Source organism: Mastigoproctus giganteus, chromosome 7, assembly GCF_048544385.1.
Source record: "Mastigoproctus giganteus isolate SK-2022 chromosome 7, ASM4854438v1, whole genome shotgun sequence".
In the NCBI taxonomy this organism is placed as follows: Eukaryota; Metazoa; Arthropoda; class Arachnida; order Uropygi; family Thelyphonidae; genus Mastigoproctus; species Mastigoproctus giganteus.
Genome location: NC_143581.1, coordinates 36,218,945 through 36,507,302, shown reverse-complemented (window position 1 = coordinate 36,507,302; position 288,358 = coordinate 36,218,945). Strand labels below are relative to the sequence as shown.

Sequence of the window (288,358 nt, the reverse complement as noted above, 5' to 3'; positions counted from 1 at the left end):
TGATCAATCACCATGAAAATATGAATCAGTATAAAGTTGGGGGGAGACTGAAAAGATTTTACACCTCAGTGAGAGATTTGTAAACTCAACCAACGGTGGCAAAGTTGTGAGGATCATGGTTGCTCTATGTGCCCCTGTGCCTTTGGTACAATCACCGTAACCTGACAAATAACATACACATATAAAAATAAATATATATATATGTTATATATTTTTCATATTCAGAGTGTTAAACATACTCAATATGAAAGCTAACTCTGTGTGTTTGAAATACAAAAGCGTATCTATCAACACGTTCCATTTTGGTATATAACAAAATAATTCTAATAGTCCATTTACATGAGGTTAGCGATAGTATCATTAGAGATTTTTACAGCAGCTTAGCCCGTTTAATAAGAATATACATTTCACAAGAGTTTTTACACATTTATAACGTTCCAGGGTAAACCTGTTCTAAAGTTGATGAAATCTATCATGAAATAACGAGGTATGGCGGTTCTTGCCGTAGCATCAACTTCTTGTTGGTACGAAAATAACGTATCCTGAACCAATGCGCACGTCTTTCAATTCAAAGAGATTCCTCGTTAAGTCTATCCTGCACAAAAATAAATTGGCAATATACATCGATGGAAGATAATGAGAACATATCTGTAAAGAGGTAGTCACTTAAAATCACCACCAGCCACCTCCGGTAACCATTCCAGCACCTGCTCCAGCGCCAGCCCAAGGATCCTGCCAAGGTTCTTGCCACATCCAGTCATCATGATGTTCCTTTTCTTTGTCTTTCTTCAATCTAAAATTTAGCAAAACAAAATCTTTAACTTTCATTCAAATAAAGAAATTAATTAAAAATTTTCAGTAAGCATTTGTTCAGTGCACAGTGGAGAACAGATATCAGACTATTCAGTAGATTGTATGTGTACGGGGGGGGAGAATCTAACTCTATTGGACAGGAACATTAGTTCTCGCCAATAGAGTTAGAGTTCTCTCCCTTTTCAGATCAAACTATAAATCTGTGGAAAGCGTTTCATAATTTAACATAAATCAGTTTGTATTATTGACACTAATAAATCACCAGGCCTAAACAATATTTTGACAAACCCACTTTAAAAAAAAAATTGCATCTTCTATAACGATTATTTTTATTTTTATTTTTTGCAAACCATCTGTAAAAGCCTTTCACCATATAACTAAAATTTTGCTTTCATCCCCAATGGAATTTAGGAAGTGATCAAAGGGGTAGCCCATTTTGCACTGCTGTTACATCAGACAACACGAAGCTGAGAATGGACATGAGGGAGAGAGAGTCTACGGAAGAAGAGTTATCATAAAATTTTGGTCATAGTTTAGAGGACAGTTAATGTTCATCGTTGAAGGGTTGTTGGCATGAAAAAGATCACGAGGTATTAGGTCCGTGATTAAGATTGCTTGTTGGAATTCTAGTAAATGAACAATTTGTGTGAAGTCATTGACAGCAAAAACTTCAGCATCCTCAGCAGTTTAATAAGTACAATTCTAAAATTGAAGCAAGGTGAAGAAATTGTGAATATTAAAGACATTAAGAATAAGGATTGGCTGCAGGGAAAATTAGACTGCAAAAAGTCGAGTTTTTACAACAGAAAGTCAAAAAAGTGGGAAGTTTCTAACAAGGAACATTACAGCGGGCATATGCACAAATACTTTAAAGTGGAAGGAATCATAGAAGGGAAATATCAGTGGGTTGTTTAGAATTTGCGCAAAGGTAGATATATGATAAATGTGATCTCACTTGGACTACATCTGTTTTTGAACGAATTGGAAGTTTTGGTGAGGTTTGGTTTTTGCAGAGATCTTCCATTCGTTTGACTATTAATGATTCATTAAGGCAATTGAAATAAAAATTTACTTCAACTTCCCGGAATACGTAATGAGATGAAGAATTTAAATATATCATGTCGTACAGGATATGTCAAACGATAAGAAGATATCCTCAACTACTAGGGTGAGAATAGTCGTCAGTCTCTCTACCTTCCCCATAGAAACACCACTCGGACTTCTTTCAGTTACAACTAGGAGTATAGGCGGCGAGATTATTCACCAGGTCATCAGGAACCTTCTTCAAAACATTATAGTAGGGTCGATCGATCTCGAATAAACTTTCGCTTACGTCCTCCAATCTCTTTTACTATGTACCAGAATTAGGCTGACCATACGTCCCATTTTCAACAGTGCTATTTTTTTGCTATGTCCTGGCCGTCCCGTCGTTTTAGTAAAAATATCATTTTTTTTCCGTTTTTTTATTAAAAATTTAAAAAATGCTTAAATATTGGCGCAACACAACCTGTAATCGTGATTATATCTTAGGATGGCTAAAAACATTTTGTGGAATATTTTTTCTGCTCTTTCCGAACAACGTTTTTTCTCCCCATCCCGTTTGGCCTCAAGGAATTATAGTCAGCCTAACCAGAAGAGATTGGGGGAAACCAGAGTTTTTCTCTTGTGTCCAAACATGATTGTGTAACTTGATTCTATTAAGCAAGTTAGGAGCACTGCACCTGCTCATGAGAGCTATTTATCGGGAAGTCCTCGTGGTACACAGCACTAAGTGATCTCTGTGGGGGTAAGTGCACTACATCTTGAGCTCACTTAGCTATGTTGTTTCATACATATAAGAGATTTTAAGATTTACTCAGTTACCAGTAGCCTCACCAACATGAAGGCATATGCAGAAAGTTCGTGTGTATAGAATGATTTGACTTCTACAAAAGTTTATGCACTTGACTCACATGCGTGACCTGAATTAGTTCTATCAGCATTTCAGACTTCCTATTTAGTGCTCAGGCCAACTTGGCTATCATCAGTAGAATCCACGACCAAAAGGAGTTTTTTTTCTTTAATTATCTTTACTTACTTTGTACTTAATTTACTTTAAATTAAAATACTGCATTTAATTAAAAAATCTTGCAGTTAAGGTTTTTTCACATAACGGTTATAAATATAATTAAACATTTTTTTTATTTAATTTGCTCAATTAATTTGTTTCTTGAGTTTACTTACGGAATGGGGATAGGGATAGGAACGATGAATATTTTCTTCTTTTTTCCAAGCCTAGAGAGTAGGAGGAGCTTAAGAAGTTTCTTCTTAATTAAACCTTCGGCTTCATATACGACAATAGTGCTCAAGAGAAGCCCTGTAAATATGCAGATAACCACGATTGTAGAGGCTTTCATCTTGGAGCTGAAATTAAAATTAATACATGCATTTATAAACAAATATTAAAGATAAATACAAATTAAACAAATATTGAAAAATAATGGTGCCACATGTTTTACTGTGAATAGCTTGATATATGGATTTCATACTTATATTATCAACTAAAATGAATGACTACTAAAAAAAAACATTTAAAGATTCATATTTGTTTTTATGAATGTTTATGAAAGAGTTTTTATGACGCGGCTCATTAAGCTGAATGATCTCCTTTTGTGGATAAAAATCTTCTCTTACAGACTGCTGAGTGCGACCTTGGACATTGTGGGGATGAAGAATATGTTCGATTGAACTAGATCTTCATTTTTGCTTCGAATAGAACCAATAACCAGTCACAGCTTCAGAATTTGAGTAATATGCTCTGTTTATTTGAATGAACTATCGAATTATCGAAGGGCTGCCGCGTGAAAAGCTATCACCGAAGAAAATAAATCACTTCAGTCCGATCACGCGAATTGAGCCCAGATGTTTCTAGCTGTGAAGAAAGTGGTTTGGTTGCTATAACTTATATAGCATGGGACTCAGACACAGAGAAGTTACTAAATTAATTTGGCAATTAAAATATTGGATTGCCTATCATTTTATTTAAAAAATGTGTCGGTAGATCAGCACTAATTATCACCAAGTTCATTTGTTGTCAATGAACTCCTTTTTTCATTGATATCATATTCAATATCCTTATTAAAATATTCGAAATCTTCCTCTACAGCTGCCTGAGTTCATTCCCTTTGCTTCTCGGAAGTCTCAACCAATAAGACTTCAAATCTAAAAGTTCCATATGAACCAACTTGTTAGTTTTCTCACTTCGTGTTAGATTCAACTTCGAAAGTGGACTAAAACCGACGTACCATATTTAGATCTATGTCAAGCATTTCATTTTCCCCCATGCCGATGGAAAAGACCTGGGTTGGAGTCTCATGAATGACGCGAGGAATTTTTATGGGTCTTTTTTTTTTTCAAAATGTTGCTGAGTTAGTCGGTCTCGGGCGAGGATAGCATGGTTTTTCCTCACGGAAACTGGTTTTTTTGTCCAGCAAACAGCAAAGCGACCACAGAACTTCTAATATTAGCCTTGTAGGGATATGACACTTTTTTAAAATAAAGTGGCTGACACTCTATCCAGTTTTTGAATATTGGAAGAAAATCGATAACCATCAATGTAGTCATCTCTTTCTGCTGGTTCGCATTACTTCTCTTTAGTCCTCTAATCACTAGTAATTCGGAATAAAGAAGAATGGCTTTCAATGTTTACACATGTAATGGATTCTGATTGTTCTTGGGTGAACACTAATATTTTCCGGACGTTTGACTTCAAGTTTTGATTGGTATTTCCATTTTATTAATTGTCTGATAAAACCTTTCTTGATGTACCATTAGATGAAGCTATTTAAAAATCGACAAAAATTGGGCTTTGATCATTATTTCAGTAATCATTCACATACGCTACTGCTCTATAAAAAGTTTTTAACTTTAAAACTAAGTCATTAGTTATTTAATTTTATTCATTATTAATAATAATGATTAAAATATTTTTGTTATTTGTTATTTGATATCTCCAGAATTATAAAATTACGTGGAACTAATGGATGAAATACTGTAACTTGAAAGCACTTTGCAAAAAAAAAAAAAAAAAAACCCTTAATAATTACTATTCTGCCACCTGCGAAGAACAAACATCGGAGTGTTAGAGTTTAATTTGTAGGATGCAAGGTAAATGGAATTTTGAAACTCACGATAATTTGCTGTTTTCATATGCTGTGTTGGCTTTATATATTTACAAAAGGAGGCCAGAATAAGATACATATAATGAGGATGTTATGCAACACAACCTGAGAAAGGCGTAGAGGGATGGGATCCGCATTTTTCGCATTAACTTCCGCTATTTTAAAATTGGAACTTGAGGATAAATAAGAGGAAAGAAAACTAATAGACATCCCCACAGTTTACACACCCTGTTTACATAATAATAAACAGGGTGTTTCGCAAAACGATAGCAGACTTCTGTAAGTTGTTAAATTGGTGATTCTGAGTATAAAATATGTTATGTGAACCGGTAGCTCCACTGGAAAGTGTTACCACACTATGAACATTTAAATTTAGCGCATGTTTGTTGTTGTAAAGTTAGAAAATTAAATGGAAAGGAAACCACAGGAATTCAGAAAAAACTCAGACAAGGGAAGAACTCCTAGGTCGAGTGTTGGCTTCTGCTGCTTACGTATGGGAATTGTTAAAAGTACAGTATCTAACACACTGCTCCACAAAATTAACAGAACACATAGAAAACGTGGTGTAACTCGTTCAGCTTGCGATGAAGCGGGACGAAATTCTAGAACCTTCGGACAGGTATAAGGGACATTTATAGGGGTTCTATAAGAATTACCGAAAAGGTAACATTACAGAAGTTGATACAAGATGCTCGAAAATATGAAAATGACATTAGCACAGCGTATATGATCCCCTCCAACTGCTAAACAGGCTTGGCAGCGGTGAACCATGCTCGATTATAAGGGTGTCTATAAGATTCTGTAACAACAAATCCCATTTTCCACTGGCACAGACCTTAGTTGACCAAGTGACCGAGGAGTTAGATGTAGGCGTGAAATGCGACGCCCAGAGGCATCCCACACATGTTCGATCGGATCTAAGTCTGACTATCGTACTGGCCATGGCAGTCGTTGGATATCTTCAGTTTCAAGATATTCCTCCACTATTTGAGCTCTATGTGCAGTGTTGTCGTGCATGAAAAGAAAATCTGGGCTAACCTAGCCTCCTAAAAAGTTGCACATAGGGTTCAAGAATCTATTCTCAGTACCTCTGTGCAGTTACCCGTATCAAAAACATGAAGAGGGGTGCGGCCGTTGATCATTATTCCACCCCAAACAAGAACAACACCTCCACCGTGTCCGTAAGTGTCCCTTTCTCTGATGTTGGAGGGATGGTACCGCATTCCTCGTTGTCTCCTAATGAAATAACGTCTGGAATGCTGTACCATCCCTCCAACATCAGAGAAAGGTACACTTACGGACACGGTGGAGGTGTTGTCCTTGTTTGGGGTGGAACGCGCACCGCAGGGCTCACGCACCAATTTCGTGAGCCCTGCGGTGGTTTGGTGTTAATGGGATACAAACCACTGGCTTCCTTGTGTAGAGTCCTCTTGAATTCAGCTTTCTTAGCATAGTCCGGTTGGAAATGTTTTCACCTGTGGTCGCAGCAATCTCAAGAGAGAGTTGATGACAGGACGTAGTAGCGTTCCGTCTTGCTGTTAGAGGCAGATAGCGGCCTGTTTATGGTTGACATAGCCATCGAGCGACTTTGGCCAGCTCTTCTTGTTACGGTTTCCCGTCTTCTGAAACTGCTTCATATTGCCCAGACGACACTGCATGACACATTAAGGCGACGTATCACCTCCGCCTGAGAATTCCCGGCTTCAAGTCATCCAACGGACGCCATCTCAAAGAATCGTCTAAATGAGGATGACTTGCCATCCTGAGTAATGGAGATGTGGCTATCCCACTGATCAAGCCACGGAACGGAAATAAAGTTATGTGGTCGCGATCCGTGTTTTTATGGGCATGAATAATTTACATAATGTGCAGTGAAGCACATTATGGCCTCTGTAAGGTGGTAGATCGATTTCTATTGAATACTCGGAATTTGCTTGCCAGGATACCTATTATATCAAATATTTTCCTTCGCAACACTGTTCACAATAAAATATTAATGAAAAACATTTTGTTCTGTTAATTTTTTCGAGAAGTAACTTTGAATAGTATAATTTATTATAGTAATGTAACTAAAATGTAACATTTTGGTGGTAAAAATGACTCTATGTACGCTCAAAAAAAAAACGGTACCTCACCCACTATTATTACGTGCTGTAAGCGATTAAACAAAATCAGAAATCGCTATAAACTCCCGTGATTTCATTTACTTGCTCTTCAGCATTTCAACCACATGTAACTTTCAACACTCATGGTTCTGTAAAGTTCGAGAATTGGATACGAGTTCCTATAACATTTTCGATTCAGTACAACAGCTTGTAAACCGCATACAAAATTTTTCATTGTGTGATTCATATTACGGGGGTGGATCAGTTAAGACGCGTTTAAGGTCCCTTGAAAATTTTTTATTTTTGAAAAATTAAAAAAAAATTTAGCATTTAAACATGTCCCATTGCTTCACTAATACAGTATATATATATATATTTTTTTTTTTCTCCAACGGACTAAAATGTAAAAAAGTTATATGATGACAAAACTAAAGACCTAATGTTGTCTTAGTCGCATGTTTTCGACGCTGAGAGTTCAAAGTTTTAGCTTGCCCTTCCGAGTTAATTTTGGCATTAGGTTCCTTAAAGTGTAACAGAAAAAGGCCATGACGGTCAAAGAAAACGGTTGCCATTACTTTTCCTGAAAAAAAATCTGTGACATTCATGTTTTTCAGTCTTGACTGAAGTTGCTTCCACTCCATACCGGGACATTTAGACCTCAGTTTAAAATGATGGCACCAAGACTAATCTCCTGTCACATTCTTATTTAAGAATATATAGCTTTCATAGTGATAGCATAACAAATGCTCAAACGGTAATCCCATTCGAAAGTTCTTCTTTCAATAACTTTTGATTCCGCTGAGCTGCGACTTTACAGTACACATCATCCTGAATAATTTAGTGGAGACTTCCTATGCTGATGTTCAGCAAATGAAAATCCTCTAACTTAGGCATTGACCAAAACTTTCTTGAACACTTTGCTACCGTATTTTGAATCTGAATTTCTTGTGCTTTTTCCCCTTCAGCAGTGGAAAAAATATTAAATTTCTGGAGCAATTTCTAAAGTCCTATTCAATTAAAGGCTGTAGTTAGCTGATCTCGGGCAGAGGAAATAGAGTTTTTACCCGTGAGTTGTTGAGTTTTTCAGCCATCACAACATACTAATCGGCCTGTGAACCCACACTTGCAAAGCCATAATACACAGTTCAATATGGCTTTAGGTCGCTGTATAACCCAACAACAGCTGCCTATTCATTAAAAATTCTAAGAATTATTTTCTTATTCGACTATTTACAAAATTCCTATTACAGGAATTTTGTAAATTAATCACTGTAAATTAATTTTTCCTACAGAGTAGATAATTCCATTAAGGGCACCATGATGTTTATAACAGAATTACAAAATGCATAGAATATTCCTGATTTCGAAATACTTTACTTATTGTAGAATATTCTTTAAAGTATGTAAACGCGGAAATACCCTTTCTGTTTGCTTCCTGTGTTAACAACCTGCATAAGAAAGTGAGAACCATTTTTAGAAACGGTTCTACGCCTTTAGACACCCAATGCAAGTAGCAGTTACACCCTTCTCAACGTTTGTTCCATGACTTTGGCCGCCCAATGCAAACAAAAATTTTGCTTTCGTACTTTCTAATTAAAAGAACAGCGTAAAATTGAAAAGTTTAATTTAGGCGAGAATTCGTCCCGCTTTTCTGTAATCCACCGAAATAGATTAAAGAAAAAATTCGGAAAAAATTATTGGTTTAACTAATTTTTAAAATGATGTTCCCCTAATAGCAGTAAATATCAGCCAGATGCAAAAATATTTGGAGATGCACTGAAAGATTTGAAAATGTACATAATAATTATCTTCATATGTCATTTGAATGACTCTATTTACATTCAGCGAAATACAGTATCTCTAATTTCGTTAAATAAATCCACTCCCTCAATGTTGGAATCATTTCTAGAATTTGCTCAAATTCGTTTGCGAATCTTTGTAAACTTGGAGAAAGTCGTCATCTGAAATCGTTTTTGAGGTATTTGATGTTATATACAGGTCATATACACAGGGTTTTTCTAAATTACACCGACAAAATTATAAGAGTAGTTATATGTATAAAAACGAGTAAAAAAGTTCATATAAACATATGTGATTCTGAACGATTATGGAGCTAAGGCTGTTTGAATTTTATAAAAATAGCTAATTTTATAATTTTATAAAATGGACTTTTAAATAGCAAAAATAGTATAATAAAAAATAATAAAAATAAGATAGAAGAAGCAGACACCTGCTTAATAATATGTTTATTCATATTAGGTACTTATATACTTATTTATATTTATTATTTTCATTGTTTTTCATCATTCAAAACTCTGTAGCCAATTTTTAAGATTCAGAAAATTTTTATAAATTTTAAGAAAGTGAAAAATTAAGGATTTTTAAAAATAAAAATTTAAATTAAAATCGTAAAAAATAAAAATCTAATTTAAATAAAAATTAAATTCATTATTAACGATGTCATTTTTAAGATATTTCAGTTGTTAAAGACTATTATTAAGATACTTTTTGATTAATAAGATAATGAACAACTGTAATACTCTTGAAGACCCGAGACGTGTCGTTCAAAAAAAAAAAAAACAAAGGAGTCTGTATCTGATACTTTTAATAACTATTAAAATTAAGAATGTAAGCTTAATTTTTCTTAATTTATAGAATTAAATGGGTTTATTGAAATTAAGAGAATATTCTTTATTTCTAAGTTCAAATTGTGTTTACTTCCAATTACTTCATTTCGAACAAATGGCATTTTCATTAAGACGGTATTTCGGAATTGTCATATTACCTGAGAATAATCTCATTCACCCAGGTGTATATTCATAAATTGCATGGGTTTCCTCTGGTGGTTTGCCTGTTTAACTGAACAAAAAACCAGAGTTTCCACGAGAAAAAACTGTGCAGTCATCACTTGAGACTGATTAACTAGGCCACGATGTAAAAAAAGTCCATAAAAGTTCTTCCGTCATTGACGCGAGATTCGAACCAGGGTCTTTTTCTACCCAGAGTGGGGAGGACAGTGATAATTACCACTGTGTTACCTGCGAGGGCGATATTCAGGAATATTCTAATTTTACAGCTTATTGTAAATACAGCTGCACATTGTAAATTACAGCTCATTAAAATATAATAATAATAATAATTTTGAAAAACGCGATGACAATCGCTATCTTGAATACATAGTATCAATATTGATAATTGGTTCTCATAGTCGCAATCGATAAGCACTATTTTTATAGTAAAATTTGCATTTGTTTCTGTTCAATGCGTCTTTCAATTTAAAATACAAAATGAAATTTCTGTTTTTCTCCGTGGGTGGGGGGGAGGTGATTCCTATTTTTTGGTTCCGTACCCTTATTTTACTTAAAAGGATTAGCGCGCACCTCGGAATAAAAAATTAAATATATAACTTATAAAATATAAATTATTTACAAATAAAACAAAATATATTTGCTTTATTTGTAAATAATTTACATGGTATGAATTGTATCTAGAATCACATATATAAAATCACAATCTAATTCGATGCAAAAATACAAAACAAAATGAAATTGAAATTAAAGTACAAAGTGGTATAAATCAAATCAATAGCATTTTTTTGTGGAAACAATGTGCTTGAATATTTTTTATTATTGCTGTGTATCTTGGTTCCATATTTTGGGGCACAGCTACCCGAAGATCTGGTTCCAAGGTAAGTTTATTTCTAAACGTGGTTTCAATCGATTTAATAATCATTGCAAAGAAAGTCGCTCATCCAATGGAAGGATTTTCCAAATCGCCCCATTTATTATCCGCGGATCACCCCCATGAATCATCCGCGCACCCCACTTTGGAGACCACTGAGCTACAGCATCACTAAAACTTTCATCTCTTCTGTTTCTTTCAAAATGCTAAATAAAGGTTTGTTGACGGACCTATACATATATTGATTGCTGTAAAGTTACATTAACAATATGACTTTTAAAGAGATCATTATATTATATGACAATCAAGCATACAAATTTGTGCTATTTTAGACGATGAAGATGGACAGAGACATATGAAACGGGGGGGGGGGTCAAATAAATACCCCACCCCGAAATTTGGAAAATAATTCTGTCATTTACGTTTATTCTGGTTTACACGCCAAGAATATCAAAAGAAAGAAAATTCGGAAAAATTATTTTTTATCGATTATTCCTGCCCTGTTAAAAATTCTGCGTACAATTAATATCTGTAATATTAACCCATTTTTATCAGACAGTTTTATTGAGGCACTTATGACACTATCTGGCATACGGGACTTCTATTGAAACTGGTCCAAACACTACCTCGCTGGACAGTAGAAATCATTGAGCTCCTCAGAAATCAACAATTCCAGATCAATCTGGGAGATAAATGCAGTAGATGGAAATCTAAAAAAAAAAAAAAAAATGACTTGCCACAAGGGTCAGTGTTAGCTCCAACCCTCTTTAATATCTTCATAAATTATCTGCCAAGAACAACATCAAGGAAATTCATATATGCAGATGACATATGTGTGGCATATAGAAGTCAGAGCTTTCAAACTATCGAACATCATCTTAACTCCGATCTGAAAGATATTACTGATTACTGTAACAGGTGGCGTTTGATACCAAGCATCCCCAGAACTGTCACGTCTTGTTTTCATTTATACCATACAGCAAGCCAAAAAGGATTGAACATCCATTTAGACAACCATCGTTTAAGACATGACAAGTATCCAAATTACCTTGGAATTACTCTGGATCGCACTCTGACCTACAAACACCACTTGTTAAAAGTGAGAGACAAACTGTGGACAAAAAATAATTTATTGAGTATGCTTTCCAGATTAAGATGGGGAGATAATGCCCATACTTTACGAACTTCCGGCTTTGGACTTCGTTATTCCGTTGCAGTATTGCTGTCCAGTTTTGCAAAATCTGCCCACACATACCTTGTTGACACCAAATTAAACCAAACTATGAGAAATATCACTGGCATAAAGATGCCTACCAAAACTGAGTGGTTGTCAGTTCTTTCGAACATCGCCCCTCCCCATCTATGAAGACAGGAAAAGACAATTAAACAACTCGGCATATCCAAACCAGGACAGAGCTACCTCTGCACGATGACATCTGGAATGCACCTACACAACGACTGAACAGCAGGCACCCGATCTGGAATGATGACCCAATAAAATCCAAAACAAACCCGATCTGGAGTGATCCTTCACTATTTGAACAGGATATCCCAACCCATGTTGCTTGGCAGCAAGAATGGGATCTTAATGCTAATCAGATCCCCAACTCCCATCTTATTGACAGAGTGGACAAACCCGTAGCAGGTTTTGACTTTCCAGGAGATTTATGGAAGAAGATAAACTGCTTTAGAGGTGATTGTGTTACGTTGGCCAAATCAGAACATAGATGTGATTCTTCCACTTCAGTGATTCTCCTCTCTGTGCTTGTGGAACTGTAGAAGACGCTTCACATATACTAACTGGCTGCACCTCCTCGGAGGAATCACTGCTTTGCATAATTGTGCCAATGATGCATTAGAATGGCTTGATTTGCTTTAAACTTTGGAGTAGTTCAATTCCTATTGTGTTTTTTTTATATATTAAGTACCTGTTAATTCTTATTAGTTAGCTGTCTTATTCTATTTATTTGAAATATTACTAATTATTGATTAATTACAATTACTGATTTGATTAATTACAATTTAAAAATGTAATTTTATTTTGAAAATTTTTTGCACACAACTTTGTACTCAATGCATTCGAAATAAATAAATTGAGGCATCATAATTTGTTACAGTTTGATAATGTATAAACTTTAGTTCTTCTTTTCTACTTAACCATCTGATACTGGATAACAGTTTTAATGTTATACACCCTGTCGTAAATCGAATCATCTAACAGACGAGCTCCATCCCTAAAATATTTGAAATTAAGAAGCGATATCTTCGAACCGTGCGATTTATTTTGTTTCATTTGACTGATTCAGCGATTTTATGCTTGTAATATGTTTCAGTAAGTAAAGATTTTATTAAAATTAACTGAACGCTCAGTTTCAAAAAATATATGTATAATTTTGATGCTACAGATGTGCTTTGAAATGGCAGACCACAAAGGATAATAACCTAAACGTTTGTGTTGGTTCCGTACCATTTCATAGAGCACCTTCACTAAAATTGATCAGTATATGGCTGACAGTAAACCAACAAACCGATCACTGTTCATTCGAATAATTCCGAAAATGAAGAATATATTTTTAAAATAGGAAACGAAATGTTAGTTTAAACGAAAAGGAAATGGCCTAGTCAATTAGCAATAAATGACCTTTTAACTATCGTCACCATCATCATCACCATTCTGACAAAGGGACACCTGCCTACCTTGTAATATCATATTCATAAAACTTTCCACGAATAATAATAAGAAATTTCACCGAATATAGAAAATATTTGAATTTAGACATAACAGGACTGGAATTCCTGTAAAAAAATAATAAAGAAAGAAATAGTTTACTTACGAATTCTTTATTAACATAACTAACCTAAGATATTAGGAACAAATATTTCTAACATTTCAAAGCTGGAAAATACTTATATTAAACGTACTCACCTTGTGTATGTACACACAAACAACGAATAGCTGGGATATCACACGCGCTTTGCTTTCTCTCTCTGTCTCTCTCCCTCTTTCTCTTGTGCCTCAAAGTTGAAGGGACTGGTAATCTGTAAGCGCTCGCATTACACTGGAGCGACTCATCTTTATATATTTTCATGGTTTCTTAAGAGGCTATTCAAATCTGGTTCTTCTCCAATAGCATTATACCAGATGTGCCAAACCTCATTTCTTTGGCAGTCGCAGGCAAACAACGGAGACACCCTCTGTGTTCCATTCTTATCTATTTTTAGTCGAAACTGAAGGGACGGGCTTTTCCAAGAGTTAGTCAGGTGGTTCACCTGTGTTGTCAATGTAGGTCGTGTCACTGTTTAACTCTCTGTATACACCAGGAGGCTGAGATTTATCCCTCTCTTCGTTTATCTGCCGACATTTCACACCGAGGAGAGAGAGAGAGAGAGAGTTTCACTCTGATTGAAAATAAGGTCACTACAGAAAGGATTTTGGGCATTTACACAGATTGTGTTGGGTAGGCCATTCACTTCCCCCAAAAAAGGAAATCAGTAAAATGTATACATCGATAGGAAGTAATGTTTTTACGAATTAAATATCATAATTGATCCTTAACATCATCTATTAATGGTCTCACACATACAGACGCGTGCATGCGGGCAAGCACGTGAAAACACTTTTACCTCTATATTTTGATGCACCCAAACATCAAGTGTAGGAGGCCAAACGTAGATAAAGGTGTCAAGTTTGCAGTAAAACGAATTGAATATAAAATGAAATTCTCTTGTTCTCTTTTCATAAAAACTTGGGAATAGCTACGTTTTTTGTGCAAAAGGTACATTTTAATTACATCCAGAATCAGAAAATATGGTAATAATTGGAGTAACTATCGTAATCCGAAACCAAACAAAGAATGCAGGGGTAATGCAAGCTTGCACTTATTATATCAGTAATAGTGCGTGTTCTAGGCTTATTTACGTGTTTATTTTGGATGAAAACCGCAAATACTTCACAGGGATCACGCTTAAATCTGAGACAGTCGAATTAAATTCCTTATTAAGTGAAAAAGGTATATACAAAATTACCCCAATTGACGATGAGTTTTAAACCTAGATTGTTCCTAATGAGTGACAAATGACAACGCCACTATGCCATCATGGGGGAAAATTTACAAATATAGTGCTGCTCAAAAGTTAAGGAATAAACATAAAAATCTAATACATTTTTAAATACAAATAACAATAGAACAAAATATTTGGCATTTACGTAGCAATACAACCTCTTTCTGACCCTGTAATGAAAACTGACTGCAACCTTCCACAACATGAAGATCGGGTAACCAGTATAAATAGCCTGTTTTCGTAACCTCTGTATTTCCCAGTCACCGCACTTTGATTTCAAGATAGCAATCGCTGTGAAAATATCATAAAGACATCATTTGAATGATTCTAGGAAGTAGCGGGCAATAAAGACAATGGAAGAAAGACAAGCTGAAGTATGTAACTAGTTCTCAAATTGCCACTGTAATCTAGTTCCAAATGCGAGGCGCCATAGAGACTTCACTTGGCAAATTGCTACAGACTCACTGAATTTACAGGAGGACTTGTATTCTGGCATACCGTCTATAGAAGGTGTTATATTCTCGCTGGTAGTTCAGCGATTATGATTACCATCCTCCCCACACTGGGTGGAAAAACCCGAGTTCGAATCCAATCAATGACACGAGGAACTTTTATGGTCTTTTTTTCTTTATTCTGTAGCTTTAATTTCCTCCTCAATTTCCTGAGCTTTCTTACCCTGGAAATGCAGGAACTTGATCACTGTTCGATACTCCACTTTGTCAACCATAGCATCCTTTCTCAGATTCCGGGCTCCATCTCTGGTGTACATTCACCTATGGGAATAAAATTTCACATGTTAGTTTTTGAATATGTAGACAACTTATATTAAAAATGGCATCTTCCTACTGATGTTTTATTTAGTTCAAGGTACGAACTTTTTGATGCCCCCTCGTAGGTTGAAAACTTTGTTCATGACTAAGTCTGTAATGAGCTATTAGTTGAGTTTGAATCAAAAAATTCCAATACGTTGTAATATTAAATTTCTTATCTTGTTTTCGATCTCAGATAAAAACGATTTAAGAATTTCAATAAAGAAAACACCCCAACAAATTAATGCAGAGTTGAGTTCATCTTATATTTCTCCTCTGTCGAGTTGAACTTGAAAGCATTGTGTTTTTCAAAACAATCACAGAAGTGGCATGAGTTTTAGCTAAAGTGGTTTAGTTTACATTTTTTAATTGTTTTATGAATTACGTTTTAATATTACTATACCCATCTACGAACTGTTGAAAATATTAGAATGCAATTTTTTCTTGTTTTCTCATTAACTCTCATCCCTTTGAAAAGGATTGAAATTTCATTTGTGCCCTTTCTCACTTAAGGAAACATAAATTTAAATTGAAAAAGGTTGGTTGCAAGACATATAGGCAAAAACTTTCTTTCAGCCAAAGAGTAAGGTTATTGGAATAAAACTTCCATCTGTGTTGTGGAATTGAGTTGTTTAAATAAATTTAGAGAAAGACTGGATACGTTATTAGAATGGACGGACAAATTGCTAAGAATGAACTACGTAAAGAAGAAATAAGAATCACGACATGGTCGTCAAGCTACTGTTAGCCGACCTGCGAAATAATTCTGATTCTGCTATTAAAGAATTTATTTAGATAGTGACCTTTATAATAGATTCAATTGTTCTGCTAACCTCAGCTTTAAATAAATAACTTAAATAACTAGTCCAAAATATTGTAAATAAGTATCTAGTAAACTATTGTAAATTAAGGTAAATATCTTGTAAATACTTATAAATATTTATGAGTCTTACAAATAATCTTGCAAATTCCTGTAAATTCAAGTAAATATTCAAGTAGTTCACAATTTCCTAATTAATTTTAATTTTATTGAATCAATTGTTGAATATTTGAATATACTACTCCAATAATTTTAAGTTGCAAGTCTAAATAATCTGTGCATAGGACCATGTAACCCTATTTGTATCATATTTGTTGTAGGTACCCTGCTAGTCCATGGCTGTTCAGGAGTGTCAACAAATCGCCATCCTCCCCACACAGGGTGGAAAGACTCGATTCCTATCAATGACGTAAGGAATTTTTATGGGCTATTTTCACAACTGGCTAGGTTAGTCGAGGGTTACATGATTTTGTCTCTCGAACTCTCGCGTTTTTTTTTTTTTGTCCAGCAAACAGAAAATCGACCACAGAACACACGCAATTTACTGACAATATACACAGAACAAAATGGTCTTAATCGCTGATGCTCCTAAAACCCTACAAGAAGAACAACAACAACAGCTTAAAGCCTTGACACACTCCTTATAAAGTTTAATCGCAAACACAAATAAAAAGGAAAAAGAATAAAAAAGCATCGTAATAAGATTTATATAAAAACATCTGGGTTGATACTCGAGGCATTGCGGATTGCCTAAATAGGCAATGCGTTCATACTATTTGTAGGTAGGAAGCCTGGAAATAACAGAAAAATAGTTGAAGATGATATTAAATCATACACATTGCACAAGTTAACGTGTCGAAACGCAATTTGGTTTTAATTCTACATGCAGCGCATTTAACAATTTGTTTCGTTTTTCAATTGTAATCATTAAAATTATGGTTCCAGTCTTTTCGAAAATTAGCCAAAATTAGAATACTCGTTTATAAGATTAATATGTGTTTACTGTATTTTTACTACATTTATTAACCGTGTCGTTTCCATAAAATATGAATAAAAAAACATTAAAGAAGGACTACGACATTATATTTTACCTGCATATTTTTACTTTATTTACGCATTTGCTTAGTTTTGATTTAAAAAAAAAAAATTGTTTGGCAGAGTTTATCATGCCCTCATTTTCTTTGGAACATATTCGAAACAAGCTAATTAAAATAATCCATATGGACAAATTTTTGTTTGTTATTATAATTTATAATAATAAATTAACCAATTATATTTTTCTCACCCGAGTTTGCAGCCTGCGAACCTTGTGAGTGAGAAATATGTACGTAAATAAATAATTTAATTAATTAATTTTCTGATTTGCATTATATATTTTTTTTTATAATGTGCATCTATCGATAGAGGGCTAAGGCAATACAGATACTTGTTATTGAATTGAATTGTGCTGTGCATGTTAAGTTACTCCGAAGAAATCTGAAAAATACACAAGTGAGTTAATTCTAGAGTTATTTATCTACAGAATGTAGTATATATTGTAAGAAAAATCTTCGTTTGATTATCCAGCATTATTTAAAACATTTTTAAACGCAGCTATATTTCTTGTTTTTTCTGTTAGGCTTAGCTCGTTCAGACGACAACTGTGATAAGGTAAGTTACTGTATTCATACTTTTGCAATGTCTTTGTAAGAATAGCATTATTAATTGGTGTGATGGTTAGATTTAATAAATTTAAAGAATATGTTGTTTCTGTTTCAATAGAAAATGTAATCGCTCATGTAAATTCTTATATTGTGGGAAGAAGTTGGACTGCTATGTTGCACGAAGCGAATAAGGCACCGACTTAAATAGCTAAATACAATATTACGAGAATGTGGGTTGGTTTAGGATTTTTGTTTTCTGCACCTTAATGTAAATGCTACTGTAGTTCAAGCAAGTTGCTAATGAATCATATTCATATTATTTATTCGTAAAATCAGATATTTCATTTTGAAATGAGGGAAAAAAATTAACAAATGTGTATAACTTCAATACTATGTTAGGGTTGTAGCCAGCTATTGTATAAAGATTAATATTATCAATAAATTTGGTAATTACGATTTTATATTAAGATACTGACTTGTGAACTTGAGTTGTGTTTTAATAGCATACTGTGAGAGAATTAATTAGCTTTAATGCGAAGGAAGCTAATGATGACATAGCAGTGATACTAATGGAAACAGCGGGATGGATATGTTAATTTCTTTACTATCTTGATTTAACCAAAAAATGAAAAGGGGGGAAGGAAGCGGCTAGTAGCCAAGAGATTTTTAAACCTTTGAGAGTATACATAGAGATCAAATCGTTTTGTCCAAATTTGTCAAGGGAATTATTTAGCATTTTACTATGTTTTAAATCTGAGGTTATACTCCAGATTATGGGTTTACGGATTTAAGCAAAAGAAGCTACTTCCTCCTGAAGAAGTGGCTTCTTTTGATTAAATCCGTCCCGAATTATTGGCGTAAACTAACATAATCTTTTTTTCACTAGCTAAAAATGAAAGTATTGAAAAAAACCCACACTTTTGCTTGAATTTGACCATGCCTGCAACGCGGTGACAAGGTTTACCCATTATCTGGAATTCAGCCAAATTTGATTTTGTGATAAGTTTAGAAATGATGGTGCTAATTAAGTATTTTTTAAATTAAATTATAGTTATTAACCAATTAATTAACAATATTGACTTCAACTTTGCCCTGTGTAATAATACTTTATTGATATACGTATTGACAATATTTAAAAAGTGGTTTTAACAATCAATAATGAAACGTAACAACCATTAGTGCACTCAGGATTTTTCTTTGGGGTTTGGGGGTGGGGTCAGTTCTGTATCGGAGCAGCTGCTATGAACTAGAGAAAATGACGCTTTTTTCTTTTTCGTTTTGATCGAGTATTTTAGGAGGCCGGGGGGGGGAAGCCCAAAGGTGTACTGAACTAACAACTGTCATTCTACTATAGTGTAAATTAGAGAGAGAGAGAGAGAGAGAGAAAAAAGATTATTTCAAGGAGTTGTGTAACGATTTAGTTGGTTAGGGGATTTGTGGAGTTGAAATTGCGAGGGCTCCTGAGCGTAGAACTTGGAGGCACGTTTTTCTGTTCATCCAAAACCTTTAAGAGGGCATAATCCACGGTTTGGATATTTGGTAGTATTTCGATGACAAGAAATCTCGTCTAAATTTCAGAACAGGGTGTTTCTTTTATTCTCCCGTCTTCAGCTGTGAGGAGAAGGGCGAAGTATCATGATGTAGAGTGTTATATGTGCACTCCAGTGAAAAAAGGTAAGGTTATTAAGCATATATTATGTTACGCCACTAATTCGGGACGGATTCAAGCAATTAATGATAGTCTGGAGTACGCACCCTGTTTTGAAGTTTTACCCAAATATCAAAGTTCCTTACAACTAATAGAATTTATTCTATTAGTCATAAGGAACTAATAAAGTAAATATGCAAATGTACCCTTCACATCAGACAATGGCCAGGGGTGTCACAAAAAAGTAAAAATAAGATAAAATAATGAATAATATTTTAACAACGGAAACTGGAATTTAAGAGGGCCAGCACTTATACTATTTTACCAAAAGCCACGGGACATTTGTCGTTATAAGTTTATAGCATATTGGCCTACATTCAGCTGTAATAACTACTTCACTGCGTGGTAGAATACTTTTCTACTAATATCTGGGAGATATTTAGTGTTAATGCACCATTTCTCCTTCCTCAACTCCACAAACGAAAAGGGCTGGTTTTCTGTGCCTTAATTCTGTGTTTCAGTTCATCCCAAAGATATTCAATTGGGTTGACGTTTGAGCTGTGGGCTGGCCACTGCAATATTCTGACGTTGTTTTTCTTCAAACCACAATCTCAATTTCAAATTCACAATCCTTGCGTAGTAACTTAGATAATTGTAGTGTTGGAAGGTGACAGACCACTTCCATAAAATTGCCACAATGTAGAGGGCATAGAATTGTCCATAAAATCCGTGCTAAATGTATAGTTCCATGCACTGCGATCAGTGGACCCAGTCCATCCCACATGTAATTCATACAGAGTCCTTTTTTTTAGATGGCGTCACATTTAGACTTCTGTTTCTTCAGTATGTTGCCAATTGTCGATTTGGGAATATTTAATCCCCGAGCAATTTCTACACGGATAGACATTTTCTCCAATATGACATCCCACCTATCATTCCCCATCTTGAATTTTGTTACCTCTTTCCGCTTGATTGGCGTACACGTTTCACATGAATTCTGGGCTAACCGCTGATCACTTTGAATTCGACCTAAAACATTTCGCATACGTCGAAGCCACACAATATCCTCGGGGATGGGAGGTAAGTGAATTAATGTTAAATTTCTTGATAAATTCATCTTAAAATATATTAAAGTTACCAAATTCAAATATGCGCGGATTACTATTACACGCAATGCATAACAAGAGGTTTCCGCCAATCATTCATGTTATTGTTTGTAGATCTTCGTGTAGTACAACTTGAAATGGATGATGAGGTATAAAGTTTCACGTTGAGAACGCATTATGTCCTGAGATGTTATGTCTCCGGTTGCACTCTACTCGTCTATGGTCTTCTGGTTCTTCTGCATTGTCTACTCGACTCAAAAACTTCCATAGTATTGAATACTGGAATCTGCGGTGGCTAAATCGGATAATGGGGAAAACCTTTTAGTCTCAAGAAGCATCCTTTGTATCATCCTTTAACTGGACTCTGTTAAAGGCGAACTACTCACATCAAGAATGGACGTACCAAACCTTTCCGAAATTATCTGTCTTCCTCATAGCATAAGGATTTCACACGTAACAGAACCGAGGCCGCTGTGCTCCATCTGTGATCACTCATAAGCCTACAACGCTTGTTCCTGTCCAGTACGGTAAAAACTCTGAATCGATTCGGTATAGATATCGAGCAGCTGATTGCCAATAAGACCTATAGAAGTGCCATTTTTCAGCACACTTGGTGGATTCAGCAGAGCGAATAGGCTCCAGCCTGTTTTGCCCTGGAGAATCAAGTAACATCTCTGTGTGCAGCAGCTCCCGTAAATTTCGAAAATGGATGCCTTACCAGGAATAACAAATCGATTCCTACTTGTCACCATTTAATTTGCTATTTATGAAACATACTCCCACAATATTATTTATATATTCTACTGTGTACCTTTTTATTCTCCCGTTATTACTTGTTTTTATCTATCTATCTCACTAGCATATATTGCCGTACGGCAGAAGTTGTCCACTCCAAACTGAATAAATAAACTGCATCACACGTAGGTGGTAGATGACTTTCATCAACCGGTGAAATATCACCACTTTGCTTATTGGAGGCTTGAAGTGGTGAAACCCATGTTTAGTCTCTAGAGCAAAGTTTCCGGCATCCCCCTCCCCCCCATACTTCTCCTTCAACCCATGCACGGTACTAAGTACTATAGGTTTTGATACCTTTCGTGTTTGGGGTTTTCATAAAAAAAAAAAAAAAAAACACTTCGCTCAGATATATTGGACCCTCCTGTCAGTGTGAACCCCGTATGAACAAGAGAGGCACCACGGTGCCTCTCTTGTTCATACAGGGCAGGGCAGTGCCATTTTCTCATAATTCTGAATCAGCAGTACGCGTCCTCCTACCAGTGACTGCACGTAATTTACCTTCAGGTACCAGAAATCTCGTATTTATTTGACTTTTCCTTGTAATAAATAACTGTTTATCCATAACCTTATTACTGATGGCGACGACTTACTTCACTGGGGTTTTCTTTGCACCGCACCGCACGTTCCATAAGGCAGAACAGGTCGACCCTATTTACCACTCATGATGTCACTGTATGGCACAGGTAAATCACAATAACGTTTTAGTAGAAATAATTTACATATGCACATAAATATTATTGGAGAAAGAATTGATGGGGGTATATCGTCTGTTGTACTTCAGGCATATAGTCATCAGCCGGCATTGCTACACAACTACCAAGAAATTGTTCGTTGTTGATGGTGCAAAAAATCGCGTATTAACGGATTATTTTGAGTTTTGTGAAAAATTCCCCTAATAGAAAATATATCATTCGATCTTTTCATTCGAATGATTAAGTTAATAACTACCAATCATTTAATTATTTAAATTATTGAAATCTCTATTATTAATTATTCGATTATACCATCATTTAATACTACACACACGCGGTTTTTCTCTTAGGGACATCGTAATGGAACTCTGTGCTGCGCGAAGCCCGAAGTGTGGTAAAAGACGTATTATATTCTTGAAATAAAATAAAAAAATTATCTTTTTTAAATATAAAAATAGGGTACTTTATTTTACTTAGTTTTCTTGTAAAGGAAATGAGTATCCATACTTTGGATTTGCAATATAAATTTTATTTCTTGAATAAATTAAATAAAAAAGTAAAATATACTTAATTTGTGTTCGAAAATTGAAGAAAAATAGTATCCATTCAGATATTTCATTTACTGTAATTGTCACTTTGTTACATGTGAACTGTGTTGTTTTCAACTTTAAACTATTTAGGTATAGTTGCACTTTACCTGTTATGTTGGCCAGTGCTTGTATTGTGTTAATCAAAAAGTTAAATTAAATTGGCAGTTTTTCTGTTTCTCAACGTTTTTAAACTTGTGGAAATTTATTGCAACGGTGAAATTTGCCCTTTTTCTTTTTTATGCTAATGACGTGGACAAAATCGTTGGCGTAATAATCCTGTAGACTACCTTGCTGCAAAGAGCACTGGAAACGAAACTAACCTCTGATTCACAAGGCTGCTTTGCTGTTTACCGGCTGCATGGCGTTCGCTGTGACCTTACGACATTGGGCACATAAAAGGCGCACTACCCTACAGGTCGATGCACCACTGTGCCGTGACAAAATCATTGCAACCACTGTAAATACTAGGACTCATATAGCATTTGACTCGCTCGGTTTCCTTCTCAAGTTCTGCTTGCTCCTTCAACGCCACTTGTAAAGATGCTGTCACCAACCACCACTGCACACAGACCATATTTCATATCAGTGACGAAGTACGAAACCCTAATGGTCATAGTCTTTGAGCTTAATACTAGTCATGCAGAGGACTGTAAACATATCCAGCATTGTTGCTCTGCGATTAAATTTGACAAATGGAACAGATAAAGAGTAAAAATCAGGTGCAGTGAATAAGGTGCACAAAATGAATTAAAATTTCAGCTTAACAAAGGCATCGTAATTTCTGTAAGCATTTCTGAAGAAAGTATTCGCTAGTTACGTGCAGGTGAGAAAAGAATTAATCATTATTTTGGCAAAGCCAATACGTTTCAACCAAGAAGAAAAGGACTTAAAAATAACGTCCCTTCATAAGAGACTGTCTTTAGATATTCGATTTCGTTGATTCGTCTCTGCTGAATGCACATTATTTAAGAATAACACCTTAATGAAAAATAAAACAAATTTCTCTTCCTCACTAGCGCTATTGTAGGCGGCAGTGGTCTTAATGTGCATAGCGGAACGAATCTAGTTTTTACCATGAGTTGCCGCAATACTTTCATAATTTTGAAAAGACCAAAATGGCATGACTACCTATTTTATAATTTAAAAAAAAAAAAAATAAATAAAATAATAATAATAATAATAAAAGAGACTTAATTATTTCTAGAATAATATTATCACAGGACATAGTATAATTGTAGAGCACAGTGAAGATGAATCAGAAATGTTCCATTTGTGCTTTGGATGACAAATCCAAAAAATAATAAAAATTGAAGCTATAGTTCGGGTTTAAACGTGTTTTGACAATTATACTGCTTGTTAACTCAAATTTTCGACTCGTGCACTTTATATTTTGCCTGCTTTAAATTTTGTGTGATAATGAAAATAACCGAATTTTTACATTGATTAGATAAAAATTGCAGTAACAAAGGATCTGTACGCAAAAAATAATTTGGATACCATATACTTTGGATTTCAGGAAAGCTTTTGATATTGTTGCACGTAAGAGACTGCTGTACAAATTGGAGCCGTAAGAGACTGCTGTACAAATTGGAGCAATGCAGCATTTAGAGCAAGTTACTGCTATGAATAAAGGGATGGTTGAGTTGGGGAAGACAGAGCGGTTAACATACTAATAGATACTACTTTTCATGGTAAAATGTTATTAGTGGATTCCTTCGGAGTTCAGTTCTGGCTCCATTGTTGTTTTATGTATTTATTAATGATAGAGTAAAGTGTGTTAGTTGTCTGACGGCACTAGGGGTTTCCCCTATCTCCGCGTTGTGTACTCAGTTTGTGTAACACAGAACTCTGTGAAAGCCAGAGGTTTTAAAGTGTGTGCGGGAATGGAATGGTTATGTTCTGTTGTTCCTCTGACCATTTAGCCTTTGCCCCCCCCCCCCCCCAGTGGGACCCATTATTGCCTACACTTAGCTCCGAGGAGGCAGATCAGGAAACCAGTATGGGGATCTTAAGTACTCTGGCAGGCCCTGCCACTTAGTTTCCTAAGATTTCGGTGGCAAGGGCCTATTGTTAAAAAAAAAAAAAAAATTTTTTTTATTAAACGCTAGTAGTTAGGTTAGGGCCGAAAGAGGTTTAAGTTCGGGTAGAGATCATTTAGACGCTAATTTAAATTTTTATTTAGATTGGGAGCAAGCGCGGTGGTTGGATATGGCAGCGTGGGAAGAAGACTGAAGGTTGGGGGGTACAGGAAGAAATATGGGAACGATAGAGAAGGTGACCCAAGAATATCAGTGGGGACGGCACCACCAGAAGAAAGAGGGGAGGCAGGGGATAGAAGCCTGTCTCCTCTCCTTCCTGCCTGGGGATGGGGGTTTAAAGGGAATCGGGTTGAAGTACCCGGTTGAGATCGCCAAAAAAGGCGCATGGGCAACTAGGCTGCAAGTCCAATCACGGTGAGTTGAATCTTCATTCAGGGTCGGGCAAGTCCGTGTCCAAGGTTACAGTTCTAGCATTGTCGCTGGTATCAGTCATAGTGGTGTCGTCATTCAGGACATATGGCAACAAGGCTGTTGGTGGTCATAGTCCGTGGTTATAGTCCAATCCAGTGTGTTAGCCAGATGGTCATGTCACTCGTGGGAGATCCCTCCCTTCCAGGATTTGTTATTCCATGTCCAGTTGAGGTCCAGGATCACCGTGTTGCAAACCTGATGATAGATGTCACATTTATATATATGGTCAAGGCCAGTTTTTTTTTTATATGTTGAGGTTCACTCCTGGTAGTTATTGTGCCATCTTCTTACGTTCCAGGTGGTAGTCTGTCATTTGGTTGGAGCAGAGTTCTTCTGATGAAGAGATCCTGTGCGACGAGAGAGCGTAGTAGTCTTCTCTGCTATCTAGCAAGTGATTTTCCTGGTGCTTTGGTATGTAGATGATCATGGAGATGAGGATATCCCCAAGGTCATCATAGAGTGAGCATTCGTGGAAAAGGTGGGTCCAGGTCTCCGTTCCCCCGCATGTGCAGGATGGGTAATCTGCGATACCAAGGGTTGTAAGTTTCCATTTTATAGCTTCATGTCCTGACAGGAGGTAGCTGGAGAATAGTCCTGGTGAAATTCATGGGGAGGCTGAGGATGCACTTTGTCAATATTTTGGTAGAATTTGCGTGTAACGCAAATCGACAAGCGTACCTGCCGCAGATGTGCAAGGAGTCTTCTCTTCTCAGCTGCACGAGTGTTGTCAGGGTTTGTGGTGAAATCCCAGATTGTCCGGGAGGTTCCTTGGAGAGATGGTATAGTAGGCCACTTCGAAAGACTTCTAAGTCTAGCGGCATGGCTCCAGCCAGGATTTGCAGGGCATTGGTACTAACCTTGTTACAGGCATGTGTCGTGATGAGTAGGATTGGTCTTTGTATTATGTCCAGTGCTCTCCTGCCAGTGGCTGTGATGGCCTTGGCGTACCAGATTTCTGATGCGTATGTAATTTTCAGGAGAAAGACAGCCTGATAGAACAGAGATAGAATGCGTCTGTTTAATCCCCTGCCGCGAGATGGGGGAAACCCCCTAGTGCCGTTTGACACTAAACACACTACACTCTCCCGCCGCGAGAATCTGGCAAAAAGTGCAGTGTAGATTCTAATCTTCTTTTTGAGGTAGTTAAGACATGGCTGGAAGTTTAACTTATTGTCCAGGATTACACCTAGATATTTTAGCTATGTGGAAAACTTGGTGGTTTTGCCATCGATCTTAAATTTGTGGCGGCCGGGCGAGATTCAGTTTAGATATGTTCTCTGAGCAGTACAGACAGGTTGCCAGCAGAGCTCATGGTGTTTTGCCCGAAATTTTGCTAGCAGGGATAAGGAGGTAATTATTCCATTGTAGAAGGCCACATCGTGAGTACCGCATATAAGTCTGGAGACCTCATTTTAGGAAGGGTGTAGAGCTGCTGGAGGGGGTGCAAAAAAAAGGCAACGAGATGGGTGGGGAAAATAAAGGGGTGCTCTTACCAAGAATGACTTCAGTTCTGCAAATTGCAGCGTCTGAGGACTATGCACCTGCGAGGTGATTCGATCAAGGTGTTTTTCAAAACTTTGAATGGATTGAGTAAACTCAATGCCTATGGAATAATTCCTCTTGCTCGTACTACACATGAGGGGGGGGCCATAAATTCAAACTAAGGAAGAATGGTGGCAGGACAGATGTGCGGAAGTTTGTCTTCAGCTAGTGGGTGGTTGATTTTTGGAAGAAACATCCATCTGTTGTTGGAAGTGGATAGTTTGAATAAGTTTATGGAACTACACTGAGTGGACAGAAATCATGGGATACTTACCTAGTAATGGATAGGCCCACCTTTCGCCCAGATAGGGGCAGTCATACGGCAAGGTCACTAGTTCACGAAAGCGTACCACAGGCGTTTCCATCCCCTACTCGCTGCACTGCTGTCCATAATTCCGTCGCATACCTGGGTGGAGGATCCAAAGCTCGAACGGACCTTTCCACAGAATCCCAAAGATGCTCTACAGAGTTCATGTCCGGTGAACGGGGAGGGCATTCCATGGTGGTAAAATCTGTGGAATGCTCTTCGGACCATGTTCTAGTCATCACGGCTCTTTGTGGAGGCGCATTGTCCTACTATAAGAGGACAATGCGCCATCCATTGCCCTCTTATAGTAGGACATGCAGTTAGTCTGCAAAGATGGACACGTAACCTGGACCGTTCAGAGATGAGTCTAGACGTACCAGAGGTCCCGACGTGTGCCACTTGAACACGCCCCAGACCATTACTGACCATCCACCTTCCTGAACCGTTCCTTGTTGATATGACGGATGCATAGTTTCGTGCAGTTTCCGCCAGATACACACCCTCCTGTCCGGTCGAAATAACTGTAAACGGGACTCATCGGACCAGAAGACCCGTCTCCAGTCATGCAAGGTCCAGTGCCGATGTTCTTTTGCCAAGTTGAGGCCTAGAGTCCTGTATCGTGGTGTTAGCAATGGGACTCTTGTGGGTTGGCGACTCACCAGAGGTACCATAACCTTTTGCGGCTAATGATCGTCTGATGGTCTTGGCGGAGACGTTTCTGGCACCTGTCTCGTTGAAGTCGGCGGTGATTTGTGCACTGTTGCTCTGCGGTTAGCTGAAACAATGCGAAACAGACGTCAACGGCCATTTTCATCCATCACATTTCTCCGCCCACAGCGATGTTCCACGATGAGATGTTATTCAGGAAATGGATTCATGATACATTAGGAGATAAAGTAGAAGTATAGAGGACATCTGTGAATTAATGAGCTTTTGGATGTGCCATACGCATAGCAAGGATATGTACAGCTCCTTAAAATAACATTGCCTCAATAATGCATATAGCATACACATTACTCTAACTCCCTCCGGTTACTGATTGACAGAGTAGAGGCAGCGAGATGATACATTAACTGATCCTGTCCACTGTGACTTCAAAAGGTGGGGATGGCTGGAGCTTTGCTCTAGAGACTAAACCTGGATTTCACTACTTCAATCTTCCACTAAGCAAAGTGGTTGTGTTGCTCTGTATGATTATCTAAATTGATCTTATTTTTCAATCAAAATTGTCAAGTTCCATTCAGAATAATAAATGGATTACTACTTTTAAAAACAGTGAGAAACTACTGACCCTACGCTGGTTACTTGATATTTATCCATAATTAAATATATGAAATTGGATGCAAAAAATAATCTTCCAGACTAAATGAGTTTTGCTTCTGTCGATTTAAAATCGGTCAAACTTTATGAATCATCAGAAATATATGCAGCAAATGTCCACTTATTATGTACTACTACTATGTTAAATATCGTTGTTTTAATGCATTTACCTTGCAAGAATATGTTTACATTAAATATAAAAAAAAATCATATTAGGGCCATAGGGAATTATCTCATCATCGAGATAGTCTACTCCCTTCTTCAGTTTTAAAAGAGTAATGGAACCTAGACCTTTCCAAACGAGGGAATTAGATACAGCCCTGAGATATCTGATAGACACTTGAGTCGTAGTCTTCAAACATTCACTATAGATTTTAAACCACAGTTTGGTTCAGATTTATGGAAGCAACTTTATCAAATTTTACATTAATTAAATTCCAGTATGTATAATTTGAAAATAATAATTCAGTGTTCGTTTATCTCTTGATTGCCTTTTTTGTGTATTTTATTATTGTATTTATTTGGCTGTGTCCTTATTTTGCTATATAAAATCCTACATTATTTTGTTTTTTTGGTGTTTTTTGGAACGTTGATTATCCAAATTAATAACGTATTGGCAGAGAGCACTATTCCCCATGTACCGTGCAAGTGATAAAAAATACACTAATAATAGTATATTTTACATCAGTATGTATAATTTTACATCAGTTAAGCTACCTGAGCAGTAAAATAAATTTAAGTCGTAGCTGAGGAGAAAGCAGTCGGACTTGGTTTTCGTTTGGTAATATCAAGTGGAAAAACTCAAATCTGAAGTGGTTTTGTTTTTGTTCATTTTTAAGACCAGTAATAACAGCAATGCTGTTGTTTTGATGTTGTAATATAATTTATTCATGCATTGGAAAAGGTTGGTGTTGAGAATTCTGTTTGGGCGAATATTCACACGTTAGAAAAATTTGTCATACATTAGAATATATGACAAATTTTGCTGTCGTGTGAATTTGGCTTTTAATAATGAAATCGATACCGTGATCAAGAATACTAACGTTTATATTCTTCTTTGGGATTTTAAAGCCTTTAAAAATGTATTTTAAGTAAAGCGGCGCTGAGCGAGCTTCCCTGTACTATCCCCGTACAGTACAGGAAAGTTACCCCCATAAAAATGAAATGTAATAAGTGTTAATGAAGAAAGTCACCAACAACAATTATACTCTTCCTGAGTGTAACACAAAATTATGCGTTTCCATGTGCAGTAGGAGAATCGACGCATTTGTTGGAGTGATGGCAATAAGTGCAGCTTGTTTCGGTTACATAGTTATATAGCAACATATTTCGGCTATTTTCTGTTTAATGAAATCTCATAAATGCCTTATTTCATGATAATAAATATGGGCTTTAGGGCGACCAGCTTGACAATTTGTTTAATTTGTTACTAGTTCTAATTTGGCTTTTTTCTTCTTTTTTTAATATTCGTGTCTGAAAATTGCATGTGTTCTCTGGATGGTTTAGTTGATTTTATGAATAAAAACTCTGGTTTTTGTAATAAAAATAATGCAGCCTTCACTGAAAACCGACTAATATGAGCGAAGGTTCAAGGCCGAAGAAAGCGCGTAAATGCCTTCGGCTAGGATGGTATCGAAACTTGGCTTTTCATGTGGTGTAGTGTGGATGGACAGCTATTATAGTCATTTCATAATTTATTACAGTATTTGAATATGTTATAAAAACTATAAAAATTAATTTTTAAGAGTTACATGTTACTCTAAGTTGGATAATCTTAAACTGCATTCAACGAATCTGAGACATTAAGAGTGGTCTCGCCATAGGTGATGTTTCAAGTGTGCACATGAACTTGGATAAAATTTTGTATGACGGAAACTAGATGTGCAAACCTCGAGTTGTTACGGGTTCGACTGGCAGCTCATTTCATACAATTCTGCAACGTGCAAATGCCTTTTCCACATTGGACGTCATTTACAACGATTGAGACAAGTTGACTCCCTTTAAACGGTGAAATACTCTGTAAGCCACAATTCATGAAATAAAAAAAATAAAAAAGGAGCTGTGAAAAGATGAGGCTTGACTCGTGAATTCTCATATAATCACTAATGTAATCGCGGGTAAAAAGCGTTTGAGATCACCGCTTCATTAAATTATCAATCATAATTTAATAAGTATGACTTAGCAGAAAAATATTTTATTCAAAATACATCATCTCAAAATGGCCGACTGTTTTGATGTTGTAATTTTATACATTTTTCTGCTGCTCAGTTGTATGAAATACTGTCGCTTATTTTTTATAGTTTAAATATCCTAATCCTATGCAAAAGCGTATTTCTGTTTATTTTCATACGTAATATGAACAATTTCTGAATAACAGAAAAATTAACTATTCGAGCTTGTCCTTATTTCCAGATAATTGATAACCTATGGGGCAGCAAAGTAGTTACGATCCCTATATGAAAAAAAAAACGCAAAATTAAAATACAAGCCTTGATATTTAATTCCATTAAGATGTGAGTATTTTTATTGCCTCATGACCGAGTAACTTGGTCATGAGGCCATATGATGCAAAGGTTCACCCTCCCGTAAACTCCAGTTTTTATTCCCTCATAAATACGCATTCTGACTGTGGAATACCGAAGTTTCATTTATTTAGAAAGCAAGTGATCCTCCCCTCTCTTTCTGTTAAACCCACACGCATATTTATTTAGTATTAGTATTTGTAAATGATGCAGTAAAGCAAATTTATAAAGCATCCGCAAACAAAAAAAAAAAAAAAAAAAAACTTTCCACATCACCTGTCCATCCCTCCAATAATTTTTCTATTTTTTACTTAATTTTATTCAAACTACCTACTTCCTCAACAATAGAGATCCCTTGATCATGAGATTTACTTAACAAGTACAGGTCACTGTTGAAAAAAAGTCGCGAGTTAGGGTTGAATTTGAAGGTGTCTGCAATTATGCCCAGACACGATAGGAGGGAGTATATGATGAGCGCCTTGTCAATCAATTCGACTCTGGAGAGACTGTGCAAGGCTCATGGGGTAGAATTTTTTTCATCGTGGTCTGTGCTTGTTAACAGGAGAGACTGCTTCTATAAGGATAGGATACACTTAAATCGAAAGGGTGCAAGAATATTTGCTGATGCTATAGGGGCAGTTTTAGTTGGGTCGAAAAACTGCTAGCTTGAAGGATTATATTCACAGACAAAGATTAACAGGAGCCCCAGGCAGAGGTGAAAATGATCCTTTCACTGCATCTATTAGAACGAGCAGTGGTCTGGAAAGCAAGGTGCTGGGGATTTCAAGAACCGGTGGGATTCATCATGGGTGTGTTACAGCAACTAAGCGTAAGAACAGGTGCATGTATGCTTACATTTACACCAATGCTACGAGTATAGTTAATAAATTAGATGAGCTTGAAGTGCTGGTCAAGATATGAGTCGTGATGTCACTGATATTAGGAATTCAGAATTGGAATTTGAGGAGTACAATGTGCAGAAAAGATAGACAGGATAGGAAGGAGGGTTATGCTGTTAGTTAAGAAACACAATCTAAGGAAGTGCATTCAGTTAACATAGATGGAGACAATGCAATGTTGAGTCAGTTTGGTGCGACATAAGCACTGCGAAAGCAAAAATGAGGGTAGGAGTGTGTTATATGCCTAACGAATCTAATGACTACAACGAACAGTTGTACAGAGAAATAATGGGCTAATATATCAGAATGTCTTATAATGGGGGATTTTAACTTCCCAGATATTAACTGGAACTTATGAGTTGGTCACTTACAGACTAGAAAGACTTTTTTGGATTTATTGGGTGATTATTTTCTACAGTAGCATGTTCGAGAGGCAACCAGAGGAAGTAATGCACTTGATCTGATTATCAGCAGTGATTATTTGTGCATTAAGAATTTGCAGATAAAGGAACCACTAGGTGGCAGTGACCAAAGTGTACTGATATGTGATTTGCTTAAACATGTCACTACCATCAGGGGTAAAGGGAAGAGGTTTTGTTTTTGTAAAGGTGAATACAGTAGTTTCAGACAGTTTTTAAATTCTATACAGTGGTACTAACTGATGATGTTACCAACAGCAAATGGAAAGCATTCAAATAATTAATCTTGGAAGCAACTAGGCTTTTCATATCAACTAAGAAATACTGTTCAAGTTTTATCCGACATCCTAAATGGATGTCGGATGTACTAATGAAACTTGTGGAAGAGAATAAAAATGCATGGGATGCATGTAAATTATCAGGTGACACAGAAGCCTGTGGTAGATATAAGCTAGTCTGTGATCGAGTCACGAAGGAGATTAGGTAGGCGAAGGCAGATTACGAGAAATATTTGGCGAAGGATGCAAAGAAAAGCAGCAAATACTTCTTTAAAAGGAAGGCGATGAATCAGGTTGGTTCACTTCATATCAATGGTTCGACTGTTGATGATCCTGCTCAGATAGCTGACAAATTGAACGAGTGTTTTGCATCTGCGTTCACACATGAGGAATCGTGTAGGGAAGTGGAGGACAGAAGCTTATTATACTCTAACAGGGAGCTAAATGATTTTGTAATAACTGAAAGCAAAGTGGATGAGAAATTGTTCAAGTGAAACATAAGAAAGGCATCTGAGGTGGATAGGATATCTATCAAGTAATATTAAAGTGGAAGGGGAAGTCTTGTCTGGCCAATTTGATTGGATACTACGATGCGGTCACAAAGCAACTGGATGCAAAAAATAATTTTGTTATCATATACTTGGATTTCAGGAAAACTTTTGATACTGCTGCTTGCTCATGGAAAGCTACTGTACAAATTGGAGCAGTATGGCATTAAGGACAAGTTGCTACAATGGATAAAAGAATGGTTGAGTGGGAGAGAAGAGAGAGAAAGCGGTAGGCAATAGACGCTGTTCTTGGACTAATGTTATTAGTGTTAATAGTTCTCCAGGTTTTGTTGTTGGGCCCATTGTTGTTTTGTATATTTATGAATTTTATTTATTAATTTATGAAAATAATAAATAAAATTGATTCACCAATTTACAACTTTACAAATTTGGTACAATTTCAGCAGTAGGAGTCAGGGGCGAACCTGGACACATCTCGGTTCCTTGTTTTCTCGGACTTTTCCACTGGATAGCCCCTTTCCTCATCAGTGATATTGATGAAGGTATATCAGTCTTATTGTCCAAGTTTGCAGATTATGCAAAGGTTGGCAGGGTTGTTAATGTCAGTATGCTACTGCAACAGGATCTAGAAAAGTTGGGCGGATGGGCTGAGAAGTGGCAACTGAAGTTTACCATTGACAAATGCAAAGTACTGCATATGGGTAGAAGTAACCCCAGAGAAACGTACCAACTGTGTCGGGTACTACACTCAGGGTTGAAGAGAATGAAAAAGACTGGAGGTAATTGTGCAGTCAGATATGAAGTTTTCTGAGCAGTGCAGCCAGAGCCGGTCATGGGGTTTTGTCAATGATATACAGGAATTTTGCTAGTAGAGAAAAGGAGGTGATTATCCCTTTGTATAAGGCAATGGTCAGGCCACGCCTTGAGTACTGCGTGCCTCATTTTAGGAAGGATGTAGAGTTGCTAGAACGAGTACAGAGAAGGGCAACAAGATTAGTGAGGGGAACGAAGGGTATCCTCTTACCAAGAAAGGCTGAAGTTCTGCAAATTGCAGCGCCTGGAGAGTAGGCACCTTCGAGTTGGTCTGACTGATGTGTATAAGGCCTTGAACGGTTGTAGCCGGATCAGTGCTGATGGGATTCTTCCTCTTGCTCAGATAACGAATCTGAGTGGGCATAAATTCAAATTGAGGAAAGACAGTTGTAGAATAGATCTGCGGAAATTTGCTTTCAGCCAGCGGGTAGTTGATTGCTGGAACAGTGTTCCACCTGTTGTTGTTATGAAAGTTGATAGCTTAAATAAATTCAAGGAAGAACTGGACAAATCTTTAGAGCGAATAGATGGGTAAAATGAGATTTTTTTTTTTTTTTTTTTTTGGCTGATGTTGTATAAGCTTGCTTTCTTGCATCATATGCCTGTACTAGTGCTAATAGATGGAAATTTTTCCGACAACCAACCACCCGCTGGCAAAGCAATCTTCCGCGCATGTCTTGCAACCACCATTCTTCCTCAATTTGAATTTAGGCTCCTCATGTTTAAAAATTCTCTATAAATAAAAATATATCAGTAAAGTCCATTGCATTAAGTAAAAGGTAACTTTTGCGAAGTGAACTATATAAGTTGTTTTAATAACAACTTCCAATTTTCTCTTTCAGTATCTCAAGTCAATCAGTCATTGCCTATCTTATCGAGAAAAGCAATGTTGGTTTCGTTGATATACAAGAGAATTTTCTTTCATAAGTTGCATGACATTTTAAAGGAGGGCGTTTCAGGGTCAATGGTATGGGATCACTCACAGAGGATATGACTGTCGTAAATTATATCACCTATTGGGAAGTTTGCGCCTCTCCTTAAACTCTTTGAACAGAGATCGTTCATGTCGATTCAAGTGTCGATGTCCTGACAGACCTATATCACTTTCAAATAGTTATAACATCAATAAAACTTCAGTTACATTTCTGAAAAGTAATTTTTTATACCGGGTTATAAGGTTTTTGCTCCACATTTTACGTTAGGAAGGTCATTCAGCAGGTGCTATTAAGACCTTGACAGTATACTTGCATGGTTAATATTGGGCTCGAACAATGTACTCTTTGATGAAGGTATAATAGTATATTTAATTTTGTATATTATAGATTAATATACAAAACAACAAACTAAAATACATAACCGAATTTAAAGTACCTGAATACAGATATTTCATCAGGTACTTTAAATTCGGTTATGTATTTTAGTTTATAATTTATAAGAAAATAAACAGCTTAAATTTGAACAGTGAACACTCATTAAATAGTTCTCTGCAGCGAGAAACATATATTTCATATTAAACCATAATTTTTTTCTCAGGATGCATTATTCATGTGTTTAAAGTGTTATTTGATGTTGGAAGTGTGTTGTTATCTGATTAATATACAGAATTAATATTGGTATGACCAGGTAATGCGAGGTAGCAGACTTTTTCTTTTTAGCTGAATCCACAAACTTGTCGCAAGTAGTGCATACTATAAAACACTGATTTATTGAAGGACCGAAGCTTTCCTTAAAGCTTTATTTGCTACTCTAGCCTGAGGGTTATTGCCTGAGGTTTAAATTGTATTTTAAATTTAAAAATACACATAAATTAAGGGATTCGTTAAGTACAATAATAGCGCTACACTGTTCCCAGTTTACATGACACGTGTATATATTATGCTATAAAATTGTTACTCTCTATGTTATAAAATTACGTTCGTATTATTATAAATTTATAATTAATAACAATACAAACACTTGCGATATTACGTATAATTTTAGAAAAATATTTATAATATTAATTATGCTTCTGCGGTATCACATAAAAGAATATTAAATAGTATTTATATCGATGCGGTTGTCTTTTTGAAGTAGCTACTCTGATTACCAAACTTAGACATTAAACATAAAATATCTACATCAGTATCATTAATGAATACCGGAAATAGTACAGGCTAAGAACTGAACACTGTAGGACTGACAGTGTTTGGTCTTTAGCCCCCTCTTTGCAGGTATTTTTAAAATGAAGGCGTAATTAATATGTACGTAGAAAGAAATGCGAAGTATTGTTTGATTTCTGTGCACCGAAAATGTCAGACCTGTTGAAATTCATCGGCACTTGACAAACGTTTGTCGCGAACACCATAGTACCAGAAAAACAATTTTCACACGATACTACACATTACTAGAATAGTTGAAGCCCTAATACATAGGAAGAGTCTCGGTGATTGTGAGCAAAAGTAATATACCATGCGACTATGAGCTTCTACAGAGTGTCCCATAATGAATTGCACCTTTGTTTTCTTTATAACTCGAAAACGAGTGGTGGGGGCGGGGCGCCGCTAGTCCCTACCGTTAGACCAGTTCTCGGAAATTTAGTAGCAATGGATCGCTTCATGGGACCAGAGCGCGTGTTTTGTGGATACGTACGTTTTACCAAAACAATAATGAGATCATTACCGTTAGACGTAATTTCGTGATCACTACAATTTACATGACATTAGTCTCCAAGTGTAAATTTGATCAAATCATGGGTCAAGAGATTCGAAGAAACCGGTTCAACATCAGCGAGCGCCTGGCCGTCCAAGAACTTCAAGAAGTGATGAGAATGTGGAGCTCGTAAACGTTTCAATACGCGAGAATCTGTGCCAATCAGTTCGAAAATGTGCTGCACACCGAATATTGAAGAAAGATTTCTCTGCATACGAAATCCAGTTGGTTCAAAATTTAAGAGTCTGACTTCATTGCAGTTGTAAATTACGCCAATGAAATGTTCGAAAGATTTACCGAATTTGGCAACATTTTGTTCTCTGATGAGGCTAATTTTCATTTGAATGAACACGTAAACAAACAAAACCGTTGTTATTGGAGTGAGAATAATCCAAGACTGAAATACCAGAGAGCACTGCATTGTCCTAAAGCTGTTTGGGCTACAATGTTAGCTTCTGGAGTAGTCAGCCCGTACTTCTTTGAGCACTCGCGCGGCCACGCTGTAACGGTTAATTCTGGTTCGAATGCTGAGAGATTTTGACCCCGCAACTGCAGGAATTTCCAGGATACAATACCAGGACATAGTTCCAGCAAGATGGGGCGACTTGTCACATCGAATGCAACATTATCAGTGCGAACTGTTTCCAGAAAAACTAATTTTACGTAGAGATGACATTAGCTAGCCTCCAAGAAGTCCTGATTTACCCCCACTTGATTTTTGTTTGTGGGGATATAATAATAATACTTTTTTTTCATAAACAAGCTATAATACTTTATTAACAAAGAACAGCAAGCGGCCCCTAGCCAGAAACTGGCAAATCCGCTATGTACATGCATAGATATATATATACAATGATATATATATGATACAATATATAATGATACATACAATGATATATACATATAATCGTGTTAATTACAATGTTATAGGTGTGATGAACATGTATCATGTTCACAGAGCAAATCACATCACGTAATTAATCAGAAGTATTACTTGTGTCCCAGGAACCACAAGACAGCAGTCTTTTCCTATCCTAGGAAGAACGAAAACCGCACCCACTGAAGGTAGTGCTATATACCAATGGGTGTTAGCTAATCCTGTATCCACAGCTGCCCAAACTGGGGTACCAGCTAATAAAAAAAAAAAAAAAAAAAAGAGAATAGATGATAGATGGCAGGCGATATCAGTTTCAAGAGGCTATAGACATTGCAGGTGTTGGGTTGGTTCCTTGTTGTTGATATGTTGATAAACTTGAGAAGAGTTGCTTTCTTTTAGTGAAAGCAGCAGAGCAGAACTGTTGTAGAGCTGAGAACGATTGAGAATTTTCAGTCAGTGCCACTTCATTTCCTTCAGAGAAGTTGCTGACAGCAGCTTGTAATGTATTTCTGTCATCGTGGTACAGGTTGCAGCGATACAGAATGTGCGTCCAGGTTTCCTCAGCACCACACAAGCAGAGATTGGTGTCAGACAAGGCAAATTGAAATAGTTTGGAGTTGATGCAGCCGTGCCCAGTAAGTATATACGATGTTGTTAGGCTAGGAGAAAACCATTGGCGGACGCTCTTGTTGAGAGGGAAGGTAACTGCAGGAACAAAAGAGTGGGTGACTTGACCAGTAGTACTGGAATCCCATCGTGATTGCCACACACTGATAAGTTCATTCCACATTCTCCGTTTCTCGTCTTTGATGTTAGCAGTTAAGTTGCATGAGATGCCGAGAATCTCGCCGGGAACTCCGTGCTTTAGACGATAGCATAGTCCTTTGAAAATTACATGCAGGTCTAGTGGTAAGACTCCAGCAAGGACCTGCAGAGCAGCAGAGGACACTGTCCTGCAGGCCCGGAGCATGGCAAGCAGCATAATCCGTTGAATGGAGATGAGCTTGGAACGGAGTTTAACATTAACGGCTCTATGGAACCAGACTCCCGAAGCATATGTTGTTATCGGTACGAATACTGCTGTATAATATAGTAAGAGAGTCTTCCTGTTTAGTCCCCAGTCCGATTTGGAAATTCGGATAACTGCTGCAGTGAACTTCTTAATCTTCGAGGCGAGGTGATTAATATGAGAGGAGAAGGTTAACCTGTCGTCTAAAATTACGCCAAGATGTTTTAATTCAGGAACAAAAGGGATTTGCTTTCCGTCTATCTTTACATTTGGAGGTCTTCTATAATCTAACTTGCCTTTAAAAATCATCAGTTTTGTTTTTGTGGCAGATATTCGCAGTTTATGTATGCTTGACCACTTGATTAGCTGAGAAAGAGTTATATTGGCTGATTGTTCTAGTTGCAGACATGATCGACCTGGAATTAGAAGAACCAAATCATCGGCGTAGGCGAAGGCAGAGATATTGTCAGGTTTTTGCGTGAGCCAGCTGTCCAGAACTATGTTCCAGAAGAGGGGCCCCAGAACTGATCCCTGGGGGCATCCTCTTGAGATGGTCCTTGAGAGAGAGTGCTGTTTTGAGATTACTTGGATGAGTCTATTTTGGAAGTAGCTTCTAATAACTTGGAATAGTTGCTGAGAGCACTTGGCTTTGGTAAGACGATTGAGAGCGCTCTCCCACCAGAGGGAATCGAAAGCCCCCTCGAAGTCAATGAATATGGCCATTTCATATTTAGCCCTCGAAGCTGATATGTGGTTAACTAAAGAGACCAAGGCGTCTTCACAGGATTTTCCCTTCTTGAAGCCAAATTGGGATGGAGACATTAAGTTTTGGCCTTCAATTAAATCTGCTACTCTGGGTGCTAACAGTCTTTCAAATAGTTTGCCAAGGTTTGCCAAAAGAGAGATGGGTCTGTATGCTTTGGGATCAGATTTATTTTTGTCCGGCTTGTGAATAATTTTGATCAGAGCTACCTTCCAGAGATTTGGAAATATCCCCTCAGTAAGACATTTGTTGTACATTGTTAAAGTATTTCTGGAAAGATTTCAGCAAATTTGATGATTACAGCATTTTCCACAAGATCTAAACCCGGACATTTATGAATATTTATTTTGCTTAGGGCCAGCTTTAGCTCGGGAAGAGTGAAGAGATATGTTGCATATGAGGAGTGGTAGGTTGAGTTACTATTCCTGATAGATATTTGTTCTGGAGTTTCTGTGGTGAGATCGTCCAGGGGAAGCAAGCGATCCAGGATGGCGTTAACTGAATCATTCCAGTTAGTGGTTTCTGTGTTGTTGTTCACTACAGTGTTGTACACTTCATGAGAGTGATACTTGTTTTTGCTAATTTTATATAATAGACCCCAGGGATCAGAATTTCCTGTGGAGTGAACTAAGTGTTGCCAGGAGGCAAGTTTTTGTTTTGCAATTGTATTTACGTATTCATTCCGCTGGCCTTTATAGATATTTTTTAGTCTGGTGACTTCTGGTTCAGGCCAGTACCTTCTCCGTTGAAAGTCTCTGCGTGCTTTGTGTACTTTTTTGCGCAGAGTGGAAAGTTCAGCTGTCCACCATGGAACTGTAGTATGCTTGCTAATTTTCTTGGGGATACCTCAAGATCCGTGTTTACTCCAATAATCCAACAGCAAGAGAGCAATTAAAAGAAAATATCCGCCACTAAATCGCAAGCATTCCGCCGGCAATGTGTCGGCGCGTCTTCGAAAATTTGAGGAGTGCCATCTCGATGATCTGATTTTTAGAAAACAATTTTCCATTAAGTGTAGAATATCTTTCATAAATAAATTGCTTTTTAAAATGCATATTTTTTTTTTCATTATGATTTTTTTCAAAAGTGCAATCCATTATGGAATTAACCCTGTAGTTTTATTTCGGCCAAATCATAAATTTGGAAGATACGTCAATTCTGGTTACTTCATCATTAATTCCTCCCCGACTTTACTTCCTTGCATATATTTAAATAAAATGTCTTTCTTTCTTACTTCTTTACATCTTGTGGATACAAGGAACAGTCAGTCTCAGTCTTATTTTGAGAAACAAAGTTATAAATGCCTGATAAAGTTCCATATACGACTATTTATTTCAGTATTTCCACTCCTGATTACTCTACCTCCATATCCCAGATTGAACACCTGTCTACTCAAAGAGTATACACAAAGAGTATACACTCTTTGAGTAGACCGGTGTTCAAGGTCCAGATTGCTAAATACGGTCGACCAGTGTGGCATATTAGTTCTATTCCCTTAACACGACATTGTGGAGGCCTCCCTTCTGCAAATATACAAAATTGACAATGACAATGAAAATTGACAATGGCTGCAGATTTATTTTTATTTATTTCCATATTTATACATTTCTTTATTTTTATTTTCAATGGCTGTAAATCAGCTTTTGTCGTAGATCATGGATAGCGAACTAGTGTCACGTGTGTCATTAGCGGCACGAATAGGAAAATATACGGGCACGCGGCCACCCATAAATAGTCTATTAAAAAAAAAATTGTTTTATTTATTTATTTATTTCGGGACAATTTGTTAACCGATCTATCAGCCACTCTTGCGGTGAAGCCAGTTAGTGTAATTGTGTGCAGAATTATATACAGCAATAAAGTTCTCATCATAACCATTTAAGTAATATTACTCCTTTTTATAATAACAATGATTAATTTCAATCAGTTTATTTTCTGCGACATGCGAAAATTGTTATTTTTTTATGGCACGTAAAAATTTCTATACATGATGTCATCAACTAATGAGTTACTATCAGTTAACACAGGTTACTGTGTTTCTCCTACTCTTTCTTTTATGTTTTTTTTTTAATATTCTATTTATTTTTTTCCGGCTGCAGTAGCTCCTCCTTGTGCGAAACTGTAACATCTCTGCCTCCTGTCTTAAGTACCGCCTTCGATTTCATGCTATTTTTCACTTTATTTTCTATTTTTATTTTTAAATCGATTTTTTTAAAGATTTAATTTTGCTCTTTAGTCTTTTGTTTGCTCGTGCTGTTAATTAAAGCATGATTGCAGTAGTACTTCACACATCCATCTTCCTGTCTCAGTTTGCAGAAAAATTCCCATTTTATAAAAGTGTTAGTTGGAATTGTTAATCTTTAGTAGCTACGCTTTTATTTCAGCACATTTTTGGCATGCATGACGAAAAAGGTTCGCCATCGCTGTGTTAGGCGGCTGAAAAATGCAAATTTCTTGTAATTCTAAACACGTAAGCAATGATACACTTAACGGAAAGATGTCTTGCACCTCATCATATAAGAAAGGTAACAGAATGATATGTAAATTTATTTTAAGTTAGTTACAGCTCAAGTAGTTTACTATAAACTACTTGACTTTCAACTTGTGTATACCCTTAGGCATTTCGCATATCGGGAGTTTATCACTGGATTGTCAGTTGCACTGACGGGTGCCTCTCTTTGATGAGAGTACAGTAACCTCTGAAATGGTCGTCTTGGTGATGCACGCAACGCAAATAAATAATGTTAATTCTCTTTTGGGAAGTGTAACTAATTTGCGGTACAACACTAGTGCAGTTCGCAGCGATAGCGTTACATTATGAGAGATTAGTGCCATATATAAAAATTTAGCCTTTTATAGTATCAGCTTTTGTTTTCCTAGCTTGTGTATAAAAAGTATGCAAATTACTGCGAGTTTACCAAACGAAACGATGCTGTGATAGCATAACGTTCGTCGTTGTTACTAAAGAAGTATGTAGTATTAAGTATGGAACGTTGGTAAATAGCCTTTATTATTCTGTCCATTTTGATCTTTCAAAGCTAGAGCAGGTCTTATTTATTTTTTTGAATAATGTTTTGTGCAGAACTGCACTTCAAATAAAATTCTGACCTATTAGAAAAGTACGTAAAATTCGCTTTTGCTACATTAATGAAAATAATTTCTTATAGAATAATTTACTTATTAAAAAAAGTTAAAAATAAAACTTTGAAAATATTAGCCTGTAAAGAAAGCAATGGAAGTCTGGAAAAATATCTTTGTTCATATTAACAACAGAAGTGGACAAGTCTCATTTTCATGTTTTTTGTGTTTCAGAAATGAGAGAAGTCAGAAACCCCTAACCAAGCATCAGTAACGAGTTTGGATACGTTTAGATATAGTGCATTTACTCGTACAGTGCATCACTCCTAGTTCCGAGAAAAACAGTGACCATTCAAGCATAAACTTTTACCCATCAACTATACTATAGTGGTGACAAATGCGAAGTACTGCATATGGGTAGAAGAAACCACAGAGAAACGTACCAACTGTGTGGACTATACTTAGGGTGATAGAAAATGAACAAGAGTAATTACCTGGGAGTAATTGTTTTGTCATATATAAATAAATATTCATTTATTGAAGTTTTCTGAGCAGTGCAGACAGGAATATTATCAATGATAATACAGGAATTTTGCTAGTAGGGAAAAGGAGGTGATTTATCCCCTTGTATAAGGCAATGGTCAGGCCACGCCTTGAGTACTGCGTACAGGTCTGGAGGCCTCATTTTAGGAAGGATGTAGAGTTACTTGAGTTACAAGATTGGTGAGGGGGAATGAAAGGGTGCTCTTACGAAGAAAGGCTTAAATTCTGCAAATTGCGGCGTCTGGATACCAAGCCCCTGCGAGGTGATCTGATTGAGGTGTATAAGGCCTTGAATAGGTTGAACAGGCTAAATTCTGATGGGATTCTTCCTCTTGCTCAGATTACGAACTTGAGGGAGCATAAATTCAAATTGAGGAAAAACAGTTATAGAATAGATGTGCTGAAATTTGCCTTTAGCCAGCAGATAGTTGATTGCTAGAACAAACTTCTGTCTGTTGCGGAAGTTGGATAGGTTAAATAAATTCAAGGAGGAATTGGAGAAACGTTTAGAGGGAATGGATGTGTAAAATTTTTCCCCCCTTTTGGCTGATGCTACATAAGCTTGCTGTCTTGCATCACATGTCCATACTACTACTACTATTGTTTATGGTCCAAATCACACCGGCCTTCGGCCCACCGGGGTTTCGCCGGTAAGTCTTAATGCCAGTCTGCTTATGTGGAGGATTTAAGTCCAACGGCTTGTTGCTAACCGGTAAGGTAAACATGGTTGTTGTCCATCACTCAATCTTTGACGTCACATGCACATACCTCATTCGCATAATGGCTTATTTGTTATTCCTAATACTTTTGGTTACTTAGTACATCGTCATAACAAATGTTTGGAAGTTGTGTAGTAATCACACTGAACTGACCTCAGAAGTGACCTGTAAATAATTGGGTCCACCGCAACTATTTACTGGTTACACTTCAGGTTTTCCAAAATTTAAAGCATCGCGTCCAGGTGAGGTGTGTGTAGCTGCTTTCAGCTTGTATTATGAGTTCAGCATGGCTTCAGCTTATTTTTCGCTCTTTATTAATATTTATAATTGATTTTCTGAAAAAAAATAAATAAAAATGGAATGTTGTGTGTGTCCTGGAATATAGGGAATCAAATTTAGAAGCGGTGGCTTTGTAGAGAAATTACTGTACAAAGCAGGAGGCAGAACGAGTGTGAGGATATTGGACACAGTATACTTGTGGCAAACCTAACCTTATATTGGAGAGTCTATGCAAGAAAATGTACATTCGCAATAATACAATTCCACTAAAATTCTGTAACATATTGATTTCAAATTCAGTTTTTAATACATGTTTATTGGAAAATTAAATATGTGATATAAGTATTGGGTATAAATGAATTTTTTTTATCGTATGATGTGAGCAATACACGAAGGAACCAGTTTTTTCCTGTTTCCTTCGTGTATTGTGGAAACAGGAAAAAACCGGCGAGTACGGCATCATCGTAATATCCAAGCCCGAGGCGGGATTCGCGGGATTCGAGTTGCTAGGCAGCCACTTTACCCACCCGGCAAGCCCGGTCGGTATAAATGCATTTGTTAAACGTCTTATCCATATTTATAGCTTTCCCACGTTGTTAGTTATTACCCAATCAGCTATCGGCTTCCTCGCTAGTTATTACCAAATTGGCGTGTTCTAGTCAGCCGACTGGTTTTAGAAAGCATGCGGCTGACCAACATTTAAGTTCTGCTAAGGTTTCCGTCTAAAATGTATTCTATAAGTTAAAAGAAAAACATCCGGATAAATCACATAACGAGATATTCGCTTTGGCTGCCGATTTCACTGGTGTTTCGGATTGCACTATTAAAAAGTTGAACACTGAACTTCAGCAGTACGGATCATTCTCAACTCCCGGAAAGAAGCGACCATTAAAGACTGGAACCCAGACAAGAAAGCAAAGGTACGATGATTTTACAAGGACAGCTAGCTATACTGAAAACAGCCCATGAATTTTTCTTCCGAAATGAAATTCCTACAGCGAAAAAGCTGATGACGGTAAATGAGGATGACGAGTTGCCAAATATTTGTGAACATACAGTACGAAATATAAAAACTTAAAAACAAAGCCTCTGTTACAGATGATCAACGAGTCTGGAGTCATGCTTCTTGCAAAGTTAATTACTTCTGCAACCAATTCACCAAACCTAGCCAACATAATAGCTCCCACCAACAGAAAACTCAAGAAACCAAAAACAATTCAAATCCAAACTCTCCAGACTAAAACAAATGGACAGGATGTCCCCCTTCATCTCATAAATTATCACAACATTGATTGTAAGAGGTTGCTCAAATCTGAAGCCAACAGGAGTCTCATTTCCAAACAAATTATGAGAAATATAAACAGCTGCTTGCCTGCAACCCAGTAACTACATCCGAGAGCCAAATGTGATGTTCTGCAATATATATTTTTGATCATTATAATTCATATTCGTTGTTAATGTATATATAGAATATGCTATGTATTTTTTAATATATATATTTGTCTCCTTTGTACTGAATTTATGCACCTAGCCTAGTGCTGTGATGGACTTGCTGTAGTTGCAATAAATTAATATTTATTATTATTATAATAAAAGACCTGGGATTCAAAATTTGTAAACGCAACTGGCTGTCAATGTTGATCGATCGAGACGATGTTCTACAGTGGCGGCGATGCTATATAAGAAATATTCGGCGTTACCATTTTGAATATAGGCCAAGTTTTGATCATCTTATGCTGATGGCCGCCGTAGCCTAGTGGTCAGGCGCTCGGGTGCCTAAGTACACGTGCCTTGAGTGACCGGGTTTCAAGCCCGTGACTACTGAATACGGTGCTGTTTCTTGTATTCAATCTATCATGCGAACTCTTCTGACCGTTTGGTCGTCCCGGAGTATAAACAGAAAATTTATTTATTTATTCGTGATGTGGGCCATTCATTTCTCTATGGTTATCACCTACCGATCTTTTAGCTAGAAAAATATGACATGCGTTGAAGACAAACCCTTTACAACTACCAGCATGTGTAATTACTGTATTAGCCTTGAGCCGTTCACAGGAGCTTTCAAACCAGTAGATTCGTCACTCAAAAACGCTTATTTACCGGATTTTATGTTGGTGTCTTTCCAAATCTTTTCCTTTGATGCCCATAATTTATCCAGGTTTCATCGAAACAGACGATATTCTACAGTGGCTTTGATGCTATTTAAGAAATATTCGGCGTTACCATTCTGAATGTAGGCCAAGTTTATTATGCTGATTAACCCTATAAAAATTGGTTTCTGTGATACGACTACTGCCATAGACTCTTCAATATACGGTTAGGTTTGCCACAAGTATAGATAAACCGCAAGCTATACATCTTTCGGCATACCGGCCTTTTACGGGTTATATCAATGCGCCCGACATAATTCTTGCAAATCTAGGTTTAGTGTATCGTGTCACTTATACATAGATTGAGAAAACACACTTTACTCTCTCTTGGCGCTGGTTTATTCAAACGAAAGAAATAGTTTTATTTTTTTTTTTTAAGATTTTCATTTTGAACCACTTAAAGAAGGTTATGTTAGTTTACGCCACCAATTCGGGGCGGATTCAAGCGAAAAACGGTGTGTCCATGATCTTGTATACTATAGGTTACGAAAACCGTTTTGCGCATGAATCCTTTAGCCTTGGGTGGTTATCCCCCACTTGCCGCTGTTTAAAACAGCGACAAGTGGGGATTAACCATAGCGGGCTAGTCATGTCAATCATTTCTACTCGGAATTTGCGAACAAGTATTTTTTGCATCTGAAATGCTATTTTAGGAACTTTTGATCATCTTCAGCAATCCTGGAAGACACGTGATATTTTGGAAACAACTTAGTTAATGTAGACAGTGCATTACATTTCAGGCACTTCTATTTTTTTAATAAATTAATTTTTTTTTTCATTTTCTATGGAATGAAATGAAAAATAAATACAGTTACTCCTTATCAATTAATTACTAAGATTATAACTTTATAGAACACTTAATAAAACTTTATAGGTTTACGTTCTCTAAACTTAGCCATTTAGTTTAATTACAACTGTATAATATGTATTACTCACCTGCCGTATTACTCTTTTCCCCCTTTTTTTTTAAAGTCTCGTTCTCTGTATATATGTATCACTTTACAAGTGACATCACGTTCACGAATCTTGTACAACAGTCAAAAGTGGACTGGGTAAAAAATTCTTACCGGGGAAAACTCTTAGCGGCTTCATACTAGTGTTTATGGCCAAAATCACACCGGCTTCCAGCCCACCGAGATTTCCCCGGTAAGTCTTATGGCCAGTCCGCCCCTGATAACAATACACGCGAAGCGTGACAGTGTATGAATTTCTTTTTCCCATACAATTTGTATAGAGAGAAAAAAAAAAAAAAAACCAATTGCGAGAATTCAATTTGTTCGATTTCAATGAAATTTGGGTTAGCTCAACAAATTTTAAGAAGCCCAATTGCAAAATGTGAAAATCTGTCCACTGGGAGTCCTCTGTTACATGCGGACGAACGAACTGACCGTGGTGATGACAATAGCAATGAGCATATACTGTATACTATAATGCGAAAGCGCCTAATAAAATGAACGAGAACGAAAACACTGTGCATAAATTATCCAAGTTTCTTGCGACGAACGATTCCATACACGTACTGGCCATGCATTAAAAGAACATTAGAAAACAGGCCTTGTGCGTCGGGTTACATATCATCCAAGTTTCTTGCGACGACCGACTCGTCGCAAAATATACAATACAATAAAGTACAATACTTTTTTTTTTGCCAAATCAGTGTTGCTAGTAGGTATTTTTACGTTTTGTTAATTTAAGAAAATTCTTTTACTGATATTCTGCACAAACTTCCAAATCCTGTAACCTTGTCGCCAGACTGTTGCCATATTTCGCAATGAAAACCTCTGACAGTTTTATCGCCTTTTCGATCGTTGCATAAACATAATACTGTATACACATACTGTACGATATATTATTACCATAAATGTCCAAATATTTTTGTGTATCACGCTTGGTATTGTTCTAACTTTTTGCAAAAATAGGAACATAGATAGCGCCCTCACATTGGCCAAATTCCGCTGGCACAACTCAAACATGAGGTCACTCTTATTCATCCCAAGTCAGGTTTGTTTGTTTGCTGTATAGTTTCAGACGCATCAGTGACTTCGGCCATATTGCGCCATGTATTATGTCTATAAATTACGTATGTTTGTGGTCAATTGTCCTGTTTGCTGGACGAAAAACCAGTTTTCAGGAGGAAAAAACCATGTTTTTTCCTCCTGAAAAAAAACCTCTCGCCTGAGAACATCTAACCCAGCCACGTTATGAAAAATACCCAGAAATTCCTTACGCCATTGACGGGATTCGAACTCAGGTCTTTTCCACCCGGTGTGGGGAAAACGGCGATTATACTAACTGTGCCACCAGTGACGGCCCCAAATCAGATAGACTACCATTAGTGACTTCCAGAGTATGCCGATAGTTGAAACATAGTGTGATAAAATCATAGAGGTATGCTTAATGAGTTGACTGAAGAGACTGTTGACAAAACTCTAATAAATGTAGACAAACAGACAAAACTCTAATAAGTGTAGGGCCAAAAACAATCAGCAGAACATTTCATAGAACCTTATTATAATTTCAGTGTGATCGCGTAACTGTTCCTAAGTAGCAAACTCCCAGCAGTAACGTTCTCGCTTACCCCAGCTCAGAGAACGGAAGCATTGCAGCATAATGAATGATGCTACACAGTTCAGGCATCAGATGGACGCCTTGGTGTTGTGTATGCCCTAAGAACGGTTTCACCCACATTATATTGCATCAAGAATGAAGTTTGGTGAATGGTAGTGGGACGTTTTAAGTGGTTTGAACTTGTTGCACTCATTGTTACGATGAAACCACGAAGGCGGTTGCCTGTTGTGACCTTCTGTTCAATTTTACCTCACCTGCAGTGGTGATACAACCCCCCTCTCCAAAGAACTGCAGTGCAGTTCTTTGGAGAGGGGTTTGTATCACCATGACACTTTCCGTGTCACATAGTATGGTAAGTTTCGATAATTTAGTTTTCTGATATTTTTATTATCATTTCAAACTTGTAGCTAAAGGTTATCCATAAAATTAATGTAGCATAGTTAAGAACAGTTGTTTGAGGAGAATAATGTGGTGAATCTACCAGCCAGAAAAGACGTTTTAGTTTAAGCAGAGAACTAGCTTCAGCCTTACTGAAAGTGTAGAACAAGATTCCAGTCTTTGCATACAAACCCGTCGAAAGTGTCCTCGCAAACGGTGGTGCATTTCATTAAAGCTCAAGGGAATCATACTCAATATTAAAAATTTCCTTTTTTTTCCAACCCGATGTTGATTTTTCCTTTACTGTCCCAGTACATGTTGAGTTGAAAGGTGGTGTGTGTGCAGACCAGGGCTCCCACTCCTGGGTTTTTCCACCCAGATCTGGGTTTTTTGATTGTCATCTGGGTTGATAGGTTTTTTTCACAAAAATATCTCATTATCTGGGTTTTTTCAGTAATTTTTAATTTTAAGTCAAAATTTATTTTTATTTCTTGTAAATACAATAAAATTTAATACATTTAATAACAGTTTACAATTTTCTTAATTTTATATTCTAACAATACTGATCATAATTTGTAATATCTCAAGTGCTTGTACAAAATACTACAAATGTAAAAGGATTTCAAAGTTTTCGCAGGGTTCTACACTATGAAATTACACTTACATGTTCATACATGTAAGCATACATGTTCGTGTTACTAACATGTATGCACAGCCCATTGAGCAAGCAGAAGGCGGTCTTCACTGCACAGTCTTTCGCGATCGTTCGTGGTATTATTGCATTATTTGGTGTGATTTTTACATTTATGCGTGTACTACATACAGTGATATAATAAATTTAAATTGTAGTGACTATTTCTATTTTATGTTAATGGGTTAGTGATTTATTTTTTATTTTTTAGAACATTTTAAATAAGATAACTGCTAATTAGCCATACCCACAAATTGCCCACAATGTCTGAAACTTGTTCCCCACAGAAAAAGATGAATAAACGGTGGTATACTCAAAATTTTAGAAATTAATGGTTAGAAGATCCGGAATTAAAGGATTGGTTGAAAGAAGACAGTAACGAAAAAGGTGCATCTTACTGTATTTGTTGTGAAATGAAATTAAAGAATGTCTACTATATAGATCGATGTTACTAGCGCATAAAAATACAGTTAAACATAAAAAAAAGTGCAAATATTGCTAAGACAAGTTCAACGTTAGACACGTTGAACTGTACTTGTTAACAGGAGAGATTGCTTCTACAGGGATGGGATACACTTAAATAGAAAGGGTGCAAGAATATTTGCTGATGCTATCGAGGCAGTGTTAGGTGGGTCGGAAAACTGCTAGTTTGGGGGGATACAAAGACTAATAGTTTAACAGTAACCGCAGGCAGAGGTGAAGGTGATTCTTGCACAACTTCTATTAGAATAAGAAGCGACCTGGAGCGAGGGGTGTTGGGGGTTTCAGGGACGGATGGCAGTCATCATGGAATAGTTGGGTATATGGGATGTGTTAGGGTAACAAGGAATAGGCATAGGAGCATGTATGCTTGCATGTATACCAATGCTAGAAGTATAGTAAATAAACTTGATGAATTTGAAGTGTTGGTCAAGACATCAAAGGCGGATATTGTTGGGATAGCAGAGACGTGGTGTCACAAAGATATAAGGAATGCAGAACTGGAATTTGGGGAGTACAATGTGTACAGAAAGGATAGACAGGACAGAAAGGGAGGGGGTGTTATGCTGTTAATTAAGAAAAACATAAAATCAAAGGAAGTGCACCCAGTTAATATAGATGAACAGTGCTCTGTTGAGTCAGTTTGGTGCGAGATAAGCACTGCGAAAGGAAAAATAAGGGTAGGAGTGTGTTATAGGCCTAATGACTTGAATGAGTACAATGAACAATTGTACAGAGAAATAGAGTGGGCCAGTAAATCTGAATGTCTTATAATGGGGGATTTTAACTTCCCAGATATTGACTGGAACTTGTGGGTTGGTCACTCACACACTAGTCAGACTTTTGTGGATTTATTGGATGATTGTTTTCTGCAGCAGCATGTTCGAGAGGCAACCAGAGAAAGTAACACTCTTGATCTGGTTATCAGCAGTGATCATTCGTGTATTAAGAATTTGCAGATAAAGGAACCACTAGGTGGCAGTGATCACAGTGTGCTGAAGTGGGATTTACTCAAAGAGGTAACTACCGTCAGGGGTAAAGGAAAGGGTTTTTGCTTCCGTAAAGGGGAGTACAGTGGTCTCAGACAGTTTTTAAATTCTGTACAGTGGGATCAACTGACGATGTTACCAACAGTAAATTCTAAGTGGGAAGCATTCAAGGAATTAATCGTGGAAGCTACTAGACTTTATATACCGATTAAGAAATATTGTTCAAGGTTTAGGCCTAAATGGTTATCAAATGAACTAATGAGACTCGTGACAGAGAAGAAAAATGCATGGGATGCATATAAATTATCAGGTGACGCAGAAGCCTGTGGCAGATATAAGCTAGTCTGTAATCAGGTCACAAAGGAGGTTCGGCAGGCAAAGGCGGATTACGAGAAATCTTTGGCAAAGGATGCTAAGAAAAACAGCAAGGATTTCTTTACTTATATAAACTCTAAAAGGAAGGGGCTGAATATGATTGGTCCACTTGACATCGATGGTTCGACTGTTGATGATCCTGCTCAGATAGCAAACAAACTGAATGAGTATTTTGCATCTACATTCACACGTGAGGAATTATTACAGTTTGAAAATGGAAGAAGGTTATCAAATTGTAGCAGTGTGCTTAATGATTTTGTAATAACTGAGAGCAAAGTGGAGGAGAAATTGTTGAAGTTAAACATAAGAAAGGCACCTGGGGTGGATGGGATCTATCCAGTTATTTTAAAGGAGGCGGCAAAGCAACTAAGCAAACCCTTAGCCATAATTATGAGAGCATCCTTGGACTCAGGGGAGGTTCCCACGGACTGGAGATGTGCAAATGTGTCCCCAATTCACAAAGGTGGATCGAAGGGTGACACGAGTAATTACAGACCAGTTAGTTTAACTTCTGTTCCGGGTAAAATAATGGAGTCACTGGTTAAAGATGCATTGCAGGATCATCTAGACAAGACTGCAGCAATAATTCAAACACAGCATGGGTTTGTTAAGGGAAAGTCTTGTCTGACAAATTTGATTGGTTATTATGATGTGGTCACAAAGGAACTGGATGCGAAAAATAATTTTGATATCATATACTTGGATTTCAGGAAAGCTTTTGACACTGTTGCGCATGGAAGACTACTGTACAAATTGGAGCAGAATGGTATTAAGGGTAAGTTGCTACAATGGATAAAAGGATGGTTAAGTGGGAGAAGACAGAGGGTGGTAATCAATGGGTGCTGCTCTTCGTGGACTAATGTTATTAGTGGAGTCCCACAGGGTTCGGTGTTGGGTCCACTGTTGTTTTGTGTATTTATCAATGATATTGATGGAGGTATATCAGGCTTAATGTCGAAGTTTGCAGATGACACAAAGGTTGGCAGGGTTGTTAATGACAGTAATGGCAGTGTGCTACTGCAACAGGATCTAGATAATTTGGGCAGATGGGCTAAGAAGTGGCAACTGAAGTTCAACCTTGACAAATGCAAAGTACTGCATATGGGTAGAAGTAACCCCAGAGAAACGTACCAACTGTGTGGTACTACACTTAAGGTGGTAGAAAATGAAAAAGACCTGGGAGTAATTGTGCAGTCAGATATGAAGTTTTCTGAGCAATGCAGACAGGCTGCTAGGGCAGGTCATGGGGTTTTGTCAATGATATATAGGAATTTTGCTAGCAGGGAAAAGGAGGTGATTGTCCCTCTGTATAAGGCAATGGTCAGGCCACGCCTTGAGTATTGCGTACAAGTCTGGAGGCCTCATTTTAGGAAGGATGTAGATTTGCTTGAGCGTGTACAGAGAAGAGCAACACGATTGGTGAGGGGAATGAAGGGATTCTCTTACCAAGAGAGGCTTAAGTTCTGCAAATTGCAGTGGCTGGAGACTAGGCACCTGCGCGGTGATCTGATTGAGGTCTATAAGGCCTTGAATGGGTTGAGCACGCTGAATTCTGATGGGATCCTTCCACTTGTTCAGATTACGAACCTACGGGGACATAAGTTCAAATTAAGAAAGGATAGATGTAGAATAGATGTGCGGAAATTTGCCTTTAGCCAGCGGGTGGTTAATTGCTGGAACAAACTTCCATCTGTCGTTGTGGAAGTTGATAGGTTAAATAAATTTAAGGAGGAACTGGACAGGCATTTGGAGGGAATGGTGTGATGATTTTTTTTTTTTTTTTTTTTTTGGCTGATGCTGCATAAGCTCCTACACTTGCTTTCTTGCATCATGTGCCACTACTACTACTACTACTACTACGTTCTTCACAAAACGTAAACCTACGGAGAATGAAGAAGTAGCAAAGGCAGAGTTAACAATTGCTGCACTCATTTCAGAGCATAATATTCCATTTGCGCAATGTGTTCACCTTATAGAAGCATGTAAGAAAGCATTTCATGATAGCAATATTGCAAAACAAGTTCAGATGAAGGCGACTAAAGTCTCTTATCTTATACAAGATGGTATAGCCTATCACGAAAAAATATACATTTCTAACATATGCAGAAACAACAAGTTTTCAATGATAATAGATGAAAGTACAGATTTATCTTTATCGCAAGTTCTAGCTGTTGTTGTTGTTAGATATTTTGATATTCAAAAACTTGATGTTGTAGATGTGTTACTTGACACTGTTTGTGTCGAAAATGGTACTTCAGAAGGGCTTTATCAAGCTGTAAAAGATCTTTTCATAGAAAAAAACATTCAAATAAGTAATCTCGTTGGCTTTGGAAGTGATAATTGTGCCACTATGATGGGTACTAAGAGTGGGTTCCAGTCATTGCTAAAAAAGGATGTACCATCAGTATTTATAATGGGATGTGTTTGCCATTCTTTTGCATTATGTGCTAGTCATTCAGTCAAGGTACTACCATCATACCTAGAAATATTTATAAAAGATATCTCTTGTTATTTTTCCCATAGTAGCAAAAGATTAAACGAGTTCAAAATGATTCAAGATGTTGTAGATACTGCTAAGCATAAAATCCCCAAATCAGCACAAACACGTTGGTTATCCTGTGGCAATGTAATAAAAATTATTATTGAGCAGTGGGATGCATTAGTTCTTTATTTTCAGTCTCAATCAAAAATTGACAAAATCGATGGTGCAGGAAATATTTACAATACTATGATCACCAAAGGAACTAAGCATATGTTGTTGTTTTTAGGATATGTACTGGAGAAAATAAACTGTCTGAATATTGAATTTCAATCTGAGCATTTCAGATTGTACTTACTTCATTCAATGGTTTCAATTGAGTATAAAAATATTCTTAGTTTTTTCATAAAAGAAGAAGTCATTACTTCGTGCAAGCTGGTTGAAATTGATCCCAGCAATGCAATAAATCATAAGCCTCTGAATAAAATATATTTGGGAGGCCGTTGTATGGCCTTATTAAATTCAACACCACTTGGTGACAGTGAAAGCAGGTTTAAAAATGATGGTTTAAAATTTCTTGTTGAACTTTGTATGGAAATCAGAAAAATATTTCCTCTAAATGATGATGGAATTATCGCCAGTCTCAATGTTCTTGACCCAGCAGTGATACATGATCGTGCCAATTCGCCAACCTCAATTTTCCATTTAGCAATGCAGTTCCCTCACCTTGTTTCTGAAGACAAACTAGATCTTCTAGATGATGAATGGAGATCATTTCGTTTAAATCAAGATTTAGATTTCTCTTACAAAACCATCCCTGAGTTTTGGTATCTGTTACTTAATGTAAAAGATGGCATTAATAATTCTAAATATGAGATTTTATCTAACTTTATGACCAGTCTAACTATTTTACCTCACTCTTCGGCAAGTGTAGAAAGAATCTTCTCCCAAGTAAACCATATAAAAACAAAAGCCACAAACTCCCTTAAACCAGAAACTGTGAAAAATCGACTAATGGCAAAACAGGCGATAAATAGATCTAATCAAAATTGCTATACATGGAAATCTAAATCAGAATTGGTAAAAGAAGTCATACAAGGAACTTGTCATAAAAGATACGAAGAACGTTTGAAAAAAATGAAAGAACTTCAAAAAATAAATGTGGAGGGAACTGAATGGGATGAAAATTCTGATTACAATTTAAAAAAAGATATTTTTGCATGGTAAGTTTTATCTTATTTGTGTTGCTATACTATATGATGAAAACTAGGTTTTTTTTGGGTTTATTTAAGTTGCAATCTAAGTTTTTTTAAAATTTGTAAGTGGGAGCCCTGGTGCAGACAGTCACCTTCTCAGAACAATTTAGTTTTTAAAGACTTAGTTTTCAGACTGAAGGCACACGCGCCTTTACATATACTGTACTGTACATTTTCTACATATAGCTTTCATAGGAGAGTTGAGAAACGCTAGGAATTGTTGAGCCTTTTTCACAGCGTTGCTGAAGACAAGGGTAGCATGGTTTTGGCTCCTGGAAACGCGGGTTTTTCTTCCAGCAAACAGCAAATCGACCTGTGCACACGCAATTTACGACATATTATATACGTCGCAATGTGGCCTAAGTTGAGAATTGCCCATAATCTTTTCCTTTCTTCTTTCTTTTACTTTTTATTATGCTATTATAACATATATTATGCTATTCAACAGCCTCACATAATTAAATCTTAATAAATTTATGTTTTTTTGACCTTTGTACACTTTTATTTATAACTAAGAATGTTAAATGCATTTAATGAAACTATTTGTGATTTTGAAATTACTGCATTTAAAAAGTATATTTTATTGTCATATTGAGCTCTGAAGCTTTTGACGATAATTATTATATTCTTGTATGTGGTGTCTCATTTTAACTAAACTTGGGCACAGTTGCAATTTTTGTACAGGTGCCATTTTTCTGAATGAGGTAAGTCAGTCGGTTGGTTTAGTGACTTTTCTTCATTTCTCCGTATACAGGACTTCTATTTTTGTGGAATAACCTTCTATATGTATTTCCTGAAAAACAAAAACAACAAATGAAATGGCCTAGGACAAATTTCTTCTAGCTCTCCAGTATTCAACTTTCCATGATATTAGGTTATTGTCTTTTGTGTTCAGGATGACCATTAAGGAAAACAAAATAAATAAATAAATAAAATAATTCGAAATGTTGACAGTCGGTAACACTTGCAATTGTGTATCTGTATATCACGAACATGGGCGTCGAGAGCTATCGCGGGTTTTGGGACAAATAGCCACACTGGTCCATCTGCTTTTTTTTTTTTTTTCTTTTTTTTTTTTTTTCATAAAGAGTGTGGACCCCAATTCCGAGCTCTTCACAGGGTCCGGGCCAGTTATTCAGCTTGTTCAATTGTTTGTATTTAACGATTTAAATATCAGACTTCTTGATTCACAATGACTCTTTTAATTCAATGAAATTTATACAGCATGAGATCATCACAATTTTTACAAGACGCATGATACAATAATGATGTGAATATTGAATTCAGTCGTTCACCATTACCACATTTTCTATAGCACCATATTAGACATTTAAGTGACTGGAAAACTAGAGTTCTCTCTGGATAGTATGGCTGACAGGTCGTTAAACCTGAAAAATTTGACTTCATTTTATGTGAAGAAAGATAAAAGTTCACTACCACGCGTGAGATCCCCAGTGTTCTTCCTCGTGGTGCTTGATGCTGAAAAATAATAAATAAAGGTTACATTTTGAAAACATAAACATACCAATTTATTACTGTCAAAATTATTTATTTTTGTTATAAACAATCACTTATTACCCTTTCAAATTTACCATATCGATATGTCCGTTTCGATGATTCAGTTCAATTCTTTATCAAGAGATGGCGCCAATGACAACATTTGTTCGAATTGTATCAAAAAAGAAGGGAAAAAATTGTTTACCTTCAATAACGTCGTATTATTCAGAAAGTTTGATGGCGGACTATGTATGGCGAACATATTTGTTTTTGCTCGAAAATTACATTTAAATGTGTTGGTAGTACTCTTGAGATTAAAAGAAACATAGATAATCTCTAAGTTTAAAGTTAGCCTGTGCAGTATTCTTCCCAGCAGGGCCGCGTTAACGCTACGCCCAAACTGGCCATGGCCGGGGCTTCATTTTCAGTGTAAATATTTTCTAAAGTAGTGATAAAAATTTCTAATAATAATAAAAAAAACAAGAAAATATTTTCTAAAGTAGTGATAAAAATTTCTAATAATAATAAAAAAAACAAGAAAACGTGTAATATAAAAACATACTTAACTTGTTAAGTGTTTGAATTTTATTCTTATACCTTTTTATTATACAATAAAAATAAGTTAAAAGTTTCTATTAAAATTGTTTTTATTATTACTTTATTTTTCAAGTCATTTTTGACCTCTTATTTTACATTTTTATCAAGGAATTATTATTCACAATATAAATATAACAACCTATGTAGTATTTGAATATATATATATATATTAAAGAGGCTTCAAATTTAAATATGGCGGGGTTTATTTCATCCTTAATCCGGCCCTGCTACCCAGAAATTACGCTATTTTAAAACAGTAAGAGGGCAGGCTCTCTATATAACAATAAGAAACATTATCTCGATAATAATTATAATAAATTAAAAGTGTGATACGAATATTATTACTTTGGTAATTGATTTCAAATGCGCAGTACTAAAACTGCAGCAATATCCCACAGGGGCAGATTTTTTCGGAAACTTGGTGGCCACAAATGGCGCTTTTGCTCGTAGGGCTCAGTATTTGGAGACCCGTAACTCTGAGATTTACATTGAAATAAAGAAAATTTTCTAAGTTGCTCTGGGGAATCCCATAGCATTAGGCGTACATTAACTTGAGTCTCACGGTCTTGAGTCTCCAAAATCACCACATGTTGATTTTGGACGAATATGCGAAGATAAAGCATACCTCGCAAATAAACTAGTCTCAAGTTAATCTCGTTGTTTCCAGTCAGAGTACAATCTCTGACTGGAAACAACGAGATTAACTTGAGACTAGCTTATCACGAAGCCTATTTGCGAGGTATGCTTTATCTTCGGATTGAAGATATAGATAACTAGATAAATATACCAGAGATACCTTTAACTAGCTCCATGTTGATTCGTCCAAAATCAATATGAAGCTAGTTAAATGTATCTCTGGCGAGACTTCAGGAGGGTTCCAGCAAGGAAGAATGGCAAGTCCTTGCTTCGTAAAATTCTGTGTGGGTTAAGATGGCTGGGTGAGGATTTCCACCATGGATGGAATCCTGTGGGAGATCGATTTTGCCTGAATGAGGATGTTGGTCTTTATGAGTAAATTTTGCCAAAAGATCATATCTTTCCCTCTTTATGTGGCAGTTTAGCGGACACGTCGGTCATTCTAAAAGCCCACATTGATGAAGATATTTGAGTAGAGATGATAATGGTGTTCATAGTGTCTGCTACCGTTAATATTATCCTTGACTAGAATTTCCTCATAGGCTGTCATTTTAATTATTCAAGAAGTTAAGAAGTTTTTCTCAGCCCATGTGGTCTCTGAAAAGTTTTAAGATTATTAATAAAAATTATAATACTATAATGATTAAAATGTATATTTTTCTTAATGTGGTATATATCAACGTATTCGTATACGCCTTGTTATTTATACTGAATATTGCGAGAACTCTACTCTTTAGGTCTGCGTCTGTGTTATAAAAAAAAAAAAAAAATACATCCTTTTTCACTTATGATACTAATGTTTCATATTATGAAGCAGTCACTAGAGATTTTCTTGGTGTTTCACTACAAATAAACAGCCCTTCAAAAAAAAAAAAGAAAAAAAAAGTGGAGTATAGTGGAGTTCGATGGCTTCGCTATTCATACATACATTATGTTGTCAAAAGTAATCCGCATGTTTCAAAGAGCCTTTTATTGATTCAATATTAAATGATGTATCGACCCACCTTTGGCCTTATTACGCAGTGTGCTCGACTGTAGACTAGACTGCAAACCAGTTTTTTTGATAATAGGACGGTGGTATTTTGGTCTAGTCCTTCTTCAACACGGTAGTGTTGAAGGAGGACTAGACCAAATTCAATTCAATTGCGGGCGTGTTGACATTTCTTGAAGCCGACGTTCCATTTCATTCCAAAGATATTCAGTGGGGTTGAGTTCGGAAACTCTGGAGAGGCCAATGAAGCTTTGGTCCACCCGTATCTTCAAATCAAGTCGCTACAGGATATTCAGTATGACCTAGTTCATTGTCTTGCTGAAACAGAAAAGGGCTCCGCCATACTTTTTCCACAGCTAGGAAGAGCGGTATCCAGAATGTCAATATACCTCATGTTATTCATTGATTGTTCTAGGGCCGACGACCAACGCTCCAAGTCCCCTCGAGCGTTGGTCCTCGGTGATTGTTCCGAGTAGTCATAAGACTACTCGGAACAATCACCCAAAACAGCACCTCCACCAAACTTCTTTCGGGAACGACACACCTGGTAAATAACGTTCTCCGAACATCTGTCAAACCCAAAAATGGCGATCAGAGTGGAAAACGGTGCACCATGATTCGTTACTCTATAACAACATTCCTGGGACCAGTTACGATGTGTTGTTCACAAGGAAAGTAGGTGTGCATTGCATGTTGGGATGTAATCTAAGTCAACTTATTTTAAAATAGTACAGTATAGTCCTGCCACGAAGAAGACATGCCTGAATGAGGATGTCTTCTTCTTGGACGTCTTTCTTAAAAATAAATTTTAAGAAAGCTGGAATTATTTTTTTAAAAAAAGTCTAATTCTCGTCAAACTGAAGAATGATTGTCCCTAACTGATTCTTTTTTTTTTTTTTTTTTTTTAACTAGTCTTCTTCCATTTGTAAATCTTCCTACAGATTTGTCTTGAATAGTGTGCTTATCTAGCTATTCGTTAAACAAACCTTATATCCGAAACAACCATCACCAGAGCCTTAAATTCTGATATCCAAATCATTCTCCTACGACAAGCAACTAACCTGATTATCGCTGGTAAAAGAAGGTTGCCTTTTTCTTGCATAAAAGAATTTGTTTTAGCTTTGAAAACTATCTGAAAACGCTGAAGCAAAATGTCCTCGTAGTCATTAACTTTCCTTGTCGGAAATCTGTACTAACTTTATGGAAAGTACTCAAGTATGCATTTCGTTTTTGTTATGTTGAATAACTTGATATTAGATAAAAATGTACTTTAAACACGATAAATTTGAATTCAAAATGAGAACTGCCTTAGCAGAGCTAACCAGCTGGAATCTGATTACCTGTATTTTGGGAATTTTCAGCTCGAATTGCAGTTAATTTCCGCATATTCGCAAAACCATTCCCACTAAATACACATAATTCACAATTTTCCCCTCTAATTCGGTGGGTTTGTTTTTATTACCCTGTGGCGATGAAATAAGACTTTTAGACAAACATTTCCTGTCTCTGCAAATGTTTTGACCGTAAATTTCTTACTGTTCTGACCAATTACAATGACATTACACAAATGGTCTAAATGCAACACGGTTTTTACAAATATTCTGCAATAATTATATAAATTTATTGACTGTTGATCTGTTTCATGCTGTTTCAGTGTACAGTACAGGGTAAATAATCATTTAGAGACTAAACTGGAACGAGTAAGGATCGTGTGTATAAAGCTTTTACCGACCGTTAAGGTGCAGATACGATAACTGACAACATATTCCCGAGGTTTGGTATCCATAAAACTTTTATCGATCATATGATACTGTTAAGGCGTATTCATTAAACAACGCATGTGAGTAATAAAAGTTTTATGCATAGCAAACTGCTGGTAAATGATATATCGGTTATGGTACTAGCAATTTTAACGGTCATTAATAACTTTGTATACGACGCTAATTCGGTGATGGTATGGAGAGGTGAAAAAGCCTATAAAAGTTGCCTACCGAAATTGGAGGTATTTCTAAACTTTGATTGGTAACCGAATCGAACTTGGGCTGGCGTTTCATGGTTTTTCAGGCGTAAGAGAGCGGAGGTACTACTCATTTTTAACTTTCAGGATCCCCCTCCATCATTATCAGCTATTTTCAATCCACTCAGGATGAAGACCTCTCCAGCAACTTTCCAGTTCCTCCTGTTTTGTGCAGTGGCCATCCATTTACTACCCACAAACTCATGAATTTCATCTGTCCATCTCCGTCGTTGTCTTCAGGTTTTCTTCTAGCTCCTCTTGGGTACCATTGTGTTATTTTCTTAGTCCATCTGTCATCATGTCTTCGAGCTATGTGTTCTGCCCAAGACCATTTTAGTTCTTTAGTTTTGATAAGAATGTGTTCTTTACTTGAGTTTGCTGTGCTGCCTAATCCATGTGTTTCTCTTCTTATCTAACAGTCTGAATCCAAATATAATTCGTTCCATCTTCGCTGTGTAGTTCTTATGGTATTCTTTTGGTGAGTGCCCAAGTTTCATTTCCATAAGTCATGGTGGAGAGTATACATTGGTTCATTATTTTACGTTTCAGACAAATTGGGATATTGCTCCTCAGTATGTGACTATATTTCCTGAATGCTATACATCCAAAATTTATTCTTCTCTTGACTTCCAGCCATTTATCATTATTACAGCTAATGACTTGTCCCAGATAAATATATGACTCCACCTTTTCAATTACTGCTCCTTCAATCATTATAACCATTTCTGTGGCATACTTGTTCATCATTACTTTTGTTTTAGCCATATTCATCTTTAGTCCAAAATCCTTACTAACTCTATATAACTCATTAAGATTTTCTCCTAATTCTTTGGGATCATATGTCATCTGCAAATCGTAAATGGTTTAGGTACTCTCCATTCACATTGACTCCTTTCTGCGACCAGTCTAATCTTCTGAAAGCTTCCTCAAGGGCAGCAGTAAACAACTTCGGAGATATTGCGTCTCCTCGTCGAACTCCTTTCTCAATTTTAAATTTCCTACTGTCTTTGTCTAGTCTAATAAAGGAGGTAGTGTTCTCATATATTTTATTCAAAATCATAATATATGGGGTATCTATGTCTTGTCTTTCCAGTGCCCGAAACATTGCCTTATGCTGTATGGAGTCATGCCTTTTCATAATCCACAAATGTCAGACATTTATATTTATTTGCTTTCTCCATTAGCTGTGATATTACATGAAGGTGATCCATAGTTGAGAATCCTGTCCTAAAGCCAGCTTGCTCTTTCGGTTTATTCTCATCAAGTATTCTTTCTAATCGGTTAGTAATGACCCTTGTGAACAACTTGTAGATGTGAGATAAGCTAACTGGTCTATAATTTCCGATTTATCTCTTTTCTTATGCAGCAAAACTATGATTGCATTCTTCCGCTCCTTAGGCCTCAGACCTTTTCTAATGCATTTTGTGAAGAGTGTTGCCAGTTTTTGTGTCATGTCTCTTCCAATTTTAACAACTGTACAGTAACTTCATCTTTCCCCCGGGGCTTTCTGATTCTTCATTTTCTTCAACGCATGTTCTACCTCATCAGGAAGGATATCGGATATGTCGTATGTGTTACTAATTTGCGATCCAACTTCCCCACTGGTATCACTCCCTCGCTCCTTGTATAATTCGCTACAGTAGTCTTCTGCTATTTCAATTATGCATTCTCTGCTATTTATAAGTACGCCATCTCTATTCTTCAATTTCAGTATCATTTGTCTTTCTGTATTACTGCTTATGCCGCTGATTTAAATCCTTTGTTTTCCCTTAACTGAGAATCAAAATCTGCAGAGTATTTGCTAGGGTTATGCTGAATCTTTTTGGTGTTGATGTAGAATTTTCAAAATGCAGTTGAATAGCCTAAAGAGCCAAGTATTTAGCTCTAATGTGGCAACATGTAAAGTACAGTATGTTGAATAGCTTTAGCTAAGCTATGCGATGTTTTTATTAACCCCTACCCTTTATAAACACCTCTTATGGAAAACTGTGCAGCGTACAAATATTAGTCTCCGTATTATGTATGTAAATGTTTGTAAAATAATGTTTGCAAGTAAAAATTACTATTGCGGAAAGAGTGTAATTCTGATCCGAATGAATGAATGGACTAGTGAGATTTAACTGTCGTTTTAAAATTTAATAATAATTATTATTTAATAATCATATACATTCTTTACTTAATAAAGTTGATATCATTTAGCATTTTGAATAAAATGTTTCTTTTGTTTATTTGAAATAGTTTTAAATGAGATACGCATGGCTGCAGCTAACTTCATTTAAAAGAATGGCTTTCCTTCCTAATTTATTTACACTTTACATTATACATGTATCTAAGTAATGAAGAGCTGTTTTTAAAGTAGGACAGCTGTATCTCTGGGGAACTCAGTTAATCTAGTTTGTAATGCAGGAAACCTAAAAGCACGTTTATTCCTTAAAAATGAAATAACGTTTAAGAGAACCGTATGAAATACTTTATTAGAAATTCTGAAATATTTTATGCCACAAGTGAATTGGACTTTTATATCTGCTTACGCAGAAAAATAAATCGGGATTTACGGCTGAAGTACCGACAAGTTTAGCAAGAGCAAATTTATCCAGGCAGAAAATGGATTTAATTTCTTTAACAAAATAATGTGTAGATGTACGTTTGGCCTGAATGACGACATTGATCCATCATTGAAAACTTTCCACTATAGAAGGGAGAAAAAAAACAAGTTATTCAAGGTCACTCACTAGTTCTTCTCTTCCATAGTATTAGCACGGAGTGGGAAGCCAAATGTGAATGACTTTGAGCCACCCTTTGGTTGTCCCGCAGTATAAACAGAACATTTATTTTATGTTATGGTGTCAGCCCCTCATGTCTTTTAGTAGTTTCTGCACACTTTTATACTCGTTCCTTATTTGCACGAGCGCGGCTCGTACTTCTCACTACCTTTTGGAGGGAAAGGTGTCCTTATACTTTTTGATAAGAACACCCTTCCCCTCCGAAATGATGAATATCAAAGTTTTCATTTCAGATAAAAAAAAGTACAAAACCACGTCTCGTTTTTAATCAGAAAGTTGAGATTGTCTCACAAAGTTCCATGGTTAGTGCTGTTACCTGGGAGGCTTCGTGAATTGTCGCTGATCGTCACAAATGCGCTAGACCTCTTCTTTAAACTGTGGTAGATTATATTAATTAATGCTGGATACCATATTACATATCTTTTGGATTTTCTTCTCACTCTGCCTGTTAGCATGGCAAATTTCCATAAAAAAAAGAAAAAGAAAAAAAAAAAGAGGTTCGTTTTAAATGAACGATATGGTTGCCGTTTTATCGAACGTAGTAAATAAAGCATATGAATTTGATTTAATTTATTTTTAAGCTTTTTGTATATAAAAAAAAAAAGGTTTGGATTGTTTTAAGTTATCTTTCCTAGCGCAAGTACACCTTTACTTCTTGATATAATCTTTAAATGTGCTCACATAGGTGTTCTCTAAATTAGTGAAGGAGATTGCGTTCTCTAGTTAGTAGATTTAGATTTTATTAACAGTGATGAGCAACATGCATAAAATTTTTATGGGACGTTAAGGTTGCAGTCAAGATAACTGAAATTGTTTAACAGCAGGCTGTTGTTCATAAAACTTAAGTCGGCCATATGATCTCTTCTACGTACGTGTCCCAACAGTTTCATGTTACCATTAAAAGTTTTATATATACCAAATTGCCCGTAAATGATGTCAGTCGTGTTACCTGCAAATTTAACGATATGTATCAATTTCATATATGCGACCGATCGGGCACATACAACTTCTCACCAGGAACAAGTTTGGCAATAATATGCTTAACCAAACGCAACCTCTTCTCAGAGTATGATCGCTGACCCGCTTCATCGGTGAACAACAAATAAATTAACAATTAATACTATAATCACAATTAAACAAGAGCTGAATATAACAAAACCTTATATAAATGTTTCTTTCTGTTGATTTTTTGTAAACTGTTGGCAGTTTAACCAGTTTACGATGTGAACAGTCATCGGTAATAATACTTTCTAATCCAGGTAGTAGAGGATGCATTTTCCGTCACTAAGTTTACTTACATAATTTTTAATAAAAAATAATAACAATAAAAAAATTTTTTCATAATATGGCAATTGTACTAATTATAAGATAGTTCACTGTGCTCTTATATTTAAGTGGAACAAATTCATTTAACTTTTTAGTCTAATCAAGGTACTGTACCTGGTTACCACGGCAGTCTGTTTTGGATAAATTTTAAAAATACTTGTTTCATGTGACAGTAAAAGTGTTATGCACACCAAACTGCCCGTAAATGATGTCAGTTATCTTACTTGCAAATTTAACGGTCGTATCAGTTTCATACATGCAATCGATTGGGCGCACACAGTTTTTCAACAGGAACAAGTCTAGCAATATTATGCTTAATTAAACACAGACTATCTCAATTCGTGATAGAAATTTGGAAACATCTAAGTGTGTGTGTGCGCGCGCGCGTGTTAAGCGCAAAGCAAACTAAGGCTATGAGGTATCAGTAATTGTGTGTTTTCTTCGGTCGGTTTGCTATACGAAAACCCCCAGTTTCTGGGAACAAAAACCAAGCGCCCTGTGCCTGAGATCGACTGACTCAGTCATGTTGTGAACAAAAGCCCATAAAACTTCCTCTCGTTCTTGATGGAATTCGAAGTCGGGCCTTTTCTATCTGGAGAACGGTGATTGTACTCACTCACTGTACTACCGCGTGGGCAAAATATCTAAGTTTCATATATTTTTTATTCTCGATGGCTGGAATGCTCTGCCTTGAATCCCATTCGGCTTTGTGTGTTTTTGTAAACTAAGAAACAGTATCTTGCAGGGATTGTCGACTTCATTGCTCATGTTTCTTTCTCTCCCCCCCTTTTGAATAGTGGTAGATTAAGTTTTAATAAAAAAATTCTTTCGTTACTCGTATATAAAGAAATGTAGCTCACTGTTGTCATTTTAAAGTAAAGGGGAATTTATCCAGACGCCAGCTGGGTCAAGTTTGTCAGTCTTGGGCGAGTGTTTCATAATTTTTTCATCCTGCATCCCACAAATAGCAAATCGATAACAGAATATACACAGTTTACAGAGAGGATATATACGCCTCACAACCTCGAAGACGGCCGCCGTAACCGAGTGGTGAGCGCTGGTGCATAAGTACACTTGCCTTGAATGACCGGGGTTCAAGCCAGTGACTGCTAAATAGGATGCTGTTTCTTGTATTCTGTCTATCTTGTGAACTCCTCTGACCGTTTGGTCGTCTCGGAGTATAAACAGAAAATTTATTTATTTACTTTGGCACAAGTTTAACGAAACAACTCTCATAATAGCTTATAACACTACACAACGTCCATGCAGTGATATAAATCATACGATGTCTTTTGTCAGTTTTATCAAAAACTGACAAAAGTCATGAATATAATTTGTAATATTTGCAGGGAATGCAATTAATTATAAAATCACTTACAAGAAGATGAATAACTGAATTCAGAGAAAAATGTAGCCAGTATAATTGGTTTTCTTTATGAAGAATTTCCTTTAATAAAACATAAATATAAAACATTTTCAGTAGTAATTTACACTCGTAGTAATATTAAATTAGAGTGCTTTTATTAACATTATTTAATTTATTAGCATAATAAGGCACATAAAATGTGCCTCCTGTCATTAACAGAAAGAGAACATGTTAGGTTCTATTTCTGTTAATGGCAGGAGGCCACTGTATGAAACATTCACGCCAGGATTTGTTCATGTGTAAGCTAAAATTCAAGTTTTAGGAGTTTTTAACCGATCCATAGCTGCTAAATATTATAAATATCTCAATAATATTACATTATATATAATTGTAATGCAATCATAAATGTTTAGGAACTTACGAGAACAGGAAGGGTAGGGGCAATATAATAATTTTCTTGTGTCCGGCTAGTTTCGAAAGTAGAAGTGCTTTCAGGAGTTTCTTCTTGAACAGTGCATCAGTCTGATGAACCACACTAGATAACAGTATGATAGAGAACAAACATACGAGAACTATCGTTGCGCTCTTCATAGCTGAAATGACCATGAAAAAAAAGTTAGAAGAATGTACGAGAAACTTAAATGTTTTAATTGCAGTTTTAATAGTAGATTAATGTGCCATTAAAACTGAAATTGGCAGTTGGTCACAAAGGTGATGTTTTAAGTTTGTACACTTAGTATACACTTCATCATAGAGGCATAGTTACCACAGTGGAAGAATTAGCAAAGCGTAAGGGCCCACAAAGACGAGGACCCACGGGTCTGTCCCAATAAATCTCTTTTATAAATATTATGGACAGCTATATCAAATAATAATATTATTATTTAATAGTAGAGAGGATCACCATACGTTATTTCTTACGTTTCCGAAATGAGAGCTAGTGTTTGAAAGGCCATTTAGTAAATTAAAAATAATAAAAGACTACAAAATAAATTCGACAGGACAAATCAGATTAAATGATCTCTCTATACTGGCTATTAAACGCATAAAAATGCTATCAGAATGAGTGGACATCAAAGAACTAATTGCAGCCAATACCTCTCTGAGGTAGTTTAACTTAAAATGTACACTATAAATAAGATTATTGCGGGTAGACATTGGCGCTTCATGTTAATAAAAATAGAGAGAACGGTAAAACCTTTTTCCTCGGCTTCCTTCGCTGCTAGCTAAGATGTCAGTGGGACGGTCTCGGGTAAAATTGCAATTTGATAATTTTTTAAACGTATGTTCGATGTGTATGTGCTCTTTCGGACCCTAGGGTTTTCCCCCCATTTGCTACTTCATCGTCTTGTGGCGAGGCAAGTGCCAAGGCCGGCCATTTGTGTGTGGTGTTCATTTGTGATAGTGTAGTGTTTCGTTGTGTTGAGTGGCTGGCGATTTAGCAGCCAGAATGCAACGACCGCCAAGCCAGTTTCTCTCTGACTGCCATATCTGGCCGCGAGGAGGCACGCCAGTTTCTGCTGCTAGCTCGTGCTGTTCGGTTCCCAGAGCCCCAGGTCTGGGAAAGTCTGGGGGATCATAGGGAAAGGAGGGGGAAAGATAGCAGGGGATGTGGGGGTAGTGACAGTGGGATGGAAGATGGAGGCATCCCCCCATGGAAACAGGAGTTGGTGAATACATGTATGACTATATCGTCCTTTAAAAAATTACAGTTATTGCATAAAAATTATCTGGACCTGAAAACCACTACGTAAAGTTATCCATGAGCAACACGCCAACTTTGTTGAAAGTCTGGCCCTGAGATTTGTTGATAAAAGCCAAGAAATTGTCGTCTTCAGAGTAAACGGCAAGTTAGTTTCATTGGGAACTAAATCAATTCTCGGGATTCGAATATCGGTCGGATTCCCCCCCCCCCCACTTTTACTGCTAAATGAAACCTATTGTATAAGGAATCAGGTCAAAAGCTTGTTTAGTCTTTGAGCTATTCAAGTTCAAAGAGCCTTCCAGACAGAGGGACATAAGCAAATTATTATATAGATATGCTTACGGTTATGGGCGCACGCATAGAGGCCTTTATTACCGGCGCCTCCTTAGCCAGGTGGGAAGGAGCAGCAGTGAGTAGCACACGCTTCTTGATTTTACCGGGGTTCGAGCCCGTCGCCACCAAATACGGAGTATGCGGAAAGGTCAGGGAATGACCACCGCATATTCCCGGAGCAATATGGCCTTACTTGCTAATGCTCCAAAATAACTAACTAACCTTTATTACCAATATTTGTTTTTTACGTAATTAAATTCATATGATAAATTAAATTGTAATATAAGTTAGAAAAGACATAGAACAGTTTTTATAACTTTTTAAAAATATTTACCATGGTAAATATTTTAGGATGTCAGTTCTGTAACATTATAGGAAATCATATTGGGTAGTGAATATTTGTGAAATATGAATATGAGTTGTGTCATACGATGGTTGGAAATCGCTGGTATAGAACAGTGAGGGCTGCCATTTCACTTGAGCGATTTTCATGTTTCAGAGTTATACATTACAGTATTGGCTGTAATGCATTTTAGGAGCTGGAAATTTCGATAAGCAAATACAGTAATGTCTTCATGAACGCAATCGCTCGCTTCGCCACGTGTCATCGGTTTATTTAGGTCTGGATTCGAATCTCATCTGAGACGATGATAATTTAGCCGTTTCAAAGTAGACTGTAGGTAGCTGAGCTCAGGCGGAAGGAGTAGAGATTTCCTTGCTCTGGCGCTCCTCCCAACATCGCAACCTAGGTGGTATTGATCGTGACACTTGTTCTGGCTCTGACAACAGTAATTGCCACACACACACACGGCTGTGTGGCATTTTGTCGACACGGTGAATCACGTTATAAGTCTAACACTTAGATTCTACGTGATCACACGCCCTTTCCTAGTGTGTTAAGTTATACTTTTTCATAATAGAGGTGATCATCAATGCAGTCCTCTAATTACATAGTCTACTTTAGACGTTACTAAGCTGACATACTTTATTGACACACTGGCATACTCAAAACCAGAATTCCCAAGTACCGTAAATTAGTTGGAATTATCTTTAAAACCTAACACACGCAGTGGAAAGGAACCTGCGGCGGTCAGGTTACTGAAAATCTAATGCAGTGGTTTTCAACCGCAACAACATTTCAGGGGTGCCACGAAATTTGGATTTAAGTTACTTAAACTTATTATTTTAAAAATTTATATATTTATTTCATTATAAAAAGGTACATCCTTATCCTATGTGAGTTAGGAGTTTCTGTGCTTACCGCTATGAAAACCAATAAGGGGGGAATGACTACAAAATGATTGAGGAAAAAAGGAAAGTATGTCTCTCCAGTATTCCGCCTAATGTCAAAAAGTATAATGCAGAGAGAGAGAGAGAGAACCGGATCTAACAAGCAGAAAATTGAATAGGATGTCACAAAATAAAATGAATTACTTAAGGGTGCCATTATTAAAAAGAGGTCAAAACCACTAGTCGGATGGATTACTGACTGCATTATTTTATAAGATTGTTTACACACTAATGTATTGTGAGAAAGATGATACATGGTATTTCATGAATTATTAAATATATTAAATAACGTGAATTATTTTAAAATAAAATCTGTTGTGCTAAATATTTGGTTACAGAAACGACAATAATGTGTACATGTATCTCAATTCCGTTAGCTGCCCGTGTGTTTACCTCCGGATCGAAACGTTTTCCATTAATAAATTTAATTCATTAATTTTTTATTCATAATTTAACGCAACTGTTTAAATATAGTGAGTCAGAATTATGTACACACACTTTAACAATCCATAATTTGTGAATCTGGTAATAAATTTAAAGATATAATTTTTTATTTATCAGCTGAATTACGTGTTTAGCTTCTGTTTAAAAGAAAAAAGCTCATTAAGATGTTCAAAATGTCCTCTTCCTACACGCATGCATATACTACATCTTTTTTTCAAGACTTCTACATACAACGGTGCACCAATCAGTTGAAATTCTGCGTGCTTCCTGCTGTATCGCCATCCACAGAGCCTCCAATGTTTTTGAGAGTTCACCTTATCTTTCAGGTGCCCTCATGAAAAAAATAATAAATAAAAGGGACTGAGATCCGTAGACTATATATGGTATTTAAAAGCATTCCCCCCCCCTGGCGACATCCATTGTTATGAAATTCCCTGGACAGGGAATTTTGTTGAAAAAAACACCATTGTGTCTGAAAACATGCTTCTGATATTGGGTACTGTATAATTCCTTAACATTTCAGGATAACTCTCTCCGGTAACAGTGCCATGAAATCTCTTAAGTTCCAGTAACCCGCGAGAGAAGATTCCCATCCACACAGTTATTCCTGGCAGGGTAACATCTTTCTGCAAGGTGAGCTAAGGATTTTCACAGGCCCAATAAACACAGTTGTGACGATTCAAATTTTCATTTAGCTTGAACTTGACTTTGTCTGACTGTACAATTTCATCCTTAAAAACGCCAATTCCACCAGTTTAATGACAGTACCACTCAGAATTGTGTTTGTCGATCTGGATCATCTTAATTTAAAAGTCATCGTGTATTGCATGCAGTAATTGAGGTCTAAAAGTCTTCAAATTTATGTCCTTTAAAATTTTTATTATGCGATTGACTTATTTGCGGTTCTTGTGAACACTATCTTGTTGACTTCTGTGCAGAACATTCATATGCATTCATGATATTTTCAACGTTTTCGACACTTCTTAATGCCCTTTTCCTTCCACTACCTTTCTTAATGATATTGTGTACAGTTCCTGAACTTTATCACGCAGACGGTGATTGTTAGACGAATAGGCGCCCTTATTTCATATTATCTTTCCCATGCACACTGAACCTCTACATTTTCAAATTTCCAGTACCATTTAAGAATCATCTTTCTCTGATTAGAACTTAATTGCTTGTTCTCCGTAATTTCTATGGGTGTCCGCCAATCTTAAAAAAATAAATAATACAAATTGTTCATCTAATTTATGAATTATGGATTGTTAAAATGCGCATGCATAGTTTTGACTCACCCTGTGTATAACTGAATTTTTTCTTCCATTTGTTGACTTTCTTCTAATTATATGTATGAAAATAGTCTATGTATATTAATAATAATCTGTTTAATAATTCCTTTTTAATATTTAAATTTAAAAAAATATGTATAATTATAGTGATCCTCCAGATCTTTGGACTTCCCTGAAGTGGCACGTTCAACAGACTTAATAATAACAATGAATTGTACTTGCTATTTATCTAATTTGGACACATTTCTAGAATCCTGTGGAATTTTGTCATGAACGAAGACGCCTGTGGAAACTTGTCATCAGATCCGTTCAGACCAATCTGAACGGATCAGATAGCTGTCCTTCCTTCGCTCAGGCCTGATAAAATTCTACATCTCCGAATTTTAAGTATAGTTGTGTTGGAGTAAAAGTATATATGAATGCACACTATCACTATTGTTATTTCTGTAACCGGATATTTAACACAATAAATTCTCCTTAAAAATAGGCTTATTAGTTTCTTATTTTGACAACTTTTTCATGTTTACGCACTATTAAATAAATACTCATATCTTGACCGTAATCTATCTCGTTTTTTGTAGCGGATCGTTGTGAACAAATGAATGCAACATCAGTATTTAAAAATACAGTAGACTGCATACAATAGTTGTATAAAATTTCCGTACTTCATTATTACGTAGATATCTGATTATCCGGGGTTTCTGCTTCCCCAATTAATTCCGCTCTGTCTCACTTCAGTCTACTCGACTACATGAAACAAGCAGCTGTATATAAATAAAAATGTACATTTATGCACACACACACACACACACACACACACATTTATAAAGGCATACTACAGCGCAAGAGGATTTGGCATAAAATTTAATACGTACACATTATTTTTTTTTTTTTTTTTTTTTTTTTAGAAACAGAAATACAATGAAACTTTATGCTCCCTGCTGCGAATGATACCGTAAATTTCAAAGCATCGTCTTGTCAACGAGAACAACGTCTCTTTGTTGTTTTATGTAGTGGAGTCAGACTTCACATCAGACAAAGCGAAATTAACTGAATCTGACTGTAGAGACCATGGCTATTCCGTCCCCGGATAATCGGGTGTCTGATAATAAAATACAGTATTGTATTTTATTATCAGAACAGTTGTATAAAATCTTGCTGCACAAGATTTTATACAACTGTTGCATTTGGTCGTCCCTAACAAGGTTGAAATTATAGGATGAACCTCTCACCCTATGTGGTTGTTCCTTAGTATAAACAGGAAACAATTTTTATTTTAAAAAGTCATCTTTAAAACAGACTAACGAAATATGAAATTCAACAACTTCAGTTACTGAAACGACTTCTGCTTTATCTCTGCTTCTTAATATCCCTCCCACTCTCATTTAATTAGAATTATCCAATACAAAGTATTTCACTGGAGGTACCCATAAGGTACTCATAGTATTTCAAAGTATTTTAGGAGAGGTACCCATAGACTGGAAATGTGCAAATGTGACCCCAATTCACAAAGGAAGATCAAAGAGAGACAAAAATAATTACAAACCTGTTAGTTTAACTTCTGTTCCAGGGAAATTAATGGAGGCACTGGTTAAAGAAGCACTGCAAGTTCATCTAGACAAGACTTCAGTTATAGCTCGGACAAACAAACCCAGCATGGGTTTGTTAAGGGGAAGTCTTGTCTGACCAATTTGATTGGATACTATGATGTGGTCACAAAGGAACTGGATGCAAAGAATAATTTTGATATCATATATTTGGATCTTAGAAAGGCTTTTGATACTGTTGCACATGGAAGACTGCTGCACAAATTGGAGGTAAATTGCTGCTATGGATAAAGGAATTGTTGAGTGGGAGAAGACAGAGGGTGATAATCAATGGACACTGCTCTTCGTGGACTAATGGACCCAACACTGACCCAGGGTTCAGTGTTGGGTCTATTGTTGTTTTCTGTATTTATTAATGATATTGATGATGGTATATCAGACTTAATGTCCAAGTTAGCAGACGATACGAAGGTTGGCAGGGTTGTTAACGACACTAATGGCAGTACGCTGCTGCAACAGGATCTAGAAAAGTTGAGCAGATGGGCTGAGAGGTGGCAACTTTTTTTTTTTTTTTTTTTTTTTTTTGATTTGGTAGTTGTTGGCGCATCGGCTTCTGTGGCCATATTGCACCTCCCAAGGTTTTTGCAGTACTCTGATCCAAGCCCGAGGCGGGAATCGAACCCGCGACCTTTGGGCTGCTGGGAAGGTACTTTACCCACTCGGCTAGCCCGGTCGGCCGGTGGCAACTGAAGTTTAACATTGACACATGTTAAACTTCAGTTGCCATGGGAAGCAGTAACCCCAGAGTAACGTATAATCTGTGTGCGACTACACTGACAGTGATAGAAAATGAAAGGGACCTGGGGATAATTGTGCAGGCAGATATGAAGTTTTCTGAGCAGTACAGACGGTCTGCAAGAGTAGCTCATGGTGTCTTGTCAATGATATACAGGAATTTTTCTAGCAGGAATAAGGAGGTGATTATCCCTTTGTCAGGCCACACCTTGAGTACTGTATACAGGTCTGGAGGTCCCATTTTAAGAAGGATGTAGAGCTGTTGGAGAAGGGTAACAAGATTAGTGAATGGAAGAAAGGGCTGCTCTTACGAAGGAAGGCTTAAGTTTCGCAAATTACAGTGTCTGGAGACTAGGCACCTGCGAGGTGATCTGATTGAGGTGTATAAAGCCTTGAATAGTTTGAGCATGCTCAATGCTGATGGGATTCTTCCTCTTGTTTAGAATAATCGCGGACATAATGTGGACATGGAAATGTGGAAATAATCGCGGAAATGTGGACATAAATTCAAATTGTTGGATAGTTTGCCTTTAGCCAGCTGGAGGTCGATTGCTGGAACAAACTTCATCTGTCGTTGTAGAAGTTGATAGCTTAAATAGATTCAATTCAGAATTTGACAAACATTTGGAGCGAGTGGATGGGTGAAATGAGTTTTTTTTTTTTTTTGGCTGATGCTGTATAAACTTGCTTTCTTGGATCATGCCTTTACTAATGCTATGGTAATCTCCTACTAATAATCATTTACGAGCAAATTGCTACTGCCATGTTAGATTCAGATTAAGAAATTCCTCATATTACTCTATGGAGGCAATTGTGCAAGTTTTTAAATGAGAAAAAAATATATATGCATTGGGCTATGTCAGATGACTAGAAAAAATTCGGGCGATTTTTTCGAGATAAATATTTAAAAAAAAATTGTATGCAAGCCAATGTATGTAATGGTGAATATCTGTCAATATACTTCGAAAATACGAATGACACTGAGGTTAATGTAAACGTGAGATTCGGTTCGAAAAAATAGCGAAAAGTGACGAAAAGATGGTTGCTCCAATTAAATAAATAAATTTTTCTATTTATACTTCATGACGGCCACATACGGTCAGAGGAGTTCACAAGAGAAAAATACAACATTACACCGTATTTAGTAGTCAGGCGAGCTTGAATTGCAGTCATTCAAAGTGTGTGTACTTTCGTATTCTGGCGCTTAACCACTCGGCAACAGTTATTCGAGAACCTTTACTTTGAGTACAAACTTGGGACAAACGCTACACAAGCAGCCCTTAAAATACGTAACATTCGGAGAAGATACGGTGAGTGAACGCCCAGCTCAGAAATGGATCAAAAATTTAATCCGGTGATGTCACTTTATAACGCATGCCGTGAGGGAACCGACCTTTATTGAGTTGGATTCTGGCCAACGTGCTGATGCTTGCAGAAAGATTCAATGTGAGCGTTGAAACCATTCGTTTGTATTTGCATCGTCTGGGAAAGATGTAAAAACTGGGCAAATGGGTTCCACATAAACTTGAAGCTGACAACAAACTCCTGAGAATATTTATATGCTTTTCGCTGTTTTCGCGTCACAATAATGAGCCATTTCCGACCGGTTGACGTGCGATAAAAAATTGGCTTACGTACGCAATACAAAACGATCGCATCATCCTGTGAAGCGGCGCATCGAAGTCTCCTCTCCACTTCACCAGCAGAATATTGTGCTGCATTATTTACAAGTATGAGCTCCTACTTTCTGGCCAAATCACAAGAGGGAACAACAAAATGTTTTTGTTCATTTTTTTACGTATGTTTTAATTTTATCCTAAAAATCCGCACGAACTTGTGTGATCAGCTGATAAACGAAATACTGTATTTAACCCATGAGAGGCTGATATGCAGTCATTGTGGTTTCAAATTAATCTTTGAACACATACTTTTGTCAGAAGTACCATATTAGCACTTTTAAGTGCCTGAATATATACAACAAAATTCCGCCTCCCCAACCCACCCACCTACCCATTCATTACAGGATTCCAGTAGTAGTATTAATTTTATCGCCTTTACAGCTGGCGCCTGAATGCGGCTTTTTCCCCGTTTTCCATATTAAACAACCCTGCTTTTGAAGCATAAGAATAAAGATCACATAAGCATATGCTCACTACGATCGAGGTAATGGAATGCTCCTAACAACCAGTCAATCATGGCATTGCAGCTGAAGTATGCAACCTTTATTCTTCTTCTATTCAAATCTAAAAGTACAGATTGAAACTGGTTATATTGTATATGATTGTACGATATCACGCAGATAATGAACGTTCGAAACTAGCGCAGTGCCTTCAGTGCCTTCTCGAAGTCGAGCGAACTTACTGAAACAGGATAAATTTCAAAACCATTCATTAGTAATGCTGAGAAATTTGACACTGATATTGATTGATGTTTTAAGTGCCATTTAAACTTAGGCTATGAGGTTTCGTGTGTTGTTTTCGTAATTTTTCAGTCGGTTTGCCTGTTTGCTGGATTAAAAAAAACCCAGAGTTTCTGGGAGATACAATCGAGCAAAGATGTTTGATTAGCGGTGCTACCAACTAGCAGATTCCTCATTAACCCATTTTTAACTCATAAGTTGCTGATCACTGGTCTTCAACTTATGATTTCTCCGTTTTTTTTAAGCCTAAATAACCGATTCCAATATTATTCAAGCTATAGTATTATTCTTCCAAGAGAATCATAAATATTTTGAAACGAAAGCTCAGTAGCAGTAATCATACAGACTAAGAACGTTAACCCTTCTTTTCGTACAAAAGTCTAATAACGTGGTTCCTGAATTAAAATCAAACATTACTTTTTACGGTGTCCTACATTAATGGTAAAGATGTTCTCTCTGTGGAAACACGAAACGTTTGTAGATAGAGGAAAGCAATTGCAATTCTTTAGCCACTCCTTCAAACTTACCGCAGCCAGCTGCGCCATAACAGCAGAAAGGCATGTTTATGTTGGAGACATAAATATGCCTTTCTGGCTTGAGTGGTTACTGTGATTACGGCTTCCTTTCACAAACATGATATGAATATGTTTTCTGAATGAGCCGTAAGAAGTCCTTTTGCTAATTTTTTTTGTAAAACTGGACGTTCTCGTTACCCCTTACGGTTTCTTCGCTGTTTCCCCCCCCCTCTTTCCCCTTTACGCTTTATTTAGTCGTGTAGTCTTAGTTTCATCCTCCTACGGTGATGATGATGCGGATATTAAGCGAATTACTCTGAGTGGAAGAACAAAAGAAGAGATAGAGAGAACGGAAGGTATAAGCTGTTATATACATGAGTATTGTGTATTCAGTTAGCGATAATATGGAAGGAGAAGAAATAAGCACGTTCCGCTTTACTTAACGAAATCGTGTGATGAAACAAACCGCACTTTTTGGAAGTCGTACTATTTTTGATGCGAAGTAATTTTTAAGTGAGAGTTTCAATACTTTTGCTATTGCGGAACTGTTTTCTTTTAATGAAAATTTTACGCAGACCACTAGTAATTAAATTCTCATATTATGAAAAACTATAGTAATTAATTCCAGGAAGAGTAGGCAATTAACCTCTTTAAGGGAGTAATTATTGTAATTCTGCTGGAGATTAGAATTAATTGTAAAATGTAAATTTTATGAAAAATAAAAATTATTAGTTCTATTTTTACATTTAATATTAAAGTTCATATTAAATTACTGTATAGCTACATTTATATTCAGGTTTGATCCAAATAAAAGCATCATTACAGCACGTTTAAACCATTAGTATTTCAAAATGTGAATAAGAAATATTCCTTTACGGTAGCGATATACGGTGTACAATAACATGCTCCTCAATCACGAGCATTTTACTGGTATGAATATTAATTTAATGTCCATGTCATTTAAGGGTTTTTTTTTTTTTTTTTTGCAACCTGCGTTTTGCTAATCTAGGCTGTTAAAATGCATTTAAAACATGAAAATTGTTAGAATATTTTAGTAAAGTAATTCGAATGTTTCTTCGAATAGCTTTATGATATAGTAAAGTTATTCTAATAAATTTATAACTTTATGAAACAGAGAAACGTTTTTACACTACTAAGAGCAAAATACAGGTTTTGATTTCTTTAAGAACAAAATACAAGTTATGTTGAAAGAGAATCCAAGGAAAATATGAATTATTTCGAGTAAAATAGTGCTAGCGGCATGAAATTTACAAATTAAATTCTGTATTCTGTGTCTGGTGTCGCAATTTGTTGACAATTTGTAACATAAGAATGTGCATGCGCAGTGCAAGTAGTAAGTGAACATGGCTTTCAGCATAGAGGAACGGATGCTTATGGTAGAATATTATCTAAAAACAGTGTCGTTTAAAAATACTGAACATAATTTTTGTAGGCAGCTTAAATGTTGTAAGGTTCTATCAAAAACTGCGTTGTGGAAGTTTGTGAAAATGTTTAGGGAGAATGTGAATGTTGTGGGGTCGTGTTCGCACGTTGACTGTTGTGACTGAGGAATACTGTATTTAGCATAGGTTTGCGAACGTGTTTCGTTGTGCTTGGTTATTCTGTGATAGTGACAAATTAGGTAACATCAGAAAATAAAGATTATTACTTAGAGATTTAATGTCTCTAGACTCTTTTACTGGAAGTTATTCCCATTTCATGTGTTCTTATTTAAAATGATATTTTTTAATTATTGCAACTCCTGGAGATTGGGTTCACGAGTATTAGACTTTCAGAATGCCACTTCGATGTAATCGTTTCAATCACGAAAACGTATTCTAATTGCACGAGCACGTTTTTTTTATTTTGTTCGAACTTCCTGTTACTAGATTCGTGAAAAATATCAGAAGCCATTCTAATGATAATGTTTAGGTTGGCTTCTCTCCTCAAGCCTGGCAAATCAAAACCTGTCGCTACCACTGGTTTAATTACATAGACACAATAAAATAAACCATGCCTATGAAACTTAGCAACATACATTAGCTTCTTCATTCTTTTTGCAGAGAAGAATGATTCTCTAGGAAACATATACACTGAGTGATCACTGAATTATGACCACCTACCTAATACTTCGTAGGTCCTCCTTATGCCCTCAGTACAGCAGCTATCCGACGTGGCATTGATTCAATAAGATGCTGGAAGCGTTCGGGAGGTATGACCAACTAAGCTGTGTGTAATGCGGCTAGCAATGGAGGTGATTGGTGTATCCAGACGCCTGATGCCTTTCCATAGTGTCCCACAAGTGCTTTGTGGGATTGATATCGGAGGAAGTTCGGAGGCCAGTCGATATGCAGGAAGTCAAAACTGTGTTCCTCAAACCTGCACAACAAGTGTCCGATGACTCGGCGCATTGTCATCTTGGAAGACACCATCACCATTCTGGAAAAAGTGTAACATAGCGGGGTGTACAACAGCAAGCAGTTGACGATAGCGGAGATCAGTGACATGCACCAGGGGTCCAAGTTCCTGCCAGTGAAACATGACCCACACCATACAACCGCCTCCACCGACCTGCACTTTTGATACCATGCATGATGGATCAAGAGCCTCATGTTGACTCCAAATCCATGACCATCCACGGTGTGGAGTAAATAATGTTGACTCATACGACCAGCACACCTTCTTTCAGTCTTCTAACATCCAACTTGCATGCTCTTTGCACCAGGCGAGTCTTTTACGCCGATGAACCTTGGTTAGGAGAGGATGCCGTAGGGGTCGTCTGCTGGTATAGCCCATACGTGCGATGCATGGTCATGCCAGATATCGTTCTGGGTTGGCTCATGTTGTATTGGGTAGCCAACTTTTCAACAGTGCTGCTTCTGTTCGCCTGTAAGAGTCTTCGGACCCGGCGCTCACCTCTAACATCAACCTTTCGCTGACCTTTGCAGTTTTGCCGTGGGATCATTGTTTGACTATTTTGATTCTAGTCCTGGTACACTTTATCTACGGCGGCTCTCGAATACCGCACCAGCTCGTCGAGCTTCCACAATCTGTCCTTTATCAAAGTCCGATAAATCCTTCCTTTTACCCATCACGCTCGGAATTTTACTACCTACTGAACCACTGGCACCTTATCTATGCTAAGTAGGTCGACTAACTCCGCACTCTCGTACCTCACGTGGTCAACGGGTCGCATTCAGTTTTCATAGGGGTGGTCATAATTCAGTTATCACTCAGTATATTCGAAAATGCTATACTTTCATAGTACTGTACTTACTAAGTACTATGAAAATACTTACGCACTTTTATGCAAGTTAAAGTTACGGTGTTGAATACGTAAGAAATTACGCACTGTAGTATATTTGTACATGTTATATTTGTTATTTGGTTTTTAGGAGCATTAGCAACTAAGGCCATATTGCTCCGGGATATGCGGTGGTCATTCCCTGACCTTTCCGTATTTGGTGGTGACGGGCTCGAACCCCGGTCTAATCAAGAAGAGTGTGCTACGCACTGCTGCTCCTTCCCACCTGGCTACGGAGGCGCCCCATATTTGTACGTGACATAGTACTGTAGTATGATATATATATATGTTTCCCTAGAGAATCATTCTTCTCTGCAAGAAGAATGAAGAAGCTAATGTCTGTTGCTAAGTTTCATAGGCATGGTTTATTTTACTGTGTGTCTATGTATATAAAGTGCTTAGCATCATAATACACAGCCATTTCTGAATAAACAGAAAATTTTTAAGGTGGCATCGTTTTAGGTTATATCTCATATTGTGGATACCTTCACAACGAGTTGCCATGATATTGCACTACTTCGAATAAGTAACGCTTCACCTAAGGAGAAGACTAGTGTTACTTATTCTCAGATAGGTACCACCACCCAGACAGCACTGTTTCAGGGCTATTTGATGTATGTATGTGAATATCTACTCGAATATCCACTTGTCCCTATTAGACTTAGAAAAGCAAAAAAGGTAGAGGGAAAGTTATAGTAGGAGTGGAAGAGGAAAAGAAACAGTGTAGAAGAATGAAAGGGACAGTAACTCCTTCAACTCACACCACTCAAAAACTCATAAACTCCTCGAATAGGCAACGCTTCCCCAGTGGAGAAGGCTGTTGTTACCTATTCTCGGAAACTCCGGACATCATCGAGCTCCCCCTAGCAGCACTGTTTCAGGGCTATTTGGCCCTTCGTCAGTGAGTGGGTAGGTACCCAAGTGATGCAATGATGGCAAAAACAGTTATGAAGTATAACTCCACAATATGAGAGATGCCTGATGGTGTGTGATGTATTTAGACTAAGGCGCATTTAGGGCTAGAGCCTCAAGCTGCGAACAAATTTAGACTATGTATATAAAGTGCTTAGCATCATAATACACAGCCATTTCTGAATAAACAGAAAATTTTTAAGGTGGCATCGTTTTAGGTTATATCTCATATTGTGGATACCTTCACAACGAGTTGCCATGATATTGCACTACTTCGAATAAGTAACGCTTCACCTAAGGAGAAGACTAGTGTTACTTATTCTCAGATAGGTACCACCACCCAGACAGCACTGTTTCAGGGCTATTTGGCCCTTCGTCAGTGAGTGGGTAGGTACCCAAGTGATGCAATGATGGCAAAAACAGTTATGAAGTATAACTCCACAATACTCCACTCACTGACGAAGGGCCAAATAGCCCTGAAACAGTGCTGTCTGGGTGGTGGTACCTATCTGAGAATAAGTAACACTAGTCTTCTCCTTAGGTGAAGCGTTACTTATTCGAAGTAGTGCAATATCATGGCAACTCGTTGTGAAGGTATCCACAATATGAGATATAACCTAAAACGATGCCACCTTAAAAATTTTCTGTTTATTCAGAAATGGCTGTGTATTATGATGCTAAGCACTTTATATACATAGTCTAAATTTGTTCGCAGCTTGAGGCTCTAGCCCTAAATGCGCCTTAGTCTATTTACTGTGTGTCTTAAACCAGGTAATTAAGTCGTAGTAGCGACAGGTTTTGATTTGCCGGGCTTGAGGAGAGAAGCCACCCTAAACATTATCATTAGAATGGCTTTTGATATTTTTCACGAATCTAGTAACAACAGGCAGTTCGAACAACAAAATTTAAAAAATGTGTTTTTGTAATTAATTAGAATAAGTTTTCGTGATCGAAACGGTTACATTGAAGTGGCTTTTAGGTCAAGGTTGTAAGAAAACGTGTCTACAATACATTTGTGTGACCATCGTTTTTTCCCTGTAGCTATTCGGAAACTTCGCTTGCAGATGGTAATCTTCGGGTTAATACTCAAGATTTTTAGATCAATGTGCTTGATTATTTAAATTATGCATTGACTATCTTTCCCCTGTTTCTCGTACAAAATAACATTATGTCCATGTCAGTGTTTGTTTCCTATGAGATTTTAACTAAATCATCATCTTGAACGAACTAATGTAGCTACATACTTCTATATAACTGCAAGTAATGCTTGCAGTTATACTTTAGAAGCGTCATTTTAGAAAACTGCACTGACACCTCTTATTAAAAACTATTTTACACTACTATGACTGTGTTTACAAGAAACAGACTAAAAGTAGACAGACATACGTAAGCTGGTAGACCTGCATGAAAAAACAATTATTTCAAAAATTAATGCAGTTCTTTCCAAACTGATTCATTATCTTTACAAACTAAAGAAGACAACGTCCTTTTTAGAGATGTAGCGTTGTTCAGCGCTATACCTCTAAACCGGTGAATTCGCGATATTTTTCGCAATTATGAAATTCTTAAGAAATTTCTTAGTCGGTCTAAGACGGAGAGAGTAGAGCAGGAGACAAATGATGGTTTGCGAACGCCCGTTCTATCGCAAAACGATATTTTGGTATATCGTGGTGCACAGAAATAAAAAAAAATACTGTACTGTGCATAATTTTCTGGTGAACACCAGTGTCAGAAACCTCATTACTTATATACTAACTGATTTAGGTTTTAAGTAAATATTTATTTATTTACTTAATGTGTTTTTGTATAATAATAATAAAAAAATTATATATATATAATTATATTTAAATAATGTTGGAAAAGAAGTATTACTTAATAAAAAAAAAAGGAGGGTACAGCACACATCTAATTTATATGATTATATATATATATAGTCACTGTATTTTATTTAAGACAGCGATATTGTTGTAAAAATTAGTAATAGATCGATCTCGAGACATTATTTTTAAAGTAGCTCACATTTGTGGAAAAAAATTTTATGACCCCCCCATTTTGCTTAGGCAATAGTGGGTTTGTGAGGTAGCTTTCTAAAATTGCTCATCGTGAGAGCAGTAAATTCCGAGTAAATCCCCTTTTACTGAGAGCAATAGAAGTAAAAGTAATAGAAGGTTCGTAACTTGTTTATAGAGTTCAGATGCGGACGTACACTGGGGAGGGGAATTCTTGAAGGCCTCTTCAATCGGGGCTGTAATATAAATAAAATGACAGCTTAGCTGGGGGGAAAAAGTATATAGATACGAATATGTATATGGTGTGTTTTTGTATTCTCAGAATGAGGTTAATTAAAAGTTTAGAATCGTCGATTTTAAAAGAGTCGAAAAATGTGGTGAAATACAATAGTGTGAAATTTCCCAAGAGCCAAAAGACGTTCAGAAATTTAGTGAGCTTCCAGTACTTTCGGCTTTATATTGTCTCTCTTTTTTGTGATTGGTGGTGGGGAGGGAGGGGGTGACTGCGTATATCAATTCAGAGGGATGAACATTGTTGGTGTGTGTGTGTGTGTTCCTATGAATAATTATTTAACTAAATGGGAGGGACCACAGCATATAATAAAATTTACACAACTTATTTTTTTTTTCCAGTAAACATCATAAAAATTTAAAAAAAATTAATATTTATATTAGTGTTAAGAAACGGTAATTAGTTGTACTATTGCCTGTTTCTTCATTATTATGTCATATCTTTAAGATGCGTGAATCAAAGAAGTGAAAGGTTATTTATTTATTATTTCGCAGGTATCTTCCTAACCACTTACCAGCGTATGAGCACGAGTATAATTTAAGAATAGCAAACGTAACTTACCAAATTACTTTTCGTTTCTTTAGCTTTCTTACCAGAATGAAATAGCGAAAGCAAAAAACTAACGACCTGCAACTACAGCTGATCCTTATATATCCTGTACATATACCTGCCGCCTCAACTACAGTCTTCACAGAAACCGCGCGGTACAATTAGCCGAAAGCTGAAAGCTTAGTTTTTCCCAACCACTTTTCCTCATGCTGTTTATAATGATGTGAAGATGTCTCACTTGATGATATATTTAGAAAAAAGCATCTCTGGGAATAGCCCACCGCCACTCCCAAAACACTTCACCTGGAGCACTTAGCATTCTCCTTGCAAATATGTAGGTCAGTGGGGTTTTCCTGCTGGTCTTCCTTCAGTAGATAGATGCCCTTAAAGTACCGTATGTAAAGTTTCGTTGAACTATTAATAAAGCTGATTAAATAGTTATTGAGGAACCATGAAAGGTATCGAGTACGATCATAGGTTCATAAAGACTTCATTCATTTTTATTTGCCTTTAATTTTCCGCTAACCTATATTAGGATAAAACGGAATCATTAAACACTTTGAGTATGTAATTTGCATTAAATGTTCATTGGTTTCGACTCTAAATACAGCTAACATTTTATAATGCAGAGCTCAGTACTAATTGAGAATTTACTGGAAACCTTTCCTTGAACTTATTTAATTAAATGTAATATTAATTAAATATTAATTAACTGTAATAAAATGTTAATTGATATATAATATTACTTTATTAAAGTGGTTACTTAAATTAATATATCATTATATAAAGTTATAAATATGAATATATAATTTATAAATTATGTATTCCTAAATACCATAACGAAGGGATGTTTCAATTAAAACGCACTGGAGCTGAAATTTTCCAATTTTATATTAAAATTGGATTAACTATTACCATTTAGCCTTTAAGAATTCTAAATTAAAATTTTTCATAATTAACTATTTTTTTTCTTAGGTGGAAAGGTTGTTCCCCGTCCCGGGTTTAGTTTAAAAATTTTGCATTTTTATTCAAAAATGTACTTCAGAAAAGAGCCTAAGGCATTTTATTTGAAGAAGAAGAAGAAAATAATAATTACATAATGCGACACTGAAACTGCTAAACAAATGAACTTAAAGAGGGAACATCGCTATAATCGGTTTTTTTTTTTTTTAACCCCACTTGTGACCTCTACTTTTTAAGTGTAATTTGACACCTGGCCTCGTGATAGAAACTAATTATTTCTGAAATTTCTACTCAATCCACAAAATTGAAACTCTCAATATACATAAACAGAATTGTTTTCTTTGATTTCCTACCTTTAATTTACATAAAACCGGTTTACGTTCGTTTCAGAAGTGCAGCGATGATTTTTTTTTTTAGACTAAACCGAAGACAGAGAAAAACTTCCCATCGAGAAAAAATCAGCTGATTAAACAAAACTTTAATTTAGAAATTTATATTTTCATTTTAAAATCTAAACGGTAATTTTTTGGTTCAATTTTAATAACAAGCTCAAAAATTCAGCCCGGGTATGACAACAAAATCCAACAAGTGATACATATATATATATATATATACACACACACAGTATATATAGCACTTGTTGGATTAGGGGCTGGCTAAAATATATGAGACAGAGTAGCCATAAATGGACATTCTTCAAGATGGAGAAATGTAGCAAGTGGAACCACTCTCTTGCTAATCTTAATGACATTGATGAGGAAGTGCAATATACAATATTTTATAAGAATTTTTCTTACCATTCTCTACCTACAAACTTGTTTACAGTACTTACTTATATATACATGTATATTAAAAATAATAACTATAAGTATTGCCTAAGAATCAAATCTAATAAATTTATTTTTTAATTTTCTGTAAATATTTTAATAATATTTGTTTTTGTTTTTCTTTCCAAAACCAGAAGGTATACGCTATTCACCTAAAAAAAATTCAGAGAGTATACGGCATATCTCTCCACTACAGTCCTGATTATGGTACAGTCAAATACGAATCTTAGGGAACAACGGATGGGCTGGATCTCATAAAGTATACCTTCTTGTTGTTGGAATAAATCCATTGGAATTTGCTTGCTACGGTGGTCGAGGCGGAGAATTTGGTGAACTTCAAAGCAGAACTGTAGATCACTTTTTTGGGCGATAGGGAAAGTGTGAGTGATTCCCTAAATACAGAAAGTCCACTTTCTTGCATCATTTAGCCGTTGTAATACTAATAATTCACTTGTCCTTGAATGCGTCATGCTGTAAGAAAAAATGTGATATGTATTTAATACAAGCTAAAGCAAATTCCGGGATCCCATAAATTCAACTACAGTTATTTTTTCTCACATACAGCATTTTTCCCGTACATGATAGGTTATACTTTAAAGCTATTTGTCTGCGTTTGAGAAAATCAGATGAAATACTTTAAATAGTAATTGTTAATATAACATTAAGAGCAAGTACCGTTTGCATGTTTCTACTTCAAAAGATTATATCTTAAATTTCGGAAGCAGTAATATATTTTTCTTGGATCTTTACTTCAGTGTTACTTCAAGTAAGATAAAAACCTTTTAGGCTTATAAAATGACACTCCAAAAACATTTTTTTTATTGTATTTCAGTTTATTCCTTCATGCACCCCCCTCCCAGGTGTGAATACAAGTGACACAAGTTGCTGATTGTTAAATGGAAACGAAAACTGGGTTATGTATTGAAAAGACAAAATGAAGCCTGTGAATTGAAGAATAATACATAAAGAAGAAGAAAAAAATGAGTAAGTATTTTTTTGTTATTGTTATTTTCATTTAAAATTTATTATATGAGTATCGAATGTATGAGTAATATGTAATGTGCAAAGTTCTGAACATATATTTGAATACATTTACAGATGTTCATGAGCCTTAAAAGAAACTTTTTAAATGAATTATTAAATCTACAATGTAATAAGAAACTTAAAAGAAACTTTTTAAATGAATTATTAAATCTACAATGTAATAAGATATACCGTTATGTCGAAATCCTATTCTGAAATGCTAGAGTGAGTACGGTTGTGCTGAAGTCGAGCAGTGATTGTAATACAACAGATTCCATAAGAAAAGGTAGAAACCCAATAAAATTTCTAACACAGGTTTAACCATCTTAAATTTATAATAAATAAATAAATAAATATTACAGTAAATATAGGACTTTACCCTGACAAGATACCTTGTATTCGTTGGAAACTATGTTCGCTTATGTACATAGCTTAATTAATACTGTAATATATGCATACTAATTGATGTTTCTGTTCACTGACATGTTTTTTTTATTGTAAAATTTAAAACAGTAAAAAAGATAAGCAATCAATAACGACGAACACATCACGCACAAGTGAGATACGGGGAACAAGTTTACGAAGCTTATAAAAATAGGAATGAAGAGAATATTCTGAAAATTTATTTAAATTTTTTATTTGATTGAAGGTTTCATGGAATGGGAAACACATTTCACCGTAACGTAAAAACCCACAGAATTCCAGCTATCGACATTATCGCAATGCAATAAGGTCGAGTTTGCTATTCGTTTATAATAGATTGCATTAACAGAAAAGCCCAATAAACCGATAACTGCAAATTGTTTTTATTGTTTTATCGTAGTGACCTCCAGAAATGTGCTCTTCTGCTCACGCTATCATGCCTCACGAAATTTTTGGTCGAACAGAAAAATGTGAGCTCCTGAAAACATGAGTTGGCCTACAATATCACCTGTTATCTTGTGAATAAAGCTAATGACAACAGTGTCTCCGCCCATTACAAGTACAGTAAATGGGAAATTTAGCTCTCACATATTTGACATTTTTTAATCTTCGTAAACTTGTATGTATAGCTGCGCAGGTCGCTACGTTCAGCTGATGCCGGGTTTTGCGTTCACCTAATGTTACCCGCAGACGAAATTGCGCATGAGCTAACGCGATTTTCGCGTTATACTCGCACTGTTCCCTGATATATCAGTCGCGTTGCTAAAATGCGCTTTATAGCAGAGCTTACTGCACTGGACTTTGAATAAACATGACAGAGGGATCTTTCATTAAAGAGGCGATATCAGCCACCACTCCGATGAAATTTTATAATGAAATTGTGTATTTACAGTTTAACTATAAATATTTATAGTTAAACTGTAAATACATAGTTTCATTATTTCAATTCCAAACGAGTAATTTTTTTCTTTTTTACTCAGATGAATTTGAACAAACAAACAAACTAAAACAATCTAATCAGGTGGTAGGTGTCTGTTCAAATTGAGTATATATACCTCAACCAAAAAGATTGCACGTTCGGTTCCGAATGGTTTTTCGCTCTGCGCATCTTCACTTGTCAAGAAAATTTAATCTTATAGTTCACTAACTGCCAACTGCAGCTCGAGCGATTTTAAAAATAACGGTCATGTTCCGTATAAAGAGATAAACGACTTTTAGTATTAGTATTACTATTTTGCAACCATCCTTCCATAATTTGAATTTATGCCCTCATGTAGTTAGTCTCAGCAAGAGGAAGAATCCCATCAGCATTTGAGCTTGCCAAAGCCTTAAACAACTCAATCCAATCATCTCGCAGGTGCCTCACCTGCAGTTTGCAGAACTGAAGCGCTTATGGGTGATGAGAGCTGCCCTTTGTTCCTTTCACCAATCTCATTGTCCTTCTCTGTATCCACTATAGCAGTTCTACATCCTTCCTAAAATGAATCTTTGGTTTGGTTTCAGTTTTTTTGGTTCCTATGATCCTAAAATGAATCTTTGGTTTGGTTTCAGTTTTTTTGGTTCCTATGATCCTAAAATGAGGCCTCCAAACCTTTATGCATTATTCAAGATGTGGCCCGACCACTGCCTTGTACAATTTGAATAATCATCTCCTTACCCCTACTGGCAAAATTCCCCATCAGCTGTCCTGGCAACCTGTCTGCATTGCTCAGAGGACTTCATATCTGACTGCACAACTACCCCCAGATCTTTTTCATTTTCCACTATCTTGAGTGCAGTACCACACAGTTGGTATTTTATTCTGGGGTTACTGCTCCCCATATAAAGTACTTTGCATTTATCAATGTTAAACTTCAGTTGTCATTTCTCAGCCTATCTGCCTAACTTTTCTAGATCCAGTTGCAGTAGCATACTGTCGTTACTTTCATTAACCACCCTGCCAACCTTTGTATCATCTGCAAACTTTGATATTAACCCCGATATACCTTCATCAATTCATTGAGCCCAACGCCGAACCCTGGGGGACTGCCCTAATAACATTAGTCCATTAAGAGCGATGTCCGTTGATTTTTCTCTCTCTCTCTCATCCCTTTATCCATAGCAGTAACCTTCCCTTAATAGCACACTGCTCCAATTTGTGCAGCAGTCTAGTATGTACAGCAGTATCAAAAACGTTCCTGAAATCCAAGTATATGATATCAAAATTATTTTTTATATTATATTATTTTTTGCATCTAGTTCCTTCGTTACAGCATATCCAATCAAATTGGTCAGACAAGATCACCCATTGACAGTCACATGCTGTGACTGAAGTATAACTGCATTCTTGTCTAGACTGTCCTGCATTACTTTTTTTAACCAGTGACTCTATTACTGTATTTTCCCTGGAACAGAAGTTAAGCTAACAGGTCTGTAATTACTAATGCCACTCTCTGATTCCCCTTTGTGAATTGGGGATACATTCTTATATCTCCAGTCCAGGGGGGGACTTCCTCTGATTCCAAGAATACTTTCATGATTATGGCTAAGAGTTTGCTTACCTCCTTTAATATAATTGAATAAATTCCATCCACCCAAAATGGCTCTTCTTACTTTGACTTCTGAAATTTTTTCTCTTCCACTTTCCTCTTAAGTTATTACAAAATCATTTATCTCCATGTTCGAGTATTTTGCACCAACATTTAAACATCTGGCTCTCCTAAAGAATTCCTCATATGTACATGTTGCTGTAAAATACTTATTCAGCTTGTCAGCAACCTGAGCAGGATTATCAATAGTTGAACCATCGATATTAAGTGGATCTATGTAATTCATCCCTTTTCTTCTAGTGTTTTCATAAGAAAAGAAGTATTTGCTATTTTTCTTTACATTCTTTGCCAAATAATTCTTATAATAATCGCCCCATGCATTTTTCTTGTATGCAACGAGTCTCATTAGTTCATCTGGCATCCATTTAGATCTACACGTGAACTGTATTTTTAGTTGGTATTGAAAAGCCTAGTAGCGTCTATGATTATTTACTTGAACGCTTCCCATTTTGAATTTGGTGATAGTAACATCATCAGTTGGTCCCACTGCATAGAATTTAAAAACAGTCTGACACCACTGTAGTCACATTTACGAAAGCAGAAACTCTTCTCTTTACCCTTGATGGTTGTTGCAGCTTTAAGTTATGCCTTTGTCGTAGCAGCAACAGTTCCTTGGAAAATCTAGTGATGATACATATAAGCATCATGTCAGTTGATTTCCTCTAAATTTTGCCATTGCCATTTGAATAAGTTAGTGATTATCTTATAATCCAATGTTGCTATTCTAATCGTTTGGTATTTTAACTGTCATACTATTTGCTTTTGTCTCTACACTGTTAATATAACAACAATTATTAACATATATTACAGATGTACTGTATATCCAAAAGCTTTCCCTAATGATAACCTTGACCTTAATATTAGCGTTTCTCTCTCACCGGCCCCAGGATTTTTTTTTACTGACCTATAAATACATGAATGTACACTGACGTGATCCTTCTCACTTAAAGGTAGTCACCTATCGCGAAGCAGTCAGTCTCTTGAATGTAGAGTGCGTTACATAGTCATTAATAACTGGTTGCGGTGCGTGACAGGACTGTCATACTTCGAGCTCAACCAGCACCTTTATTTGGTTTCCAGCAGGGAATTCAGGTTATTTGGAGCTTGTCGGAAGAGGAGACTTCTGTCAATACTTTTTTTTTTTTTTTCATATTGTAAATATACCTACACATATCCTTACAATCTATATACAGATGTGTCCAAATGTTAATTTACAACTTTCGACTTTATTGCATAAATATTACATGAAATTTAACTTCCTGGTGCAAGTTAACCAGTTAAATTTAAATGTGATGTCAAATACGATTTGATTTCAAAAAAATGCAAATCAAGCGAGATATAAAAGTGCGAACAACAGAAAATGTACAGTACATTGTGTTTCCACAAACCCTTTTCGCAGGAAAGCCCATTTGAGAGAGCAGGCAACAGTCACTAGTGGTGATGCCGATGGTAATTTCTCTTATACAGATAAATCGAGATTTACTCTTGAAATTGATTCTCGATGGTATTTCATCTGAAGAGAATGTGAAATACGCTCTCATCCCTCTGAAATCAGAGAAATTGATTACTGTTGTGGTCGTCTGATAGTCTGCTGTGGCATCTTGTTGAATGGCCACACTAATCTCCATATCTTTGAGAGAAGCATCTTTACTGCTCAAATATATACGAACGTGATATCTGAATCCTAGAGGCTTAACTAGGATGTGTGTCCTCAGCTACGGTCTTCGATTCGTCGTAGGCTCCGAATGGATGAAAGAATTAGAATAATTGAATTTATAATTTATTTTAAAAATATGACAATTGTTATTATCTGAATCAATTATTACAAGAGCTTTTTTTTATTATAAAAGTACTGTCTCTTGGATAATAATTTAATATTTTTTATTTAAAATTCAATTACAATTTAATTTATTCAAAAATATTAATAACTAATAGAATTGAATTTTAGTTATTTTTATAAAAAAGAAAGGCGCATTTTTGGTATTTGGCCGTACGTATAAAAATTCGTAATTACGCTTCTGCTGAATTCTAGTGAGGATTTTCAAAATTGCCATAGGTCCTGAATTCAGTTTTATAGAAAATAACGCTGTTTCAACGTAGGGCTAATCTTGACCCAAATTTCTTCCAACTTTTTCGGACGGAGTGATCAGCTAGCTCTGTTTCCCCAAAGCATCCAGCCGAATTCAGTTGGGAGCTAAATCCGATTGAACTTGGCTGGATGCTTTAGGGAAATGAAGTGTACTCGTAGCGCATCGCGCTTCTTCAAGAACTCTATTCTTTAAGATCTACTCTTCTATAGGAACAGCGAAATTTATTACCACAAGACCTTATAAATAAGCCTTGTAAACAATTTGAGAGCTCTTTTTAAGAGTTCATTAGCTATATGGTGCAAGGAAGCCTGAGGCTTTTTCTGCACCAGCCAGAAAAAAAAAGAAAATTTCCTGAGTTGTTTGCTTATCAAGAGTGATCATACTTTCTGTCTAATAACTTATTTATGCAGGATGGCCTTTAGTTTTGAGCAGTCGTCATTATGATTTTTAATATTAGAGACATGTTTCTTTTCAAATTCAATATAATTAGATTTGAGAATAAATGTTTTTTTTTTTTTTAAAGAACGATTCTGTCAAACCTATGAACGTTTGACAAAATTCCATACAGTAATTTTTTTTATATATATGGTTGTAAGTTGCCCGTGATGGATATCGGTGTATTATAATAGCTTTGAGCACCTTTCAATACTTTCTTTGCATTGTCCACTATATTCATTTCCAGCCGTCAGAAGGTAGTATTGGCCGATGACTATTGTTACATACCTATTTATAGAAATTAAGTATTATTTTAATTTTAAAATATAAAGTATTTTCTATACTGGGAGCGTCAAACTCGGATCACTCGGTTGGCAGCCTTTTTTTTTTTTTTTTGTTTTCGGATGCTGCTATGCTCACCATTAACTTCTCACAGTAAATTTTGTTATATTTTTAAATTTGACAATCATTGCAGTTTACCGAAGAACACAAACCTGGACAGTTGTATTATGGAGAAATGCTCACTTGAAGTATGAAAAGTTTTTATTGCTGATCGCATCTCTGCCTTCTTCTGTTCAAGAACAGTGTAGGGACGAATCGTATTCACTTTTATGCATTGTTCCTTGGAGGAACGAACGCTATTGTGAAACTTCAAAATGGCAACTGTTTGTATGAAATCATAAAACTGCTGAAGATTTTTATAGTTACATTAATTATATGTGTAACGATTACATCAAGCTACTGAACTATAAAAAGTTCGTTGTTCTATTTGAACAAAATAAAATACACCATTTTAACGAGTCAGTGACAATGAACCAAAATATTTCTACAGTGTCGGAAAGTGTTCTGTTTTGTTCCTTTCATATTATTTTTACAAATGGTAACCCTTTTGAGAACCAAATTTTCATTTGGTTTCCAATCCTCAAAGTGGCTGGAGCTCAATAATATACTTTTTTTTTTTTTTTGTCAGAACATAATAAACATAACATATTAAAAGCAATAACCGTTGCTTTTTCCACCATGACTGTTCTGCCCTCTAAAGAGGTATTTATACCGATAATCGCGATATTTTTCGATAATAATAATAATCCATTGTATTTTCGATAATAATAATCCATTGTGAATACAGCTCATCCTGCTAGAACGCATGACATGCACTGGTGTTCAAAGAAAGTGCATCACTCTTTAAAATTGTAATTGTCGTCCGAATAACGTAAGTATATGGCAATATTTCTTACAGATTGCATAGATAAGATTGACACGCGTAGGTAATGACGTAATATTGCATCAGCTGTTACTTTCAGCTTTATAAGCACGCTCTGCAAGAGTTGTATTCATTCCTTGTTTGTGTCAGGATGGCGAGTTACGTGCAGTTGCCGCCACGAAGAAAGAGCGCTGTTGTTGCTTTACGTGAGGAAGGATGTTCTTCCCATCATATTGCTTATAGAATTTTTCTCAGCCTGGTCTGTGCTTGTTAACAGGAGAGACTGTTTCTACAGGGGATAGGATACACTTAAATAGAAAGGGTGCAAGAATTTTTTATGATGCTATCGAGGCAGAGTTAGGTGGGTCGGAAAACTGCTAGCTTTGGGAGATACAGGGACTAATCGATTAACAGTAGCCGCTGGCAGAGGTAAAAGTGATTCTTGCACTACTTCTATTGAAATGCAAATGAGCAGCAGCCTGGAAAGCAAGACAATGAGAATTTCCAGGACTGCTGGGAATCATAGTGGAACAAGTAAATACATGGGCAGTGTTAGGGTAACTAAGAGTAGAAACAGGTGCATGTATACTTGCATGTACACCAATGCTAGGAGTATAGTTAATAAATTCGATGAGCTTGAAGTGCTAGTCAAGACATCAAAGGCAGGTATTGTTGGAATATCAGAGACATTTGCTGTTGGTAACATCATCAGTTGGTTCCACTATATAGAATATATGGTGGAACAGACATAAGCAGTGCAGAACTGGAATTTGGGGAGTACAATGTGTATATAAAGGATAGACAGGGAAGGAGGGGTTATGCTGTTAGTTAAGAAACACATAAAATCTAAGGAAGTGCATCCAGTTGATGTTGGTGGACAATGCAATGTTGAGTTTGCTTGGTGTGACATAAGGAAATGAAAAATGAGAGTAGATGTGTGTGTGTGTTATAGGCCTAATGAATCTGAGGAGTATAATGAGCAATTGTGCAGAGAAAAATAGTGGGCCAGTAAATTAGAGTGTCTTATAAAGGGGGATTTTAATTTCCTGGATATTGACTGGAATTTGTGAGTTGGTCACTCACACACTAGTAAGGCTTTTGTGGATTTATTGGATGATAGTTTTCTACAGCAGCATGTTCGGAAGGCAACTAGAGGGAGTAATACTCTTGATCTGATTATCAGTAATGATTCTTCATGCATCAAGAATCTCCAGATAAAGGAACCACTAGGTGGCAGTGATCACAGTGTGCTGAAGTGGGATTTACTCAGAGGTAACTACCATCAAGGGTAAAGGGAAAGGTTTTTGCTTTCGTAAAGATGACTATTGTGGTCTGAGACAGTATTTAAATTCTATATGGTGGAACCAACTGATGATGTTACCAACAGCAAATTCAAAATGGGAAGCATTCAAAGAATTAAACTTCGAAGCTACTAGGCTTTTCATACCAACAAAGAAATATTGTTCAAATTTAGGCCCAAATGGATGTCAGATGAACTAATTAGACATGTGACAGAGAAGAAAAATGCATGGGATATTTATAAATTAACATGTGACACAGAAGCCTATGATAGATATAAGCGGGTCTGTAACAAAGCTACAAAGGAGGTTAGGCAGGCGAAGGCAGATTACGAGAAATCTTTGGAAAAGGATGCAAAGAAAAACAGCAAAGAGTTCTTTACTTATATAAACTCTAGAAGGAAGGGGATCAATCAGATTGATCCACTTGATATCGATGGTTCAACTGTTGATGATTCTGCTCAGGTAGCTAACAAACTAAATGAATATTTTGCATCAACATTCACACATGAGGAGTTATTCAGCGAGGGGAATGCCAGAGGTGTATTCAACTCTGGCAGTAAGCTAGATAAACTTGTAATAACTGAGAGTAAAGTGGAAGAGAAATTGTTGAAGATAAACACAAGAAAGGCAACTGGGGTGGATGGGATCTATCCACTTATATTAAAGGATGCGGCAAAGATAAGTAAGCAAACCTTTAGCCATAATTATGAGAGCTTCCCTGGACTCAGGGGATGTAACCATGGACTGGAGATGTGCAAATGTGACCCCAATCCACAAAGGCGGATCAAAGGGGGAGACAGGTAATTACAGACCTGTTAGTTTAACTTCTATTCTAGGGAAATTAATGGAGGCACTGGTTAAAGAAGCATTGCAGGATCATCTAGACAAGACTTCAGTTATAGCTCGGACACAGCATGGGATTGTTAAGGGGAAGTCTTATCTGACTAATTTGATTGGTTACTATGATGTAGTCACAAAGGAACTGGATGCAAAGAATAACTTTGATATCATATATTTGGATCTTAGAAAAGCCTTTGATACTGTTGCACATGGATGACTGCTGCACAAATTGGAGCGATGTGGCGTTGGAGGCAAATTGCTGCTATGGATAAAGGGATGGTTGAGTGGGAGAACACAGCGAATGGTAATCAATTGACACTGCTCTTCGTGGATTGTTATTATTAGTGTAGTCTCTCAGGGTTCAGTTGTTCGGTCCATTGTTGTTTTCTGTATTTATAAATGATATTGATGATGGTATATCAGACTTAATGTCCAAGTTTGCAGACGATACTAAGGTTGACAGGTTGTTTTAATGACACTAATGAGAGTACACTGCTGCAACAGGATTTAGAAAAGTTTAGCAGATGGGCTGAGAGGTGGCAAATGAATGTTTAACATTGACAAATGTAAAGTACTTCATATGGGAAGCAATAATCCCAGAGTAACATATCAACTCTGTGGTACCACACTGACAGTGGTAGAGAATGAAAAGGACCTGAGGGTAATTGTGCATGCAGATATGAAGTTTTCTGAGCAGTGCAGACAGTCTGCAAGAGTAGCTCATGGTGTCTTGTCAATGATATACAGGAAGTTTTCAACACTTTGTAATTTACAGAAGGTTGTTCTTACGAAGAAAGGCTTAAGTTTTGCAAATTACAGTGTCTGGAGACTAGGCACCTGCGAGGTGATCTGATTGAGGTGTATAAAACATTGAATGGTTTGAGCATGCTTAATGCTGATGGGATTCTTCCTGTTGCTCAAAATAATCGCCTTAGAGGGCATAAATTCAATTTGAGGAAAGACAATTGTAGAATAGATGTGCAGAAGTTTGCCTTTAACCAGCGGGTGGTTGATTGCTGGAACAAACTTCCATCTGTCGTTGTAGAGGTTGATAGCTTAAATTGATTCAAGGCAAAATTTGACAAATATTTGGAGCGAGTGGATGGGTGAAATAAGGATGTTTTTTTTTTTTTTTTTTTTTTTTTGTTGACTGATGCTATATAAGCTTGCTTTCTTGCATCATGTACCTTTGCTGATGCTATAAGTGCCTTTTTAATCAGTCGACAGTGAATAGATTTCTTTTCGAACTCAAGAATACTGGTTCTGCTGATAGGAAAGAAGGAACCAGATGCAAACGAGTCTCTACGCCAAACCATGACCGTTTTGAAGCGCTTATGCCTTAAAAACCGTAAAGCTGCTTTGTCTGAGCCGAAAAGAGAATGGGAAGAACATACAGGAGTGGTAGCAAGTGCAGTAACAGTCAGAAGACGCCTCTTCAAAAATGTGCTTGTTGCTCGTCGTCCTAAGAAGCCCCCCCTCCTTAGACAAAAAAATGAAAAAGGCCCGATTTTGATGTAAGGAGCATGTCGAATAGTGGACATAGTGTTTTTTTGTTATGCGGTTCCCGTGGATTCCCACAAATCCGCGTTAAATACTCTGTTAACATAGCAAAGCCAGTCAGTGTGGGTTATGTGTGAGTAGTGTGTTGTTTGTGTTGTTTGACTGGCCTCTTCGTTACTGGGAGGCGCGATCACCAGGAAAGAGCCTCCCAGCATCCGTCCACTGGCACGAGGAGCCGGACCAGGGAGTAAAAGATATCTGACGGGCCGTCCACACTCTTGCAGGAGCGAGAGTGGGGAAGGCCAAGGAAAGAGCAGAGAAGAGACAGGAAAGTGGAAGACAGACAAGATAGCGAGGATGTCGAATGGACCCCCGAGCAGTGGAAGTCCGTAATTTTCTCGGATGAGAAGGAAATTGAACCTGCATGGCTCTGATGGGAGGCAAACGATTCGCCGTAGACGTGGTGAAGAATACCACCCAGACTGTATGACGTCTACAGTGAAATTCCACACCAGCCAAATGATATGGGGGTGCATTTCGTATCGTAGAGTGGGTCACCTGCAGTTTATAAAAGGTTCTAAATGCCAGTGGATACCTGGCTATATTGAAAGGCAAATTGCTGCCAACCATTAGAGACCATTTCAACCTGCCAAGTAACTGCATATTCCAGGATGACTCTGCTCCTTATCATCGGGCGAAAAGTATACGTAGGCACTTCTGTAGTTACTTTAGCTTCATTTCTGCATTAGAAGTTCGACAGTAATGTGTTGTTTACATTTGTTACAGGTGAAAAAATGGTTGGAAGAACGGTCCATTACAGCTCTTAGCTGGCCAGGAAACCGCCCAGACCTGAATCCTATAGAAAATTGTTGACATCGTGTGGAATTGCAGTTGCCAGAGAGAAACCAGAGACTTTCGCGAACTTCAGGAAGCCATAATTCGTGTTTGGAACCACGAACTGTCAGTTGATTATGTTCAGAAATTGATCTTGTCAATGCCTCGACGGTGTGCTACTGTCATCAGGGCCAGAGGCGGTTCAACTAAATATTAGTTTGCACCTGGTGAACTTTTCATTTTGTTTTCCATTTAAAATGATAAACTGAAGCAAACTGAGTGCTTCTGATAACATTTAAGCTATAATTGTCGTATTTACCAAAAATGTTGTGTAAAGGTTGCAAATGCTCATTTGGAATATTTTGAGAGCACCTGTCAAATATTACTTAGCTTTGCCTCAAATATTAATAAATATCTTTTGTTTATATTTCTATTTGTGATGCTAATCATTAATGTAACATACCATCGCGAAAAAGGGTTAGAAATGTGAAATTCCTAGGTGATGCACTTCCTTTGTATGTTCCAAAAAAACTGCGCTATGCATAGAAGTACACGCTTTGGAATGCTTATTTCCAAAGAACAATCGAGGATAGGTTCCATAAATTGTCAATACTTCCCCATTCCAACTTATCAAAACATATTATGCTACGCTTATTAAATATAACATATTAAAACTTAATGTTATTTAAAAAATATTGAAAAAAAAAAATGGGCAGTTAACTATGATTGAAACGAAATTAAAAACAATGTTACGCCATGTACATTACATTACATCCTCTAACAAAATGTAGGTTCTTGCCACTATTCTGCAAGCAAATAAAAAATTCAACAACTTGAACAATTTCTGGCCTCAATTGGTTTACAGATTAACCAAGCAAAGACAGCTCAAATGTCATTCACCTGGAAGAAGTTACACAATAATTTCAACATTACTATCAATGGATCACCCATTAAAAAAAGTTAAAACGCACAAGGATCTAGACTTAGTATGGGATAAGGGTCTGACATGCCAGGAACATCTCCTGAACACGAAAACAAAAATGTATTCTGCTATGTGGCAATCCTCCAGCAACTAACGGGGATACACAATGCTGAATTAGGCAAGAAATTCGCTCTTCGATGTCTCTACCCACTACTCTTTATGCAGCAACTATTTGGTCATCGGCCCCTGCAACACACTTCAACGTGTTCCTCAGCCTGAAATACTGGCTCCTGAAATGGTCCACATGGTGGACTGACAACAAGTACACTATTTCTGGGGCCCAACTTTACATCAATCTCGAAGTCACACCATAGAAACAACGAATTGTGACAGCTAACCTTCTTGCACTGGCCAGACTAATTACAGGACGACTTGACGTCCCTAATATTAGTGATCTAATAAAAACTCCCCGAATTGCCGGAAGAAGTCAAGTGAACACAAGGCTCTCGCTGAGTTCAGTTTCAGCAACCTCAAAGGCCTGAGACGCATGTTCCCAGGAAACACGGTTGATTTGATAAAAAGTCTAACCTAGATAAATTCTGCCAGCAGCATACCTACAGAAGCTAATGGACACTACATATATCTACTGTTATGACTTACTGGGACACCACCAGAATGAAAATATGGACTGCCTCAACCAAGGAAATACCTGCTTGTACATATACTTCACATATTATCCATCACTTTTGATCAAATATTATATTGCTTAGTTTGGGATATTGCGGTATTCCACAGTTTTGAAGTATATAATTAAAGAATTATATACTTGAAAAGTATATACTTCTTTAATCCCTGCCTTAACGTGTGAATGTAATAATCATCCTCCCTGGCTTACTGCTATCCAGGAGGTGGCTCTACAGCAGATAAACAGATATTAATAATAATGTGATAAGAGTTTTTAAATGTTTATAAAGTAGATATGCTGATGCATGAAGTAGAGTGATAGACTCTGTCTGTCAAATAATGGCAACACATTGCGCCATGTGGGCACTCAGTGTTGCGAACAAACTTAGATCAGTAATGTGCCACAAGATTGTCAGTTTCTGCATAATATGCGTCTTATATTGGTTTTGCGTTTTCATTTAAATTTGCCTTTTAACTTTCATAATTGTGATTGTTAATTGTGATTTTGGAGGAAGATACTAATTATCATGGTTACAAGTATAGGAGTTTCCGAGACTCTCGTGGTCTTCGTGAAAAAAGAGAAAAAAAAAAAAAAAGAAAAGGTCACTCACAAAATAACGCATTATTGTGTGTTTGTCTAAACTTCAGTTTCTAAACTTGGCTCATGTTAAAGTTTTGCTGGTAGAAAAACCTTTTTTAAAGTATTATTATAGCAATTATTTTAACTGGCCGTAATACATTTTGGGTTAAAAACACTTATCCAAACCATGCTGATATATTCAAATATCAGCATGGTCTGAGATTTGTTGTGGTGTTTGCAAAATAATTTTCTTCGGTTTTCTGAATCATTTAAGTATTATCTATTTTATTTTTAGTGGTTTGAAAAGGATGGTATTCTATTTCTGTGCATGTGTTTGACATCATTTATGATGCACGGAAATAGTGTTACCTTATAAAGGTATTATTATTATTAGCCATGTGGTGCAAGGAAGCCCGAGGCTTATTCTGCACCAGCCAAAAATAATTCCCCGAGTTACCCTGTGTGTGTGAGAGAGAGAGAGAGAGAGAGAGAGAGAGAGAAGGGAATCACCAAGAAAGAGAAGAATGATGATATCCAGCTCAGGACCCTGGGTGTGCCACTCCCATACTCACCAGATGGGGAGGACCCAATAAGAAAAGAGGAACCAATGATTACATTTATTGAAAATAAAGGCAAATGAATGATTTTTTTTTTTTTTGCCAAAATAAAGTAATCACATGAAATAATAAAATTTACTTGGAAAGATTACAAAAGAAATGGAAAAACAATACTTGGAAATATTTTCAAAAGAACAAGCAATATTCATTTCAGTAGGCGTCTTTAAAATTTCATCAAATATTAAGAAGTTTAATTGCGGGAACGTTCCTTTTATGGTGAGGCAAGTAAGTCGCATTTTAATTGTCTGCTTATGAGTAGTCCTTCGGCCAACGATCACAGTTAGAGCCGCCCACAATTAAAGGAGTTGAGGTGTTTAGCCCATAAAGCACCTTAACTCATTTATTAATAATAATAAAAAAAACCTCTGCAAATGTGTTTTACACTAGGATTCTACATACGAAAAGCTGACTTTCTCTCGTGAGAGAATGAGGTGGGATCCTTCATTCCACTAATCCCCTATATTAAGGAGTCATATCTTACCAAGAAGATTATTAAATATCTAGAGCTTGGGAATCATCCACGTTGATGACACTGATTTTATATTAACTGAAATGTGGAATTAGTGCCTCTGTGATTTTGGAGGCAGATACTAGTCATTCTGATTACAGGTAAAATTTGAACCTACAAAATCCATCTGCAGGTTCAAAATTCACAACGTTTCAGATTCACAGTGAGATCAATAATGATAGAATACAAATATAATAGTATTTTACTAGGATTTTAATGTCAAATACGTACGTGAGGTTGGTTTTCATAAACCAAAATGCTCTTCAAATTTTCAAGTGCCTTGGACTGGAGCCTACAGTTCAATAATTCCTAGAAAATTGGTATAGAGAGAGAGAGAGAGAGAGAGAGAGAGAGAGAGAGAGACTATTTAAATATTCAGTAACCTTGCCTTGTTCGCGAAGCGAGGAAGAAATTGTTTTAGTTGGATTAACAAAGCGTAGTCCATCAAGACTTGTAGCTTGTTTGTTTGTTATTTGGTTTTTAGGAGCATTAGCAACTAAGGCCATATTGCTCCGGAGATATGCGGTGGTCATTCCCTGACCTTTCCGCATCCTCCGTATTTGGTGGGCACGGGCCCGAACCCCGGTCTAATCAAGAAGCGTGTGCTACTACTGCCGCTCCTGCCCACCTGGCTACGGAGGCGCCGGACATGTGGCATATTGGACTCATCACATCACATAAATTTGCGAGCTGTATATCGAGACAATTAGAAGGAACAGTAATAGTCAACACGTTTAAAATATTCTTTAATAATTCTAACCGACTAAGTATGCAGAAATAAAATAAAAGCAAAAACGTATATTTACACAAAATATAAACCTTGTAAAAACTTATCGATATACAGTTCGCAAATTTAAAAGCATGTAAAAAGATAAAACAAGAAACTAGCTTCCGACCTCCTAGGATGTTTTTGCCAACTATGAATAGTCGTGTTGACATTACTGTTCCTCAATTGTCTTGTTATACAGCTCGCAAATTTATGCAATGAATCTAATATGCTACAAGCCTTGATGAACTACCACTTTGTTAATCCATCTAAAACAATTTCTTCCTCGCTTCCCGAACAAGTCAAGGTTACATTTAAATAGCTTCCACATCTCTCTCTCTCTCTCTCTCTCTCTCCAAGTATCAATTTTCTAGGAATACATTGAATAGGCTCCAGTCCAAGTTGAAAAGTTGGAGAACATTTTGGTTTATGAATACCAATCTCACATATGTATCTGACATTAAAATACTATTATATTTACATACTAACATTAGTTGAGCTCACCATGAATCTGAAATATGGCCTCATGCCAAGCAAAATACACTTTGATCTCTAAAAAAGTTGTGAATTTTGAATCTGTAAGGGATCAATGGGAAGGCCAAATTACTGTACACTAATTCCAGGTTCCAGTTAATGGAAAATCCATTAACCAACTGCGATGGTACGGCTGACGGGCACGATCTATCACGTAAATTTGATCAGGATCGAGAACATGTCCCGTATTCGAAATATGTTCACCCAGGAGGGAGAATCCTGCATATCCCCCTCTCTTTTAGAAGTCAGATGCTCGTTTGAGCTGTCTCGCAGATGTCTCTTGGTTTGGCTTACATAGTATTCATTGCCTTCGGGGCAATATCAACGACAACCATTCCCCTGTGCTTGAAAATCGACAAGGGGGTAGTGTCATGACATCGTATAAAAAACATTATGAGAATCCTATTGTCTCGAAACTTGATGCTACATGTTGGAGAGACAACTTGTATAATCAAGACCCGCTAATATTCGTAAAATCGGACAAATGCTAACTTATTCTGATTTTTTCTTGCAGCTATAACCTTTTAATTTATAATATTTTTTTCTTTCTTTGTGTGTGTGTGTGAGGTAGTATTAATATCTGTTAAAAAGTGCGAAGGTGGACGCACCAAAACTAATAGGAGAAGGATAGTATAAATTCGAGATGTAGGCGTGAGTAGAAAGAATGTGAATATCCTATATGATATAGTGAATTAAACAGCCAATTAGAGAAAATGGAACTGTAAAGCAAAAAATGAAATGGTTAAGTCCAAGAAAGGGGTAGAGCAATTATAAAATTAAAATCTAATATTAGCTGAAAGTAAATATTCATACATAATCAGTTATAAATAATCTGTAATTAAATCTATAATATTTCTTAGCCCGATTTGCGTCCTATTGGGTTCAATATATTTATTTTACTGTATTTTTATTTGATTTAAAATCAGATCTTGAGATCTAAAAATTAAATTCAAAATGAGGACACAGATCCGCTACAAGAGAAAATCACAATAAGTTAACATTTGTCTGATTTTACGAATATTAGCGAGTCTCGATTACACAAGTTGTCTGTCCAACATTCCGGGCTAGTGTCACCTGCAAAACCAGTGACAAGTATTACTGGTAGGAAATTAGATGCGCTTTGATACTTTCGCTTGCCGAATCCGTGCTATAATACAGGAAAATCTTGGGTAAAATGAGATGAACGCCATAGTTAATAGTGTAGAATGCGAATCAAGTGTTTGGGGGAATGGGGGGGGGGCTAAACCTGTCCAGTATTGTCTCGTGGAAGTTACATTTGTGAAGATGGTATTTACGCAATTGATCTTTTTCTGTCTAGATGTGACTACTGCAGTTGTACCAGGCACGAGCAATGGAGGCTTTGCGTGTGTATGCATTGGCTGTGGCGAAGTGTGTGAACTGACCAGCATACACCGGCTTCCCATATAAAGAGGTTTCAATTCGACGATCTACACACTGTTCTTGACTAGTACGTTTAAGAAAATGGGGGAAGAATTTACCTCCTTGTACAACGTAAACTGAAGGAGATAAATTCTTCATCTATTGAATGCGTTTCGCAGCATCTATCTCCTCCATCTGATTTGAAATTAAATACTGTATTAAATAAATAAAGTAATTAGTCGCGTACGCACTGAACTGAAGCTCAAACACTGAATGAATTTCAGTTCGTTAGTTTAAAAAAATTAAAAAATACTGCTTTTTAATGTCGCAAGAATCACTTCTTTATTTATTAGAGTATTTTCGAAACTATATACATCATATGTACAAAATTCTAGTTCTAGTCAGTGTGTTCAGCAGTGGTTTCATTTGAGATAATAGATAATGTCATAATGCAACAGCTTATCCACAAATGATACTTAGTCATGAACTAGAAACACATTACTGATCATTATTGCAAAGATAAATTGAGTACACAACAAAAAGTTTCATACTTATGTTGCCGACCGGGCTAGCCAGGTGGGTAAAGTGCCTGCCTGGCAACCCAAAGGTCGCGGGTTCGAATCTCGCCTCGGGCTTGGATCAAAGTACTGCAAAAACCTTGGGAGGTGCATTATGGCCACAGAAGCCGATGCGCCAACAACTACCAAAAAAAAAAAAATACTTATGTTGCTTTTCGGGATTTAAGAAAATCCGTGAGACACATTCAGTTCTTACTGGATTTTCATGTTGCTATATTCTTGGCCTATTTGGTGGAATCCGTTTTGCAAACGTCGATTTTTCTTTAAAAAATGGCGATTTCCTAAAAGGATATCGTGGTTCATGTTTCTCGTACCGTGGTGTATATTCTGAAGATGAAGTTGCCAGGTCATCTAAAGGGGATTGAGGTTTTTCGTACAGCTGCTTATAAATTGCCATTGCTTTCTTGTAATCTTCTGGTGAAGGTTGGGATTCAGTATACAGTGGCCGAGTGTCGGGCCTGGACTCTCCATAATCATTCACCGATGGCTTATAGTCTTTACCTTGTGTTCTATGATGTGAAGACATTGTTTTATGAAATGACATCCATAGTTTATCTTCGAACGATGGCTCGGCTGAAGTAGTATCTTTATAATTTTCAAATGGTGGGCTGTAGTTCGGAAAAGATGTACCATAAACCTCAAACGATGGCCTGTGTTTTGAAGAAGAGGCAAAATTTGAAAACTGCGACTTGTAATCGTCAGGTGATGGTTTGTAGTATTCAAATGATTTATAATCTTCAAAGGGTGGCGTGTAGTCTTCAAATGATTTATAATCTTCAAAGGATGGCTTGTAATTTGTGAATGCTGTTTTATAATCTTCAGAGGATGGCTTTAAGCCAGAAATGTAAGATTTATAGCTGCCCCTTATTGAATGATAGTCATCAAATGAAGGCTTTCCGCTTACACGTACTGGAACAGGAATAAATCTTGTGCTGGGTGGTGTCCCTGAAAACGAAGAATCTGTTTCGCCTTTCTTATGCCTGAAAATAAACAAACACTTAAAGTTAGTCATGTTTAAGCTTACGCTGTATACAGTACAATTGTACACTTTATAATAACACAGCTGGTGTAAAATTATAAAATAATGCAGCAATTGATTGAAGATATGGCATATAATTAAGACAAAAATGCAATTCACCAAATAAACCTGGAAATGTTGCTTATCTTGGACCAATTAACTTTGAAGGTCACTATTTAGCAAACATGTTAAATATTTATTAAATATGTGTCAAATGAAGTATAATGCCCTAAAGTGCAATGGAATAATTTTAATTAAATACATCAAGATACCCAGTCAGTCCAATCTTGGGAGTAGGCGCGTTGAATGAAACAATAGATATCTTAGATTGGATTACGACTGTTATTGTTAACCTTGTACTAAATTGTTAATAACTGGTTATTAGCAACAAAGAATGGTAGAAACTAATGTTTTATCTTATAGAACCAAATTTAAATTTAAACTGTATTTTAATCGGCATTTTATGTTTTTAGAAGAATTATTCCGACAAAATTATAGGGGTAGTTCTACTTACTAAAACAAAGTAAAAAGTTCATATAAACATATATCCGATTCTGAAAATTACGTGCTGGTGGCTGTTTGAATTTAATAAACATAGCTATGGGATTTTGAATAAGGAAGAATAACAAAAATAATAAATTTAAAAAATAAATAATAAGAATAAGCAGACACATCTCTAATAGTAATATTGTAGGGTTTTGGCGCATTAGCGACTTAGATCATACAGTGGACTCAGACAGTTTTTAAATTCTGTACAGTGAGATCAACTGACGATGTTACCAACAGTAAATTCTAAGTGGGAAGCATTCAAGGAGTTAATCGTGGATGCTACTAAAAGTTTCATACCTATTAAGAAATATTGTTCAAGGTTTAAGCCTAAATGGTTATCAAATGAACTAATGAGACTCGTAACAGAGAAGAAAAATGCATGGGATGCATATAAATTATCAAGCGACTCAGAAGCCTATGGCAGATATAAGCTAGTCTGTAATCAGGTCACAAAGGAGGTTAGGCAGGCGAAGGCAGATTACGAGAAATCTTTGGCAAAAGATGCTAAGAAAAACAGCAAGGATTTCTTTACTTATATAAAATCTAAAAGGAAGGGGATGAATCGGATTGGTCCACTTGATATCGATGGTTCCACTGTTGATGATCCTGCTCAGATAACAAACAAACTGAATGAGTATTTTGCCTCTACATTCACACATGAGGAGTTAAGGTTTGAAAATGGCACAAGGTTATCAAATTGCAGCAGGGTGTGCTTAATGATTTTGTAATAACTGAGAGCAAAGTGGAGGAGAAATTGTTGAAGTTAAACATAAGAAAGGCACGTGGGGTGGATGGGATCTATCCAGTTATATTAAAGGAGACGGCAAAGCAACTAAGCAAACCCTTAGCCATAATTATGAGAGCATCATTGGACTCAGGGGAGGTCCCCACGGACTGGAGATGTGCAAATGTATCCCCAATTCACAAAGGGGGATCGAAGGGTGACACGAGTAATTACAGACCAGTTAGTTTAACTTCTGTTCCTGGAAAAATAATGGAGTCACTGGTTAAAGATGCATTGCAGGATCATCTAGACAAGACTGCAGCAATAATTCAGACATTATGGGTTTGTTAAGGGAAAGTCTTGTCTGACAAATTTGATAGGATATTATGATGTGGTTACAAAGGAACTGGATGCAAAAAATTATTTTGATATCATATATTTGGATTTCAGGAAAGCTTTTGACGCTGTTGCGCATTGAAGACTATTGTACAAATTGGAGCAGAATGGTATTAAGAGTAAGTTGCTACAATGGATAAAAGGATGGTTGAGTGGGAGAAGACAGAGGGTGGTAATTAATGGGTGCTGCTCTTCGTGGACTAATGTTATTAGTGGAGTCCCACAGGATTCGGTGTTGGGTCCTCTGTTGTTTTGTATATTTATCAATGGTATTGATGAAGGTATATCAGGCTTAGTGTCGAAGTTTGCAGATGATATAAAGGTTGGCAGGGTTGTTAATGACAGTAATGGCAGTGTGCTACTGCAACAGGATCTAGATAATTTGGGCATATGGGCTAAGAAGTGGCAACTGAAGTTTAACCTTGACAAATGCGAAGTACTGCGTATGGGTAGAAGTAACCCCAGAGAAACGTACCAACTGTGTGGTTACTACACTTAAGGTGGTAGAAAATGAAAAAGACCTGGGAGTAATTGTGCAGTCAGATATGAAGTTTTCTGAGCAATGCAGACAGGCTACCAGGGCAAGTCATGGGGTTTTGTCAATGATATATAGAAATTTTGCTAGCAGGGAAAAGGTGATTATCCCTCTGTATAAGGCAAATATCCCTCTGTATAAGGCTTCCTAAAATAAGGCCTCCAGACCTGTACTGCGTACAGGTCTGGAGGCCTTATTTTAGGAAGGATATAGATTGCTTGAGCGTGTACAGAGAAGGGCAACAAGATGGGTGAGGGGAATTAAGGGATCCTCTTACCAAGAGAGGCTTAAGTTCTGCAAATTGCAGTGCCTGGAGACTAGGCACCTGCGCGGTGATCTGATTGAGGTGTATAAGGCCTTGAATGGGTTGAGCACGCTGAATTCTGATGGGATCCTTCCACTTATTCAGATTACGAACCTAAGGGGGCATAAATTCAAATTAAGAAAAGACAGATGTAGAATAGATGTGCGGAAATTTGCCTTTAGCCAGCGGGTGGTTAATTGCTGGAACAAACTTCCATCTGTCGTTGTGGAAGTTGATAGGTTAAATAAATTTAAGGAGGAACTGGACAGGCATTTGGAGGGAATGGTGTTTTTTTTTTTGGCTGATGCTGCATAAGCTCATAGACTTGCTTTCTTGCATCACATGCCGCTACTACTATTTCACTGTAAAGGCCAGAGATATAAAAATGTATGGATTTTGTAAGTGTTGTGTTATGTATCGTTGTTCTTCTGGTCATTTAGCCGCTAGACCCCTGCTGGGGCCCAACGTTGCCCACACTTAGCCCTGTGGAGGCAGACCAGGTACCTAGTAGTTGGAATTTTTTACTCTGGCAGGCCCTGCCACCTAGTTTCCTGAGATTTCAGTGGCTAGGGCCTATATAAAAAAAAAGGATAGGGGTAAACGCTAGGAAATAGAATGCCAAAAGGTTTACATAAGCGCAGTTTAAATTTGGACATTTTTAAAATTTTTGATAAGTTGTGTGGGGATTACGCTGGCGTTGTTAGGCAGAGTATGGGGGGGTAGACTGAAGACTGGGGGAAAGGCAGAAGTAGGCAAATCTGATAGAGAAAACGACCCCAGAAGATCAGTGAGGCAGGGGAGGGAGGGAGGAAACAGAAAAAGAAACCCGTCTCCCCTCTGCCGAGGAATTAGACAATTAAAAGTGAATAGGGTTAGAGCATCCTATTCAGATCGCCAGATGGCATTTGGAAGCAGAGCTACGATCTGTCTGGTTGTCCCAGTCTGATCCCAGCAGGGATTAGACCAATTATAAGGTCATTCGTGGGATAAATCCCGTCCCTGCAGTCCGGTGTTTGGAGTCCATCCGTGGGTTTTCAGTTCCGGGGTATCAAACTTGAGCAGATTCCTTCGCTACCTTCGGTCAGGTCCTGCGAGTCCCTTATTATGCTAGTTCAGTCCCAAAGGAAAGTCTTGTATCTGGGCGAGAGCCAGTTTGGTTGGGTCCAAGGATGGTTAGTTTTGTTGTGGTGTCTGTTCCTGATTCCTGTAAAACAGGGGTGGCCAACAAGTCGATCGCGGCTTTAATTTGGGTCGATCACGACGAATTTAAAAAATATATTAAAAAAGATCCCCAGGGACTCACATCTGGTGAGTATGTGCTTGGCACACCCAGTGTCCTGAGCTGGATATCATCATTTTTCTCTTTCTTGGTGATTCCCTTCTACTTCTGACACTCTCTCTCTCTCTCTCTCTCTCAGGGTAATTCAGAAATTTTTTCTTTTTTGGCTTGTGCAGCAGAAGCCTCAGGCTTCCTTGTATCATATGGCTAATAATAATTATAATAATAAATAGATTAGTCAAAATCTAAATGTTGTTGTTGTTATTATTATTATTAAGCGCTCCACTGCATACACTTCACTTATTAAAATCCGTCGAACCATGTGACTACTCTTGTCGCCGCGCAGCCGCCAGGCTTGTCTACTGAAAATTCAAGCAGTTACGTTGTGGAGAGCATAGTGTATGTATCGAATTGTTATTTACCTTACTGGACAGTAAGCTAAATTAGTAATTGGACAGTAGTTATGCGTTAATTTGATTTAAAATGAATACTACGAAAAAGAATAAAACGTATAATTTTCATCAAGAGTGGGAACTAGAATACTTTTTTCGTAATGATAAAAGAAACATGTTTGATTTGCAATGTTTCCGTGGCTATACCCAAAAAAGGAAATTTAGAAAGGCACTTCAGCGCACTCCATGGTAAATACCAATCGGATTTTCCACAAAATTTCTTCATGACACCTAATTTACAATATAAACAGATTCTCTTTTTGAAAATTTTAAGAACAAAAATGAAATTAAAAGTGCTCTTCAAGATCAGCAATTATCTTAAAATACTGTGATGCGACGCATCGAAATAATGAGTAAAAATGTGAACGAACAATTGCATGTTCATATTGCTAATTGTGTGTCCTTTTCTTTAAAACTGGATGAATCTACAGACGTCTGTGATACAGCTCAATTGCTCGTTTTTATTCGTATGGTTTTTGATGATTCTGCCACTACAGAAGGAACTGCTGGGTATAGTTTTATTAAAAGAAATAACTAGAGGTCTTGATATGTTTAACGCACTCAAAAGTTTTATTGAAAAAATTAAATTACCACTCTTTAAGCTCGTATCAATAACAACAGATGGAGCTAAAGCAATGACGGGGCATCTTAACGGATTCATCGCATTGTGCCAAAAGGATGATGAATTCCCAGATATTTTGAGTTACCATTGCATCATTCACCAACAAGCGCTATCCAGCAAAAGATTAAACACTAAAAGTGTTATGGACATCGCTTTCAAAATTGTGAATTCCATCAGAGGACAATCTGTTCAAAGGAGACTTTTCAAAATGGAACTCGATGAAAATGAACCAGATCTGATATTACACACAGATGTGAGGTGGCTGAGTCGGAGTAAGTCTCTACAGAGATTTCGAAATTTGTTGAATGAAATTAAAAAATTTGTTGATCAAACATTTTTTGGGGAGATGATTATCAGCAGCTACAAGATACGGAGCGGTTGTGTAATCTGGCTTTTTTTTGGCAGATTTTACCAGTAAATTAAGTAATCTGAATTTGGAATTACGAGGAAAAAATAAAAATGTGGATGACATGATTAGTAGTATTTCTGCATATAAATATCAATTTTTGGCAATGGCTAAGGATCTAAAAGAAAAAAAATTCGATCATTTTGCAAATATGCAAGATCATTTGCAAAAATATCCTGTTTTTGAATTTAATAGTGACAAATATGTTTCTGAAATTGAGAAAGTTGTGGATGATTTTGAAACCAGATTCAGTGATTTTAAAACAGTTGAAGACATTGTTCAGTATAATTCTTATCCATTTAATGTCGACTTAGATACAAAACAAATTGAAGAAATTCGCTGAGATTTTCACATGGAGAAAATATTACTTGAAAATGAAATTATTACATTGCGAAACGATATCTTCCTAAAAGCCAGATCATCAGAAAAAGATTTTTGGAAATACGTTTGCCGAGAAAAGTACCCAAATGTAAAAAAATCAGTGAACTTTTAAATTCCTGTTTTGGTTCCACATATCTGTATGAATAGTATTTGCATTTGAAACAAACAAAGAATCCCTGTTCTCTTACGGACTTACATACAGAAGATTCCTTACTGTTGGCCTTATCAAGTATATTGAAAGCTTGGCAGATTACATGAAGACACAAACTTCAGATAAATTAAAAATTTAAATACGTATGAATTTAAAATAAGAATTCTGAATTGTATTTAATTTTAAATTTTATAAACAACATTTTTCAATGTGTGTTGGTTAACTTTTTTAGCCATGTGCAATGAAATTCTTGAGATGGTAGATCGCGGCACAAGAAAAAATGTAGATCGCATCACGAATTAAGTTGGCCACCCCTGCTGTAGATAGCAATAAGTGTCCTCCTTCGGGTGAACAGTTCCTGGGCGAATTTTGTCAGCTCCTTATACTGCTCTTGCGAGTCCAACAGGTTTGATTCCATGTTGCGAGGGAAGTGTCAGTTTTGTCGTCAGGAGGCAGCAAAGTTTCTCATAGGAGATCCTCATAGTTTTCACAATTGTACATTATGTCAGACCATGACTCCACTTTCCCCACAGACACAGCGGGGATCGTTCACTAAATTAAAACTGTTTAGTTTGGCGTTCAGAGCCCCATGACCTGTTAACAGATACATTGTGTACATTCCAGGGTGAAACCATGATGGTACTTTTGGGTATAATCTTCCGACATTAGGCAGAAATTTCCTCGTTATCTCTGGCGAGTTTTGTTTTCTCTGTTTTCAGGTTTCATGTAGGGTCAATGGAGTGGCCCAGGAAGGTATAGGGAAGCCCCTTTGCGAGATGCTGCATCATGGCACTAAAAAGAAAATACAAACGAAGATACAGGGCCTAGAACTAAATCTCAGTGCTGACCCCAAAGCAGAAAGAGCTCGCTGTTATAACGAACTCGTCAACATTTGGCAGTCTAGATGGAACACCTCACACGCAGGCTCCGTTACCAGAAAATTCCTCCCTGATGTCACTTTCACAACCTCGAAAACGATAAAGACCTGGCTTTCCCTCACCTTGGAATCCTCCTAATTGGTTACCGGACACGGGTCGCCCAACGAAAAGTTATATCTGCTGGGTTTGCTACCAACAGATCGCTGTTTCTGCGGCAGGTCAGAGAATTGGAAAAATGTTTTCTAATGCAGGTTGTACGATGACTTAAGAAGGAACCTGCTGCAGGCTGTGCCAGGTATCTCAGAACAGCAACCAGAGCCTCTACTCCTGACAATCTAAAGGCATTCGAATCCTATGCATGCATCCCAAGTCTTTGAGCGCAGGAAGCAGAGCTACATAGTTGTTACTGCACCTAACAATACCTCTTCAGTGACTTAAGGGTTCTATATTCGCATGCCATCTTCTTTTTTTTTTTTTTTCCACGTACTGTCTGGAGTTCTCACTCTAGTGCAGCCAGTTTATTTATTCATTTATTTTCATTTCATTCATTTATTTATTTTATTTTGTTTATTTTATTTTTATTTTTATTTTATTAAATTATTATTTTTCTTATTTATTTAATTTGTTCTTCACGCGCTCTGCCTTGAGTTCCCACTCTAGTCCAGCCAATTTATTTCATTGTTTTTTTTTATTATTATTTCTTTATTTTTTATTATTTTTTATCATTATTATTTAAAAATTTTTTTTAGTTTTTTTATTAATTAATTTAATTTAATTTTTTTCCCCCATCTTCTGGCAACACTAGATGGGTCAGAGTCTTTCTTGAGACAGTACGTATTTTGCTGGGACTGGCCCACCTTCCCGTGGTGTGGACGAGTACCCAGAATCATCTGTCCTGGTGACTGATGCTTCTGGGTAGCCAAGAGGCCAGGACACACACACACAGAATACACACAAACGTACTTCACACACATATCTGGCCCATTTGTAGTGATACTTCACAGAGACACGAGGCGGAGTTTAACAAACGTTCTAGGTGCCGCCCTTACATATACACATGACCACATGTCCATGCATCATGGCACAACGCACCACCTCAAGGTCAAGGGGGAGTGCTCCTGCCAGAACCTGCAGAACATGTGTACTCACAGTGCAGCAGGCCTGTGTAATAGAGAGGAGTATTGTCCACTGGATGGAGTCTAGTGTCCATCTGTTAGCTGTAGTAGTTACTTTTCGGAACCAGACATGTGACGCGTAAGTTATGGCCGGTTTAAATGTAGTTTTGTAATACAGTCCCAAGGTGTGCCTCTTGAGTCTCCAATCCCTTTTAGCAATTCTTGCGATGATGGCAGAATATCTCCTGATTTTATCCCGGATATGTTTCAAGTGTGGGTTGAAAGATTGGTTCCTGTCCAGTATGACTCCTAGGTATTTCATCTCACTGAATAGTCTGATAGTTGTATTTTCTATTTTAATTTGCGGTGGTCTATGGAGATTTGATGTTCCTTTCAGGAGGTTTTCCTCCGTGAGATCTTAAGAAAAAGGATCTTTATCCAGCCTTGCAGAGGCGCCTCCGTAGCCAAGTGGGAAGGAGCAGCAGTAGTGCGTAGCACACGCTTCTTGATTAGACCGGGGGGGGGGGGTTCGAGCCCGTCACCACCAAATACGGAGGATACGGAAAGGTCAAGGGAATGACCACCGTATATTCCCGGAGCAATATGGCCTTAGTTGCTAATGCTCCTAAAAACCAAATAACAAACAAACAAACAAGCAAACAGTCTTGCAGAATTTGAATTGCTCGATTTGCCATGGTTTCCAGTTGAAGTCGGTTGTCTGCAGCAACAGTCAGTATCAGGTCATCTGCAAATGCCTCGGAATGGACTTCCCCTAGATTCGAAGGCCAGAAACTCATCCAATATCATACCCCAGAAGAGCAGCCCAAGTGCCGAGCTCTGGGGGCACCCCCTGTACACAGGCCTGGTCAGTCTCTTGTGCTCAGTCACTACTTGTATTTTTCTCTGAGATAAATGTGACTTCATTATTTTGTAAAGGTTGATGAGGTGTTTTTGCCTTCCACAGTCTAATCAGGACGCTCGGCCACCAGATGGTGTCGAATGCCCTAGCAAAATCGACCGAAATAACCAAAACATACTTCCTGTCGTAGGGCAGCAGCCGAACTCAGGAGACTGTGGATTGCATCCACTGTTGAGGGTCTTGGTTTGAACCCTAAACTGTGCGGGCATGAAGAGATTTGCAGCTTCATAGTGGCGCAGGAGTCGCTTGTGAAGCATCTTTTCAAGGAGGTTACTAGCAACTGGGAGAAGGGCAGTTGGCCGGTATAATTCGGGTTGTTCCGGTGGTAGATGTCAGAGTGCCCAGCACATGAATGACTGGACTCAGGGTATCCCAGCAGAACATCGCCCAAAGCATGACACCGCCGCCACCGGCTTGTTTTCATTCCTCTGTGCATTCAGGTTCTATCACTTCCCCAGCTAAACGACGCACATGTACCCGGTCGTCCACATGATATAACAGGAAACGTGATTCATCGGACCTGACGACCTTCTTCCAATCACTCAAGGTCCAGTTTCTATGCTCGTGTGCCCATTGTAGCCCTATCGCCGGTGAACCGTGGTTAGCATGGACACTCCGAGCGGCCTGTGGGTACGCAGTCCCATTTTCAGCAGGGTTCGATGTACTGTGTGTTGTTACACATTAGGGTGCCACGTAGAACGCAGATGGCCGCTTACCGGAAACCAGCAGCGACATAAAGCGAAAACTTCTCACTGGCTATGGACACGTAGAAAGCAGTTGACCAGCGCAACTTCTCCTGTTGAGATGGGGTAAAATTTTGCATTGGTGAACTGCTTTCAATTGTGTTCATAGTCAGTGAGAAGCTTCGCCTGCATGTCGCCGCTGGTTCCAGGTTAAGTGGCTACCTGCGTTCTACGTGTAAGTACCCTAGGGTGCTTACACATAGAAGTTGCACTGGCCAACTGCTTTCTGTGTTCATACCGAGAAGTTGTACTGGTCAACTGCTTTCTGTGTGTTCATAGCCAGTGAGAAGCTTCCACTTTATGTTGCTGCTGGTTTCCGTTAAGCGGCTACCTGCGTTCTACATGTGAGCGCCCTTACTCTGTCACCACCATTCCAGTTACCGTCGAGTTGCGCCACAGTCGCCATTCTGTTGCAACGTACCAACGTACCTTTGCTCACCTCAAGCATTGACGAGCCGTGGGTTTCCCCTCCTCCTGCCACTTTCGGTAGGTACTAACCACGGCTGACTGTGAGCATCCCACCAGCCGTGCCTTTTCGTATATGCTCTGACCAAGTCGTATGGCCATTACAATTTGACCTTTGTCAAACTTGCTTAAGTCCCATCTGAAGAACAAAAGTAACACTGATTAACGGAGCTCAGTATTAGGTGTTTTTTATACCGTGTTCACCGCGCACACGCCGTAGTTCCCCTGCAGTTGCTCTGATTTGCATAATGACTCGCTGGTCGTAATGTTTTGGCTCATCGGTGTATATTAAACTTATCACTCTTACTTCTTAAACATGAAAAAGTCTGCCAAGGCGAAAAGGATTAATTGTGGTGCCCTGCGACGAGTCTTCTAAGCCAAAACGCTTCCAGAGGATAATATTTCTCCATAAAAATAATAAACAGGTTGTGGGGGGAGAAGTTAGATCTTGGTGCTATGTTTGAAAGGTACGTATTAGCATCTCTGCATATTTAAATAACATAAGCACTTAGACATAAATAGGAAACATGGTTAACGATACGCTTAACAAAACAGTTTTTTTTTTTTGTTGTTTTTTTGTGCCGACGCAACTAAGGCTATGAAGTGTCAGCGTATTGTGTTTGAAAATTGCATCTGTTGAACTGCGACCAGTGTGGCTGTTTTTCTTTATTAGCCACCAGAGATTTTAATAAGGGAGGGGGGAGGTCGGCTAACTGGCCCACAGTGTGAAAACAGCCCATAAATGGTGCGCAGGATGGCGGTCGTAGCCACTTTGCAACCCGCGAGAGTTATCATTGATATAATAGCATTAATATCAGCATGCAAATTAGCACAGAGATAACTAATCAGTTTTTTAGTTTAAATGAACAACTAATTAAGTAATTAGTTGTTCATTTAAATGATTAATTAAGTAATGCATACATTGTGTTTACAGGCGCTTTCGATTATCAAATAAGGTACTTCATGATTGAAAAATTTTTTACTTTACTCAAGAAGTGTTTACCAAAACTTCATCCTGCAATGAGTAGTCATGAGGCGGGGTTTCCATTGCAATTCTTCTCTGTGGGGGGGGGGAGGATCAGAGAGTAAATGTAATGCAGATTCTATTACTAATTATGTTAAATCGTTTAGCAATGGCTTATGATTGCAGTACTCACCTCAAGCTCTAGCTATTAACATAATTGTCAAGATTCCATGTTACGTAAAATTACCCTAATAATAAAAGTACTTCATAACCAAAATGCTTATTACGATATCGGTTTAAATAGGGATTCACTCTACAGTACTCACTTCCGAGGAGCAACAAACTGATTACATTAATTTAATTCTGTCATTACATTAATTTAATTCTGATTACATTAATTTAATTCTGTCATCATTCAGCCGAATAATTGTCTATTTGACATGTGTTGTGTCTTATGTAAGGCGGCCCCTAAACGTTAGTTCATCTCCGCCATGGTTCTTTGTGATGATATACAAAACTCTGTACAATGGCCAGAAATGAGGGTAGTGCTATGTTGCGTTGTGTGTGTGTGTGTGTTGTTTAGTTGTTTCTGGCCGCTTATCTACCAGGAAGGCTGCTTCCCAGTACCCGTTTACGCCATGAGGAGGCGGGCCCAACTAGGTACGTACTAAAGTGTAAGGTATTACAACTGGAAAACAGTAATCCCAAAATAACTTATTCACTTGGTGGAGTTCAACTAAACCCAGTACTGGAGGAAAGGGACTTGGGTGTTACGATACGGTTAGACATGAAATTCTCTGAGCATTGTAAACAGGTTGCAAGGAAGGCCCATGGTGTCCTATCGATGATCTATCGAACTTTTGCAAGTAGAGATAGGGACGTGATAATCCCATTATATAAGGCTTTTGTTAGACTACACTTGGAATATTGTGTTCAAGTATGGAGACCGCATCTAAAGAAAGACATCGAGCTTCTTGAAAGGGTGCAAAGACGGATAACTCGCCTGGTGAGATCCGCAAAAGGGCGTCCTTATGAAGAAAGACTTCGAATATGTGGGTTGCAGAGTTTGGAAACTAGACACCTTAGACGAGATTTGATTGAGGTGTTTTAAGGCTCTGAGAGGCATCAGTAAAATGAATGAGGACGAAATTTTCACGATTATAAATGATGCTAGAAGTAGGGGACATAAATTCAAGTTACGGGGAGAAATTTAGATTGGACTGCAGGAAGTTTTATTTTAGCCAGCGAGTTATAAATTACTGGAATAAGTTGCCTACATGGGTGGTAGAGGCTGACAGTTTGGGGAAATTCAAAGGTCATCTGGTTAGTACCCTCGGGTGAGGGAAGCGCTTAGGATGATAGGTTTAATTTCCTTTACTTTTATTAATTATTATTATTTATTTATTTATTTTTTTATCATTGTTTTATTCGGTTTTTTTTTTTTTTTTTGCTGGTGCAGCATAAGCTATAGGCTTTCTTGCACCCTGCGACCATTACTAATACTAAACTAAATGTAATATTACCAGCACCCATAGGAAGAAGCGCAAGTCGTATGGGTGCAGCAGTCTCCTGTAATCATGTACGGTGACGAAGACCACAAAGAATCCTGAATCCACTGTAGAAAGTGTAATACCAGTGGATGCCAGCAGTTCCTCAACCCAAGAAGCCTAAGTCTGGGTACAAACAGGTGAAAATCCCGTCTCTAATAAACTGGAGACCAGGGAATCCTGCCCCGAAGGGCTAGCATACAAAAAAAAAAAAAAAAAAAAAACTGTACCCAAAGGGACTAGCATAATTAACAATTTTTAGAATAAAAATATTTAAATGGACAAAATAATATTTAAGTATCAAAAAGAAAATTAAAAAATAATAATAAATTTAATTAGATAAAACATTAAAATAATAATAATTATTAAAGAAAAATAAAATAATTAAGGTTAAAAATAGATAAAAAAAAAAAGACAGTTAATAAAGGTTAACACTATCCTAAGGAAATAATGAAGCTCATGTAAATAAAGCTGAACTTCAACACAGGAGGGTCGTAAAAGTGGTTTTGTTGTCAGAAGTAAGCTCAGTAATCCGCGTCATGTGTTAAAAACCTGTGTAGCAAATTCCTTTAGAGCTGAGAAGGTATATTGATTTGCAATAAGATATCCTTCATTTCCAGGAGAAAAATTATGTACTGTACTAGACAGTGTTTGCCTCAAACCTTGGTAAACTGGGCAAAAGAATAATACATGATTCCGGTCTTCAGATGCGCCGCAGAAACAGGCATCTGACGTAGCTAGAATGAATTGAAGAAGACGAGCGTTCAAAGAACCCCCGTGGCCAGTTAGAACGTAGAAGAAGAAGAAATCTTTGTTGTACGGTAAAGATACAATAATGTGCCCGCCACAGCCAGGAGCTTGACAAGTTTATGGGGTAATATAAAACATGTACAGTATAACCAAAAGATAACGTAACATGAAATTAACTTAAAAACGTGGCATTAAACCATGCTATAGATTGGCATTGAACCAAGCTAGCAAAAAAAGGTCCGTTGGACACTGTCTAGTTTGGTTTGAACTGTAATAAGTTTGGTTCTGAGAAATAGCTATGAGTTTATACATAGTTCTGAGACACAGAGTACACCAAGTTCAAGTATATAGTTCATATGTACAAAACACATATACTGTATGCTTATAAGTCAGAATATTTCACAGGCGTGTATTAAGTTGTTCGATATACGGTTTCGCATTTTCTTGTGAAACCATTCGTCGGCGTACCTGCGACGTGCCGTTCTGAGCCTCTAGCAGATAGCAGGTGGTGATATCAGTATGAGTCGACATACTGTAACAAGGCTTGGGCAGGACTAAAGCTGATTAGTTTGAGGTAGTGAATTTAATATCAGGTATAAAACATTTGGTTACTGCTCCTTTGGTCGAGGAATTCCATCTCACTTGCTATCTTTTATGAAGCTCAGTCCAACGTTTCGCCTTTTCATTTTTTGGATCAGCAGTGGGATCATAGGTCAAATCGGAAAAAGAAGATATCCTTTACGAATATAGTAAGCAAAGCCTTTGTTCGTAAGATACAGATCCAGAGGTAATAAGCCGATGATAGCTTGCAAAGATGCAGTTGAAACTATTCTGCAGGTTCTCAGGAGAGCTAGCAAAAAGGTCCGTTGGACACTGTCTAGTTTGGTTTGAACTGTAATAAGTTTGGTTCTGAGAAACCATATGCTGATTGCATATATAACGATTGGAATAAACACTGTGTAGTATAGAATTGCGAGAGTTCCCCTGTTTAAACCCCAATCCTGCCGAGGGATTTTGAATAACATGGCCATAAAAGTTTTCACTTTATATAGTACTTAGTACATAGGTGACAAAGATACTCCATTAAACTTGACAACCGGAGGTCTGTTATGGTCTAGTTTTCCGTGAAATATTATCATCTTGATTATAGATGGTGACATCCTTAATTTATTTTTGAGTCCAATCTAGCAAGTTATCGAGTATGTAATATCTTTATTGCAATCAGTGAAAATAAGTGAAAATTTTACATGCATGCCTGATGCAATGCACATACCAGCAAAACTGTTGGGGGGGGGGGGGGGTTAACATAGAAAGGAACTAAAACAGGAAAAAAACAAAAATCAAGTTGTAAATACGTAAAACAGTTTTTTTTTTCGTCTGAAAATAGCAACATATCGATAAAGGAAAAACAATGAGTCACTCTGCTGAAGACGAGAGCTGCTCCCTGATGATGCGTCTTCTGTAGGCTTTATCCTCAATGAATTTCTTGTGATCAGCATCCATCTCTTGGACATTTTGCAGCTTGTTTGTTTGTTATTTGGTTTTTTAGGAGCATTAGCAACTAAGGCCATATTGCTCCGGGAATATGCAGTGGTCATCCCCTGACCTTTCCGCATCCTCCGTATTTGGTGGTGACGGGCTCGAACCCCGGTCTAATCAAGAAGCGTGTGCTACGCACTGCTGCTCCTTCCCACCTGGCTACGGAGGCGTCCTATTTTGGAGCATTTCCATTGGCAGGAATCTGTCGCCCTTCCTGAGCCTCCACGCCACGGACTGTAGAGAAGGGAGGACTGTTAAGGGTTACGGGGAGATTCTCCATTTCACATCTGTAATTGGAGAATTGGAGTACAGAGTTAGCCCGTTGTTCCAACGTACTAAGATGGAGAAATCGTCGGCAAAGGCAATCATTTGCGCATCGGCCGTGTCAGAGGGAGAAGACAGCCAATCATCGAGAACGAGGTTCCACACAAGGGGGCCAAGAATGGAACCCTGGTGACACCCTCGAGCAACAGCTTTAGATACCGACTGATGTTTGGTTTGGATGTAGACAGTACGTTCAGCAAAGTAACTTTTGAACAGAAGGTAGATATGTCTAAAACAACGAGCGATTCTAAGGCGCCGTAGGACACTGTCCCACCAAACATTGTCGAAGTAGAGCTATCAGTTAACTTTTTCAATTCAAAATGCACATCTTCTTAACTACAACCAGGATTAAATCCATACTGATCTAATTTTCCAAAATTTATTTATTTTCCAAAATAAGTTGATTGCATCTGTATGCCATGGGTTTTTCTAATTACTTGCCTAAGTGGGATAATAAAACGATAGGCCTGTATGATTTAGGATCACTTGGTGGTACCTAGTTTTGGGATTATTTTAATGAGAGTAGACTTCAAAATAACAGGGAAAATTCCCAGCTTCAATACATTTGTTGAAGGTAGTCCATACTGTATAAGAATGTGCTAATTTAATTTTTTTTTTTTTTTTTTGGCCTTTCACCTTTCTGCTACTACTATGACAAGTATAGAAACACAGTTCCTGATATATGGTCAGGTGTAGTCTCCTGATGAAATACCTGATCATGTATCAATATTTACTTTAGCTGACATCAGATTCTGCATATTTGCCTTACCTATATTCGAATTTTATCTAAATATGTCCCCCCATATCTGATGACAGCTTTGCCACTTTTTATTTAATTTGTATTGTATTTCACCTTATTTTTAATAATTTTACTTTACAATTCACTCACCTCCTATTGGCATTGTAATTCAACCCATAATTTTCTTAATTCATCATAAATTTTAGGATATTAACATATCTACTATACTTCTTTTTTTACTATCCTTACCCTTTTAGTAATTGGCACTTTGTGAATTTTCATCTCCATTTATGCATACTTTATCTTTTTTTTTTTTTTTTTTTTAAATGAAAACCCCAAACACGAGAGGTATTAGAACCTATAGTACTTAGTACCGTGCTTGGGTTGGAGGTTGAGAAGACGAAAGAAGATATTTGTTGACACTGGACTTGAACTTCTGTAGACTGTAATTTTCAGGAAATACGTACGAATGAAGGTTGTTCCAGAAAACGGCAGTTGAATGAATAAACGAGGAAGATGAAAAGTTGGTTCTGTGAGTTTGAAGTTGGACCCTAAATGGATGTTTGCTGGTGGCGGCATGTGTTCGGACTGTTTTGAAAGAGAAGGTGGGAATTATAGAAGCCAATTCAGAAGAACAGTGCCCGTGGAAGTATCTGTAGAAAAGGCATGCAGCAGAAACAGTACGTCTATATGAGACAGCGAGTGGAGAGATCCTGTTAGAGAGGAGTCATTAAATAACCTAACTGCCCTCTTCTGAATGGAATCAAGAAGCCAGAGAGAGGTTTTGGGGGCACCGCCCCAGAAGTGGGTGGGAACAATATTCCATGGTAGGGCGGATTTGCGATTTGTACGGAGTGAACAGCTGTTTGGAAGAAAAGTAATGCCGAGAGCGAAAGAGAAAACCAAGTTTTTTAGATGCAGAGGAAGCAATATTTGTAATGTATTTGTGCCAAGAGAGATTAGAAGTCAGGGTAATCCCCAAAAGAGATATATCATTTTGCCTAGATATTGGAGAAATAGGAGCAGAAGAATCCTTTTTGCGAGTTATAAGGCAAGACTGAGTTTTAGAAGGATTTAAATCAACTAAGTTGTCTTTGCCCCACTGGAGAATTACCTGGAGATCGGCATTTTAAGAAATTGGTAGCGGATATCCGAGAAGTTGAAGTTGATTGAGCAGGGCAAGGTTTCTCAAAACGGGAAGTGGAATGCAATGTCGATCATTGGAAAAACAATGGATAGGATTTCCAGTCAATGGAAGAAGGTCATTAATATACAAGAGGAAAAGAGTGGGGGAAAGAAATGAACCTTGGGGGACACCAGCATTAGTGGAAAAGTTAGAAGCCGGAGAGCCATCTACCATCACCCGGCCGACCGGGCTAGCCGGGTGGGTAAAGTGCCTGCCTGACAACCCAAAGGTCGCGGGTTCGAATCCCGCCTCGGGCTTGGATCAGAGTAAATGCAAAAACTTAGGGAGATGCATTATGTCCACAGAAGCCGATGCGCCAACAACTAACAAAAAAAACAAAAACCATCACCCTCAGTGAGTGATCACAGAGAAAACGGGACAATCAATTACAAAAAAACGGTTCGCAAACCATATGGTAGCTTGTTTATGAGACCTTTATGCCAAACACGATCGAAAGCCTTTGAGATGTCAAGAACAACTGGTTGTGTTTCACCGAAATTTTCCATTTAATTTGTCCATAAATAGGTAACATAAGCTAGAATATCACCAGTGGATCGACACTGACGGAATCCATACTGGCGATCGTTGATCAGACGGATGGTTTCTAGGTAGTTTAAGAGTTGGCGGTTAATTGATTTCTCCTTCACTTTAGAAAGAGTAGAAGTAATTGCAATGTGACGATAATTGGATGGGAGGGATTTGTCACCCTTCTAAGGAACTGGCTGGATATGAGCAAATTTCCAAGCAAAAGGAAAAACACCTTTGGAATAAGATAGTGAAAAAAGACGGCATAGAACAGGAGTAAGTTCAGGAGCACAGGTTTCGAGAACAGTGGAGAAATACCATCAGGACCTGGAGCTTTCTTAGCATCAAGATTCGTCAAAATCCTTCTGACATCCTTTTGACGGAAGACCACAGGAGGCATTGAATGGAGCGTGTTGGGAATGATGGAAGGTGTTTTACCAAGATCATTAATACAGGAGTTGGAAGAAAAATGGGATGCTAACAGGTCAGCTTTATCCTTCGCTAAAGTGACAACGGAACCATCGGGTTTTGACAGAGTTGGGAGCAGAGATGGGCAAAAGTTTCGGCCAATAGCTTTGGCAAGAGACTAGAATGCTCGGCTCTCATTAGTACAAGAAGCAAGTTGTACTAATGGTAGCCGAGCTTTGGCATAGCTCTGGCATTGGCCTGTTCAAAATCTAGTTTGGACTGATTAATAACTGCTTTACAGTTGTTGCGAGCTTTGGTGTAGGCAGAAAATGAAACTGAAGATTTGGAAACAAGCCAATTACGATATGCAAAGTTCTCTTGAACAGCCTTAGCGCATTTATTGGAAAACCAAGGTTTAGATAAAGGACGAGATTTTAAAGTGGAGTGTGGAATAAAGGATTCCATTCCTACAAGAATAATTTCACGACACGATCTGAGCAAACGTTGACATCAGAAGTTTTGAAACAGTAATTCGATCGAGGAAAAGAAGAAAAGAAATTTCGCTCGCAGGTTATCCCATTTTGCATTCTCGTAATGCCAAACAATATGAGGTTGGGAATAGCTATGAGATAATGGCTGCATTGGAGAAGAGACAATCACCAAGTTGTGATCTGAGGTGTCTAAAAGACCACTCACTTCGACCGTGTACTTAGAAGGGTTGTTTGCGAGAAAAAGATCAAGCATGTTGGCTGCATGGTTAGGATTGTCTGGTATTCTTGTAGGTAAATGAACATTCTGTGCAAGGTCATTAGTAATTGCAAAGGCCTCAGCATCTCGACCAGCTGTGTCGGTGTGACTAGAAAATGGAAGCCAGCTGGAGTTGTGAACATTAAAATCACCAAGTAAAATTACCTTACTGTTATGAAGGTTGGACTGGAGAAAGTCGAGTTGAGAGAGGAAGTGAAAGAGCTCCAAGTGATTAGTGGAGTTGGGAGAACGTTAGAGATATCAGATAAATTTGATACAATGAGGTAGAGCGATTTTAAGCCAGAGAAAATCGAAAAGAGGAGATTCCAAATTACCAAGTCTGACAGGGAATATCGGAACGGACCTATGCACAAGTACCACCTTTGAGGAGAAAGGAATCATACAGTGAATAATTTGGGCAAGTCAGATGAGCAGTAGTTGAACCAACCGATAACTGAGATTCTGTCAGAAAAAGTACATGGGATTTGGCAGACTGCAAGTGGAAATGGACATCGTTGAAATTAGAATTGAGACCACGTATATTTGTGAAATGAACTAGGAAGTGTTTGTGAAGTTTAGATCTTTTCGCAGATAAGCTGACTCTATTGGTTTGACAATTCATGGTGTATTCAATAGTAAGAAAAAGTGGGGGGGGGGGGGGACATGCTGTATGAAGTAATGAACTTTTTGGATATGGCGTACACATGGTAAGAATATACCCAGATCCTTGATATAACGTGTCCTCGACAGTGCCCCCCCGCATACACATTACTTGGACTCCCTCCAGTCACTATCGGCATAGTAGAAGTAGCAAGATTATACACTCGCTGATCCGGAAGCCTCCTAAAGAGTTACCAATAGGTTCGGTCCGGTGTACTAACTAGCGGCCGGCCTGCGAATACCGTTTTAGAGCTGTATCCTCGAATGTAAGGAAGATTGGATCTCACCATGATGTTCATCATAACTTCAAAAGTCATCAGTCATACTGCATGATGGAAGAGATGGGGAAGGGTTGACCGGAACGTAGCTCTGGAGACTAAACATAGGTTCCACCACTTCAAGCCTCCAATAAGCACCAGTTGATGAGAGTCATCTACCACCTAGTATTTCCTGGTAAAACGGAAGGGTGGCATTCCTCCGTGTGGTGTGCGTGCCACATCTCGACCCCTGCTTACGTTGATTCGTACCTGGGTGGTCGCCCACAGTGTGCAAGTGCATGGAGGTTATACCCAGTGTTACTAACAGTACCACCATCTTGAAGGTACAAGCAGAGGATTTGGCTGTGACAGACCGTCCGGACTTCGCCAAAATTGGGTCCACTTGATTGTCACCGAATATCAGTTCCATCAGCCTTTTAGACTCCCAGGTAGCAAGTACAGCTTGTCTGGCATATCTGAGAGAGTGACTGTGACAACCTCAAGGACCAAACATATTCATACATACTTATATATATATATATATATATATATATATATATATATATATATATATATATATATAAATGTTAAAAAAAAAAAAAAAGAACACAACATATTCAGAAAACCAGTTGTGTATTCACTTATAATATACATTGCCTAATTTTATTGCAATCAAACAATAGGATAATAAAACGAATACATGTATACTGCACATGGATATAACTACTTCAGCAGACTGCAGTTCCTTCCCTTCTTTCTTTCCCGTCACATAAAATGGCATCGCTATTAACAAAGCGGGACTGCGAAGATAATCGTTATTCCCCTATCTGGGCCTCCGTAGCCAGGTGAGCAAGAGCAGCAGTGAGGTGCACACGCTTCTTGTTTAGACCGGGGTTCGAGCCCGTCACCACCAAATACGGGGGATGCGGAAAGGTCAGCGAATGACCACCGCATATCCCGGAGTAATATGGCCGTAGTTGCTAATGCTCCTAAAAGCCAAATAACAACAACAATTCCCCTATCAGTTTTAATACACTGATATTTTCGCAGGCATATACGCTATTACAATTAACATTTCTTAATAACTCTTAAAACTGTAAACAGAAAGCCAAATCAAGTTATAATCCTTTTGTAGTACTTTCCCGTGCTCCAATCACATAAAGTTGTTTTAGTAACTTTAAAGAGAGAAGGTGCGGCAGTCATGTAGCTAGTATCTCAGCAACAGTTAAAATTAAACAATAGAAGATTATTTGCAAATGCATGTACACTGTACTGCCACTTTATTAGATACACCTACGTAATAGCGTGTTGAGCCTCCTTTAGCCTTCAAAACAGCCTGAATTCGTCTAGGCCGGGATTGAAAAAGATGCTGAAAACGTTGTGCAGGAATGGAGTACCATGCAGACATGAGTGTGTCACGCACTTCCTTGAGATTCGACAGAGGTGTAGGCCTGCAGCGTTCATCCCTTTCCAGCTCATCCCAAAGATGTTCAGTAGGATTGAGATCCAAGGACTAAGCGGGCCACTGCAGCAAAGAAAAGTCATTGTCATGTTCCTGGAACCATTCCATAGTGATTCGGGCTTTGTGCATCGGCGCATTATCCTGCTGGAAGTAACCATCTGACTGAGGATAAACTGTCAACATGAACGGATGCACTTGGTCAGCAACGATGTTTAGGTACGATGTGGCATTCAGACGTGAATCTATGGGTATCAGTGGACCCAACGTGTGCCAAGAAAACATTCCTCACACCATAGTACTGCCTCCATCACCTTACACAGTAGTCGTCAGACATGACGGATCCATGGATTCATGTTGTTTTCACCAAATTCTGAGCCTTCCATCAACATGATGCACCAGGAACTTCGACTCATCCGACCAAGCAACTGTTTTCCAATCCTCGATAGTCGAGTACTGGTGTTGCTGTGCCCACATGAGGGGTGTTCTTCATTGATAACAAAGGTACGCGATGTGGCCGTCGGCTGTTGTAGCCCATTCGCGACAAAGTGCGACTAGTGGTCCGTTGCGATATTTTGTTCTGCGCACCAAGGTTGTATTCTGACGTGATGTGCGCGACATTGTGGACCGTCTGTTTGCTTGCACAATTCTAGCCATCCTTCTCTGACCTCTCTAATTAACAAGCAATTTTCTTCCACAGGAGTGCCCGTGAGAGGATGTTTTCTGTTCGTTGCACCATTCTCGATACACCCTTGAAACTGTGGTGCGTGAAAAGTTCAGGAGAACTGCCGTTTCAGAGATGCTTTGTCCAGCACGTCTTGCACCTACTACCATGCCACGTTCAAAGTCCGTTAGTTCATTCCTTTTTCTCATTCTTGCTATGGTTTGTACACTTAACTGATACTAATACTAGAAAAGTTGTTCTGTTGCATTTATGTCCACAACTGTGGTCATGTGACTTGCAACGTTGTGGGACAAACCATTTGTGTGCACAGCAGGGGTGTACCTAATACAGTGGCAGCAGTGTATACTGTATAACAAAATTACATAACTTCCTTATTTATATAATTTTTATTTATTTATATATATACACGTTTCTCACACACAGGGCACACAGAACCGTAGTTATAGCGATAAGTTTTATATTTACACATATTTTTACTCATTATAATTATTATCCTATAATTAATATTATTAACCTAATGTTCTTTGTAGGATGTGCTCGTAATTATTTCAAGTTCGTAAGTGTTTGCTGCAAATTCGTTTACTTACTTGACAAAAAATGGAAGCGGTATAACGTAATAATCTTTATCAGACGCTAAATAAGCGAGAAAAAGAATTTTCATAAAAGCTTTTTTTAGTAAACCTGCAGAAATCTGGTGATATATGAGCTGAGCCACTAAGAGAGATGATATATAAATAATCACGAAACTTTTCGAGGTCTTCATCTGTATGAGCTAGATGAAAGAAAAAAAATATTATTATTATTAAATTCTTTATTGCATGTTTGTTAGTTAATAATAACTATAGAATAAATATCGCTCTTTTGTTCTTCTGTAGTTAATAACTATAGAAGAACAAAACTGTGGTATTTACCCATCACAGCACGAACAGTCGTACGAGTAGTTTACATAAATGGTAATATCATAAAAGTATAAGAAAGAAGTGGTATGCAAATTGATAAAAGCTAGACAGTTAATATAAGAAGTAAAATAAGAAAAAATTAGGATACAGATTAAACAAATAGCTCATAAATTAAAAAGTTTTGTGTGCCACATTATTTATATTACCGTTGTACTACAGCGAGGCTAAACATTTGCCACCCATTTGTACACCTTTTGGTGTCTCTCATATTGTGCAAATAATTCACAACTGCGTCGTCACCTTCTATACTTCTCGGTACCTACCTGTTCGCTGATGAAAATGCAAGTAGCTTCGAAACAGTGCTGTCTCGGTGGTGGTACGCAACTGAAAATAAGTTACAGTAGTCTTCTCTAATGAGTGAAGCGTTATTTGATCAACGAATTGCCCTCCTTACTTATTAGTATAGAGGGCAACCCGCTGTGAAGGATTTCATAATATGAGATGTTACAATAATGATGCCAATGCGCAAACTTCGATTTGTCTAAAAAATTAAATTATGTAGTAATAATGTATACTGGTGTGCAAAACTTAAGGGCCAACACTATTTCTAAAGGTTATAACCACAAAATATTTACTTAAGGTACTCTTTACTGATTAGAGTAGATTCAGTGTCAGCAGCGATTCTGGACGTCAGCTAATCTGGCAGGCGCCTCCGTCGCCGGGTGGGCAGGAGCAGCAGTGCCTAGCACACGCTTCTTGATTAGACAGAGGTTCGAGCCCGTGACCACCAAATACGGAGGATGCGAAAAGGTCAGGGAATAACCACCGCATATGCCCGGAGCAATAATGGCCTTAGTTGTTAATGCTCCTAAAAAAAAAAAAAAAAAACCGAAACCAAAACAAAAGCTAATCTGGCGAGAGGTTGGCACACGGTATCACCCCGCAAACATCACTGAAAGGGATCGATATGGCGGTCGAGGTGTTCTCGTCTCGGGTGGCGTTATCTTGGATGGACGTACAGAACTCGAGATACTGGAAGGCGATACCGGTGCACGCTACTGTACTGAGGAGAACTGGAGATGAGGTAATCCTTCCGCATGTGCTCCTGTTCCAAGGTACCATTGGCCCCGAGTTCGTGTTTATGGATGATAACGCCACACCTCATCGCACTGTAGCTGTGATGTGCTTTTGGAAAGTGAGGACATTGTTAGTATCGATTGGTCTGCCCTTTTCAGCCGATCTAAACCCCATCGAACACATATGTTCGCTCTGGGGAGACGCCTAGCGGCACGTCCACGTCCCCCATCTCCGCGTAATATACATTGTGGTGTTATACAGAACACTGTAGAGGCCAGAGGTTTAAAAGTGTGTGGATATTGTGGCGGGACATTAGGGGTGGCCATAACTCCTACTGAGGACCACCTCTTCCCTTTGTTCCATCTTTGGCAGTGATGCATCTGTATCATGGCAGCCAGTGCTAGGTTGCCCTTTTTGAATAAAGTCCCTCTGCACCGTTTTGTGTCCGTTGTTGTGTCGGTGTTGTTTCCTTCATCGTTTCTGTACCTCACGAAGTTCCTTTGATATGCTTTTCCCATATCCAGGCCACTCCTATGGGAAGCTACAGGTGAAAACCTGACTGGTCCTTAAATTTTGTACACCAGTATATATGCACCAGCCAATGTCATAGCTTGAATTTTACATAGTTTGGGGCTTTCTGCCCTAAAACATTAGTAAGAGACTCTCGAGCAAAGGTGGCTGAAGTAATCATTAAACGAAAACGTCGTGGTGTTATTACAGCCGTAAAAGGATAGACAGCAGAAATTTACGGAAAGAGACCCCAGGGTGATCAGAAGAATGGTATTCAGAACTCATCGATTTCATCGAATACTCGCAACCAGGAGTTCAGGGAGGCCACAAGAACTGTTATTAATCCAAGGACAATACACAGGGAGCTTCATAACATTAGATTTTACAGAAGATTTCACACAACGCAGGTATCAAAATGCACAGCGTCGACTTGCGTAGTGCGAAACCCATCGTAATTGGTCTCTGTGACGCTGGAAATCTGTTATGGAATGGAATGACGAATGATGATACACGGTTTTCCGATCTGATGATGATAATGTTTAGGTTTGGCGGATGCCCAGAGGGCTTTATTTTGCCAGAGTGTCTTGTCCTAGCTATGAATTTTGGCAGAGGTGCTGTCACCATCAGGGGTTGTCCCTCGTGGTTTAGGCTTGGCGCATTGGTCATCCTTCCGAGAAACGACGCTAACGTTTGTGGTGCCACAGGCAAAACCTTGTCATGGCGCCTAATTCATATCATATCTTAACACGCATATATACACTGAGTGATCACTGAATTATGACCACCCCTATGGAAACTGAATGTGACCCGTTGACCGCGTGAGGTACGAAAGTGCGAAGTTAGTCGACCTATGTAGCATAGATAAGGTATCAGTGGTTCAGAAGGTAGTAAAATTCCGAGCGTGATGGTTAAAAGGAAGGATTTATTGGACTTTGATAAAGGACAGATTGTGGAAGTTCGACGAGCTGGTGCCTTGATTTCCCAAACGGTTGAACTGGTGGGGTGTTCGAGAGCCGTCGTAGTTAAAGTGTACCAGGACTGGCGTCAAAATGGTCAAACAACGACCCGATGGCAAAACTGCAAAAGTCAGCGAAAGGTTGATGTCAGAGGTGAGCGCCGGGTCCGACGACTTGTACAGGCGAACAGGCGCAGCACTGTTGAAGAGTTGACTACCCAATACAACATGGGCCAACCTGGAACAATATCTGGCATGACCATGCGTCGCTCGCACGAATACCAGCAGACGCCCCTACGGCATTCTCTCCGAACCAAGGTTCATTGGCGTAAAAGACTCGCCTGGTGCAAAGAGCATACAAATTGGACGTTAGAAGACTGCAAGAAGGCAGAGCGGGCCCGAGGGGGGTGCAAACGGTGCGAGCGCACAAGGCCCCGCGTTTCTGAAGGCCCCGCGCCACTGACTCATTTTGCAAAATAAAAATGGTTTCATTTTTTTTTTGTTTTAATACTGTCGCAAAATCTAGCAACATCGCCATAAAATAGCCATATTTTTAATATACATAAGAAATAAAATGTCAATAATCATGTTATTAACATTATCTAAAAGCCTGCCAAAAATTCTCCAAAGAACACGGAAAAATATATTTTCTTTCAAATATATTTAAAATATCTCTCCTTACAAGTCACTCAGACGTACGATTATATGTTGCCAGCGTTTGCATAGTTGTCGTACTCTAAAGGCTATATATATACCACCGACTAGGTTTTTTCGGCCCTTTTTCGCTTTCTACCTTCGAGAGATCGAGTGAATTCGAAATTATTCAAAAAGTCGACTTAAATTTTCTTCTGAGAAAATTTTAAGTTAATACTGGTTTGATCAAAGCACTTATCCTGCAAAAGAATTCCAAAGCATATGCCCTGCTGAAGTCATAATTTGAATTTAGTTCTTGGAGACATTTCAAAATTATCTTCTCTTGCAAATTCATTTTTTGGGACTTTATAAAGCATATATAATATTTTTGCAAGTTCTGTGATACGCTGGGATATATTAAAAGAGCATGCCAAACATCTTACTCCAAAACCACTGTCAGCAACGAGGTGGGAACGTCGCCTTGAAAGTGTGAAATGTGTGAGATACCAAGTACCACAATTTTCTCTAGCTTTGAAATACCTTTATGAACATACCAGTGACATGAAAACGAAATCTAATCAATCGAAAATAAACTTACTTCATTTGAATTTTTATTAAGTTTGGTCATTTGGTATGACATACTGAATGAAGTAAATATTGTGAGCAAGATATTTCAAAATTCAAATATAGATATCGGTACTGCAAATTCACATTTAAAAGGCCTTTTAATTTTTTTTGAACAGTATCGTGAATCGGGATTCAAATCTTCTTTAATAACTGCAAAGGAAATAGCTGAAGAGTTACAAGTGATATTTGAATTTAAGAATCAAAGAACTGGATAAAAAACAAAGCAATTTTGTTATGAAGAAACCGATCAGCCTCTTTCATCAGGCGAAGAATATTTCAGAATTTAATATTTTCTAGTCATAATCGATATTGCGATTATTTCTTTTAAGAAAAGATTCGAAATTTATCACGAACATGAGACATCATATGTTTTTTTTTTTATATAATTCGGATAACATTCAAAAACTGACTGAAAACGATCTTCTTAAATGTTGCAAAGACTTAAATGCTACCTTGCAAGACGATATTGATTGCATTGATTTATTTAATGAAATCAAAATTTGTCGTCGAGTTTTGCCTTCCAGGATCACAATATTACAAATATTACAATATTTACTGAAAAATAATTTATTTGAATTGTATCCAAATTTTGTTACTGTTCTGAAAATTATATTAACCTTACCAATTACCGTCGCATCTGCAGAAAGATCTTTCTCAAGATTGAAAATAATAAAAAATTACTTGAGATCTAGCATTAGTCAAGAACGATTTACCTCCTTAGCCATTTTATCTATCGAATCCGAAATAGCCAAAAAACTAAATTATGATGATATTATCAACGAATTTGCTATAAAGCATGTAAGAAAATTAAACAAAAATCACATATTATGACCTTATTCGATTAAGTCGCATACCAAATTATATTTTATAAGTATATGATGGAATTATTTTTCTTATTTGATTTATTAAAGATTTTTTTGTGATTGAAATGTTAAGTTTATTAAAATAATTTAATTATTTATCATTTTCATGTAATCCTTACTAAACCAATTTGTGCATATAATAAATATCAAAATGCAATAAATTATTTTGTTGTACGAATTTGTATCAAGGCCCCGCAAGTCAACTTTGCACCGGGTCCCACTTTTGTTCGGGCCGGCCCTGCAAGAAGGTGTGCTGGTCGTATGAGTCACGTTATTTACTCCACACTGTGGCTGGTTGTGTACGGATTTGGCGTTAACAACATGAGGCTCTTGATCCATCATGCATGGTATCAAAAGTGCAGGCCGGCGGAGGCAGTTGTATGGTGTGGGGCATGTTTCACTGGCAGGAACTTTGAACCCTGGTGCATATGGAACAACGTATCAGCGGTGTCCGCTATCGTCAACTGCTTGCTGGCTGTGTACACTCCGCTATGTTACACTTTTTCCCGAATGGCGATGGTATCTTCCAAGATGAAAATGCGCCGAGCCATTGGGCACTTGTTGTGCAGGAATGGTTTGAGTAACACAGTTCTGACTTCCAACATATCGATTGGCCTCCGATATCAATCCCACAGAGCACTTGTGGGACACTATGGAAAGGCATATCAGGCTTCTGGATACGCCAATCACCTCCATACCTGCATTGCTAGCCGTATTATACACAGCTTGGCTGGCCATACCTCCCGAACGCTTCGGACATCTTGTTGAATCAATGCCACGTCGGATAGCTGCTGTACTGAAGGCAAAAGGAGGATCTACGAAGTGTTAGGTAGGTAGTCATAATTCATATAATTCAGTGACCACAAGCCCCGCCTATTTCAGGCGGCGCTTGTGGCAAGTGCCTCACTTCACGCACCCCTAACGCTGCATCTTGTTCTTGAAACAATGAATGTTATGCATTGACATTGGGGACAATTCCACTATTCCTACTGTGGCAGCAGTATGGGGAATATCATGACAGTATCATATGCACTATATCGTAGTGACTTTGAAGATATGATCGCACAATAGCTTCGCCTTTTTCACAACATGGTTGAGTCAGCCAGTCTCAGGCGAGGTCAGTATGGTTTTTTCCTTCCAAGAAACTCGGGTTTTTCGTCCAGCAGACAGAAAACCGATCTCAGAACACAAGCAATTTACAGACAGTATACACGAGCAATATAGCCTTAGTCTTTGATGCTCTTAAAACTCTACTACAACAACAACAATAACAAGAGCTTCATTGGCAATCCCAGAGTTTGGACTCTAATCCCACCGATTACTTTTGGAATGAACTTGAGCGTCAGCGTCTGGCCAAGCCAACACGCCCTCCCTCAATCAGAAGCTAATGACTGCTGAGTTAAAGGTGAAATGGACAAAAATATCGCGTTTGCAGTTAACAAAAATGCTCGGTCTACGTACTAGGACACAGCGTTTGCAATTAAGGGCCAATTTTGTCGATACTATATTAAATGTTGTATAAATAAAAGGTTCTTTGAACTATTCTAAGTTACTTCTGTATAGTGTATACAGGGCGTTCTTATAATTTTGGGTCAAAATTTTCAGATAATATTAACATACCAGAACAAATGAAAAAAAAAATTCATGGGTGCAAATAGAGACTGAAAGGCTTTGTTTTTAATGAATGGCCCTTTTTAGTAATAATATTGACCAGAGTGCAAGAATTCCTCTGGCTTTAGTGCACTGTATGGCCATTTAAAATCAATACTGCTAATAATACACTGCTCGACAAAATTAACAGAACAAAATGTTTTTCATGAATATTTTATTGCGAACAGTATCTTCGAAAGCGAATATATGATAATAGGCATCCTGGCATGCAAATTCTGAGTATCCAATAGAAATCGATATACCACCTTACAGAGCCGCAAATTATTCATTACTATAAAAACACAGGTTGCGACGACATCACTTCATTCCCGTTTTGTGGCTTGTTCAGTGGGATAGCCACACTTCCAGTACTTAGGATGGCAGTCATTGTCGTTTAGATGATTCTTTGAGATGGCGAGCCGTTGGACGACTTGAAGCCGAGCGGTGGCGCGTTGGCTTAAAGCGTCACGCAGTGTCGTCTCGGCACTATAGAAGCAGTCTCAGGGGACAGAAACCATTGAAGAAGAGCTGGCCAAGGTCGCCCGAGGGCTCCGTCAAACAGAACAGACCACTATTTGGCTCTAACATCAAAACGGAACCATACAATGCCCTGTCATCGACTGTCTCGTGAGGTTGCTGCTGGCACAGGTGAAAACCTTTCCAACTGAACTGTGTTAAGAAGGCTGAATTCAAATATATTCTGTGCAAGAAAGCCAGTGATTTGTATCCTGTTATACCCAAACCACCGCAGAGCTCGTCAAAACTGCTGCCAGAAACATGTGACTTGGAGCTCTGACAATTGGGGTACAGTTCTGTTCTCTGATGAGTTCCATTTTAGCCCACAAACAGATTGTAGACGTTATTTTCATCTGGACATAGCGAGGAACACAATACCATCCCTGCAATGCAGAGAAAAGAACGATGGAGGCAGTGTTCTCGTTTTGGACTGGATAATGATCAACGGCCGCAGCCCTCTTCATGTTTTTGATAGGGATACCATAACTGTGCAGAGGTACCGAGATAGATCCTCGAACCATATGTGCGACTTTTTAGGGGTGCAGTTTGCCCAGATTTTCTTTTCATGCACGACAATGCCACCACATAGAGCTTAAGTGGTGGAGGAATATCTTGAAACTGAAGACATCCAACGATTGCCGTAGCCAGCACAATCAACAGACTTAAATCCGATCGAACATGTGTGGGACGCCCTTGGGCGTTGCATTACACACCGACAGCCAACTCCTCAGTCACTTGGTGAGCTAAGGTCTGCGCTGGTGGAAGAATGGGATTTGTTGCCACAGAATCTTATAGACGCCCTTATATCGAGCATGGTTCACCGCTGTCAGGCCTGTTTAGCCATTGGAAGGAATCATATGCCGTTATTTGTGTGTGTGTGTGTGTGTGTGTTTTTTTTTAGGAGCATTAGCAACTAAGGCCATATTGCTCCGGGAATATGCGGTGGTCATTCCCTGACCTTTCCGCATCCTCCGTATTTGGTGGTGATGGGCTCGAACCCCGGTCTAATCAAGAAGCGTGTGCTACTCACTGCTGCTCCTTCCCACCTGGCTACGGAGGCGCCTTCATCATATGCCGTACTGATGTCAAGTGATCATATTTTTGAGCATCTTGTATCACATCGACTTTTGTAATGTAACCTTTTCTGTAATTCTTATACAACACCTATAAATATCCCTTATAGCTATGCGAAGTTTCTTGCTGGTTCCTCATTTCATTTATTCTATGGTACACCACCATACCAAATTTTGTCCCGCTTAATCGCAATCTGCATGAGGTTTTCTACGAGTTCTGTTAATTTTATTGAACAATGGAGTAGAAAGGGGTTTCTCAAAAACGAAGCTTTTTTCAAGCACTACTTGCACATAAGAACCTTTTTATCTTGTGTGCACTACTTGCACACAAGAACCTTGTTCACTATGTAGAGCCCATCTGGAAATTTTGGCCCATCACTATCAGAACACCTTTTTTTAATGAGCATTAATATGTAAGGAAAGCTTGTTAAAATGGCTCAATGTAATTGTTTTCCCATTCATAATTTCTGTACTTATTCTGTTATAAATACCTGCGTTACGTCTGTAAGTTTTAGACTATAGAGTATTTTAAGGCGCAAGAACCCCATGCTACGTGGTAGAATGACTATCGTATAGGTTAGTGCAATTGCATCAGTTTAATTCGTAGCCATCTACCAGTGTTAAGTTCGCATCGTTTTAATTATATCTCATCTTCACAACGAGTTTCCATGGTATTGCACTACCTCGAATAAGTAACGCTTCACCAGTGGAGAAGACTAATGCTACTTATTCTCGGCAGATACCACCACCCAGACGGCACCGTTTCGAAGCTTCTCATCGGCGGGTAGGCGGGTACCCTGGTTGTTGCGATAGTGACAACCTAGTTATAAGTATAGTTCCACAATATCAGAGATGCCTGATTGTGTGCAGTAGTATAGACCAGGGGTTGGCAAACTACGGCCCGCGGTTAATATTGTTTTTTACATGAAAAAAAAATTAAAAATAAATCAAATTACGCGCTGCAATAGCCGATAGTCGAGTTGAGAATAATGACCGCACGTAGCGCTACTGGCGTCGCATATTCGCATTCTGTCGTCTACCGTAGAACAAGTGTTGCCAGCATTTCTCTCAGTTTTGCTTTAGCGGCGCACGTGGTATTGTCTGTCACGGCGCTCTGCGACCTTTTTTTTTTTTCCTTTTATTTATTACCCACCGTTTCCATGGCATCCTCAACACCAAATATGAAGAGAAGAGTGGACTTCGAGTGTCGTGCTTTTAAAGCTGAATGGAGTGTGAATTATTTTGTCATAGAAATAAATGACAACGTATTATGTTTATTATGTAATGACACAATAGCTGTGCGAAAAAGAGTACAATATACGTCGTCATTACCAAACTAAGCAGCACAATATTCAAAACTCACAGAAAATCAACGGAAACTAAAATTAGAAAGTTTGAAACGTAATGCGTCATCACAACGCAATTTATTCATTAAAATAAAAAATGATAATGAAGCAGTAACTAAAGTAAGCTTACGAATAGCTCATTTATTAGCCAAGAAAGGGAAACCATTTACCGATGGTGAATTAATTAAATCATGTTTGCTTGTGGCAGCCGAAGAAATGTGTCCAGAGAAAATGGATTTGTCTCGATCTGTCAGTCTTTCGGCGAGAACAACTTAGAAGAGTTGAGGACATCGGGAGCCACATCAAGAGTCAATTAAAAGACAAGGCAAAAAATTTCAAGTGGTTTTCGTTGGCTCTGCCCAATTGTTGCTGTTTATTCGAGGAGTCAATACTGAGTTTGAGGTTACTGAAGAATTAGCTTCTATGAATGATGCATGGAACAACTACAGGCGAAGATATCTTCAAGGACGTCGAGAAAACGCTAACACAGTACAATTTGCAATGGAATCAGTTAAAATGTGTCACAACTGATGGTGGTAAAAATATGCGAAACGGGGAAAGGATTAGTTGGACAAATTTTTAAGGCTTGTGAAGAAGCTAAATGTTCAAAACCTCTGGTAATTCATTGTATTATTCACCAGCAGGCTCTTTGTGGGAAACAACTCAATCTGTCATGTGTTATTGAACCAGTTGTGTCAGCAGTTAACTTTATTCGCTCTCGTGGACTTAACCATCGTTAGTTTCTTGATTTTTTTTTTTTTTTTATTTATTAGAGATTGAAGCCGAATATCCTGATTTGTCCTACCATACAGCAGTTCGATGGCTCAGAAGCTAAATGTTCAAAACCTCTGGTAATTCATTGTATTATTCACCAGCAGGCTCTTTGTGGGAAACAACTCAATCTGTCATGTGTTATTGAACCAGTTGTGTCAGCAGTTAACTTTATTCGCTCTCGTGGACTTAACCATCGTTAGTTTCTTGATTTTTTTTTTTTTTTTTATTTATTAGAGATTGAAGCCGAATATCCTGATTTGTCCTACCATACAGCAGTTCGATGGCTCAGCAATGGAAAAGTTTTATTGAGATTTTTTGAACTCAGAGAAGCGATAGAAATTTTTCTAAATGAGAAAAACTGCCCACAACCACTATCTAACAATGAATGGCTATAGAAATTACCATTTGCTACAGACATCGTGAACGAATTTAACTTAAAATTATGGGGGAAAACAGTGCTCATAAGTGAAACGTATTCTATCGTAAAGTCATATCGTCAAAAATTTGCATTGTTTGAAACACAAATCACATTAACCAAGTTTGACCATTTTTTCAAATTTCGAATTTCAAATATTAGCGAAATCCAAAAAATTCGCGGCGGATATATTTTCTGAACTTAAACTACAGTTACAACAGCGTTTTTCGGATCTTGATGCAAGTGCAAAAGACATTTCCATATTTCAAAACCATTTGGCTGTACAATTGAGGAGCTTCCATCAGACCTTCAATTGGAAGTGATTGATCTGCAAAATGATGATATGCTAAAGGTTAGGTTTAAAGAAATGGATCTAACTCAATTCTATAAATATCTTTCGGAAGATAAATACGGTCAATTAAAATCATATGCACGGGGATTTATATCTGTATTTGGGAGTACTTATCAATGTGAATAAACATTTTCGAAAATGAAATATGTAAAATCGCAATACAGATCATTATTAACGGATGATCATTTGCAAACAATTTTAATGATAGGAGGTACTAACTTCGAACTCTAGTATGATGAAATATTATCTCAGAAAAAAAAAATTACATTCATCGCATTAGTACAAAATTTAACCAGTTCTATAATACGTTTTTTAATAAATGGAAATAATTTATTCATTTGTTTGTAAGTGTCAGCATGTGTATAAATATTATGTAAAATATCACTTCCTAATAAAAAGATTTTGAACCTGTTATTTTTTGTTGCTCTGAGTAGAATTACCCATGTAAATATCTTCGAGCTTGCTACCTGGCCCGCCGAGCCTAAAAATTTTACGATCTGGCCCTTTCCAGAAAAAGTTTGCCGACACCTGGTATAGACTATAGAGTATTTTAGGGCAAGAGCTTCATGCTACGTGGTAGAATGACTAGCATATAGGTTATTGCAATTGCATCAGTTTAATTCGTAGCCATCTATCAAAGTAGTTAAGTTGGTATGGTTTTAATTATATCTCATATTGTGAATACCTTCACAGCGAGTCGCTATTGCAGAAACCAGGGTACCTGCCCACCCACCGACGAGAAGCCAATGCAATAAGCTTCGAAACGGTGCCGTCTGAGTGGTGGTATCCACCGAGAATAAGTAACATTAGTTTTCTCCTCTGATTCGAGGTAGTGCAATACCATGGCAAATCGTTGTGAAGATATTCACAATATGAGATATAATTAAACCGATGCCAGCTTAACTATTTTGGCAGGTGGCTACGAATTAACTGATGCAATTGCACCAACCTGTATACTAGTTTATAAGTTTTCCATTAGTTTATTTCGGTAATGATCTGTCCAATATTAAGAGTAAGAGATCTGCAGATTTACTCAACAACTACAGGTCAATGTTGAAAAAAAGTTTCGAATTAGGGTTGATTATGAAAGTGTCTGCAATTCTGCCCAGACACGATAGGAGGGAGTATATGATGAGAGCCTTGTCGATCAATTCGCCCCTGAAGAGATTGTGCAAGGCTCAAGGGGTAGAATTTTTTTCAGCCTGGTTTGTGCTTGTTGACAGGAGAGACTGCTTCTACAGGGATGGGGTACACTTAAATAGAAAGGGTGCAAGAATATTTTATGCTATCGAGGTAGTGTTAGGTAGGTCGGAAAACTGCTAGCTTGGGGGAGAGGGGGAAAACACAAAATAAAGGTTAACAGTGGCCGCAGGCAGAGGCCAAAGTGATTGTTGCAGTACAGTACTTCTATTAGAATGAGCAGCAGTCTGGAAAGCAAGGCAATGGAGATTTCCAGGACTGCTGAGAGTCATAGTGGAACAAATAAATACATGGGCTGTGTTAGGGTAACTAAGAGTAGAAACAGGTGCATGTATACTTGCATTTACACCAATGCTACGAGTAAATTTGATGAGCTTGAAGTGCTAGTCAAGACATCAGAGACGTGGTGTCACATAGACATAAGCAGTGCAGAATTGGAATATGGGGAGTACAATATGTACAGAAAGGATAGACAGGAAAGGAAGAGAGGAGGGGGTTATGCTGTTAGTTAAGCACATAAAATCTAAGGAAGTGCATCCAATTGATGTAGGTGGACAATGCAATGTTGAGTCTGTTTGGTGTACATAAGGAAATGAAGAATGAGAGTAGATGTGTTTGTTATAGGCCTAAAGAATCTGATGAGTATAATGAGCAAGTGTGCAGAGAAATAGTGGGCCAGTAAATCAGAATGTCTTATAATGGGGATTTTAACTTTCCAGATATTGACTGGAACTTGTGGTTTGGTCACTCTCACACTAGCAAGACTTTTGTGAATTTATTGGATGACTGTTTTATACTCTTGATCTGATTATCAGCGATGATTACGGTATTCATGCATTAAGAATTAATTTGCAGATTAAGGAACCACTGGGTGACAGTGATTACAATGTACTGATGTGGGAATTATTTAAAGATGTAACTACCATCAAGGCTAAAGGAAGGGCGTTTGCTTTCTTAAAGGTGACTACAGGGTCTCAGACAGTTTTTAAATTCTGTACAGTGGGATCAACTAATGATATTACCAACATTGAATTCTAAATGGGAAGCCTTCAGGGACTTGATTTTGGAAGCTACTAGGCTTTTAATTCCAACTAAGAAATACTGTTCAAGGTTTAGGCCTAAATGGATGTCAGATGAACTAATGAGGCTCGTGGCAGAGAAGAAAAATGTATGGGATGCATATAAAGTGTCAGGTGACACAGAAGCCTATGGAAGATATAAACTAGTCTGTATTCAAGTCACAAAGGAAGTTAGGCAGGCGAAGGTAGATTACGAGAAATCCTTGGCAAAGGATGCAAAGAAAAACAGCAGAATACTTTACTTATGTAAACTCTAGAAAGAAAGGGATGAATCAAATTGGACCACTTGACATAGATGGGTTGATTATTGACGATCATTCTCAGGTAGCTGATAAACTGAATGAATATTTTGTCACACATGAGGAATTATCAAATGAGGGGAGTGCCAGAAGTTTATCAAACTCTAACAGGGAGCTAAGTGATTTTGTAATAACTGAGAGCAAAGTGGAGGAGAAATTGTTGTAATTAAACATAAAAATAGCACCTGGGGTAGACGGGATCTATCTAGTTATATTAAAGGAGGCAGCAAAGGGAGTAAGCAACCCCTTAGCCATAATTATGAGTGCTTCCTTGGACTAAGGGGCGGTCCTCATGGACTGGAGGAGTGCAAATATATCACCACATGGAAGACTGCTGTACAAATTGGAGAGTTATTGCATTAAGGGTAAGTTGCTACAATGGATAAAGGGATGGTTGAGTGGGAGACGACAGAGAGTGGTAATCAATGGACACTGCTCTTCGTGGACAAATGTTATTAGTGGAGTTCCCCAGGGTTTGGTGTTGGGCCCATTGTTGTTTTGTATTTGTATATTTATCAATGATATTGATGAAGGTATATCAGGTTTAATGTCCAAGTTTGCAGAAGATAAAGGTTGGCAGGTTTGTTAATGACAGTAAAGACAGTGTAAGTTGTTATTTGGTTTTTAGGAGCATTAGCAACTAAGGCCATATTGCGGTGGTCATTCCCTGACCATTCCGCATCCTCCGTATTTGGTGGTGACGGGCTCGAACCCCGGTCTAATCAAGAAGCGTGTGCTACGCACTGCTGCTCCTTCCCACCTGGCTACGGAGGCGCCTGACAGTGTAAGAGTAGATCTTACAAATTAAAATAGAAATATTTGTTTTGCTAAAATAAATCTAGGAAGGGCAATGGAAAGTGAGAATTAGCATTAATGCCCGAGTATTAAGTTAAAGATAGTAATTAAGACTGAATATTTAGGTTGAATATAATAAAAGTTAAAGTTGGGAAAACACTGGATTTAGGAATGGACAGTTTTAGGCGTTGGAATTTAAATAGTGGCTGAATGGAGACAAGATATTTCGAGTAATATAAGAGAACAAACAGGGACAGCAGGACTAGGTAGAGGTGCCATTTGAGAACAGGTGAGAAAGGGTTGCTGACGGCAAGAACAATAGGACCGTAAAATGGGATTAGGAAGCGTCTCTTCTAAGCCACCGTTAGAAAGTAAACAGGAAATTTGTGGATGTACAGTGTTCACGTCAAAATAAACGGCGTCAGGGTGGCTGATATATTGGCATGTTGGCCATATTTAGAGAGAAAGTGTGAAAACGAAATTGAGTGTTTTGGAGGTTACCGGCAAACATGAAAGGGCCATACTACCCTGTGGAAAAAAATAAGAAATTTCTAGAGAAGGGTTGGTTTGTGCGCTAGGGAGGCAGCTGTCGTGAGTTGTTTTAGCAAATAGGAAGGAATGAAAAAAAAAAAAAATAAATAAACAGTATGGGGATTGGTTGGAGTCCTTGGGGGTGGCGTTCCAAACTTGAGGGAAAGAGTAAAGCTCGGGAGGGAGTAATTGGAGCAAGTGCCCATTCTATATTTGACTTCTCTGTGGTCTAAAGAAGAGAAAGTCGTGAGTTGCAGCTTGAAGTAGAAGTAGATTTTTTGGTGGTCATCGTTCACATCTTGTGGTAGCAAGATGAAGAAAAAAAGAAGAAAAAACATGAGAGAAAGAAAGTCTGGTCCGGCATCGGAGGGAAGTGAAGGCAGTGTTAAAGTGTAAGGTTAATGTAAACGTGCAAGAAAGAAAGCCTTGTCCGGCATCGGCGGGCAACGATATGCCCTGAAGGCGGTGGTTAAGTTTAAAGATAAGTGAGCCAAGAAGAGAAAGAAAGCCTGGTCCGGCATCGGAAAGCACCGATAGCCTGCCCGCCACTAAGGAAAGCAGTGCCCAAGAAATGGAAGAAAGCCTGTCCGCCATTAAGGAAAGCAGTGCCCAAGAAATGGAAGAAAGCCTGTCCGCCATTAAGGAAAGCAGAGTGCCCAAGAAATGGAAGAAAGCCTGTCTGCCACGAAGGAAGCCTGAACGCAAGGAAATTGGAAGTAGCGGCCATTCCGAAACGTAAGTCTGTTCCTGCTTTTTTTTTTTTTTTTCCTCGAATCCTGAACTCAAGGGCTCATAACTTAGCTCTGTAAGCAATGGAGTGATAGCCCTTTTAAAAAAAGAATATTCCTGTTGTATTAGGCAGGTTAGTTACTAAGGTTGCAGGGATAATAAAAAGAAAGTAATAATATAAAGGAATGAGTAAAGAAATTATATTTATAGGAGTAGTACTTTACGGATATGTTACCTATATCATCTGGTATGTTATCTTGTGTGGCTAGGTGGCAACACAAGATAACATACCAGTTGAGGTGTAAAGAGAAAGAAATTTTATTAATAGAGAAACCTCATGAGGAAAGAGAGTTGATTAAGATTATTGGTAACTAGAGAGTAACTAAGGTAGAATGAGTGATTTATAGTGAACATTACTGAGGTAAGAGGACATCAGTTGCAATACACTTCATGTGTTAAAGGCTAGAAACATATATACAAAAAAGGGTAATAAGAGTTGAAATGAGTTTACTGATGTAAGTGATAAAAGTTCGTAATATAAGAGAATGATTGAGTAATCATCGAGGATTCATATTTAGTAAGATACAACTGATACAAACTGATGTTAATAATTTGTAAATTGAGAATAGTTGATGAGAGAGAAAGAGAGAGAGAGAGAGAGAGAGAGCGTAGTGTACTGTAGTATGATTCAAATATATGGAAATTGGTATGCATGTTTATATGTAGTTTTTTTTTTTTTTTATGTAAATTCTGTATATAATGTGCATTAAAGGTTCTAAATTTTTTGTAAATAAACGTGTCTTTAATGTTCTGCTAACACCTGCTTTACACACTCTAGAATTTTCTGCGAATTGCGGTCGGCGCAGACAAATTACAGTGACAAACGAAAACATGTGCGCAACGTATGAGGTTGATAAAGGTGTCCCGCAAGGCGGAGTCTTGTCTGCCACAATTTTTGCCATAGCCCTAGAACTCTTCTTAGCCCAGAACAAGAAACACTTCATCACATACGCCTATGATATAAAATTTTTATTGCCTCAGAAGATCAGAAATCAGCTGACTACCACAACCAAGTGGCTAATACTAAAATAAAAGAACTTCAAGAGTATCTAGATTGTATCGGGCTGCAGTTGAATGAAAAAAAGACGACACAAAGGACTTTCACAAATAAAATAAAGCCAAACAAAATGGAAATATATGTGAACGGCAACCTCGTCCAAAAGGCGCAGTCACACGTTGATCTTGGACTCAAATGGGACGAAGGCCTGATCTTCCGACCGCACTTCGCATACATTCGTAACAAAACATACGCGGCGCTCTGGGCAACTAGGCAGGAGCTCACCGATATTAGAGACCCCGGTCTGATGAAGCAATACATCAACTGATGTGTTACTCCTATTCCCCTATACGAGGCACAAATCTGGTCTTCAGCTCCCGAAAGCAGCATAAAGCCTTTCTAGGACTCGAATACTGGCTCTTGAGATGGCTAAACAGAATTTCAGCTAAACCTTTTACCATCTTAAGAGCTATACTATACTCCAATTTAGAGGTCACACCCTGGAGACAAATAATCACGTCAAGAAATATAATGACGCCCGCTCAGCTTTTAACGGGACAGCAAGATGCACCGAAAGCCCGAGAGTGGATAATAATACCCGGCGAAAAACCAAGACGAGTTGCAGATAAGGAACCGCAACTCAAAGCGGCATTTACTCAGTTGGATAGCCTCGGAAAATTCTTTCCAGCAAACTCCATCCAGGTTCCTCGTGTGTTATGCCCATTGTTACTTAGGTGAAACAAACAGGCATAAACTTGACCAACCACCATGGTCACAAAGTGCAATAGTCAGCTGCGCAGCTGCCAAGTGATGCAGCTCTATTCAACAACCTCAATATCAACCCTGAAAAGCTCTGCACTTGCAAATCTTACAGAAAGAAGTTCTTGGAAACTCCTAAGTTTAAAGATTTACTTATCTTTAAACTTAACCACCGCCTTCACGGCCTATCGTTGCTCTTACCAAGAAAGGCTTAAGTTCTTCAAATTGCAGCACCTGGAGAGTAGGCACCTGCGAGGTGATCTGATTGAGGTGTATAAGGTCTTGAATGGTTAAGTAAGCTGAATGATGATGGGATTCTTCCTCTTGCTCAGACTAAGAACCTGAGGGGGCACAGATTCAAATTGAGGAAAGATAGTTGCAGAATAGATGTGCAGAAATTTGCTTTTATCCAGCAGGTAGTTGATTGGTGGAACAAACTTTTATCTTTTGTTGTAGAAGTTTATATCCTAAATAAATTTAAGGCGGAGCTGGACAGGCATTTGAAACGAATGGAGGGGTGAAATGGGAAGTTTTTTGTTTTTTTTGGCTGATGCTGCATAAGCTTGCTTTCTTGCATCGTATGCCTCTACTAATGCTAATATCTTCTTATAGTCGATGAATGTGATATAGGTTTCAGTATTTCAACTTTTTTATATACTGTGGTAGCCATTTTGTTATCTTGCCATCTTTGCAAATTGTGTCTGCAAATGAATTGTGTTGACAGTATTATTTGTGGAACCTTCAACTTGTCTTATTCTTTCTAACCAGCTGTTTTTTTTTAAATAATGGATTGCTTAACGTATATTGGGTGGTTAAAATATGAGGTTGTTTCCCTGACACTTTTTTTTTTTTGTTGTTGTTTTGTTTCCGGTCTCCACATGCTTGTAATAAAGTTTGTATTCTAGATAGCTTCCAAAGCCGAAATAAAGGATTGATTTAAAAGGTCTTTAAATCGTAACCAGTTTTGTTTAATGTTTTTTCTTCGTACATTTTAAATTTCTTATTATCTTCAACAGTGCCATAAAGAAATTTTATTCTTTCAAGTTCATTTTGCAGGAGCATTACATTGATTTGATTTCATCGCTGGGAATTGAAATTTTAGTGAAGGTCGTTTTTTTTATACGTGTTGTAACTGCCGACAACTAACTAAAAAACGTAATCATTATGTGGAACTAAATCAGAGGACAAAACGTGTGTCAAAATTTTCTCATAAGGAAATTGCTGTTTTTTTTTTCTTTCTATGCATGATTTAACTAATTTTAACTCCTCTTTCTTTCTGAACCTGCAGATGCGTCTGCTTTCTTTTCGTAATGCTAATATTTTATTTCTTGGGGGGAGGGGATAAGAAATAAAAGAACGTACTACAGTATAATCAAATCAAAATATCTTGACAATAAAATTTACGGAGCCCTTCAACTTGCCCGATCCTTTTTGACAAGCTGACTGTTTTTGAAGAATGAGTTGCGTAACGTATGTTGGGTGGTTACAATATTGGAGGTGTTTCCCTGTCTTTTAACTGTCTGATTCGAAATAGAATAATTGATTAATAGTGGCTATAAATGACAGCTCTACGAAACGATTTAATTTGTTCCTGACAGGGTACTGACGGACCGGCTTCTTTTTAATCCTGTTTTGAAAGTAGTGAGCCTTTATATGCCTCATATAAATTCACATTAGTAAGTATAAATGCATATTTCTTCGTATTTTGACTTTAATACTCAAGCATGCTATGCAGATGACACTATACTTTGTACAACTAATATGCAGGACTTACAGATACTCCTCAATCGTGTGAGTGAAGAAAGTGAAAGAATGGGCCTCGGAATTAATATCAACCTGACTAAGATCATAGTCCTTAGTGGGGCAATGCCAGCACCTCCTCTCATGTTAAACAGAAGGCTGATAGAAAGCGTTGAAAAAATCAAATATCTAGGCTGTTGAATCAATGACAAAAATGAACCCGATATGGAAATAAAAGCAAGGATTGAAATGGCCAGGCAGTATTTTTTTAAAATGAGACCTGCATTGGAGATCCAAGTTTCCATTGTGCAATGGAAACTTGGATCTCCGCCTTAGAATCCGGATGATGAGATGTTACGTTTGGTAAGTTTTGCTGTATGGTGTCGAGACATGGACACTGAAAACTTAACACCTCTAAAAACTAGAAGCATTTGAAATGAGGACGTACAGAAGACTGCTAAAGATACCACGGACAGCAAGAGTGACCAATGAGAGTGTCCTGCAGAGAGTTGGGAAAACCTGTGAATTGCTGAAGGACATAAAGAAAAGAAAACGGCTTGTCTTGGACACCTGATGAGGAACAACAAATACGCAATTATACGGCTAATTATTGAGGGGAGAATGGAAGGAAGAAGAAAGCCTGGGAGAAGATGGAAATCGTGGCTTGATAACCTTAAGCATTGGACAGGACTGAACACCGAGCAGCTATTCAGAGCTACCAGAGAAAGAGAGAGAGATTTGTACCAGCTCCTAACTTCCGTTAGGAGCTGGTACACAGAGAGGAAGTCAAGCATGAAAGTGGCAGCCAGCATACAGGCGCCAGTTCTCAAGAGCACGTTAAAATGAGCTCAGACATTTCCACTATATATATATATATATATATTATTTTACTGAATTTTTGAATACCTGCATTGCAACTTGTATTATGCCCTCCTTGCTTTGAGGCTGAGTAGGTTCAAAACCTCGTATTTAAATAAATGGATAATAATAATATTTGAGAGGGAGAAGCGAAATTTTCTTGTTTGAACTTAGGTGCTTAAGTTTTTATGGCTGTTGTTTCGGGATAAGAGTATGGTTTTTTTTTTTTTTTTTTTTTTCTCCCCTCCCGCAACTCCGGTTTTTAATTCAAGAAACCGACAAAGTAGTTATGGAATGCACGAAGTTTAGAAACAAAATATACGAATTCTGCCCATTTCATATGGCAGAAATATGATGAGTTGCCAATGAAGTCAGTATTCTAGAATAGAGGTGGCCAACCTTTTCCTGCTGCGTGCCAGGTATTATGTTAAATTTGTTTGTTTAGTGGTTTTATGGCGCATCAGCATCCGAGGCTATATTGCGCCAAGCCAATATTATGTTAGAAATGCGTCGCGTACCACCTAGGGGCGAATACACAGAAGCCACTGGAATCTGCGCTTGGAAAATGCTTCTCCTTACCTGCGTTAAAGGTGATAATGTTAACCGTCTGTTCCTTCACTCGAAACAGAATTCATAATTTCTGGCAGTAAAAGTTGAATTTAAACTTTGACTTTAGTAGCGTCATTTATTTTTCAAAATGGCTATATAATTTTTTACACACAGGAAGGAAGGCACGCCAAAAGTGGTACGCGTGCCGCGAGTTAGCCACCTTTGATCGAGCTCTTCTAGTCCTTCATGGGGCAAACATTCTCTGTCTCTCTCTCTCTCTCTCTCTTCGCTGACGGCTGCTGAGAATTCCTAATAATGTGTGTTTCTCCTATACGCAGGTTTTTACTCTGCAGAGTAGTAGTTCTGAGTTTCTGATGAAGGTGAGAAGAAAATAAATATATAGTATTTAATATTGTGAGACTTTGAACATCTTGATGATCCTGTGCTTCGAGATACTAGTGCAATATGGAATGATGGTGCTAACCGCAGGCACGTGTGCGCCTCAAATTTGGCGTTTCTGATTTGCTTTTTGAAGGACTTAACTTGTGGTAGTATTTCTCAACCTTTTTTAATAATAAGGCCGAATTATTAAAAATATGTATTGGACACTCACTGAAAATACGCATCTGGTTAGTGAAAAATGTCTAATTGGAAGTATGATTCTCCGTGTGATTTAGTGACGTCCATGTAACCCTCTGGGCATACACACACTACAAGTTTTTGGTATGTGTGGACTGAAATCTTGCTGCGCTCATCCTGTAAGCTAGTTTTCTGTTTCAATTCGGACACCTTGTTCTAGGTCTCATTTGTTGTACCAAAATATTCCACAGATGTTTAGTTGTCATATCTGGGATAAGTATGGCAGGCTTACCCCCCCCCCCCTTACTACTGAGGAGAATAAGGTTGTGGCGAGCACATAAGGCACAAAGCATTCATGCTATACAGGTAGAGCCCCCTCTCCAACGAACTGCCACAGTGTAGGTAAGTCAGAATTTTCAAACCACGTAAAAAAGGCCCCATACAATCTGGGTAAAACCGTTCTTTAGGCATTCGCCACTCCAGGTGTGTCCAGCTGATGCCTGGACTGTATAGCATGATTCATCAATTCACATCACGTTCTACCACTGGCATAATATCCAGTGGCTTGGTGCGAGTCAGTTCATTTCGGGTGTTTTTGTGATTTCCTCCAACTATCCGTTTCAGCTGATGATGTACTCGTTGGGGGAAGGGTTAGAATTAATAGGTTCTGCTTGCCTTGGGATGATTGGTTGGCTTGCCTCCTGTCTTATAATAGAATACGATGTTTCCAACAGTTGAATTTGGAAACATTAAATACTATTTCGAAAACTGTGTAATTAACGGAACTGTTCTTACTGCCGCAAGTGCCCATGTAGGTCGCGATCTTTAGAATTTTATCTGTTTGGGCGCATAACCAAAAAAGGAAACAAACCGATGCTAACGTTAGACAAAATAAGAGTAATCTAATACATCGTGGGGTATAAATATTAGAAATAGAAAACCAAAAGTGCAAAAAGAGAGATCTTATTGACATATTACTCGGATAAATTGGGAACATAACGCCTGTTCTATTATATGAGGTCGTAGTAGCTATGTGACCAGAAACAACACTTGCAACCTCGCTTAACACTTATAACACTAATTATGTGTTATACACATAATTAGCGTTATACACTAATTATGTGTATAACATATTATACACATAATTAGCTTTTTTTATGGAGTTTTTGTAACATAACAGAGTAATCTGGAAGAGTTTTAACACTTTCAGGGGCACCAGGATTCGCAATGATGTCCGTATTTTAGGCGCATCCTAACAACTACAACGGGGTACACATGACTTAGATTCCATTAGGTGGTGCAGTGTCGTATAAAGGTTAGTTAGTAACTTGGAAATGAATCTCTAGCTGTCAACCAATAAAAACGAACAAAGTAAGAGAAATTATGAGTACTTTACAGTAACAACATACAGATACTAAAAATATGCCTCAACACACGAAACCGATCACCATAAAAAAATAAATAAATAAACCCAGTGAATAATTTATATAACCGGGTATCTCAATTAAAAGACTAATTCTCACTTATTTTTGGATTTAGGCTATTTGTCATCTCGATTTGGGCTGAAGTTTTGGAATTTGATGCTGAAATTGGAGTAAGTATTAACATTTCGATTTACGATTTCTGAACTTAAATTTTGCCGATCAGCTGCTTTTTATCTCAGTTGGAAATTTATTTTCCATCCGCGTTCATTCTATAAACGTTATCGGTGTAATGCTGAAACTAATATAAATCGATTTTATTTTAACAAGTTAAAAAAGCAAATTCAGTGGTTGTATATGATTTTCGTCTTCAGTACACAAGCTGTGTACGAACAAAGACAATTATACGTCACCTCTGCTCACTCTACAAACGTTTTTTTCCCCCTCCCCTTTTGACAAAACATGTTCACGTTTGTTTCAAAAGTACACCGGTGACGTTTTTAGAATAAACTGAGGACAGGGAACTGCTTTCTCATTGAGATAAAGGCAACATCAGACAAAATTTTCTTAGTCCAATTTTAACATCAGATTTAAAAAATTTCAGCCCAAATACGATTAAAAAAAAAAAAAAAAAAAAAAGGTCGAGATGACCAAAAAGCCTAACTCTAAGAGTAAGCGAGATAGACCTAGGTACCTTTTAATTGAACAAACTAACTACTAAAATACTTGTATTTTAATATTACTATTATCATGTCAAAATAAAATAAAATAAATCAAAAGCAGTCTCTTTTTCGCATGAAACCAGTAACCTAAGATAGTTCATGTTGGAGCTAAATCACAGCCGTCTTTTAAAAGGGAGATTAAAGCGTAAGAATTCCGCAGAAAATCATAAATACCACCTCAAATAAGCATAAAGTAGTAATACGATAACTAGCTAATATATCAAAATCCATAAAAGACTAAAGAACCCAATAAGTAGCATTATGCTCTATAAATTTTAGTTAGTAACTTAGAAATTATCCGCTATCAGACAACCGCTGTAAAGGAACAAAGGAAGATGAACAGTGGAGATGATGAAAGCGAGCATCATGTGCAGAACGAGGCGCCTCCGTAGCCAGGTGGGAAGGAGCAGCAGTGCGTAGCACACGCTTCTTGATTAGACCAGGGTTCGAGCCCGTCACCACCAAATACGGAGGATGCGGAAAGGTCAGGGAATGACCATCGCATATCCCGGAGCAATATGGCCTTAGTTGCTAATTTTCTTAGTCCAATTCAGTGGACTAAGAAAACCAAATAACAAACATGTGCAGAAAGCGTGGTGACATGTTTCTAGTGTATATAAATAAATAAATAAATAGTGAGCTAAACCAAACACCTTTCAAAAATTAAACAATCAAAAATTATAAATTACGATGTGTATGTATGAGCAGTCTTTTTTGGCTTGTCAGTAATATTGGCCCAGATAACAAATGGATTAGTAGAGGAACTGTAATACTTAAATGTGAAAAATACACTAGGGGATGCTGAGATATATCCAGTGATGTTAAAAGTAGCAGAAGGGCAGATTGCCAAACCCATTATGTATAAAAATTAAGAGAATCAAAGTATATTTATATTTTAATAGGGCATCTGATACTTTATCATATGAGTGTGTTTTGTGTAAATTGGTACAATATACCATTCACAGAAAGGTACTACAGTGGAAAAAAGTTTGGTTAACTAATAGGAGACAGGGAGTGGTTATAAGGAAGCGTTCCTAGAAAGAGAGACACCAGTTTTGTGGATTGTGAAGTCTCGAGACCAACGTGTTAACTTGAGGTATTTAGGGCTTTGAAAAGCCTTGGTAAATTAAAATAATAAAAATTTCTTCTTTTTTTTTTCCCTGTTTCGCAGGTAGCACAAACTAGATGGCATGCACTTACATTAAGGAAGGATAATTCTAGGCTGTAAATAAGAAATAAATACTAAAAGACTTAAGTGCTCGAATAAGTTTCAGACCTATTTAAGGAAAGTAAATTTAAATTTGGAAAAAAATATACGGATGGAACCAAGTGACTTTTTTTTTTTTTTTTTTTTTCTATCTTCCTTGCACCGATTTTTCTTTATTGATGCTTTTGACTAATTCAAGTTTGCCGTTTCTCAGAAATGGCAATTTGAAGACGTTATACGGACGCCGCATGACCTTAGTTGTCTGTGTGCTTATTTAAAATAACATAATCATATATACAAAATGGCAGACATATTTAAAATACAGACGACTCTTTAAAAGGCATAAGCAGTAATTATTCAAAAAGCGTTAAACTCACCAGTAACAATGCAGAAGACTTATGAATGTTGAGGATTTTCATAGTAGTGTATATCTGATTGGCTAAAGAAACTGCTGCTTAAAACGCGTGGCGTTGGTGATAAAATAGGAAATATAAAATGTCAGTTGGGGAACGACACTAATGAGTGGAAAATCACTCAGAATATTAGTGAAGAAAGGCACAATAAAATGACATATGCTGGTCGAGTTTCGAAAAGTTTGTTATAATAAAGCAGTAGTTGGTGTCATTCTGTAGAGCTGCGAATTAATATTGGTCTCGAACACATCAAAAAGGGAACTTGGAGTGGTAAAATTTTCTATTCTACTTATCAGGAAAGAATAAAATCTAGTGTGTGTATATATATATAATCAGAATAACTATATAAGAGTTGTTTAATCTGTAATCTGCCTTGACGAAAGTTACAAAAAATTCTTTAAAGCTATCATTTACGGAAATATTTGAAGGATCTTACCTGTGCGTGATTCGGGTATATACGTTGTATCCAACTCTCCAAGTAATTTATGCTATTATCCAATCAGTTCCTGTTTTATACCCTCTGTTCATAATGATATTTGAGACCAGCAGTTCACCGAACCTTTGAGGGAAGCAGATGGCAGTAAAGACCTTGATTTTCATAAGATGATTTGCAAGTTTTTCGTTGGTCGCGTGAGGCAGTACTACGTAATTCGTTCATTTTCCTCGAGGCTAGGGCTAGTCCGGCCAGTCATGTGACCATTATCATTCTCATCATGACTTGCTCTCGGGTACTTCACTGGACTTCAGCCTAGTTTCTACCCTTCCTTGGAAAAAAACTTCACGGTATCAGAATTGCTCGGAGTAGTTAACTGATCGCGTAGCCTGTGAAAACTTATTTACGGTGCCATTAGCTTCCATTACTGATCGAATAATGGAAATGATTATCTCAAAAGACATATATGACTACATCTTTCTTATGTTTCCCTCTGGTCGTTTAAAGTAGAGCATGGGTTAGTAGTTAAAGCGATTAATGATAACATAGAGCAGAATAGGGAGCTTTGAAATTAATCTGTCCCACATAATTACTTCCTGCACGGAAGGAAGAATTCACAGGACAGAATTTGCAGGATGTTGAAAGACGTTGCATACTCATACTCATCATTATTGTTAATTCCTTCCTTGTGCAAACACATGTACGGTTGCTAACGTGCTATCAGCTAAACGATGTTTTTGTTATCATTGGAAGAAAACATTTACGATCTAAAACGTTCATTAAAAAACAAAACTTTTAGGAGTTTCACACTTTCCCTTTCAAGGTTAAATATGCTTGCTCAAAACCTTCTGAATATTTTATCTTGGGAAAATCCTCACGTTTAGCACATACTAGTGCGAATTATGTCCCCCTCCCTTTTCTCCCCTATGACCTTTTCTCCACAGTGTGTGGAAAAGGCCTGGATTCGATTCCCGTTAATTCGAGAGGAATTTAATGAGTATGTGAATCTTCACAACTGTGTGAAGATTCCCTTTCGAAAGATAAATAAAAATAAATTTTCTACTAATAACTTAACTTCGGGAAGACCACATGAAGTCATTATTTAACAAGATGAAAAGAATACAAGGAGCATGTTAACTTCTGTTACGCGGTGAAGTTTTCTTGAAATGTTTAATGAATAACACAGTTCATGTTATACGAAACATGTTTACAGTGTGGGGGAGGCGTGTCCTTTTTAATTTTTTGATTGAACAGAACCCCCTACTGAAGTCACTAGCAGTCCACAAAACGAAAATCTTGGGTGTGTAAAACGGATGTTAGCAGAAAATTAAAGACACTTTTTTTAAGCACTTTCAAACCTTTTGAACATTATATACAACATTTACAAAAAAAAAAAAAGGCAAACTACATACATGCATACCAATTTCCATATATATGAATCATACTAGTACAATACGCGATCTCTCTCTCAACTATTCTCAAAGCGGTTTCCCTTCCGTTAAAATTATTAACATCAGTTTGTATCAGTTGTATCTTACTTATTATGAATCATCAATGATTACTCAATCATCCTCCTCCATTACCAATTTTTTTTCACTTACATCAGTAAAACTCATTTGAACTCTTATTACTCTTGCTATATATTTTTTTTTCTAACCTTTAACACATGAAGTGTATTGCAACTGATGTCCTCTTACCTCAGTAATGTTCACTATAAATCACTCATTCTACCTTAGTTACTCTCTAGTTACCATCTTAGTCATCCCTCTTTCCTCATGAGGTTTCTCTATTAATAAAATTTCTTTCTCTTTACTCCTCATCTGATATGTTATCTTGTGTTGGCACTTGGCCTAAATTAATGATATAGGTTAACATATCCTTGCAGTACTACCCCTATAAATATAATTCCTTTATACTATTACTTTCCCTTTATTTACCCCTGTACCACCCTTTCGTTACCCATGAGCAATAACATTTATTACCATTTATCTTAACTTCAGTAACTAACTTGCCTGATACAACAGGAATGTTTTTTAAAAGGACTGTTACTCAATTCCTTACAGAGCTAGATTATGAGTCCGTGAGTTCGGGGTTCAATAAAAAAAACAGGAACAGACTTACGTTCTGAAATGGCCGCTACTTCCAATTTCATTGCGTTCAGGCTTTCTTCCATTTCTTGGGCACTCTGCTTTCCTTAGTGGCAGACAGGCTTTCTTTCTTTTCTTGGCTCACATACCTGCACAGATGACTATTTCTCAACGGACCGAACCCTAGACACAAGTGTAGTCTCTTACACGACATAACCTCGGAGCTTGCGATTTCGTTGTTGGGCACGCCGATCACCCGATAACTGCCTTCCATTGCGGACAGGCTCTTTCTTTTCTTGCACGTTAACCTTAAACTTTGAACGCACATGTTTCCCGCTTGTTCTATACTTCCAAAAAAACATCATCACTTTCAGTCCGCATTTACTCGCGTCCTCTACGCCTGACTACCCATTTCTCTCAATCCCTCACCCTTTTTTTCCTTTTCTTCATCTTGCTACCACGATTTGTGAACTCCGATCACCAAAATATCTACTTCCACTTCAACCCGCAACTCAAAACCTTTTTCCGTAGACAGAACTCTACCCTCGAACTTTCCTTTTTCCATCAAGTTTGGAATGCCTCCCCCAAGGACTCGCAATCAATTCCCATACTCTTTTTAATTTTTCATTCCTTTCTATTTGCTAAAACATTTGACCACAATCCTTTCCCTTGTTCACAAACCAAACCCTTCTCCTGTAATTTTCTTTTTTTTTTCCTTCACACGGCAGTATGACCTTTTCATGTTTGCCGGTCACCTCCAGAAACCTAGTTTCGTGTTCACACTTTCTCTGCTAAATGTGGCCAACTTAACCAAATATCAGCCACCCTGACGCCGTTTTCTTTTTTCCGCGAACACTGAACATCCACTCATTTTCTGTTTACTTCCTAATTGTGGTTTAGATCAAAAGGGACGCTTCATAACCAAATTTCATTGTCCTATTGTTCTTGCCTTTAGTAACTCCTTTGTCGCCCGTTCGCAAATGGCACCTTTCCCTAGTGCTGACGGCTGTCTCTGTTTGCTCTCTTATATTATTTGTGATTTCTTGTTTCCATTTAGCCGTTATACACATATATGTCTATAACTGCCCCATCCCCAAATCCAGTGTTTCTCCAACACGGCAATTACTTAATACTTACTATTTTTAAAACATAATACTCCCTTTCCATCGCCCTTCCTGGATTTATTCTAACTAAAATAAATATTTCTATTATATTTTTTAAGATCTAGGTCTTACAACAGGCTCAAGTGTAGTTTCAGCAGGATGGACAACTGCACTTTTCACGCGAGGCTCTGCCTGTCTCTGGACACATTTTTTTCGTGTAAGGATGCATTTTAAATAAACTAGAACACTTCCAGACTTGCGGGAGAAAAACAAAAGAAATCAGTAAGATTACATTTGACGTGCGTACCACTGTATGTTGCGCTGTTCAAAAGGGATGTATATGCGTGCAGTGGCGTGAACATTTTGAACATCTGATCTAACCTTTGTTAGGTATGTTTCCACAAAACCCGAATTGTATAGAAAAAGTCGGTTTATGTTAACTTAGTAAATCTTCAGAAATATAACATCTTCAAATGTTATAATTTTCCTTAGTGACATTGACGAGGAAATATAGGGAAAGTTGTCAAAGTGTTCTGATGATCTGAAGGTAGGGAGGAAGGTTACCGCCAGAACCAGGCCACAAAATTGCTTCAAAATGACTTGGATCGGTTGCAGATATGGTCAGAAAGATGGCGACTAAAGTTTAATGGGTCCAAATTAAGGTTTTGCCTTTGGGAAGCAGAAATCCAGGAGTTTATAATTCCAGGTGAGAAGAGACATTAAAAATGGTGCAGGACGAAAACGACTTAGGCATTATAATACAATTAAATAAGGAATTTACCATGCAGTGTAAGACGGCGGCTGGGAAAATTACAAGGTACCCTGTGTATGATTTTTAAGACCTTTCCACCTGATGCTACAAGATATGTAAACTCCGTTTACATAATAGTTCACATATTTTGGCTACCCAGGACTATAAGCAGGAATTTTTTTTTAGGGTAGGTTTTAAAAAAGGTTCAAGAATATCACTTGGCTTCTAATTAAATCTATAAGCTGACGAATTCCATTGGTTTTGCTACGAAAACCTTAGTTGCAGCAAGGAGAATTCAATACCCGAACAAAAAAAAATTATTGCAGAAATGATTCACATTTCTGTTATGTGTGCTAATCCCACCTGAATGTGGGAAAGGAAAGAAACCACGGACAATCAATTCCTTCATCCTGTGGTATATAGACACTACCTAAAGCTCGTTGACAAGACATTTATGTAATAATTTCTTGACCGATTTTTTCATTCCATGTATGCGATTAAAACACATGAATGGAAAACTTGAATCGACGGGCATTAAAGTTATTAAAGTGTATTACTACTACACGGTATATCAGAAGAGTATGATTCAAAATTGTGCATAGTATAAACAGGATTGTTGGTATCGTCTGAAGTTTACTGAATAGTGAGTAAACATAAATTAAAATTTTCTACACAAACAGGTTTGTGGATATGTGATATATAGCAAATATTAAGCCATACGTTTAAATTTTATTTATTTATTTAATAAATTTGAGACCATCGTATCATCTAATTGATAGCAAGGTGCTAGCTGGGTTCACATCAGTACAGGTCAATTATGAGTTACAATAATGAAATTATAAACACAAAAGATAAACAGTAAACAAATAATGAAAAGGCGATTTGGTGTGAAAGGGCAAAAAATTCGTTAAGTAAATAAACAGTAAGGAGATTGCAGTTTATAAGGAAAAAGTCTGTCATCTGTGATTCACTCCAAAACTCATCGCAGGAAATGACCGCAGCAATTCTTAAGTTCTTGGTGTTTCTTGATGTTTTAGAATTGAAAATCAGCCAAGATTTGTGTTTTGTAATTCTTTACAAACATACTGTACTTAAGTCGATTTAAGTTTTGCAGTAATTGATGGTGTCTTTGGAACCTTATGGAAATACATGATAGGTTTTGAAACTTCTGAAACTTTTCAAAACATGATAGGTTTTGAAAAAATGGTAGAATTGGAATTATCCCCTCTTCTCTTCCATTTTCATACAGTGATGTTTTGAATGCCAAGGAATCCAAAGCGCGTAAACAGCTAAGGATTATAATATTCCGTGTAACGATGAGGTATTTCCGCAGTATGATGTTCAAGTTCGAAAATAGTACTACCTCTGAGATCGCGAAGGCTTCCTTGTGGGGTAGTTCAGTCATCGCAGATACTAGTATTAACCCTAGTAATAACCCAATAATACCTCACCAGTAATAACCCAAGATGGCATTTTAAATGCCCGCACACCCCTGCATATATACGTGAACATCTCTTCTGAACAACTCGACATAAAGTGGCGCACACACACACACAGGTGAATTGTAATTTTACGTGATTTTCTGTTGTTTATTCTCCCACAAATTTGGCAGTATTCTAGTTTTTTTTAAAAATTAAAATAAACAAACGAAGAATCTAGAGCAGTGTTTCCCAACCTTTTTTTTACCATGCCCCACCTAAGTCTTTCTAAAATTCTGATGCCCCCTATGTAACGTTGGGAAACACCGATATACATATTTTTTATATTCAAAAATTGAATTATTCCCTAAATGAAGCCTAATTACAACTTGTTCAGGACACAAAACTTAGGTTTTAGGAAGAAATCATTAGGAAATTATTAAGAAAAAAACAGTAAGTAAATTTTCAAAACATATAATGGACAACTAAAATTCAAGTACAAAATAATTTATATGAAAGATTTTTTTATAATATTTTAATTTTTAGTAATTATTATTTAATTGTTTAATAATTTCAACATTCCATGTGAAGTCACTTCTAGATGAGTGCACTAAATTTAGTGAGACCCTTGTGCTTGATGCTTGCCGCAGAGAGATTTTATATTGGGCTCCAATTTAGTCAGCTTCAGTCTCAAGTCTCCCCGTTTTGTGATATCCAGTCGATTTCTTTTCTTTAGGAACAAATCATTTATGGCACTAAATCCACATTCAGCTAAATATGAAGATGGAAACGGTAACAATAGCTCTCTTGCAAAGTTGGTTGAATTTGGGTATTTAATTTCTGTTTCATCACAAAGCCATGCCATCGCTTCTTTTATATTGAATAAAGTTTTAACTGACTCATCATTTTGCATTTCTGAGAGTTCTTCTTAGTACTGCATTGATACATCAGACAAATCCACTAACATTGGTTGCATCATCCAGGTTGGAAAATCAATTTGTTTTAAATCAGAAAACCTTTCTTTTAAATCAGCGGACAGAATTTTCAGATGATCGACAATAACAAGTACAGCGGTATCAGTCACTTCACATTTTTGCAGCCAACGAAACTGTTCAAAATTTTTGTTACAAATATATTTTTGACATAATTCAATAAATGTAATGAAACCAAATATCTTCGCTTTTGCATCGACGAGAGTTTTATTTGTTCCTTGAAGTTGTTTATTTAATATATTTAGTTTTTCAAAGATATCGGCTAAATAACTCACAAATGCTTTACCATCGACCGTTAACAGATGCTTCATTTCAGGTTTGTCACTTAAAAAGTCACTAATAGTATCAAATAGTTCCATGAATCTTTTCAAGCAGTTCCCTTTCGAGAGCCACCTTACTTCAGTGTGAAGTAAAAGTCTCACATGGTCTCCATTTTGTTCTTCACAAAAAAGCTTGAAGAGACGCTCACATTTGGCATTAGCTTTAATAGCATTGACACATTTTATAACTGATTTTAGTACTTCATGAAGAACAGGCGAAATATTTTTAGCTACCAAGTTTTCCCTATGAATAACACAATGCACAAGAAGCATTTCTGGATTCTCATCTTTCATCAATTTTAAGCAGCCATTTTTCTTGCCCATCATATTAGGAGCACCATCTGAAGCGCAAGATGTTATATTTTTCATTGGTATATTATTGTCATCTAAGTAATTTTTTAGCTTATTATATATATCTTTGGAGGTAGTGGTGCTCTCTAATGATTTACAGAATAACATTTCTTCAGCAAAATTACCTTTATCAATATATCTCACATAAGTTATCAGTACGGCTTCACTGTCTCTCAAAGTTGATTCATCCATTTGCACTGAGAATTTTCTTGTTTTCAGCTTTCCAACAAGTTGTATTTCAATATCTTCACTCATTTCATCTATTCTTCTGCTAACAGTATTGTTATTGAGTGGCATAGCTTTCACGTCTTTGTCATCTTTTTCCAGAACTGTTTTAAGAAATGCTGATATTGATGGTTTGATTAAATTCTCTCCTATAGTATGATTTTTCCCAGATTTAGCAATGAGTAAAGAAATTTCATAACTAGCCTCAAGAGTACGATTGACAGTTGCAGTATGAGCAATAAACAGAGACTTTAATGTTGCTCTTTTTTCAAAATTCTTCTTTAAAGTTTGAAAGTAATCTAAATCTGAATTTACATGAGCATTATGTTTCGCCTTCAAATGCGCCTCAAGACGACCTCGCTTCATTGATTCGTTGGTCAAGCATTGTTGGCATAAAAGACAAAAAGGTGACCTTTGATCGTGGATAGCGGGTATGAAACCAAATTTTAAGTATTCCTCTGAATACTGACGAACTTTTTTTTTACTTGCACTACTCATTTTACTGCGCAACTGAAAGAAATAAATATAAGATAAATCAAAAACTAAAATAAACTATGCATTAAAGTTAATTTAATTTTATTTTAATATATCAAAATTAATTATTAGTACGCTTTTTGAATGAATAAATCACACGAATTACTGAATTCGGGCTATTAAATCTGTGGTCTCTGTGAACAAGCAGATAAGTCTAATTTGTCAAAAATGAGATAAGTGCACTATAATAAAGTATTTATTATTTACTATTATGTGACACGCAGCTATCTTCGTTATTGTAGTTTTAGCGTGAGTAATAAATATTTGTATATTCGAATATATGCATGTTTATATGAGAGTGTGAAGTTTATTTTTTCTCTCCTGCAAATTCGAGTTTTTGGACTTATTTGCTTATTTACTGAGACCACAGAAATACATATATGACAAATACATACCATTGTATATCACGGTTCTTCATTAATAATAATTCTGTGCGTGGACAAAGTAATTTTTATTTTAATCTGAGATCGTCAAACCTATCCAAATGTACAGTCACGATGCCCAAACGATCGTTTGTATGAAAGGAATTACCTATTTCATATAACATGCTGAGTTTGCGGTAGGCTACAGTAGACAACCACTTTGCTTGCACATTGCATATGCCATAAGCAATCGTCCAATACAGTATGTACTATTCCTTCACTAGGCATAGTAAGCAATACTCTCCGAGCAAACTGTAGTTGATATTACTCCAAACTTTCAAGTGCAGCTCTATAGAAAGTACAACATTTAACGAATGCTTATTTAAAATTGAGATACCAACAATTCTTCTTTTGTACAAGTTAAATCATAGTAGGCGGTTGTTTTAAACTCTAGACGAGCAATTTTTGAATTGCCCCCCTGAACAATCAAATTGCCCCCATGTGGGGCGTGGGACCCACGTTGGGAAACACTGATCTAGAGGTAGGAACTAATGGTTATAGATGCCAGGTATTCATTTTTGTTTGTAATGCGTTTTAAATATCTGTATGTCTAAACTATTTATAATATAGTGTCGTGTTAATGGAATTGTAATTCCATGCATTATTTGGTCGGTTTGCTGGAAAAAAAAAAAAAAAAAAAGTTTCCGGGATTTAAAAAAAAAAATGCAGTCCTCTCCTGAGAGGAACTCTGTCACATTGTGAAAAATCTTCAGAAAATTCTTCGCGTCGTTGACAGGATTCGAACTCAGACTTGTTCCGTCTCCTGTGGGAGGACGGAGCTTATATCCACTTTACTACCGCGAGGGCGCGGAGAAGATTAAGGCTACGAGTTTGTGTAATTATCCTGTCTGCAGTTTTGGCGTACTCGTATTACGTGATTGGCTTGTCGTTAGTGTCCGTAATTTTCTGCATTCTGTAATTGTGTTACCTGTTTTACTGGATAAAACATGTTTCTGGGAAGTGGGGCGGGAAATGTACAATCCTCGGCCGAGTAACCGGATAGCAGTTGAAATAAGACCGTACGTTCCTCTCATCTCGACGGAATTTTAACCTAGGACTTTTAAATTTGTGGAAAGATTGTGCTAACATGTGTCCCTGTGTGATAGACCTAATATATATTTATAACAAATCAATTAGTAATTAATTGAAGATTAATAATTTGTTTATTTACGAAATCGTGAGGAAATGCATTAAGGAGTGATATTAGCGAGATCTTGTTTGCACAGTAGACTGAGTTTCTACTTTATTAGGTACACGAGAAGAGGCACTTACAAAGATAATTGATGGTTTTTCGGCCACATGATTTTTTTAGAGGAATTGTTGATCAAAATGCCCACACACAAACACACCTTACAAGATAACAAAAATATATTTCAGTTGTTAGCTAAAATATTTACAGAGCATAAATGTTTCATAAACGAAGCCAGTTAAAATTTAAGGCATACAAAGCCATATGAATGTGTTAAAAAACAAACGTGAGATTGTCATCACGAACCAAGACCGTTTAAATCAGTAGATTCAGAAGATTATAACAACGTAGCAAGAAACCGTAATGATCGCCTTGTACACACACACACACACACACATACACACACACACACACACACACACACACATACACACAAATTATATTAGGACCACCCAAGAACTATCTTATCTGTCCGTGTGTATTATATTATATCTGTAAATTGCGTGTGTTTTGTGGTCGATTTGTCTTTTTTGCTGGAAGAAAAACCCGAGTTTCGGCTTACTTGGTTTCCAAGACGCGAGAAAACATTTCTTCTTCCACGGGATTGTGAGCGACATATTCGCATAAACAAATGGGGAACCTTACTATCCACATCTCAGACCGGCTAATTCGTTCACGAAATGAAAAAAGTCCGAGTTCCTCTCGTCATTGACAGATTTCAATCCCGGCCTTTTCAACTCGGTGTTTTCATCTTTATTTAAGAGTTCATATTTTGTTCGGTAGAAAGAACAGCACTTTTCTGTTTTGACATTATGGATGCGCACGGACGCAAATATGCCCTTCTGATTTCTGGACTATCTCTATATACTGCAGTTTCTACTTAAAATTAATTGTGATGAGAAGTAACTGTGACAGAAGAATATAGAGCGCCCATTCGAAATTATCATTCTTTGTTTTTACAGGCACATACTTTGGTAACAACCTAAGTGCGTATCCTGAGGTCGAACGGGAATGTATGAATTAACGAGTATGAAATATTAAGTAGCGGAATACTTATAATTCAGTGCATGAAGGAAATTTCTCCTAAAGTTATCAACTTTACCATCACGTAAATGTTACGGTTTCTCGCTCACATTCATATTTCACAAAAAATAAAACAAGTTAAATAATATACACAGTACGTTTACAATTCAAGCGCTTTTGATTTTTTTTTCTTCTGTTTCTGTGATTAATAGAAGTGAAAAGTAAATACGTGACGGACTGTTTAAAGCTGACAGTACAGTAGTGCATTAAAACTACGTTTGATCTTTGCATTCCTTTTTTTTTTTTACGTGCAAATTACTTATATCGAAAAAAGACATAACAATTGCCGGATTTATATTTGTCCGATTTTAATGATAGAATGTCCGAATTTAATGATGGCTCGAGAATTATTTCTAAAAGGCCCAAATATAGATATTCATATGTATATTATGCGAACGCAGCTAAAAAAGATAAACTGAATACGAGTGATTCGCGATTATTTGGATAATCCGTAGAAGGAAAGAAAACTTAATAAATGTGACAGAATTTAAATTTATTTAAATAAATATTCATATTATAAAAATATATTACAGCATATACTAACCTCCAAAAAGTATCTGTCACTGGACGGACCTTCCTAGACAAAGAAATAAAATTTAATTTCTCAGTTTATACTCTGTGTGATCGGGACGACCCGATAAGGTCAGAGGAATAGTAAGTGGCTAAGACTAATATATAATGAAGGCGTATTGAGATATACAAGTTGTTCTTGCCATGGCACGTAGGGCCCAGTCAGCTGATTTCGAGGGAAGTGTTATTGCCGGATGTCATACTGCTGGCTTCTTGATTCGTGCAATTGCCGACAGCCTACACCGTCCAAAGGTCACCGTCGGATGTTATTTGGAAATAGAAGCATGACAGTATACCATCTCCTTCCAGTAACGCATGAGAAGACCGCGGATGCTCACCCCACGTGACTGGGTCACGTGGAGTGAGCATCCGCAGAAGAACAGTTACGATAATCTTCTTATACATGCCTGAAAAACATCAGCCAGAAGTTTTAAGGCATCAACAGTTATTGAGGTATAAGAGAAAGTAGGCCTATGTTTCCAGGATTCATATTTAATGTAAACATTGTTTACATTAAGTTATTGAGGTCTATACGAACGCGCTACGTAAGGAGTTCCATAGCTTCAGTTTTCATAAGAGAACGATGGCTCATAAGCCAGCCATCACCAACTGCAATCAACTCACCTTTTATGGTGCAGCGAACGTCATAATTGGTCCTTGGAGCAGTAGAAATCAATTCTATGGAGTGACGAATTTCACCAAACCATGTTCCGATCAGATGGGAACATGGTTTGGTGACACGGAGAATGCTTGGAGAACGTCTGCTGCTGGAGTGTATTGTGCCAACAAATGAAATTCTGTGAAGGTGGGGGGTTATGGCGTGGAATTGTTTATCATAGTATGGCCTAGGACTAGTATTTCTTAACCTTTTTGAATCCATATCCCCTTTCAAATAACATAATCTCACTCCACTCCTGATAATATCCAAATATGAAAATGTATTAATTATCTTTATGGGAACTAAAAGCAAATCAAAACAACTGTTAATATCTAAAATTGTTAAATATGTTATTTCATATTTAAATATTTCCAAACATACATATTGTTACTAATGTGATCATTGGCATGCTTGTTTGCCATATGCTTTTGTATATTCGGTGCTGTGGAGATAAAGCACAACGTAGGTCACTTTCAATGTCCAGTCTGTTGCGCTGCTTGTTTATAGTGTTTATTACCAGAAATGCAGAACATCCAGCTTCACAAACGTATGTTGATGAAAATGGGATAAGGATACGTAAGCCTGTTTACTTGTTTTGGAGTAAATAGGAAAAGCCCCAAAAATTCTCCAGCGCATTTTTATTTTTTTATTTTTCGAAGTTATCTTGCAACTGAATCAAACTTGAATTCCGAAAACTCCTCCTGGATATCTTCTATCAAAGATAGCTCAGTGAGAATAGGATCACTTACAATTTTCCAAAAAGAATTTCAGTCACGTCATCAGGAAAATATCTTCTGAATGCATTCTGTAGACAAACTAAGTAAGATTTTATTTTTTCTTTGAAATCATTTTCAAAGAATCTTGTCTTTGAGAGTTTCATCAAGTCGAGAAAACGAAGCGACATTTTTAGCACCAGCGCGCTGAATCTATAATTCAGTTTTGGATACAAATGCCTGCAGTGCATCAAATGAGCCATGATGGTGGTATTCGCCCCTTGTAGTTTCAGATTTAAAAGGAATTCTTCCCCTTCCCTCTGGGCGTTACTAGATGTTACAGGTAGAGCAATGTGATAAATCTGTTGCCTTATTATGCTGTCAGATAAGTAAGTTTGATAATATAGTAATTTATTACAAGTAATAGTTTCCCGGTTTCGATGCATGACCTTCAAGAAAAAGAAATAAAAGAAACAAAACGACAGCAGCATATGTATCCCTCAATGATTCGAATTGTTAGACTAGAAACCATAGCTGATGATTATTTTGTTTATTTCTCTGTGTCAATAATTTATTCGGTAGTTTTAACTAAACTGACTCCATAAAAGCAGGGCTTGGTTTGTTCTCCTTTTTTTTTTTTTTTTTTTTTTGCTAGATTTTTGGACATTATGAAAGGAGGAAAAGGGACACCTGCTCTCCTCTGGATTTCTGAGTTTATTTTGGCGTTACTCGATTCATTTTATTGGACTGTTGAACCTCAGTTTACTTGCTATTTATAATCGTAATTGCCCTCTCCTAAAATTTCTACTTTTCCTAAAAAAGTTTCCTATTCTAATTTTGAATTCTGGAAGTCACAGTTCGTAAAAATAATTCAAGTATAAAACTACAGCCGAAAATGGCTTTGATTTATTGTTCCTGGCATACCTGTGATTATGATTGACTCTGAATATTGATTACTAGTACTATGATTGACTCTGAACATTTACCGATTGCATTTCTATAGCGTTCATCCTGTAGAAGTAGTTTTAAGTATTGAATCAGTTGAAAATGAAGGACGCTAGTAAGAGTAATTGATGGCTACTCTGACATAAATCAGTTTATTGTAATAATATTAGGAACGTTAATAAATAAATAAATATTAATTTATTGCAAATACAGCATACTATATTGTTGGTTACGAAAGTTCTTAAACAATAAAAGATATGCAAGTTTTTAGTATGGTACAACGAAAACGATAAATTACACATAATGCTGTGTTTTTAAAATACATTAACAAAAATCACTTTTTTTACAATTGAAATCTTAAATTTATCATAACAGGTATTAAGCATGAAAATTGTCTGCTAGTTTGGTTGGAGAAGGACATGCATGATATTCATACGAGGGTGAGTCGAATGAAAAACAGCAAAAGGTAAATTACAAACCACACGAGTTAAATAATTCTTTATTTAAACAGTTATTTTTATTTTTCAATATGTCGTCTTGAAATATATACGTCTTCCATTTTGAAAATGGAAGTACCATCAGTCAATAATTTCTGATTTCTGAGTCATTCGGACGTCTGAAACAACGACGAGTTGTTGCTCGCTTGGTATGAAGCTGAAAGGCATGATTTCCTAGACCTAGCGAAAGTGTGCTTCTCAGCCTAACGCCGGTCCTTAGAAATGACTAATATGTAGGCTAGTGCAAATGCATCATTTTAACATAGCATTCTACCAAAGTAGTTAAATTAATTAATTAAATTGGCATCGTTTTGGTTATATCTCATATTGTGACTGCCTTCACAACGAGTTGCCATGGTATTGTACTACCTCGAATAAATAACACTTCACCAGTGGAGAAGACTATTGTTATTTATTCTCAACGGATACCACCACCCAGACGGCACCGTTTCAAAGCTTGTTGGCTTCTCTTCGGTGGGTGGGCAGGTACCCTGGTGTTGCAATAGTGACAACCCAGTTATGAAGTATAACTTCACAATGAGGGATGCTTGGTGGTGCATAGTGATATAAAGTATTTAAGGGCAAAGGACAAAACGATAACCGAAACGATGCCAATTTAATTAATTAATTTAACTACTTTGGTAGATAGCTATGTTAAAATGATACATTTGCACTAACCTACATATTAGTCATTCTACCTCATAGCATGAGGCCTTTGCCCTTAAATACTTTATAGTCGGTCCGTAGAAAATAACAATCGCTTGATCATGTTATCGAGCAACAATCTTATACGCTGCAAATCACGACATATAAGTGTAAAACTAGTTTCTTAGCTTTGATTTTCTTCGAAAAATCAGATAAAAAAAATAAAATACAGAAATAGACTGACCATCGCATTTAGTTCTGTTGTTAGTTATTTAAAAGTTGTAAAGTGCACACATAAAAAATGATTTATTGTTATAAGATTAGAAAGAATGAAATTTTTTATTCGCATTTATTGTTTTCTTATATGGTTTTATATTGTACTACATTTATCTTTTACTGCACGATAATGTCTTTCTTGTTCACGCAATTCAGGATCTCGTTTTGAAGTTAAGTTTCTAAGAGATCCTTCTTATTCTTCTAAGTGATTCATCTTTTTAGACCACCTCGAAGAGGTTTTACTGCGAATGCGCCCTCACTCCGTTAACGAGATTCGAAAAATGGTGCATGAGAGGCCCAGCAAGCAGCCAAATAAAATATTCTCTGACGTATTAGTTTCGCGATGGAAGACGTATGTTTCGTGGTGGAAGACTGTAGGAGGAGGAGGAGGTTGTGTTGGAAAATAATGAAATTCCTTATCCGTTTGAATAACTCTTAACTTTTTGCTGTTTTAATTTGAACTAACCTCGCATTATTATATGAAATAAGGAGACACTGAATCACCTATGTATTTAAGTTCAGTTTTATTGGGTGTATATATTTATGTATGTCTCTTTGGTTGATCAGTGCCTAAGGTTGCCCTCAATACCGTGGGATGTCTTCTATGCGTTTGTGTGAGTGGCTACGTCGTTATGTTGAAGACTGGCCACCTTGCTACAAGGAATCAGCGATCGCTTGGACGACTGTCTCCTGATATCTATTCTTGATGGGAGGGAACGGGCCAGTATGTACTACTCTACGAGGTGGCCCCTACGTCTAGCCTAGGTGAAGGCGACAGGGAAGCCCTTATAAATGCATAAGAACGGAGTGGAAAAAAAGCAAGATCAACCATACGATCAATCTCACAAACGAGATTCTTCCCGGAAAGCGAATCCTCTTCTCTATATTGACTCAAACTTGGTATTGAGGAGAACCCCTACTGCTCCTGTGGCCAGTCAGAGGTCTGGGATCATATGATTTATACGTGTCCTCACTACGAAGACTTAAGATGCAGTTTAATTTCCAAAATACATGATCTCCCACGAGACAGAATATCTGTACATCACTGTGCAGGAGTATTACCTAGCTTTTACAAAGTTTTCCCAGGACTTATTTGCCTTAAGACGATTACATCTTGCACAGGCAACTGCCTCAGTTGATAATTAGCCTTCTGACCATTCATCTTAACCATCATCTCCCTCTCTCTCTGTTCCCTCCAGAAGCTGACAAAAACAGAACTGGATTGGTACCTTCTAACTGAAAACAACCTTCACGGATATGGCACCCACGGTCTTAACACAACCCAACCAGACATGACTTCCTGCCAGAGCCGTGCCGAGGGCGAGGTGAACGAGGCTCTTGTCTCAGGTAATTGCTAACGTTTTCGATTTTATGTTTTGTTTATTCCAATCCGTTTATCATCTTGCTTTTGCAAGACGAAAATCTTTGTTGCCCCACTGTACAGATACCGAGCTATATGCGCCAGCGCTATCTGGGGCGCCACCATGGTTGGTTGCCCCCACTGGATGTCGTTTTTATAACTTCAATTTTATTTTTTTATTAAAGCGTGTCTTTAAAACAAGTTAATTAAAAATATTTTAGGAGAGGGTGCAATTTTTAATTCTTGCCTCAGATACTAAAAATGGCTCAGCACGGCCCTGCTTCCTGCTAGCTATCTTGTAGGGTAGGATTTGCTAACCCCGCATACGTTAGGTAGGATTCATTACCACTAACAGAATAACCTCCTCACCTGGTCATTTGCCCATATGAAACTGTTAACTCAGCTTGCTGAGTAGGACTCCAAAGCTGCATAATCCGAGCAGAGCAGTGACGACCAACCCCGGGCATTCTTGCTGGATTACTTTCTCTCCCGCACCCTAGGGCTCTCCCATACCTAATCCTTCGTCTGGTTGAACAACTCCAGCTCCACTGAACTTATAGCTGCCGCATTCACAACAGCAGTTATTCTCTTTTTTACTTCACTTCCTTTTTGACTGTCTCCCCTTGCTCACTTCAAATATATATTTTTTTGTTTACTTGGTCTCTGTCCACGAAGCTCAGGCGACCAGCCAGATAATTATGGACAGTCTGACTACCTCCTAGCGGTGTGTGCGGGCAACGTGGGCAACACAGCCCTACGACCAAAAACCAGAACACACAACAGAATCCAACACAATACTTCATATACAACACACAATTTCTGCCTTTCACAGTGATAGTTTGTCTCCACATATCGCGCAGATGTGGGAAACCACTGGAGACTCCTTTCCCCTAACACTATGCACCCTATACTACTGCATATAATCCTTACTATCCATGCTTAATAGAAAGGATGTCGAGGATATTACGGACCTGTCATACACGCTGTGTCTGACAGGTCTGGTTGAACACAAAGATCGCATGGAAGAGCACTAGCTTCTGCAAAGCACTTTTGGGAAGAAAATCATATTTTCTTTAGCAGTTAGCGTTGATCGTTAGCATAGGTATTGACATTGAAAATGGCTCGGGAGCTTACTTATTTGTTCTTCGGAACACAACACCGAGAGGGGTCTGCGAACCTTAGACGGAATGAAGAGTTTCGTCTGGCATGCTCCTGTACCATTTCCAATCTCCGTGCACGTTTGAAGTATAACTCTCGTGATCTTTCTGTATTATTCAAGGAGTGTACCACCACTGTAAATTCCGCTGTTGAAAGGAGGTGGTTGCCTTTGAATATTTCGATGTGTTTATGTTATCTGTCAAAACAGAACTCCAAATTAAAGCTGTTTTATCCTGTATTTACTGTTTGATATTTTGTTAAATATATCTATCATTTATCGGGTTGATGTATTTTATTTTCCCAGCCTCCGAGGCCTATTGGAAGAGTTTTTTTTATTCTATTTTTAAATTGTATTCCATGACGTATACTTCATTTAAACTGGTAGATACATTTCAGATCGTTTCAGTGCCATGGTCCTGAGAAATCCACATTACAATATCTGTACTAGATTTGAAAATCGCTAGTCATTAGTTTAGTACGAGTTTTGCATGAACACAATCATCGAAAAAGCAATTATTCTAGAGCCAATTGATACAGAACACTTTTCTGTACTTTGGCAGCGGTGCGCACAAAGTTTGGGAACAGCAGTCCAAAGCTTTATTTGTATTAATTTCAAAGTTATATAAAATACATGACGATTAAATTATTCTGTTAACGATTAAAAATATGTTGTAAAGATTGACACACAAAAAACAATTGATTTATTTTGTAGGTGATTTCAATTTGATTCATTAAATTAGACGGTGTTATTGTTACACAGGCCAGCCTCCATAATAAAAAACAATTTTGTAACGAATGTTCCTGTCGGATGGAACTTAGAGTATATTGCAGTTTTCTGTTCTTCCATCTTTTTTTATTGTATGAACAGTCAGCATTTGTCTGAAAGTGGGATAAAAGTAATTTATATAATAATCTTATTTCACTTTGCATGATTTTATGCAAAACCAAGGCTGTTTAGTTTTCGACACTTCATATTTTGATTAATTTACAAAAATCAATATTTTACCATTATTAGTTTCACGCCATGAAATTACAATATTTGTACATGTCATGTTCTATACAATAAAGAAAGCATAATCCCTTGTTTAGACTTCAGTGGCTGATGGCTATTTAATCTTTACTGAATGGGCAGAATCCTTGCATCCCTCTCAATACCAACCTTGCCAGTAGTGCGGCGTTTGATGAGCGTATTTAGTATGTCTGGAAAAAAGAAAAAAAAAAAAAGATGTACTTAAAATGGAGTTTTTTATATTAAGTTATTAATTTATAGAAATGAATTACATTATTCGGGATATATACAGTATGTGTAAAGTTAATTATCTATAAGTAAATTACCTATGCTAAACATGTAATCGGGAACAGACGAACACTACTTCAGGCATTTCCTTGTGTACTTTTGCTGGAAACATAGCATCAGTTTTAAAAATTTTCTTATACAGTGGTTAAAAATAGAGAAAAAAAAATTGAGGCACTTGTCTTGATTGGCAGTAATATTATTAAAATATTAACTAGCATATGCTTGTGAGATCATATGACGGTTCCTTCGAAAGTCCATTTTGTGTTTACTGACCGCATCAGTTGATGATTAGCAAGGTCGAAGGGTTTTATTTCGCTGACGTCTCTCTTTCCAAGAACAGCTGTGGTTATTAACCTTTTTTAGATTAGTGTTTCTACTTTTTGTGGTTCTTCAAAATGTCTTATGTTTGTTTCATTATGAGTAAAACAAATTGCCTTCTTCCGGGATAACATGAATCTTGTTTTTGAAAGGATATTTAAAATTTTTTTTTACATTAATCCGTATCTTACTCTGTCTATACAATTGTGATTCACAGAACCACAATAAAAATAATATTTAAATAGTAATATATAAATAAATAATAAAATAAGTTCAAATTATTATTATTATGACATTGAGAATTATAGTTTCACAGATAGCGGAAAATCCGAAAATTAATATCCTTGCATAAATAATGAATATGGACAGTGAATTAGAATAGTGCCATGACATGGGCATATAGCCGAGACGACCGGACTAGCCAGGTGGGTAAAGTGCCTGCCTGGCAACCCAAAGGTGGCGGGTTCGAATCCCGTCTCGGTCTTGGATCAGAGTAGAAAATGCAGAAAAACCTTGGGAGGTGCAATATGGCTACAGAAGCCGATGCGCCAACAACTAAAAAAAAAAAAAAAAATTAGCATATATTACGGCGTAGAAGTTTTTAAAGAACTTCAAATCTTTGAAGGACTATTCTAAGATCAACACCTGGCATGAAATCCTAAGCATGAATTTAAAGGCATGTGTTAGAAATTACATTAATTAATACCAATGTAGTTACGTTTTATTACAAATATGCATTTACTCACCTTATAAATTTTAAAATAAATATAAGAATTTGTTCTTCATCAAGTAAACTGTTCTTCAGTTCGTCCAGTTATGTTTTCAGTTTACGTTTCAAGTTCTCGAAGGGTAAACGGAAAACATGGTTTGCCGTGGAAAGTTTACTTTTCGAGTTCTCGAAGAGTAACTTCAGATCTTGCCCATTTCTTAATATAAAATGTTCTTCCATAATGATGCATTGTTCACAGAGAAACCATTTGCAATATAGTAAACGGGCAAAGGAATGACTTGGTTACATAATCAAAGCCTCCCATATATACACATGCCATCGATAAGAATAATGTCACGTCGTCACCTACACCAGTAGGTTTCGGGACTTTCTACATAAAGGGAGAAGGTACTATATACGCTTACCTCTTTATTTGCAGTTTACTGAGTCGTGTAATAATAAAATGTTACAGTGCAGACTTTTGAAAAAGCAGGTATAATTGAATAAAAATTAAGACATGAAATACTGTATAACAATCCGAAGTCATTCTTGGCATATTAATAATTCCACATATCAATGCTGAATGTCAGAAAATATTCAACCATGAAGGAGGGGGGGGGGACTGCTTCAAATCTCTTTCTGATGCAGTTTTGAAAATGATCCCAAGAGCATTTCCAAAAATTGGCATTTCTGTTCAGATTTGGCTAACTGCCAGCAGAGCCATTGTTATTAACAAAACTTTGGCTCAACATTTCTTAAGTGGTTCAAAGTCTGATGCAGTGTATTTCTTGAAGTAGGCATTTAATATAAAATTTGTATTTTGTCAGTGATTTTTATGTTGTAGTGCAATGTGGAATTTTAAAAAAAAATCGCCTGTTTTATTAATGTTTAGATTAAAAAAATAAATGAATAAAATAAAATAAAACACTCCTGCCTAAAAATACTTAATGTGAAACTATATATATATATATATAGGAAACTATATTAAAAATCATAAATATCTATATTCCCGCCTAAAGGATTCGGAATCACAGCGTATGACAACAGCTTTCTGGGGATTAATTTTATAATAGTGTCTTAACTAACATTATTCCAAGCGATCGGCAAAGTTCCCCATAAATTCTGTGAATCCTCACACAAAGACTTTAACTAACAAAATTGAAGCAGTCCAAAAAAACTTTATCCGTTACCTTACGTACCGCAATCCTCTATTCTATCACTCAGTGTATTATGAATCGCTGTGTGATTACTTTCATCTGAGGCCTCTGTGCACTAGAAGAGTTACTGCTGACATCGCCCTCCTAGCCAAAGTAATCACTGGAATTTATGAAGCATCTGATATCCTGAGTAAAATAAACTTCAATGCTCCCTGTAGACAAGTCAGGAACCTTACACCATTTCGCCTTGACTCTGCCAACATGGACTTAATGAAGTTCAGTCCACTGAACAGAATCAGCAAATCAGCAAATGACTCTCTCATTGACTTCTTTGACAACTCCCAATCACTGATGAACTCCATCCACAAGTTTGCCTCTTCACTTAAACTGCAAAGTGACTAGCTCACATCTAATTATTGTAGTTTATTATTTGTTATATTATTTTTCTATTCTCTAACGGATTAATTATTACTTGTTCTACCGGTAACTTAACTTAATACAATCCTCTTTTGTACATATGCTTTTATTGTTTGAATCTATATCAATGTTTATCGTCCTGTTAGATTTCATATTATTGTTATTATGTTTATTGATCTGATCTCAGATACACTGTTAATGGTTACCTGTTGTGTATCTTTTTATTAATAAAATAAAAAAAAAAAAAAAAAAAAGTGGGCAATTTCACAGACTTGACGGTATACATTATCCTATAAAAGCTCTATTCAGTTTAAGTCAGGCTGTTGGGGTGACCACACCATAATTTGCAATACCCTCCCCCTCCTGTTATTTAGTTGCAAGAAAGACCCCACACAGCTTAGAGCTGTGCTTCGGGTTGTTGTCTTATTGTAGTATAAAATTTCTTTCACAAATGGAAGTCCAGAGGATATTGCATTACGTTCAAGAAAGTTTTTATGGTCTTCTTTTCGTAAAATTTCTTCAATTCTGACAATATTACCCACTACTCCAGAAAAACAGAAGCAACCGTAGATTATGATGGAACCATCACGGTGCTTGACTATAGACACTAAACAATGTGGTACCATATTTTCTTCAGTTGATCGTCTCCCATAAATTCTACCCTACTAATTGGATTCATCTGTCCTTAGTACGTTTTTCCACTTTTCAACTGTCGATGTTGATAGCTCTTAGCCCAAGCCACTGTTTCTTTCGATTTTCCGGTTCCATTAAGGGTTTTTGGACCGCTATGTGACCATGAAGTCCTGCTTTTTAAGATGAAGTTTTACAGCGGATGTAGATAGGAGTTTCTCTGAGTTCGTATTGAACTCAGCTCGGATTTCAGTTGCATTTAGAAATCAGCGATATGGTTTTATCTTGTGCTTTTGTTACGCGCGGTCGTCGTAATCATGATTTATCCTTTAAACTGCCAGTCTCCTTCAATAATCGAATTGTAGTTTGTGATCCTTTAAATGAAACACCAATATCTATTTGCTAATACTTCTCATGGAATAACTTTATACAGAGTTATAATAGCACTTTTTTTAAATGCTCAGTGCCTTATTTCTTTGCCATGTTTATCACTAAACACACAAAATTTACACCAAATACTCTTTCGAATGACGGGTGTTCGCTTTTACGAGTTACATCTCTAATTCCTCAATTTATATTATTTGCAAAACGCTCTAGAATCATCTACGACGTTTTACCACATTCAGGAACCATCTAAAATGTTTTACCACGTTCAGGCATATTCTCGGATATTCTAGAAATTTTTTAAATATTATTCGTTTTTTTTTTCTTTATTTTTTTTTACATAATAGAAAATATTTTAATAAAAATTGGTAAACAAGTTGATCCTATTTTAATTAAAAAACTGAAAATTAATAAAAATGAAATGCGATTCTAAACTTTTACATACATGCAGCAGTGTATGTATATTTTCACACTGTACGTATTTTATTTTGTATGCTATGTGGTCATAGGTAATTGTGTAGCATTTTGCTAACTCAAGGTGAAGGGAAAGAAATAAGATAGAAATAGACCCCCCCCAGCCCTCGAATAGCTCAAAGTATTGAAATAATTAATAAAAATGGAAAGAGAAAAGTATGTGAATGAAGACTATAATGTTTATATTCGGGATTATGCGTTATAGTCTTCATTCATATACTTTTCTCTTTCCATTTTTACTAATTATTTTAACACTATTAGCTATCAGGTATCTGAGGGTTAGAATCAATTTTTGTCGTATTTTTTTAAATTTATTATCGCTTTCATTTAATAAGATGCTGTACAGTTTTCTAAACGTGTGCACTAAAAGGCGAATAATACAACCGCTGTTGTTTTCCTTACATCGGTCTTTCAAATGAAATCGGTTTACCTTCGTACCGATGATGTTTTTAGACTAAATTTTAGAACAAATTTCTCATTGGGTGGGGGGAGATAAAATTTAAATTTAGAAATCCTAAAATCTAAACCGTAATACTTATTTGCAATTTCAACATCAAATCAAAAATTCAGTCCAAATGTGACGAAAAAGGTCCAGGCCATAAATAGCATAAATCTTAAAATATGTGCAATATACTGTTTAAAGTGACCACATCCTTAGCATTCCAATGCGGGACATCTAGGGGGAGGGAATTTTTCCATCCTCTAGAAACAATATACACTTTTTTTTTTTTTATTATTATATATATATATATATATATATATTTTTTTTTTTTTTTTTCTTCCCTCAGAAAGGCTGAAATTCAGTATACGGCATCCCTCATGTTACGCTATGTAACGAACGTAGCTTAACATGAGGGTTGCGTGAAGGATGTGAACTGAGAAAAATAATTGTTATTAGAGGGGTCATATTTTTAATCGATTTTCATTCTTGTTTAGTGAAAAAAGTTTAGATTTTTTTCTGAGAAATAATAATAATAATCTCCATCAAGATCAGATAGATAAAATTGTTCCAATGCATGGCTCATGAGCGGGGCGCTCTTCCCCGAGACTGAAGGATTCATGCTCGCCATCCAAGACCAGGAATCAACACCAAAAACTGTAGAAAACACATCGCCAGTGAGTCCGGAGTGTCCGATGACACATGTCGACGATGCCACCTGGCCTCAGAAACGATCCAACCCATCACCGCGGGATGCAAGGTGATCACCCAGACGGAGAACACTCATAGACACGACCAGGTAGCCAGGATAATACATCAGAAGCTAGCAAGGAAATACCAGTTGATCGAAGAAAGTGTACCGTACTACAAGTATGAACCCCAGGCAGTACTAGAGACCCCAACCCACAAGCTGTACTGGGACCGTGCCATAATAACGGATAGGACAATCCCGCACAACAGACCGGACATAACCCTTGTGGATAAGGGTTATGTCCGGAAAAGGAAAACGCTACATATCTGATTGACATAGCGGTACCCAACACTGGCAACCCGCAGAAAACCCATAGGGAAAAAATCAGGAAGTACACGAACCTAAGACAGGAGATCAAAGAGATGTGCAACAAATAACGACCATACCGATCATCGTGTCAACCACAGGTATGGTGCCAAAGACCCTACATAGCAGCAATAGGTCTCCTAGCGAACACTTACAAGGAATTCCAGAAAGTCGCAATCCTGTAGGATAGTCAGAGAGTTCCTCGACCAACAGTAACACCAGTCATAACAACAACCACCCTGTGTACTTGTTAGCAATACCCGTCACGAGGTGGAATCCCCAATCAGGGAGAAATAATATAAGAGCAATATTAATAATAATAATAAGCTGTGCAAGTAAGCAAAGATAGGACAATTGACTCATACCACCTGAACAATAGGAGTAAGAAATTAATTGGAAAACTGAAGAGCATCCTCAAGAGAGACGGCGTCCACAGAAAATATGATACAAAAAACCAGAGAATAGGAGAGTAATTGGACACATTGAAGCAGAACCTCCTTGCACTCAGCAAGAGACTACAACGATAGCTCCCAGAGGAAAATAAACAACCGAATCTTCGATTAGGACCAAAGAGGCTTCTAAAGGACTCTCGGAGAAGACGGGAAAGAAGGGAACGGACAACCCGAGAAGAAGACGATTGAGGAGTTCTGGGGAAACATATGGAGCAGGGAAGTAAGACATAACAACCGAGCCACCTGGATAGAACTAGAACGCAAGAAAACCAAGGACGTACAAGAAATGAGAGGGTGGGAGATTCGGAAAGAAGAAGTAAAACAGACGATCAAGAACTCTCACAACTGGCGAACTCCAGGAATAGATAACGTCCACAACTATTGGTACAAGAAGCTCACTTGCAGACACACAAGCACCTGGCAAAGCAGTTCATCATAATGATAAGACACCCAGAGACAATCTCGAAGTTTCTCACTCAAGGAATCACATATCTGTAGCCTAAAGACGAAGATACAAGAAACCCAGCGAAATATAGGCCAATCACCTGTCTCCCAACAATGTACAAGATCCTAGCCAGTTGCATAACCAGGAAGATATCAGACCACTTGGAGAGCGAAAACATAATGGCCGAACAGCAGAAAGAATGCAAGCGGCTGAGCAAAGGATGCAAAGAGCAATTAACCATAGATGCCGCGGTTATGGAGCAAGCCTACAATGATTACCTACAAGCCTACAATCTACATCGATTACCGCAAGGCTTTCGATTCCGCGCCTCATAGCTGGCTAATAGAGGCGCTGAACATCTACAAAGTCAATCTGATAGTGACAAACTTCCCAGGAGAAAGGATGGCGAAATGGAGTACCACCATTAAGGTCGAAAACATCACAATCAGGCCATCCCCCTCAGGAGAGGAATCTTTCAGGGAGATGCCCTGAGCCCATTATGGTTCTGTCTAGCACTTAACCCGCTACCCACCATGCTCAACAGTAGCAAGTACGGATATAACCTCAAAGAAGGAAGTAGGAACCTCTACACCCTCACCCACCTGATGTACATGAATGACATCAAGCTCTACTCGGTAACCGAGAAGCACCTCCAGCAACTACTCCAGATCACCGAAGTATTCAGCAATGATATTAGGATGGAATTTGGTCTAGACAAATGCAAGACCCACCGATTGCACCAGGGAAAATTAGTCAACCGAAACTACCAGCTGCAGACTGGTAAAGAGATCGAAGCTATAGCAGAGGGAGAGGCCTACAAATATTTGGGGATGATGCAGGCTTAGGAGTTACAGCATAAGAAAATTAAGGCCTGCATTACCGAAAAGTACCATCAGAGACTCAGAAGCCTGCGGAAGCAAAGCTGAATGGAGGTAACACAGTTAGAGCCATAAAAAACCTATGCAGTCCCAGTGCTAACATACTCCTTCGGGGTAATAGATTGGACTAACACCGAGCTGGAGGATATCATGAGAAAGACAAGGACAATGATGACCAAGTGCCGCCAATACCACCCGAAATCTGCCGTGGAGAGACTGGCGATTTCTCGGGAAAAAGGAGGAAGGAGCCTAATAGACCTCATTGAGAAACAGAAGACAGCGATAGTTAACCTGAAGGATTACTTCCAGAAACACACAGCAGCATTCCACCAGGCCATAAGGAAGATAGACAAGCGGTATACCCCACTCAACCTAAGCGAGGAGTCCCCCCCCAACCAGGAGGTACAATCAAAGCTAGAAAGATGGGTAGAGAAGACACGCCATGGCAAACAAACACTACCAATAATCTCCATCAAGATCAGAGCGAGACGCTCTTCCCCGAGACTGAAGGATACATGCTCGCCATCCAAGACCAGGTAATCAACACCAGGAACTACATAAAATACATCGCCAAGGAGCCCGGAGTGTTCGATGATACAAGTGGACGATGCCACCTGGCCTCAGAAACGATCCAGCACATCACCGCGGGATGCAAGGTGATCACCCAAACTGAGTACACTCATAGACTCGGTAGCCAGGATAATACATCAGAAGTTAGCAAGGAAATACCAGTTAAACGAAGAAAGTGTACCGTACTACAAGTACAAACCCCCAGCAGTACTAGAGACTCCAACCTACAAGCTGTACTGGGACCGCGCCATAATAACGGATAGGACAATCCCGCACAACAGACCAGTCATAACCCTTGTGGACAAGAAGGAAAAGGCTACCTATCATAGCGGTACCCAACACTGGCAACCTGCAGAAAACCCATGGGGAAAAAATCAGGAAATACACGAACCTAAGCCAGGAGATCAAAGAGATGTGGCATATGCAACAAGTAACGATCATCGTGTCAACCACAGGTATGGTGCCAAAGACCCTACATAGCAGAAATAGGTCTCCAGCGAACACTTACAAGGAACTCCAGAAAGTCGCAATCCTGAACCATGTAGGATAGTCAGAGAGTTCCTCGACCAACAGTAACACCTGACATAACAAGAACAACCACCCTGTGTACTTGGTAGCAATACCCGTCACGAGGTGGAACCCGCAATCAGTGAGAAATAATATGAGTAATAATACATACTTCTTTTAACAATAAAAACAAGAGAAATTAAATAATATAATTAAATATATTTTTCTGATGAGTGAATTTTTCTTAATAATTCTTCCTTATTTGCTATTTCTTCGTAAATTTCTTCACAAGAGTTAGCAAAATTGCACTTAACTTGTAGTATTGCTTTCAGCGTTTCAATGATCAGCTGTGTTTTTGTTAACGTCCACAGCTTATTTACCATCGAAAAAACTTTCCCTTGTACCAATGGTTCCCGGTAAACATAATGCAAATGTTTGGCTACATATCCAATCCGGGACTGTCCCGCATAATTCGGGACGTCTGGTCACTTTAAATATACCCCGGTGCCTTTTAATTGTAATGCCCTGTGTGTGTGTGTGTGTGTGTGTGTGTGTGTGTGTGTGTGTGTGTGTGTGTGTGTGTGTGTGTGTGTGTGTGTGCGCGCGCGCGCGCTTCCCACAATGTGTTGTCCCAAGGTTATAAGAATATAAACGATTCCAAGGAGGTCCTCGTCGCGGTCCTTGGGACTGGGTGCTCCTTACGAAAGTATAAATTTCGGCTCCCCCTATGAGATACTCGAACTCCCACGTGCTCTTTAACAATCATACAAAATCAACCATCTGTTTGATTTGTGGTATTGTGGTTTCGCGACTGATCTGGACTTAAAATACTAATCGCAGAAATTCTGCGGTCGTTGGAAGCATGCCCGAAATTTTTTTTATTTATATTTTTTTTTTGTGATACTGTGCAGGCAGACAGGGAGGATTTGAACGTTTTCGCCTTTGATAATGCATTTACAAACGTTGTTAGCTGTGACATTTTTTTCCGAAGCTGTTTTATCAAACTTGGTGCAACCTGTTCCTTTGAATCTTCATTTCACTAAACAAGCTTTCGATAAACAGTTTCCTATATATGAGTGACACAACTATGGGATGGCTCACTACAATAAAAGTACCACGAAAGTATATGATATCACCACCTAGCCAAAAAAAATGTGTGGTGTTTTCTTTAGCGTTGTTACATTGACTATTCTCATAATTTTTAGATAATATTGTACATTGTGGTGTTGCTGTCGTATTACAAAATTTCGCTGCCTGAAGTAGGCGTCAACTAGGCCTAAAAATCGAGCTGTGGTGCTATAATTTCTTTAAATTGTAACAGCTGTAATTGAACATGTCCGTTCACCAACATACTGGCAGCTATGTTTTAATGCTGCTAAGTGCAAGGTCTTACGCTTGGGGAATAGCAACCCACAAATGAATTATACACTTGGTGGTGTTGAATTAAAAACAGTGGAGGAGGAAAGGGATCTAGAAGTTAAAATACGGGCAGATATGAAGTTTTCTGAACACAGTTCCGAAAAGAAAACTTCATATCTGCCAAAGTTTTTCAAGTTTGTTCTGTTCAAAAAACATATCTGCCCATGATTTCCTATCGATGATTTATTGAACGTTATCCTGTAGAGATAGGGAGGTTATTGTCCCACTGTATTAAGACAATTGTAAGACCACATTTGAAATACTATGTTCAAGTATGGAGACCTTATCTGAAAAAAGGTATTGAGCTTCGTTCAAATACGGACAACTCGAATGGTGAGATCGGCAGATGAGGGAAGACTCCGATTATGTGGGCTACAGAGCTTGGCAACCAGGCACCTCAGAGGTGATCTGATTGAGATTTACAAGGCTCTGAGAGAGATTAGTAAAATGAATGAAGGTGGAATTCTCACTGTTATAAAGAATTCCAGAGGGATCGTAAATTCAAATTATAGGGCTTGAGGTTTAGATTCGATTGTAGGAAGTTTTCTTTTAGCCAGCGAGTCGCTGGTTGCTGGAACAAGTTGCCCTCGCAGGTGGTTATGGCTGACAGTTTGAATAAATTCAAAGGTTGTGTGAGGAGGGAAGTATATATATATATATATATATATTTTTTTTTTTTTTTTTTTTTTGTTTGTTTGCCAGGGTATCAAAAGCCTGTGACTTACTTGCACTATATGGCGAATACTATTACTATTACCAACGGAGCTCTGTCAGAGAATTATTTAAAACTCTTGTTCGAAAATATTAGGTTAATTTTCAGTCAACTAAGCAAGACATATTTGATCATATGTAGAGGTTTCAACATAGGTCACAGTGTTCGACATAGTACAGAGATAGAGAGAGAACGATGGAAACCACAACATTTCTGGGTTGTGTTCGGGGCTTTCATTGTTCTGAATAAATTATTATTATAGAAGTGCGAAATGACACTCATCAAATACTAAAGCATGAAGACTAGTATATAGCGAATTATACTATACTTACGCTGAATATGCAACCGGGAACGGTACGAACACTACTTTAGGTGACATTTCTTTAAGTATTTTTGCCAGTAGCATCAACTTCATAATTTTTCTTTTTCCTATTGCGTTCACTTTGCTGCTGCACAAGAGAGGAAGGACAATTAACACAAAGCATGGAATCCACCATCTGCTTCTCATCCTGAAAAATTATTATCAGTAATTATATTAACATAAAGTAGTAGTTAGATTTCAACATTATACACAAGTCTTACATGCTGGATATATAATTGTGCAACGGCATGTTGAAGGAGATTCAAATATTTCTTCAAATTATAAGGCTGAACTTTTAAAGGAAATTCCTGATACACAGCCATACTTGTACAGTATTAAGAAACCAATAATTATGTAAATGGACCGACCCTTGTCCTTATTGACATTACATATTTACGCGAAGCTACAATCAGTTCTGTTCTAGCTCACTCATTATTCACCTGCCAAATTTATTACAGGTTTGATACGGATACGGAGTTTACTCAATTCTAAAATTGAGTTCGGAAAAAGCCCAATAATATTCTCTCATCACATGTTTAGCAAGGATAGATCTGGCCTGTGTGTGTGTGTGTGAAGGACAATCTAAAAATATTCAAGAACAGTTCAAAATATTGATGGTTTAAATCAAGTTAGATACTAAACTGGGTTAAAATATTGCGTCAAAACCAGATTTCCGGAAATTGTTTTTACCATAAGTTTATATTTATTCCGGATCAGTTAAGTTTATGTGTTTTCGAATACGAACCTACCGAAGTTTTTTTTTTATGAAGTTATGTTGGTTGGTATCAAGGAGGATAGAACCTAAGGAGTGAAAACGTCGCGTCAAAGCTGAAGATGACTTGCACAGGATTGTTGAACTCAAAACATTGTTCATTTGTATTCCTTTGTGCTGTGTTATGCATTATAATTACCCTACTTATTAGATTATAAATATCGTAATTGATCTTTTTTAAATTCGTCCATCACGCTAGCTGTTCAGATTTCGGCTCGATCGAGAAGTTTTTAACCCCCATCCGATTTACTTTCCGCAGCTAAAATATATTTCGGAATTAATTATAACACGTTAAAGTTAATTGAATGTAGAATTACGATAATGTATAACTTAGCATGGAATTAAAAATCAAGCAGTGAAATAGTATAAAGTAATACATATAATAAATTACTAAACCTCATAAATCTGGCATCCTCGGGACATAGCCCTCTGGTTTTTGAAAATTTCCGTTTTTTTTTTTTTTTTTTTTTAAGTTATGCACATAGCTTAAGTATGCAGGAATAATTGCTCATTCCAGCTCAGCTGAGCCCCTAGCATAATTTAATGTAGTCACATGATCAGAGACAAAATTTTTATTTTATCGATGTAAATTCGTGGAGAGCTTTCGATTGCATAGTCAAGTTAGTATGCTTTTTGCTACTGAAATAATCTAAAGATATTGTCTGAAATCATATTTGAATATTTTTATTAGATAATATATAGCTCTGGTCCTTAATCTCCACACAGCAATAGCCAAAATGCGAACTCGTGCGCCGGATTGGTTCGGTGAGTGCTTGCCTTAGAAATAAAGATCGTGGATTGGAATCCTGCCTCCAGTATGGATTTCGCGATCGTCCAGTGTTTCTTAATATAAATGATGCGGTATAATTTCAGCAGTTGAATCCAGATTACACGTAAAAATTTTATTTCGTTTAGATTAGAAGATAAAATTTTTAGGCTACTCTTTATCTTTTAAAGTACTCTATCCTTAAAATAATGTATGGCATCTGTATTTCGCGTTGAGTTGCAAATTCTGAATTCACATCCCCCATTGCTGATCTATTGCATATCAATATATGCTAGGAGTAAATCATTCTATTTTGAACATTTATACAAATTAGTATTAATTACCTGCGTTTTTAAATTTCGCAAAACTCTCATTTCCAAAAATAAAAAATTATGATAATTGCATAAAACTTGCTTTGTGCGTTTTAAACTGCAAATAGTCGTTAAGTAATTTAATTACCAGATTAATTTATGAATCGCTTAAGCACCCACTTAATTCCATTTTAAAAATCTTGAAACATCCTGAGCTAGCGAAAGCTAGGTAAGTGGGTACTTTTCTTGGAGTCTGTAGAAGACTGTCTGAAGTATTGAATTCATAATTATCTCTTCTAATCTGCCAGGAAAAAATAAAATAAATAAAAAATCCTCAATTTTGTACCCTCTGCGCCAAGCTTTGCAGTTCGCACCTTCTAAGCTGTTCTTCATGTTGACATTGATAATTCTCCTCTTCAATGTTGTCGTCCTTGTTTGAGCCCTTTCTAGAAGTTCTTTGTCTTTTTTTTTTTTCCAGGTATGGCCTTCTGACCTGAATTATAGAGGGACAACGACATCCTTCTCCCTGTGTGCAAAGGTTCTATAAATCATGGATAGGAATGCACATGGTACCAAACGAAGCTCTAGGATCACAGTAATCTTGAAATATTCCTTTTCAGTCTTCAGATATTTTCTTGTCATATAAAAGATATTCCTGTCAGACGCAACTTACTGTCCGTCATTTTCTGGTTGATTGTTCCTTACATCCAATCTCCCCCCCCCCCCCCGCATTGAACATTTCTCATGATTTATCTCACTTCATAGGAAATTAAGCAAATATGGAACTTTTGATGTACCTAAAATATATTGACCTATACAGGAGCATATAATTTAACATCTATAGCTATATGTTGCCTGTAAATAAACAATGAATAGACACAATTTGGCCTCAGTAGCCCTTGTGTCGTTAAGCCCAATACCAACAACAGCAACATATACAAGATATTTAAATTGATTTTTTTTATCCTTATACTAAAGAGCGCTTTCTTTTCTGTTACATTGGTACGAACATTCAGATTAACTACACACTATTACTTAAAAAAAAAAAAAAATACAGTATGCCTTGTGCTTTCAATGCCTTTGATATTTTTATTTGGTAATTCCGTTGATGTCTTTTCAATAAAATTATAGTAGTTCATCAGATATACTCTTTCTTACCCGAACTGTAGATATCTTGCATATTCGGGCGACATAATTTAAATGACGGAGTATTTTAAAATGCTAAATTGTTCAGTTATTTCAAATCGTTGGCTGTTTCCTCATGGCACTTCTGTAGTTCATTACGTCCTTACTGCTTGTCAAATTCAATATGCGTTGGTTCTACACAGCAAACATCTAGTAATTTGACAAAATAATTAGATTGGTGTCACCGAGACTTTGATGTTGAACCATAATTGATTACCTCGACCAACACACGCGATTAAGGTACTCTGACGTTGCTAGTATTCAGGGTCAAGCCAAGTTGCTTGGGGGCGAGATATGCTTGTGGCGCACCTTGTACACGGGGTTTCAATAAAACATACCGAGGTCTTTCTCTCTCTTATTTTTAGGTTTAGGCTTTTTGTTGTCTGGACCTTTTTTCTCATATTTGCGCTGAAAAATTTGAATGTAATGTTTAAATTGATCTAAGTATTATCGTTTAGAATTTAATATTTCTAAATTTAAAATTTTGCCGAATCAACTTTTTCTCAATTGGCCAGCTGTTCCCTTGGTTTAGTGTAAAACATTTTCGGTGGACTTCTGAAACGAACTTAAACTATTTTATCTGAAGGTTAAAAAAAAAACCAAAAAAACCCTCAATGGTTGTACGTGACGGTCGCTTTTCGATAGGCGCCTTTAACTGTCGAATAGCTAGCTATATAAGGGCAGGTAAGTGTGGCTTGACCACTCGGCTACGGCGGCATCATGTTGTTAGGTTTCGATGTTTATGGACCCTTTTAACCGGTAAAATCCATAATATTTCGCTTCAGTCAAGCGCGCCGTCAAAAAATTTGGACTGGCAACTTCATCTCCCCGTATGCCACAAAACACATTGACAGATCATCTCACCTGATGGTGAGTATTTCTGTAACAGTATGGATTTTGACGGATACGACCCCCGAAGGGAGAATTATGCTTATTGGTAAAGGTGGCCTCGTCACTCCACAGGATATCGCTAAGGAAATTCGGATTTTCTTCTACCTTGGTTAACAGGAAAAATTACAAAACTCAAAGCGTTTTAAGTCATCACCTTCTTGCAAAGCTTGTAAAAACAAATGAAAGGGACGCAGTTTGTTCTTTCGAAGGTATCCTCCAAATTTGCGTGTGCTTGATCTCATGTGGAAGAAGTTTTCCTGACACTGCTAGTTGGATGTGACTAGAAGAAAGCCACAACGCCTTCCTCGTGAACATGTTCCAAATTCTGTATACATTTGTATCCTTTTTTTTATGCACCATACTTCCAGTTGGCATATTCCCAATTTCGCTGCGCTCTTCGGTCGGTTTAGTGACTCTGCTAATACTGTGACGTAAATTTTATTCTTCCGTCGCGCTCCAGTGTGTATTCTGGATTTTTCTGGCTAATTGAGGGGTAAATTCGTGTCCATATTTGCATAAAATTCTGCACTGCAAGGTATTTTAATTCCCAATGGAACGACAAGAACGAGGCAATTCATAGGACGTTGAAAACTCCCATATCAAACGGTGGCTCTTTATTTCGTACTGTGGTTTACACTTGCTTTCGAAACTACATCATTTAAATTATTTCCATACTGTATTTCCTATAAACAATATTAGAACGTTGTAAATTATTTTTATGTTGTGTATCTGCTGTTTTGTTATAAGATTAAAATTATTTGAATTTATCGTTGTTTTTAGTTACATTGTTACCTTTCATTTGTGGAAATAGCAGCAGCCATACGATGTTGCTGAAATTATTGATAACTCTGAGCTTGATAATAAATGGTCAAAATCGCACAGTTAAACTCCTAAATATCCATTCCCGTTTCATTCATTCCTCCCCTTTAATTATTGATAATGAATTTTTTTTTATTGCGCATTTGTTTGTTTTTTCAACTACAGTAAACCCCCGCTATTCGCGGTTTCGCGATCGCTGATTTAATATAAAATGAAACCTAAAAAAATGTGAATTTTAAAAGGCCATGAATATTTTTCGCCATAAAAAAACATGGACGTGGCTAAAATTATCTTTCCCCGTCAAAACAGCGCTCAGTGGGTGGGGGGAGAGGGATGACAAAATCTCGAGCGTAGATGTTTCTCGCTAATCCTTGTTCAGTATGTGTAATGCGCTTGTCATGGAATGTTTCATCGTTTACTTTTAATTTATACGCTTATAAATTGAATAAATTTATCAATTTATAAATTGATATGCTTACAAAAGTGACAAATCTACCGTTTTGCAGTTTAAAACAGACTTTTTCGAGTGTGTTAATGGAAGAAAGTGACTTTATTGTGGACAAGTTCTTTCTAACCCGTACAAAAATATGGCTACGAATAACAAGGGAAATGTGAAAAGATCAAAGAAGGTGATGACATCAGCGAATAAAATTGAGTTATTAGACAAAATTTCTAATGGTGAAAGTGTCTCCTCAGTGGCAAAACATTATAAAATCAATGAGTCAACGGTACGATCAATCAAAAAATCGGAAGAAAAAATCCGCCATGGTGTCCGTGAAAACGCGCTAATTGCTTAAAAAAATTGCTCTATAACTCGTGATGTTAAATTAGGAAAAATGGAAAAAGCTTTAAATCTGTGGATAGAAGACCGAACTCAAAATAAAATTCCGTTTAGTTCACTCATCATTCGTGAAAAAGCAAAACTCCTTTATCAACACTTTAGCGAAACTGGTGATAGCACTGGCGGGATAAGTTATTTTGCTAGCAAAGGCGCTGGTTTGAAAGATTTGTTTGAAATTTCTAATAAATATTACATTTAATATTAAATTGTTTCTTATTTTCATTTCGATGTCATATGCTTGCATTTCACTATGTACTGTCTATGTACATAGTCATATTATGAAGGTACATATAATACATACATAGACAAAATTTTAGACTAGTTTTTCTTATATATTTCATACTTTGGAACGGAACCCCTTTATTACTATGGGAGCCATAACTCAGTATTCGCGACATTTCTCAGGAACGTAACCCCCGCGAATAGCGGGGGTTTACTGTACTTATATTTCATCAAATTGCACCTTCCACTCCAGAATTTTTTATAAAATAATTATTTTGAACGTTATTTGTTTTGTCATTATTTGCAAGAGGTGACGTGACACAAATGTCTTTATACAGCTAACTGTTCGACCCAGCTAAACTAGCCTATACAAAAGTGGCCATCAAATACAACCGTTGCGTGTTTTTTTTTTTTTTTTTACTTTCCCCTCTTCTAGATGAAATGGTTTACTTTCGCTTTAGAAGTACACCGATGATGTTTTTAGACTAAACTAAGGACGCGGAACAACTTTTCCATTGAGAAGAAAGCAGTTGATTAGGCTAAATTTAGAAATTGTAAAATCCAAACGATAATACTTAGTCCAATTTAAAGAACAAATTCAAAAATTCAGCCCAAATATTACAAAAAAAAAAAAAAAAAAGTCCAGATTGTCGTCTGGACTTTTTAGCCTTAACTTAAAAATAAGCGAGAAAATCCACCCTGTATACCAGTTGTAGCTAAAAAATTCCAATAAAAGTTTTATAAATATATTAAAATTTAATCTGCAATTATTTGTTTTGTCTCCTTCGAAATAGGCAGTTCTTAGGCAAAAAAAGAAAAACCAACTTTGAAGGCCAACCCCTTGTCCTTTATTTTGAGAAGAAACTCCATTTATAATTTTTGAGAAAAAATTCCATTTACTTCTTAGGCAGTTCTACATGAAACCATTCTCTTCTGCACGGCTGAAGCATTTACTGATATTGATTTCAGTACTTTCGATGTACGTTGCTAATTTCCTACTAAGATTCAAATTCTTTTCGGCGAAGTTTTGATGCTTACGAGCAGAAGCCAGAGCTGGTAAATATGGAGTATTTAACAAGCGAATTATTACTATTTGCTAACGCGCCTGAAACGTAATGCACTATGTTCATTAACTAACTTGGGTCTTTATTACCGAAGTAGATAACCATCTGAGTGATCCTCGTATCAGAAAATTACATTTTATTAGAATTTTACAACGTCGATTTTAGTTTCTAGAGTTTTTTTTTTTTAAAGCACTTCTGGTATCCCAAAAACCACTGTTCAGGATTTCTTTCTGTTGGTAGTTTCTAACTTTTAAAATATTCTTCTTTAGCTCAGTGCGAAAAAATAAAAAATTGAAATTTTATTTAAAAATTTCTTATAAATGGAGTTTCTTCTCAAAATAAAGGAGAAGGGGTTGTCCTTCAAAGTTGGCTTTTTTTTTTTGTTTTCGAGGTGCTTTTCGTTATTTTTGTCCATTAGTGCCACGAGTATGAATCTGATGGAGAGTAAGAACGAAGTGCGACTCCGATATTACTAATCTTAATCTTTACTTCGAATGAATTACAGTACATAATAATTACAAATTGAATTACAGAAAATTAAGTTTTCTGTTCATGCTCGGGGACTGCCACGTGATCCGAGGAGATTACGACCATTCTAACGGATTTCTTGTATTCGAACTTGCAGTGGGTACAGTTTTGTGCTTCGACTCGACTCCTTGTCTATCACTCCACTTTCAGTTACTGTGATATTCGTACTCAATTTTTCTGCTAGCAAGATAATGAATAGTATATGTATACTTACTTGAGAACATAGGTTGAATACCAGAGACTGAAGTTTTGGACTATAGTTTTAATCCAGGTCACAATTTCTGCTTCCTCTCTTCATTATGATCTCTAACACTTCTTAAAGGAAAGTCCAATATTTATATATATACATACTACATACATATATCTTTGCATATTAACTCAAGATGTGATGTTACTGGTTCCATATGCTCCGAATTCATATGTCAAACACCTTTCACTCCATTTCATCTCATGCGTAAAACACTATTGACAGTGACACAGCACATTGCACTTGTTTTACTTGGTTTTAATTATAACATTAAGTCATCCATGGCTCAATGCATTGTTCCGGTTTTTAAAATTATGTCTGTCTATCTACAGCATGAATTGTTGAGGAGGCTTCCATCCTGCAGTGGGTTGTTAATGGTTACAGTCATTTCGCTACCACTTTACGGATGATAAATGATGAATTCATCGATTTTTTTTTTGTGGGAGGGGGATATTCCATTGCATGATAAATGCGTTTACATATTATAAAAAAGTTTGCCTGTGAGAAAATGCATTGCGTGTTCCTGCTGCTGAGGCTTATAAAAACCCACTCGGTTATGTGAGAGTGTTTTCATAGATACCGATATACTGACACCCCATGGCCCAAAGCGTGCAAAAGGAAATAAATGCATTTCACCCAAATACTTCAGAAGAAAAGCGCTAAAACATTCATCAAGGAACAGAGAACGGGGGGGGGGAGAAAAAAACCCCTCTCTATAATGAAAGTTTAACTTGTACCAATGTCTAATGAAAGAATTAATCCCCAAAGCAATGCACTTAATGGACCATTTATGAAACAATTAACCCAGTTGCTAATGTGTTAAACGTTTGTAATTATGAGTACCTATAAAACCAAATGACTGGACTAATATTCCAGTATTGTCACTGGTGATGTGTGGGTTCTTAGAGTGATTGAATAGTTTTAATTAAAATATCGCCTTGTTCAAGGTCAATGTTACCATTCTTTTCAAAGTACTTTCCCCTAAACTCAATGTTTGCCACAACGTCCTTCAATCCCTCCATGACTTCCTGGGAGCCATCCTTGAGCATCTTTTAAATTGCTTCAATGTCTTTTCCAACTGCTTCTATAATTTCGAAGCGGTATTCACAGAATTTTCTCTTTATTGGAAAACGAAGTCATGGCTGTGTGTTAGGATCGGAAGTTGTTGCTTTCTGCTATGTGTATACGCGGAATTACAAATGCTGATCTTAATGATTTTAATCGATAAATGCTGTCCGTGCTCCAATTTTTTGTAGACTAACCCATTATTCTGATCACAACGTTTTTCGTATAATATCTTTCTCTTTAACCAAAAAAAAAAAAAAAAAAAATATATATATATATATATATATATATATATATATATATCCATATTTTGTAATAATTAATATATGTAATCCTGCTACTACCACTCCACTACACTGTCATCTGTAGCATGTCCATTAAATGTCATTACGGCAACTGGTATAAAATAGTAATGGGCAAACCACCGCCGCACATCTATTCTACATCTGTCTTTTCCTAATTTGAATTTATGCCCCCACTTGTTCAGATTAGGAGCCTAAGGAGGCATAAATTCAAATTAAGAAAAGACGGATGTAGAATAGATGTGCGGAGGTTTGCCTTTGGCCAGCGGGTGGTTGATTGCTGTGACGGGCTTCCATCTGTCGTTGTGGGGGTTGATAGGTTGAATGGATTTAAGGAGGAGCTGGACAGGCATTTGGAGGGAATGGTGTGATTTTTTGGCTGATGCTGCATAAGCTCATACACTTGCTTTCTTGCATCACGTGCTACTAATACTACTATAACTGAATTATTACTAATCGACAGATTTCAATAATCGAATGATTTTTCCATAATCGAATATATCATTCGAATGATAGGAGTATAATCGGCTGATTTGCTATAATCGAAATAGTTGATTTTAGCAAATGCCTGTTATGCTCATTACTGGTATAAGAATTTGCTGTTTTGTTGTTATTGTTTATACTTTATACATTAGTATTAAATTACATTAATTTTCATTAAATACATCGGAAGATGGTGTGCTCAATAAAGCATTGTACTTACCAATTATTTTGACATTTATCGGATCAGAAATGAAGCGAAGTGGCTATTTTTTTCTTTGAATAAAGGCGTAAGACCAGACTTACGCCTTTGATGGAGTAGATAACCATGGGCGACGTGCATGTATCCTATCCATAGCCTGATCAGTAGAACTTCTCTTCTTGATTTCCTTTTGCATGTCTTCTAATCTTCAACTTCAGGTTTTATTTAATATAATTTATTCACTGTTTGTTTTTGCCAGAGTTCTCGCCATTTTGTTAGCCAGTGGTGTGGATGATTCACTTGTAGTCATTATGAGGAAAGACTCCGATTATGTCGGCTACAGAACTTGGCAGCCAGGCACCTCAGAATAATCTTGCATAAGGCTCTGAGAGGATTGTGTCTCCGTGGGCAGGAGTAGCAGTGCGTAGCACACACGCTTCTTGATTAGACCGGGGTTCGAGCCCGTGCCCACCAAATATGGAGGATACGGAAAGGTCAGGGAATGACCACTGCATATTCCCGGAGCAATATGGCCTTAGTTGCTAATGCTCCTAAAAACCAAATAACAAACAAACTGTGAGGATTAGTAAAATGAATGAAGGCGGAATTCTCACTGTTATAAAAAATTCCATAACTAGAACATAAATTCAAATTATGGTGCTCGGAGTTTAGATTAGATTGTAGGAAGTTTCGTTTTAGCTAGCCAGTCGTTGATAGTTAGAACAAGTTGCCCTCGCAGGTAGTTGAGGCTGACAGTTTGAATAAATTTAAAGGTCAGTTGAATACTTACCTATGTGAGGAGGGAAGCATATAATTTGTGTTTTCTTATCTACTTGGATCGTACGAGTATTGTGAAATTTTGCCAGTGCAGCAAAACCCTGTGGCTTCCTTGCACTATGTGGTGAATACTACTACTATTACTAAAACGAAGCGATCATCCAGCCTGTAGGAGGCCAATAATCCGCCCTCTGTCGAAGTCGCCAAGTTGCTGATATCGGTGTCGAATGACTTACACTCTGAAGTCGGTTCCTGCGAAACAAAAGCCTGTTAACTGCGTCACAAACACGCTTTGCTTAGAACAGAGTAAACCTGATCGTACGAGTATTATGAAATATTCCGTCTTTTTTGATAGCAGTTCTGATTGCATGTATTATATTTTGTTCGCTTAGTTCTTGCACGTTTTCTTCATTTGATTTGAGACGATCACATTCTGTTACCCCTTTAGATGAGTTCAGAGTAGCGGGTAGAAACCTTTGTGAGAAATCTTCCAATGACAGATATTTTCAAGAGTATATGTGTTCAATCATCTACTAGATCTTCGGATTGTAACCTTAGAACCACTTTTGGAGGACGAGCCACATTTTCGAGATATGTTTTTTTTTTTTTTTTTTTTAAATAGAATTAAAAATTTGGAAAGTTTATTCGGTAGCTGGTCTGTCAATGAATGGAACATTGAAAAAAAAAAAAAAATAATAATAATAAGAGTAGGATTTTCAGTTCCTCCTTTTTTCGGACTCTTTGCATTAGATGAATTTGGTTCTTCTTTGATCTGAATCAAAAAATCCATAATGAGACTATTTATTGTCCATCGTTTCTCCTTTCAGCTCGGGAGAATGACTTTCTTCATTCTGGTTTCCGACCCCTCCACAGGGTGGCAGGAGTGGTTTCACCTAGTGACCAAGCAGGTAAGTAAGTTAGTGGTTAATTAAAAGAAAATTGTCTTTCCTTTCTTACCCTTTTCTCTTTCTTTCTTCATCCTAAAATACAAGTACTCGTAAAATAATAAGAGAAGTTTACCTCAATATAGTACGTAGAACACTTCCGTATGATACTCTCCACACGTTGGCATTCGAGGTGAGCGGACGCGCTTAGACAGGGCTCCTCAGTTAAGTGGTTTACTTTTGGATAGTGCTTTTAAATGTTTGATTTATTTAGATATTGTTGGATTATTTTGTTATAGGTTTTCCTGTAACTGTTTGATTTTAATAATATTATAGATATAATTTTTAAAGTTACTTTCATTGATATTTATTTAATTTTATAATGATAGTTACGAGATCTGCCTTAAACACGTCACAGGGTATCGTGACTCACAACGGAAATAGCAGATGGCGATTTACGGGTGAGTCATAATTTAATCCGTTGTGGAACCTGTGGTATGTTTTCCAGGGTCGACCTGGTGACTAATCCTACCTCACCTGGGGATTCTTTTCTTTGTGATCGATGTAAGGAGTGCACCGATCTTAAATTACAATTTGGTGCACTGATGGAACAATTTGAGTCCCTGAAAAAAACGAGTGCTTGCCCTCGAAAATAATGCATCTGGGAGCTCGTCAGGGACTCAAAACTCCAGCAATCTACCAAGTGATGCACACCCGATTCGAGCCTCAAAACAGAAAAACCAAGTGCAAACTACTCTGGTTAAAAAGGACATTGTTTTATTAGGAGACTCCATTGTCAGGGAAACGGGGAATATTTTTTTGTAATAAAGATAGGTGGAGCAGAACCAGGGTATGTCTGCCGGGAGCAACTATTGATGATGTCACCAACAGATTGTCAGATTTTAAAGGGGGTAAAGAAAATATTATTATTCATGTGGGGACAAACGATATTAAACATACACGATCTGACGATTTGTTAGAAAAATACAAGACCATGCTGAGGAAATGTCGCGAGCTAAGCCATAATGTCTGTGTCTGCAATTCTCCCCAGACACGATAGGAGGGATTATATGTTAAGAGCCTTGTGGATTAACTCAAGACTTGAAGGAATCTGCAGGGCTTTAGGGGGTAAATTTCTATCAGCATGGCCCACACTTGTAGGTAGAAGGAATTTGTTTTGTAGATACGGGATACACTTAAACAAAGGTGGTGCAAAAGTTTTTGCCAGTATTATTGAGGATACCTTAAAGGTTCAGGGAAACTGCTAGTTAGGGGAGATGTGGGTAATACTGACACGCGTTTATCTGATAATATTGGTCAATGTAACTCTTGCACATACTTTAAGAGTTCTTATCTGTTACCCCAACTGGACGTATTATCTAGATGTTCTGGGGGCAAAGACGTTTCACGTGAGCGGGTAGCTAATATCAGGGAAGAGAGCCTAAAAAACTTCAAGGGTTGTATTAGGGTTGTTAAATATACAAGAACAGTAAATCTTATTTGTTTATACAGTAACGTTAGAAGTGTCGTCAATAAAATGAATTGGAACTGCTGGTTAAAACAAGTAACGCGGACATAATAGGGCTTACAGAGACGTGGTACCACCCGGAAATTGGGGATGATGAGTTTCAGTACGGCTTGTATAATGTATTTAGAAAGGATAGAGTAGATAGAAGGGGTGGTGGGGTAATGCTTCTTATCAGAAGCAGCCTGAGTGCGACGATAGCTTTCCCGGATTCAGACATTTCACATGCTAGTATAGAGTCTGTATGGTGTGAGATAGTTGGAAACAAAGGTATAATGCGAGTAGGAGTAATCTACAGACCAGGTGATTGTGAAGATTATGACAAAAGCCTCTACATGCAAATGGAATGGGCAAGTAAGCGTCAATGCCTTATTATGGGTGATTTCAATTTGCCTCTAATTGATTGGAGTAAATGGGAAGGAAACTCGACATGGGGAACAAAATTTTTAAATCAACTAGATGACTGTTATTTGTATCAACATGTCAGGGAAAGTACTAGAGAAAAGAATATCCTAGACCTCATCATCACACATGAATCAGATGACATAACAGGGCTGACAGTAGAGGAACCAGTAGCAGGAAGTGATCACGGAGTTCTGCGGTGGATGATGACGAGAGAGGTAGCAGAAGTAAAAGGCAAAGGAATGGGTTTTAATTTCAGAAAAGGAAATTACGATGCCTTAAGGTACTACATGGCCTCTATTAACTGGGTAGATATCGCGCTGAGAATGAATACAATTGAACTGTGGTACGCTTTTAAAATATTAATCACAGATGCCTTGAATGCGTATATACCATTAAAAAAATACTCCACGAGAAGGGTTCCCAGTTGGATGAATAGTGAAGTTTCCGCATTACTTGAGCAGAAAAAGGTGGCATGGAAAGGTTACAGAGCAATAAAAAGTACTGAAGCCTATAACAGCTACAAGGTGATGTGTAATAGAGCCACAGAAAAGGTTCGACAGGCAAAGGCAGTTTATGAGAAATCACTAGCAAACAGAGCAAAGAGGGGGGATAAAGAATTCTTCACATATGTAAATGCCAAGAAGAGCAGGACAAACCAGATCGGACCTTTACGTAATTGAAAGGGGATAGTAATAAATACACCAGCTGCCGTTGCAGATGAACTCAATAGTTATTTTGCATCGATATTTACAAATGAAAAGCCTTTTGTGGCAATGGGAAATTGTGGGAGCGAAGTTAAAAAATATGTAATTAATGATATTGAAATTTCGCAAGATTATTTAATGAAAAAACTTTCGAGCCTACAGACCAGTAAGGCTCCTGGAGTTTATGGAATATACCCTATAATCTTAAGAGAGGCGGCAAGCGAGTGCATTGAACCATTGAGGCTAATTATGTGAGCATCACTAGACTCTGGGGAGATTCCCTTGGATTGGAAAAGTGCAAATGTATCTCCCATACATAAGGGTGGCTCTAAAAGTGAAGTTGGAAATTATCGACCTGTCAGTCTGACTTCAGTAGTAGGGAAAATCATGGAGGCAATGATCAAGGGTGGAATTCAGGATAATTTGGATCGAATTGAAATTCTCAAGGATACTCAGCATGGTTTTGTAAAGGGAAAATCATCTTTAACAAATCTGGTTCGCTATTTCGAAAGGATAACTCACGAGCTGGATATAGGGAATAATTTCGACATTGTTTATTTAGATTTCAGCAAAGCTTTTGACTCAGTCCCACATGAGCGGTTACTTTATAAGCTGGAACAGGTTGGAATCACTGGGAAAATCCTTAGATGGATAGAAGGATGGCAGGAGGCAGAGGGTTGTGATAAATGGCTATTCCTCAGATTGGGTTGATGTAAGAAGTGGGGTTCCCCAAGGATCAGTATTAGGACCACTGTTGTTTTTTTTTTTCATAAACGACATTGATGAAGGGATAGAGATGTCTAAATTTGCAGATGATGTTAAAATTGGTAGAGTACTTAATGATCACTGTCAAGCTGAGCTTCTTCAGAGAGACCTAGATAGACTTCAAGAATGGTCAGAAAAATGGCAGCTGTGCTTTAATCCAACAAAGTGTAAGGTATTACACCTGGGAAACAGTAATCCCAAAAAAACTTATTCACTTGGTGGAGTTCAACTAAACCCAGTACTGGAGGAAAGGGACTTGGGTGTTACGATACGGTCAGACATGAAATTCTCTGAGCATTGTAAACAGGTTGTAAGGAAGGCCCATGGTGTCCTATCGATGATCAATCGAACTTTTGAAAGTAGAGATAGGGACGTGATAATCCCATTATATAAGGCTTACATTAGACCACACTTGGAATACTGTGTTGAAGTATGGAGACCGCACCTAAAGAAAGAAAGACATCGAGCTTCTTGAAAGGGTGCAAAGAAGGGTAACTCGCCTGGTGAGATCGGCAAAAGGGCGTCCTTATGAAGAAAGACTTCGAATATGTGGGTTGCAGAGTTTGGAAACTAGACACCTTAGAGGAGATTTGATTGAGGTGTTTAAGGCTCTGAGAGGCACCAGTAAAATGAATGAGGACAAAATTTTCAAGATTATAAATGATGCTAGAACTAGGGGACATAAATTCAAGTTACGGGGGGAAATGTTTAGATTGAACTGCAGGAAGTTTTATTTTAGCCAGCGAGTTATAAATTACTGGAATAAGTTGCCTTCATGGGTGGTAGAGGCCGACAGTTTGGGGAAATTCAAAGGTCATCTGGATAGTACTTTCGGGTAAGGGAAGCACATAGGATGATAGGTTTAATTTCCTTTTTATTTATATTTTATTTTATTTATTTATTTTTAATTATTATTATTTAGTTTATTTATTTAAATTTTTTTTGTTTTTATCATTGTTTTGTTCGGATTTTTTTTTTTTTTTTTTTTTTTGGCTGGTGCAGCATAAGCCATAGGCTTTCTTGGAGTTGATGGAATATACCCTATAATCGTTACTAATACAAATTAAAATGAAAAAAATCGAAAATCTTACATTAGAGTAACAAATAATTAAAAATCAATTTAACGTAATTAAAAATAAGAAAATTAATTAAGTACTTGTATTTTAGGCTCTCACATGTACAACAGAGTTGGCTCTAAACGCTAATATACAGTGTTCACTTTGTCTTCACCACAGAAATCGCTTTTAATCCCAGAGAAACGCCTGATCATTAAAATACGTTTGGCACATACATATGATGCTCGACACGTTAATAAGTAGAAGTGAGACGTGCTTCGAAGAGTTAGATGAAAAAGAGGTGCAAAAAGATGCAGTGGGGCGTGAGGCACTGGGGATAGAAATCAGCTTTAAGAATTATATGATTTGAAGCTGCTTTCTTTCCTTTTTAATTTCTTTATAAAGTTCTTTATAAGGAAATACAGCAGATTCAGGTTTTTTTAGACCCCACAACATGCGAATCGGCCTGTAAGTATACACTTGTACAGACAACACGTGATAAACAGTGTGAATCAAAGCAGTCGATGGACTAAAATAGAACAACTAATAAATTTATATTTTTTTGTCAGCTTGTAGAACTGATACAAAGATATATATTTTTCATAAATTTAAGAATAACTAAGATAAGTTTGGAAAAAAAATTGCGCGATTATACATTTAGTAATCTTACTGAAATTCCTCCCTGCTTCATGTTAAGAAGCTTTTCAGAAGCTTCTTAACATGAAGGTAAATACCCCTGATTAATAGGAAAGTGCAGTAATACACATGTTTAAGTTGTTCGAATACATGTGACCACAGAATACGGTTAATGATAATATTCATTGCCAAATGAGTATTTGTCGAAATATAAATTAAACATGTAAATAGAACATTACTTATTGTAATATTTTTATGTGCGACAGTTTGAGGAATCTGGTTAAGAATAAGTAAGTATTAAATGAAGTAACTGTTAAATTTTTTCGAAAGCTATCCTAAAAAAAAATAAAGAACAATGCTGTAGTTTCTTTTCAGAAGCTATTGTATACGAGTAAAAAAAGCATTTATATTTGCAACAGTAAAAAATAAAATCGTCTGTCCCCCCCCCCCCGGTATTGTCACGGTCAATTGCCGATTAAATCATTCAAGAATAAGGTTCTAAAGAAAACTGTGACTGTTAGTTCAGGTATCAAATGTCACACACAGAGTAAACAGTATCACTTCGTTCGTAACGTGTACGCATGTGTAAGTCATTTTAGAACACAAATTATTTCAACCTTTCCTCATAATATTTGAAAAAGGTCATTAAAGTTGATTAACCTTTACAAAGCGATCTAAATCCTATTGTCCTTAAACAAATATCTGATTTTATTCAACCTTCAAGTAGTGCTTAAGTCAGGTTACTTTGTTCTTATCCCATCGTTGACACCTTCGTCCTGTCCCACATTGCCCAGTCTATGAGAAATTTAAGGCGTTTAATCTGACCTAATAACTACCATCAGTTCTCTGGTTTTCATATGTTAGTCCATTAATATGGGTCATTTTCCTGTTTTGCTTTCCATCTGATTTAGATAGGTCGTATTTGGAGATGATTTATTGCCTTAAAGAAGTCAATGTGTCATAACTCGTTTAAGACAGATTAATCATTGTTGTTTGAATACAATAATTAGTAAAAAGTATCTTTGTAGAATCCGAAATTTATTCAGTACTGTTGTTTGTAGGAAATGGAAATGGGACACTCACACAAATCCTCAAAAGAATGGTACCGCAACGTTCTTTTAAACTATTTAAACGAGTTTTAAATAACAAGTTTTGGTTGGTCTGGTATCTGCATAAACAGAAGATACAATATTTTAGGAAATGTAAGCAGTTTAGACAATGAATGAGTTTGTTCTGATATGATTTCTGAGTGACATCACACTGGTAAATATTAAGAGCTTAAAAGAACATCACAGTATACATTACGTAAAAGAAACATTTTTAGGCAAAACAATTTTTTTTTAACTTGGAAGAGGGGATCTACGTGATTGTTCATTATTATGTTGATGAATTGATAGATGCCACACTTTTATATCATGTGGTAGATTAAGTAATTTATTATCGAAATGATACAATTTAAAGGAATTGAACCAACTCAATGCCAAACATTTAAAATAGTTTGTGTTTGGCATTGATGTGATTCACTTTTTATTTCTAAGTTATATACTAAATACAGTATTTAAAATAAATAAATGCACAAGGCATAATACTTTAAGAGTTTGGTATCTATATAATATCGGTGTTTAGATACACCATAGATAACTCTTAATAAACTACAAAGTAGTTGTTGTAGGCATCATTTGCTGTTTCTCATATTGTGCTCTGCCTTCACGACGAGTTGCCATGATATTGCACTACTTCGAATAAGTAACTCTTCACTAATAGAGAAGACTATTGTTACTTATTCTCAGTTGAGTACCACCACCCAGCAAATGATGCCTACAACAACTACTTTGTAGTTTATTAAGAGTTATCTATGGTGTATCTAAACACCGATATTATATAGATACCAAACTCTTAAAGTATTATGCCTTGTGCATTTATTTATTTTAAATATTGACATCTACACCTCTTGGCATCTCTCATACTGTGTGATTAACTTCACAACTGGGTCGTCATGTCTGCATTACCAGGGTACCTGCCCACCCACTGATGATCGGCCAATAGCCGTGAAACAGTGCTGTCTGGGTGGTGGTACTCAACTGAGAATAAGTAACAATAGTCTTCTCTATTAGTGAAGAGTTACTTATTCGAAGTAGTGCAATATCATGGCAACTCGTCGTGAAGGCAGAGCACAATATGAGAAACAGCAAATGATGCCTACAACAACTACTTTGTAGTTTATTAAGAGTTATCTATGGTGTATCTAAACTAAATACAGTATACATTTCGTATAGGCACACAAATACCGAATCCCATATTTTTCACCTCCCGTCGTACAGTTCGCTTGGAATGGATCTTTCTTTTCCAGAATTGAAATTTTCAATCATTTGTTGCACGCTGTATCTTCTATTCTGGCACACAATTCGCTTTAAATTCCTGCGTCTCGTTCTTGGCGTACCGACTTTCTGCTGCGTTCTTCTTTAGTCTTCCACTCATTGATCCACTATGAAGCTCTATAAAGGCGTATATTATTTATGTGATACCAAGAAACTTATGATCATACTACGTGGCAACTTATATTTGCATACCCTATGTTAATTATCTGTTGACGCCAAATGTAAAAAGTTCCCAATTTTTTGGCCAGTGATTGTATAAATCCTCCTCCTCCGCGGTGGTGGAATTAACGGTATGGTACTTTTGACACTGAGTTAGTGTCCTATTTTTGGAATTACTTTTCGAGTTAATTCTGGGAAACTTTCTTTAGACATGCAGTAAATTATTGAAATTTCTGCTCATTTTGTGAAATCTTGTTCATTAGCAGCAGTAAACGTTCTACAGTTTAAAGAATATGGATGAAACGACCGTTTTCTTTTTCTAATTCTGTTTAAAAAATATATAGAAACAGCAATGACGATATTGTTCTTCTCACTAGACATTTTACACATGACTGATTGAAAATAAGTCGCCTAGTGTGCGGAACTCCGCATGAAGGTGGAGTGTTAATCGTAAAATCTCCACAAATAAGGTAAATAGTTGTATGAAGTTTATTGAATAGCCGATCAGAGGCGTCATATATGATCTCAGCATCAGAGCAAGGAAGTATACACTACTGTTCGAAGAAAGTGCATCATCCCTTAAAATTGTAATTGTCGTCCGAATAATGTAAGTATATGGCAATATTTCTTACAGATTACATCAGATAAGATTGACACGCTTAGCTGATGACATAATATTGCATCAGCTGTTACTTTCAGCTATATAAGCACGCTGTGTGAGAGTTGCAGTCATTTTTGCTTGTGTCAGGATGGCGAGTTACGTGCAGTTGACGCTACGAAGAAAGAGTGCTATTGTTGCTTTACGTGAGGAAGGATGTGCTTCCCATAATATTACTTATAGAGTGTCTTGTAATCAGTCGACAGTGAGTAGATTTCTTTCCAAACTCAAGAATACTGGTTCTGCTGATAGGAAAAAAGGAACCGGACGTAAACGAGTCTCTGCGCCAAAACAGGACCGCGTTTTGAAGCGCTTATGCCTTAAAAACCGTAAAGCTGCTTCGTCTGAGGCGAAAAGAGAATGGGAAGAACATACAGGAGTGGTAGCAAGTGCAGTAACAGTCAGAAGACACCTCTTCAAAAATGGACTTGTAGCCCGTCGTCCTAAGAAGAAGCCCTTCCTCAGACAAAAAAAATAGAAAAGGCCCGATTAATTTGGTGTAAGGAGCATGTCAAATGGATCCCCGGCAGTGGAAGTCAAGTTATTTTAATGGATGCATGGGTCTAAAGAGAGAAAAATGATTCGCCGTAGACCTGGTGAAGAATACCATCCAGACTGTATTGTCTACAATGAAATTCCCTACCGTAAAAATGATATGGGAGTACATTTCGTATCGTTAATCGCCTTCAGATCGGAAGGTCACCACAACCCCCAAGTATGGCTATTTCTTGGTTAAGAGGTAGGTTGACACTCTTAACGCCTGCAAAAATAGAAATGTGTGACCTTGTGTTTCCCCGCCGTTGACTATAAAGCCTGCCATTGTAGCTGAGAACTTTGACCTTGTGTCATACTGCAGCGGACAGAGTATCTTTATACATATCATATAAGAAAAATTTAAAATAAAAGGTTATCTGATGACAATCTGCATAATATAAGATGAAGGATGAGAAGAACATCCAATAAGGCATCTATTAGTATAAGTTTAGATTTGATAAACGGGAAGAAACTATTTAATTTTTTAAAAAGTTGAAGAGCATACAAATCACTTGTCTACACAGTGCACGCGCACATTCTCCCCCCGTCAGGGTGAGGGAGAAGAAAGGGCCGGACAAGGAGCCCGGCTCAGTTCGCCAACGTGGCGTGTATGCAGCAAAGCTGCCGCTTCGTCAGGTCCGCGACAGCATCCCGTCCAATAGTTGGTCAGTGCTGGTCCAATAAACAAGATGTCAGTGTGGGATGGTGTCACTTATGGGACCTAGGTTCCATCGAGTAAAGTCATAGTCATGGTTGTCCGTTTCGGTTGTCAGAGTTCCAGTATCGAGTATAGGAAAGTTGTGGTAGTGCTCATAGTCTGGTGAACAGTTCGTGCGCAAATTGTGAGAGGGCTCTGTAGTACAAATACTCCTCCCACAGCAAAAGGTGTTCCGGATCCTTCGGGTTGAAACATATTTTTGTGATAAAGTGGCATCTTATATCCTCAAAGAGGGGACATTCATGCATCAGCTGTGTCCATGTCTGGTTTTCACCGCAGTGGCATAGTGGCGATTCTTTTATTCCATAGGTCGAAAATTTGGCGTTAAAGGAACCGTGTCCCGTTAAAAGGAAGGTGGTGTAGAGCCCCGGTGAGCTAGACTGGCTGGTGGGGGTAGACTTGGGTAACATCCGGGATGAATTTCCGGGTTATGGCGCCTTTAGTTGATTCTGCGCATCGGGACTTCCAGGTTTGCTGGAGATGGTTCATAACACGTTTTTTCCTCTATGTTGCTGTTGTTGATTGGATCGGTAGTGAAGCCGATGCAGGTTACATTTTTCCCCCTTGATAGTTGAAAGAACATGCCGCAGCGGACAATTTCCAAGTCCAGGGGGGAGTGATCCCGCCAGGGCCTGCAGCGCGTGTGAGCTGACAGTTCAGCACGCTCTTGTGATGGTGAACAAGATGCTACGCCGCATTTATTCTTATTTGCTTTGTTGTTATAAATCCCCACAGTGTATGAGACGGCCGGGATGAAAAAAGCCTTGTAAAAGAGAGACAGGGTCCTTAGTCCCCAATCTTTTCTTGTGACTCTTGCTATGAGGGCTGAGTAGTTCCTGATCTTTCTCTGGAGATAGACGAGGTGTGGGGTAAAGGATAAGTTTTTATCCAATATGATTCAGGTATTTTAATTCTGTAGTTAGTTTAATCGTGGTGGCCTTTTGGTGTCGAGAGAGCCCTTGAGGAGTATTGAGGATGTCTTGGTTGGTGATATCTTTAGGTAGTTCTGTTTTGCCCACGTTTGCAGGGAGTCAATTGCCTGGTTTGCAGTGACTTCCAGTTCTGCCCGGCTGTCTGCCTCCAGCATCAGGACGAGATCGTCTGCAAAAGCGTTTGCATCTGCCCCATTGAGATTCTGATTGAGGAAGCCGTCCATCACCAGGTTCCAAAGGAGTGGCCCAGGACTGAACCCTGTGGGCATCCCCGGAAGATAGGCCGAGTAAGTTGAGAGTAGGGAGCACATACTGAGATCCTTCTGTCAGATAGGTAGGTTTTGATACAGTGGTTCAGGTTGCTGGGGATATTTGCCTCCCGGAGTCTGCCGCGGACACTTGACCACCAAAGGGGTCAAGTGTCCTCGGCAAAATAGACAGAAATCGACAGAAATGGCAAAATCGACAGAAATCATCAGGAAGTATTTGCGATTATAGTTGCTAGCTGCGGCTATTATACGTTCCAAGGAGCAGCCTCTACAAAAGCCAAATTGTTTGGGGGATTGTAGGCCTACTTCTAGGTTTCTATCCTGTTGTGGAGTAAATGTTCAAATAGTTTGCTCAGTACCAGTAATAGTGCTATAGGTCTGTAAGACTCTGGAAGTTCCTATGATTTTGTCGGGTTCTTCAAGATCAGTCGGATCCTTGCAGATCTCCAGTCGTGAAGAAAGTAGCCTGCAGACAGACAGTGGTTGGACAAATTTAGGATAGTTGTTGGGATGTATTCTACGGCCATTTTCACGATCTCTAGTTCCAGATAGTCTTCACCAGGCGTCTTCTTGTTTCGTATTTTGGCGGTTGCCAAGTAGAGGTCTGCTAGCGTGAATAGGTCTTCGCTTTGTACTGGGTTGTAGTTTGCGTTTTCTTCACAGAGACGGGGTTGCGTAGTCAAAAGTTTGGGCAGAGCCAGTCAGTGCTTCTTGAAATTGTTCCCAGTTGGCCTTGTCAGCAGCAAATCTGTTGACGGTTATTCTAGGTGTGGGTTGTCTGTTAAGAGCACGGTGCATCTGGAATGTAATAACTCTGTGGTCAGAGGTTGTCCAATCTTCTCTGACCTTCCATGAAGATATATGTCCAGCAATGGAGCGGGTGGGAAAGCTTACATCTGTTGTTGCTTCCCATAATGTGCTTGAGAAGGTGGGCGGATTGTTCGGCTTTGCGACAAACAAAATGACTGTAATCAAACAATATCTTATACGTTTTTAATATTTAAGATTTTTTTTTTTAAGGAGGTGCAGTTTTTTTGTCCGCCACTGTATACTGATGCAACTTCAATAAAGCGGGTCATGTTTTGAATCGTTACAACGGTTGCTTCATATAATGGAGACTAACTCGATGTGGCATGAATAAATTCCATTTTCTTTTTTTATTCCCACAGCAACAGAGATTCTTGATGCTGAATATGCTTTGTGACCAGCAGAAGTAGCACAGGCAATTGATTCCTGTCTGGCCTCATCCACGTTTCTGACAAGTAGATCACATCAGCCATTTGCGAGGGGAGAAGTTAGTCAAGGAGGCCTAGTTTGTGTCTCAGGCTGCTGGTGTTTTGGTATATGTATAACGAGACGTGGCAGGAACCCTTACGAGTGATGGCCGAACGCCACTTTTATTTGGGTGGCACACATTTATTTTAATTGCTGCTCCACTCTGCACGCGGCTGCCTTCCACTGTAGCTGAAAGGCGACCGATCCTAACATCCAAAATACTAGCTGAAATAATCTTATCACCCACCCAACGCATGGGAGGGATAGATGCCAGTGGAGAATACCGCAATACAATCTGTGGTGCACATCCAACAAGATTCTCCCTCTGTGAGCGATTCCTACCTAGGCACATGCTTTCATCCATCCAAGATTCCTGATCTTCAGTAACGCCAGATGGGCCATTAGGCTGTTCATTGGATTACGTTGATAGGCCACATATGTGAACTAACATCAGAACTGAATCGTCTTTCTGCAAAATTATGTACTGTCCGCACTAATATGTATGCAATGAGAATCTCATATTATAGTTTGTGTATGTACTGTTCATTATCCCACCTCTAATTTGACAAAGAACTTTATGTAATTTCTTTATAATTTTTCGTAAAGTAGTCATTTAATCTTAATTTTTTAATCTAATTTTAATTCTCCATAATCAACATTATTGTATCATAAACTTGTAAAATCCCTGGCCTTTAGCCGTTATGGGCGATTTATACAGAGCAATTACTATATAATAAAATCTTTTTATTTATTTACCTTTAATAATAATAAATTGCAGTACAGCAATTTCTTTTTATTATATAATTGCAGTCTGTAGACCAGAGATAATTCTAAACAGGTTTTGGTACGGGAGATAAAGGATTCGCAAGAACCTAGTTAAAAATGCACACCAAAGAATACAAAATATCTGATATATTATATGATGTACATTTATTTCCATGATCTTTATATATAATATACATAATTAAAATAAATGTTCGTCAGCATCCAAATAACAAAAAAATTGCAGAACAGGATGGTCTCACACAGTTAAGGGTTGCAGTTTAATTAGGTTCTTGCGAATCCTGTATATTAAACATTTCTGGTGGTCTTCATTCCTGATTTTTTTTTTCTGTTCATGCGTTTGTTCGATACCCTTGAACATCAGAGGGTCGGAAATATAACTGAAGTTTACACCCCACATTTAGCCGAATTCACTCACTCACATATATTTTTTATTAAATTAAAAGTTTTCTCATAGTATCGCCGCTAAGTGACTCTGAGCTGGTGCTAATATTTGCAGAGTACTTTTTTACTTTGAATTAAATGGCATTGTGTTTATTCTCGGTTTCTATGTTAGGAATCGAACGATCTTTTTAAACCCGTGACGGTGGCGAAGCCTCTACACCAGAGACTGGAGACATGTTTTAGTTGGCATGCCAAAAAATTCAAAATGTCTTTTATCTAGTTTTAGCCTTTTTAATTTATTTATTAAAATAAATGTACCTTAAGATGTACGGTACATTTATTTTAATAATAATAATAACCATCCAAGAGCAGGTAATCAACACCAGAAACTATAGAAAATACATTGCAAAGGAGCCCGGTATGTCAGATGACACATGTCGACGATGCCACCTGGGCTCAGAAACGATCCAGCACTTCACAGGGGGGGATGCAAGGTGATCACCCAGACTGAATACGCTCGTAGACACGACCAGGTAGCCAGGATAATACATCAGAAGCTAGCGAGGAAATACCTGTTGACCAAAGAAAGTGTACCATACTACAAGTACGAACCCCCAGGCAGTACTAGATACCCCAACCCGTAAGCTGTATTGGGACCGCACCATAATAACAGATAAGACCATCCCTCACAACAGACCGGACATAACCCTTGTGGACAAGATGGAAAATGCTACCTACCTGATTGACATAGCAGTTCCCAAGACTAGCAACGTCCAGAAAACCCTTGAGGAAAAAATTAGAAAGTACACAAACCTGAGACATGAGGTCAAGGAGATGTGGCATATGCAAGAAGTAACAACCATCCCGATGATCGTGTCAACCAGCGTGGTGCCAAAGACCCTACATAGCAGCCTAGCAACAATAGATCTCCCAGAGAACACCTACAAGGAACTCCAGAAAGTCGCAATCCTGTGAACACCTGTAGGATAGTCAGAGAGTTGATCGACCAACAGTAACACTAGACATAACAACCACCCTGTGTACTTGGTAGCATTACCCGTCACGGAGTGGAATCCCCCAATCAGGGAGAAATAATATAATAGTAACAACAACAAATCAGAGAATAGGAAGGCTTGTGCTACGTGGGTTTGCCCAGTGGACTGATTGTTTATTCCACATAAATTTAAAAGGACCAAGGAGATTAAGGTTCTTTTACTTAACGAACTCCAATCCTTGTTAAGATTAAAACGTTGATCTTAACAAGAAAACATCTACATAATGAATACAAAATTGGATATACGAGAGTGAGTTAAATGAAAACGAGATGTCGATTGTCTAAAGTGAGTCATACACGCTCAAGCAAGTTTGTGAAGTAAGTTTGACAGTTTAAAATTGTCATGTAAGTTTGAAAGAAAGTTGGCGCACACACGCTCAAGCAAGTTTGTCGGTATTTAGTAGTTGATGCTAAAATGTCAGTTCATTTAACATCATTTTAATGATTTAACTTGTTATATTGTATTATTATTTAGAGAAAGAAATACGGTAAGGTCAAAATGGGGGAAGAAGTGGTTGCTGCAAATAAATGGACTCCTGACACGCATCTGTTTCGGTGATCGGCCAGTAATATCTCTCTATATATTAAAAGAGTTTTGCTCATAGTAATATTTATTCTAGCCAATGGGAGAAGAGGGTGGAGAAATTACGTCACTACAAATTCGCAGATAAATAATTACATAGGTCAATTCCTGATTAGATTCCGATCAGTGCGTTATAATGTTAGTATGTATATTAGTATAATGTTATTATTATACAAATAATAACAAAACTAAAATATTTACAAAATACTAAACTATTTGCACTCATACTATATCGGAACGATGGATCCCTTCATCAGCTGACATTAATATACAAAAAATGTTAAATGGAAGGAACACAAATGGGTTACTGGAGAGAATCAGAAACTTGCTGTTGACACTGTAGGGTGCATTACTTGGGACGCACTGCAAGACAACTGCCTCCATAACGTTCACCAACCTCGTGCACGTGCTTCGCTGTCTAATACATGACCATAACCGGCATCATTTGATGTTCCATTGTAACATTTTTTTTTTTTTTTTTGTATATTAATGTCAGCTGATAAAGGGGACCCATCGTCCCGATATAGTTTGTATATTTGTAAATAGCTTAGTTAAATTTTTAGTCCTGCTCTTTCGGATGCAACAATATTCCTCATGCATTATGGAACCCGAAGCAAAAGGTCTTTTCCTAAGTGACCTATGTAAACGGAGGTAAATAATTAGTGATATTTATTCGACCTTGAGAATCCACGTGGTGGGGATAGGGTAGCCAATGGGAGAAGAGGTATTCGGGTACAAATGGGCGGGGAAATTACGTCACTACAAATGCACAGGTAAATAATTACATAGGTCATTCCCGATTAGATATCGATCACTGCGTTTCGACAGGTGTCTTTTGCGTGTCTGCGCTGTAGCATAGTGGTATCGTCACCGTCCTCCCCACACCGGGTGGAAAATGCCCGGGTTCGAATCCCTTCGATGACGCCAGGAACTTTAATGGGCTTTTTTCACTCCCTGGCTGAGTTAGTCGGCCTCAGGCGTAGATAGCAAGGTTTTTCCCCAGAAAACGGGTTTTTCGTCCAGCAAACAGACAAATCGACGATAGAACACACGCAATTAACAGACATAAGACAGCACGGCAGATGAATTTAATTATTCGGGTGGCCTAAATATAATAGTTTGGTTTTTTTTTTTTTTTTTTGTCTTTTGCGTAGAAAAGATTTCATTTACTCCGTCATGCCTATACATTTTATGTAGAAAAGCGTGCGCGGAGATTGGCGAGCAAAGCGAGCAGGGAGCGAACCTCCCTAGTACATTAGTAATAAAATACTACGTTACTAAGTTAGTTAATGTATGCAGTGCGTTACAAGGGGATTGGTGAGTTAGCAAATTGTAATAATTAACGTTTTATTATTATTGTTATAATTCAAATATAATACAGTCAAAGATTGTAATTAAAGCCCAACCGTTAACTACAAAGATTGTGGTTAATTTATGCGTGAACCGAGAACATATCAGTGTTCCAGCTACAATATACGGTATATGGATAACCTATGTGATGTGTAAGATAAAAACAATAATAATAATTTCCGAATTTCAATTGGTCCCACTTTATTGAAATTTTGACTGGATCAACAATCGTTCTAAAAGAGCCAAAATATAAAATTTCATAAAAATTCATCCACTAGGTGTGGAACTATTGCATGCGAAGAGAACAAATAGACTAATTGCGGGATTTCTGTTGATCTAATTTTAATCAAATATGGGATGGCACAACAAATCTTTCTGAAAGAGTCAGATGTAAAATTTTATAAAATTCCATCCGCTAGGAGTCGCGTTATTACGTGCAGACGAATACAATAGGCTCTTTTTGCATAATTCTAAAAATTTTTATAAGTAGAATAAGTGTGGTTTATATAGATCATACAGATGTGTGGCTTATCTGTACCTACTCTAGTTAACAAACTTTGTGAGTTATTTCAAAGTTTCTAACTTAATTAATTTTCTTTATTACCATGTTTATGTCAGATGTTGGTTTAGGGTACGATATTAATCTTTCGTAGGCCGATGTGTTCCCCCCCTCACTTCTCCCTGTCACACTGCATTCCTTACTTTTTGCTTTTCATAATTCATGTTAATTTTTGTAAAATGTTGCAAACTGTAATAAAAACTTTATGTAGGAAGTATGAAATGTAAATTTGAAGCAATATGTATATACTGTATACAGTATATACATATTGGGAGAAGATGAACGGCCTTATTATTTAGGGAAAAGTGTGGAACTTCATGAAGGAAAGCAAAAAGTTAGCTCTTAATTTCAGTTTACAGTACATGACGTAGCACGGGCTTGTGTTAAACTTATTAGAGAGTATTAAAATCGTTCAAAAATAAAAGGTATGCAGTATGTTTTTGTTAACAAAGTCATACAGCATAGAGAGAAACTGCAGAGGAGCCGTACTGAAACACAGTGCACTACAGATAAAATTAATGTAAAAAGATCGAACATAAATGTAGAAGAAATATAAAAGTATAAAAGCAAATGTAAAAGTGTGTCAAAAATAAATTGGAAGAGATGAAATTTAAGAAGCAGTGATTAAATTTAAGAAGCACTGCTTAAATGATTCGGATATTTTTTCAGTTTAGTATTTTATGGACATTTGATCTTAAGAGGCCGATTTAATGCAATTTGAATTAAAACGAATTGAACTGAATGAAATTAAATTGGAATTAAAACGAATTGAATTTAAATTTAACGCAGTTTCAATTAAAACAATGAATTGAAAACTATGGAGTGTTTAGAATTCACATCAGTGTTTATTGGCTCATTTGTTTGAAACTTTACCACGAAACAGTAATAGACTAGCCGATCAAAAATTGTCATTATTTTTCATAAGTTTTCTCAGTATATTTCATTCTGAAAGAGAGTTTCGAGTACAGTACTTAGTTCTTGCGATAAGGGGGAACTAAACCTTTTCCTCTGTATACGGTTCTCAAGATCGTCAGCAGTTGTTGTCCTCTAACCAGTTTATAAAAATTGGCCATTTAGGTAGTGGCATCCTTTACCCTTTCCTTTCCATGTTTATGGGGCAGAAAAGTGGGGAGGGGATATACAATAACTGCTATTGATAACGGTTATTTCGAGAAAATAAATGCGGTGAGCAGGTGAAGCTGTTAGTGACAGTTAGTTGTGCTTCATTTTCAGCAAACATTATAGAGAAAGTAAACTGAATCGTGACGCGCCATGCATTGTGTGACTTCGGCAGCAATAACATAAACTAGTCGTAACTGTTGTCTGCCTATAACAGAAATTCTTAGTAGTGGGACAAGTATTACTGAACACTAGAAAAGCATAATCGTTTGTTCGGCGAATTCTTAGTCTGCGTCATGCAAATAAAACTCGAGAATGGAGGAAAGCCGTTTTCTACGAATGGAATTCCTAGGTTCTTTCAGATGTGTACAATAAAAAGATAAACTGCAGCCATTGTCAACCCACTGCAGGATGGAAGCCTCGTCAACAATCCCTGCTGAGGGAAATGGACCGTAATCTGCCACGCTGGTCCAGTGCGGGTTGGCAGATCGACCGTATTTAGTATTCAGGGGCTTGAACCCCGGTCTACTCAAAGAGCGTGGGCCACTGCACTCCCGCTCCTGACCACTCGGGCTACTGAGGCCCTTGTACAATACTATGCATAATAGTATTGTTCGTGGGTAGTGTACGTGTAGGAGATGTGTACAATACTATGCATAATTTCTAGTATCTCAAGATTTAAAAATGCACAAGGAAGAATGCCATAACAGTCCAAAAAATTCTTCCTTACTTTAAACTTCTTTATTTGGGGTGAATAAAGACGCATCCATTGCTGTGAGGCATGTCAGGATTCGAAGTGATGGACTCGCAATTCATTCCACGATTACATTGCTGTCTGTGCGTAGGCCGAAAATGATACATATCACCTTAGGACAAGGCAATAGATCTCTTTTGGTTTTGAAGGCCCTTTTCTTTTGTTATAGCCGTGTAATAATTATTTAAGAAATGTTTTGCGGTTCCCCCCTTCCCTTCTGTGTGGGAGCCTGGTTGCGTGGCATCCCACGCAATTTCCTTTTGAAGCGCGCAATATCCCTTTGAAGTGATAAGCGCATAAATGTGTTTGGTCATTACGTGGGAAAATAAAAGCTATGTTCGTGTTAACCTTAGAACTTTTACATAATTCGTAATCTTCCTTTTCGCATTCCCTGTATCTTGATTGGGTTACAAAACGGGAGAATGCCTTCTGCCCATTAATCTCCTGATAACCTGGTTGTGACGAATATACGGGAACACAGTTTACTGTTGGACAATAAAGATTGTGTTATTCTTATACTTAAATCCAAAGGCTTATCCTCATGATCATATTCACTTAATTTTAGGCTGTTTCAGTTAATAATATTAAGAAGCCTGAATTTCTTTTTCTGTTTAAATTCAATACATAAATCTCTCAAATCAGGGAGATCCTCCTTCCTAGGAGAGGTACCGGGAAGGCGCTACAAAATACTTTTTTTTTTTGCTTGACTTGTTTCTTTTCAAGCTGTTTATCAAACAAGAATACTGTAAAATGAAATATACAATCAAAAATTAAAATTTTTGATTGTATTCCATTTACAACTTTTGATATTAGAATAGGGGCGTGAGGTGAAAAGAAATTTTCAAAGGGAGACAACTGTACATAACGGTTAAGAACTCCTGCTCCAAGCCATTATTCCAAAACTGGTTCTTTTACAGGCACTGGTGTGTCCAGTGCCTGCAAAACAATATGTCACTGATTCTTGAGGGGATGAAACAGTACCTTCTGTATAAGTGTCTACCAGTGCTAGTAGGAGAAATACTGTAAAATAGTAGGATTTAGTTGTTTTTTTTACTTTAGTGAAAACATTAATAGTCCAAGTAATGGAAGACGTTCATCTTCTAAAACCAAATCTGAAAAAAATTTAAATTTACTTCACAAATACACATATTATCAGTTTAATCTCAGTGAAGCTCATTTCTTTCTTCAGTTCTTTAAACTATAATTAAAATTTCAACTTTCGGTTTCTTCGGTCATCTCTCATTTTACTTGCCTCGATCATTCCCTCTGACTCCTTTTATTCTAGATGTGGTATTCCTTGTCAGATATTCCTATCAAGGAATGACATGCCTTGTCAGATACTTCCTAATTTAGACTTTCCCCTTTTTTATTTATTTTGGTTCATATTTTCCTTTTCTATTCGGTCAAATTTTGATTAGGCCCCGAAGCAGATAGTGGTGACGATACATTGGTGTTATGAGTCGTCTGGGTTCGATTCCTGTAGAACAGGGGTCAGCAACCTCTGGCTCGTGAGCTGAATGCGGCTCTTTGAGCATGTTGTATTGGCTTGTTTCCAATTCTTCAGTTTCATTTTCTGCCTACACCAAAGCTCGCAACAATTCTAAAGCAGTTGTTAATCAGACCAAACTAGATTTTGAAGAGGCTAAGAGTAGAATACTTGCTTCTTGTCCTAATGGTAGCAGAGCATTCTGGTCTCTTGCCAAAACTATTGGCCGAACGTTTTGCCCATCTCTGCTCCCAACTCTGTCAAAACCCGATGGTTCTGTTGTCACTTCAGCCAGGATAAAGCTGACCTGCTAGCATCCCATTTTTCTTCCAACTCATGTATTAATGATCTTAGTAAAACACCTCCCACCGTTCCCAACACGCTCCATTCAATGCCTCCTGTGGTCTTCCCTCAAAAGGATTTAAGAAGGATTTTGACGAATCTTGATGCTAAGAAAGCTCCAGGTCCTGATGGTTTTTCTCTACTTGTTCTCAAAACCTGTGCTCCTAAACTTGCTCCTGTTCTTTGCTGCTTTTTTTCACTTTCTTATTCCAAAGGAGTTTTTCCTTCTGCTTTAAAATTTGCTCATATCCCAGCCAGTTCCTAAAAACGGTGACAAATCCCTCCCATCCAATTATCGTCCCATTGCAATTACTTCTACTCTTTCTAAAGTAATGGAGAAATCAATTAGCTGCCAACTCTTAAACTACCTAGAATCCTTCCATCTGATCAACGATCGCCAGTATGAACTCCATCAGTGTTGATACACTTGTGATATTCTGGCTTCTCTTACCCATTTATGAACAAATTCAATGGAAAAGTTCGATGAAACACAATCAGTTTCTCTTGACATCTCAAAGGCTTTCGATCGTGTTTGGCATGAAGGTCTTCTAAACAAGCTTCCATCTTATGGTTTGGCAACTGTATTTTGTAATTGGTTATCCAGTTTTCTCTCTGATCGCTCACTGAGCGTAATGGTAGATGGCTCTCTCTCTTCTAACTTCTCCACTAATGCTGGTGTCCCCCAAGGTTCAGTTCTTTCCTCCACTCTTTTCCTCTTGTATATTAATGACCTTCTTCCATTGACTGGAAATCCTATCCATAGTTTTGCCGATGATAGCACATTGCATTCCACTTTCCATTTTGAGAAACCTTGTCCTGCTCAATCAGCTTCAATTTTTCGAAAATCTGCTACCAATTCCTTAAATGCCGATCTCCAGGTAATTCTCCAGTGGGGCAAAGATAACTTAGTTGATTTCAATCCTTCTAAAACTCAGTCCTGTCCTATATCTCTCAAAAAGGATTCTTCTGCTCCAATGATTATCTTTGGTGACACTCTGATTTCTTGGCAAAATGATATCTCCTTTCGGGGATTACCCTGACTTCTAATCTCTCTTGGCACAAGCACATTACAAATATTGCTTCCTCTGCATCTAAAAAAACTTGGTTTTCTCTTTCGTTCTCAACGTTACTTTTCTTCCAAACAGCTGTTCACTCTGTACAAAGCGCAAATCCGCCTTACCATGGAATATTGTTCCCACATCTGGGGTGGTTCCCCCAAAACCTCTCTCAGGCTTCTAGATTCCATTCAGAAGAGGGCAGTTAGGTTAATTAATGAGCAGTAGTGCGTAGCACACGCTTCTTGATTAGACCGGGGTTCGAGCCCGTCACCACCAAATACGGAGAATGCGGAAAGGTCAGGGAATGATCACCGCATATCCCGGAGCAATATGGCCTTAGTTGCTAATGCTCCTAAAAAAAAAAAAAAAAAAAAAAAAAAACAACCTGTCTCATAGACGTACTGTTTCTGCTGCATGCCTTTTCTATAGATACTTCCATGGGCACTGTTCTTCTGAATTGGCTTCTATAATTCCCGCTCTCTCTTTCAAAACAGTCTGAACACGTGCCGCCACCAGCCAACATCCATTTACTGTCCAACTTAAAAATCACAGAACCAACTTTTCATCTTTCTCATTTATTCATTCAACTTCCGTTTTGTGGAACAATCTTCCTTCATACGTATTTCCTGAAAATTACAGTCTACAGAAGTTCAAGTCTAATGTCAACAAATATCTTCTCTTGTCTTCTCAACCTCCAACCCAAGCACTGTAGTAAGCACTATAGGTTCTAATACCTCTTGTGTTTGGGGTTTTCATAAAAAAAAAATGTAACTGTGGCTCTTTAACTTTTAGCCTACATGAAGCAAAGTTTGAAATGGAGTTAGAAGAATTAAAAATCAAGGAGTGCAAGACTAAAATGCCTTAAAAGTGAAATTGAGGATTTGGAGAGGCAAAAGGCTGCCCTTGCAATTCTACATAAATGGATACCGATAGATGAGCTGAAAAGGCAAGGCCAAATTTTGTTCGATGCCTGGTGTAGCTTACCGACACGCATATAAATTTGAAAATATTTGAGTTTGGACTTCTCTCAGTTTTTGGTTTGAAGAATTTCTGCGGTTAAATATTTTCGAACATGAACTTTATTAAAAATAAATCAAGAAACCGTCTGAACGATACGAGTCTCTCAGCATGCTTAAAGTTGAAAATTACGGCATACTTCCCTAATGTTGAGAGACTCGTTCAATGCGGCTCTTTGGATTCTCTCTCTTCTTTTTTTTTATCGAGATCAAAAATGGCTCTTCACTCAAAAAGGTTGCCGACCCCTGCTGTAGAAGATAGGAGGAATTTCTAAAGTGTCCTTTTCAATAGAGGTTGCAGTTAGCCGATTTCAGTAGGGTTTACCTCGTAAGTTTTCTTTTTTTTTTTTAAGCCTGCACAATATGCAAATCGGCTCAAGAACACAGATCTACAGATAAAAATACACATACTGATATGAGCGACAAGATCCGGTAATGTTATAATGTAATTTGCGTTGTTCATTATCTCTTCCTTTATTCCTCGCTGTACTCTCTATATGTTCTTCTAAATAAACCAATGTTTTGACCCCTACACTATTAAAAATTTCTGTGGTATTTTGTATAGATTCTATTACAGTAGTAGTCATTGGCCAAATTGCCATACCGTAAAATCCGCCACCATGGGGGGAGTCAGGGAGGCGACGGTTGATAAGGTGTGCTTATTTTAGGTCACGTGGGGCAGTCAGGATTTTCGTGGGGGGGGGGCAGAATTTATAAATAAATATAATCTTTATTCTGAAACATGAAAATACATACAAATGCCTTGTGTACAGGAAAATACACACAAATAATGCAAATCCCTAAGGAAAGCTAGGGGATTACAATTAAGTGATGCAGTCGTAAGTTATAAATAACAATTACATTAATAGAAAAAAAAACCAATAGGATAATACGTTGCTATAACACAAATAACAAATAGCAATTATGTTAATTGTACAATGACAGATGGGAAACTGATTATAGTTGCCAGGAGGGAGGCTCCTGTGCGAGCCTCGTATCATCTTATGAGGCATACACGGGAGAATCAGAAGTGGATGTCAGGTAGCAACAGGTGCGGGTGAGTTAACTCTTAAGCCGACGGGGCTAGCTGGGTGGGTAAAGTCCCTGCCTGGCAACCCAAAGGTCGCGGGTTCGAATCCCTCCTCGGGCTTGGATCAGAGTACTGCAAAAACCTTGGGAGGTGCATTATGGCCACAGAAGCCGATGCGCCAACAACTAACTAAAAAAGAAAAAAAGAAAAAAAAGTTAATTCTTAATAAGGTTCTATCGTTTCATCATTCAAGTCGGAGAACAAGCAGATATTATATTTTTGCCACTGAATTTCCCGGTAGTAACCTCACGACGTCATTCACTAGTGATTTACTATATTGAAGCACCCACGTAAAAACCCAGATATCAATAGGAAAATAGACACATCATGCAACGACTGTAATTTCGCCTTGGAACGAGTCGCGGTGGTTGTTATTTTTGTTTTCGTCAGCTGCCATCACCACCACCCCAGGGGAGAGAGGGCATAACATCTCAAAGAACTGACCTACTTTTCGTGCATTTGGATTTCCACTCCACGTTTAAAAATAATAAAGATAGTGGTTTATGGTCTTGAGTATTGCAAATATCATAAAAGTGAAGTTCCTTGACAAGTATAGTGATATCGTATTGCTATGCGTTAATTTGTACTTACAGATCTGGTCTGAACACTGCAGTAAAATACAGTAAATACATAAGAAAACCTCAATGGTTAAGATTTTAGCAGTTCTTTTCACTTAATATTTATGTCACTTTCGAGTAAATTTTGCTCACCAGATATTTTGATCGGTAGAGTACTCGAAACTAACCCGTAAACAATATGGAAAGAGACTGTTACAGGGGTTAGGTGAGAGGCTTTTTTTTTTTTTTTTTTGTTAGCGCATCGGCTTCTTTGGCCATAATGCACCTCCCAAAGTTTTTGAATTTTACTCTGATCCAAGTCCGAGGCGGGATTCGAAACCGCGACCTTTGGGTTGCCAAGCAGGAACTTTACCCACCTGGCTAGACCGGTCGGGCAAGGTGAGAGGCATAAAATGCAGTTTTACCCCTTTGAGAGAGGTACTCTGAATGATGCGATATATACAGAAAGAAATCTGTGAATCCTGTGTAATTTATTCCTGGGAATTACCTTATGACGTCACTCACTTTTGAGGGGATGAAACAGTATCTTCTAATGAGTGATAATGCTCTCCCTCATACAGGATGGGCGCCTCCGTAGCCAGGTGGGAAGGAGCAGCAGTGCGTAGCACACGCTTCTTGATTAGACCGGAGTTCGAGCCCGTCACCACCAAATACGGAAGATGCGAAAAGATCAAGGGAATGACCACCGCATATTCCCGGAGCAATATGGCCTTAGTTGCTAATGCTCCAAATAAGAAAACAAACAAACAAACAAATCATACAGGATGATGAAGGACTTTCTTTAGGGGGTGGATGGCCCGAGCGGAGTGAATCCGAAGTGTTGTTCCGAGAGCATTTCTGCTAGGGCTGTAAAAATGAAATAAAATTTAAGTTATAATGGAACTTGGTTCCAGCCGCTAAATTGTCAATTGGACAGTTGTGAGTCCTGTCTGTTTGCCAGTGGTAATCGTACCCTTCTTAAGGTCTTCGACTGGATATGCATCTCGGGTGGATTTGCATGTTTTAGAAGTGGCTTACTTTGCCCTTAAGCTCATACATTGTACTATTGTGTCATCTTATATCTACTATCATAACAAATTTCATTGACTTATATCAGTTAATTTGAAAAAATGTTGCACTTTCGAGATCCTAGACCGTCGAATTTCTGACAGCCATCTTACTTGGGTTTCAGTTAGCCGACCTCAAGTGGATGTATGCAGTTTTTTCTCCTCTCCCTGACTGGCAAACAGCCAGGCTTGAACAGATGTAGTAGCGCAGATATATCCTGCATATACATTCGTATATATAGGGTGTATCTGAATTACACCGACAAAATTATAGGAGTTCGCTTAACTTTGTATCCATAATTGATTGCTTTCTCTCCTAGTTATTGTCCCTTTTTACGTGATATAAAAGCAGTGAGCGAGAAGGTTTTAATTTCTTACCTCTTACCCACCCCTTCTGTAATTATCATGTTTAGTACGCCCATGCGGAAAGATGCCACTGCTCCTGACGTTCAATGAGAAGTAATGGCATAAAATATTGGGTTACCTACTTTACTGGCGGTAAGGATGAATTGTAATGATTACTATTGTTTACATATAGCCGAGTGGTCAGGAGCGGGAGTGCAATAGCACACGCTCCTTGAGTAGACCGGGGGTTCAAGCCCCTGACTGCTAAATACGGTCGATCTGCCAACCCGCACTGGACCAGCGTGGCAGATTATGGTCCATTTCCCTCAACATGAATTGTTGAAGAGGGTTCCATCCTGCAGTGGGTTGATAATGGCTGCAGTTTTTTTTTTTTTTTTACTAACTATTGAGTTAAGACAGAAAACAGTATTCGCTACGTTGGTAGTGATATTGGTAATAGTATTTTTCTTGGGGATTCGAAAACTTAGAGACGAAAGGTATCTACAAAGGGTACTAGGAAAGTTTTGCAATATGACGCAACAATGAATCACAGGAAGCTGCTTGTTGCTGCATGTTGAGACATGTTCATACGTGCATAGTAGCCGCTGCGCCAAGTCGATGGGCTCAGTTATTCATTAGTAGTGAGAGTGTAAAGTGCTTGCGATGGCATCGTGGTCACGAAATGAGATAAGGACAGTTTTGTGGTATAATTTCGTGCGTGGTTTAACCATAGACCAGTGTTTAGAAGAAATGACTCTTGCACTAGATGATGATTGTCCACATCGTACAACGATATTCAGGTGGTATAGAGAATTCCAAAGGGGAAATTTCACTCTGGAGGATTCTGAGAGGCGGGGAAGGCCACGAATGTCAGTCACGGAGGAAATCGTTACTGCTGTGAGGAAACTGCTTGACAAAAACAGGCGAGTGACCTACCAACAGATAGAGGATACTTTGGGCCTAAATGCACCAGCAATTCGTTCGATTCTGCAAGATCATTTGCACGTGAAGAAACTTTGTTCTCTCTGGGTGCCGCATCAACTGACTGAAGAGCAGATGACACGACGTGTGACTTGGTGCCGGGAAATGTTAAAAAAGTTTGATAAGGGACAATCTCGGTATGTGAATGACATCGTGACAGGTGACGAGACTTGGCTGTACTATTACGATCTGCCGACCAAGGCTCAAAACAAAGTTTGGGTCTTTGATGATGACGACACATCCGTAATTGTCAGAAAATCCCGATCTGTAAAGAAGAAAACGATAGCTGTATTTTTCAAATCGAGTGGAATTGTGGAACGTGTCGTTTTGGACACGCAGAAGACAGTCACAGCTAAGTGGTATACTGAACAATGCCTGCCTAAAGTCATTGGATCTATGAAGAACCTGCGGCCAAAGTCAAGAATGGACACCTGGTACCTCCATCACGAAAATGCTCCAGCTCACCGCGCCAAAGCCTGCACCGAATATTTGACCACGACAGGACTGAAACTTCTCGAGCACCCTCCCTACAGTCCAGACCTTGCTCCCTGCGACTTTGCACTGTTCCCGCATGTGAAAATGAAGCTAAAAGGGAGGCGGTTTTCCAGTGATGAGGACCTTCTACGGGCTTGGGACAACGAGTGTGCTTTACTCCCTAGTGAAACTTGGCAGAACTGGTTTAAAGATTGGTTTCGGAGGATGGAGAGGTGTATTGAATGTAGAGGAAATTACTTTGAAAAAATTAAATAAACAAAGCTGTATTGCAAAACTTTCCTAGTACCCTTTGTATAGTGTAAGGAAATATTAATCATATTTGGCTATCTCTATGGCAGAATGGTTACTATGGTACCATATATGTCATATGTAAAAGTTAATTAAACTAAATATTTTCATTACGTGCACTACTAACATTAATAAAAAAAAGTTAGTAACAACTGATGCAACAACCATAACAGCAATAATTAAAAAAATATATAGTGACTCCAAAATACAAGAATTATTGCAATCTAAAGTATTACAATACTATGTTTGGGTTGAAGTTTGAGAAAAGAAAATATACTTCCCTGAGGTCGTTCTTGAACTTCTGTGGAGTGTAATTTTTAGGAAATACTTATGAAGTAAGGTTATTCCTCAGAACAGAAGGAATAAACAAATGAGGAACAGGAAAAGTTAGTTCATGAGTTTGAAGTTGATGTATGCCCAAACACATATGTTTGGACTGGCTTTAAATAGGGAGGGGAAATAGCAGATGCTAATTTGCAAAAACACTGCTGAAGACATCTGTGAAAAAGGCAGACAGCAGAAACTGAACGTTTGTGTGATAGGAAATGGATTTGTTAGCGAAGGATCACTAATTGACTTAACTATCTTTTTTGGATGGGCTAGTGGGTTTAAGAGAAGTTTTGGGAAGCATCATCTGAGATGTGGGAACAGTATTCCATGGTAGGGCGTTGGACGCAAGATCATCTGCTCTATAACGTCATCAACTTTTGCCCCTGGCAAAAGTTGATGTTGCAGAGTAGATGTCATCTTCTAAGGGCACAAAAGGTGATATTGTTGTACACGTTGGAACTAATGACCTTAAGAGTAAGAGATCTGCAGATTTAATTAACAAGTACAGGTCAATGTTGAATAAAAGTCGCGAGCTAGGGTTGAATTTGAAAGTGTCTGCAATTCTGCCCAGACACGACAGGAGGGAGTATATGATGAGAGCCTTATTAATCAATTCGGCTCTGGAGAGATTGTGAAAGGCTCATGGGGTAAAATTTTTTTTTCAGCGTGGTCTGTGCCTGCTAACAGGAGAGACTGCTTCTACAGGGATGGGACACACTTAAAAAGGGTACAAGAATATTTGCTGATGCTATCGAGGCAGTGTTAGGTGGGTCGGTAAACTGCCAGCTTGGGGGAATCACAGACTAAAAGATTAACAATAGCTGCGGGCAGAGGCGAAAGCGATTCTTGCACTTCTTTTATTGTAATGAGCAGCAACCTAGACAGCAAGTTGCTGGGGATTTCAAGAGCTGCTGAGAGTCATCATGGAACAAGTAAATACATGGGCTATGTTAGGGTAACTAAGAGTAAGAACAGGTGCATGTATACTTGCATGTACACCAATGCTAGAAGTATAGTACATAAATTTGATGAATTTGAAGTGCTGATCAAGGCATCAAAGGCAAATATTGTTGGGATATCAGAGACATGGTGTCACACAGATATAAGCAGTGCAGAATTGGAATTTGGGGAGTACAATGTGTACAGAAAGGATATATAGGGTAGGAAGGGAGGAGGGGTTATGCTGTTAGTTTAGAAACGCATAAAATCTAAGGAAGTTGACATGGGTGGACATGCAATGTTGAGCCAGTTTGGCATGATATAAACACTGGGAAAGGAAAAATGAGAGTAGGAGTGTGTTATAGGCCTCATGACTCTGATGAGTGCAACGAACACGAACAGTTGTGCAGAGAAATAGTGGGCCAGTAAATCAGAATGTCTTGTAATGGGGAATTTTAACTTTCCAGATATTGACTGGAACTTGTGGGTTGGTCACTTACACGCTAGCAAGACTTTTGTGGATTTATTGGAGGAATGTTTTCTACAGCAATTCGAGGGGCAAACAGAGGAGGTAATACTCTTGATCTGATTATCAGCAGTGATGACTCATACATTAGGAATTTGAAGCTAAAGGAACCGCTAGGTAACAGTGATCACAGTCTACTGATATGGGATTTACTTAAAGATGTAACTACCATCAAGGGTAAAGGGAGGGGGTTTTTGTTTTCGTAAAGGTGACTACAGTGGTCTTCTAACAACTTAATCAAAGACCAGCATCTTATGGACACAGTGAGCAAAGTGTGACTTTTATGACTCTCAGGGTTGGTGAAATGACTCTCATTTCACCAACCCTTCCTGGCCGGTGAAATGAGATTTCACCGGCCAGGAAGGGTTGGTTTAACGGCCCACTGTTTTCTTCCATGGATACTTGTCTTCATCAAGGATTGATAAAGAAAAGTGGTGTATTTCTCGAAAAATAACTTAGCTAAACTGCAGCATTTAAATATAAAAATTATTTTCTTAAGTAAGAAAATAGTTTTTAAATTTGAATTTTAGTAAACGAATATAGGACTTTTACCATTTAAACTTCTAGAAATGATTCTCGAAGGCTTTGGATCTGTCACGTGTGTATATCAAAAAGTTTATTATCTGAACATGTTTATTATCGGAGTGCATGTTTATTATCTGAACAGCTTTGAAACCGACCTCGATGTCGTGCGAAGCTGTAACTCCATATGTTGCCTCTAGGATGTCTAATTTGACTACAACTTTAGAAATTGTTTAATGGGTCGGATAAAACGTTATCGAGGATTTGGCTACGAAAGTATCCTTTGCATTGTAGCGCTACAATGTGGCGCCTACTACTACATATTAAGCATACTATTTTTCTCTTTTTCTGAAACCTTGTATATGCAATAGCGCATCTAGCAGCGTCTATTTAGACGGCGCCTGTGGCAAGCGCCTCACTTGCACACACCTAGCAAACGACCCTGGTTGTGGCTGCAGTCACATCACTCTCGGACACTGTCTAAATTCCTGCGAATTAGTCTTTGACTAAAGTCAGATAAGTTCTCTTGCTTGGAAGACAAAAAGAGCTTTCATTTTTTTTCCCTTTTCCTTGGCCAAGATGGGATGGCTGGTCTTTGGCGGTCATATGTGTTTCTTCTTTCTTTTCTTTCCTGTTTTTTTTTTTTTTTTTTTTCCTTCTCGGAAACTCTTATTGGTACGCATAATACAAGAAAACTAAAGACGTGGGAGCGCCAAATCTGGATGGTCTGAGACGTATGAATGGCTGTTTATTACTCGTTTTTTTTTTTTTTTTTTGTTAATATTTTTAGCCTTAGCCATGACAACTAAGGCCACGAGGCGTCATTGCTTTGTGTCTGTAAATTGCGTGTATTTTGTGGTCATTTTGCCTGTTTGAAAAGCCTGAGTTTCCGGAAAACCTTGCCCACGTATGCACAGTTCTCATTCACCTCTTCCCTTAGCTCATTCATTTTTGCGCAGGGGTTATGTTTAAGCAAAAATCTGTGTGAAAGATCGGAAACTCTGTATATCATTCCCTTTCTCATCTATTCCATTCTTACTGAATCACTCCAAAAGACTAAATAGCAGTGATAATTTACATGGGAACCTTTCGATTACTATTAGAATGATTTTGTGCGCATATGAAAAGCAGTATTAGTGTGTATTGTTTATAATATTGCAAGAAAAGCATAGTATTTTGTGTTAAAAAAACAACGGGTTCTATATATATATATATATATACACACAGTATATAAGTTTATATAAATACAAACCAATAAAATTTTTCATATAATGACTAGAACACTATTTATTCTGTTGTTTTTATTTTCAAAGAACATTTAATTATTGCAGTCTACCCCGGGTTGTCCTTGGGTCCTAGATAATTGTTTAACTGTATGCCACGACAATTGTCTAGGCAGAAATTCGGCCCTCACATTAGCAAGTTTCACGTTCATAACGAATGGGGTAGACATGGCAAATAAACAAATATTTTACCTATAAAAATAATACAGTACTTGAGTACGGGACTGCCTATTGGCACGTGGAATGACATTGAAGCTGCGATCACTTTTGGAATAAGAATAAGTTAAAACTAATGAGACGAGAATTAAAATTTTATTCTCAAGACGGCCAATGCCAGAAGAGTTACATTAATCGGGCTGAATACATATGGAATTAATTTCTCTGCGCCATACTTCATAATGGGGCATGCAGTTTTCGTTACGGGCTCGAACTCCCAACCGGGTCGGTGCACTCTAACCATTTTTAATTCAGATACGAATTTTAAGTATTAAAATGAATCTCATATTTTGACAGTGGGACATACGAAATTTAACTGAATTTGGTATATTTTTTGTTTTCTCGAATTCCGAGGGAACAGCTTCTCTAATTTTGCAATTCATGATATGCTTCTAAAATTACTGATATATTTTTTGGTTTCCATTCATAATTGCAGTGCGTAGTTCATAACACGTTAATAAGTCTACCAGTGATAAACATTTATCTTTTTTCTCTTCTCTTTACACTTTCAAAAACAGGCACGTCTTAACACGAAAAATAAAGAGTGGTGACTGGTGAAGAATAGTAGTCAGCTAAAAATATGTACTCTGGCATTTTTGTAGATAAAGCAAACATGGTTCTATCTATAAAACGTGCCACCACGGATTTCACGTGATATAGGAAACATCTCAGCCTTTGAGCTGTTTTCTTACTGTTTACGTAAGCAGACAATAACCCGGAGCAGTAGGACAGGTGAAGATCACGGACGTTTGGCGAAGCACACTGACCTAGTTTCGGCGGCCTCGATATTCCGTTCCTGTTCCGTACATATCGCGTGACTCCTGTGGTCGCAAACTCAATGACTTACAAACTTCTCAAATGAAAAATAAATGCCGTTTGCTTATATTTTAGAAGTAGGGTAGGAAGTACCGACATGTAGGTCTGATAGCAGATATGATTATTTATCACGTGCCTGTAAAGGAGGGGCATCATAAATATGCCTTTTTATTTTTCTGATTAACCCTTTAAATCGAGGTAGAAAACGTGCGGTTAGTGGACAGAAAAGCTTTCTGCTGCGAACTCATGAAACTGCTATAGCTGATTCACGAAACGAGTTCACATTTCCCCGACTAACTGTTTAGGAGTTCAAGAAACTTGATGTTTACATTTAACTTAATGGCTTTCATTTCTGTAACCCCAATAGTGAAATCTGAGTAGCAAAAATTAGTAGTAATTCCAATAAAACGCTATCATTCAACCTAGTTTTATACGAAATCGCAGGTGAGAAATGTTCATTCTACTGATATGAAATTAAGTGAATGATCAAGTCCTGTTTGCGTTGTGGAAGCAAAAGCCTTTATGAATGGCGAAGTATTTAAAATCATTTACTACACTGATCAGATTTATAGTGGTAGGAATCATTTATCCTCGTTTTAAAAAATAATACTGTAATAATAAATCCTTTTCAAAATATCAGGACGCTAAATACAGGAACTCATAAATTAACGAACTGGCTGACAATTTTATAAAATCAGCTTAATGAAAGTTAAGTGGCTTGCAAATCATTGTCCAAATTTGAACGACAGTGTTGCCGGTGAAAAACTAGACGCTATTAATGTGCCACTGCAAACTTTGGCAGATGTAAACTGCTATCTAAAGCGCACGGAAGAATTGCTACTACCAGCTTAGATACATTTTGCGTATGTGAAATAACTACCCAAATACAGACCTTTCGGAATAAGATGGCATCCCTCACTGCTCTTTCCATGGTGAGGAAGGAAAGAGTCCTCTGCTTGACTGCTGAGATAGCAATTATATAGAACCAACAATTTGTTACCATTCATTATATTTCCTACTAGTGCATTATATTCGTTCTAGTGCACAAGCTCTCCTCCTGGCTAGCACAGTTGGTATAATCACTGTCCTCCCTACTGTAAAATGAAATATACAATCAAAAATTAAAATTTTTGATTGTATTTCATTTACAACTTTTGATATTAGAATAGGGGCGTGAGGTGAAAAGAAATTTTCAAAGGGAGACAACTGTACATAACGGTTAAGAACTCCTGCTCCAAGCCATTATTCCAAAACTGGTTCTTTTACAGGCACTGGTGTGTCCAGTGCCTGCAAAACAATATGTCACTGATTCTTGAGGGGATGAAACAGTACCTTCTGTATAAGTGTCTACCAGTGCTAGTAGGAGAAATACTGTAAAATAGTAGGATTTAGTTGTTTTTTTTTTTTTTACTTTAGTGAAAACATTAATAGTCAAAGTAATGGAAGACGTTCATCTTCTAAAACCAAATCTGAAAAAAATTTAAATTTACTTCACAAATACACATATTATCAGTTTAATCTCAGTGAAGCTCATTTCTTTCTTCAGTTCTTTAAACTCTAATTAAAATTTCAACTTTCGGTTTCTTCAGTCCTCGATCATTCCCTCTGACACCTGAATTCGATTCCCGTCATATGACGCGAAGAAGTTTTATAGGTCTTTTCGCAATGGCTGAGTTAGTAGGTTTACTGAGTCGATTTGCTGTTTGATGTACGAAAAACATTGTACCCTCGTCTCAGGCAAGGGTAGAATGGTTTTTCGTCCCTCAAACAGCACGCAGTTTACAGGCATATTATATACAGCGGAATATGCCTAAGTTGCTGATACAGCTACAACTATTGCAAAATTCTTCATTCGGTTGAAAAGACTATCACAGCCACTTTAATTCCATTCTTCGAAACAGTGGCGTCACAACAGATTGGTAATGGTGACGAAATGCTTCTCCTGTCCGTGTCTAATCCATTTGTTGGAAAGTGAAACCTCACTGAAATTTTATCACAGGTTCTTCTACTCCTAGCTACACTATTACTTACAAAAGACCGAATTACTAAGAGATTTCTACCTTAATAAATTGAGGTGATCTGAGTAGTTCTTTATTTTGAAGTGAGAGAGATTTATTTATGAATAATAATAATTTATCCTTAAATTTTCTGATTCCAAATGGATTGATGACTGATTTTTTTTTTTTTTTTTTTTAACCGACATAACTTAATATTTCAGTTGCTTGAACATTAAACTTTAGGGTAGAAAACCCCAGGGGCTCACATCTGGTGAGATGGATACAATGGGTCCTGAGCTGGATATCATCATTCTTCTCTTCCTTGGTAATTTCCTTCTACTTCTGTCTATCTTTCTCAGGGTAACTCAGAATTTTTTTTATTTTGGTTGGTGCAGCAAAAGTCTTAGGTTTCCTTGTACCATATAGCTAATAATAACTAATCAAATGTAGAAATTGCATTATCATCTTTACAGTGAAGCCGAACTGTGGGAAAAGTTAGACTTCACATTTAGAAGCGCGAATTGTCACATTAAAAGAACTAGACGAAGGCATTTACACCATCTATACCAATAGATGGCTATTATACTAATTCATATGAGAATCAGGATCGCCGCGAAGGTGGAGGAAACGAAACTAATTTCTTTTATTTATCTCAGAATTTTGTTCGTGTTTTACGTTCTATAAATAAACAAATAAATGATCTTTATTGCAGGTATTAGATGATATTATTTGCCTACAGCGGTACATTGTATCAATTATTATTTATATACAGGGTGATTATAAAATAACTTATAATTTAAATCCCTTCTTTGTCTAAAAGTATGTGTTGGAAAAAGTTTAAATTCATTTTGGAATATTTCTATACTGTATTAAGTATAGCTCGACCACTAAAAAGGAGCAGAAAACGAGAAAACCGATATAAACTTTATAGCATTTCTTGGATATGACAACACATTGCATACAGAACCCCCCCCCCCCACCTTTCCCTAAGGAAATCCGGGGTGGTTCTTCCAGCAAAACAGGCAAACCGACGATAGAATAATAGACGCAGATTTATGCATAATAAACGGCGAATACCTCGAGTGCATATAGGAATATTCCAAAATGTCAGCTATTTTTTTACAAATACTTTGTAAGATCTAAGGCCTCAAACCCCGGAAGTTATTTTATAATCACCGTGTACTATTTACATATAGATTTTTTTTTTTTTTTCTTTTCAAACGTACATCACAGAAGTACTGCTCCATTTACATCGTAAAAAAATACAAGCTACGGGAAGTCCTCGTTGTTCGTCGTTTTGTTAATTGGTTGCCATTTTATCACGTGCACACCACATCAGGTCACATTGCTGTTAAGCGGTCTTCTTTGTGTATTTATTGAGAATCTCTAAATTTCATTGCAACCTTAATGTTATTTTCAATTATTTAAATATTTTCAAAAATAATTTTTAAAAAACCAACTAAAACTTCAAATGTTTTAATACACTTATTAATAAAAATTTAATATAAATATTCTAATGAAGTTTACATATGCGTATAAAGCAAGTATTTAACGAAAGTATGCATGAAGAAGCTTTTAATGCCAATCATGATTGGCTTTGATCGCTTTAAATGGAATTTCCTTGTTAAAAAGAAATAAAATAATTTGAAAATCAATTCTTTCTTTAAGAAAAATGAGGCCGCTGTATCTGAGTCCTTTCAGAAATAAACCGGTGACTTTTTTTTTTTTTTTTAATTTGTACATTATATTTACAAGTATATATTACTTGTAGATGTCATTTATTTATATAGCTTGCATTACATTAAGTTTATATTAAGGAGAAAATAGTTGGCGACTCGAGAACACAAATTATGTTGCAGAGAGCAAAACGTGTGTGGAGTGAGGAGGGGAGGAGTTGAGCCGCCAATTGTTTTCTTTTTAGTAATATTTTTATATATTATTAAAAGTGATAAATATCTTAAAGACATGTATGTTTTTTACACGTACAGTATTTGTTTTTCTCTGCAACGTCTCTTTCGTGCAATACATGTCATATGCAAGTCTATACATATGGAGGTTAATCGGCCCCGTAGTCAGTTGTTTTCTTTCTTCCTCACTGTTATAAAAACATAACTACGACGAACAACAAGGACTTCCTATATTAAAAGTCTCTTCATATATATTCTTCAGAGACAATCGAAAGTGAATATAACTACTGCGCAAGGTTTTTGAACTTTGTTCTAATAAGTCGATAAGTAATAAGGTCGCTCGCAGTTAGCTATAAAGAAACAAAAAAATAAGATGGATAACTCCAAGTTTTATTTTCATATAAAGGGGTCGAAGGTGTCCGTACTTTACTACTTTCACGCCTGAGTAGCAGGACATCACCGCCCCCGCCACGATCATTCCGTAAAATGTGATGATAATTAGATGTAACTGTTCAACGTACAAAAAATGCTGGCCTCTTTTAGCAGTTGAAGATACCTCATGCATACTTCCATAGTTACGACAATATATTCATAGATTACGAGTACCATTTATTGCATAAAAAAGTAGTTCACATTTTCCCTTGCACTGTATTCTTTATTCCCACTTATGTTTAATTTAATATATATAACACTTCTGAAATAATATTCAGAGAGGCTCGAACTTCGCTCGCAGCATAAGTGTGATACAAACGTGCCCATCTGCATGATTTGGATATTAAAGAATAGAGAAAGTGTACGTTGGCAACCATTTACTAACGCAATAATCCGAGCCTTGTCCTTTCCTTGATGTTAATCTACATTTTGTTTTACTGGTTCACAGACCTATTTTGATTTTCAGTTACTAGCTTTACTTTAAGGGGCTAACAGAGAATGGGAAAACCTGCTATAAGAGTCATTCAAGTCCTCTAATTTCTTCATCTGGTTTCGTTGATACAGAGAACCTTTTGCTTCCGGGAATAAATGGTTAACACCAAGATGTCTATATAGTAATTCGAAGCATTCTGTCCTCGTTTTGTGTCTTTGGGATGTCAGAACGGGCTGTGACATAGATAACATGATATTAACAAATAGAAAATATAGACAAGATTTACAGATGGTCTGGTAACAAATTTTAGGTAAAATATACATTTGGGACCGTTTATAGTAATGTAGCACGAAAGTAAGTTTTTATATCAACGATAACTCTAAAATGGAGAAATAATAAAATTTAAAATGTAATTTATTTTATCACTTTCTCTTAAATTAAGTATCGAATACTTTTACTTATTTAGCAATATTTGGCGTATATATTGCATATACAGTACGCATATAAATCTTCACAATAAAGATTTATTTATTTATTTATTTTCCCTTGTTTTCTACCATATCTGTTAATTATTACACATACACATATAAAAGGCGATGAGTGCCTGTAGTAATCTTTATTGGTTATTTATTTATTTGTTGTAAACGTCCAAGTTGTCGGCCTGGCGGTAGTTCTGTGGTTTTCTCGGAAACCCTGGTTTTTCATTCCGCAAGCAGGAAAATCGACCGATGAACACACCCTATTACAAATATGCATTGGGAAGTAGCACAGTAGCTCTAATCGCCGTGTTCTCCATGCTGGGTGGAAAATGCTCAGGTTCTAATCCTGTCAATGACACGAGGAACGTTTTCAGCCTTTTCCCCCCTCACTGCGTTATATATATTGCATATATTTTTCTTTGTTTTCTAGCATATACTGTTAATTATTACACATATAAAAGGCGATAAGAGTGCGTGTAGTAACGTTTATCGGTTTTTTATTTATTTTTTGTAAATGTCTATAAGTTTTTTTTTTTTTTTTTTTTTTTATGAAAACCCCAAACACGAAAGGTATCAAAATCTGTAGTACTTAGTACCATGCATGGGTTGAAAGAGAAGTATGGGGGGGGGGATGCCGGAAACTTTGCTCTAGAGACTAAACATGGGTTTCACCACTTCAAGCCTCCAATAAGCAAAGTGGTGGTATTGCACCGGTTGATGAGTCATCTACCACCTGGGTAGCAGTAACCCCAGAGAAATGAACCAAATGTGTGAAACAACACTCAAGGTAGTGGAAAATGAAAAAAGATCCGGGGGGGGGGGCAATTGTGCAGACAGACATAAAGCCCTCTGAACAACGCAAACAGGCCTCCAGAGCAGATAATGGGATATTGTCAATGATATACAGAAACCCTGCCAGCATGGAAAAGGAGGCGACTATCCCTTTGTACAAGGCAATGATCAGGCCACACCCTGAGTTGCATACAAGTCCGGAGACTTAATTTTAGGAAGGATGCAGAGCTGCCAGAACGAGTACAGAGAAGGGCAACAAGAGTGGTTAGGGGAACAAAGTGCTCCCATGAAGAAAGGCCTAAATCCCGCAAATTGCAGCATCTGGAGACCAGGCACATGATAGGCGGTCCGATCCAGGTGCATAACGCATTGAATGGTTTGAGCAGGCTAAATACTGATGGATTCTTCCTCCCGCTCAGACCACAAACCTGAATGGTCACAAACTCAAACTGAGGAAGGACAGCTGCAGAACAGATGGGCGCAAACCTGCCAGCAGGCGGTTGATTGCTGGAACAAACCTCCATCTGTTGTTGTTGTGGTAGCTGACAGCCTAAATAAATTTAAGGCAGAACTGGACAAACTTTTGGAGCAAATGGATGGGTGAAATGGGAAGTTTTTTTTTTTTTTTTTTTTGGCTGATGCTGCACAAGCTGGCTTTCCAGCATCATATGTCTCTACTGATGCTAATTAGATTTGTCTTTCAATCTGCATCAATAATTGTGTTGGAATTTTACAAGAATAGATTAAAATAAAAAAAATGATCTTGCACACAATATACATAACCTGTTTGCGCCATGATTTTTTTTTTTTTTTTTGGTGAGGGGAGAGGTTGCTTTCTTGGGATTTAAGGTAACAAATCAGTAAAGTCAAGACTAACTTTTGACTTTCATCTATTACTAATAACTGACTAACAACTTTAAAATCTTTTTTTCAGTTTTTGATTTAGCAGTTGCTGGACAAAACACTTAATTCTTCACATGCAAATTTCACTTTACTCAATAAATTTTCCCAAGTTAAAATGGTTAATGGAGTGAGCCTCTATGCAGTTTCACATTACAAAAAACAGAATTGCAATGTAATAAAATGTAATAATAATAATTATTAATATAGCAAAAACTTTATTAAGAGAATGCTGGTCCATCCTGTAAAATAAAATTTAAGTTTTATTCAGGACTGAATATTTAAATTAATATTAAAATCCATCAGAATTAGTAATTAGTAAAATCTGCCATAAATTAGTAAAATTATAACAGATTATTTCAAGCAAGTGCAACAAATTACACACCTTTAAATGCATGCCAAATTCTTCTGCTGCACAATGCTTAGAGAGGAAGGGAAAAAATTGTCGACTACTGACGATAGTTGTGCGGTTTTCTCTCGGAAATTCGGGTTTTTCATTCTGCAAGCAGTCAAACCAACTGATGAACACGCCTTATTACATGTCTTGGCGAATAGCACAGTAGTCCCAATCGCTGTGTTCTCCATGCCGGGTGGAAAAGGCCCGGGTTCGAATCCTATCAATGACGCGAGAAATGAGTTCATACCATCTGCAACGCGTCCAATCATTGGAGCCTGCGGATTATCCACTCCAGAGGACTTTTGATACTTGGTTTCTTCAACAGAAATGGTTCGCAAATGCTGACTTCCAGCGGGATCGCTGTTTACGCGACCTCACATTCAACGTCCTCTACCGCATGACGAAGGCATTTCGGACCCTGCAGTGCTATGTGATTCCAATTCGTATTTGTGCTCCCTACACCTCCTGCAAGTTTGTCGCACTGGTAGTGAATCACCCTGTATATGTATTGTGGGGGAGGGAGATTTTTTTTTCATGAAAGCCCCAAACACGAGAGGTATTATAACCTATAGTACTTAGTACCGTGCTTGGGTTGGAGATTGAGAAGACAAAGAAAATATTTGTTGACATTAGACTTGGCACCTCCGTAGCCAGGTGTGTAGGGGCAGGAACAGCACTGCGTAGCACACACTTCTCGATTAGACCGGCGTTTGAGCCCGTGATCACCAAATGCGGAAAGGTCAGGGAATGACCACCGCATATCCCTGGAGTAATATGGCCTTAGTTGCTAATGCTCCGAAAAACCAAACAAAAAACAACATTAGACTTCAACTTCTGGAGACTAATTTTCAGGAAAGACATATGAAGGAAGGTTGTTCCAGAAAACACTAGTTGAATGAATAAACGATGAAGATGAAAAGTTGGTTCTGTGAGTTTGAAATTGGACAGTAAATGGATGTTGGCTGGTGGCGGCACATGTCCGGACTGTTTTGCAAGAGAGAGAGAGAGCGGGAATTATAGAAGCCAATTCAGAAGAACAGTGTCCATGGAAGTATCTGTAGAAAAGACATGCAGCAGAAACAGTACATATATGAGACAGCGAGTGGAGAGACTCTGTTAGAGATGAGTAATTAACTTTTACTTATTTAGCAATAACTGCCCTCTTCTGAATGGAATCTGGAAGCCTGAGAGAGGTTTTGGGAGGCACCGTCCCAGATGTGCAAACAATATTCCATGGTAAGGCGGATTTGCAATTTGTACAGAGTGAGCAGCTGTTTGGAAGAAAAGTACAGGCGAGAGAAAATCAAGTTTTTTAGAAGCAGAGGAAGCAATATTTGTAATGTGCTGTTGTTGTTATTTGGTTTTTAGGAACTAAGGCAACGTTAGTAACTAAGGCCATATTGCTCCGGGATATGCGGTGTTCATTCCTTGACCTTTCCACATCCTCCGTATTTGGTGGTGACGGGCTCGAACCCCAGTCTACATCAAGAAACGTGTGCTATGCACTGCTGCTCCTTCCCACCTGGCTACGGAAGCACCTTGTAATGTGCTTGTGCCAAGAGAGAGATTAGAAGTCAGGGTAATTCCCAAAAGAGATACATTGTCTTGTCAAGAAATCGGAGTGTCGTCGCATAGGAGCAGAAGAATCCTTTTTGCGAGATATAAGACAAGACTGAGTTTTAGGCAACATTAGTAACTAAGGATTGAAATCAACTAAGTTGTCTTTGCCCCACTAGAAAATTACCTGGAGATTAGCATTTGAGGAATTGGTAGTGGTTATTCGAGAAGTTGAAGCTGATTGAGGAGGGCAAGGTTTCTCAAAATGGAGAGTGAAGTGCAATGTACTATCATCGGCAAAACTATGGATAGGATTTCCAGTCAATGGAAGGTTATTAATATACAAGAGGAAAAGAGTGGGGGAAAGAACTGAACCTTGGGAAACACCAGCATTTAGTGGAGAAGTTAGAAGATAGAGGGGCATCTATCATCATCCTCAGGGAGCGATCAGAGGAAAAACTGGACAACCAATTACAAAAAAAAAGTTGGAAAACCATAAGATCGAAGCTTGTTAAGAAGACCCTTATGACAAACATGATCAAAAGCCTTTGAGATGTCAAGAGCAACTGCTTGTGTTTCACTAAACTTTTCCATTGAATTTGTCCATAATTGGGTAACATAAGCCAGAATATCACCAGTCGACCGACACTGACGGAATTCGTACTGGTGATCGATGATCAGACAGAAGATTTCTAGGCAGTTTAAGAGATAGCGGTTAATTGATTTTACCATTATTTAGGAAGAGTAGAAGTAATTGTTTGTTTGTTGTTTGGTTTTTAGGAGCATTAGCAACTAAGGCCATATTCCTCCGGGATATGCTGTGGTCATTCTTTGACCTTTCCGCATCTGCGATATTTGGTGGTGACGGGTTCGAACTCCAATCTACAGCAAGAAGCGTGCTATGCACTGCTGCTCCTTCCCACCTGGCTACCGAGGCGCCCAGAAGTAATTGTAATGGGACGATAATTGGATAGGAGGGATTTGTCACCCTTTTCAGGAACTGGCTGGATATGAGCAAATTTCCAAGCAGAAGGAACAGAATGTGAAAAAAGGCAAAGAACAGGAAAAATCCTTTTGACGAAGACCACAGGAGGCATTGAATGCAGCATGTTGGGAATGGCGGGAGGTGTTTTACCAAGATCATTAATACATTAATAATAATTTGGAAGAAAAATGGGATGGTAGCAAGTCAACTTTATCCTTCGCTGAAGTGACAACAGACCAATCTGGTTTTGACAGAGGTGGGAGCAGAGATGGGGAAAAAGTTGCTGCCAATAGCTTTGGCAAGAGATCAGAATGCTCGGCTACCATTGGGGCAAGAAGTAAGTTTTCTACTTGGCCAGTTCAAAATCTAGTTTGGAGTGATTAATAACAGCTTTACAATTGTTGCAAGCTTTGGTGTAGACAGAAAACGAAACTGAAGAATTGGAAACAAGCCAATTAGGATATGCAACATTCTTTTCCTGAATGGCTTTAGCACATTTATTGGAAAACCAGGGTTTAGATTAAGGACAAGATTTTAAAGTGGAGTGTGGAATAAAGGATTCCATTCCTACAAGAATAATTTCACTGACATGATCTGAGCAAACGTTGATATCAGAAATTTTGAAAAAGTAGTCCGACCAAGAAAAAGAAATCTCGCAGGTCATCCCATTTTGCATTCTTGTAATGCCAATCAACACGAGGTTGAGAATAGCCATGAGATAAAGGCTCCGTTGGAGAAGACACAATCGCTAAGTTGAGATCTGAGGTGCCAAAGGACCACTCACTTCGACTGTGTATTTAGAAGGGTTGTTTGTGAGAAAAAGATCAAGCGTGTTGGCTGTATGGTTAGGATTGTCCGGTATTCTTGTAGGTAAATGAACAATCTGTGCAAGGTCATTAGTAATTGCAAAAGCCTCAGCATCTCGACCAGCTCGGTCGGTATGACTAGAAAACGGAAGCCAGCTGGAGTTGTGAACATTAAAATCACCAAGGAAAATTACTTCACTGTTAGGAAAGTTGGACCGGAGAAAGCCAAGTTGCAAAGAGAGGAAGTCGAAGGGCTCCAAGTGATTAGTGTAGTTGGGAGAACGGTAGAAACAACAGATGAATTTGACAGAATGAGGTAGAGAGATTTTGAGCCAGAGAAGATCGAAAAGAGGAGATTCCAAATTACCAAGTCTCTGACAGGGAATGTCGGAACAGACATATGCACAAGTACCACCTTTGAGGCGAAAGGAATCATACAGCGAATAATTTGGGCAACTGAGATGAGCAATAGTTGAATCAACCGATAACTGAGATTCAGTCAGAAAAAGTACATGGGGTTTGGCAGACTGAAAGTGGAAATGGACATCATTGAGACCACGTATATTTGTGAAATGAACTAGAAAGTGTTTGGGAAGTTTAGATCTATTTTCAGATAGGCTTACTCTATTAGTTTGATAATTCATGGTGTATTCAATAGTAAGAAAAAGTGGGGGATACATGCTGTTTGAAGTTATGAAATTTTTGGATATGGCATACACATAGTAAGAAAATACCCAGATCCTTGACACAACTTGGCCTCGACAATGTCCCCCACATGCACACTACTCGGATTCCCTCCACTCACTATCTGGCATAGTAGAGGTAGTAAGATTATACACTAGCTAATCCGGAAGCCTTCTAAGTACACCGGACCGGACCTATTACCAATTGGTTCGGTCCAGTGTACTAACTAGTGGCCGGCCTGCAAACACCGTTTTAGAGCTGTATCCTCAAAATATAAGGAAGATTGGATCTCGCCCCGATGTCCTCATTATAACCTCAAAAGCCATCAGTCATACTGCATGATGGAAGAGATGGGGAAGGGTTGATGGGAACTTAGCTCTGGAGACTAAACATGGGTTCCACCACTTCAAGCCTCCAATAAGCAAAGTGGTGGTTGATGGGAGTCATCTACCTAGTATTGCCTGGTAACACAGAGGGATGGCATTTCTCCATGTGCTCTGGGTGCCACACCTTGACCCCTGGTTACGTTGGTTCATACCTGGGTGGTCACCCACAATGTGCTTGTGCATGGGGGTTATACCCAGGATTGCTAACAGTCCCACCCTTGTGAAGGTGCAATCAGAGGATTTGGCTGTGACAGACTTTGCCGAAATTGGATCCACTTGACTTGAATGTCACCCGAATATCAGTTCCATCAGCGTTTTAGACTCGCAGGTAGCAAGTACAGCTTGTCTGGAATAACCGAGAGAAGGTCTGTGACAACCTCAAGGACATTTAAAATGGTTTTGTTTAGTCTGTTTGAATTTGAACCTTACTGAAGTCTCAAGCCCACCCCACAAAACGCAAATCTGACTGCAATTCACAGAAAATTCTAGATTCTAGGGTGTGTAAAAGGGTGTTAGCAGAACATTAAAAGACATTTATTTACAAAAAAAGTTACAACCTTTAATGAACATTATATACAGCATTTACATAAAAGAAAAAAATATTTACATACAAGCATACCAATTTCCATATATTTGAACCGTACTACACTATCTCTCTCTCATCAACTATTCTCAATTTGCAAATTATTAAGATCAGTTTGTATCAGTTGTATCTTACTAAATATGAATCCACAATGATTATTCAATCATTCTCTTACATTACCAATTTTTATCACTTACATCAGTAAACTCATTTCAGCTCTTATTACTCCTTTTGTATATTTGTGTCTAGCCTTTAACACATGAAGTGTATTACAAGTGGTATCCTCATACCTCAGTAATGTTCACTGTGCTACCGCGCAGACTGGGATTTGTTCACAGTAAACATGACGGTCAACATTGATGGAAAAACGGTGGAATTTATCATTTGTGATAAATTTTTTTCATGTGTGAAAAACAACTATGTACCCAGGATTCATGCTAGAGCGATAATGTTGCGTCACTGGGAAACCAGGAAAATAAAATAAAATATAAACGGTTGGGTTAAAATCGTTTAATAACTGATTAGAACAAAAATACCGGTAAATTTTAACCCAGCCGTTTATATTATATTTTATTTTATTTTCCCAGTGACGCAACATTATCGCTCTAACTAAATTTTTCCATGAGAGAAGTTGGATTATGGTATGGATTTGCAACAGATAATTCGCAGCTGAAACGTTTTATGACCATAATCTGTAATTGTCGGACTAAAAGACTGACGAGACTGATAAGTTGGTTGATTTTGTGCGCTCATCGGAGTGCTGTTTACAGTTTGTAGGCCACCTGGTTTTTTGGTATTGAAATGGCATGATGATGTGAGGAAGCAAACTTATTTTGCCATCTACCGAAAAAAAACCGCCCTCTCATATTATTCCTATTGTCAAAAATTGCCTATCCAGTTCCTCCTTGAATTCTGCCAAACTCTTCGCTTCGACCATCCCCTCGAAATCAACTCATTTCAAAGTTCCACAGCATACTGTTGAATGTAAATTTCATAAGCTCTAATCTACTGTTATTGTGTAAGATTTTTACAGTCGTGCCCTATGTTCTTGCCTCACTCACAAGTAAGAACATTTCTCCACCATTCATTTATTTTAATCCCTCTTGAGATCTTATATACTTCAGTAAAATTCCCTTCTCCGAGGTGTCTAGTTGCCAACCTCTGCAGACTGCCTTCTAAGGTGGTCCTCATGGGAATAATGCTTAGCGCTCTTCAACAGTTCAGTCACCCTTCTTTATAAAATTGTTTTTTTAGATCCGGCCACCAGACCCAAATGATTCCAAGTGAAGTCGCACCATCGTTTTATAGAAAAAGATAATGACCTTCTTTTTACTTGCAAAATTCAGATAAAGCCCGTCTTGCTACCTGTTTACGCTGTACGAACTTCTTGTCTTTCATAATCTCATTTTCCTCTTGAACATCCTGAAATTCTCCTTCCCCCAAATCTATAAACTCCTGAATGGAATACCTTTCATTTAGCAACGTTAAACTTTTCCATTTTACACACCACACTTGCAATCGGTCCAAATCTTTTGGAGTAGTTTAGTTCCCATTGTTAACCATCCTCCCAACCTTTAAGTCATTGACAAAACTTTGACGGGTTCCCATTATTTCATCAATATTATACGGATTCCCCTGTATTTCCTCTCCCTGTCCTTTAACAATCTTAAATCGATTGACAGATCTTCCCAATTATCAGGACATGCTCTAATTTATACAATAACCTCTCATGAGGAACTGTATCAGAAGTCTTACTAAAATCCAGATATTATAAAGTTCTTTCTTACATCCAATTGCTTTTTAACCTCATCACAATAATTTACCAGGTTTGTCAGGCAAGATCTCCCCTTCACAAAACCATGCTGAGCCCCACTTAGAATGCTATTCTTGAGTCAAGGTGGTCCTGTATTGCTTCTTTAACAATAGACTCCACAATCCTACCAGCCACAGAAGTCAGACACTAGTCTATGATTTCCCATCATTTCTTTACCTCTTCCCTTATGGATTTCGGGAGACCTTGACACTTCTCCATTTCAGAATAACTACTAATGATCACAATAACATTACTAATAATTGGATGCATTCACTTAACATAACTGAACATACACCATCTGCCCACGAAGCTTTATGCCCTCTAGGCCTCAGTAGTTTTTTTAATTAGGCACTTCTCTGATATCATTGTCACTTTTTGCAGTGCTCCAGGTCGACTTTATGATTTCACCCCATGGTATCAATGTGGTTTCAATCATAAATAAGTGTCATTAAACTCAACAACAATCATAAATAAAGTTCCAAATTAAATGTTTAATTCAGCTGGATTTTCGATTATATCACCTCTTTGATTCTCAGAGTGGCATATAGAATTAACTTTCTGCTTTTTTGGCGGGTGGGGGGGTATTCATATATGAGTAGACACATTTTCCTTGTTAGCTGCCTTTCCCACTAATTTTTCATTCCCGGCTTTTGCAAGTCTTACCCCATCAGTGGTCTACATTACTTGCTTCTACTTATCGTATGAAGTAATGTCATGCGATAACCTGTAACTGCTCTATGCCTTTTTAAATTTGCTAAATTCCATCTTTCAGCCCTTGTCATCCATTTTGGCATGTTCTTTTCTTTTGCTCCATACTTGGGTAATTCTAAGGTTCAGAAATTTTTAAGAAAATGTCAGATTATTTTTACTTTTCTGATGCATGTTTTGCATGCCCTCAAAATCTTTGTAGTCATTTACCCCACTACTTCAACTGGAATGAATATCTTTGTGGCCTCTAGGATTAAAATCTTTAAATGCTTCCATAATGTAGAAGTACTCTTTATTGCATACAAAATGCACAGGCCGTACACAATACTCTTCACGCCTACAAGCCAGTTTACAGTAAAGGATAATACAATCAAGGATAAGATAGGAGAAAAAAAAAATCAATATTATTACTAATTATAAAAGAGTAGAATTAAACATTGGAGAAAACAAATTGCAAATTGTTCAATGCATATGAAAATATATACACAACAGATGTTATCAAGTTAAATTATTTTCCAGGGAGCAGTCCTTTTACAGTGCTGGAGTCATCTGAGCAGGCACAGAAAGTTGGAACAATGTAGTGAGGAACAGGTCCTTGGAAGCAGGTTCTAATGTCCTGTGACGTGATCCTGAGAAGGAAGTCGATGGAGTAAGTTCTGCCTATATTTTTTATCCAGTGCGAACTTGTAGAAGTCGCCATCCCAGGAGTGTATGTACTGCAGCATTTGCATGGGAAAGAACCGATTGGATTACTTTAACCGGTTTGGGGTGGCCTGAAGGACTGGATTGGCCCGAAGGCTTGGTACTGGGATTCTCCAGCCGCAATTCGCCCAGAAGTCTGGTTCTGAAATAATGCCAACCATCATTTTTACAGCAAAGACAAGTCTTCTCTCGTGAATAATGGCAGGAAGACATCTGATGTTTAGAGTTGCCGCCATCTGGGTGGTCCTTGGTGCATATGACCCGCTTCAATAGTCAAAATTCGCCCACAAAAATCCATCTCAGATGCGTTGTGGCAATTGAGGTCTAGGCTTCTGTGCCATAAAGTTTTTATGGAGTTGAGATTTAGTTGGAATTCCAGTTTATTGATTTTATAGTTTATAGTTGTATAGAGGAAATGTTGAAAAAAAAAAAAAAAAATACAAAAATATATTGATGAATTTTGTTTAGAGTTTTATATTGATTTTAGAGTTTATAGTTGTATAAAAAGAAAATGTTGTAAAAAGTATAAAATACAAAAATATATTGATGAATTTTAATGTTTCGTTTTTAATTTGGCTGGAACCAAGAATCACAGTTTATAGAGGTTTGCCTTTGAAATTTAAAGTTTGTGTTCTAGATAGTGGAGATCTGCCTCCGCCTCTTTGAGGCAGGGACGGTAACATACCCTCAATGTTTGATTTATCATTGGGAGGATATGACTAAGGATCAAAAGATTAAAATTGATAGGATAGAAGAATAAAGCACGGATGATTCGCACTTCCTACTTGTACCTGAACTTCCTGAGCTTATTGCTCAGGAAGTGCAGGTACAAGTAGGTGTTAGAATAGTGATGACGATGTCTCTTATGAAGGCTGTATAGATTCCTGAGAGATTCTATAAGAATCTCTCAGTGCATTCACCTCATGAGATTATACTAGCTGATCCGGAAGCCTCCTGGAGAATTACCAATAGGTAGCTTTGCTCTGTAGACAAAACTTGGGTTTCACCACTTCAAGACTCCAAGAAGTAAAGTGGTGGTATTGACCGGTCAGTGAGAGTCATCTATCACCTAATATTGCCTAGTAACACAGAGAAGCAGCATTCCTGTCTGTGTTGTGGACCCACACCTCGACCCCTACTTACATTGGTTCACACCTGGGTGGTCACCTCCAGTATACTAAGTGCCATATTTCAGGATTGTACAAAGGGGTTATGCCAGAGTTACCAACAGTCCCACCATTTTGAAAGTGAAAGCAGAGGATTTGCTTGTGGTAGAATGACTAAACCTTGCCAAAATTCATTTCACTTGACTACCTGAATATCAGTTCCATCAGCATTTTAGACTCCCACGTAGCAAGCTCAGCTTGTATAACTGAGAGAATGTCTGTGCCAGCCTCAAGGACCAGACATTGGTTCACTAAGAACACAGACATTTGTGTGGCATTTCTGTTAGCTATTTGCATTATTTTTTGCAAAGCCAATGAAATCAAAGCTATATATCCTGATTAGACAGTGCCCACTGGTATCCTTCAGATGCCACATTAGCAGCAGAGGATTAATACGTCAAAACTCAGAACTCAAAATTAATTCTTTCTAATCAGTTTAACTGACATGAATGAAAAGTTAACTTTTCATCTATCTGTTATGTTTAATTTCTTGCTCATTATTATTAGTAGTAGCAAATGATGCCAGAAAGCAAGCTTTATACAGCACCGGCAAAAAAACTTCTCATTTCAACTATCCAATCCCTACAATACTTTTTGTAGTTCTTGAATTTATTTAAGCTAGCCACTTCCACACATCTATTCTGCAACCATCCTCCCTCAATTTGAAGTTTGTGTGTGTGTGTGTGTGTGGTCTGAGCAAGAGGACAAATCCCATTAGCAACTAAGCTTTCTCAATCCATTCAAAGCCTTAAGCACCTCATTCAGGTCACTTCACAGGTGCCTAGCCTGCAGCTGCTGCAATTTGCAGAACTGAGGCCTTTTTTGCTAAGAGCTCTCCTTCGTTTCTCTTCTCTATACGCGTTCTAGAATCCCATTAGCAACTAAGCTTTCTCAATCCATTCAAAGCCTTAAGCACCTCATTCAGGTCACTTCACAGGTGCCTAGCCTGCAGCTGCTGCAATTTGCAGAACTGAGGCCTTTTTTGCTAAGAGCTCTCCTTCGTTTCTCTTCTCTATACGTGTTCTAGAAGCTTAACATCCTTTCTTAAATTGGGGCCTCCACACTTGTCTGGAATACTAGATGTAACCTGACCATCATCTCCTAATCTCTGCTTGCAAAATTCCTATACGTCATTGACCCCATGAGCAATCCTGGCAGCCTGTCTGTACTGCTCAGAGAACTTCTTATTTGACTGCACAATTACTCCCAGGTCCTTTTTCATTTTCTCCTAAACTGAGTGTAGTACCACACAGTACATTCTGGGATTACTGCTACCCATAGGCAGTACTTTCTATTTGTCAATGTTATATTTCAGTTGCCATTTCTCAGCCCATCTTGCCTAATTTCTCTAGATCTTTTTGCAGCAACATACCTTTTATTACTGTCATTAACTACTCTGCCAACCTTTGTATCATCTGCAAACTTAAGATGTGAAGCTTGATATAGCTTGATCAATATCATTAATAAATACAGAAAACAGCAATAGGCCCAGCACTGAACCCTACTGTTAACTATTCACTGATAACTATTCTCTGTCTTCTCCCATTCAACCGTCCCTTTATCCTTAGCAGTAACTTGCATGTAATGCCATACTGCTCTAATTTGTATAGCAGTAGCGAAAACTTTCTTGAAATCCAGTATATGATATCAAAATTATTTTTTGCATCCAGTTCCTTTGTGACTGCATAAGGGACAAGATTTTCCCTTAACAAATCAAATCCATGCAATAACTGAAGGATAACTGCACCTCTGTCTCGATGGGTTTGCATTACTTCTTTAAGCTTTTACTCCATTATTTGTCCTGGAACAGATGTTAAGCTAACAGGTCTGTGATTATTCGTGTCACCTTTTAATTCCCCTCTGTGAATGGGGGGATGCACTCACATGTCTTCAGTCCACAGGTATTTCCCCTGAATCCAAGGATGCTCTCATAATTATGGCTAAGGGTTTTCTTACCTGCTCCCTTAATATAATTCGTTTGATCACATCCAGCCAAATGCCATTCGCATTTTTTAAATTCAACAGTTTCTCTTCCACTTTCTTCTCAGTTATTATAAAATTATTTAGCTCCCTGTTAGAACTTCCAGCATCCACTTCCCTAAAGAATTCCTCATATGTGAATGTAGATGTGAAACTACAGTTGAACTGTTTGCATTAGTAGGGCATATGATGCAAGAAAGCAAGCTTATACAGCATCAGTCAAAAAAAAAAAAAAAAAAAAAAAATTCCCTTCCCATTACACCCATCCATTCACTCAAGTTTTTCCAGTTCTTCTTTGAATTTATTTAAGCTACTCACTTCCAAAATAACTGATGTAAGTTTGTTTTAGCAATCAACAGTGCACTGGCTAAACATAAATTTCTGCACATCTGTTCTGCAACTGCCTTTCCTAAATTTGTGCCCCCTCAGGTGCATAATCTGAGCAAGAGGAAGAATCCCATCAGCATTGAGCTTGCTTGAACCATTCAAAGCCTTATACACCTTAGTCAGATAACTTCGCAGGTGCCTAGTCTCCAGATGCTGCAATTTGCAGAACTTAAGCCTTTCTTGGTAAGACCAACCCTTTGTTTCCCTCACCAATCTCTTTGCCCTTCTCTGTATTTGTTCCAGCAGTTCTGCCTGAATGGTAACTTAAAATCAAACAGACAATATGGATGCTCCACTGAGGATGCAATGAATTACACAGTCAATACAGCAACTACAAGCACTCCCTGACTTAAGCAACAGTGATTGTGTTCCGTGGAACTCTACATAAGTCGAATTTCCCTAAATTCTTATGCAGCACTCACAACTATGCTTGCTGAATTTGATTGAAGCAAAAAAGAAATGTTCAGTGAACAAGTAAATAGAATTATTTATTCAATTTTTTTCTCATGCATAAGAAAAATTAGAAAAGTGTGTAATTACAAAAATTTCAAAATTATAAAAAAGGGAGGGGGACAGGCATAGCATCAGTAAGTTTTACCTTTCGAGCGTCGTTGCCAGAATAAACATCTCCAGCTGATAAGTATACTGCTGCAGAGGTTAAAGGCTGTGTAAATTTAGAAGGGGTTTTTTTTCCAACACATCACAAAATTTCTCTGCTGCTGCTGCAGAATCGGCCCTGGCGACTTCATTGCATTGAGGAAACCAGCATGATGCTTGAGCCTATAAAACCACCCATTGCTCTCCACGAACTTGAATTGGGATTCGCCACCCTTTATACTTCTTAATCATTTTAACAGGACCAGGGTATGTCTGCCAGGGGCAAAGGTTGATGACACTGTAGAGCGGATATCATCTTTTAAGGGCACAAAAGGTGATATAGTTGTACACGTTGGCACTAATGATATTAAGAGTAGGAGACCGGCAGAATTACTTAACAAGTACAGGTCACTGTTGAAAAAAAAAGCCGTGAATTAGGTTTTAATTTAAAAGTTTCTGCAATTCTGCCCATACACGATAGGAGGGAGTATATGATGAGAGCCTTGTCAATCAATTCGGCCCTGGAAAGATTGTACAAGGCTCAAGGGGTAGATTTTTTTTCAGCCTGGTCTGTACTTGTTAACAGAAGGGACTGCTTCTACAGGGATGGGGTACACTTAAATAAAAAGGGTGCAAGAATATTTGCTGATGCTATTGAGACAGTGTTAGGTGGGTCGGAAAACTGCTAGCTTGGGGGGGTGATACAAGGATTAATAAATTAACAGTAGCCACTGGCAGAGGTGAAAGTGATTCTTGCACTGCTTCTATTGGAATGAGCAGAAGCCTGGAAAACAAGATGCAGGATATTTCAGAGACTGCTGGGAGTCATTGCGGTACAATTAAACACATGGGTTGTGTTAGGGTAGCTAAGAAAAAGAACAGGTGCATTTATACTTGTGTGTACGCCAATGCTAGGAGCTTGGTAACTAAATTTGATGAATTTGAGGTATTGCTCAAAGCATCATAGGTGGATATTGTTGGGATATCAGAGATGTGGTGTCACACAGATATAAGGGATGCAGAACTGCAATTTGGGGAGTACAACGTCTACAGAAAGGATAGACAGGATAGGAAGGGGGGAGGGGTTAAGCTATTAGTTAAGAAACATAAAAACCAAGGAAGTGAAGCCAGTCGACATCGCCGGACAGTGCAGTGTTGAGTCAGTTTGGTGTGACATAAGCATTGGGAGATGAAAATTGAGAGTAGGAGTGTGCTATAGGCCTAATGACTCTGATGAGTATAATAAGGAACTGTACAGGGAAATAGAGTGGGCCAGTAAATCAGAGTCTTATAATGGGAGATTTTAATTTCCCAGATATTGACTGGAATTTTTGGGTTGGTCACTCACACACTAGCAAGGCTTTTGTGGATTTATTAGATGATTATTTTCTACATAAGCATCTTCGGGAGGCAACTAGAGGGAGTAATACTCTTGATCTGATTATCAGTGGTGATTCTACATGCATTAAGAATCTGCAGATAGAGGAACCACTAGGTGGCAGTGATCACAGTGTGCTGAAGAGGGATTTACTCAAAGAGGTAACTACCATCAGGGGTAAAGGGAAGGGTTATTGCTTTTGTAAAAGCGACTATGATGGTCTGAGACAGTATTTAAATTCTATACAGTGGGACCAACTGATGATGTTACCAACAGCAAATTCAAAATGGGAAGCATTCAAAGAACTTATCTTGGAAGCTACTAGGCTTTACATACCAACTAAGAAATATTGTTCAAGGTTTAGGCCTAAATGGATGTCAGATGAACTAATGAGACATATGGCAGAGAAGAAAAATTCATGGGATACATATAAATTAACACGTGTCACAGAAGCCTATGATAGATATAAGTTAGATCAGTCCAAGTTGCAAAGGAGGTTAGACAGGCGAAGGCAGATTACGAGAAATATTTGGCAAGGGATGCAAAGAAAAACAGCAAAGAGTTCTTTACATATGTAAACTCCAGAAGGAAGGGGATGAATCAGATTGGTCCTCTTGATATAGATGGTTCAACTGTTGATGATCCTGCTCAGGTAGCTAACAAACTAAATGAATATTTTGCATTGACATTCACACATGAGGAGTTATTCAGCGAGGGGAATGCCAGAGGTGTATTCAACTCTGGCAGTAAGCTAGATAATCTTGTAATAATTGGAGTAAAGTGGAGGAGAAATTGTTGAAGATAAACACAAGAAAGACACCTGGAGTGGATGGATCTATCCAGTTATACAAAGGGTACTAGGAAAGTTTTGCAATATGACGCAACAATGAATCACAGGAAGCTGCTTGTTGCTGCATGTTGAGACATGTTCATACGTGCATAGTAGCCGCTGCGCCAAGTCGATGGGCTCAGTTATTCATTAGTAGTGAGAGTGTAAAGTGCTTGCGATGGCATCGTGGTCACGAAATGAGATAAGGACAGTTTTGTGGTATAATTTCGTGCGTGGTTTAACCATAGACCAGTGTTTAGAAGAAATGACTCTTGCACTAGATGATGATTGTCCACATCGTACAACGATATTCAGGTGGTATAGAGAATTCCAAAGGGGAAATTTCACTCTGGAGGATTCTGAGAGGCGGGGAAGGCCACGAATGTCAGTCACGGAGGAAATCGTTACTGCTGTGAGGAAACTGCTTGACAAAAACAGGCGAGTGACCTACCAACAGATAGAGGATACTTTGGGCCTAAATGCACCAGCAATTCGTTCGATTCTGCAAGATCATTTGCACGTGAAGAAACTTTGTTCTCTCTGGGTGCCGCATCAACTGACTGAAGAGCAGATGACACGACGTGTGACTTGGTGCCGGGAAATGTTAAAAAAGTTTGATAAGGGACAATCTCGGTATGTGAATGACATCGTGACAGGTGACGAGACTTGGCTGTACTATTACGATCTGCCGACCAAGGCTCAAAACAAAGTTTGGGTCTTTGATGATGACGACACACCCGTAATTGTCAGAAAATCCCGATCTGTAAAGAAGAAAACGATAGCTGTATTTTTCAAATCGAGTGGAATTGTGGAACGTGTCGTTTTGGACACGCAGAAGACAGTCACAGCTAAGTGGTATACTGAACAATGCCTGCCTAAAGTCATTGGATCTATGAAGAACCTGCGGCCAAAGTCAAGAATGGACACCTGGTACCTCCATCACGATAATGCTGCAGCTCACCGCGCCAAAGCCTGCACCGAATATTTGACCACTAGAGGACTGAAACTTCTCGAGCACCCTCCCTACAGTCCAGACCTTGCTCCCTGCGACTTTGCACTGTTCCCGCATGTGAAAATGAAGCTAAAAGGGAGGCGGTTTTCCAGTGATGAGGACCTTCTACGGGCTTGGGACAACGAGTGTGCTTTACTCCCTAGTGAAACTTGGCAGAACTGGTTTAAAGATTGGTTTCGGAGGATGGAGAGGTGTATTGAATGTAGAGGAAATTACTTTGAAAAAATTAAATAAACAAAGCTGTATTGCAAAACTTTCCTAGTACCCTTTGTATTAAAGGAGGCAGCAAAGGAAGTAAGCAAACCCTTAGCCATAATTATGAGAGCTTCCTTGGACTTAGGGGAGGTACCCATAGACTGGAGATGTGCAAATGTGACCACAATTCACAAAGGCTGACAAAATTAGTTATAGACCTGTGAGTTTAACTTCTGTTCCAGGAAAATTAATGGAGGCACTGGTTAAAGAAGCACTGCAGGATAATCTAGACAAGACTTCAGTTATAGCTCGGACACAGTATGGTTTTGTTAAAGGGAAGTCTTGCCTGACCAATTTGATTGGATACTATGATGCAGTCACAAAAGATCGGGGAATAACTTTGATATTGTATACTTGGATCTTAGAAAGGCTTTTGATACTGTTGCACATGGAAGACTGCTGCACAAACTGGAGCAGTGTGGCATTGGAGGCAAATTGCTGCTATGGATAAAGGGGTGGTTGAGGGGGAGAAGACAGTGGTAATCAATCGACACTGCTCATTGTGGACTAATATTATTAGTGGAGTCCCTCAGGGTTCAAGTGTTGGTTCCATTATTGTTTTCTGTATTTATAAATAATATTGATGATGGTATATCAAGCTTAATGTCCAAGTTCCCAGACGATACAAAGGTTGGCAGGGTTGTTAAGAACACTACTGATGCTATGCTGCTGCAACAGGATCTGGAAAGGTTGAGCAGATGGGCTGAGAGGTGGCAAATGTAGTTTAACATTGACAAATGTAAAGTACTACATATGGGAAGCAGCAACCCCAGAGCAATGTATCAACTCTGTGGTACTACACTGACAGTGGTAGAGAATGAAAAGGACCTGGGGGTAATTGTGCAGGCAGATATGAAGTTCTCTGAGCAGTGCAGACGGGCAGCAAGAGTAGCTCATATGGTGTCTTATCATATGATAAGACTCATATGATATACAGGAATTTTTCTAGCAGGGATAGGGAGGTGATTATTCCCTTGTATAAGGCAACGGTCAGGCCACACCTCGAGTGCTGTATACAGGTCTGGAGGCCTCATTTCAAGAAGGATGTAGAGCTGCTGGAATGAGTACAGAGAAGGGCAACAAGATTAGTGAATGGAACAAAGGGTTGCTCTTATGAAGAAAGGCTTAAGTTTTGCAAATTACAGTGTCTGGAGACCAGGCACCGGCGAGGTGATCTGATAGAGGTGTATAAAGCCTTGAATGGTTTGAGCATGCTCAATGCTGATGGGATTCTTCCTCTGGCAGGTATTTTGAATGAACGGAGGGGTGAAGTGGAAGTTTTTTTTTTTTTTTTTTGGCTGATGCTGCATAAGCTTGCTTTCTTGCATCATATGCCTCTGCTAATGCTAATTTTCATCTTCATTTCTAAATCAATTTTGTTTCGTTTCGTAGCACTGCCACACTTGCACTCCCCGTTGGTCGCCTTCCCTTCATCATTGTAATAAGTAAATAGGAATGAAGAGAAGATTCTGAAAATTTATTTATATTTTTTGTATGATTGAGGATTTCAGTGAAGGAGAAACACATTTCACCATAATAACGTAAAAACCCACACAAGTCCAGTTATCGGGATTATCACAAATGCAACAAGATTGAGTTTACTACCCATTTATAATAGATTGCACTAACAGAAAAGTCCAATAAACCTGGAAGTGCAAATTGTTTTTGTTTTATGGTCGTGACCTCTAGAAATTTTCTTTAGGAAAATGGCGTTCAAAATTGATTCTTATAACAAAACATATGATAACAATGAAAGAGTAGTGCTCCCTTTTAAAAATGACCTTTTAGAGAGATAAATAGACCTCAAAAGTTGAAAATGTCAACTTTTGAGGGCTTGGAATGAATTACAAAAAAATAAACAGTGTTATTGGGTTCACATTGCAATGTTTTCCAAATACCTCAATTTATTCCTATGGGATGCAAAATATGTTTTCACGATTTTTTTAAGCCTGCACTGGCCGGCAAAAACTTGCATAAAGTCAAATTTACGGAAGTCTAGTATTACCTAAGTCGAGGAGTGCCTGTACTGCAGAAGAAACGTGCTTGCCATATCAGTAGACTTTGAAGGAGCCTTTGATACCCTATGGCAGGGGTGGCTAACTTAATTTGTGATGCGATCTACTTTTTTTCTTCAAAATGTGCCGTGCTCTACCATCTCAAGAATTTCATTGCATGTGATTAAAACAGTGGCGGACTAAGGAAATATTGGGCCCTAGGCAAAATTCTCATTTCGGGCCCAATCTAGGATTGCCACCTTTCAGAAATTGTAATGGAGGATACAGTTGAATGGGTTAAAATAGGTCTATTACTAAATATAAAAATACAGGTCTTGTATTAAATTGAAATCTAAAAAGAGTCATCTGCCTCACTAAATCTACCTAATCAATGTGCGACTAGCACTATCTGGTGAATCATCGTGTATACCGCGGCAGGTGCCGTATACACAATGATTCACCACAACACTAATGATCAAATTGTTTTTCTTTGAAATTCTTGGCCATTGCCAAAAATTTTGGCAGATTCAGATCACTTAATTTACTGGTAAAATCTGCAAAAAAAAGCTAGATCACACCACTCCATATATTGCAGCTGCTGATAATCATCTCCCCTTTGATCAACAGTTTTTTTTTTAATTTCATTCAGCAAATTTCAAATTATCTGTAGAAACTTACTCCAACTCAGCCACCTGACATCTGTGTAAAATATAGATCTGGTTCTTTTTCATAGAGTTGTGTTTTGAAAAGTCTCCTTTGAAGAGAATATTATTATTATTAGCCATATGGTGGAAGGAAGCCTGAGGCTTATGCTGCACTGGCCAAATTTCTGAGTTACCCTGAGAGAGAGAGAGAGAGAGAGAGAGAGAGAAGTAGAAAGGAATCGCCAAGAAAGAGAAGTGATGATATCCAGCTCAGGACTCCTCTGATGGAATTCAAGATTTTGAAAGCAATGTCCATAACACTTTTAGTATTTAATCTTTTGCTTGGTAACACTTGGTGGATGATACAGCGGTAACTCAAAAAATCTGGGAATTCAACATCCTTTTGGCCCAATGTGATGGATCCGTTAAGATGCCCTGTCATTTTTTAGCTCCATCTGTTGTTATTGATGTGAGCTTAAATAGTGGTAATTTAATTTTTTCAATAAAATTTTTGAATGTGTTAAATATATCAAGACCTCTAGTTCTTTCTTTTTACGAAACCATAACCAGCAGTTCTTCTCTAGTGGCAGAATTATCGAAAACCATACTAATAAAAACGAGCAATTGAGCTGTATCACTGACGTCTGTAAATTCATCTAGTTGTAAAAAAAGGAAACACAATTAGCAATATGCACACGCAATTATTCGCTCACATTTTTACTAATTTTTTCAATATGTTGCATCACAGTATTTGAGATAACTGCAGATCTTGAAGAGCACTTTTAATTTCATTTTTGTTCTTAAAAATTTTCAAAAAGAATCTATTTTTTCTAAAAATGCATCTTTGATGAATTGACCATCAGAAAATGGTTTGCATTTTTTTGCAAGAAAAGATGACTCACTTTATATGATGCTACAGTTGCTGCTTTAGATTGTAAATTACGTATCACGAAGAAATTTTGTTGTGCGAATAATCTGGATTTAATGTAATTTATTTTTTCTAAGGTCACTATTAAGCGGAAAATCAGATTGGTATTTACCACGGAGTGCGTTGAAGTGCCTTTCTAAATTTCCTTTTTTTTGGGTATAGCCATGGAAGCATTACAAAAAAGTATTCTAGTGCCCACTCTTGATGAAAATGATATGTTTTACTCTTTTTTGTGGTATTGTACTGTCCAGTTATTAATATTAAGTAAGCTAAATAAGAATTCGACACATACACACATGCCAGGACCTGTGTCCTGTCAGGAGCACTGCCATTAGACTTAGAAATAATTCGAAGAGGCCTCAATTATAGCCCGAAGAAGCAAATCCAACTAACATCTTAGGGATCACAATAAACACTGAGACCGACATAAAATGGGAGAAAAGGATCCTATTCACCAGCTATGACAGAGTCAATGAGGTTCCTGCCCCAGGTAACCCTATTTGCCAAAACATTTCTCCCTGGTATGCCCCAGGACATGGCTCCCTGAATGCAAAGTTTTGCCAACTGAATCTCACCCAGTATCTCAAATGTACCCAGTATCTCAAATGTACCTGAGCTGATGACGGTTGGGCCCATGTCCTTTATGACTGCCTCAGTTACCACCTACACAGATATAGATTTATGTACGAGATTAAACCAATAAAACTTAGATATGTGCAACTACTTATCTCTGATGAAATGTATTACATGATCTTCTGAGTTTGCTCGAAAAGTTTTTAAGACCAAGAGAAGCAGCCATGCTATGCCAACATAATAGCCGTGTGTTAATCCACTTCCCCCAAATTTAAATAAGATCCTGTTTGTTTATCACCTTTTTTTTTTTTTTGCTAACTGACTTGGTATGACATTATGCAGAATCAGGATTATTTTCACTAGACTATTGTTCCACAGGGGTTTTTCTGGCCATCATTCATCAAATGGAGTTTGACATTGAACTGTTATTATTACTCAAGATGCAATATGTATAATAAGATTACCAGGCAAGTTTAATCATTAATATTGATGTTCCAGAAAACACCTATGAACTTATATGATTGACTAGTGGTTTATATACTAGGACAACAATCTCGTGCCCCAAAGACCTATTCTGCAACATAGAGAATACACTTGCAGCATCAAATTGGCATTGTGTTATTCATTCTGAAATCCTCCTATGAGTTAGAGCTCAGAATGCTGCAAGAATATGGTTCCTTCACTATTAAACTTGTGCTATGGATAACGTGTAGCAAGAGAATAGATAGGAGGCAAGGATGATTAAACAAAACATTGTTTAATTCTAACGTGTACATATAAAACTCAAGTAAAATAATAATTATACTATGGCTCCGGAGCAATATGGCCTTAAGTTGCTAATGCTCCTAAAAACCAAATAACAAACAAACAAACTATGGTTCCATCTCTTCTAAAAAGGAATAAATTGAAAAACTAAAGATGTTAGGCTAATGGTACATGTGTACAAACATGTCAGCGTTCTTCATATGGTCTTCAGTTGGCACTGCCCTTGCTCTCGGAGCCAACACTCATCCTTCAGTTTGAGTATCTGAGTGTATATGTAAATGTACTGTACGGACTTAGTATGTAACAATCATAACTTACGGTATTACACTAATGCAAATGGATCTTCCCAAGTCTTATACTCGAATTTCTCAAGTGTTGTGAGATTGATGCTACCTTAATGAATAGTCCTACAAGGTGGGATGTTTCTCGTTAGATTGTATCAAATAGAGTCAGGCATGAATGTTTGACACTTTCATTCATGTTTATGCTATCGTGTCGTAAAGTAGGGTGAGACTTACCAGAATAATCTTTGCTTTATTCAGGAACAGGAGTCAGCAGCAAAATATTCTCAAGAAGTTTTCTGATAAGAAAGCCTGAAGAAAAGAAGTCTCTCGCACAAGACAAGACCCTCTTCGTCTCTTTTATTCCCATCTGAATATATATATGACCTCCCTTTTAGACTTTCCAATGCTTCTATTGGTTAAAATGCTAATTTCGTGGGGAAATGAAAATCCCAGAGACTTATTTTGGAGACCAGATACAGTGAAAATGGAACTTGTGATGAGAAAGATGAACCTCACATCTGCATGGGGTGGAATTTCCAGACAACAATCACCCCGTAGTTATAAGGTTCAGATTTCACCCTAAAGTGTTTCTTAATTGCCATTACTCTCTATACTGATCACACCTGATCTAATTGAGGTGTATAAGGCCTTGAATGGATTGAGCAAGCTCAATGCTAATGGGATTCTTCCTCTTGCTCAGATTACTCACCTGAGGGGGCATAAATTCAAATCGAGGAAAGACAATTGTAGAATAGATGTGCGGAAATCCACCTTAAGCAAGCGTGTGGTTGTAGTTCGAATAAACTTCCATCTGTTGTAGTGGAGGTCAGCAACTTAAGTTCAAGGCTGAACTTAGACAAACGCTTGGAGTGAATGGATGGGGGAAATGGGAAGGTTGGATTTTTTTTTTTTTGGCTGATGCTATAAGCTTGATTTTTTGCATCATATGCCCTACTAATGCTAATATCTGGTATGTATTTTGTGAACTTTAATTGGTTTATTGTTTAAAATATACAACTGAAGTTTACCTCTATATTTTGCATAATTTTCTTCTTTTTCCCCATTTGTTACAGATTATACTACCAAAACTACTAACTTGAACAAGATGGCACAGACTCATGGAGTAAATTGGATTTTTGTTAGATTTTTTTTGAAACACTTGGGTCTTGATGTACATGAGATATAAATATACTCAGGAAACAAGAGTTCAAAACTAATCCTTACACAGCTGATTTGAAAGAGGTGTACAACAACAGGTATTTTTAATCTCCACAAATTTAAGCTGTACTGTGAAGTTTCATTATTTAACTTTGTCTTTTCACAAAGACAACATATCAAATATGTTATTTTACACTTTCAGGATTGTATCTTCTATATGGTAGAATTACTTTAAATAAATATAATTAACTAGGTATGCATTTTGTTTTTTTTTTTTTTTTGCCATTAGAAACTGAGATAGTTTACAAATAAAAGTAAAAATGTTTCACCGTATATACAAGGTGAGATCAAAAAGTTCCAGGAATGAGGTTTTCAAAATGACCTTGGCTTATTCACACATTTTTTCCAATGGTAATTGCAAAAAAGCTTCTTTCAAGTTTTTTCCCCCCTTGATTACATGCAACATGGAGGTGAGATAAGGAGAATGTAAGACAGCATTTTTAAAGGTATTCAGAAAATGTTGCATGATGAGTAGAAGCATTTCCTTAGAGTAAATTCCAATTTTTCCTCGAATTTTATTGCATTTCTCAAGCATTTAATTATTTTTATGTATATAGTCTTATTAAAATTATAACCTGATATAAATTCATAATGAATTCATAACTGTAGCATAACTTTACCCTTAGACAGTTCAAGGTATTTTATTTTTATTCTGAAGCAGACATGGGAGACTTCCATTCTTCAGCAGGCTGACATTTTGTCTGCAGTTCATAAAGATAATATTACATTTCATATCATGTCACTATTGCTTTTAGAAATTCTTGATCACATTTTCAAATTTAAACACATTTTTGAAAGTTCAGCTGTTTCCGTCAGTTCAGATGGAAAGAGCAAAACCTGGAACAGTTTCATAGCCTCCATGGTTAAAATGTTACATTGATGGCATGACAACTGTCATGTGATTTCCAACATGAGTCTTAAAATTCTTATTTAATAACAGGCCAGTCTATGAGGCTCGCCCACTCTCTATATATCTGCTTTCTTCAACAAAAAAAAAAAAAAAAAAAAAAAAAAATCCCACCACATATCTTCTTTTGTCTTCTCAACCTCCAATCCAAGCACAGTACTGTAGGTTCTAATACCTCTTGTGTTTGGAGTTTTCAAAAAAAAAAAAAAAAACCCCTACTATAAAAATTGTAGACTACAAAATATAGTTTTTATTTGATATTTTTAACATCAATTTCTGGAACTCTGGAACCATTTGATCTTATACATTTAAATGTAATAGTTAGTATTAAAAAGGGATGTTTATAACTCCTTATCCAATAAAAATTAACCGTTAAAAAAGCATATGCATGATCTACCAAAGAGGCATAATATAGTTTGGCTAAGGAACTAATCAGAGCAACATTCACATTGAATGGAAGAAATAAAGAAGTTTTTGAAAATCATACACTATATTTGATAGTGATTCAAGTGCTTATAGTTCTAATAACCACAGTTGGCAATTTTATAAACCACACTTGGTTTATCATGTAAAATACAGTCGAATAAATTTATATACAAAGCTCGTTCAAAATGAAAACAGCAAAAGTTAAATAAAAGTTGTATTTCACAAATGGCAAGGGGGAAAAACAAAACTACAAAATCTTTGATGTAATCCCTATTGCATTCAATGCTGCACTAATGCCTGGGTTTCTCAAGAAGTTGTGGTTGGCATTGAAGCATTTGTGCAGGGCTGTCTTGACTACTACATAGGACAAGTGATTTCTTTGTAGTGCATTATTAGTGGCCAGAACAAGGTTACCCATTAAGCTAAATCTGGTGATTATGAATGGGGAAATACTTAAAATTTTAATATTTTCTATATGTGATTCACTGTAGAAAGGGCAGTGTCTTGACAGGTTATTTTTTGGTTTTTTAAAAGCATTAGCAACTAAGGCCATATTGCTCTGGGGATATGTAGTGGTCATTCCCTGATCTTTCCGCATCCTCCGTATTTGGTGGTCACGGGCTCGAACCCCGGGCTAATCAAGAAGTGTGTGCTACGCACTGCTGCTGCTGCTGCTACTGCCCACCTGGCTACGGAGGCTCCATCATGACAGGTGTTATCATGCTGCAGGCACATACCTGAGGACAACCCCTCCCCCACCACCACCAGAATGTTTCAGAATCACTGCTTTATGATCAGAATATAGTGAGTAGTACTTTCCTGGCTGCTGCTTAATGCAATATTGCACCAAGTACCACCCTGACAGTGGTAGAGAACGAAAAGGACCTGGGGGCAATTGTGCAGGCAGATATTAAGTTTTCTGAGCAGTGCAGATGGTCTGCAAATCTAGCTCATAGTGTCTTGTCAATGATATACAGGAATTTTTCTAGCAGGGATAAGGAGGTGATTATCCCCTTGTATAAGGCAATGGTCAGGCCACACCTTGAGTACTGTATACAGGTCTGGAGGCCTAGGCCTCATTTTAAAAAGGATGTAGAGCTGTTGGAATGAGTACAGAGAAGGGCAACAAGATTAGTGAATGGAACAAAAGGTTGCTCTTACGAAGAAAGGCTTAAGTTTTGCAAATTACAGTATCTGGAGACTAGGCACCTGCAAGGTGATCTGACTGAGGTGTATAAAGCCTTGAATGGTTTGAGCATGCTCAGTGCGGATGGGATTCTTCCTCTTGCTCAGAATAATCGCCTGAAAGGGCATAAATTCAAACTGAGGAAAGACTGTTGTAAGATAGATGTGCGGAGGTTTGCCTTTAGCCAGCGGGTGGTTGATTGGTGGAACAAACTTCCATCTGTTGTTGTAGAAGTTGATAGCTTAAATAGATTCAAGGCAGAACTTACAAACATTTGGAGCGAGTGGATGGGTGAAATAAGGGTGGTTTTTTTTGGCTGATGCTATATAATCTTGCTTTCTTGCATCACGTGCCTTTGCTAATGCAAGGATTCATCTCCAGCTAGTGTGTTCTAAGAAGACATTTCTTTGCACCCATGCCAAGTAGCATAGAACACAACATTAAATTATCATTCCTTCAGTTCTGGTGTTATGCTCATTCCTTTAGACCATGTGCATATAATCTTTTGTACTTTAAATTGTTTTATAAATTATTTTTAAATTATAAATCTTTATTCTCTGCATTCTTGTTGAACAACATTTTTGAAGGAGAAGAAGAATGCTAATGAAATCCAGTTAACAGCTATACAACAAAATATCAGCTTTGGGGAAAAAAATACCCTGTTCTCCTATGACAAGGTTTAAAGAAATCTTATCAATATTTGACTTCAAAGGTCTGGAAGGATTTATATCATCTGAAGCCGAAGATTTGGATACAAGTCAGTTGTATCCAAATCTGAATTATTATTATTCTGAATACTTTAACATATTTAATGTAAACCAAGATTTAGATGAAGAGTTTAGGGTGGAATCAGAATAAACAATTTCATTCTTACAAGAATAATCTCAGTGAAACAATCCAAGCAAATAATATGATCAGATTTAAAAACAGTCCAATCAAAGAAAAGAGGGAAAAGGGCAAATAATCCTATATGGCAGCATATATAGCATATATAGGATAGCCCTAAACTACTGAGATTTACGGACCTTTCAAAAATCAAAACAAGTTTGTGGACTCTTTCAAAAAAAGTTTATGGACGGCTACACACACACACACACACACACACACACACACACACACACACACACACACACACACACACACACACACACAATGGTGTCTGTGTGTGTATATATATATATATATATATGAACACTGGGTTTTCCGAAATGAAAATTCAAAGTTGTGTGAAACAACTTTATCAGTTTTCTATACATAGAATGAATAATTTGAAATATGTACACAATTATATATACTAATCATATTGAAAATAAGTAATGTTCTATAACGAAATTCATTGTGATTCTATCAGTATATTTTTTAAGAAAATAAACCCATATTATCTGATATCTTCTGAACGTTTTGCATACCCTCTGGAACTGGTCTACAGGCCCCCAAGGGGTCCGTGGACCCCAGTTTGGGAAACACTGCTATATGGCACTATTGTAATGCCAAATTACACAAGGTTGAGAATGGCCATGGATAAGGAAACAAAAAGAAGAGATTCCGGATTGGGAGTTTCCAAAAAGGAGTATCATATGCATATAAGTACCACCTTTAAAGTGGAAGGAATCATTATAGCTAAATGAGATGTGTGGTTGTTGAGGCAGCTAATAACAGATTCTGTAAGAAAAATTAAGTGGGACTTAACAGAATGAAATGGAAATTGAGATTAGAAATGAGACCACATATATTTGTGAAATGAATTAGGAAATTTTTTTGGAGGGTTTAGTTCTTTTTTACAGCAAGTGTGTTCCATTAGTTTGATTATTCATGAGAAACTAGGTGAGGTAAAAGTTGTATTAAGTAACAAAACTTTTAGATACACAATATAGAAGGCAAGATATATCCAGCTCCTTAATGTAACATGGTCTTCAAGTTTTGTGTGTGTGTGCACATGCATGCCCCCTTCTAACACATACTACTTGAATTCCCTCCGGTCAAGGCTGGCAAAAAAGTTATACACTAATTGATCCAGATGCCACCCAGCACACTGCTTACTGGTTCAGCCCAGAGGGCTATTGGGGGAGAGGGAAAAAAATACCCACCCCAACAAATACGTAATCTCAAAATGTAAGGAATAAGGCTATTAAATAACAAGACTGTTGCAATAAAATAAATATAATGAAATATTTTGTACCCTTACAAGTTATTGCCTTCAAAATAATTGCCTTGGGCTTGCACAGACACTGTTCTGTGTTTCTTCCAAGAACTGTAACATTTCTGGAAGTCATCTTCTGCAGTCTTTTTTACTGCATACTTAGCTTAATTTTATGGGTTAACTACGGTGTATTTATACCGATATTATATAGTAAGAGTAGTGAAGGCAATGTTTTAATTATATCTCATATTGTGGCTACCTTCACAACAAGATACCAGGCATTGCACTACTTCGAATAAGTAATGCTTCTTTAGTAGAGAAGACTACTGTTACGTATTCTCAGTGGGCACCACCACCCAGACGGTACCATTTCAAGGCTTGAGCCTTGTGCACTTAGTCTTTAAACAGTAATCTCTTTTAATGCTTGGGTTGTTTTTTTTTTTTTTTTTCTGAATATCTTAAATGGACTGAAAATAGATTCCCTTAAGTACACATTGAGTTTAGGGAGGAGAAAAAAGTCACAATGGGCCATTCGTTATATAACAAATGGCCCCTTGTTAGTTAGCCTTATATGTTAGGACAATCACCGCCTTGTTCATGCTGGAAAAATTATTGTATATCACTGACAGAACCCCAATGAGCTGACCTAGCAACCTGTCTACACTACTCAGAAAACTTCATGTCAGACTGTACAATACATAGGTCTTTTTCTTTCTACACTATCTTCAGTGCAGTACCTTATATTTGTCAATGTTAAACCTAAATTGCGACTTCTCAGTCCATCTGGCTAATCTACAAACTTGGACATTACACTTCTTGTCTTCATCAATACCATTAATAAATTATTGAAAACAACGTGGACCCAGCATTGAATTCTCAGGGACTCCACTAATATCATTAGTCAAAGAAGAGCAGTGTGCATTAATAACAGTTTTCTCCTTTTGCCACTCGACCAACCCTTTATCCATAGCAGTAAAATGCCTCTAATACCAGACTACTTCAATTTGTATAGCAATCTTTCACATGGAACAGTTAACAAAAGCTTTGCTAAAATCTAAGTACACAATCGCAAAATTATTTTTTGCATCCAGTTCCTTTGTTACTACATCATAGTAACCAATTCAGACAAGATCTGCCCTTAACAAATGCATGCTGTGATTGCAATATAACTGCATTCCTGTCAAAATGCCCCTGCATTATTTCTTTGACCACTGACTCAATTATTTTCACTAAAGTATAAGTAAAGCTTACAGCGCTATAATTACTCATTTCTCCATTTGATCCAGCTTTATGAATAGGATAGACATTTGCTCATTTTCATCCATAGGAACCTCTCCTGAATCCAAAGATGCTTAATTATGGCTAAAGGTTTACTAATTGGGTAAATTCCATCAGCTCTCTCTGTGCCTTATTTAACTTCAATAATTTTCTTCCACTTCATCTCAATTCGCAAAATCATTCACCTCCCAGTTATAAGTTGGCATACTTCTGGTATGCCTATCTGTAAACACTTCTTCATGTGTGAATGTAGATGCAAAATATTTATTCAGTTTTCAGCAACCAGAACAGGATCATCAATAGTTATGCCATTTGTATACAGTGGACCCAATCTGGTTCAGTCCTTTGAGTTTCTTGTGATTTTAATTCAGACTAAGCTGTACTTACTGTATGCTTACGTGTCTCCAGATAATTTATAATCATCCCATGAATTTTTCTTCTCTGTCACTAATCTCATCAGTTTCTCCCTCATTCATTTAGGTCAAAAACAATGTAATCAACCAATACAAGTTGTCTAGTTTGATTGCATCATACTTGCTTGATTGCCTTGTATTGGGTGAGTTCACATTTATGTAGTCAGTTCTTTAGTCCTAATCACCCGTTCCTTAGTGTTGTGTGTATATATACGAGGGAGTTTTGATAAGTTTCCGGCCTGACAAGGAAAAAATTTGAATAGATGAAAATCCTTTTAGTATGTTGTTACCCAATGTCTCATAACGTGTTGTGCAAAATTTCATTCATTTCCTGATAGTAGTGATTTTTTTTTTTACAGGTCTGAAGTGACCATGGCAATGCAAAGCATGAGTTTTTCCAAAGTCGAGAAGAGAGCCGTCATCAAGTACCTCTTCTCCAAGAAAATGGGAGCCAAAGAAATTTATGACGAATCGAAACAAACAATGGCCAAGGAGTGCCCTTCATACTGCACAGTGAAATCGTGGGTGGCAGATTTCAGGAGGGGGAGAACAAGCACAGAAGATGAGGAAAGACCAGGAAGACCCAGGACCATAGTGACTGTGGAAATTGTCGATAGTGTCTGATCCTTGCAGACAGGAGGACGGGGTCTGCAATGTGTAGCAGGCACCCTAGGCACCAGTTTGGAGCAGGTGCATTACATCCTGCATGAAGAACTGTGTATGAGAAAACTGTCTGCCAAGTGGATTCCCAAACTCTTGACAGCTGATGACAGGAGGAAAAGAAGGAACTGTGCGAAGGCACTTTTGGACCGTTTTTCAAGTAGTGCAAGCAGTGTTATTCAACAAATACTGATAGTTGATGAAACACCATTGTACGTGTATGATACTGAGACCAAAAATCAATCCATGCAGTGGTGCCATGATGGATCACCATGACCCAAAAAATTTCGCAGACAGAAATCTGCAGGTAAAGTGATGGGTGTGATATTTTGGGATTGTGAGGGGATAATATTCAGCGAATACCTGGAAAAAGGCACCACCTTGTATGCTGAATGTTATGTGGTCACGTTTGACAAATTGCATGCCGCTTTGAAGGAAAAGAGGCGGGGAAAGTTGTCAAAACGCATCCTTTTCCTCCAAGACAATGCTCCCTGCCACAAGACCAAAATTGCAATGGAGAAAATTCATGACTTGCAGTATGAAATCATTGAACATCCCCCTTATTCCCCAGATCTTGTCCCCTCAGACTATTATCTGTTCCCCAACCTCAAAATGCACCTCAAAGGTATTACATTTAGGGACACGAGACGTTATATCAGCAGTAGAGGGGTGGTTTGCATACAAAGACCAAAGACTTCTATTACCATGGAATAGAATTGCTGCAGGAATGTTGCACCAAGTGTATCAACCTGGAAGGGAACTATGTTGAATAAAATGACATTCATTTGCCACTGATGCCATGTTTTCTTTCTGAGGCCGGAAACTTATCAAAACCCCTCATATATATATGTATATTTTTTACCCAGGTATAATATGATTTATAAGGCAAATCATTGAGGTAAAGGTTCCTTCGCGATTTAAACATACATAGTATTTTCATGATATGGAAGAAAACAATGAGAAAATACTGCATCGGTATTCGTGCAAGATAAAAAGTACTGTACAGCCAGTTTCGGCACTTGGGGGACTGTAGATAATCAATTACAAGAGCCAACAGCATCGGATGCGGGCTTCTGTCGGAATTTGCAATGCCAAGAATATTGTAATATCCCAAATCTTAGTTGCATTTTAACGAAAGATTTAATAAATATACCAATAAAAAATGCATGACATGCCCGGCTATGGCTAATGAACCAGCTAAGACTGAAGTAAACCACGATTATATTCCATTCTGCAAAACTGAAAACACAATTTATATATTAACATGTAAAGTATGTGAAGCGCAATTCATCGAACAAACACAGAATCCTTTGCACATTAGGATTAATGGATATAGATCAGATTGCAATAACAGTAAAAAAATATGAAACAGACATTGAGCTGATACATTTTAACAAGCATGGATTTCACAATGCGAGTATAAAGATCTTAGCTATTATAGAATCAACCTGGCAAAGAGAAACCTTAGAAGAAATATTCATGTTAACGCAAAAAACCCTTTATCCATACAGTTTGAACAACCAGTTCAACAACACATAGTGTGTAGTGGCCACATGACTACACCTAGATGCATTGCAAATATTTTTAACAGCGTGGATATACTAAGAAAAGCACAGAACAGACTGCACAGAAAAACAAGAGGCAATGGGAAAACTAAAAGAAATACAGTGGATTCCGGTTAATCGGGGCAGCCGTTTATTTGGGGCAAATCTAAAAAAACAGAACCCAATCGAAATAATAGCCAGGGTTTACTTTGCTCAATTGGGACAAAATGCCGTTTAGTCGGAGCAGGAGACCGCAGCACTGAAGATTACCCTACGATTGTCTCCGACCATACCACGTAGTTCGGTCAGATTTTTGGAGGTCACAACCATAAAACAATAAAAACAATTAGCAGTCACCTGTTTATTGGGCTTTTGTGTTAGTGAAATCTATCATAAACTGAGAGTAAACTCGATCTTATTGAATTTGCGATAATACCGACAGCTGGAATTTTGTGGGTTATTATGGTAAAATGTGTTTACACTTCTATGGAATCTTCAATCATATAAAAAAAATAATTTTTAGAATCTTCTCTTCATCCCTATTTTTAAAGCTTCGTAATTTGTTACTCTGTTCTCACTTGTGTGTATCGTGTTACTTGCAATTTGTGTGTGCCGTGTTCTTTGTTATTGATTGCTTATCTTTTTACTGTTTTAAATTTTAACCCCCACCTACAAATGACAGTGAACAGAAATGTCAACTAGTTTAGTTAGTATGTATATATTACAGTACGTATATTCTTCTGAATTTCACGTATAATTTAATTTTAATTGGTAAGGTAATAAAGGGTAAATTTGTACTTAATATATCTTTACTTTTATAGCCTGTGGATAATATTCCTCCTATTTTCGCTAATTAGAATTGCTGTTTAATTGAATTAAAATTCAATTCACAAACGTGATCACAATGACCGGTGCTAATTACACATCGTAAAGTGAATGGTACTTTACAATGGTGACTCCATCGTAACATGATTTGATTGTACCGTGAACCAATTGTAAAGGGGGGGGATTGTATTTTTAACTATTTACGTGAAACTTCGGATAATTGGGGCAGCCGCTTGATTGGGCCAAAATGCACTAGTCCCGATGTGTCCCAAATAACTGGAATCGACTGTATATGGATTTTGGAAATATGTTATTGGAATGGGACCAAGAAGTGATTCACATCAGATAAATCAAAATACAGATTTTTAACCTAAAACACAGTATATTAAAAGCCCTAATTAGGTTTACCAACACAGTGAAAGTGAAGAATCTACATCTAACCAACCTCATTATAGACACAGGAAAATACAGACTTAAAAACACAGAAGATGCTACACAAAACATAGAATACTGTAGAGTAAAATTCTTAGATAAAAGATTCGACCAAGTGAGTTGGAAAAATATTTTCGAAAAATACCAAAACTTATTACCATCACCGAAACAGAGGATTATCATTATTCCTAGATATAACCTCCAATCTCCTATCGGATTAAAAATCTGGAATTATAAAACCATAGCAAAAGAACTAGAAACAGCACAAAACTGTTACTGCAACCATTCCAGGTACAAAAGATTGATCAATACAGACCATCAAACATGTCCTCACAGGCAATTTAGAAATAATAGAAGATTTAAGGAATCTTATGAAACAGGGATTTAAATATAGACCCAACTACAAAAACAATTGGAATAAAGTAAGAAAACAGGTATACTCTGACCTATTACAGTTCAGTTACAAACTATCCATTAAATATGAAGTACCAATCGAAGATTTCAACGGTTGGATTAGAAATGTACTGGATGACAGCACAAACCTTATCAAAAGCACTGAACAAACGGCAACAATTAATTATGCAAACATAAATAGCAAAATTAAAGAATTACAAAACAAATTCATGATTATTAGCGTAGATACAGCCACCAACAACTTTGCGATCATATGTAAAAAATTCTATGCTGAAACACTAAAAAATGAAGTAACCATAAGCAACACATACAACAAAATCAGTAATAATATGAGAAGCACATTGAACAAGATATTAGCATTACATAAAAGATAAAAAGTTAGAATAGACAATACTAAGATTCCACTCTTATATATGATACCCAAATTCCATAAAAAACCGGTTAGCTTCAGATTTATTACACCAGTGTCATAGCCAATAAGTTTGAAAAAATACTAAAACATTGAAGAAACTTGGATTATAAATAGTAACGCCGAAGTGATACAGTATATAAAAGAACACCAAAACAACTAAAATAAAACACGATTTCTGTAATCTATTTATCTCTATAGTACTTGACACATACTATAGAAAGCATGAGGAAAAATTAAAAATAAAATACAACCAATGGGCAGTTTATACAGAATTCTGCCTATTCAATAATTACATACACGATGGCAAATACATGTATAAACAAGTGATAGGTGTCCCAATGGGATCAAAATGCTCAGTTCTGGCAGCGAATACACCACTATGAAAAGGAATACAACAAAAAAGAATTATAACAAAATTAAGACAAACAGATACATTGACGACATGATTTCCTTTGACAGAAACTTAGAAGAGGTCAAAAAGGATATCTATCCTAATTTGTTAATAACATTAACAAAAGCAAACAGAGATAACACTAAGGTAACATTTCTAGACCTAAATATTAATATTAAGGTGGTTAACCAGATAGAAATAGGAATTTACGATAAAAGACGAGTATAATTTGGAAACAATTGGAGTTCAAACATAGCTGTTAAAATTCAAAGAAACATAGTTACCTCACAGGCCATAGGAATAATCAGAATTTGCAATAATGGTAGACTTAAAATGGAAGCACTCAGAACTTTAAAAGATAAGTTTATTAAGAACAATATTCCATACAGGTTCATAGATAAAAACTTCAAGTAATTAAAATGACACAATATGAGTAGAATAGCAAACTTTGACAAAACCATTGTATATATGGTGTATATATTTTTTTAAATAGAGTTAATCTCTGCTTACATGGACTGTACAATCCCTCTAGTATGTAAAAGAGAACACCCTCCAGAAGGGCAGCTTCGTGTGGCTTATTATTTTGTTGTAACTAGTTTCATCTTAAATTTTTTTTTTTTTTTTTTGCTTGATTCTGCTATTTTGCAGAACATTATTGTAGAGGACCGTTACCACATTGATAGATCTTGGACCATGAAAGATCGCCACCTTTGCCCTTGACTAGGGCAGCAAACTCTTACAATCATTCTCATTTTGTGGTTCGTACTGCCTCGGGGCAGATAGGCAAGTCCTTGCTGAAAGATAACTTGATAATTGACCTTTGTCTTAAATTTAATGGCAGCTATTGTCAATAACTTTAAAGAATAGGTAACCTAACGTAGCTGTCCTAAGTACTTACCTAACTTCACCTCCCACTAGTTGTATAGCCAGACATGGAATACGGGCGGTAACTACCCACACTTAGAAATGTCAATACAAAAAATAGTTACTTACTGCTTTATCTTTGCACCCTGCGCAAGATGGGAAAGTAGTGAGAACAATTACAATAAGAATAACAGCTTACAAACCACTTGAATATATATATATATATACACACACAGGTAACCCTCGTATAACACGGTATAACAAAAGCTAACAAAAATGCACTATTTCATTAAAAAATGTTAACAAAACTAACAAACATACATCATTCTCGATTTTATGTATCTTCTACTCTTTAAAAAAAATCAGTAATCTGGTTTTGTTTACTTTTGCTTGATAAATATTTGTGAATTTCATCGTATGGAACTAAGCATTTTTGAAGCTCCCTTTTGAACTTTGGACTCCTTTCATTCAAGAATCTGCATTCAAAAAATAAGATTCTAATTGCTCAACTAACTTTTTGCCTTCCCGTATGCTTTTTAGTGTAAAATTTGGACATTTAGAATTTATCTGCACCAACATCCTCTGAATTGATTTGGTTTTACCTCCGATGCCATTTCTACCAAATCTGCTTCGCTGGCCTCTTTTTCTACCAGTAATTCTTGAACAAGAAGTAGAAGTAACCCGAGAGAAAAGTACCAACTGTGTGGTACTACACTTAAGGTGGTAGAAAATGAAAAAGACCTGGGAGTAATTGTGCAGTCAGATATGAAGTTTTTGGAGCAATGCAGACAGGCTGCCAGGGCAGGTCATGGGGGTTTTGTCAATGATATATAGGAATTTTGCTAGCAGGGAAAAGGAGGTGATTGTCCCTCTGTATAAGGCAATGGTCAAGCCACGCCTTGAGTACTGCGTACAGGTCTGGAGGCCTCATGTAGATTTGCTTGAGTGTGTACAGAGAAGGGCAACAAGATTGGTGAGAGGAATGAAGGGATCCTCTTACCAAGAGAGGCTTAAGTTCTGCAAATTGCAGTGGCTGGAGACTAGGCACCTGCGCGGTGATCTGATTGAGGTGTATAAGGCCTTGAATTGGTTCAGCACGCTGAATTCTGATGGGATCCTTCCACTTGTTCAGATTACAAACCTAAGGGGGCATAAATTCAAATTAAGAAAGGACAGATGTAGAATAGATGTGCGGAAATTTGCCTTTAGCCAGCGCGTGGTTAATTGCTGGAACAAACTTCCATCTGTCGTTGTGGAAGTTGATAGGTTGAATAAATTTAAGGAGGAACTGGACAGGCATTTGGAGGGAATGGTGTGATTTTTTTTTTTGGCTGATGCTGTAAGCTCATAACACTTGCTTTCTTGCATCACATGCCACTACTACATCTTCAGTAATTATACCTTTATTTTATTTTTTTAGGAGCATAGGCAACTAAGGCCATGTTATTCTGTGTATATTGTCTATAAATTGCATGTTTCTTGAAATCGATTTTGAAAACAGCGGGGATTCAAAAAGAGTAGAAATGTTGAAAAATTACATCCAACATAATAACAGGGTTTTCCCTGCAAAAAAGCTCAAAAATACCCTGTTATGCGAGGTTTACCAAAATTCTCTAACCGTGTTATTTAAATACCATGTTGTGCGAGGATCTCTGCATTTTATCAGTCGTGTTAGTGCGAAACCTTGTGATAGAAGTACCGTGTTATACAGGGGTTGTCTGTATATTAAATTTAATTTTTTTAAAAGTTACAGTGGGTGAAAAAGGTTTTCAGTTAATGAAAAATTAATGTCATGTATGACAGATGCATCTAAAAGCACAAAACAGTATTAAAAGATGCAAGAGTATAAGTTTGTATTAATATATTGATATTTGTAAAATAATAAGAGAAGTTTTACCTCAATATAGCTCAAGACAGTATGAATCAGAGCATTACAGCTCTGGTTCATATTATCTAATTAATATATTGAATAAAGTATGCATAAATGGATGTGAAAATTACACAAAGTGCCAGTAACTAGAAGGGTGAGGATAGTGTAAAAGGAAGTGTAGTAGATATGTGAAAGAATGTTAATATCCTAAAAGTTATGATGAATTAAGAATATTATGGACTGAATTACAAAACCAATAGAAGGTGGGTGAACTGTAAAGTAAAATTAATACAGTAAAATACAAAAATAAAAAGTGGTACAGCTGTCATCAGATATGGGAGGAAACATATTTTGATAAAGGTTGAATATACGCAAGGCAAATGTGCAGAATCTGATGTCAGCTGAAACAAATATTGATACGTGATTAGGTATTTCATTAGGCGACTATACCTGACCAAGTATCAGGAACTGTTTCTATAATTGTCCATAGTAGTAAAAGAAAGGTGAAAGGCCAAAAAAGCAACAAAAATGTAATTAGCACATTCTTATACAGTATGGACAAGATAGTCCCTAGGTGTTTATATATATGTGCACACTGAGTGATCACTGAATTATGACTACTCCTATGAAAATTGAATGCAACTCGTTGACCACACGAGGTACGAGAGTGCGCAGTTAGTTGACCTACGTAGCATAGATAAGGTGTCAGTGGTTCAGTAGGTAGTAAAATTCCGAGCGTGATGGGTAAAATGGGAAGGATTTATCGGTCTTTGATAAAGTTCATATTGTGGAAGCTCGACGAGCTGGTACCTCAATTTTTCAAACGGCTGAACTGATGAGGTGTTCGAGAACCGCCGTAGTTAGTGTACCAGGACTGGCGTCAAAATGGTCAAACAACGACCCAACAGCAAAACTGCAAAGGTCAGCGAAAGGTTGATGTTAGAGGTGAGCACTGGGTCCAATGACTTGAACAGGCACAGCAGTGTTGAAGAGTTGACTACCCAATACAACATGGGCCAACCCGGAACAATATCTGGCATGATCATGCATTGCACGTATGGGCTATACCAGCAGAAAATCCCTACAGCATCCTCTCCTAGCCAAGGTTCATAAGCATAAAAGACTTGCCTGGTGCAAAGAGCATGCAAATTGGATATTAGAACACTGAAAGAAGCTGTGCTGGTCAAATGAATCCCTTTATTTACTCCACACCATGGATGGTCGTGTATGGATTTGGCATTAACAACACGAGGCTCTTGATCCATCATGTATGGTATCAAAAGTGCAGGGCAGTGGAGGCAGTTGTATGGTGTGGGGCATGTTTCACTGGCACGAACTTGGACCCCTGGTGCATGTGGAACAACATATCACTGGTCTCCGCCATCAAATGCTTGCTGACTGTGTACACCCTGCTATGTTACACCTTTTCCCAAATGGCAATGGTGTCTTCCAAGATGACAATGCAGCAAGCCATCGGGCACTTGATGTGCAGGAATGGTTTGCGGAACACAGTTCTGACTTCCAGCATATCAACTGGCCTCTGAACTCCCCTGATATCAATCCCATAGGACACTATGGAAAGGCATATCTGGTGTCTGGATACACCAATCACCTCCATACCTGCCGAATGCTTCCAAGATCTTGTTGGATCAATGCTGTACTGAGGGCAAAAAGGAGGATCTACAAAGTATTAGGTAGGTGGTCATAATTCAGTGATCACTCAGTGTATATATGAGAGATAATTGTGACGTAAAAATGAAATAAAGTGTGGATGTAAGGTTTATAAAATGTTTCTGTTAAATCATTAACTGCTGGCAGAAACACAGCACTGCCAAGTAGTAAATACAACCTGATAGAGTAGGACTGCAACATTGCAAAATGAGACAAAACAGAACTATCAAGCATCCACAGAAACTATCAAGGTCCTACATAAATTTAAATGCCTAATATAATTAAATAATGGATATAATGATTCCCTTCAACAGATTTGAATAACATAAGAAAGTAGAGCAGGAATGAATTAAATATTTGTGAATACTCTATAGCAGTGTTTCCTAAACTTTTTCGCTTGCAGACCTCTTTTGGCTTCAAAAATAACCACGGATCCTTACTCAAAATTAAAAATTCATATATCTCAGAACTGATTTATTATATTATGTTTACAGTCTACCTTTTTCAGACTGACACAAAAAAATAACTGAATAATAAACTGTCACCATTTGAGTATACAATCAATCATACCTCATAAGCTACCAGTGTGAAGGATGGTGTTTTTTCTTTGTCTCACAAAATTCTTTGAAGTTGGGATTGACAACTTTAAACATTCTCATTTCACATGCGACATCCAGTCTGTAATGATATTGATTTTCTTGCCACATACATTAAAAATCCGGCTTCACACAGATAAGTTTTGTGAAACAGAAGTTTGAGCACTGCATATTCAACGCTTGCCGATACCCTTGAAGAAGACTGCACCAGAATTGAACCAGAGGAAGCTCACAGAATTTCTGTTTCAAGCTGGTATCAGATATAATATCTATCAAACCGTCATTGTTAGAAAACCTCCTATGTGACCCAAAATGTGTTCTTGACATTTTGTTATCACTAGATTCAGAATAATTTTTTTTTTTGCTGAATAACATGGTGAATAACTCCTATGTGGGAAAATGTCTGAAATAAATTATAGTTGAAACTGTAAAAACACCTATGTGAATGTTGCATCTTTTTGATGACAGATTACCTCCTGTGTATTAATTTAAACATAGGGGGTTTTCAAATCCTGTATGTCTGGTCTTGTTGCTGACAGATTGCTACATAGGAGCTATTCCTAACATAGAAGGTATTCTAAATGACAGATCATAACCCTGAATTAAACTTTTAAATTGGTAAATGTACTGATATACCAATCAATAAATAAGTATTTTTAGTTTTTCTATAAGTCTTCTACATTTAATTCCCTTTTTTCTGATTCTTTTGTGGTTGATGAGTGGTGGTTACTGAAGAAGACGAAAGTTATTATATTATTTCAATTTCACCCCAACTTGGAGAAACAGATGGTACTATTGTAAGTAGCTTGGCATGCAAATTTGATCCAAAGATTTTATCATCCCTTAAAGAATAAAATAATAAAAATGTCCAAGACACTGAAAACTGTAATTTAGATGCGGTACTAACAATCGAACCTGGTGATGATTTATACAACATAATTAACACTGTTGTTGGCAGTTCAAGTGAAATTGAGTTACCATGCTATGATAATGTAGGCGAGACAGATGATCATCCTATTAATAATAATGCAGATTCAGATAAGGCCGCCGTAGCCTAGTGGTCAGACGCGCGGGTGCATAAGTACACGTGCCTTGAGTGACCGGGGTTCAAGCCCGTGACTGCTGAATACGGTGCTGTTTCTTGTATTCTGTCTATCTTGTTAACTCCTGACTGTTTGGTCGTCCCGGAGTATAAACAGAAAATTTATTTATTTTATTTTTAAATTAAAAACTGATTTTAAATCGGTAGAAACTGGTCAAGGTACAATGCAGCAACCATCCAATGGAGAAGTCAGGACTGTCGAAGACGGTAAAAGACAAAATCCATTGGAAGCTCAGAAAAGGAGTGTTAGGTAAGTGTACATTGGATATAAGACATTTGGAAAATAAAAATGCAGAATGTACAAAAAGATGCAAGAATGGTTAAGAATCGATGCATGCATAAGGAGTTGGAAAAGAAAAGTGATCGTACTTTTCTGTGCACTTTGTTTTCACACAAAGATAGATATAAAATCTTCAATACATTTTGGTATATAGAAACATGGAAAGAAAAGGCCTATATCAGAGGTTTAGTGAATTCCAAAAATAAAAGAAGAAAAGCAGCATCAGATGAACATAGAAAAATGGAGGGGCATGATATATTTTTACAGAAAGGTGATGGAGATAGAATGAAAATATGTAGAACATTTTTTATAAATACTCTGTGCATTAGTGAAGACACATTTTAGAGGTGGGTAAAGACGAATGCAACTCCTAATGATAACGAAGAAGTGGATGATGTAGAAAAAGAGCTAAATATGGATGAAGTAGATGAACCGCAAAGAAAGAAAAGTAAGTTCACACGGGATAACCAAAACAAGATAATACGGCGGAAAACTGAGGACATAGAAAACGTAAAAAAATGGTTAGATTGTCTCCCAAAAGTTCCTAGCCATTACTGCAGGTCTTCATCAAACAGAATCTACGTAGAAGCAACATTTCGATCTATTTTACACGTGTGCAGTGTATAAGGAATGGTGTGCCACAAATAATGTTTCATGGGTTGGAAGGCAATTATTTCAGCAAGTTTTTTAAAAGAGAAGTGGATAAGCATACATATGCCACGTAAAGATCAGTGTGACGTAGTTATAAAGTAGGCTGCTTGAGTAAAGAAGAGTATGACCAGCACAAAGAAGGCAAAGAACGCTGCAAAAGATAGTGCCAATAATGAAAAGTTAGTCGCCACAATGGATTTGGATTTGCTGTGTCCCAAAACCCTAGCATCAAAACTTTATTATAAACAAAAACATGCTACATTGGAGAAACTTTTCAAACCTCCTATCAATTCACCAACAGATTATGTAGCATTAACGAGGAAAGCCAGGTTATACAAGCCACACACTAAAAGTTATAGGTTATTTTTTTTTTTTGTAATTTTGAAGAAGTAGCTACAAACCTTCCTTCCCTAAGACCAGGACGAAAATCTGGAGATCACGTGGTTACTGATATTCGAGCTCTGAAATATCTTCCAAATGGAGACATTTTTTAAGACTAACCACTTAGAAAACTATGATCCATTACCCCAAACTAGAAAAAAGTCTCAAAGACAGATTGTTTCAACTGGCCCTACACAGTTATACTCATCACAACTTTGAACTATGGAATCCAAATACAAACACCTGCAAGACACGAAGAATGTAATTGATAAAGAAAAAAAAAAGTAAAATTATAATAATAAAAAAATAATTAATAAATAACAAAAGAAAAGGAAAAAGACAACCTATGCATTTCCCTTAACCTGAAGGTAACTATGCAGCTGACGTTTAAATTTCCCCAAACTGTCGATCTCTACCACCCATGCACATAACTTATTCCAGTAATTTATAACTCGCTGGCTAAAATAAAAAACTTCTCACAATCCAGTCTAAACATCCCCCCCCCTTGTAACTTGAATTTATGGCCCCTAGTTCTAGAATCATTTATAACCGTGAAAATTTCATTCTCATTCATTTTACTTTTGCTTCTCAGAGCCTTAAACACCTCAAGTCTCCTCTAAGGTGTCTAGTTTCCAAGCTGTGCAACCCACATATTCGAAGTCTTACCTCATATGGATGCCATTTTACTGATCTCACCAGGCGAGTTACCCATCTTTGGACCCTTTCAAGAAGCTCGATGTCTATTTTTTAGGTGTGGTCTCATTACTCAAACACAGTATTCCAAGTATAGTCTAACAATAGCCTTGTATAATGGGATTATGACATCCTTATCTCTATTAGCAAATGTTCAAATCATTGATAGGACACAATGAGCCTTTCTTGCAACTGGTCTACAATGCTTGGATTGTTTGTTTGGATTTTTATAGCACAAAAACAACTCTGGTCATAATGTGTCACATCACTACAATGCTAGGAGAATACAGTGACTGTATCGTAATTCCCAAGTCCCTTTCTTCCACTACTGACTTTAGTTCAACTCCACAAATGTTTAAGCTATTTTGGGGTTACTGTTCCCCAGGTATAAATACCTTACACTTTGCTGGATTAAAGAATAGCTGCCATTTTCCTGACCATCCCCGAAGTCTGTATAGATCACTCTAAAGAAATTCTGCTTGGCGGTGATCATTAACTACTCTACCAATATTTACATCTGCAAATTTAGACATCATGCCCTCTATACCTTCATCGATGTCATTTAAGAAAATCAAAAGCAAAACTGTTCCCAATACTGATCCCTGAGGTACCCCATTTATTAGATTTTCCCTGTGATTCCAACCTGTTCCAGCTTATAAAGTAACCCCTCATGTGGAACTGAGTCAAATGCCTTGCTGAAATCTAAATAAACAATGTTGAAATTATTCCCTAAATCCAGTTCATGAGTGACCCTGTCAAAATATTTAACAGGTTAGTTAAACATGATTTTCCCTTTATAAAACCATGCTGAGTATACTTGAGAATTCCATTTCTATCTAAATGATCCTGAATTCCACCCTTGATAATTGCCTTCATGATTTTTCCTACTACTAAAGTTAAAATGACCAGCCAGTAATTTCCCACTTCACTTCACTCTTAGAACCGCCCTTATGTATTGAAGATACACTGGCACTTTTCTTCCAATCCAATGGAATCTCTCTCTCTCTCTCTCTCTCTCTCTCTCTCTCTCTCTCTCTCTCTCTCTCTCTCTCTCTCTCTCTCTCTCTCTCTCCCCCCCCCCCTAAGTCCAGTGGTGCTCTCATAATTAGACTCAATGGTTTGATTCAATATACTCACTTGCTGCCCCCCACCACCTTAAAATTATGGGATATATGCTGATTTAGGTGATTGATGCCATCAATCCAAGAGCCTTACTCACCTGTAGGCTTGAAAGTTTGTTCATTAAATAATCATGTGAAATTTCAATATCGTTAATTACATATTTTTCTACTTGACTCCCATAATTTCTCACTGACATAAAGGGTTTCTCTTCTGTAAATATCAATGCAAAGTAACTACTGAGTTCATCTGCAACACCAGCTGGGGTATCTAATACTATCCCATATACATTATGTAAGGGTCCGATCTGGTTTGCCCTTTTTTTCTTTGCATTTATACAGGGTAGCCACTGAAAAACTGAATGATATAAAACAAAAATAACTTTTACAAACACGTTTTTTTAATTTTTTATTATTTCATTTGGAAATATAATTAATGGATTCTTTCAAACCGGGCGATTAGGTTCCGAATCATGTTATTGCTAGGAGATAACTCTTACTTTAAAATGTTGCCGGTATTTTCTCTGAGTTTCAATAATTGATCTTTCACTGGAATAGAAAAACCCAATGAGTTTTACTCGTTGCTGGACATCACATGTAGCCATTTTAATCTCCAAGGGATCCTCTATAACCTGTAAAAAAATAAAATAAAAAAGATTGAAAATGAACAAGTTATGACTTTTTCAAACCCTTCAGTCTTTCAGTGGCCACCCTGTATATGTGAATATATAAATGCAAAGTTGTGAATATTGAAATACAACACAGAACATATTGAGCATTGTAACTCTTGCTTTATATACTAATTACAGATAAACAGATTACTCATAACAATGCTTAGCAAATATAAATATAAAAACAATCCTGAAAGTGGTTATTAGCAGGAATGGTATTAGGAGATGATGACAATACAAAACAATAATATAAGATGATAACAACTCAAAATGAAAAGGAATAAATTTCCAACACTGGGAATTTATTCCTTTTTCAAAATTAATCATAACTCTTTTCTTGTCAGATTTTGATATTCATTTATTCTGCTTTATATAATGCATCTATAAAGTATTTGCCTCTCTTAACCTTCCATCTGAATACTATACGTTACCTTATATATAAATACATATAGCAGCATAAAACAAAGCAAACAGCATATAACTTACCACAGCAATAGTGAAACAGCTATTTACATAATAATGTAAACAGCCATTTCACTATGATATGATAATTTGTTTAAATTATACTTAAGAAGGTACACAGAGCAACATCTACTAATCTTTAACTAGCAATTAATGTATAAAAAGACATTTCCTAAGAGACTCTCTAACTGCCACTACTGCTAGGTTAATATTACTAGTATCTGAAATTACAGCTGATTTGTGTATAATATTAAATGAAATAGGCTACAGTAGTAGATAAATTTCCCAACAGTAGGTGTTCTTATTTGCATTAGATTATGTATGTGAAATGAAAATAAAACCAGAGGGGGGATCTGCTTACCTCAGGATAGCTCTAAACCATTGAAATCACTACTTCTTCCTTCAGCTGTATTATTATAAATAATGAAGGAAATCCTTCAGACCTTTTGTGATTACAAAAACAGTGCAATCTGTGACATCAATAAAATTATTTTAATTAAAATCAGAATTTTTTCTCAAAAAGTGAATTCAGTAGTCAAAAAAAAAAAAAAAAGTAAACTACAGCCATTATCAACCCACTACAGGATATAAGCCTCCTCAACAATTCATGCTAAAGGAAATAGACCATAATCTGCCACGCTGGTCCACTGCGGGTTGGCAGATCGACAGTATTTAGCAGTCAGAGGCTTGAACCCCAGTCTACTCAAACAGCATGCGCTACTGCACTCCCGCTCCTGACCACCCGGCTATGGCAGCCTTTTTCAGTAGTACGTTTTAAGAATACAAAACCTGCAGAACATGTTCCTGCATTTGCTACAACAGCTATATTATTATAAATAATGAAGGAAATCCTACAGACCTTTTATGATTACAAACAGTGCAATCTGTGACATCTATAAAATTATTTTAATTAAAATTAGAATTTTTTTTCAAAAAGTGATTTCCTTTATTACACACAATAAACATGTCCTATTATTTACAAGTGATAGAGAAATAAATATACACTCTCTAAATAAGAAAACAACTAAAGGGTAATGTTTATTTGAAAAAAAAAAAAAAATAAAATAATAAATAAGTCCAAGCTCTTATTTCTCTAGTAGAGATTATAAGAAAAGATTATCTTAACTCTGTGGTGATAGCACAGGAACTAATAGGTTCCTCTTCCTAACAAAAAAACTTCATGCAAAAATTGTTGATTCAAGGTTAACGGTTGAAACTCCCTAACTCTCGAGTTTTTTTTTTTAAGTTTCCAGAGTAACTACACGAAAGCACCTGTCAGATATCACATGACCATTCTGGCAACTATTTTTGTTTAGTAATCTTGCAGCCCTTTAATTAAAAAAAATATCTATATGCACTCAGTGAACACTGAATTATGACCACCCCAATAGTAATGGACTATGCATAGCTTGCAGTATAAAAAAGCTGAACAGCTTCCTACACTAGAGCAATGGTAATTTGCATCTGGTCGTGCAGGCCAATGATAAAATAGCAGTTATGGGATGTAGTAAGATTTCAAAACGGCATGATTGTGGGAGCTCATGCACTGGGTGCTTCCATATCAGAAATGGCACATTTTTGGTTGCTTACAGCCCACTGTGGTCAAGGTGTACAAAGAATGGTGTCAAATGGGTCAAACCACCTCCTGACAACAGAACTGATTACACAAAGAGGATGTTTGCAGTGAGCAAAGGGTGCAGTGCATTCTATAGGCTCAATGGCAGGTCACTATGCAATAGTTGACATTGCAATAAAAATGGGAAATGCAAGAACAGTAGCCCAAATGACAATGCGCCACACACTCATACATATGGGGTTACACAGCAGATTATCCAAGAGACACACACTCTTCACTGCTGATCTTCGTTGATGGCAAATGCTGTGGTGTCAGCAACATGCTGGTTGGACAAGGACTGGAAATGAGTGCCAGTTAGATGAGTTCAAGTACCTGAAGCAACATCCCAATGGATGCCTTCACGTGTAAAGCAAGCAACATGAGTCCATGGAACCATTGTGCATAGTACCCATTATCCAGACAGATGGCAGTGGTTGCTTAATATGGGGCATGTTTTTCTGGCAAGAATTAGGTCCCCTGGTGCATATGAACTGTTTCACTGGTGAGGTTTAGTGGTAGTAGACCACATGCACCCTGCCATGTTGCACGTGGTCTACTGTCACTAAGCCTCACCAGTGAAATGTTGGTTAGCCTCCAAATTCGCCTTACCTCAATCCAATCGAACACTTGTTGGCTGTTTTGGAATAGGAAGCGAGGCATATCGACACACAACAGCCATCTTTTCCAACACTGTGGAAAGCCTTGCGGGTGACATGGCTGCAGATCCCTATGGACGTCTTCTGACATCTAATGGAGTCAATGCCTAGGTGAATAGTAAGCAGCAGCCATTATCAATCCACTGCAGGATGGAAGCCTCAACAATTCATGTTGAGGGAAATGGACCATAATCTGCCACATTGGTCCAGTGCGAGTTGGCAGATTAAAATATTTAGCAGTCAGGGGCTAAAATCCTGGTCAACTCAGAGTGGTGTCAGCAACATGCTGGTTGGACAAGGAGGACTGGAAATGAGTGCCAGTTAGATGAGTGCTGCTGCTAAACTTCCGTTCCTGACCACACGGAGGCTGCCTAGGTGAATAGCAGCTGTTATCTGCGTGAACAGTGCTCAACATGGCATCTGGTAGGTGGTCTTAATTCCATGATCACTCAGTGTATACATGTACACTGTGCTGTCACTTTATTAGATACATCTACCTATTAGCATGTTGAGCCTCCTTTAGCCTTCAAAACAGACTGAATTCATCTAGGCATGGATTGAACAAGATGCTGAAATCGTTGTGCAGGAATCAAGTACCATGAAGACATGAGTGTGTCACACAGTTCCTTGAGATTCGATGGAGGTGTAGGCTTGCAGAAAACAGCTCTTTCCAGCTCATTCCAAAGATGTTCAATAGGATTGAGATCCGCAGACTGAGCAGGCCACTGCAGTAAAGAAAAGTCATTGTCATGTTCCTAGAACCATTCCATAGTGTTTCGGGATTTGTGCACTGGCGCATTATCCTGCTGGAAGTAACCATCTGGCTGAGGATAAACTGTCAACATGAACGGATGCATTTGTTCAGCAATGATGTTTAGGTACCATGTGGCATTCAGACGTTAATCTATGGGCATCAATGGATCCAACGTGTGCCAAGAACACATTCCCCACACCATAACACTGCCCCCACCACCTTGCACAGTAGTCATCGGACATGACGGGTTCATGGATTCGTGTTGTTTTTGCCAAATTCTGAGCCTTCCATCAACATAATGCATCAGAAACCTCGATTCATCAGACCAAGCAACTGTTTTCCAATCCTCGAGTCCAGTGTGGTGTTGCTGTGTCCACAGGAGCCGTGCTCTCTTGTTCTTCATTGATAACAAAGGTATGCAATGTGGCTGTCAGCTGTTGTAGCCCATTCGCGACAAAGTGCGATTAGTGGCCAGTTGCGATATTTTGTTCTGAGCACCAAGGTTGTATTTTGACTCTACGTGCAACATTCTGGCCCATCTGTTTGCTTGCACAATTCTAGCCATCCTCCTCTGACCTCTCTCATTAACAAGTGATTTTCTTCCACAGGAGTGCCCACGAGAGAATGTTTTCTGTTCATTGCACCATTCTCGATACACCCTTGAAACTGTGGTGCGTGAAAAGTTCAGGAGAACTGCCGTTTCAGAGATGCTTTGTCCAGCACGTCTTGCACCTACTACCATGCCACGTTCGAAGTCCATTAGTTCATTCCTTTTCCCCATTCTTGCTACGGTTTGTACACTTAACTGATACTAGAAAAGTTGTTCTGTTGCATTTATATCCACCTGTGGCCATGTGACTTGCAACGTTGTGGGACAAACCATTTGTGTGAACAGAAGGGGTGTATCTAATAAAGTGGCAGCACAGTATATGTATGTACGATTACTTCAGTGCGTTTTAATTGAAACACAGGGTATTTAGGGTTTTTCAATTAAAACACACTGGAGTCCATTTCACTTATTTTTAGGTTTACGCTAATTATCGACTGGACTTTTTTTTTTCTCATATTTGAGCTGAGATTTTTGAATTTGATATTAAAATTGGATTAAGTATAACAGTTTAGATTTTATGATTTCTAATTTAAAATTCTGCATAATCAACTTTTTTCTGAATGGGAAATATTGTTCTCCATCCTTGGTTTAATCAAAATACATCTTTGATGTACATCTTAAAACAGCATACAAACTCTTTTATTTGAAGAAAGGAAAAATAACACAGCAGTTGCAGTATGCAACAAAAAGTTCCAAAGGCACTTGTACCAAAGGGCAAACATCACATATTAGATGACTCTCATCAACCGGTGCAATACCACCACTTCGCTTATTGGAGGCTTGAAGTGGTTGAACCCATGTTTAGTCTCCAGAGCTAAGTTCCGGTCAACCCTTCCCCATCTCTTCCATCATGCAGTATGATTGATGACTTTTGAGGTTATGATGAACATCATGGCGAGATCCGATCTTCCTTACATTTCGAGGGTACAGCTCTAAATTGGTGTTAGCAGGCCGGCTGCTAGTTAGTACACCGGACCAAACCTATTGGTAATTCTTTAGAAGGCTTCTGGATCAGCTAGTGTATAATCTTGCTACCTCTACTCTGCCAATAGTGACTGGAAGGAGTCCGAGTAGTGTGTATGCGGAGGGCATTATCGAGGCCACGTTATGTCAAGGATCTGGGTATATTCTTACCATGTGTATGCCATATCCAAAAATGTCATTACTTCATACAGCATGTCCCACCCACTTTTTCTCACAATTGAATATACCATAAATTGTCAAACTAATACAGTAAGCTTATCTGCTAAAAGATCTAAACCTTCCAAACACTTCCTAATTCATTTCACAAATATACGTGGTCTCACTTCTAATCTCAACGATGTCCATTTCCACTTTCAATTTGCCAAACCCCATATACTTTTTCTGACAGAATCTCAGTTATCGGTTGATTCAAATACTACTCATCTCAGTTGCCCAAATTATTCGCTGTATGATTCCTTTAACCTCAAAGGTGGTACTTACGCATATATCCATTCCGATATTCCCTGTCAAAGACTTGGTAATTTGGAATCTTCTCTGGCTTAAAATCTCTCTACCTCATTCTGTCAAATTCGTCTTTTGTCTCTACTGTTCTTCAAACTCCACTAATCACTTGGAGCTCTTTCATTGCTATCTTTGCAACTTGACTTTCTCCAGTCCAACTTTCCTAACAATGAGGTAATTTTCCTCTGTGATTTTAATGTTCACAACTCCAGCTGGTCGAGATGCCGAGGCTTTTGCAATTACTAATTACCTCGCACAGATTGTTCACATACCTACTAGAATACCGGACAATCCTAAGCATACAGTCAACACGTTTGATCTTTTTCTCACAAACAACCCATCTAAGTACATGGTCAAAGTAAATGGTCCTTTAGGCACCTAAGATCACAACTTGGTGAGAGTCTCTTCTCAAATGGAGCCTTTATCTCATGGCTATACCCAACCTCATGTTGTTTGGCATTATAAGAATGCAAAATGGGATGACCTGCGAGATTTATTTTCTTCTTTTCCTTGGTTGGACTACTGTTTCAAAATTTCAGATGTCAACGTTTCCTCAGATAATGTCAGCGAAATTATTCTTGCAGGAATGGAATCCTTTATTCCACACCCCACTATAAAATCTCGTCCTTTATCTAAACCTTGGTTTTCCAATAAATGTGCTAAGGCTGTTCAAAAGAAGAATGTTGCATATCGTAATTAGCTTGTTTCCAATTCTTCAGTTTCATTTTCTGCTTACACCAAAGCGCGCAACAATTGTAAAACAGTTATTAGTCAGTCCAAACTAGATTTTGATCAGGCAGAGAGTAGAAAACTTGCTTCTTGCCCTAATGGCAGCCAAGAATTCTGGTCTCTTGTCAAAGCTATTGGTCCCAACTTTTGCCCATCTCTGCTACCACTTGTCAAAACCAGATGGTTCTATTGTTATTTCAGTGAAGGATAAAGCTGACCTGTTAGCATCCCATTTTTCTTCCAACTGATGTATTAATGACAAGAATTCAGTTATAGCTCAGACGCAGCATGGTTTTGTTAAGGGCAGGTCTTGCCTGACCAATCTGATTGGATACTATGATGTAGTCACAAAAGAACTGGATGCAGGGAATAACTTTGATATTATATATTTGGATCTTAGAAAGGCTTTTGATACTGTTGCACATGGAAGACTGCTGCACAAATTGGAGCAGTGTGGCATTGGAGGCAAATTGCTGCTATGGATAAGGGGATGGTTGAGTGGCAGAAGACAGAGAGTGGTAATCAATGGACACTGCTCAACGTGGACTAATGTTATTAGTGGAGTTCCTCAAGGTTCAGTGTTGGGTCCGTTGTTGTTTTCGGTGTTTATGAATGATATTGATGATGGGATATCAAGTTTAATGTCCAAGTTTGCAGATGATACAAAGGTTGGCAGGGTCGTTAAGGACAATACTGACGCTATGCTGCTGCAACAGGATCTGGAAAGGTTGAACAGATGGGCTGAGAGGTGGCAAATGAGGTTTAACATCGACAAATGTAAAGTGCTGCATATGGGAAACAGTAACCCCAGAGCAACGTATCAACTCTGCGGTACTACACTGACAGTGGTGGAGAATGAAAAGGACCTGGGGGTAATTGTGCAGGCAGATATGAAGTTCTCTGAGCAGTGCAGACGAGCTGCAAGAATAGCTCATGGTGTCTTGTCAATGATATACAGGAATTTTTCTAGCAGGGATAAGGAGGTGATTATTCCCTTGTATAAGGCAATGGTAAGGCCACATCTTGAGTACTGTATACAGGTCTGGAGGCCTCATTTCAAGAAGGATGTAGAGCTGCTTGAACGGGTACAGAGAAGGGCAACAAGATTAGTAAATGGAACAAAGGGTTGCTCTTACGAAGAAAGGCTTAAGTTTTGCAAATTACAGAGTCTGGAGACTAGGCACCGGCGAGGTGATCTGATAGAGGTGTATAAGGCTTTGAATGGTTTGAGCATGCTCAATGCCAATGGGATTCTTCATCTTTCTCAGAATAATCACCTCAGAGGGCATAAATTCAAATTGAGGAAGGACGGATGTCGGATAGATGTGCGGAAATTTGCCTTTGGCCAGCGGGTGGTTGGTTGGTGGAACCGACTTCCATCACTTGTTGTTGAAGTTGATAGCCTAAACAAATTTAAAGCTCAACTGGACAGGTATTTCGAACGAACGGAGGGGTGAAATGGGAGCGGTTTTTTTTTTTTTTGGCTGATGCTGAATAAGCTTGCTTTCTTGCATCATATGCCTCTGCTAATGCTAATGACCTTGGTAAAAACACCTCCCACCATTCCCAACATGCTCTATTCAATGCCTCCTGTGGTCTTCAGTCAAAAGGTTTTCAGAAGGATTTTGATGAATCTCGATGCTAAGAAAGCTCCAGATCCTGATGGTATTTCTCCAATTGTTCTCAAAACCTGTGTTCCTGAATTTGCTCTTGTTCTTTGCCATCTTTTTTCACTTTCTTATTCCAAAGATATTTTCTTCTGCTTGGAAATTTGCTCATCCAGCCAGTTCTTAAAAAAGGGTGACAAATCCCTCGCATCCAATTATTTTCCCATTGCAATTACTTCTACTTTTTCTAAAGTAATGGAGAAATAAATTAACTGCCAACTTTTAAACTACCTAGAATCCTTCCATCTGATGAACGATTGCCAGTATGAACTCCATCAGTGTTGATACACTTGTGATATTCTGGCTTATGTTACCCATTTATGGACTAACTCAATGGAAAAGTTCGGTGAAACACAAGTAGTTGCTCTTGACATCTCAAAGGCTTTCGATCGTGTTTGGCATAAAGGTCTTCTAAACAAGCTTCTATCTTATGGTTTGGCAACTGTGTTTTGTAATTGGTTATCCAGTTTTCTCTCTGATCGCTCACTGAGGGTGATGGTAGATGGCTCTCTGTCTTCTAACTTCTCCACTACTGCCGGTGTCCCCCAAGGTTCAGTTCTTTCCCCCACTCTTTTCCTCTTGTATATTAATGACCTTCTTCCATTGACTGAAAAACCTATCCATAGTTTTTCCGACGATAGCACATTGCATTCCACTTCCCAGTTTGAAACACCTTGCCCTGCTCAATTAAACTTCAACTTCTCGAATATCTGCTGACAATTCCTTAAATGCCGATCTCCAGGTAATTGGTAATTCTCCAGTGGGGTAAAGACAACTTAGTTGATTTCAATCCTTCTAAAACTCAGTCATGTCTTATATCTCGCAAAAAGGATTCTTCAGCTCCTATGCTTATCTTTGGTGATACTCCGATTTCTAGGCAAGATGATATATCTTTCCGGGGATTACCCCAATTTATAATCTCTTGGCACAAGCACATTACAAATATTGCTTCCTCTGCTTCTAAAAAACTCTGTTTTCTCTTTCTTTCTCGGGGTTACTTTTCTTCCAAACAGCTGGGTGCTCTGTAGAAATCGTAAATCTACCCTACCATGGAATATTGTTCCCACATCTGAGGCGGTGCCCCCAAAACTTCTCTCAGGCTTCTAGAAGAGGACAGTTAGGTTAATCAATGACTCATCTCTAACAGAGTCTTTCCACTCACTGTCTCATAGACATACTGTTTCTGTTGCATGCCTTTTCTACAGATACTTCCATGGGCACTCTTCTTCTGAATTGGCTTCTATAATTCAAAACAGTCTGAACACATGCTGTTACCAGCCAACATCCATTTACTGTCCAACTTCAAACTCACAGAACCAACTTTTCATCTTCCTCGTTTATTCATTCAACTGCCGTTTTCTGGAACAACCTTCCTTCACACATATTTCCTGAAAATTACAGTCTACAGAAGTTCAAGTCTAATGTCAACAAATATCTTCTTTTGTCTTCTCAACCACCAACCCAAGCACGGTACCAAGTTGTATAGGTTCTAATAGCTCTCATATTTGGGGTTTTCATAAAAAAAAACCGACATTCTACCGTATACTGAAATATAAATTGTTATTACTGCATTGGGATATATGTTTAGTGTAATATATTTAATTATATTGAAATTATGCTTCAGTCCAGAGCAGCAAAGCAAAAGGCTAAAGGTAATGGAAGTGCTGTGGCTAGAGGGAGAAATGAGGGAAGGTGTTTTCCTCTGAATCACAGCCTTTTCAAATGTATGCTTGTTTGATATTTGTGAAACTATCAAGAACAGGACATGATATTGCCAAGGGGGGGGGGGGTGTCTTTGTGCGTGCTCAATGTAAAGCTTGTGAAGAAGTTAGGTGCCAACTCAGCCTTGTTATGGTCCTTTACGAAAGTTTGAAGAACAGGGTACATGCCCTCGAAGGATTTAAATTGGAGGAGGGGGGCATCAAGCTCTCTGCTGCCAACATCAACACTGAAAAAAAGTCATGAGTTATGGATAAACATGAGTGTCTGCAATTCTGTCCAGACACGATAGGAGGGAGTATATGATGAAGCCTTGTCAATCAATTAAGCCCTGGAGAGAGTGTGCAAGGCTCATGGGATAGAAAAGGTGCAAGAATATTTGATGATGCTATTAAGGCAGTGTTAGGTGGGTTGGAAAACTGCTAACTTGCGGATATACACAAAATAGTTTAACAGAAACTGCAGGCAGAGGTGGAAGTAATTCTTGTACTGCTTCTATTAGAATGAGCTGCAGCCTAGAAAACAAGTTGCTGGGGATATCAAGAACTGCTGAGAGTCATGAAACAAGTAAATACATGGGCTGTGTTAGGGAAACTAAGAGTAAGAACAGGTGCATGTTTGTATACCAATGTGAGGAGTATAGTAAATACTGTACTCCTAACATTGGTGTAGGAGTACAGTAAATAAGTTTTATGAATTTGAAGTGCTCGTTAAGACAACAAAGGTAGATATTGTTGGTATATCAAAGATGTGGTGCCAAACAGATGAGGAATGCAAAGAATTGGAATTTGGGGAGCACATTGTGTGCAGAAAGGACAGACAGGATGGGAAGGCAGGAAGGGTTATGCTGTTAGTTAAGAAACACATAATATGTAAGGCAGTGCATCCAGTTGACATTGATGGACAGTGCAATGATGAGTCAGTCTGGTGTAACATAAGCATTGGGAAAGCAAAAATGAGGATGGGAGTGTGTTTTGGGCTAATAATCTGATGAGTACAATGAACAACTATACAGAAAAATAGAGTGGGCCAGTAAATCAGATTGTCTATAATGGGGGATTTTAACTTCCAAAAAATAATTGGAACTTGTGGATTGGTAACTCATACACTAGCAAGACTTTTGTTGATTTAATGGATGATTGTTTTCTGCAGCATCCGTCCGAGAGGGACCCAGAGGGAGTGATACTCTTAATCTGATTATCAGCAGTGATTCTTCATACATTAAGAATCTGCAGATAAAGGAACCACTAGGTGGCAGTGATCACAGTGAACTGATGTGGGATTTACTTAAATATGTAATTACCATCACAGGTAAAGGGAAGGGTTTTTACTTTCGTAAAAGTGACTACAATGGTCTCAGACAGTTTTTATATTCTATATAATGGGACCAACTAATAATATTACCAACAGCAAATTCTAAATGGGAAGCATTCAAGGAAGTAATCTTGCAAGATACTAGGCTTTTTGTCATAGCTAAGAAAGTTCAAGGTTTAGGCCTAAATGGATGGCAAATGAACTAACGAGAACTTGTGGTAGAAAAGGAAAGGCATGAGATGCATATAGATTATCAGGCAACACAGAAGCCTATGGTAGGTACAAACTAGTCTGTACTCAAATCACAAAGGAATTAGGTAAGAGAAGGCAAATTATGAGAAATCTTTGGCAAAGGCAAAGAAAATCAGTAGAGACATGCTTACTTATGTAAACTCTAGAAGGAGTATGATGAGATTGATGCACTTGACATTGATGGTTTGACTATTGATGATCCTGCTCAGGTAGCTAACAAACTAAATCAGTATTTTGCATCTACATTCACACGTGAGGAGTTAAGGGAGGGGAATGCCAGAGGTGAATTAAAGGTCAGTGAGCTAGATGATTTTGTAATAACTGAGATCAAAGTGGAGGAGAAATTAGCATTAGTAGAGGCTAGAAATGATGCTAGAAAGCAAGCTTATAGAGCA

At 37.5% G+C, this 288,358-nt stretch overlaps 1 long non-coding RNA gene across 1 annotated transcript; it reads left to right on the top strand.

The window, feature by feature from the left end:
- The first annotated feature begins 86,611 nt into the window (after positions 1-86,611).
- Positions 86,612-255,743, top strand: LOC150082817 (uncharacterized). The gene is made up of 3 exons (XR_016547215.1): positions 86,612-86,758; positions 194,192-194,272; positions 255,631-255,743. It is a non-coding gene; the product is annotated as an uncharacterized LOC150082817 (long non-coding RNA).
- Positions 255,744-288,358: the final 32,615 nt, after the last annotated feature.